This window comes from Scyliorhinus canicula, chromosome 27 (assembly GCF_902713615.1).
Source record: "Scyliorhinus canicula chromosome 27, sScyCan1.1, whole genome shotgun sequence".
Classification (NCBI taxonomy): Eukaryota; Metazoa; Chordata; class Chondrichthyes; order Carcharhiniformes; family Scyliorhinidae; genus Scyliorhinus; species Scyliorhinus canicula.
In genome coordinates this window covers 15,550,153-15,799,216 of record NC_052172.1, presented here as the reverse complement: position 1 = coordinate 15,799,216, position 249,064 = coordinate 15,550,153, and the positions used below count along the sequence as shown (strand labels likewise).

Here is a 249,064-nt window from a genome sequence, read left to right as displayed (position 1 = left end):
CTCCCTCACCCTCCCTCCCTCCCTCTGACCTCCCCCTCCCTCCTCTCTCTGCCCTCCTCCCTCCCTCCCTCTCTCTGCCCTCCTCCCCTCCCTCCCTCTGCCCCCCTCCCTCCCTCCCTCTGCCCCCCTCCCTCCCTCCCTCTGCCCCCCTCCCTCCCTCCCTCTGCCCCCCTCCCTCCCTCCGCCCATCCCCCTCCTCCCTCCCAAATTTGTCATCCATCTCCATCACCTCACTCAGGCCAACATTTTTTTACTTGCTCGTCCATCAGGACTGTGCAGGGAAAGTTCGCCAGATTTATATGTCTTGGATTTCCTACTTGTGGTTTTTTGATTTTTTTTTCCAGAACTGATTTAAATGCACATTTCTGCAATTGTATAATCTCATTACAGCAAACTGCAACCTAACATATATGTGTGTCTGTATGTATATTAAAATGCATTGCAGTGTTTGTTGTTTCGGAGCACGAAGAAGGATTTTTGAAAACTCTATTTATTGGGGATTAATATAATTGTCTGAATAATGCACTATTGATTATCTTGGATGTGAAGTTCTTGGGCAATTTACTGCACCGTTCATAGAATCTCTGAAGGTCTGGCGAGGTCTAGAGAGATTGAACACTGAAACGGGGAAACATTGTTTGTGCTTGAAAAGGGTGGGCTTTTTCTTCCTCTGCTGAGTGTTCTGACATTAAACATAGTGCAGTCACGGATGCAGTGCTTTCTGTTTTTTAATGAGCATGGTGCGCACTGTGTTTAAGCAGTGACTTCAAGTCTACAAACTCTATCTGAACCCTTCTCCTCCCCCTTTTGAGTATAAATGGAATATGTCTCGACTTGTTTGGTATCCATTGCGTTCAGCACATGTGCGTGGTGTGCATCCAGAGGGCTAATTTCTGGCTGGTTTATCCTGTCAAAAGTATAGTCTTGTGTGGGATGAGGGTAACCATCTCTGTTTACATGATTTGGCAAAGTATTGCAGAGAGAAGGTATATTCTGTAAGTTTGCTGACAAGAGGTCAAGGGATTGAGATGAAATGAACCAAATTTTTCTTCAATCTGCCTACCCATCTCAGTTTAAGGCTGTGCTGCCTGTAAGATTAAATAAAAGTGTCAAATTTTGCGTGCAAAATTTACCCACCACCAACCTTAGAACTAGTTTTTCCAGGTGGTGATCAATATAACCCAATAGGCCCAGGTTTGATTAGCAGTTCGTGCTGAGTGAGTACCCCTCAGTCACCACAGCAAGTGTCTCTTTCGGTGATGCAGAGAGTAATTTCCACTGCTGCTGCTATCGATGGGTGTGCGCAGACAGCGGGTGAGGAGGGCTCCACTGTGTGATGACTGATGCGAATTAATAGGCTGCAGAAGTTCCCTGGCGGGCCTTGTGCATCTGGAATGACCTTGTTAGCAGCCAGAGAACCATGCTCTGTACGAATTGAAGCTTTCAATATCAGATGGGGAGGTGATTCGATTTATTAAAAAAAAATTAGCAGATATTTTTATGTTGTCTCTGGGCCCCATTTTTTTCATCATCTTTCAAACTTCTCGTCCTTCTCCTTCCTCCACCCCTTCCCAGCTCCAGAAAAAATACATTTAATGAATGTTTATGCAGCAGGGGTTGAAGACAGGAACCATCCTCCAATCGCAGGCTCTGATCCATTCTGATTATAGAACATTTGTAATCTTCAGAGATCAATCTTGGCATTTTCTACTGCTGATTGACGTAAAGATTTATTCTTGATCTTTATTCTTTTTACGTTAAGAGTTTGGAGATCACAGTTTTTTAATATTAAAAATTGATTAGGCCCACATTAACCTCATTGCAATGTGTTTGTCATATTTTAAAGAATATGATAAATTAATGTTTGAAGTCCTATCAATTGCTAATACTAAAAATTAAAATCTTTGGTAAATTCAATCAGTGGGTGATTTTTAAAATAAGGAATTAGTGATGCTGCCGGTCGCTGGCCACTGTTGCATTGTGAAATGCGTCATTTTCTCCAGAGCGATTTCTTGATCTTGGCCTTGTAATCAGGAGGGATTTGCTAACTGAAAAATGTGATATTACCCATGGGTTTGGAGGAGGGCTTGGGTGCAGGGATCAGGCGTTTTGTCACACTCTGGTGTTCTTGCGCTCTACCATCTGCTCAGAATGGACCCCAGTAAGGACGGAGGAGGTTGCTTCCTTATCTTCCAAGGTTTGTGACCGAATGTGTCGAAACTTTGGCATGGTGACCCCCGTGCTCAGCTTCTGTCCTATCATCTGATCAATTAGGAAAATGACTTTCACTTCCAGAAATGATCTGTATCTGTCTCTGCATCCTTCCTGCGCCATTCCCATCCACCTTTCAAATCCCCTGATCTATACCTGCATCACCTCAAGCTTCGTCTGTCCCCAACAGTATCCAAAATCCTTCAATTGTCACCTTAACCAGGTCTCTTTTTTTTTTGTCCAATTAAGGGGCAATTTTAGAGTGGCCAATCCATCTACTCTGCACATCTTTATATTGTGGGGCTGAGACCCAGGCAGAATGTGTAAACGCCACACGAACAGTGATCTAGAGCCGGGATCACGCCGTGTGGCAGTAGTGCTAACCACTGCACCATCGTGCCACCCATACCATAAGCCGGTTTCAATACTTTCCACAAAGAGTAATTGATTTGGAATGCTGCAGTCCCAAGTCCTCATTGGTGATATAGCACCTCCAATAGAGAGTGCGTGTATTCAGGTTCAAAGTTTGGAGAGAGTTTCCATTTATGATGGAAAGGTTGGTCATGAACATGTGCAGAATTACAGGTTGAAGTTTCAAGTAGTAAATTAATAAATGGACTATTGCTTTCAATCTTGATCTTGTGTAAATTCCTGGTAAGTGCAGTATTTTAGATACTCGTTAAATTTGCTGTGCCATCGTGTAGACCAGGGGTGGGCAAACTACGGCCTGCGGGCCGCATGCGGCCCGCCAAAGATCTTTATGCGGCCCACCAAGTCATTAAAAAAAAACATTTAAAAAAAAAAAAAATTTGTTTTTTAATTTTAAATTTTTTTTTTAAGGTTAATGGGGGGGGGCTGTTGGGTTACTTACTGGTATAGGGTGGATATGTTGACTTGAGTAGGGTGATCATTGCTCGGCACAACGTCGAGGGCCGAAGGGCCTGTTCTGTGCTGTACTGTTCTATGTTCTATATGAGGCGCCCAGAATCATAACCGGGTGAAGTAATTATTTTACTTAATATACTATGCGGCCCTTTAAAATTGTGAATTTCTGAATGTGGCCCCTGCACGGAAAAGTTTGCCCACCCCTGGTGTAGACAGTCTTGAAGGAGGTCTGATCTGATTGTTCTGCTTGGAACTAATTTTTGATCTTTTTTTAATTTTTTTTTTCCAATTAAGGGGCAATTTAGCGTGGCCAATCCACCTACCCTGCACTTCTTTGGGTCATGGGGGTGAGACCCACGCAGACACGGGGAGAATGTTCAAACTCTACCTGGATAGTGACCTGGGGCGGAGATCACACCCCCAGTCCTTGGCGCCTGAGGCAGCATTGCTGGCCACCGTGCTGCCCTCCTAACTTTTAATGTATTCTGGACTCTAAATTGACTAATGGGTATATAAGTAGAGACAAGAGGAAGAACAGTCACTGTGGGGAAAACACCTGAGGCGGAAACTGTCAACAATTGTTTTTTTACATATTTCTTCTTGGGATGTGGGTGTTGCTGGCTGGGTTAGTATTTGTTGTCCATCACCTTGAGAAGTTGGCGATGAGCCGCCTAATCCATCGCAGTCCTCACGGTGTAGGTTTTAGGGAGGGTGTTCCGGCACCGTGAGGGAACTCAACTTTGTTGGAGGCAAGGGGAGGAAATAGCATTTTCTTGAAGGCATGGGAAATTCTGCCTTTCCTATTCTCGATCTTGAACAGTGAAAAGCAGTAAATAGTTATTCAGAACACAGCCTAACCTCCACCCCACAATCAACTCACCCAGAGGTGAGAATGTTACCAAATATGCCATAGACTTGTGTGTTTCCACATGTAAATTGATTTGAAGTCAGATAGGGAGAAGATAAAGGGAATGAAAGCAAAGTATTTAATTAGGATGCACAAATCCTGCGTTTACTGGAGCAGTGTGTCCAATTCTGGTCACCACATTACTGTAAGGATGTGATCTCACAAGAGAGAGTACGCATTGGAGATTTACAAAAGATTGTCAGAGCTGGAAAGCTTTAGCTATGAGTCAAAATTGGGTAGGCAGGGGATAGTTGTTTTGGAACTGAGGAGAATGAGGGAAATTTTAATTGAGGTGTATAAAATTGAGGGGCTTGGCGTGCATGGGGACAATCTATTTCTGAGAGGTCGGAGACTGGAGAAAGAAATTTAAAGTAATTGATAGGATTTGAAGAAGAGAAATTTTCATTCAGTGAGGATCGAGGCTTACTGCTTGTATGGGTGGTCAAGGCAGAAGCCCTGATCCAGTCTTTTTTAAAAACCTGGGGACAATGTTGAAATGCTTTGACTACAAAGTAAGGGCTAGAAAGTGTGATTAGGTTGGATGGCTCTTTTAGGGCAGCACAGTGGCGTAGTGGTTAGCGCTGCTGCATCACGGTGCCGAAATCCCAGTTGATTCTGGGTCACTGTCCATTTGAAGTTTGCATATTCTCCCCGTGTTTGCATGGGTTTCGCCCCCACAACCCAAAAAGATGTGTAGGGTAGGTGGATTGGCCATGCTAAATTGCCTCTTAATTGGAAAAAAATGAATTGGGTACACTCAAATTTACGGAGGAAAGAAGTTGAATGGCTCTTTTCAATTTATTCATTCATGGATGCGGGCATCACTGGCTAGGCCAGCATTGCTCATCACTAATTGCCTTTGGAGATAGTGGTGAGCCACCTTCCTGAACTGCTGCAGGCCATGTATTGCAGGAACACCAACAGTGCAGTTAGGGAGGGATTTCCAGGATTTTGACCTAACGACAGTGGAGGAAGGATGGTGTGTGACACCTGGGAACTTGTAGGTGGTGGTGATCCCATGTATCTGCAGCCCTTGTTCTTCGATGTTATAGTGGTCGCGGGTTTGGAATGTGTTGTGAAAGGAGCCTTGGTGATTAGCTGCAGTGCATCTTGTGGATAGTACATACTGCTGCCACTTTGTTGGTGGTGGAGGGAGTGAACATTGAAGCTGGTGGCAGTCGAGCAGGCTGCTTTTATCCTGGGTGGTGTCGAGCCACTTGACTTGTTGGAGCTGCACTCATCCAGGCAACTGGGGAATATCCCGTCACACTCCTGACTTGTGCCTTTTAGATTATAGATATGCTTTGGATAGTCAGGAGGTGAGTTACACCCTGCAGAATTCTCAGCCTCTGACCTGCTTTTGATGCCACCGTGTTTGTACAGAGTCTTTGAGTTTTTGCAGCATGGAAAGAGGCTCTTCGGCAATTGTGTTCACACTGGCCATCGACCACCCATCTGCTCTAATCCTGCTTTCCAGCACTTGGACCATAGCCTTGTATGCGGTGACATTTCAAGTGCTCATCTAAATGTTGAAGGCTCCTGTGTGTACCACGCTTTCAGGCAGTGAGTTCCAGATTCCAACCGCCCTTCTGCCCCTTGCTGTAAAGCTATGCCCCTGGTTATTGACCTCTCCACTAAGGGGAAAAGTTCCTTCCCATCCACCCTATCTATGCCCCTTTAGGCCTCAATCAGGTTCCCCTTCAGCCTTCTCTGTTCCAAGGAAAACACCCCAGCCTATCCAGTCTCTCTTGATGGCTGAAACCTTCCAGCCCAGGAAACATCCTGGTGAATCTCCTCTGCATGGTTGGTTAATTTCAGTTTCTGGTCAGTGGTAACCCCTAGGATGTTGACAGTGGGGCTTCAGCGATGGTAATGTTATGGAACAGTGGTTAGATTCCCTGTTGCCTAGCATTTATGTGGCATAAATGTTTTTTGAACTTATTCAGGCACGGGCTGATATTGTTGTCGACTTAATGCACGTGGATGCAGACTTCATTATCTAGCTGAGGGGGACATGATGAGCTGAAAGGAGAATCAGTTTTTTTGGGAACAGTTTGCCTCACAGTCATTGAGTTAATCGGAAATAAAATTGGGAATTGAATACATCAGTAGATGTGTTTTTGAATCACCATGTTTAAATTATTTACTAACTGCACTAGCTTGTGTTAGTGCTGACAGCTCTTGACGCCACTTGAGCTAGCAATTCTAGTGCACCCTTAAAGTACCCAATTCTTTTTTTTTCAATTAAGGGGCAATTTAACATGACCAATCTACCGACCCTGCACATTGTGGGGTTGTGGGGGGTGAGACCAACGTAGACACGGGGAGAATGTGCAAACGCCGCACGGGCAGTGACCAGAGCTGGGATCGAACCCGAGTCCTCAGCGCCATGAGGCAGCAGTGCTAACCACTGCACCACCGTGGTACCCCTCAGTTAGCTTATGTTCAGGTTGATTTTCGTTGGAACTGTTTCTTTCCAAAGTTCTTTAAAGTGTATGGATGTTAATGACTTCAAGAGATTTGTCCAGATCTTCTCCTGGTGTCATAGATCAGTTCAGACAAAGTAATTGCAAGGACGTTGACATGCTCATGTGTTGGCTTAGGTTGTTCAAATCATCACTTATTAATTTCCCGTTCCTGCCCCCAAAACTTTGAGTTTGCTAGACCTAGCAATTCATTGATTTATATGTCTTGGCTGCTACATTCTTCAGCTTAGGAATTGCTCTGCGGGGAGAGGAGAAAATTCTGGGAATACTCAGCAGGTCAGGCGGCATTTGCGGAGAGCGAAACGGAGCTAACATTTTTGGCAGATGACCTATCGTCGCAGCCTGTCAGCGTTTTTGCATTATTTTGTGTCAGTCGGGTTCCTCTGTCAAAAGCATAATGGGTGATCTTTCTCTTCGGAATATTAGTAAGCAAAAGTCGTCATCGTCCTAGATGACCATAGGGGAGAGCTGACTGGTGATGATTTAATCTGAGGATCACCGCCACCTCAAGGGAGGAGCAAGGTTGTGAAGCTGAGGTCGTCAAGAATAACCTCAGCCACGATGGGGTTTGAACCCGCGCTGCTGGTCTCCTGCAGCTGTCCAGCCAACTGAGCTAAACCGGCCCCCTCTTCCGAATATTGGAGCATAAGTAAGTACTTCAGCCCCTCCAACTTGTTCTGCTGTTCAGTACTATCATGGCTGATCTGCATCCCTCTGCATGTACCTTTGGTTGATTCATATCCCTCGTTTTTGATCAACAAATCACAGTCCTGAAAATTTCATTTGACCCTGCATCCACAGTCTTCAGGGTAGAATTTGCAGCTTCCAGTACCCATTACTTATTAAATTTACTCTTAAATGGCCAATCTCTAATCTTAATTTATTCCCTTTAGTCCTGGGTTCCCTCATTAGGCGAGACAGCTTCTCCACAGCCACCCGATTGAATGCCTTTATAATTCTTAAACACTTTAATTAGATCATCCCTTAACTGTCTTATAAATTTAGGTTGTATTCCCTTTTAATGACCTATCCTCAAATTTTAATCCTTCGAACTCTCGCATTATTTTGGTCTGCTGATCTGCTCCCTTCCTGAGATGGGGTGCCAGATAACTGAATACAGTTCTGCAGCTAAGGTCTGAGGAAAGCTTTGTACAACTGAAGCCTAACTTCCTCCCCTTTGTAATGTGTCCCCATTGCAATGAAGTCCAACATTCCAAGAGCCTAATTGATGACTTTTTATACCTGTACACTCGATCTTACATCATTTTCTTCCTCCGCAGTGCTTCATTCTCCCATTGCACAAATGTTCAGTTTTGTTTTGTCTTGATCCTAAAAGTGGGTGACCTTGCACTTATTGAACTCTTATCTGCCACTGTTTTGACCACTTGCATTATGCTGGTGTCCCTTTGTAACTTCCAACTCTCAGCTACACTGCTTACTGTGCCCCATAACTTAGCGCATATCCAAGTTTCCAAATGATACTCTTATTCCTCTTCCAAGTTGTTGATCTGTATGGTGAAGAGTGAGGCATCTCTTGGAGGATGTTACCTATCACATACCAAGTAAGAGTACATTCCCTATCACTTATTTCTCATAGATCCTGTTTCATCCACTCTGTCAGTGAGTTTCCCAAACATTCAGCTTGATTAGTCAGATACAAATGTTTCAGCTTTGATAAAACTTGGCAAAGTACTCACCCGTTAATTGTAGATTCCATGAACTTGTTTGTAAATGATGTTAGAAATCATGTATCCTTTATTTCCTCACCAATTTGTTTTAATGCTTTGGGATGGAAACCATTAGATCCTGGAGATTTATCTACCTTGAGTTTCATTTTTTTCTTATTACCTTTTCTTTGCTCCCTTTAAATGCAATATGTTCCTCCCTTTGGCTGTGTGTATGTTCTCTTGTACTGATTATATTTTGTTGCCTTTCTTCACTGAGGGTAAATACAAATTATTCACTCAACAAGCCTGTAATTTCCTTGTTTTCTAATTATCATCTCATCCTGCTTTTGCTTTTAACTTTGTTCCTCCTTTCCAGTCTTCCATATATTTATGAAAACTTTTACTTGCTCTGTCCCCTCGCTCTGCCGTTTCATTGTTTTCTCTAATTTCTTAAGCCTTTTCTTTTGATGACCGCTGTTTGCAAGGGGCTAGATACCGACTGTACCCAACCTGCCCATGCTTCCAAAGCTCAAAACACGTCCAACATTAGATGTGATTCTGCGGTTGGCAATATTTGCTAAATAATCGTCAGTGGGCTAAGAATTATTCTGGCAACCAATTTGAGATTGTCAGTTGGTCCAGCAGTGCGGTAAATCTGGAAGCTCCATATAGTAGTACACAAGGCCCTGTTCTTTCTTTGCAAACAGAAAACACACACTGCACCTGTTTAAGCTGAACATGATAAGTGACAGCCATTCTCGGTTCTTTCTTCGGGGCAATGCCATGAGCAATCCGGGTCAAGTTGCCTGGTTTAAATTTCAGACAATGCTTGGAGCTGTTAATTGTGGTTCACCATCAACTGGTATAGTCTCCATGGCAACACCTCTACCAATTAATCAGCACTCTTTTGATGTAAATTTGTTGCTTCCCCAACATGGGTATTCTTGCAAAATTGTTCTGATAAGTGCAAGACAAAAAGCTTTGTCAGAAAATGTCTTTCTTCAGCAATATTCAAAGTGAGTTACATACAGCAGTTTTTCCCCAAGCACTGTAGTGTTGTAATGTTGGAATCACAATAGTATTTTCATGCATTACACTGTGGTAATCGGAACCTAAGACTTGAGAGTAGGCCACTTGGTCCTTTGTGCCTCCACTGTCATTCCTTAATCCAATTGTCATCTCAACTCTACTTTCCTGGTTGTCCCTCATAACGCTTGACTCCCTTGTCTATCAAAAATCTTTCTAACTCAACCTAGAATAAATTCAATGACTTAGCCTCCACTATTTTCTGGGGATCAGGATTCCACAGAGCAAGGACCCTCTGAGGAAAAAAACCCTCCTCTGTCAAAAATGGGAGACCTCTTATTTTTAAACTGTGTCCCAAGTTGTAGCCTCTGCGCGAGAGGAAACATTCAGCCAGTATGCACCCTATCGATTCCCCTCACGATCTTAAATGTTTCAATAAAATTGCCCCTCATTCTTCTAAACTCCAATGGATATAGGCCAAACTTGCTCAACCTTTTTTCTTTCCTTCATCCCAGGCATGAGTGGAGTGAATCTTCTCTGATCTACTTCCAGCACAATTACATCCAAACGCGGACTCCGTATGCAGCCTCACCAATGCATCTGTACAGTAGCAAAACTTCCCTTTTATACTGCACTCCCTTGCAATAAGCATCGACATTCTGTTTGCCTTCCTAATCACTTGCTGTACCTACATGCTAACATTTTATGATTCATGTACCCGGACACCCAGATCCCTCTGTACCACCAAGTTCTGTAATTGCTGTGTTACCATCCTGAATCATCACCATCAGTGGCAGCATGGTGGTTGGCAATGCTGCCTCACAGTGCTGAGGACCCAGGTTTGATCCCGGCCCTAGGTCACTGTCCGTGTGGAGTTTGCACATTCTCCCCGTGTGCATGGCTCCACCCTCACAACCCAAAAAGACGTGCAGGCTAGGTGCATTGGCCATGCTAAATTGCCCGTTAAATGGGGGTGGGGAAATTGGGTACTCTAAATTTATTTAATAAAATAAATCTTCTTTAACTATCTTGGGTCACCATGGTCAGAAACATAACTGGACCAGCCATGCAGATACTGCCATACAAATACTGTGGCTACAAGAACAGATAGGATGTTTGGAATTCTGCCTCCTGGCTTCCCAAAGCCTGTCCACCATCTAAAGGGAACAAGCCAGGAGTGTGATGGGATGCTCTCCACTTAAGTGAGGCTCCTGTTTACAGACAGAAAGGTGATATCCTGCTGCAAACCCATCAGCAATTCAATTACTACATCTCCTGTAACAGAGATCGCATTTATTCACAAATAAAAATAAATAAATTCAGAGTGCTGACATTCCAAACATATAAATAATCCGATACTTTCCAATTTGCCTGATGAATGCAGCTCCAAGAGCTCGCAAAGCAGCCTGTTTGATTGGCACCCATCCGCTACCTTAAACATTAATTTCCTCCACCAGAAACTCCTCATAGCAGTGTGAACCATCTACAAGATGCATTATAGCAACTTGCCAAGACTCCTTTGCCAGTCCCTTCCAAACAAGTGATCTCTGCTGCTTAGTAGAACAGTCTGCGGTTCCCCACCAAGTCGCACTCCATCCTACTTGGAGATATATTGCTTTTCCATCCCCGGTGCCTCACTGCCTCTGGTGGGAACTCACTCATTAATAGCACCGTGGGTGTTCCTATGCCACAGAATGCGGTGGCATAGTCGTGAACTGCTACTGGACTGGTAATCCTGAGACCCAGGGTAATGTTCTGGGGACCTGGGTTGAACTCCCACTTCAGCAGATGTGAAATTAAAAGTCTGATGATGACCATGAAACTCGATTGTTGGTTCACTTAATGACCTTCAGGGAAGGGAATCTGTCCTCCATACCCAGTTTGCAATGTGACTCCAGACCCACAGCAATGTAGCTGACTCTTAACTGCCTTCTGAAATGACCTAGCACTGTGCTTAAGGGAAATTAGGGATGGATAATAAATGCTGATACTTGCTGTCGATGCCTACATCCCATGAAAGAATTTTTAAAAATCCTTTGCGATATGTTTTCCTGATTTCTGGATTTATACATTCTCCAACACTTACTCTGGTGTCTAGGACCGACCAGTCCTGTCTCCCAGCAGCAGGTTATTAGTGGCATTAAAATGCATTCCTGGTTTGACAATGGCATGAAACATCAGGGGAGGAACAGGTCCAAAATTCAGCTTGCTGGTGTACATAATAAATGAGCATTTTGTGCAATTTATCCTCTGCCTTATTGCAGCACCGTTGTTGCTGAAAAACAGCATTTGTTTTTTTTTTAAGAAAACCATAAATATTTGGAGTTCTGAAAATAAGACTTGATTTTTAAAAAAAAATCTAATTACGGGGCAATTTAGCATGGCCAATCCACCTACCGTGCACATATTTGAATTGTGGGGCTGAGACTCTCTCAGATACGGGGAGAATGTGCAAACTTCACATGGACAGTGACTCCGAGCCGGGATCGAACCTAGGTCTCCGGTGCCGTGAGGCAGCATTGCTGACCACTGCTCCACCGTGCCGTCCCTAATTGCTTTGATTTAAAATTTTTAAAAAAATATGCCAAGTAAATTTGACTCTGCCCCAGTTTAATTTCCTTTTAGATACTGATGGTCGTCAACATTTGAATTATTGGAATCCATGTACTCTCAGCCGCTCAATAAATTATATGTATGAGACATCAACAAGAGCTCTGAATTTCCTTACCATTTGTGAATAAACATGGTCCCTGTAACAGGAGCTATAGCGATTGAATTGTTTATGATTTTCAACAGTGTGCCATCTCCTCTGTGAACAAGGGAATCAACAATTTAATATCTTCCCAAAAGGAATTTGGACCAGATTCCAGAAAATCTGTGACTGCTAGTTTTAAAAAAAAAATCCTCTTGTCCTTCCGTTGACATTTGTTGAGGCATGGTTCCATTAGCAGTGAAGACTTTAAGGATCTTACCCAGTTAGCTATTTTTCATGCAGGAGACTTTTAGATAGCAGTTTCACAGCAGATGTTGGTCCACGTCTGCCATTATGTTCCCAGTTTTGTAATCTGGGAATTAGTTGACTGGTACTAATAGCTGTTCCGTACAGTCACCACTAATTTCTAATTCTACAGAAATTATATCCCACTGAAATTAAAATTATGCCCTTTTTAAGGCTAAATAGTGTTTAAAATGTTGATATCCAAATTGTGTATTCAGCACTTGATTTGTCTCTTCAGGATTAGAGAATAGGCTGGTGGAAGTGAGCCTTGATTTTAGAAAAGGAATGGGCCACATGCTACCACCATTTTAATGTCAAACCTTTCCTGCAATTTCCATTTATTTTCTATTGTTCTGTATTCCTTGTTCTCCATACCGTAAACTGTTAATCTTAGTCTTGAGTTATAATACAGGCTTTTAAGGGACAAAGCATTTCAAATTTCCACAACTCGTTTGGGGAAGAAAATGCTTCCAGTTTTCACAGTTGAATAACCTAGCTCTTGTTCCACAACCTGAGTAACTAAATTTTCTGTATCTATCCTACAAAATTCCTTTAAAGACCACAATTGGGTGATCCCTCATTTTCTAAACTCTGAAATGCATGCCACGTGATCTGTGCTTGTAATTTAACCCTGCGCAATGTAATTCTGGTAAAGCTGCTTCTCTTCAAAGGTCATTGTAAGTTTTATTAAGGTGTGGCGCCCAAAACTAAGTGTGGAACTGTGATGGGATCTGACCAAGGCCTGTGCAGCTGTAATACAATCAGACGTGAACACAGTTACTAACCTTTTCCTATTTGAAAACGTTCAAATTTGACTCCTTTGGACCCAAAGACCTCTCACTTTTGCACATTGAAGTCCATCTGTCACAGTGTCTTGCAATTCATTTGTTTGGCACTTACAATTTACTGTGCCTCCAAACTTGGTTTCAACTGCAAACTTGGGAACAAAGCACTCTCCCTTCATCCAAAATTCTAAGCCATTGCTATGTGTGGTGAAAAGCTGAGTCACCAGTGCAGTTTCATGGGGAACACAACATGCTGCCAATTGGAATAAATTCTCTTTATCCCTCGTCTCTTCTACCTCCCAGCCTGTCACAAGATTACCTCCAGCCCTTTTTGCTTTTATTTTTGCCAATGTGTGGATCTTCTGGAAGGCCAAATAAGTAACAAAAAGGGAGGCCAGTACTCACACTGGATAGACTTTGTCTCCCTGCTTTTGGACAGAAAAATGAGAGAAGGAAAAGGACTGTAGTTGGTGCAGTGCCTCGGGCGGGGCGGGGGGTGGGTGAGTGAACCCATTGGGAGCTGGGAGCAACTGTGGATTGTTTGCTACAAGCAATGTCCATTCAGAGGAATGTGCAGCTAATGTGTAACCCTTGCATGAGATTTTCGGTTGTGTTCGAAGTAAAGTTATTTTCTGTGGTTTACAAATTGCCTACTGAAATGGTGTTCGGTTGTGATGCTTTTAATTTATGGAAAAGTCTTCAATTCCATTCAATTATCGGTCTCTATGGTGATAGTCCCTTTTTTCTGAACAGAAAGTTCTTTGCTTGTTAATATATGAATGATTCTAGTTGAGTTGGTGGTTTGTGGTCTTTCGCAAGTATATGCACATTGCTTCTATACGAAGTGGCCACTTGCTCCACAAGTGGAACAGCTCAAATTGTGGCCGTGGGTCCATTCCTGGTGGCATCAAAATTAAAATAAATTGCCTCTATATTCAGTTTGACTCAACATATTGGTTTCAGTGCTGACCAGGCTGCGACCGCTTGTTTCACCAAAACTTCTTTGTGGGGCACCATCAAAGCCATTTTGTGGCATCACGTTTATCATGTTCAAAATCATTTCTACTTCCCTTTGGCTTTTTGGGTCATGCTCAAAGCGAATGCTTGTATTTGGTACACGTTTTATTTTAACCTGGAGAATTATATGTCCTAATCAACACTGCAAACTACAGGATAGGGAGGGGGAGGTATATGGGAAGAGGAAGGAATATGAGATAATATGCCTAAGAGCCAAAGTGATGAATCCCAATGGCTAGGTTTTTACAACCTGTTTCAGTCACAAAAACAGAGCACTTACTGAAACAATGTATACACTCCTGCTCCAGGATCAGGAACTATTTTGAAATGATTAATATGTTCCCCTCGGACTAGTTCTCCTCTTGATCATCCCTTTAAACTCTCAAGACTGAGCATTCAAGACCAGATTGCTGCAGACACTATACATTGCGTTAGTAAGGGCAGCTTCTGAATATAAAGTAAAGGGGAATTTGAGTGCAATTTAATCATTAATGGTTGCAGCATAGAAGGAGGCCATTTGACCTATCGTGTCAATGACTGATCTCTCTCTGTTGCAGTCAAGGTTGAAGGCAATGGATACTGCAAAGCTATGAGCCCTGACAACATCCCACTAGGGCGGCACGGTGATGCAGTGGTTAGCACTGCTGCGCCCCCCCCCCCCCCCCCCCCCCCCCCCACCCCCACTGTCAACATTCAGGGGGGTGGTTTCCATTAACCAGAACTGAACTGGATTAACCACATAAATACTGTGGCTACAGGGGTAGGTCAGTGGCTGGGAATATTACAATAGTAACTCTTCCCCTGACTCCCCAAAGCCTATCCACCGTCTACAAGGCACAAGTCAGGAGTGTGAGGACTACTTTCCACTTGCCTTGATGCGTGCAGCTCCAGCAACACACAAGAAGCTCAACCATGTCGAGAACAACTCAGCCCGCTTGATTGGCACCCCATCCACCACCAATGCACAGTGTGCACCATCTACAAGATGTATTGCAGCAACTTGTCGAGGCTCCTTTGACAGCACATCCTAAACTTGTGTACTTTGTCACCTAGAAGAACAAGGGCAGCAGATGCATGGGAGCACCACTGTCTGCAGTTTCCCCTCCTAGTCCCACACAGTCTTGACTTGGAATTATATCTCCATTCCTTCACTTGCTGGGTCAAAATCCTGGACATCCTTTTCTAACAGATATGGAAGGCAGCGCACCACTAACCTAGCCTGAGACGCCCCAATCCCGTTAACGAAATGTTTTTAAAAAGCAGCTCACCTAAACCCCCTCCCCTGCCTTTTCTGCAAAGCTCTGCAAATTGTTTTGCTTCAGGTAATTATCCAGTTGAGACCTTAACTGCCTCACATTAGGGATCCTAGCCGCGCCTTGCGTGAAAAGGTCTTTCCTTTTGTTACAGTTGTTTTTGCCAATCACCTTTTTAATTTGATGCCCTCTGGTTCTCAATCTTTTCTGCTCTGTCCAGGCCCCTGCATGATTTTGATCGCCTTTTGGCCTTCTCTGAGCAGCCTCAGCGTCTCCAATCTATCCCACATATCTGAAGTTTCTCATTCCTGGAACTATTCTCCTGAATCTTTTCTGCGCCTTCTCTACTGCCAGCACACCCTTGGTGTGGTGCTGAGTATTGGGCAACACTCCAATTGAGGCTGCAGCAGTGTTTTATACATGCTAATCATAACCTCGTTGCTTCAATGCCATCATAAAGCCTAGGATCTCCATATGGTTCATTAACCCCTCTCTCAATCTGCCCTACCACTTTCAATGATTTCTGCACATATGTCCCCAGATATCTTTTCCTTAATCTGTTTAGAATTATACCCTTGATCTTGTATTGCCTCCCCCCACTCTTCCTACCAAAATGACTCATTAAACTTTTGTACATCAAATTTCATCTCTGACATGTCCGCTCTTTACACCAACCTGTCTTGAACCTTCTTGAAGTTTATCACTAGCTGCCTCGCAGTTCACAATACTTACAAATTTTGTCATCCACAAATTTCTAAATTATGCCCTGTATACCAAAGTTTCTAGGTTGTGAATCTAGATCAAGGAAAGGGATGGTCCGATCACTGAGCAACCCAGCTATATTTATTCTTCCAGTCTGAAAGACAACCATTCACCGTTAATCAGTGTGTCTAATCATCAGTATATCCATATATATAAAATCAGAAACTGTTAACGTTTTGCAATGGTCTGGAGTTTAACTGTTGATAGAGTAACCATTCCCTGCTGCCCTGTCAACACTGACATGAGACTCTATTTGAGGAGGAGCAAGGAGCTTTTTGGTGTGCCCTCCAGAATGCTCCTCCACTCATCACTGCCACCACGACAATCAATGCAGTGGCAGTTATCTCAAAGGTGCTTGAGGGGGTTTTATTTAAGGCTTGCATAGCGAGTCACTTTACTTTTAAATAATTAATTGCCCAAGAAAAACTGAGATGTAATAGATTTCAATGGCGATGAGAGGTGTATTTAAAACATCTAAACCCTGCTCTTTCCCTTCCCCATCCCTGGTTAAAATCAGCACCTTGAATGATTGTAGTTTATTAAGAGCAGACAGATTGGGTGTTTTATGAGAGAGGCAACATTTTCATTGATCTGTAATGTATATGGCTTGGAGGTTATTGGTAAACGAATGCAGGATTTATACTTGGTAAATTTCTCCATGAGTAAGTACTAGTTGCTTCACTGCAGCAGTGTTTTATTGTTTGTATAGGCAAGAAGTAAATTTGAGCCCCCCTCCATTATGTGGAAAGTAGGTTCTGTTATCTAGGTTCTGTTATCTAAAAGTTATCTTCTACCAATTCACCTGTTTGAATCTGGAACACCAATTTATGCGGCGTCAGAAAGTGGCTGTATAGCATAGGGCTAAATCGCTGGCTTTGAAAGCAGACCAAGGCAGGCCAGCAGCACGGTTCAATTCCCGTACCGGCCTCCCCGAACAGGCGCCGGAATGTGGCGACGAGGGGCTTTTCACGGTAACTTTATTTGAAGCCTACTTGTGACAATAAGCGATTTTCATATTCATTTAATTTCAAGTGTCACATCTTCAGCTATTGATTTTAGGATCTGATGTCTCAGTGGATGGGCAGTATAGCACACAGACCAAGATGAGCAACTACCAGGCTCGAATCTTGCTCTGTGCTGGACAATGAAGGTGTGCTGCAGAGTGCATCAACAGCCATAGGCTCGGGAAATATGTGTTCTTGCTGCTGCTCATGATTCTGAAAGTCCTTCTGAAAGGTGAGCAGATGTGAACATAAAGTAAATGAGGTTTTGGTTTATTTATAAAGAGTCCCTCCACCTTAGCCTTGGCAGGTGCTTAATTTTTAGACTCTCGATGTCATACAGCTGAGCTATCGCAATCCCAGCACTAAAAGAATATAATGAGATAGTGAAATCATGATGAGTCAACTTGGGTGACTCAGAATTCTGGTTATATCGAAGGCGTGACCCATTCCCACGGGCAAAATAGCAAATCACGGTGGCTCAGTGGCTAGCACCGCTGCCTCACGGTGCTGAGGACCTGGGTTTGATCCCAGCCCTGGGTCACTGTCCACGAGTTTGCACATTCTCCCCATGTCTGCATGGGGATCACCCCCACAACCCAAAGATGTGCAGGGTAGGTGGATTGGCCACGCTAATTGCCAGTGAGACAGCCGTGCTAACCACTGCGCCACCTTGCCGCCCCAATGTGCAGGTTAAATGGATTGGCCATGGTAAAATTGTCCCTTTGTGCTCAAAGGTTATTGGGGATTGGGGTTACAGATTTATGGGGGAGTGAGTGCTCAAAGGTTATTGGGGTTACAGGTTTACTGGGGAGTGGGCCCCAGGTAGAGTGCCCTTTCAGAGGATCGGTGCAGACTCGATGGGCTGAATGCCTTCCTTCTGCACTAGCGATTCTAAAGGTGTGAACAAATTGAATAAACACTTCCACACATTGACTTCTTTATTGTGTTTCCATTTGCCATTTGAACCTGTTGTTTTTGACACAGACGGTGTTTGTAGGCTGATCAGGTTACATAGAGATGCATTCATGTGGGAATGGGGCCATCTCGACTATCGCAAAGCTCTGCATAACACATTTGTGGGCGGATCCCCTGGTATTGGACGCATTGGGATTTTACTGTAATTAAAGAAAACATTATTGGATCTGATTTGACTGAATTGTATTAAAATAACTATCAAATATTCAAAAGCAGCTGCTACCAATTTGAGAAAATGCACAGTAGTTGGAGGGCTCCATAGCTTTAATCCGCTTTCAATAAGCACGCCTACTCCTACCTCTGCAAAATTAATTTTATTTCCGAAGAAGAGGTCTATTTTAATATGTCTAGTGATTTAAAACCTTTGCTTGCCCTTCCTCCCAACATTGACTGAAATGGGCAACACAGTTACTTCATGATTGTTGGGGCTTCTTGTGAACTTGCCATTTTATATTTCACCTATTTAGAATTGAATCATAGAATCGTTGAGCGCAGAAGATGAACATTTGGCCAATGCTATCCATGCTGGCTCTCCTGAGCCATTCATGTACTGACACCCTGCGCTCTCCCCATATTCCACCTTCTCTGATGTTTAGAAAACGTAAGAAAAGTTCCCCATTTGTGGGCAGCACAATTGATTCATAGCTCCAGGGTCCCAGGTTTGATTCCCGGCTTGGTCACTGTCTGTGCAGAGTCTGCATGTTCTCCCCGTGTGTGTGGGTTTCCTCCGGGTGTTCCGGTTTCCTCCCACAGTTCAAAGATGTGCAGGTTAGGTGGATTGGTCATACTAAATTGCCCTTTGTGTCCCAAATTGCCCTTAGTGTTGGGTGGGGTTACTGGGTTATGGGGATAGGGTGGAGGTGTGGGTTTGGGTGGGGGCTCTTTCCAAGAGCCGGTGTAGACTCGATGGGCCGAATGGCCTCCTTCTGCACTGTAAATTCTATGATGATCTCTCCTGAAATAATGCTTCAGTGAGGGCCAACAGTGCTCTCCAGGCCAGGTGTAAGTGATAACAGTCCAACCTGATCCTGCTCCTAAGCCATGTCTGACTACTTACACCCCTGCCACCTGACTCCCTTGCGTTTGGCAGTAGATTAACTATTGCATTTCATATGCCAAGCAGACTGAGAATAAGCTGACTGCATGTAGACTTGGGTTCCTGGCTCAGTATCGCAACAGATGATGTGTTCACTTCCGATTTTGATCGGGAAGTTATTTCATAGCAATCCCTATTTTCACAACACAGTCGATTGAAAGTAATTTTAATCAGCTGGACTGACGCCAATATATTTAGCATCAGATTGACAAAAGTTGAAAGTATAACTGTTGAAAAGGGTCACCTGCTGCATCTGCATGCTTGCTTTCAGTGACTAATATACAAGGACACCAATCTCATTGCACATTCCCCTCAATCTATAGCCATTCAGATAATCTGACTTTCTGTTTTTGCTACCAAGTGGATAACCTTTCATTTATCCACATTCGATATTACATTTAGTTCCCTCACCTAAATTATTAATATCTATAGTGAATGGTTGGGGTCCCAGCACTGATCCCTCTGGTACCCCACTAGACGCTGTCTGCCACTTGGGCGGAAAGTCCCATTTATTCACTCTTGTTTCCTGTCTGCCAATGTATTGGTATGATGTGGAGATGCCGGTGTTGGACTGGGGTGAGCACAGTAAGAAGTCTTGCAACACCAGGTTAAAGTCCAGGACTCGCCTAATGAAGGAGCTGTGCTCCGAAAGCTAATGATGCAAAACAAACCTGTTGGAATTTAACCTAGTGTTGTAAGACTTCTTAATGTATTGGCATATTGCTGATCCTTCTCTGATTGTATGTGAAGCTTCTTGCGCAGTTCTTTATTAATTGCTGTCAGTAAGTACTATATGAGCAGATGTGTGGCATGTATCGAAATGAGTTTAAATGCATGATGGCAAGTTGTTTGCTTTTGTTGTTTTGCAACCTTAGTTTTGATACGTGTTTAGGGTCTGCACCTGAGACATCAGAACTGGGATTTCCTCTTTTTTTCACGTTGATTGACCGGTGTTTTATTTTGGCGTTTTGTTTTAATTTCTGCTTTGCATCTACTGTTCTATTAGTTGTGGGACCTTTTTTTGTAGAGGAAGATATAGTTTCATCGAATTTACCGTGCAGAAGGAGGCCATTCAGCCCATCGAGTCTGCACCGGCTCTTGGAAAGAGCACCCTACCCAAGCCCATACCTCCACTCTATCCCCATAACCCAGTAACCCCACCTAACACTAAGGGCAATTTAGCATGGCCAATCCACCTAACCTGCACATCTTTGGACTGTGGGAGGAAACCAGAGCACCCGGAGGAAACCCACGCACACATGGGGAGAACGTGCAGACTCCACACAGACAGTGACCCAAGCCGGGAATCGAACCTGGGACCCTGGAGCTGTGAAACATTTGTGCTAACCACTATGCTACCGTACCGTGAGTTTAGGCTGGTGCATCTGTAAAAATTGAGGTCTACAAAGTCCCATTATTTTGATTTGCTCAGGTCACATTGTAGAGCAGCCATGACAAATTATGCTTGTTAGTCATTTAAAAAAAAAAAAAATATTGAGTACCCAATGCATTTTTTCCAATTTAGCGTGGCCAATCCACCTAGCCTGCACATCTTTGGGTTGTGGGGGCGAGACCCACGCAAACACTGGGAGAATGTGCAAACTCCACACGAGCCAGAATCGAACCTGGGACCTTGGCGCCGTGAGGCTGAAATGCTAGTCACAATTATTGTTGACTTTGCACAAATCTTAATATCGTATATAACCAATGCAATAAAAGTCTTGATGGGGCAAGATTAGATTAGGAGGGGAACGGTGATACCCAATCAATCTGGTAATTGACTTAACCTTTGAAAATATGATGTGCAAGTCTTATTTGCTGATGTCACTTGATCATTGAAGCAAGTGACATCTACGTGGGACATGTTGAAGGCAAATATCCTCAACTCCCCATCATTCATAGAACTACTGTCCTCTGACTTCCAGATAGACATAGAATTAGACATAGAATTTACAGTGCAGAAGGAGGCCATTCGGCCCATCGAGTCTGCACTGGCTCTTGGAAAGAGCACCCTACCCAAGCCTCCACCCTATCCCCGTAACCCCACCTAACACTAAGGGCAATTTATCATGGCCAATCCACCTAACCTGCACATCTTTGGACTGTGGGAGGAAACCGGAGCACCCGGAGGAAACCCACGCACACACGGGGAGAACGTGCAGACTCCGCACAGTGACCAAAGCCAGGATGTTCTAGATTCAAGGTATTTTTTTTTTATAAAGGAGGAGATTATAATCAAAAATGTCTTGTAGCTTTTTATTCTTTCATGGGGTGTGGGAATTATTCAGCATATTTGTCTCTTTCTTGTAAGAAAGCTATTTTGCCTTGTTTGCCAGCAGCGAGAAAGTGAAAGAAGCTCTCCTCTGATTTGGCGCCAAAAGCACGTGCACATAGATGGTTGGCGTCAAGTGTACGTGCTGTAACCTGGCCAAAAGACTGCACACAGCCTACTTTCCTTCTCATTTAAAAGGGAGCGGTGGCCGCCATTCTCAATACACATGCCAGTAGCCGAGGTTGGGCGCGTCACCAACGATCGGGACATTGCGGGAACGCTGCAAATGATTGCTGAGTGACCCTCCCGATACCCACTCGTCACGACCCGTGGCTTTGAAAAACCCTGGCTTAGATTACCTTTCCGGGCATTCACTCCTTTAGGCTCATGTATTGAGAATAACCACAGGTGAAGTATTGGATGTTCAATTTATGCTCCAGTCAAACCTTGAGATGGCATGTTACAAGACTGAAGCAATTAAAGTAAATAATCTGCTTAATATTTGCAAAACCTAACAGCGTTTTGCTTCCTACTTTTTTCTGTATTTTTTTTGATATTTTGTTATTTACAGCACAGAAGTAGGCCATTCGGCCCATGTCTTCACCGACTCCCAAAAGAGCCACCTAGCTAGTCCCATTCCCAAGCCCTATATCCGTAGCCCTCTAAATTGATCACTCAAATATATAACGCGTGTTTCTCTGGGTGCTCCGGTTTCCTCCCCACAAGTCCCAAAAGACGTGCTTGTTGGGTGAATTGGACATTCTGAATTCTCCATCAGTGTGACCAAACAGGCGCCATAGGGTGCCATGTGGCGACTAGGGGCTTTTTACAGTAACTTCATTGCAATGTTAATGTAAGCCTACCTGTGACACTAATAATCATTATCATTATTATATATCCAGCTCTCTTTTGAAGCCTCTTGCGGAATCCACCTCCACCACTCTCCCAGGCAGCCCATTCCAAACCCCAACAACTGTGTAAAGAAGTTTCTCCTCATCTCAATGCTCTCTCTCTTACCGACTATCTTAAAATTGTGACCCCTAGTCACTGACATACCAACTAGCGGAGATAGAGTTTACCCTGTCAAAATTGTTCATAATTTTGAACACCTCAATAAGATCACCTCTTAATCTTCCCTGCTCCAAGGAGAGCAAGCCCAATTTCTCCAATTTTTCCTTGTATCTAAAATTTCTCATTCCTGGTATCTTTCTAGTAAATCTCTTCACTCTCTCTAGGACTTTAACATCCTTCCTTAAATAAGGGGTTCAGAACTGAACACACTGCTCCAAATGTGGCCTGACCAATGATTTGTAGCGGTGTAGCATCTCTTCTTGCTTTTATACCCCATGCCTCTATTTATAAACCCAATGATCCTATAAGCCTTCTTAATAACTTTAAACTGCCTGGAAACGTTCAGAGAATTATGTATTTGAGCCCCAAAGTCCCTCTGCTCTGGTACTTCCCTCAAAAGTTGTACCATTGAGCCATATTGTCTCCCCATTTGTCTTCTACCAAAATGCATCACCTCACATTTCGCTGCATTGAAGTTCATCTGCCAGGTGTCTGCCCATTTGGCCAACTTGTCAATGTCCATCTGAAGTTGCCCAACGTCATCCTCACAATTCACTATTCTCCCTGGCTTAGTATCATCTGCAAATTTAGAGATTTTGCCCGCAGCACCCACTTCTAAATCATTTATATAAATTAGAAAAAGCAAGGGTCCCAACACTGAGCCCTGGGGAACACCACTTTCAATTTGTCTCCAGTCTGAAAATGTCCATCTATATCTATCCTTTGGTGTCTATCTCTTGGCCAACTTCTAATCCATGCTGCCAAGGACCCATCAATCCCAAACATTTTCAATTTGCTAACCAACCTGCCATGTGGTACCACATTATAGTATATGTTTAACACCATAAGAAACTTCCTTGTTGGAGACTCAATCAAGGCAGGTTTGGGAAGGAAGTAGAGGGGAGAATCTTAGAGTTTTTTTGAAGGAGGAGCGATGCAACAAAGCAGAAAGACTTGGAATTAGAGTGTGAGAGAAAATCTCAAAGCACTGCCATTGGTTGTGGAGTGTAGGAAAAAAGCAGAAACATGTTGTAAATGGGAGTTGGTTGAGCAAATGATGTGGACAGGATATTAGACTGGAGGAGGAGGTTGCAGAGTTAGGTTGCAGCAAGATGGATTTATAAATATGCATAGAGGAATGGAAAGTCCCTTGAGGTTGCCAAGGACAGTTGTAATAGGTGAGCGTGACTTTTCATAGGATGTGATGTAGATTATGGAATTCTGGTTTTGTTGAAGTTCAAGGCCATCAAGGAAGTTACTGCAGTTTTGTTATTTTTTTCCCTCTTTCATGGGATGAGTGTCACTGGCAAGAATTGGATTAGTTTATTGTCACGTGTACCGAGGTACAGTGAAAAGTATTTTTCAGCGAGCAGATCATTAAGTACATGAAAATAAAATAAAAGAAAATACGTAATAGGGTAACACAAGGTGCACCATGTAGCTGCATAAACACTGGCATCGGGTGAAGCGTACAGGGGTGTAGTGTTAATCAGGTCAGTCCATAAGAGGGTCTTTTCCCGTACCAGCCCCCCCCGAACAGGCGCTGGAATGTGGCGACTAGGGGCTTTTCACAGTAACTTCATTTGAAGCCTACTTGTGACAATAAGCGACTTTCATTTCATTTAGGAGTCTGGTAGCAGCGGGGAAGAAGCTGGTTTTGAGTCTGTTCGTGCGTGTTCTCAGACTTTTGCATCTCTTGCCCGATGGAAGAAGTTGGAAGAGTGAGTAAGCCGGGTGGGAAGGATCTTTGATTATGCTGTCCGCTTTCCTCAAGGCAGCGGAGGTGTAGATGGAGTCAATGGATGGGAGGCAGGTTTGTGTGATCGACTGGGCTGTGTTCATGACTCTGAAGGGCAGTACTTGTCGCCCGTCCCTTATTGCTGGGCCGTTTCAGAGGGGCGGGTTCGAGTCAAACTCATTGCTGAGAGTTTGGAGTCGCAAAAGGTAAGGACGGCAGATTTTCTTTCCTAAAGGACATTAGTGAACTAGATGGACTTATTTTTTTTCAAATTTAGAGCACCCAATTAATATTTTTCCCAATTAAGGAGCAATTTAGCGTGGCCAATCCACCTAGCCTGCACATCTTTGGGTTGTGGGGGCGAAACCCACGCAGACACGGGGAGAATGTGCAAACTCCACACTGACAGTGACCCAGAGCCGGGATCGAACCTGGGACCTCGGCGCCGTGAGGCAGCAGGGCTAACCCACTGCGCTGTCAAACGAATGGATGCTGTGGTATGAAGAGACAAAAGTCCAGCTCCTTTTCACAAACACCTTTATTTCACTTTAACAGACTCTGCACTAAACTCAATCATCACATCACAAGATCCAGAGTCCACCTGAAGCCCCTTTACATATCAGTGTCAATCATTGAACACTTAACATAAATGAGACAACTAATTGCAATGTCTCTTAACCCATTACTTAACATGCGCCACCGTGCTACCCATAGATGGGCTTTTATGACAATCAACAGAAGTTTACATCATCACCATTAATAATAGTCTTTATTGTCACAGGCGGCTTAGATTAACACTGCAGTGAAGTTACTGTGAAAAGCCCCTAGTCGCCACATTCCGGCACCTGTTCAGGTACACAGGAAGAATTCAGAATGTCTAAATTACCTAACAGCACGTCTTCCGGGACTTGTGGGGGGGAAACTGGAGCACCCGGAGAAAACCCACGCCGACACAGGGAGAACGTGCAGACGTGCATAACCGAAGCCGGGAATCAAACCTGGGACCTTGCAGCTGTGAAGCAACAGTGCTACCACTGCTACCGTGCCGCCATTATTGAGACTAGCTTTTAATTCCACCAGCTACCATGGTGCGATTTGAACCAGTGTCTCCAGAGAATTAACCTGGCTCTCTGGATTACTCGTCCATTTACATTACTGCTATGTCACTGCCTATACATAAACTGTGCAGCATACGTAGGCGTTGCGATCGTTTGCACTGTTACTAGTGAGAGCATTTTGAGCTGTAATTCCAACGTTATTGACTGGTGATGAGAGCAGTTTAAAGTATTATACCAGAAACACATTCCAACAAACCTCGACAACAGAATAACCATTAGCATGTTTCTTTTTTGTCTAGCGTCTGTTTTTATCAGCTGAAGTATATTATGGGGTTTCTGATGATGGAACCTATGAGAATACAGCCTGGATACTTGTCAAGTCTTGGGAACCGCTGATTTGTTTTTGAAGCAACAAAACGAGGCAGATATTTTTAGTTGAAATTCTGTCTTGCAGGTTTCTTTGATGATACTGTTGTATTTTCTTTTAATCTATTGTTCCTATAGTCCAATCTTCCACTGTATCAATTTTTAATCCACTTTCTCTCCCTTTCTGAAGTTTCTCACTTGTGTTGGGGTATATTTAAATTGGTGACAACTATTTTTTTGCATGATGTGTCTGTAGGCTAATCCAGCATGAAAATTGTCAATGGAGACTTGTCCTTGTCAGATGTCCACTCGTATTTTTCAGATGAGAGTGCTCAGTAGTTTGTAGGACTGTTCCTCCTGTCATGATAGAGATGAGCTGACTTGAAGTACAGGCCAAGGAATCTGGCAATTGTGGTCTGCATAACTCAGTACCACATCCAACATTGTACATACCCACAAAGTCACTGAGGGAGTTCATCCTGGCCCATTTAATAGTTAGTCTGCCGCCTCTGAAATGTATGGTTGTTTGGTGGACAGTTAATAGAAGCAGCCACATAACTAGAGTTTGCACAGAATTGGAGCTCTGAGTTTTATAGAGCAGAAGTATTTTATTTTATATCGTGCCAATGTGATTAAGTTTGTGCCCCAGATCTTGCACAGTGAACAATAATTTGAGACTGATACACGTGTGTTTAATATAACATCCAATTCAGAGAAGTTTCACGATAACATTTAAAGCTCCATTGGACAGAGCGGAGAAACGGATCAAATGACTCATTGGGCGTTGCTATATCTCCTCTCCAGCTTGTAATCAAATTAAATGTTAAAAATCTTAATAGAATTACGGAAATCCTGAACTTGAAGAGGTTAGCAGCTAGGTTGAGTTGATTGGAGCCTCGGCATTTTACTTCCAAGAAATGCTGTGATTTTGAACAGTTCATATTAGGGTTAGAGGAGGTGCCACCTGGCATATCTTGGAACAGCTTTTCAATTTGTCCCACTGCTCTTCTGTTTCTCATCACCCTGAAAATCCCATATGTTTACAATTCCTTGTTAGAAATTGCTGTTGAATCTGCATTTGGCACCGTTTCCAAATAATCACAATGGTGTGTTTTTTTAAAAAAAAATTAATCTCCTGTTATTTTTCAGCCAATTATCTTAAATTTGTGTTCTCTGGTTGCCAACACTCTGGTGGTGGAATCAGCATTTCCTTATTTACTGTATGGGTCTGGTAAATCTCTTCTTAAAAGGCCTTGACATCCTCCCTGAAATGTGGTGTCCAGAGTTGGACACTGTACTGTACTCTAGCTGAGGCCTCATCAGAAATTTATAAAGGTTTAGCATAACATCCTTGCTTTTGTATTCTGTGCCTGTCTTTATAAAGCTAGTTCTCTTTTCCTGATCCTGAGTAAATGTGTCACGATGGACGGCAGTTATGGTTTAAGTGTGAAATGAGGAAATATGAAAAGAATGTTTCGATAAATCAAGTTTTTGGCTGGAAGGGGCTACTGACTTTATATTTGAATGTTATAGAAGTCAGCATATGATCAAAAATTCCCTATTTGGCCAACTATAAGTGTGTAATTTCATAAAAGCACTGTATCCTTTGTAATGAAGTACCACACAGGGTCACTTTTATTTCATTGGCTGGGTACAGTGCTTATTAAATAAATTCAGAACCCTGCTCGATACATATCGTTAAATGTTTTAAAGCTCAATAGCTCGTAACAAACTTGCCAACTCGAAAGGGATACATTTTAATTATTTACAGGTGAACCTTGTGCAAAAACGCTTAATCTGTATTATTACAAGTCTTCAGTTGTTATGAATTTGCCGGTGAGATGTGGTGCTGTACAATCTGTCTCGTTTGATTCTCAAATCGATGTTTACTGTCATGGTGCACTGACCATCACCCGGCAACAGTTTAGCTTTAAATCTGTATATTTACCAACTTGCCATGAGCCATGATAGAAGTGGTGTATAAACTGTGAAATGGTGTCCCTTGTGACATCCTAGCAAAAATAAACACACAAACGCCTTGGGTTTGATTCCTAGACTGAGCTGAGTTAGTTGGTTCAACGGAGGCTGGCTGCAAGGTGGTACAATTGCTATCTGCAACCCTTCAGGCTATGAAAAAACTAAATATAGTTTGTGATCTTACATATTCCAGTGGAAGTCAGGATAAGTATGTGTCGATGTTGGATAAAGGCAAGATTGGGCTTGCTGCAGTGTTCTGTGGTCGCGCAGCCTTTGGCCACTCTATGCACATTATGGTCATTAAAGTGATTGCCATAAGAGGCACAATACTGACTTTAATGGATGCGCCTTAAGTTAGGGGGAACTCTGGTAGAGTGGCATTCTCCAGGGTCCCAATTTCGATTCCTGGCTTGGGTCTGTGTGTGGAGTCTGCACGTTCTCCCTGTGTGGGTTTCCTCCCGAGGCTCCGGTTTCCTCCCACAAGTCCAAAAGACATACTTGTTGGGTAATTTGGACATTCTGAATTCTCCCTCAGTGTACGCGAACAGGTGCCGGAATGTGGCGATGAGGGGCTTTTTACAGTAACTTCATTGCAGTGTTAATGTAAGCCTACTTGTGACAATAAAGATTATTATATTTATTTTAAACAGGTGTCAATACCAGCCATCAAACAGTTATTTGATCTCACTAAAGGATTCCAAATTGACAACCATAGTTTAATCATCTATAGAGACACAATGGCAGGTTGGGCAATGGTGGATAATGCAGCATATCAAATGAGGCATCGACAGGAGTGAAGAGAAAAACTGATGAGCTGGGTTACTGTGCGATCGAGCAGAACATTTTCCTGATCCATTGATTAGAATGGGTTTTTCTGTTTGTGTTGACGAGAGATAGTCACTCGAGCTACATTTAAAAAAAGTTAAAAAGTAACATGATTGATATCCTTACTCTCCATCTATTTGAACTTTAAAGTTGCTTAAGTATAAATTGCAGACCCGGGTAAGATGTGCAGGGTAGGTGGATTGGCCGCATTAAATTGCCCCTTAAAAGGAGTGGCGGGGGGAAGAATTGGGTACTCTAAATTTATTTATAAGTATAAATTGCAGATGCATATCTTGTTGCTGATTGAGCACTTACCGAGGGAGTTACCTAGTGAAAATTTAGCAGCCAGATGCATGTGTTGATGCATGGCCTTTCAAAGTCACTTTTGCTGTCGCAACAAATATTTAACGAATAGGGAAAAAATAGACTTTTGTACGGAATACGTTTTTAAATAGGTACCTAGCACGGTAGCACAGTGGGTAGCAGTTACTTCACAGCTCCAGGGTCCCAGGTTCGATTCCCGGCTTGGGTCACTATCTGTGTGGAGTCTGCACGTTGCCTCGTGTCTATGTGGGTTTCCTCCAGGTGTTCCAGTTTCCTCCCAAAAGTCCTGAAAGCGGGCTGTTAGGTAATTTGGACATTCTGAATTCTCCCTCTGTGCACCCGAACAGACACCAGAATGTGGTGACGAGGGGCTTTTCACAGTAACTTGATTGCATTGATAATGTAAGCCTACTTGTGACAATAAAGATTACTTTACTAGTATTGAGACTTCCCCCAAAGTGTGGTAAAATTACAATAAAGCTCATTGAACAGCTGCAGTTGACATTATTTCCAGTTCTAGCCAACTTTTTTGATCGTGTTACTCGGGATTACATGTGTGCAGCACAATTATTTAAACAATTATTGTACCACTCTGGATTCAATATTGGTGTGGGCATTTGTATTTACTGAAGTACGTTGAATGATCATCAATGTAGAATTAATTCTACAAAGAGATTTAAGCACTAATTGACTGACTTTATTTGTACCGTTGGCTTTTTCAACCACTCACTGTGCGCTTTGGGATATATAGTGGAATATACCCCCACACGCGCACGCACACACATTGGGTAAATGATCTGCTAATAACCATTATACAGAATCACAAGTAAAAATGTGCTCGAAGTACCTTGGCCACTAGTGCCATTGAAACTTCAGATAGGGGCAAAGAACTGGAGAGGGGGAAAATCAGCCTTTGCTGAGAACTTCACTTGCAACTTATAAATAGAGGAAGACTGGCCATAATCTAGATACAGTGTGTGAGAGGAAACCCCAGTTTCTTGCACACGCTTGGAAACTGCGGCAGCATGGCCCTGTTTAATACTTTCTCTACTGTTTCCTGTCGTATGTTTAACTAATGATTTGGAAGTACAGCTATAAATATTTTACGGACTAATTTCCTTGATTACAGAAAGTTAAATTGAACAGCATGATGGTGTTTTGGTCGGAATTGTTGTGCAATGCTGATAAATAGTATCGAAAAATTATGAGATTGTGTAATTTAAGCAATTAAAATTCAGTAACTAAGTATACATCCCAGTTTTTGGGCTTTTGTTCGGAACTGCTTTTAAAAGCTGCAAAGTTCATCTGCCTAAAAATACTTTATCAGAAATTGTAGCTGCTTCAGGCAAGCTTGGCACTTGGAGCACCGCTTTTCTATTGCGGTTCTTCACAAGGTCTTTCGAGCTTGGGTATGTCACTTTGAAGATGCACCGAGTACAGACAAAGTTTCTTCTCCTACCAAACGCAGGGAGGTGCCAAAATCAGCGTGAGGGACCCACCTTTTTTGAATTCAGCTGGGTTGAGAACCACAATATTGTTTCTTGTGGTCAGGATTTGTGAAGGACATACACCCTTCTTCTGTTGTCCTATATGGGCGATGGAGCATTTGGTTGCCATGATCGTACGCTCTAGAACTGCCTCACAATATTGTGCCCTTTTTGTTTTTTCTTCACTTCAACTTAAGAAACCTTTTTGAAACCATTATTTTTCAGTGAGTTTTTGATAATTTCTCATAACTTCTTTTGTGATTTGGAGACTTCTGGTGGCGGCCATGGTATGAGTGGTCGCACATTTGGTGGCTCCCGCTCGTGGTGGAATTTTTGGACCTTTTCCCCGGCTAACAGGTGGATTTTGTGACGGAAAAAGGTGCAGGAGGGTGGTAGGAGAGAGTGTCCCATCGGTGGATGGATTCATGGACCAGAAGTGGCCGAAAAAGAAGGCTGAAAGTTGTAGTGTGCCTGCGAAACAGGTGAAGATGGCGGAGGGTTAGGAATCCGCTTAGTGGTCGATGGAGCAGCTGGTGGGCTTCCTGAACGAGAAGTTCACCCAGCGGAGGAAGGAGAATTTGGAAGACCTGGCCAGGGTGGTGGACCCGATAAAGGTGGGGATTCCCCACCCCCCTTCCCAGCTTCTGTAACTCTGCACCTTAAAATTATTTCTATTTTATTGGTGCTATATAAAACCACAAAACCTAGGGTCAGAGTAGGCCACTTGGCACATGGAGTCTGCTCCACCATTCAATGAGATCATGGCTGATCCTCAACTCTTCTTTCATGCCGTATACCCGTAACACTTTATTCCCATACTGATAAAAAATTTGTCTATCTCAGTCTTGAACATATTTAGTAACCCAGCCTCTACCGCTCTCTGTGGTAAGGAATTTCACAGATTCACTACCCTCAAGAGAAGAAATGGACCTAATGGGTTGCATTCCAGGATATTAAAGGAAGTAGCTACAGAGATAATGGATGCACTGGTAATTTTTTAAGAAAAAAACCTTAAATTCTGGAAAAGTCCCAGAGGATTGGAAAACTGCCTTTATTCAAAACAAAAGACAGATAAATGTTACTCACCACCCTGACTTAGAAATATATCGCCGTTCCTTCACTGTTGCTGGGGCTACATCCTGAAACTCTCCCTAACAGCATAGTGGGTGTACCTACATCTTAAGGACTGCAGCGGTTCAAGAAGGCAACTCATCACCTGAAGGGCAGTAGGGATTGGCAATAAATGCTGGCCTAACCAGTGACGCACACATCCTGTAAATGAACAGAAAGTTTGAAACAAAGTTCGACTTAAAGGAATGGCAAAAAATGGACCATAAGGAAAGTTTAATTTAGTTAACTAGAGTTAATTAACCTGAAGTTACTAATGAGGAATAATGGTAATACGATCTTTACAAGCAGAATTCTAGGCGGTGATGAGAAAAATGGAATATCTGCATTTTGTATGTCATTAAGTATAAAAGGAAGAATGAATCTATAAAAAGTATTTGTTAGGGTATGGTGTGTGCACAGATTTGGGAAACCGTTAAAAGCAGAAAACCTGCAGTTCAGATACACTGGGTTGATACCAGCACGGTAGCGCAATGGTTAGCACTATTGCTTCACAGCGGCAGGGTCCCAAGTTTGATTCCGGATTGGGTCTGTGCGGAGTCTGCACGTTCTTCCCACTTTGAACTGTTTTTAATGTGGGTTTCCTCCGGATGCTCCGGTTTCTTCCCACAAGTCCCGAAAGACGTGCTGTTAGGTGAATTGGACATTCTGAATTCTCCTTCTGTGTACCCGAACAGGCCCCGGAATGTGGCAACTAGGGGCATTTCACAGTAACTTCATTGCAGTGTTAACGTATGCCCGCTTGTGACAATAAAGATTATTATTATGATGATACCAGGGAAGAAGGAGTAGAATTGTGATGAGATATCTGGGTAAAGCTAGAGCTGTAGAGAATTGATGGGCTCTTATTAGAAGTTTCCAAATTATGTAAGTTTGAGAAGGCGAACGGTTGAACTTTTTAATTTCAACTGGCTAGTGGATTAGGAGCAAAAGTTAATAACTTCTGGCTTAATATTGAAAAACAAAAATCTATATCGGGAGGTTTTGAATTTTTCTATGCAAACATGCTTCGAATGTGAAATTCCCAAAAGCTGTCAGCGGGAATTCAGTGCTTGAAGAAAATATTAATAGGTACAGGGAAACAGCAGAAATAGGAGCAGATACCTCCTCTGATGATATCAATGAAACTTGCAGGATAGTTTGAACTGTTTTTAATGTGAGCGTTAGTTACGTGACCAGCATTTAATACTCATCCCTAATTGCCTTTGAAAAGTTGGTGTTGATCTGCTATCTTGAATCCATGTGGCTGGGACTAAAAAGTCCAGAGAATCTTGGATGTCGAGGGAAATACCGGATTGGAACAGAAAAAAAAAAAGGAGAAAAGGGTTAAATTGGGAGCATATGGCCACCGTATTCCATTGTTCCATGAGGTGTGTGTACTGCCATAGTGATATTGTCACTGGACTAGTGACCGACTGGGTGTTAATTCCACCACAGCAGATGGTGAAAAATCTAAAATTAAAAGTCTAGTGATGACTGTGAAACCATTGGCAATTGTTGTAGAAGCCCATCTGGTTCCCTAAAGTCCTTTTGGGAAGGAAATCTGCGGTCCTTGCCCTGTCTGACTTCTGTCTAACTTCAAACCCACAACAATGGGGGCAAGCTCTTCAGTTCAGGGGCAATTAAGGTATGGGCAATAAATGCTGGCCCACTCAGCGACGCACACATCCCATGAATAGAGAGGGTGGGGTGGGGTGGGTGAGTCCCTTTCCAGGACTAGTTAGTTAAGGATATCATGACCGCTATCAATGACTTTTGAACTTTCTGTTCCTTCTCATCGATCCCCCTCTGTTTGTAAATTGTGTATGAAGGAATAGATTGGACTTATTAAGGTCTTGCCTCGTTGCCAATTTCTCAAGCTGCATTCCATGAATTGAATCACCGTGACCTGTTCCAACTGTTCATTTAAGTACTTTGCATACAGCAAGACCCCAGTATAAGTCTGCTTTTCCTGAAACAGTGCTTTGTTAATTTTTTCAAGGAACTGCATTCTTGTATTTTAAGTGAGCATTTGTGTATGCAGTCTACTCTTAATTCAAAGTTCCAATTTTTCTAATTGCCTCCCTTAGAGCAAAAAGCTAGAAATTGGGAACTATCTGTATATTTTACACAGGATTATGCCTGTCTTTAACATCCATCTGAATCCGAAGAGCTGTGAACAGGTGCATTGATGCCTCATCTGAACGAAGCGTAGAGTGAGGCGTAAATCTATAATCTCTCGTAGCAAGAGTGCTTTCAACTGAACCAGGATAATGCAGTCTGCTAAAGGTGGGGATTAGGCCATTACACTATTATCGAGAAGGGTGTATGCTAGATTGATTAATGTATTCTCAAGTAGAGTCCTAGTTCTGTACCTTATGTTGGAATGTACAACGTATCTCTACTTTTAAGTTTTAAAAAAAAAAGTATGTGCCAATTCTTTGGCTTTGCTGATAAAACCTATTTGAGTCTGTATTTTGTAGCATCACTGTACAAAACAAAGACTGCCAAATGACTCTTTATTTTGAACATGAGCATAGCTGATGTGTGCTCCTGCTGCAGTGGGGCAGTTGCAGTGGCCTCTGGCAGTGTTTGGCACCCTCGATGAAGAAATCAGGGAGGTCAGTCCAGGGGGCAGCCAAAGCTGTTGGATTTCAGCTGAGAAGCATCAGGCCAGCACTTTAATGTCATGGATAGTGCCTCGATGATTTTTTTTTTAACCACCTGAGTGCCTTGTGATTGATCAGCTGAAAGACCTCTGCATACAAGTCAGCAGTGTGCATTTACAATGTGAATGCAGCTGTCTGATCGTTTCTGCTCAACAAGGTACTAAAGATCTGTCGGTACCTTCAGTCATATTCCATATTCTGCATTATGACTTTATTTGTCACTGATTCAAGGATTGCATCCCATTCCTTATACCACCCTCTGGCCCTTCACCAAGAGGTCAAGTTCTCAACCTGTTTCCAGCACCATTTTATGTGCTGTTATTGAATTAGTTAGTGGCAGTGATGTTAGCCATTTTTTGGTTGCTCCATCTTTTTGTTATCCTTAACTTCCATGTGGGGAATTGTGGGCATGAATGTGTGCCCCAGTGCCAGTTTGTTAAAGTACTGCGACTGTTTGCTGTACTTTTATGCTGTTTTACTTAAGCCATGAGTTTGGAATGTGCATGACTCATCTGGCGAGCCCTTTCTCCACCCCTGCCAATTTGCCAAAAGGCAATTTTTCATCTGGGAATTTTGACAGTGTCAGCAGGTTATTTTACTGTGGGGAGCTTGACCTTGGTCCTGGCTCATATCCATTTTTGTTTTAACTTGTTCCTGGAATGTGGGTTAATTCTGGTAAGGTCTCACTTACTGCTCATCTTCGGTTTTCCTTCTGTAGCAATTGTTTTACAACTGAATACCTGCCAAACCGCTTCAGAGGGCATTAAGAGTTAGGTTTTTAATGGCAATCCAGCAATATTTTTGGTGCTAGCTGCAAATCCGGGTTTATTGAACTCCGACTTGCAACTTGCCATGGTGGCATTTTGACTTGCCTCTGGGTTGTGGGTTGAGTATCTCTGATTGTACCCTTTACAGAAGGATACACAGGATTTTAGAAAACAAGAGTGTCAGGCTGGCGTTTGCCTCTTTATATTAGCCCTCTCTTGGTCCGACTAAATTGCCTGACATTGCAGGCCAGAGTGAAACCAAAGAACACTTTTGGCCAGTTTGGCTCAGTACCACCCGTCTTCTCATTCGCAACCGATTTCAGTATTCATCTGTTTTGTGTTGCCTGTTGCTAGTAACCGTTCGTTAATTCTGCTTCAAAGAAAGGCTAGAAAATAGGATCAGACAGTAAAAATACAGATCAGTGAAAGGTAAATTTACATGGGATATAGGAACATGGGAGCAGGAGGAGGCCATTTGGCACTTCTCGCCTGCTCCATCATTCAGGAGCTGGTCTGTTTCCCCCACCCCTCTCTGAAGTAACCAACCTTTTCAACTATGTTCCCTGGTTTTAGTCTCCTGCACAAGAGGGAATATCTTCTGGAGCCATCCTCTGGACCTTATCAATTTCCCTCAAGTTCTTTTGTGTTTTCTGATTAACTTCAGTGGGTATGAGCTCGACTTGCTCGGACCAGTAAGGAGACCAAAACTGTACACAGCAATCCAGATGTGCTCCCACCAATAAATACCCTGTGAAATGAAATGAAATGAAAATCACTTATTGTCACGAGTCGGCTTCAATGAAGTTACTGCGAAAAGCCCCTAGTCGCCACATTCCGGCGCCTGTCCGGGGAGGCTGGTACGGGAATCGAACCGTGCTGCTGGCCTGCTTGGTCTGCTTTAAAAGCCAGCGATTTAGCCAAGTGAGCTAAACAGCTGCAGTAGAGTTTCCCTCCTTGTATATTCCATTCTTCTTGCAGTAACTACCAGCATTGCATTTGTCTTCCTAATCACTTGCTGTATCTGCACGCCAAACGTGCCAGGGCACCCAGATCCTTCTGTACCACTGAGTTCTGCAATCTTCCTCCATTTAAATAGTATATTATCTTTCTATTCTTCCTGCAAGAAGATATACAACACAGAAATAGGCCATTTGGCCCAACCAGTCCACGGTTGGCCTTTCCTGTTTTGTTTTTACTTGTGTACTTATCTTTTCCAATTGCTTTTGCCGTCTGCAACTGACCTCAATTCTAAGGCGTTGTGTGATATGTCATTCACTCCCACTCTTTTTAGACTGAAGGGAAATGTTGCTTCCTTGATTGTGAATGTGTTAGAGCTGTAAAAATATAACACTATATCCTTCTAGTTTCCCTCCAAAAATAGGGATCCTATAGCTATCAGACGGTTATAAACATCTCCAGATGGATGTTATCTAGTAATAGTTATTGCTGAATATTTAAATGGAACTAAAGTTGTTTAAGTGCATGATCTGCTTGAGCATGTAGGAGGATTACCATAGGATCAATTAGTTGAGCTGAACTTTTAACTGTATTAAATCCTTCTTTAAAAAATTGTTCCTTTTAGAGCACTGCATTAGGGGTCTGGCATTGAGACTCTTGGTTAACTGAGTTTAGCAGTTGCTGTGGAATTCCATTTTAAGGAGTGAAATCCAAAAAGACTATGTGCAGTTTGCCCTACCATGAGTTAACCCCTTCAGAGCAGAAAATATTTCCATTGCCTGATTTTAGTAAAGCATAGCAATTGGGAGCATTAATATTTTGCGCTTGGTCCTGTTGGGAAATAAAAGCATGATATTGAAATGCACAAAAGTTGATTAGTATCTGTAAAGAGCAAAGATGGGTTGAAACTTTGCTGAAGACTCCCCGAAATGGCGTACTGTTTCCCAGTTTTGTGTCCCAATGGGGAAAAGCGTGCATTTTTGGTGTTTGTTAAAATCTCTCCAGCAATGCAACGATACATATAACAAGACAGTACAAGGATCAGAGAGGAATTTGTGAGCTACATAATGAAGTACTAGTCGTTATAGTTGTGTCATTGCTGGTGGTTGTGGCAGGAGCATTGTTTGCCGGGGGGGGGATGTGACAGGAGAAGGAAATTGGTTTCAAATGCAATTTTTCATAGGCTAAGGAAGCCCAGCGCGAACGCTACCTAGACACCTGCGCAGCCTGGTTCAGAAAGATGGTCAATTTTCACTGAATCGTGGTTCTATTTCTTTGCTATGGGGCATACTCGCCAGTATTGTGCTGTTTTACAGAACTATGGGAGTCCTCTGAAGTAACAACTCTTTTATGCGGGACAGAGCTGTAGTTCTGTCACATTTTATTTCCTTGTCTCCATGCCCCAAAGTTTAAACATCTTAAATATACATTTTGGACACTCCTGCTCTGTCTAACTGTGTAGAGATGTGCAAAAGCAGTTTTTCATTTTATCCTGCCTTTCCCATTATATATTTTTTAAAAAAGTATTTGACTCCTTTTCCACTTGGATTAAGCTGGAACTCTGTAATTCTGAGTGCATTTATCTTATCTACTTTTTTTTTAGCTCTTAAAATTATATCTGTAAATTGTTTTGTTGACGAGCTGTCGTTTGCAATATCAAGTTGTTTCATCCCTGGAATTAAAGTAAGTGCAATTCCCCTGTCAGCTACGAGACCGTGTAGCCAGTAGTAATTTATAATGTATACCGCCTGTTTGAACACTTGCACGGCATAATGAAGTTCTTTATATTGATCCCTGAAAGAATTAATGCTACTCTGACGTAATTTTTCTGCTGTGATGGTTGATGATGTCCTTGATGGTGCATTAGGTTTTTTCCAGTAGCCTCCCAATGCTGAGAGTAGTGTTTGGCCTAACGAAGGCAGTAAGACCCACAGGATTAATCTGACCATAATTAGTCTTTTACGTATTACTGAAATGTTTAATAATTACATTACATGAACTCTCTAGATTCTGCTCGATTGATAGCCTTTAGAAATAATTTTCTGAAAATGTTGAAATTAAACTCTGTTCCCCTGTCCTCGGATTGGATGACAACAAAAGGCATTGTCCCAGGTAATAATACAGGCAAGGAAATCCTTGGTTGAAGTAGTGAGTGCTGAGAAATAGATCTTTGAAATGCACTGTGATGGTGATGCTTCAATTAACATCAGGTCTATGTTACTAATGCAAGGAGACGGTGGCTATTATCTCAGGACTAGTAAACCAGAGGGTCCAGTTAATATTCATGGGTTCAAATCCCAGGAGAGGGGGGTAAATTAAATTCAGTTAAAGAAGATCTGGAATTGAAATTTAGATTCCGTAAAGGCGACTGTGAAGCAGGAGCAATCATCGATTGTTGTAAAAACCCATCTGGTTCACAATTGCCCTTTCAGGAAGGAAATCTGCCATCCATACCTGGTTTGGTCTACATGAATCTCCAGATTCACAGCAACGTGATCATCTTGGGTGCTCAAGGGCAGGTAGGGATGGGTAACAAATGCTGGTCTTGCCAGATGTGCCCACATCCATGAGTGCATTGTTTTTTAAAAAAAAAGCTATTTTAAGCAACCAGCTCCCCAAGGTTACTTTTCCTGCCTCATTCGCAAGTACTGTGACAGAATGAATGGTATTGATCCCAGTAAGGGAAGAGAGAATCTTGAAACCCAAATAGAAATTGCCAATTCTACCATTGCAGGCGTTTCTCCTTATAAACTTGATGTTGAGCAGAATTCCCGTCCCAGATGTAATTGTTACGTCTGATCAAAGCCGTGTGGAACAGTAGAGTTTTAAATATTGCCTTCTCTGGTCACAGACTTCTTAGTTTATTGTGTTCTGGGATAGTTTATTGTGTTCTGGGATATTTCAGAGAGATTTCTGTAAAAGCAAATTCATTTGCAAGAGCAATAGGGACCAATTAAATCTTGCACTGAATGATCACAGGTCATGGAGCTTTATGATGGAGAAGTCCTTCAGTGCAGAGAATTAAAAAAAAAAAATGTCATCGCATGTGAGCTTCACTGGCAAGGCCAGCATTTGTTACTCGCCCCTGATTAACGCTTGAAAAGGTGTTTCTGAGCCGCCACCGTGAACTACTATGGTCCATCTGGTGTAGGTACACTCATAATGCTGCTGGAAGGTATTTCCAAGATTTCGATGCAGTAACTGAGACAATTCCAAGTAGATGGCTTGGGAGTGGTCCCATGATGTGCCTATTGCCTTGGACTTCCAGGAAATAGATATCATGGGTTAGGAAGATGCTGTTGAAAGAGGTTTGGCGAGAATTGTAGATAGTGAACACAACTATCACTATGTCGGGGTTGAGGGAGAGTGGAAGTGTTTAAAGTGGTGGATAGGGTGCTGACCAAACAGGCTGCTTTGTCATAAATGGTGTCAAGCCTCTTGAGTATTGTTGAGGCTGTGTTCATCCAGGGAAGTGGAGAGTTATTCACCATGGTGCTCCCAGCCTCTGACCTGCTCGTGGAGCTACAGTATTTATATGACTAGTCCAGTTAAATTTCTAGTTCGTGGTAACTCACAGAATTTTGATGGTTGCGATTCAGTTGTGGTAATATTGAATGTCATGGCGAGATGGTTAGATTCTCTCTTCTTGGAAATGGTCATTGCGCAAGCACTTGTCTGGTGCAAATGTTACTTGCCACTTGCCAATTTTCAAGGATGAACTGTGAGGTTTTCAAAAACAAAGAAAATTACAGCACAGGAAGAGGCCCTTCGGCCCTCCCAGCCTGCGCCGATCCAGATCCTTTATCTAAACCTGTCGCCTATTTTCCAAGGATCTACTTCCCTCTGTTCCCCGCCTGTTCTAGATGCATCTTAAATGATATTGTGCCCACCTCTACCACCTCTGCTGGCAAAGCATTCCAGGTACCCACCAACCTCTGCGTAAAAAAAACTTTCCACGCACATCCCCCTTAAACGTTCCTCCTCACCTTGAAATCGTGACCCCTTGTAATTGACATCCCCACTCTTGGAAAAAGCTTGTTGCTATCCACCCTGTCCATACCTCTCATAATTTTGTAGACCTCAATCAGGTCCCCCCTCAACTTCCGTCTTTCCAACAAAAACAATCCTAATCTACTCAACCTTTCTTCATAGCTAGCATCCTCCATACCAGGCACCATCCTGGTTAACCTCTTCTGCACCCTCTAAAGCATCCACATCATTCTGGTAATGTGGCAACCAGAACTGCACGCAGTATTCCAAATGTGGCCTAACCAAAGTCCTATACATGACCTGCCAACTCCTGTACTCAATACCCCGTCCAATGAAGGCAAGCATGCTGTTTGACCACTCTATCAACCTGAGTTGCTACCTTCAGGGTACAATGGACCTGAACTCCCAGATCTCTGTACATCAATTTTCCCCAGGACTCTTCCATTGACCGTATAGTTCACTCTTGAATTAGATCTTCCAAAATGCATCACCTCGCATTTGCCTGGATTGAACTCCATCTGCCATTTCTCTGCCCAACTCTCCTATCTATATTTTGCTGTATTCTCTGACAGTTCCCCTCGCTATCTGCAACTCCACTAATCTTTAGTATCATCTGCAAATTTGCTAATCAGATTACCTACACCATCGTTCAGATCATTTATGTATATCACAAACAACAGTGGTCCATGCACGGATCCCTGTGGAACACCACTAGTCGCCTTTCTCCGTTTTGAGACACTCCCTTCCACCACTAGCTAGTACACCCTGAACCCCATGCGACTTCACTTTTTCCATCAACCTGCCATGGGAAACTTTGTCAAACATCTTACTGAAGTCCATGTATATGATATCTACAGCCCTTCCCTCATCAATTAACTTTGTCACTTCCTCAAAGAATTCTATTAGGTTTGTAAGACATGACCTTCCCTGCACAAAACCACGCTGCCTATCACTGATGAGTCTATTTTTTTCCAAATGTGAATAGATCCTATCCCTCAGTATCTTCTCCAACAGTTTGCCTACCACTGACGTCAAGCTCACAGGTCTATAATTCCCTGGATTATCCCTGCTACCCTTCTTAAACAAAGGGACAACAATTCTCCAGTCCTCCGGAACCTCACCCGTGCTCAAGGATGCTGCAAAGATATCTGTTAAGGCCCCAGCTATTTAGTCCCTCGCTTCCCTCAGTAACATGGGATAGATCCCATCCGGACTTAGGGACTTGTCCACCTTAATGTCTTTTAGAATACCCAAAACTTTCCCCTTCCTTATGCCGACTTGACCTATATTTAAACATCCATCCCTAACCTCAACATCCGTCATGTCACTCTCCTTGGTGAATACCGATGCAAAGTACTCATTAAGAATCTCACACATTTCCCCTGGCTCCACGCGTAAATTCCCTCTTTTGTCTTTGAGTGGGCCAATCCTATCTCTAGTTACCCTCTTGCTCCTTATATACGAATAAAAGGCTTTGGGATTTTCCTTAACCTTGTTAGCCAAAGATATTTCATGATCACTTTTAGCCGCCTTTATTTCATGTTTGAGATTTGTCCTACTTTCCCGATATTCCATCAAAGCTTCATCAGTTTTAAGTCACCTAGATCTTATGTATGCTTCCTTTTTCATTTTAGTTAGTCTCTCAATTCCACCCGCCATCCATGGTTCCCTAATCTTGCCATTTCTGTCCCTCATTTTCACAGGGACATGTCTGTCCTGCACTCTAATCAACCTTTCCTTAAAAGACTCCCACATTTCAAATGTGGCTTTACCCTTAAACAGCTGCTCCCAATCCACATTCCCGAGCTCCTGCCGAATTTTGTTATACTTGGCCTTTCCCCAATTTAGCACTCTTCCTTTCGGACCCCTCTTTTCTTTGTCCATGAGTATTCTAAAACTTGCGGAATTGTGATCGCTGTTCCCAAAGTGATCACTGACTGAAACTTCAACCTCCTGGCCGGGATCATTACCCAATATCAGGTCCAGTATGGCCCCTTCCCGAGTTGGACTATTTACATACTGCTCTAAAAAACTCTCCTGGATGCTCCTTACAAATTTTGCTCCATCTACACCTCCAACACTACAAGAGTCCCATTCAATGTTGGGGAAGTTAAAATCTCCCATCACGACCACCCTATTGCTCCTACATTTTTCTATAATCTGTCTACATATACTTCACGCTCGCTTTTGGGAGGCCTGTTGTAAAGTCCCAACAATGTTACTGCACCCTTCCTATTTTTTAGCTCTTCCCATATTGCCTCAGTGCTCGAATCCTCCATCGTGCCCTCCTTAATCACAGCTGTGATATCATCTCTGACCAGTAATGCAACTCCTCCACCCCTTTTACCTTCCTCTCTAACCTTCCTGAAGCATCTATACCCTGGGATATTTAGTTGCCAATCTTGCCATTCCCTCAACCAAGTCTCAGTAATAACAATAACATCATATTCCCAGGTACTAATCCAAGCCCTAAGTTCATCTGCCTTACCTGCTACACTTCTCACATTAAAACCTCAGACCATCTGTCCATTTGCGTTCATCATCTCTTCCCGGTCTACTCTTCCCCCTAGTCACAATGAGTTTATTATCTAGTACCTTACTGGCTTTAGTTGCTGCCTCTTTACTGACCTCTAACTTCCTCATTTGGTTTCCATCCCCCTGTCACATTTAGTTTAAAACCTCCTCAACAGTGTTAGCAAAAGCACCCCCTAGGACATTGGCTCCAGTCCTGCCCAGGTGTAGACCATCCGATTTGTAGTGGTCCTGCCGCCCCCAGAACCAGTTCCAATGTCCCAAACATCTGAACCCCTCCCTCCTGCTCCATCTCTCAAGCTTCGTATTCATTCTGACTGTTCTTGAATTCCTACTCTCTGTCTCGTGGCACTGGTAGCAATCCTAAGATTACTACCTTTGAGGTCCTACTTTTTAACTTATTTCCTAACTCCCTAAATTCTGATTTTAGGACCTCATCCCGTTTTTACCTAATATCGTTGGGACCTATATGCACCACGACAACTGGCTGTTCACCCTCCCCCTTCAGTATGTCCGTGCACCCGGGAGACAACATACCATTCGGGAGTCTCGTTTTCGACCATAGAAACGCCTATCTACTCCCCTTATGATTGAATCCCCTACGACAATAGCCCTGCCAGTCTTTTACCCACCCACCTGTGCAGCAGAGCCAGCCATGGTGCCATGAACCTGGCTACTACTTCCTTCCCCTGGTGAGTCATCTCCCCCAACAGTATTCAAAACGGTATACCTGTTTTGGAGGGAGATGACCGCAGGGGACACCTGCACCGCCTCCCTGCTCTTTCTCTGTCTTTTGGTCACCCATTCCCTGTCTCCCTCACCAATGCTAATCTGCACTGTGACCAACTCACTGAACTTGCTATCCACAACCTCCTCAGCATCGCTCATGGTCCAAAGTGAGTCCATCCGCAGCTCCAGAGCCGTCATGCGGTCTAACAGGAACTGCAGCTGGACACCCTTCCTGCACATGAAGGAGTCGGGCATCGGCCGCGTCCCTGAACTCCCACATTCAGCACAAGTAGCTTAACACGGGTCTGGGATCTCCTGCCATTTTTACACTTTACCGTGACTGATTACAAATATATAATATCAAATAATGAATAAGTGAAGGGAATAATTATTTTCCTTTCCAATCACAATACTTACCAACACACGAAGAGTTAAATTTCTCCCAGCTACTGCTAATTGGAGCACTTTCCTTACCAGCCAATCAGGCTTTGCTGTGATGTCAAATTTATCCCCAAAGTCCCTGTGGCCACTGTTTAAGCAGCTAGTTTAAATACTCACCGCTCGACTGTAGCTCCACCCACTCCCAACAGCTGAATTCTCGACGATTGGTGCATAGGCACATGGGACGCTTTAGTATTTGAGGATTGGTGCATGGTATTGAACACTGGAATCATCAGTGAGTATCCCAACTTTCGCCATTATGATGGAGAGAAGATCATTGATGGAGGAGCTGATGATGGCCGGATATAGAGCATTCCGGGACCTGAGATGATTGGCCTCCAACAACTGCAGTCATGATCCTTTTCTGCTTGGAATGACTCTGACCAGTGAATAATTTTCCCTCTGCTTCCCATTGACTTTAATTCTAGGGCTTCTTGGCCAGTTTCTGCCTTGATGTCAAAGGCAGTCACACCCTCCTCACCTCTCTAGTTCAGCTGTTTGGCTTTGATTGGTCCAAAGCTGTGAATAGGTCAAGGGGCCAACTGGCCCTGGCAGAACCCAAACAGAGCATTGTTAAACAGGTTGTTGCTTTGTGAGTGCCGCTTTATAGCACTGTCAATGTTGCCTTCCATTACTGATGATCGAAGATAGACTGATGGGGCAGTAATTAGCTGGGTAGGATTTGCCCAGCATTGTGTGGACCTGGGCAGTTTCCCACATTGTCAGGTAAATGCCAGTGTTATGGCTAAACTGCAACAACTTGAAGGGTATGATTAGTTCTTGCACATGTCAGGATCCTTTAAGCATAAATAGCGTTTGATGTATTTGGTGCCTTCAACTGTTTCAGTTCACTCCGCGTGATATCAAGATTTGGCTCAAGACTGGCACCTGTGATACTGAGGACATTGGGGGTGATCAAGTCGGATCATCCACCTAGCCCAGGGGTGGGCAAACTACGGCCCGCGGGCCGCATGCGGCCTGCCAAAGGTATAATGGGGGGGGGGGGGCTGTTGGGTTACTTACTGGTATAGGGTGGATACGTTGACTTGAGTAGGGTGATCATTGCTCGGCACAACGTCGAGGGCCGAAGGGCCTGTTCTGTGCTGTACTGTTCTATGTTCTATATGAGGCGCCCAGAATCATAATCGGGTGAAGTAATTCTTTTACTTAATATACTATGCGGCCCTTTGTGAATTGTGAATTTCTGAATGTGGCCCTTGCACGGAAAAGTTTGCCCACCCCTGACCTAGCCTGAAGCACCGTCTTTCATATCCATGCTGCCGTACCCGCCCATAAAAATTATGAAATCAACCGTTCCATACCCATAAAAATTGCCATTGCCATAAAAGACCGGTAAGCACTGGAATAAAAATAAAAACCGGGGCAAGATATTCATCTTTACTGCCTGCACCGAGCCTGCCAATGATAGGGGGAGGTTGTCCCACCGCAACAAATCTGCCTCGACCCTACCCATCGGCCCTGTAAAACTTAGCTTATGGAGCCAGGGCCAGTCCTGAGCCACCTGAAGTGAGTAGTCACTTGGCACTTATGGCTGAAGATGGTGACATGCTTCAGCTATGTCTTTTACACTGTTGTGCTGGACTCCTTCATTGAATATGGTGATATTTGTGGAGCTGCCACCTCTAGAGAGTTAGAATTGTCCAGAACCATTCACAACTGGGCATGGCAGGACTGTAGAGCTTTGTTCTGATCCGTTGATTGTGGATTGCTTGACAAGTGGAAGCTCATTGATTGATTTGCGGTAGCAATCAATATTTACATTTGTACTAGTTTTTGATACAGTTAAAGCAGCAGATCTAAACTCTGAAACCCGAGTTGCCTTTCTCCATCTCGTTGCGGCAAAGGCTAGTGGCATCTTTACTGCAGGAGATGTATAATAGGATAAATGGGGTGGACGTGCAAGGGGATTAAATGGTATTAATGCTCAAATCAAATGCAAGTTAGCAAAGCACTAGGTTCATTTCTGGAGAAATACATTTCAAAAACCGAAGTTATGTTGAACTTGTGTAGAACCTTGGTTAGACTGTAACTAATTGTTCTCCACTCTTTTATGCAAATGATTTGGAGGCAATGAAGTTGAAAAAATGATTGACAAGGATGATATCAGAACTGTCAGGAAAGACTGCGGGCTGGGGTTCTTCCTAGAGGAGAGGGCTAAGCTGACCCAATTCTTAAAATTATGAATAGGTTTGTTAGAGTAGACATGGAGAAGATATTTCCACTTTGGAGAAGAACAAATCTCGGCATAATGAATATAAGCTAACCACCAAAAAGTCCAATTATAAATTCTGGCGAAACTTTAGCCAGGGAGTAGTAAGAGTGTGAGATCGCCTACAAGGAGTGATCACGAAGAATAGGGGAAGTTAGTGGAGTAGAGTGAGAAAAAAGAATAAAAAATGATATTTTGATGGTGAGATGAAGAAAGAAGTTAGCATTGAGCATAAAACACTGACATGAACCCCAGTTGGGCCAAATCGCCCGTTTCTGTGCTATATAATTGCAGTAATTCTAGGAACCAATCATGAAAAATACCCAAGCAGTACAATTGGGTTATAGATTTTTATTCTTTCAAGTTTACTTGAAGTGCTTTGATCAATGTAACACTAGGAAGAAGTGCTGGTGGAGTAGTGATGGAACAATATGAGATGGATGAAGAATCAGAAGTCTAGATATTCCAGTAAAGAGCCAGACTATTCAGTCTGCTGAGTCTACACTGAATATATTGCACCTTGTGTTTGTCGATATATTTTCCTTTTGCAATTCTTCCATCTAATTTCAGTCCTGCTTTAATTATGAAACAATGAAGAAAGGTGGCACAGTGGTCAACACAGCTGCCTCTCAGTGACAGGGACCAGGGTTCATTTCCAGCCTCAAGTGACTGTGCAGAGTCTGCACGTTCTCCCCGTGTCGAGTCTGCACGTTCTCCTCGTGTCTGTGTGGGTTTCCTCCGGGTGCTCCGGTTTCTCCCAAATTCCAAAGAAATGTAGGTTTAGGTGGATTTGGCCATGGTAAATTGCCCCTTAGAGTCCAAAGATGTCCTGCAGTAAAGATGCCACTAGCCTCTGCCGCAACAAGATGGAGAAAGGCAACTCCGGTTTCAGATGTCTTTCGGAGGGCTTGTGCAGACCTGGCGGGCCGAATGGCTTCCTTCTGCACTGTCGGAATTCTATGGGAGAATAAATTGAAGGCAGAGATTGAATAAAAATATAGTTTTAAACCTTGGTATTCAGATCATATCCAGAAACTTGAATGTAGTTAAACTGTTTCTGATGCCTTTTGAATCTATATATCAAATTAGCATTACTAAAAAAAAAATTAATTGTGTATTAAAATTCATTTCTTTTAATGCTGAGGGAAGAAACGTTGCATTTTATCTCTACTTTAATTATCTTTCCCTTTCTTTTTCCAGCATGAAATTTATTGGAATGAATAGAAAATAATTGGTGCATGGAAGTGATATTGAGACAAAATCTCACCCGCAAATTGAAAGTGGAGGTAAATATCCTAAGAATGTGTGCAGTCTGTGGAATAATTGTAAATGTTGACAGGTGTTGAATGACCTTGAACAGTGTTCAATTCTTCAGTGATGTAATCACCGGAAGGTTCACATGTGATACTGCAATATTCTCAGAATTTATTTTACTCTAGTAATGTCCATAGTGATCATTTCAAATGTATCGAAACTGTTTTAATTTATCTAATCTTTTGTACCCCTTTTAGTCTTCGAGTTGGCCTGCAGTATGGACTTGTCCCTTCACCTATATTGACTTATCAAAAATAGTAAAGCAAGGTCGGCTGCAGATTAAATACAACGATTGGTTTCAACACAAACTCCAAGTTAGTCAGCAGTCAGAAGTGATTGTTTGCAGCTTGGAATCCCACCACAGAGGCTGTGGAATTTAAATTCAATAACATTTCTGGGATTAGAAGTCTAATGGTGACCATGAAACCATTGTTGATTGTCTTCAAACCTCATCTGGTTCACTTAATGTTCTTTTAGGGAAGGAAATCTGCCCTCTTTACGTGGTCTGGCCCACACGTGACTCCAGACCCACTGCAATGTGGCTAACTCTTAATTGTCCTCTGGAATTACCTAGCTAGCCACTCCGTTGAATCCAACCACTTTAAAAAGTCAGTAAAAAGAAATAAACCGGACAGACCACCCGGCATCGGCTAAGACACTGGAAACGACAAATGCACTCCCAGCCCTGTCCTCCTTTGTGGCATTTGTGTGACTTGTAGCAAAATTGGTAGAGCTGTCACACAGACGAGTCAAGCAACAGCCTGACATGGCCATGCTCAGAATCATAATCCACAGATCATGTATCAGATAATGTACCACTATCATACCTGGTTATGCCCTATGCCATAGGATGTTCAGACCCAGTAGAGGTGGCGGAACAGTGCGTGAGTTGCCCAGGGAGTCCTCTACATAGACTTTGGACCGATGAAATCTCATGGGTCATGGCCAGGGAAGCTTCCTGCTGATTGCCATGTACGGCCGCCACCCTCAGTTGATAAAGTAGTATTCCTCCACGTTGAAAACCATTTGGAAGAAGCACTGAGGGTGGGGGACTTCAATGTAGACCACCAGATGTGACTCAGTAGAACCAGCAGAGGCCGAGCTGGCTGAGTCCTGACAGACATCGTGACAAGGCTAGGTCTGTGGCAGGTGGACAATACCAGATCTGACAAATGGCAAATTCCATTTCCACGACACAAGTGCCAGGCAATGACCCCAGCAAGGAAGGATCTTAACCATCGCCCCATGACATTCAATGGCATTATCATCACTGACTCCTCCATTATCTTTTTAAAAAATAAAAAAAATTCGAGTACCCAATTAATTTCTTCCAATTAAAGGGCAATTTAGTTTGGCCAATCCACCTAGCGTGCACACATTTTTTTGGGTTGTGGGGGCGAAATCCACGCAAACACGGGGAGAATGTGCAAACTCCACACGGACAGTGACCCAGAGCCGGGATCGAACCCGGGACCTCGGCGCCGTGAGGCAGCACTGCTAACCACTGTGCCACTATGCTGCCCTGACTCCTCCCATTATCAACATCCTGGGGCTGCCATTGACCAGAAACTGAACTGGGCGAGCCATATAAATACTGTGGCGACAAGACTGGTCAGAGGTTGGGAATCCTGCAATGTGTAACTACCTTCCTGATTTTCCACAAAACCTGTCAAGGCACAAATCAGGTGTGTGATGGAATACTCTCCACTTGCCTGGATGAGTGCAGCTCCGACAACACTCAAGAAGCTGGATGCCATCCAGGATAACGTTGCTTGGTTGGTACCCCTCACCACCAGTGCACAGTAGCAGCAGTGTGTACCATCCACAAGATGCACTGCAGCGCACCTTCAGCAGCACTTTCCAAACCCATGACCATTACCATCTAGAAGGACAAGGGCAGCAGACACATGGGAACACCACCACCTGTAGGTTCACCTCCAAGTCGCTCACCATCCTGACTTGGAAATATATTGACCGTTCCTTTGCTATCGCTGGGACAAAATCCTGGAACCTCCTCCCTAAAACCTCCTGTTGGGGAGGTTTTATACTAATGTGGCAGGGGGATGGGAACCAGATGAGGAAGTTAGAGGTCAGTAAAGAGGCAGCAACTAAAGCCAGTAAGGTACTAGATAATAAACTCATTGTGACTAAGGGGAAGAGTAGACCAGGAAGAGATGATGAACATAAATGGACAGATGGTCTGAGGTGCATTTGTTTTAATGTGAGAAGTGTAGCAGGTAAGGCAGATGAATTTAGGGCTTGGATTAGTACCTGGGAATATGATGTTATTGGTATTACTGAGACTTAGTTGAGGGAAGGGCAAGACTGGCAACTAAATATCCCAGGGTATAGATGCTTCAGGAAGGTTAGAGAGGGAGGTAAAAGGGGTGGAGGGAGTTGCATTACTGGTTAGAGATAATACCACAGCCGTGATTAAGGAGGGCACGATGGTGGATTTGAGCACTGAGGCAATATGGGTAGAGCTAAGAAATAGGAAGGGTGCAGTAACATTGTTGGGACTTTACAACAGGCCTCCCAAAAGCGAGTGTGAAGTAGAGGTACAAATATGTAGACAGATTATAGAAAAATGTAGGAGCAATAGAGTGGTTGCGATGGGAGATTTTAACTTCCCCAACATTGAATGGGACTCTTGTAGTGTTGGAGGTGTAGATGGAGCAGAGTTTGTAAGGAGCATCCAGGAGAGTTTTTTAGAGCAGTATGTAAATAGTCCAACTCTGGAGGGGCCATACTGGACCTGGTATTGGGGATTGATCCCAGCCAGGAGTTTGAAGTTTCAGTCGGTGATTACTTTGGGAATAGCGATCACAATTCCGTAGGTTTTAGAATACTCATGGACAAAGATGAGTGGTCCTAAAGGAAGAGTGCTAAATTGGGGAAAGGCCAAGTGTAACAAAATTCGGCAGGAGCTAGGGAATGTGGATTGGAAGCAGCTGTTTAAGGGTAAATCCACATTTGAAATGTGGGAGTCTTTTAAGGAAAGGTTGATTAGAGTGCAGGACAGACATGTCCCTGTGAAAATGAGGGATAGAAATGGCAAGATTAGGGAACCATGGATGACGGGGTGGAATTGTGAGACTAGCTAAGATGAAAAAGAAAGCATATGTAACATCTAGGCGACTTAAAACTGATGAAGCTTTGGAGGAATATCGGGAAAGTAGGACAAATCTCAAACACGCAATAAAGAGGGCTAAAAGGGGTCATGAAATATCTTTGGCTAACAGGGTTAAGGAAAATCCCAAAGCCTTTTATTCGCATATAAGGAGCAAGAGGGTAACTAGAGAAAGGATTGGCCCACTCAAAGACAAAAGAGGGAATTTACGCGTCAGAGGAAATGGGTGAGATTCTTAATGAGTACTTTGCACCGGTATTCACCAAGGAGAGCGACATGACGGATGCTGAGGTTAGGGATGGATGTTTAAATACTCTAGGTCAAGTTGTCATACGGAAGGGGGAAATTGTGGGTATTCTAAAAGACATTAAGGTGGGCAAATCCCCAGGTCCGGATGGGATCTATCCCAGGTTACTGAGGGAAGCGAGGGACTAAATAGCTGGGGCCTTAACAGATATCTTTGCAGCATCCTTGAGGACGGGGAGGTCCCGGAGGACTGGAGAATTGCTAATGTTGTCCCTTTGTTTAAGAAGGGTAGCAGGGATAATCCAGGGAATTATAGACCTGTGAGCTTGACGTCAGTGGTAGGCAAACTGTTGGAGAAGATACTGAGGGATAGGATCTATTCACATTTGGAAAAAAATAGACTTATCAGTGATCGGCAGCGTGTTTTGTGCAGGGAAGGTCATGTCTTACAAACCAAAGAGAATTCTTTGAGGAAGTGACAAAGTCAATTGAGGGAAGGGCTGTTGATGTCATATACATGGACTTCAGTAAAGCGTTTGATTAAGTTTCCCATGGCAGGTTGATGGAATAAGTGAAGTCGCATGGGATTCAGGGTGTACTAGCTAGTGGTGGAAGGGAGTGTCTCAAAATGGAGAAAGGTGACTAGTGGTGTTCCACAGGGATCCGTGCTCGACCACTGTTGTTTGTGATATACATAAATGATCTATAGGAAGGTATAGGTGGTCTGATTAGCAAGTTTTCAGAAGATACTAAGATTGGTGGAGTTGCAGATAGCGAGGAGGGCTGTCCGAGAATACAGCAAAATATAGATAGGAGAGTTGGGCAGAGAAATGGCAGATGGAGTTCAATCCAGGCAAATGCAAGGTGATGAATTTTGGAAGATCTAACTCAAGAGCGGACTATACGGTCAATGGAAGAGTCCTGGGGAAAATTGATGTACAGAGAGATCTGGGAGCTCAGGTCCATTGTACCCTGAAGGTGGCAACGCAGGTCGATAGAGTGGTCAAGAAGGCATACAGCATGCTTGCCTTCATTGGACGGGGTATTGAGTACAAGAGTCGGCAGGTCATGTTACAGTTGTATTTGACTTTGGTTAGGCCACATTTGGAATACTGCGTGCAGTTCTGGCACTACATTACCAGAAGGATGTGGATGCTTTAGAGAGGGTGCAGAGGAGGTTCACCAGGATGTTGCCTGGTATGGAGGGTGCTAGCTATGAAGAAAGGTTGAGTAGATTAGGATTGTTTTCGTTGGAAAGACGGAGGTTGAGGGGGACCTGATTGAGGTCTACAAAATTGAGAGGTATGGACAGGGTGGATAGCAACAAGCTTTTTCCAAGAGTGGGGGTGTCAATTACCAGGGGTCACGATTTCAAGGTGAGGGGGGGGGAAGGTTTAAGGGAGATGTGCGTGGGAAGTTTTTTACGCAGAGGGTGGTGGGTGCCTGGAATGCTTTGCCAGCGGAGGTGGTAGAGGCGGGCACAATAGCATAATTTAAGATGCATCTAGACCAGGGGTGGGCAAACTTTTCCGTGCAAGGGCCACATTCAGAAATTCACAATTTTAAAGGGCCGCATAGTATATTAATTAATAGTCCCGGTTGTAACCAATTAGCTTGCGGCATATACCTCAGCGCTTCCCCCGGCGGCATCCTGCCTTTAGCCCTCTTTTTCTCTACTTTTCAAAAATGGCGCTTCACCCGGTTATGATTCTGGGCGCCTCATATAGAACATAGAGCATAGAACAGTACAGCACAGAACAGGCCCTTCGGCCCTCTATGTTGTGCCGAGCAATGATCACCCTACTCAAGTCAACGTATCCACCCAATACCAGTAACCCAACAGCCCCCCCATTAACCTTCTTTTAAAAAAAAAAAAAATTTTTATTAAAAAAAATTTTTTTTTAATGACTTGATCTTGGTGGGCCGCATAAAGACCTTTGGCGGGCCGCATGCGGCCCGCGGGCCGTAGTTTGCCCACCCCTGATCTAGACAGATATATGAACGGGCGGGGAACAGAGGGAAGTAGATCCTTGGAAAATAGGCGACAGGTTTATATAAAGGATCTGGATCGGAGCAGGCTGGGAGGGCCGAAGGGCCTGTTCCTGTGCTGTAATTTACTTTGTTCTTCTTTTGTTCTAACAGCACGCTGGGTGTACCTACACCACATGGGCGTCAGCGGTTCAAGACTGCCTTTTCTAGGGCAATTAGAGATGGGGAATAAATGGTGGCCTAATCCGCAATGCCCACATTTAGGAAAAAAAATTGATGGAGACTTCAATGAAGAGTATTGTCATTGTCTCTGATTTAATCAGCGATTCTGCAAACCATTCAGACCAGGAGGATTCCAATTCACTGTTATTTACTGCATGGGTGCACTATTGCTCCTGAAGTTGATGTCTGTGTCTCTGGATTAGGGAAAGGAAAATTGTCCAGGATTTCCTGTTCTTAATTGCTATCTTGTGACTGCTGTGGTGAAATATCCTACTGACTATCCTTAAAGTTAAAATTGAGACATTTCAAGCCTATGTCTCCATTATTTGCATGGCAACTTTACCCAGAAGGTAAAGTCGCTGCTTTTTCACTGGAGCCTAATTATCTTGTGTCACCTTAATTTTGGGTGCTGTTCAGTTGATTTGAGATTCGGTTGCATAGTTGTGGCTTTTTATGGCTTGTTTAAAGCATTGATGAAATATCCTGTTGGAAATGCTGCATGTTAACTGTAAAAATTGCACTTCAATCTCGGGTATTAGTTCATTAACTTCCATTGCTGCCATCATTGGCAGCAGCTTATAACCATCAATATTTCACCTTTTTAATGTTGAGAGCACCACAAGTTTGAGAAGACTATGTGCAGCTGCAGATTTTAAAACGTTGAAATGGGCATAGGATATGTTTTGTCACCGTTGCAGTTTAGTTTTCCAATCCTAATTAATTTTCTTTGTTTGTCTTTTACAGTGAGTTACTGGGACCATCCACTTTTAACTGCCCTGAGGCCAAGCATAGTAATACTGAGGACCAGAGAAACATGGGACACGAAGCTTGTGTCACTGAAGGCGTCAGTCGATAACTAGCCCTTTCAGATCGCTCTGAGTTCTGTGGTGGTACTGGTGTTGACCCTGTCATGATGATCGGATAATTATGATGGCAAAGAAACAGGATGTGCGGATCCCAAACTACAGCATCAGTGTCGTGGGACTATCTGGGACGGAAAAAGAGAAGGGCCAGTGTGGAGTTGGGAAGTCGTGTTTCTGCAATCGATTTGTGCGCCCTAAAGCTGATGAATTCCATCTTGACCACACGTCTGTCCTCAGCACCAGTGACTTTGGGGGCCGCGTCGTTAACAATGACCATTTTCTGTATTGGGGTGAGGTTGGTAGAACGGTGGAGGAAGGAGTTGAATGTCGTATTCATGTCGTGGAACAAACAGAGTTCATTGATGATCAGACTTTTCAGCCGCATCGGAGCACCGCCCTGCAGCCCTATATTAAACGTGCTGCAGCAACCAAATTGGCATCTGCTGAAAAGCTGATGTATATTTGCACTGACCAGTTGGGTCTAGAACAAGACTTTGAACAGAAGCAGATGCCAGAAGGGAAGCTGCTAATCGATGGTTTCCTTCTCTGCGTAGATGTTAGCAGGGGTATGAACAGGAATTTTGAAGAGCAGCTTAAGTTTATCACAAATCTGTACAACCAAATAATAAAAACAAAAAAACCCATTGTGGTAGTGCTGACAAAATGTGATGAAGGTGTGGAACGGTACATACGTGAGGCACACTCCTTTGCCATGACAAGAAAGAACCTCCAAGTGGTGGAGACATCAGCTCGATCAAATGTCAATGTGGATCTGGCCTTCAGTACTTTAGCGCAGCTCATAGATAAAAGCAGGGCAAGGCCCAAAATAACTCCATACTATGAAGCTTTGAAACAGCAAAGTCAACTAATAGCTCATGGAAAAGATAGGTATGAATGTATCATTAGCCACTGTGTCACCCATCATAATGAAAGTTGGATGAATGCCACTAGGAAAATGCAGACGAAACCTGAATTCCAAGAATACGTGTTTCTAGAAGGAACTCCGAAGGCCAAAAAACTGTTCTCGCAGCATGTCCTGATGCTCAAGGACAAGCACGTTGACCACTTAAAGAACAAGTACCTCAATAGACTTGTGTTCGCCCTTGATTCCCTTTTTGCCGACCTGAACGAGATTGAAAACTTGAACTGGCCCACAGCACAGCAGAGATTGAAGACCAAGCAGGACTTCTCAGCCTGGTTTGTTGTCCTTAGTGAGACACCATGGGATAAAACGGATCATATTGACAAAATGGATGACGACCGAATTCCCTTTGATTTGCTGATTGGGAAATGCGCAGAGGATCAATACAGGAAGCATTTGGAGAAACTGAAGAATGAAAGAAAGAGAGTCGAGATGAGGAGAGCTTTTAAGGAAAACTTAGGATCGTCACCTTTTATAACGCCTGGAAAACCATGGGAAGAGGCTAGAAGTTTTGTTATGAATGAGGAATTCTATCAGTGGCTCCAAGAGCACGAATACCAAGATATTTACAGTAGACACCAGCGTGAGATCATAGATAAGGCCAAGGATCAATTTCAGGAATTGCTTTTGGAGTATTCTGAGTTGTTCTACGAATTGGAGCTGGATGCGAAGCCCAGCAAGGAGAAAATGGGTCTCATCCAGGATGTTTTGGGAGAGGAGCAGCGATTTAAGGCACTTCAAAAGCTTCAAGCTGAGCGAGATGCCCTAGTCTTGAAGCACATTCATTTTGTGTACCATCCGACGAAAGAGACTTGTCCCAACAGTCATAAATGCATGGACAGTAAAGTTGAACAGTTGTTGGTCGCTAGATTTTATCGATCTTCTGACCGGAGCCATGTGAACTCACATTTGGACTCCAGTGCTGACAAACTCAACCTTGTACTTCTTGGCAAGGATGGACTTGCACATGAACTGGCTAATGAAATTCGAGTGCTGTGTACTGATGACAAGTATGTGCTTGAGGGCAAAATGTATGAACTATCATTGCGACCGATAGAAGGTAACGTGAAACACCGAGTTAATTCTTTTCAGACACCGACCTTTCAACCTCACGGTTGTCTTTGCCTCTACAACTCCAAAGAATCGTTGTACTACATAAAGGAGAGCTTAGAGAAACTGAAAGAGTCAACTTTAGACCGGAGGGACAATCATTTAACTCAGCTGCCTCTAACTCTTGTTCTAGCAAACAAACGGGAGAGTGGTGGAGAAACACTACAGACTTTGAGGAACCATGGCCAACAACTTGCCAACAAATTGCAGTGTCTTTTTGTTGATGTAACTTCTCACAGTGTAGGTTCCGGCCGAAACTTTAGTGAATTACAAATCAATCAAGCTTTAAAAGGCTTGTTGGATACCATGAAACGCAATTTGAATCTAGTAAGTGCATCCCCCAGCATTAAAGACTTAACTGATGCAGATCTTCGAATAGTAATGTGCTTGATGTGTGGTGATTTATTTAGTGTGGATGAAGTCCTCTTCTCCATCATTCAGCCTCATTTTTGTAGCTCATTGCAGCCTGGGAATAGCAATTCTGTAATGCTTGAATTAGCTATTGGAACAGCGCGCAAGAGTGTTGAACTATCAATTCTTTCCTACCATTCCTCTTTCAACATAAGGAAAAACCAGTTAGTCCATGGATACATTGTTTTTTATTTGGCTAGGCGCAAGGCTTCTTTAGCAATGCTCCGTGCCTTTCTGTCAGATGTGCAAGACATCATAGCTATTCAGCTAGTAGCTATCACTGAAGGACCTGACGTGTCAGAGAGCGATGTCTCACGGGACCAACTTGAAGAAGGCCAGGAAATTGCTCACGAGATCTGCAGCAGGTTTACTGTGATATCTAGCGGACAGCCGTTTCAGCACAATGTGGAGATTTTTGCTCCGTTTTTCAGAGATGCAGCAGAAAAGAAGATCATCGTTGAAGCATTACACATGTATGACAATGCAGCAGAAGCATGCAGCAATCCAGAAGAAGTGTTTAACTTTTCTCCCAGACCAGGGTCGCCTCTCAACAATTCAAACTGCTTTGATTATGATGAGGACATTGAAGCTCCACCACCCTATGTTGCACTTCGAGATGAAACCTCCGGGACTCCAGTGACGAAAGAGCAATCAAAACTCTTGATGGATCTTGAAGGGAATGACAACTACTCACTGTACAACCCATTCAGCCCTTTTGAGAGGCTAAATAACAAAGTACCTCCTCCTGTAAAACCAAAGCCAATGGTACATTTTGACAAACTGATGAAGAAAATGGATTCCTCTGAAGGGAAAGAGCCAGCCAGCAAAGAAATGCCAAGAAAGCATTCAACTGTAAGTTGGGCACCTTCTGACGATGGATCATACACCTCTGATTATGCAGAACCGGTGGACACCTTGGTGAGACCGAGAGCGGATGAAGAGAATATCTATTCAGTGCCCCATGACAGCACCCAGGGCAAAATTATCACAATTCGGAATTCTATTTCTGCAAAATCCCAATCGAATGGAAGTGGTAATGGGTCAGACAGCGAAATGGACATCAGTTCTTTGGAGCGCCAGAGGAAGCTTTCCTCTGTCAGTAAACCATTATTGTACAGGGACCGATCCAAAAGGTTAGGCAAGTTTGCAAGTTATCGAACAAATTTCAGTGTTGGCAGTGATGATGAACTTGGGTCTCTATCGTCACAGAAGAAAGTGGAGGCTGATTCTTCAGTGCCAAAGGGAGATAATACTACCAATACGTATGAACCAGATGGTGATGAGTCAAAGCGAGGGAAGCTTCTACGTAGCTTGAGAAGGCCAACATCCAGGGTAAGAGTCCAGATTCCATTTCGGAATTCTTTCTAACGATGAATGTAGGCCAAAGTACACCACTCCCCTCTTATCTCTCAAAGAATCAGAAATTGATTAGATGGCAATAACATTTGAACTCTTCCAATAAACAGCATGTTTTATTTTCTAAAATACACCAGACCTAGCATTATCCCTAGCAGGGGTATCGTAGTTATGTTGTGGGACTAGGATTCTAGAAGCCTGGTTAACACGGTGCCTGAGGGTGGCACGGTGGTTAGCACTGCTACCTCACAGCTCCACAGACTAGGGTTCAATTCTGGTCTCTGAGGACTGTCTATGTAGAATTTGCACATCCTCCCCGTGTCTGTGTTGGTTTTCTCCAGATGATCCGGTTTTCTCCCACAGTCCTCCCACAGTCCAAAGATGCAGAATTATGCAGGTTAGGTGAATTGGCCATGCTAAATTGCCCCTTAGTTTCTAATGGTTAGGTGGGTTTCTGGGCATAAGTAGGGTGTTCTTTCAGCGGCTGGTGTAGACTCTGGGCCGAATGGCCTCCTTCTGCATTGTAAATTCTGTGATAAACTAGTTCAAATCTCAGTGATCTATAGGAATTTAACTTCAATAAATCTGGAATTCAAGGAAATTAGTACTGTTCCAGTAATGGTGACCATACAACTAACAGTTTGTCAGAAAAGATGAGTGAGCCAGATGGAATTATTAGTAAAGGAAATCTGCTGTCGTTGCCCTAGCTGGCCTAAATGTGATTTGCGATCCACCAATGTAGTTGACTCTTAACTTCCCTCCGAAATGGCCTGCAAGCAATTTAGTTGTCAAGAAGACAGCTATGCACCACCTTCTGTAGGGTAATTAGGGACGGGTGATACATTCTGGCTTTCCAGCATCTCCCACTTCCAATAAATAAACAGTAAGCATGATGTTGGTTTAGTGTTTTCAGAGTTCCAGTAAAGTGGAATTTTGCCCATTAATCTTTCTGTTAACTGTATATTTGACCTGTAGAGACCCTGTCTGTAATTCACAGACATTGTCATATGTACCTGGAGAATATTTTGTGTTGCAATGGTAGCTCAAATACTGGTAGTGGAAAAATCATGCTGTTGGCAGTAGTTTAAGGCGATTAATTGAGTATCGCCCAAGAGGAGATCTGTAGCAACAATAGAGCTTATTAGCGTAAGTGCTATATCTCCTGTTGAAAATGGATACAGTAGGACAACTTGCATTTATCAGCACCACTAATGTCTGAAAAAGCCCCAAGGTATTTCACAATCAGACAAACGTTGGCACCAAGCCAGAGGAGTAGGTAATAGCATTTGCGATAGATGACTAAAAGCTTGGAAGAGAGGTTTTAGACAGTCTTAAAAGAGTAGAGGGATGGAGCAGTTTAGGGAAAGGTGGCTGAAGGAACTGCCACAAATTGGTATAGCGAAAGAGAATGAGGGAAGCATTTTTGTTTTGATGCTCTGTTACTTTGAGGAAAGCTCATATTAAACAGCACATTGGAAGACCGTCCTGCTCTTTTGTGAGTACTTATCTTGGAATTTTACTGTCCAGCAACACGGGCAGATGGATCTTCAGTTTAGCATTTCGTCCCTCAGTATAAGTCAAAATTGTGTTCAAGTTCCGATGTGAAATTGAAACATTCAACCATGTAATTTGGAGGCAGAAGTGTCGTCTGTTGAGCCAAGCTAATATTCAGCTATATTTGTACACCATCTGAGATCTGTTGTGCTCAACACCATCTCAAGTGTTTAGTACCAGCTGCTTTTGTTGAAAGAAAATTTGGAAGTTCTTCTGTGTTTGCCAACTGCTTAATGGTAAGTTTCAACTTTGAAAAGATACTGCATAAATAGACTAAATTGGTTAGATTAGATTAGATTTAGATTTATTGTCACATGTACCAAGACATAGTGAAAAGTATTGTTCTGTGTACGGTCCAGGCAGGTCGTTCCATATGTGAAAAACACAGGATAAGAGATGTAGGAAGAGGATCTGTGGGGGAGAGTCGCCATGCTCCGGCGCCGTCTAAACCTGTTGACCAGGGTAATGATGTTGTCTGGCATATCGACTTCTGCCTTGCAGAGGCTGAATGCCAACTTCTTCACTAGTAGCCCGACTTGATTATCCAAAAGACTTCTTCAAAAGATTTTGAATTGCACGTTCATGGTGCATGAGTGATTTTACAAAATAACTGAGTGACTTAGTTTTGATACCTCAATCAATTAAATAAAATTTCAAATTATTTACTGCGGTTTTTTTTGACCTTCTGTGGCTGACCTTCATTAGTTTTCTGTTTCTGGCTCTGTAATCACACAGACAGTCCCATGCTTGCATGTACTCTTTTATCACTTTCCCTCCCTCTTGCCCCCTCTTTTTTTTTTCTTTCCTCTTTCTCTTGTATTTGTCACTCTTGCCCCACGATAGAAAGTAGCCTTTGTCATGAAAGCAACAGACTATCTCTAGGATGTGAGAAATAAGTGTAACATTTCCGAGTTGGTTCAATATAATGTTAAACCGTACTGAAAAATGCACTGATGTGAAATAGGTGTTGGCTGCAGAGCACCCGGTGGTAGAATCCCTTCTTAACACTTTGCTCTCACTTGGAGAATGCTGCTCAGGTGAGATTTGACAGCTGCAAATGCTTTTCGACTTGTCCTTTAGAAGAGTAGTTCTTCCCTCTGTTCAAAAGCAAATTACCGCGGATGCTGGAATCTGAAATGAAAGAAGTACTGCTCTTCTTTCCAACAGGGTTTCCGTAGGTCCCTCCCCAACTATGCTTTCCATTTCTCTCTTAGTGTTGGACAAGGTATTTACCAAGACTCGCTTCGAAGTTACTATTAGGCTATTTTGCTGGTAGGGACAGCTGATTTTCAAACAGTCGTTATTTCCTTCCTCAGACTGTCTTCGTCTCCGATTTACCTCTTAAATTCCACCCTGCATGTAACCTCCAGGATTACAGGTACCTCCAGGATATACAACATTCTTCCAACTGCTGCTCTCGCCGCATCCTGAAAGTCGCACTCGGTGCCATGTGCCGCCACATGAAGACACTCCACATCTCTCTCCAGCAGCACCGTCTTACTCTCTCAAAGCTGTCCCTGTCCCCAGTTTCATTTCATCCTTCGCATCATTCGACGCCTTATCAAGAATCTTTTCCTGTTACTTACAGATGTTAAGGAACACAAGCTTCAACAACTCAACACCACAGCCCATCCTAGGCCCTCCACCAGTCTCAAACCCTCGTACCCCATTTCTCCCAATATCAACACCACTGCCCATCCCAGGCCCTCCACTAGTCCCAATCTCTCGTACCCCATTTCTCCCAGCCCTTGCCACGTGTTCACCATATCCTCTGACCTTCCCCTCTCTTAGGCTGAGCGTGCTGTTCTCAGCAAAGGACTTGGCTTTGTACCCTTGCCTTCCCACCTCAATGAATTCTGGGCTCACCATGATGTTAAACTCTTCTTTCGTCGCCTTAGTCTCCGTGCCCACTTCTTTGGGCAAGAATCCTCCCCCCGTTCCACTGATCCTTTCATGTGCCTCCAACATTCTGCCTCCAAGTGCCCCCCCCCCTCTTTCATTGAGAACTGTCGACGGGACATTGGCCGTCTTAATTGGCCCTCAACAGTGTGCGGTTCATCTCCCGCGCCACCACCCGTACACCTTCCACTCCCTCCCAGAACAAGGATAGAGTCTCCCCCGTTCTCACATTTCATCCCACCAGCCTCTGTATGCAAAGTAAAATCCTCCGCCATTTTCGCCAACTCCAACGTGATGCCACCACCAAACGCATCTTCCCTTCACTCCCTCTGTCAGCATTCCGCAGAGACCGTTCCCTCCGAGACAATCTAGTCCACTCCTCCACCATACCCAGTACCTCTCCCATCACCCATGATACCTTCCCATGCAATCGCAGAAGGTGTAACACCTGCCCCTTTACCTCTTCCATGCTTAACATCCTAGGCCCAAACACTCATTCCAGGTTAAGCAGCGTTTCACTTGGATCTCTTCCAATTTGGTGTACTGCATTTGCTGCTCCCAATGTGGTGGTCTCTATATCGGCGAGACCCTGCTGTTTGACCTTTCACATCACTGGAGACTGCCATTAGCACTCTTTCCCCTGGGTTGCTGTGGCTATGACTCATCTTTCATTCTCACTCCACAGTATAAATATTTCCCACTTTCTCTGTCTTTAACTTTGACACAGCGTCATCTGGACTTGAAACATTAGCTCATTTCTCTCCCTACAGGTGCTGCCAGACCTGCTGAAATTTTCAAGCATTTTCCCTTTCATTCCCTCTGTTCCGTTCTCTGTTGCGTTCCCGTCTTCAGTCATAGGCTGTCTCTCTTCCTGCTCTGGGCAGTGAGTTTCTGTCATTGGTCTTCATGTGACAGAACAGGTTGGTTCTCGGCCCACAGACCACTGGGCACAAGGGCATGACATCCCATAAGGTAGTGGGTTCCAGACTGCAGTATTTGCTTCCTTTCTTACCTTCTCTATCGCCCCTCTCCATCATCATCATGAAGATGTTGTGACTCAAGTGTGATGCAGCTTGGCGGGCAAGCTGTTGCCATTTTGAATGATTGGGAGCAATCTTCTCCCAGCCATTAATGTTGTTGCTGCCATATATTACGATTCCAGACCAGACCCCAACAGTAGCAGGGATACTAGACCGAAACCCCAATATTTTAGTTTATTTTGTAAGACTGCGGAAAGAATATTTCGCTTCAGGAGTCACTGCACAAAGAAGTAGGGATTTGGTATTTTAATTCAATGTGGTTGACTCTTAACTTCTCCCCCCCCCCCCGGGCAAGTAGGGATGGGCAAAAAATGCTGGCACAGTCTGTGACGCCTATGAACGAATAAAAAAACAAACCTTTATTATTAACACAATATTAAACTCTTTAATATCGCAACCAACAATAGCTTCCAATTACTCCTTAAGCAAATGGGCGGCATGGTAGCAGCGGTTAGCACTGCTGCTTCACAGCACCAGGGACCCAGATTTGATTCCAGCTTGGATCACTGTCTGAGGGGACGGTCTGCACGTTCTCCCCGTGTCTACGGGGGTTTCCTCCGGGTGCTCCGGTTTCGTCCCACAAGTCCCAAAAGATGTGCTGGTTAGGTGAATTACACTTTCTGAATTCTCCCTCCGTGTACCCGAACAGGAGCCAGAATGTGGCGACGAGGGGATTTTCACAGTAACTTCATTGCAGTGTTAATTTAACACTAATAACTTGTGACACTAATAAAGATTATTATTACTGCTCAATGCAGTAAATATAGCTAACTACTATCTCTATATTCCCAATTTAACAAGAAAAGAAAAATCTTACAGCTTCCATTCCATCCTACATCCCAATGGCACGGAGTAACACCAGAAGAGATTTGTCTCCTGTTGGAACCCCTGCAAACTATGGCAGAATGTCATCAAAAAGCTGTTTCAACTGGTTTGTTTCAGCTACCCCCTTCTCCTCAGACAATCGTTAAATACTATTAATCTTTTTTTTAAACTATCCTACTGTGACAGAAAACTGCCTGACCTGTGGATTCTGTTATTCAGATCAGAACTGAACTCAAAAGTTCAGTTCAACAACAGTGAATTAGCCCAGGCTTTTACAATAGTCAATTTCACCTCTGGCTCCTAAAAGCTTTCTGGTCTTGCAAAACAATATTATTTTTTAAAACATGGCTACCACAGTCAAACAAAACCCAGGCTTTTAACCCTTAAATTGCCAAATCTTTGTAATCCAATATATTGAAAATCCTGCATTTGTCACACATGCTTCAAGGAGCGCTTTAGAGTGCCTTTAAACTATTCTCTCTCTCCTCCACTGGGACACTAGCCACTTTCGAATTGCTAATCGGGACCTGATGGGGAAACACTTTTTTTTTCTGGGTGTTGTTCTGTCCAGCAAAATTGATTTTGCAGGACTTTTGCCTAAATGTTTGTGGAACTAGCTTAAGACAAACTGACTTAAGACGTGTTTGCTGATGGTCCTCCCAGTGAATCTGGAGGATGCAGTGGAGGCATTGCTGGTGGAATTTCTCCAGCATTGCTGGTGGAATTTCTCCAGCATTGCTTTGTGTCGCTGCTGAGTCCAGATCTCACTATAGTATAGGAGTGTGGTGATGACATGTGTTCTACACACTAGGACTGCTGACTTGCAGAGGCCCTTGTTGTCATATTTTGTGGGAGCCTGAGTAAGTGTAGCTGATCCATTGCTGGATCTCCAGAGTAAGCAATGCTTCTTATCAAAGGAAAAGTAACTTCAATCTAATTTTCCAAAAGGCACTCTAAATGGAGTTCTTTCAATTATTTTCATCCTCTAATTACAGATTTCAGATCAGTACTAATGGAATATGGTAACTAATTGTCATCTTGGTGGCCTATTGAGGGAAATGGCTGCCAAGCTATTGGAAGTGCTTAATTCTGGAGTGTCTCTTTCGTATCTGGGAGTTGGAATATTTGGCTCACCAGGCGTGGGTTTGGTGCAAGTTTTGTTTTGAGCATATTCGAGGACAAGCTGAGTTTCTTGTATGCAAACTTGGCGATAGTGGTTCGCAAATCTGATGCCGAATGAGCAACTGCACTACAATTATTTGCAAACTGCAGATCGTATGTGTCTCTGGTCAGTTTAGTTTGGCACCGAGGTTAGAGGTCTAATCTAGGCAGTATTTAATACTAACAGCGGAGGGCAAGTTGATTTTTGAGGTGAATAGCCACTGTTGGGTAGGTTGTGAATAATGTGAGGGCTGTCATCCAACCTTGAACCTGGTGTCGATTTGAAGCCATCTATTTCAGATTTCCCACTCAAGGCAGTTGAAGTATGGTGAAGAAGTTTCTTGGACATCCAAATCTTTGGAAAACATTCCACAAGAGCCTTGCGATATAATGAGCCCCATCTCTAACCAAGGTTGCCAGATTCCATTCCAGCTGAGTTGCCACCTGTAATTGGAGGGTGCAGCAATAATATTACAAACTGAAAAATCATTGAAAGGGACTCCATTTTGAACATGAGTGAGGTTGGGTTTCTTTTGATAAGTATCATTGCTTAAATTGGAACATATTGGTTATGGTGATGTGACTTCTATACAGGTTCTGCATTCTCACTGCTTAAGCTCCCCAAAATAATTACTTTACTTTTCAACAGTAGTAGCACGTGCTGGTTGCTGTATTGGGTCCACATGGTTTGCTATAGAACATACAGTGCAGAAGGAGGCCATTCAGCCCATCTTAAGCCCTTACTTCCACCCTATCCCCCTAACCCAATAACCCCATCTAACCTTTTTGGGCACGAAGGGCAATTTAGCATGGCCAGTCCACCTAACCTTCACGTCTTTAGACTGTGTGGGGGAAACCGGAGCACCCGGAGGAAACCCACGCAGACACTGGGAGAACGTGCAGACTTCACACAGTGGGGAATGGAACCTGGGACCCTGGTGCTTTGAAACCATAGTGCTACCCACTTGTGCTACCATGCTGCCCGATATTACTTTCTCAGTAATATCACTCTCTGGGCATGGCATTGGGTCTTGGTGCACTTGCATTGAAGGGAACAACTATTAAACTGGAATGTGGGATAGCTTTTCCTCATCAGTACTATTGGCAGATAATGGGATTTCAAGTGAAGTTCTGGATTATTTTGTTGATTAGGGTAGGGAATGAGGTATAGAGACTCCCAAAAAGAAATAAATTATAAATAAGAGAACATTGCTTCTGCCAGCAAATTCTCCCATCTCTCCTCTTAAAGGTTTGTTGAGTGTGAGCAGTACTCGACACAACTGCCATTCTTCATTTATGAATGAAGATAGTGAGTATTTGGAGGTTATTCCTGTGTGGTTTGCTGACAAAGCTGGTGAGCTTTTGGGTTCGTAGCCATCGTGGCTCTGGGTGAGGATTTGGATTTGGGTTTATTGTCATATGTACTGAGGTACAGTGAAAAATATTGTTCTGCATTCAATCCAGACGGATTGTTCCATACATGAAAAACATAGGACATACAGATGCACAATGTAAATACATAGACATTGGGTGAAGCATACGGAGTGTAGTACTACTCAGTGGAGAAGATGCATAAAGAGATCAGTTCAGTCCATAAGAGGGTCATTCAGGAGTCTGGTAACAGCGGGGAAGAAGCTGCTTTTTAATCTGTTAGTGTGTGTTCTCAGACTTTCTCCTGCCCGATGGAAGAGAGAATAACCTTGGTGGGAGGGGTATTTGAAAATGAAATGAAATGAAAAATTGCTTATTGTCACGAGTAGGCTTCAAAGAAGTTACTGTGAAAAGCCCCTAGTCGCCACATTCCGGCGCCTGTCCGGGGAGGCTGATGCGGGAATTTGATTATGCTGCCCGCTTTCCCAAGGCATTGGGGAGTTCTAGACAGTCGTTGGGTGGGAGGTGGGTTTGCGTCATGGACTGGGCTGTGTTCACGACCCTCTGTAGTTTCTTACAGCCTTGGGCCGAGCAGTTGCCATACCAGGCTGTGATGCAGCCAGATAGGGTTGGAGTTGGGAGTGAGGTAAGAAACCAAAGCAAAAATCAAGCTGTACCCTGTCACGGGAGTGGATTTTGTTTTGTTGATCTCTTGTGTAGAAATGAAAAATGGGGGAAATAAGAGTGAATTAATGCTGACAGAGTAGAGAAACATTCCAACCATCTGTTTGGCATTTAGATCTTTCTTTTTCAACTTATTTGAAACTTGTACTCGTGACAGATCAGGATACAAGCAATAGGTTTTTCAAAATGTACATTTAAGCTTTCGAAAAAGCTGGTGCGACAGTGTGGTGTAAGTTCTTTGTTTTAATGCAAGCTTGTTTTAATGTTTGTCCTCTGTGAAAAGTAGTCAAGAAGAATGGAATATTTTCCACCCTTTGTGTGAATTGAGCACGTTTAGTTCAATGTAGTAGAGGTTAGATTCTGAGTAAGTTTTGGTACTGTACTAATTTCCCCCATTAATGTTCCAACCTTGAATTTCAGGGAAGCACTGATACTAGGTGTCAATGGACATAACTTTGTATCTGAGCATAATTGCCAACTCTGTGCTGTTTTGTAGTGTGAACATGCACCCTTTGCCCACAAGATTGAAGTAGCTCAAACCCATTTTCGTTAGGGCCTTGCAGCTGTATGAAGAGGGGATTCTGATTCAATTAGTCTGGGCTTGTTTTAAACCTGGGTCCCAGAGGTCGAAGGCCAATGTTGTCAACAACTGTGTCCCAGTTCTCTAGTGGGTAATGATTAAATCTGTGCATGATGCAATGGCTCTCAAGTTACAGGGCTCCACATTCCTAGGAATAATAAATTGTTCCATTTAGGATTCTATTTTATATTGCTTTCTAATGTATATGTCTGGTGCAGTTTTGCTGCAACTGGTCAGGAATCTCGGTCAGTCAGATCCAGATGGCCGAGTACAATTGCTTTTTGCTTTTTTGCTCCTCTGTCAAGTGCAATGTGTCGTGCACCCTTAACTGGACATGGTGCAAGCTAATGATTGGCAGTCAAATTTGTGGCATTACATTACTTTCTAAATGTTAAGAGGTTAGGTACAGAGGATGTCCAAAGTGATTTGAGGGGGGGTAGGGGGGTTCACGTGCATAGGTCCTTAAAATGCCAGGAGCAAGTGGCTTTGGAGGGAGTGCAATGCAGCTTCACAAAAATGATACCTGGACTACAGGGGTTTAGTTTAAAGGAACGATTACTCAAATTGACCTGTTTTTGCCAAAATTCAGAAGGTTAAAGGTAATCTAATCAAAGTATTCAAGATATTAACAGGGAAAGGTAGGGTAGATAAAGATAAACTATTTGCACTGGTTGGATAGTCTAAAACTAGGGGGCACAATCTTAAAAATTAGGGCTAAACCATTCCGAGAGATGTTAGGAAGAACTTCTTCACTCAAAGGGTAGCATAGTGGTTAGCACAGTTGCATCACAGCTCCAGGGTCCCAAATTCAATTTCTGGCTTGGGTCACTATGTGTGGAGTCTGCACGTTATCCCCGTGTCCTCCGGGTGCTCTGGTTTCCTGCCACAGTCCAAAGATGTGCAGGTTAGGTGGATTGACCAAGCTAAATTGGCTTTAGTGTCCAAAAAGATTATGTGGGGTTACGGAGATAGGGTGGAGGTGTGGGGATAGGGTGGATGCTCTTTCCGAGAGCCGTTGCAGACTCGATGGGACAAATGGCCTCCTTCTGCACTGTAAATTGTATGATCTATGAAAGGGTGGTAGAGGTTTGGAACTCTCTCCCACAAACAGCAGTTGAAGCAAGATCAGTTGTTAATTTTAAATCTGAGATAGATGGACTTTTGATAAGCAAAGATATTAAGGGATTTCGGGCAAAGGCAGGTGTATGGAGTTAGGTCACTGATCAGCCATGATCTCATTGAATGGTGGGACAGAAGTGAGGGGCTGAATGGCCTACTCCTGTTCCTGTGGCCCTAACAGAGCACTTCTAAAATTCTGAATGATAGAATATTAATACTCTTTAAATTGTCAGACATTGGCCTAAATCATCTAAAATGGAGAATGCAAATTACTGAAGTTACTGTTGTGCTTCAGGACCCTGAGGAAGTCCCTATCCATGCAGCTGGATTGTGCTTATGTGGGATGGGGAGAGAGGGAGATCTCCAAGGTGCTTGGCGGCCTGTAAATTTACTTTCAAGCACAAATACCAGTGCTACTATTTGATCCTGTGCGTTTCAAAGAAAATCTGTGTCATCACTCATAGAACATAGAACAGTACAGCACAGAACAGGCCCTTCGGCCTCAATGTTGTGCCGAGCCATGATCACCCTACTCAAACCCACGTATCCACCCTATACCCATAAACCAACAACCCCCCCCCCCCCCCCCTTTATTACTGCCTTAGTCTGTGTCTCCTGATTTGTCCAAATGATTTTATGTCTGAAGTTATTTTAAAATTGTGAGTACGGAAATTCCATGGGGGATTGTTGTGGCTACCAGAGTACTGTTCAGGGATAAGTACTGGTCGAGAGGAATTCTGAGTGCTCCTGAGCTGAATCAATCGTCATTATCGATCTATACTCTAACTAAATTAATGCCCCTTCCTGCTCCCTAATGATATCACTCACTGTTTCATAAAAGTGTTATTTAATTTGACAGAAAATAAAATTAGGCTAGCTATAAAAGTAATTTCTTTAATCTGTTTATTTCACAAGCTCTGGTGAAATATTGTCTCTACAACGTTATTTAACTTTGTATATGCCACATTGAATGCTCTGCTTGTTATATATGCCACATTGAATGCCCCACTCTGTTTCTACTCTGCTTGTTACGGTAATGTATACTACGGGCCCCAAAATGAATGCACAGTGCATTTTTGAAATAAGGGGCTATCTACAAAGTAGGAGTCTGCATATTTTAGCGCTGAGCCATAATTACTTTGTCCCAGGTTTAATTGTTAGCCTGTGCTGAGTTTGACCACGTTAATAATCCCCACATAAGACCATTTGTGCCCGGTAGTGAAGGATGACCAACGCCTGTCGAACTTAACCTCATAATTTGTGCTTTCAGAGCAAAGATAGAAAAATTAGAGACCATTTTATTAAAAGATTAGATCATAGGAGTGCAGTACATTGCTGATGGTGGCTACTTTTGAGACCACTTCGTATAGATAATCTAATTTTACATCCATTAGGGTCCTGAGTCCTTTCAGTTGCTTCTAACGATATTGTTGCTCATTGCACCAACCGATGTTTGACTTTGATCTTTGGCCTGCATGCAGTTTGGTCCGCTGCAGGACTGTGTGTGCATACTTGGGAGGCGAGGTGAGAATCAAAATGATCCTTAAACTAAGCAAAAGGGAAACTTTGTGTAAGTTTGCATCCCTATTAACTGTTCGGACAGAGAGGCTTGAATTGCTTTACTTTAACAAGTTTTCACAGTAACCATTGAAGCCTACTTGTGACAATAAGCGATTATGGGCAGCGTGGTAGCATTGTGGATAGCACAATTGTTTCACAGCTCCAGGGTCCCAGGTTCAATTCCGGCTTGGGTCACTGTCTGTGCGGAGTCTGCACATCCTCCCTGTGTGTCCGTGGGTTTCCTCCGGGTGCTCCAGTTTCCTCCCACAGTCCAAAGATGTGCAGGTTAGGTGGTTTGGCCATGATAAATTGCCCTTAGTGTCCAACACTAACCTTAGTGTTGGGTGGGGTTACGGGGATAGGGTGGAGGTGTTGACCTTGGGTAGGGTGCTCTTTCCAAGAGCCGGTGCAGACTCGATGGGCTGAATGGCCTCCTCCTGCACTGTAAATTTAATGATAACTATGATAATTCTATGATGGTGCGGGGTCCAGACCACTGCAGATTAGACAGCTAGGGTAGAATTTGATAAACCAGCTTTGCGGAATTAATTGTTTTTTCGGAAATGGGAGCATGCTGATCGATTCGAGCAGGTGACTACAGAATTTCTTTTTAGCCCAAAGAGGGGAAGAAATTGGATACTGTTATCCACAACCCATTTATATTTTGTTAAAGGCAATATATGACAAAAATAGAGGACTTTTAAGCCTGCAATACTCTGTGCATTGCATGAGCCTTTCCTCACCGTTGTCTATTTTTATTAATTTTACCAATGTGTGGAAATAAGGACACATTAGTCAAATCTGTTGCAATCAGTGTTGCATAGCTCAGACTTTAACTGTACCTGATTATCTAGTAATACCTAGATTTATGGATGAACTAAAGTACATAAGTTACAATTCTTCCACTAAATTCAAAATAATTGCTTTAGTTCAGAATAAATTGGTGCATTTGAGCTGGAGCAACAATAGAGTTGTGGCAATTGTCCATAATAATCCTGGGTAGTATTGGGAATATTGAGTGAAATTTACTAAAAGGTAGATGTGAATTTTCTAAACGGTAGATGTGTATGAATGTTAGGATAAAGCTTGGTCATCTGTCCCTTCCACGGTTAGATGTTTGTCTGGGATTGCATGTGAAAAGTGACTACCTTCGGCGTACGCATCATATCAGGAGGACCGTCTCTCTTCCCCCCCCCCCCCCCCCCCCCCCCCCCCCCCCCCCCCCCCCCAAAAATGATGGTCTGCAGCAAGGGAATAACTTACAAAACCCTAGCTGTCAGGAAATTGAGAAAAGGCTCCTTTCATCTAGTGGCATGTCCTCAATAGCTACACTGCACTCAGCATATTGCTCTTTGATTACATGTTTGTGGGGGTTATCTTCATTTTAGAAATCCTGTTTTTTAAATGCAATGACCATAACAAAAGGAATAGGCGGAGGAGTGGCCATCTGGCCCCTTAGGCTTACTGTGCCATTTAGTAAAATCATGGCTGATCCTCGACCTCGACTCCACTTTCCCACCCGATCCCCATATCCCTTAAGTGTCCAAAAATCTATTGATCTCGGCCTTGAACATATATGACAACTGAGCATTCATAGCCCTCTGGGGTAGAGAATTCCAAAGACCAGACGGAACTTTCGATTCATGGCCATTTTCGTTGTCACCAATCATTCAACTGTCCAGAATCTCGTCTTCCTGCTGGAGAATGGTTTATGTTAAGATAAAGCACTGAATAACCTTAAGGTTAATTCCATGCTACACGAGGAGCTGTCACCTTTGGACGAGTCGTGTATGTAATGAGGAAGATGGCGTGGGGAAATTGAAGAAGTTTGATGGGTGAACCTGTTTATTGCATTTCTTTCGGACACAGTCCTCTCTATGTCAAAAAACGGCCCATCGTTTTCCTTCTTTTTCCTTTAAGAAGTGACCCAGCTCATTGATACATCACATGCTCACCCCACCGTTTGTCTTTCCTGTGTGCATTCCTGTTCTTGTGCTCTTTTCTGCTTGTCCGTAAAAAGATTTGAGATTTTTAAGTTTCACATTTAAAGTGGTCTACATTGTTTTTAAACAAAGTATTTGCCCAGTGGCATTAATTAAAAGCATCAGGAGGTGTGATGTAGTTAGGGCTTTAAGATCTTATCGAACCAATGTAATACTTTTGTGGTCTGCTTTGGGCACTCATTCCACTATGCTGTTATTGGTTTTGTTGGTAATCTGCCTGGTATACTGAGGAATCTGGCCACCTCTTACATACTGTCTGCAGAATGATTGAATGCCATTAAGTGAGTTTGTGTATTCTTTTGCAGGATGCGTTTAGTATATTTTGTTTTAAAAAAAACGTTTTAAAAAAATGTTTTTTAAAAGAAATTGGAGTACCCAATTCTTTTTTCCCCCAAATAAGGGGCAAATTAGCATGGCCAATCCACCTATCTGCACATCTTTAGGTTGTGGGGGTGAGACCCACGCAGACACGTGGAGACCGTGCAAACTCCATGCGGACAGTGACCCGGGGCCGAGACCATGTCTGCCTGCGTTTAGTATCTTAATGAATTAGTGACTAAAATCATTACAGCATCAGTAATGTGATGGCAAAGTACTTAATTCGCAACAACTAAATTGATGAAACTGCTTTCTGAAAATTTTAGACGCAGCATTCCACTGAATTTATTGGCTCGGAAGACTCAAAATCGTGTATATATAGAATATCGTCATGATTGGGCCTTAACAATAAAAGGCAATTTGCATGATCCTTCTACATCAGTGGCAGAAATTCTGCGGTTAGCTGGAAGGAGGCAGAATACATCTGCGCTTTATTAGAAACCGTATTTATTGGGTACATGTTGGATTTGGATTGGTTGTTGAAAGACTGGCAACACACTGTCTAGACTCACACCTGCGCCACTTGAATGAGGTAGTGGTGGGTTCCTGGCCCATGGGGACGTATACCCAGCATTATGAATCGGCAGAATCCGGTGAGAGTGGAAGAGATTCATGGGAATAAGATAAAACAAAGATAGAAAATGGGTACTGGAAAAATCATGATGACGTTTTGTCTGTTTCTCCAATGCTGCCCTGGCCAGCCTCCGGCACCCTCTCAAACTTAAGCTCATTTAAAAATCTGCCCCTATCACCCCTGTGCTTGTTGACCTACATTGGCTCCTGGTTCTGCAAACCCGTGATTTTAAAATTTCATTCCCATTGACAAATCCCTGCGCCACCTCGCATGTCCCAAACTCTGGCCTTGTTTTTATGTTGTATATTCTATGTAACCTCTTTCAACCATACAACCCTCCAGTCACTCCATTTTTCCAACTTTTGAGCCTCCTGCACATCACCAGTTTTCATTGGTGTGCCTTCAACTGCCTTGACCCTGAACTCTGTAATCCCACCCCTGCTTTCTCCCCCCCCATCTCCTTTAAAATTTGTTTCTTTGCTAAAACCTTTTGTTATCTGCGTAATATCTCCCTCGGGCATCGCATTAGAGTTGTTTTGAATATGCTCCTTTGAAGAAACCTTAGGACATATTACTATGTCAACGATGCTACATAAATATAGTTGTGCTATGATAGGGCAGCACTGCTGCCTGACAGCTCCAGGGACCCGGGTTCAATTCCGACCTCTGGTGAATGTACTCCTACTATACTCCTTATACACCTATGACTGTGTGGCCAAATTCCCCATCAACTCGATTTTCAAATTTGCTGATGACACCACCATAGTGGGTCGGATCTCAAAGAATGACGAGACAGAGTATAGGAACGAGATAGAGAATCTGGTGAACTGGTGCGACGACAATAATCTCTTCCTCAATGTCAACAAAACGAAGGAGATTATCATTGACTTCAGGAAGCGTAGTGGAGAACATGCCCCTGCCTACATCAATGTGAACGAAGTAGAAAGGGTCGAGAGCTTCATGTTTTTAGGTGTACCAACAGCCTGTCTTGGTCCCCCCCCCATTCCGACACTAGTTAAGAAAGCCCACCAACGACTACTTTCTCAGAAGACTGAGGAAATTTCGCATGTCAGCTACGACCCTCACCAACTTCTACAGATGCACCACAGAAAGCATTCTTTCTGGTTGTATCACAGCTTGGTATGGAGCCTGCTGTACCCAAGACTGCAGGAAACTACAAAAGGTCGTGAATGTAGCCCAGTCCATCACGCAAACCAGCCTCCCATCCATTGACTCTATCTATAATTCCTGCTGCCTCAGAAAGGCAGCCAGCATAATTAAGGACCCCACGCACCCTGGACATACTCTCTTCCACCTCCTTCCGTCAGGAAAAAGATACCAAAGTTTGAGGTCACGCACCAACCGACTCAAGAACAGCCTCTTCCCTGCTGCCATCAGACTTTTGGATGGACCTACCTCGTATTACATAGAACATAGAACAGTACAGCACAGAACAGGCCCTTCGGCCCTCAATGTTGTGCCGAGCCATGATCACCCTACTCAAACCCACGTATCCACCCTCTACCCGTAACCCAACAACCCCCCCTTAACCTTACTTTTATTAGGACACTACGGGCAATTTAGCATGGCCAATCCACCTAGCCCGCACATCTTTGGACTGTGGGAGGAATCCGGAGCACCCGGAGGAAACCCACGCACACAGGGGGAGGACGTGCAGACTCCACACAGACAGTGACCCAGCCGGGAATCAAACCTGGGACCCTGGAGCTGTGAAGCATTTATGCTAACCACCATGCTACCCTGCTGCCCCTTACGTTAGTCTTTTCTCTACACCTTGCTATAACTGTAAATTATATTCTGCAGTCTTTCCTTCCTTCCTTATGTATGGTATGCATTGTTTGTACAGCATGCAAGAAACAATACTTTTCACTGTATACTAATACATGTGACAATAAATCAAACCAAATCAAAGTCTGTTCTCCCCGTGTCTGTATGGGTTTCCTCTGGGTGCTCTGGTTTCCTCTCTCAGTTCAAAGATGTGCAGGTTAGGTGGATTGGCCATGCTAAATTGCCCCTGGGTGTCTAAGACATTAGGTAGGGTTACTAGGATAGGGTGGAGTTGTGGGCTGAAGTATGGTGCTCTTTTCAAGGGCAGGTGCAGACTTGATAGGTCGAACGGCCTCCTGCACTGTAAGGATTCTATGATACTATTCTGTGATCCTATGTGAGAGAGATGAACTATCAGAATTGTTAATTGGAGATGATATGTGCTGAATGTTCAACAATATCTCGAAGAATGTTATGCTAGATTTATTTTGAAATTCTATTCTATGCTGTAATTCCAAACTTATTTTTTCCCAAAAATAAGCTTCATCAAATTTATAAAGTACATTGCGTAATAGTTCTGACTGTTGATCAAAATGCAGGCCAGATTAGTTTCTTTAGTGCAGTATGTGGCACCCTGAGGTACCTTACACTTACAGTTGCAGCTTACATCTACAATATTTGTTTCACATCGAACTTGCAACCGAAGGGGTTTTACAGTTTCCAGCACCTTGGTGTAGTATGCCAGGAAGGCTTTAAATGGTGGTCTTTACCCATTGAGCTGTAAGCGCATCTTTCACCAAGCTTTTTGTTTACACTTTTCCAATTATGGGGCAATTTAGCATGGCCATTCCAACTACACAGACACGGGGAAAATGTGCAAACTCCACATGGACGGTGATCCAGGGCTGGGATCGAACCCGGGTTGACGGTGCAGTGAGGCAGCAGTGCTCACCACTGCGTCACAGTGCTGCCCATCTTTCGCCAAGTTGATGCTTCTCCAGCAGTAGTTGATGTTCATCTCAGTCTATCCTCCTGAGATCAGCATGCAGAGCAAAGTCCTGGTTGAACCTTGACAAAAACACTGGATCTTTTTGTAGACCTCCTTTTGTAGAGGAATGCTGCGGCAGGAGGTGGGTGACTGGCTCTTCCCCACCTTGAGGGCAGAGTACAGAGGTAGTGAGACTCCAGGCGTGCAGGAAGGATCTGAAGGGTGAGTGCCCTTCTCACCACCAGTCAGGCTACCCATTGTGCTTGTATCAAGTTTCTGTCAATGAGGTACTCTTCCTGTACATTGGGCAAGGTGATGGCATAGTTGTAATGTCACTGGCCTAAAAATCCAGAATCCCAGGCTAATGCTCTGGGAATACTGGTTCAAATCCCACCTCAGCAGCTGCTGAAAGTTAAATTTGGTTAATTAATCTGGAATTAAAAAGCATTGCATCTCCTATCCATGCAAGATGGCCATCGATATCCATCTGCGTGTGCATACGTGTCCGCACATGAGTATAAAGACCAGTGACCACACTGCAGGAGGCATGATGCTGGTTGGATCTTATTCGTATCTTGAAGCTGTTCACCCAGTCTGAGGCCCACAGTGGGCGTGAAGTTGAAGTATGGACTCCCCACGGTTGAGTCTTCCACTCCGGCAGCTGCTTCACCAGGAAGAGGCCCTGGAGCTGCAAATGCAGGATACAGAGATTGTGATCCAGAACTGCATCCACACCCGGGTGATCAGCAGCCTCCCTTGCCCTCCCCATCCAGATCCGCAGCTCCATTTCCCCCGCTGCTCCACTGACTTAGGAAACAGTGAGGCTTTTTAAATCACTGCCTTTAATAATCAATCAACATCTCGGCTTCTGGCCGCTGCCTACTCCGTCACTCACAATGATGTCACAGAGTAAAGCCGTACAGCTTAGTATGCAGGCTGTTGGTAGCAAACGTGGCCATTAAAAAGCTAGTCTCAGTAATAATGACCATGAAACCATTGTTGATTGTTGTAAAAACCCATCTGGTTCACTAATGTACTTTGGGGGAAGGAAATCTGCCTTCCTTACCCGTATCCTTCCTTAGATATGGGGCCCAAAACGGCACACAATACTTCAAATGAGGTCGGACCAGAGCCTCAACAATACATCCCTGCTCTTGTATTCTAGCCCTCTCGACATGAATACCAACATTGACCTTACCTTCCTAACTGCCAACTGAACCGGTATATCAACCATAAGAGAATCCTGAACTAGGACTCCTCAGTCCCTTTGTGTGTCAGATTTCAGAAGCCTTTTCCCATTTAAAAAATAGTCTATGTCTCTGTTCTTCCTACCAAAGTAGATAACCTCACACTTTTCCAAATTGTATTCAATCTGCCACTTCTTTGCCCACTCTCTTCGCCCGGTCCAGGTCCTTCTGCAGCCTCCCTGCTCCCTCAACGTAACCTGTCCCTCTGCATATCTTTGTATCGCCTGCAAAAGTAGCAACGATGCCCTCAGTTCCTTCTTCCAGATCGTTAATGTATATCGTGAATAACTGTGGTCCCAACACTGATCCCGGCGGAACACAACTAGTCACTGGCTGCCATCTTGGAAAGGACCCCTTTATACCCACTTTCTGCCTTCTGCAGTCAGCCAATCCTCTATCCATGCCAGCCCCTAACACCATGGGCTCTTATCTTATTTAGTGTCTTTCTTGAAATCCAAATAGATCTCGTCCACCGGTACTCCTTTGTCTAACTTCCTACTATCAACATCCTGGGGGTTACCATTGACCAGAAACCTAACTGGACCCGCAGTATAAATACTGTGGCTACAAGAGCTGGTCAGAGGCTGGGAATTTAGCGGGTAGCGCGATAACATAGTGGTTAGCACAAATGCTTCACAGCTCCAGGGTCACAGGTTTGATTCCCGGCTTGGGTCACTGTCTGTGCGGAGTCTGCACTTTCTCCCTGTGTGTGCGTGGGTTTCTTCCGGGTGCTCCGGTTTCCTCCCACAGTCCAAAGATGTGCAGGTTAGGTGGATTGGCCATCCTAAATTGCCCTTGGGGTCCAAATTGCCCTTAGTGTTAGGTTGGGTTATGGGGATTGGGTGGAGGTATGGGCTTGGGTAGGGTGCTCTTTCCAAGAGCTGGCGCAGACTCGATGGGAAGAATGGCCTCCTGCACTGTGAATTCTATAAAATCTATGAAGTAAGTCTCCTCCTGTCTCTGCAAAGCCTGTGTACCATCTACAGGACACAAGTCAGGAGGGTGATTGAATACTCTCCGCTTGCCTGGGTGAATGCAGCTTCAACAACACTCCAAGCTCGACGCCATGGAGGACAAAGCAGTCTGCTTGATTGGCGCCCCTTCCACCATTTTCAACATTCATTCCATCCACCACGAACATCAGTGGCAGAAGAGAGTACCATCTACAAGATGCACTGCAGCAACTCACTAAGGCTCCATCCAAACCCGCAATCTCTTCTACCTAGACAAGGGCAGCAGATGGGATGATCACCACCTACAATTTTACCTCCAAGTCACTCACCATCCTGACTTGGAAATATATCACTGTTCCTTCTCTGTCACTGGGTCTAAATCCTGAAACACACTCCCTAACAATGCTTCGGATGTACCTACACCACATGGACTACAGTGGTTCCAGAAGGCAGATCACCATCACCTTCTCAAGGGCAATTAGGGATGGGCAATTTAAAAAAAAAAAAAAATAATAACTGCTGGCCTAGCTAGTGATGCTCACATCCTGTGAACAAATTAAAAACAAACATCCGTGACATTGTCTGTTTGGATCTGCTGTCAGCCTGCAGGAGGATGAGCACTGTTAACCAATTCAAACTGGCCTTGTAACCCAAAGTAAATTATCAGGGGTGAGGCCCTATTCTTTGACAGCCAGGCCAACTGATCCTTTGTCCCCTTCACCTTCAAACTACCTGAAGTGCTGAGAACCTGGTTCAGAGGGGCCACGGTAACTGAAAGAAGCATGTGGCCATAGTGAAACAACCTGGGCATGTGGAAGTGTTGCTCTTGCTTCATTGTGGGTAAGAACCTGAGGTGTGAGGTGTTCTGTGTTTTTCTACAAGGCGCAGGTCTGGTCCAGACCGTGCCAGGGTCGTCGCTGAGCCATCTTCTCTGGAGGTTAAAATGGACCGTGTCTGCAAGAATGTGATGTTCAAAGCTCTAGACACGAAGGGAGAAAATGTGTCCAATGTCACCCGTGTCTCCTGATGGCCACCTTTGTGTGCAGCTGTATCAAGCCGTGTCGATCCTTGGCATGTAAACACCAAGTGCCACTGCATGATGAGGTTCTATCTGTCCTTGATGTTGTGTTTGATGGTTCTGACCATGATGTTGTGGAATTCAGTTGGACAGTGCTGCACCACCTGTTGTTTCTGGAAAAGTTTGTACAGAGCAACATCGTTCATTAGCCTGTGGTCCGCAAGTAATCCCCTCGAGGCCTTGCGGGGAAAAGGGGGAGATGGCCCCTGTCAGATGGTTCCCTGAGCAGACTGAAAATCATTTGGCAGAATGCTTCATTACAAAACTTGGTCCTGTGCTTGACTACCGCAGGGAGTGCTCAGCAAATTGCAGTTTTTCTCCTTCTGCTTCATGAACTCTCTTCACTGTCCCTGCATACCTTGCTGGCCAATTATGCTCAAGAATTTCCAGATTTCAACTTTGTGGTGGATTAGCATAGTTTTGCATTGGCAAGTCGCAATTTCTGTAGTAATAAATTATCATGGCAGTAATGTTAACCAGGCCTCGTAGATTTTCGTAATACTGAAACCATGATAAACGGAAAAAGTTGACTTTGGGCTTTTGAAAGGTGAGTCAAGGCAGGATATTTTGCTGTTGGAAATGGATGTTTGCAGAAATGATCTCCAAAATTATCTGAGAAATACTTGTTTAATCGAGTAATATTTTAGAGAGGATCATAAGTAAAAGATGGAGCTACATTTCATGATGTAGATTGTAGTTGTGGTTTTATAGGAATGCGTGGATTTGATAAATGTCATATTTCTCCTTTGCTGAAGGTCTACTTTCTCGTGAATAGTGAGGAATTCTGAAAATTAAAAGATAGTGTGAAATATCAGTGTATTTTAAAGCTCCTTGGTAATGGTATTTTGGGACGGGTGAGACACAAGTTCAGTTCTATCTGACATCACATTGAGACAGGATTCACTGAGCTACTTTGTGTATATTTCTGAAACATCCTTCAGCAATATGAATTTATCACAACTAGAGTGTTGACGAGAGTATTGCCTCGCACACTTCAGATGTTAAGTGGTAATGTCCAATTATAGTAGTGATGTTTATGTTCAGATTTAGCATCCATTCATGTTCTGTTTCTTCTGTCTGAAAGGGTTATTGAGCATTCCTCGAGTAAATAGTGACCGCATTGTGCATTGACTGGAAGAGTTCTAATGATTGTAGTGTGAAGAAGATGAATTTACATCTGGGCATATCGTCATTGCTTGTTTCAATGGTGTGTATTAATGTCCTAGCTCCTCTGAGCTAGTTTCCGAGCACTAATGTGATTTCACTTTGTGCAAAGATAGTTAACTTTGGTTAAAATGTACATGTACTTTTAGCTCTTCCAGGAAGTATTGAATATGAGATTAACTGTTGCTCAAATCCATACACGTGGCACAGTGGTTAGCCCTGCTGCTTCGCAGCTCCAGGGCCTAGGTTCAATTTCAGCCTCTGGTGACTGTGTAGAGTTTGCACTTTCTCCCCGTGTCTGCGTGGGTTTTCCCCGGGTGTTCCGTTTCCTCCCACTGTCCAAAGAAGTGCAGGGTGGGTGGATTGGCCATGCTAATTTGCCCTTATTGTTAGGTGGGGTTGCGGGGATAAGGTGGAGGCGTGGGCTTAAGTAGGGTGCTCTTTCCAAGGACTGATGCAGACTTGATGGGCCAAATGGCCGCCTCATGCACTGTAAATTTTATGATTCATGTAACCCTTAAAAAATATTAAGCGTGGAATGAGGAAAAGCCTTACAGCCTGTAAGCTCCACTCCTTCCAAAGGTCATGTACAATCTGTTGTGGAATTTACCCTATGTTGGAATTTACCCTATGTTACTTCATCATCTCAGGCAAAGTTCTGTATAAATATCTCCTCAGCTCGAAATGTAATTAAGCTAAATCTAGTTGCTATTCAACTGTAGTTCACCTCAGTTGCTCAGAGATAACTGGCAAGGACAAGGGATGCTACTTCGGTCTGCCATTTGTAGTGAAACTATAAGCACCTCTTGCATGAAATTAATTGGTTTAAATTTTCTATACCACTTGCACAGAAGAAATAATTGCTGGTTGTTGAAGTAATCTAGCAAAATCCTTTCATGCAAAACGAGTAGCTTCATCCCTCTTTGCGTTAACTATTCCAATGTACTCTTAGCCGGCCTTCCATTTCTCTGGAAACTTGAAATCATCCTGGACTGCTGTCTATGTCTCAATTCACACCCAGACCCCATTAGCATGTTACCCCTGTGCTTACTGACTTAAGTTGGCTTCCAGTTAAGCAATGCCTGAATTTCAAACTTCTCATCCTTGATTTCAGCTCTCTCTGCTATTAGCCCACCCTATCTCTCCAAACTCAACTGGCCCTACAAACCTAGGGGATAGCTGCGCTCCTACAATTCCAGCTTCTGGAACACTATTTTCTTTATTTTACCATTGGTGGCGGTGACCCTGTCAACCAAGGCCCTGAGGTCCAGAATTTGTTCTCTAAACCCCTCCCCCCTTCAGGACATTCCTTAAAACCTACCTCTTTCACCAAGCTTTGGATCATCTGTCCTCATGGCTCCTTATGCGACTGTGTCATAGTTGGTTTGATATTTCTCGTAAGCATTTTTATTAAGTTAAAGGTGCTATATAAATACAAGCTGTTGTTAAATTACACATCTTTAAAAGTGAAGGTATAAAAACTCCGACTAGGTCTCTTTACCAACATTTCTATTTTCCTCTTGTGTACTGTGCAAGTCTAATATCCCAAACCACTAAGCCTACTTCACTTAAACTGTGCTTGGTCTCGATTACTCGTGCGTTACGAGGCACAGGGCGGCACAATGGCACAATGGTTAGCACTGCTGCATCACAGCGCCAGGGACCCAGTTTCAATTCCAGCCTCGGGTGACTGTGTGGAGTTTGTACGTTCTCCCCGTGTCTGCATGGGTTTCCTCCCACAGTGTAAAGATGTGCAGGTTAGTTGCATTGGCCATGCTAAATTGTCACTTAGTGTACAAAACGTTAGGTGGGGATTATGGGGATAGGATGGGGGCCATGGGGATAGGATGGGGGCATGGGCCTCGGTAGGGTACTCTTTTAGTGGGTTGGTGCAGACTTCATGGGCCGAATGGCCTCCTTCTGCACTTTACGGATTCTATTCTATGCGTCAGAGGGGATTGGCTTGAATGTCTAATGGTATCCTGTAAGAATTGACTTAAGAATATCGTTATGCATTATTTAGACACTGAGGAAGATGAATGTTGGACTTTCTTTTTAATTAAAGAGTAACGTTTTAAATTTTTGGTTGAACATTTCAGCTGCTGAAATGGAAAGAGGCAGCTTTTTGCGAACATAGCTACTATTTTAACCAGTGTAATGCCATACTTCTAATGTTCGATAAGGTGGATCTGAACTATCTTTGGCTAATGCTCCTTCAGCAAATAACCATAGTAATGCACAAAACCAATTTCACAATTCCAGCATCAGTCTCCAGGTCACTTTGTAAATGCTTAACTATTGCACTCAATCTTCTCTGCGATTAAATGTAATGTACAAGATTGGCCTAAAACCAAATTGTAGTTATAATTTTTAAAACTAATATCTGTGCTTCTCCGATATAAGCAGAGTGCTGTGCTGTTCAGCAGCCAATAACAAAAGTTATTGACATGATCAATCACAGCTTGTCAGTCGGCTGTTCAGATGGATCTCCTGTTAAATTGTTCTGATTCTAATGGATTAGTTTTTTGGAAATAATCTTGAGCTGACATTTGCAAAATTGCGCCTCTACAAATTTACATATTGCTCTTAGCACTTGAAACGAATGCAAGTTTGATGTTCCTTTGCCCTGTAAAATGGTGCAGTTTGTCAGGTCACGCTGTCTCTTTTGCTCTAGCCCAAAATTCAATCGAAACTTATGTGCTGCAGTCAACATTTAAATTTAGAGTACCTAATTCATTTTTCCAATTAAGGGGCAATTTAGCGTCGCCAGTCCACATACCCTGCACATTTTTTGGGTTGTGGGGACGAAACCCACGCAGACATGGGGAGAATGTGCAAACTTCACATGGACAGTGACCCAGAGCCGGGATCGAACCCAGGACCTCGGCGTCGTGAGGCTGCAGTGCTAACCACTGCGCCACCGTGCTGCCCTCAGTCAACATTTGTTAATCTAATGTTTATGGACACAAAAGCTGTCTGAATTGGAAAGACTGCTCAATGCCACGTTAGCTAATACTATGCTTGCGAGACATGTGAAAAAACATCACGGCTGCACAGTGGTTAGCACTGCTGCCTAGCTGTGCCTGGGACCCGGGTTCGATTCCAACTTTGGGTGGCTGTGAAGTTTGTACTTTCTCCGTGTCTGCGGTGCTCCAGCTTTCTCCCACAGTCCAAAGATGAGCAGGTGAGGTGGGTTGACCATGCTAAATTACCCATTCGTGTCCAACGGTTAGGTAGGGTTGCGGGGGAGTCGCTGTTCTTTCAGAGGGTCGGTGCAGACTTGATGGATCGAATGGCCTCCTTCTGCATTGTTGGGATTCCATGGTTACTGCAGCAACTTTCCCTCTGCTTTATCTCTACTAGATTCCATCTAGGTTTGCATAGAATTCGCAAGATACGTCCTCAAGCTAACTTTTGTGACCAGAATTATTTTTTTTCTAAAACGGGGTGGTGTCAGAATGGGGGGAAAAAAACCTACGGCTGACGTTTTAGAAATCTTGTGTCCTGTTAAAAGTTTCAACTGGTCCTGAACCATTCTTTGTGTTCATAAACTCATGTTAGTGTGAAGCATGTTACCGCTGTCTAAACATGGATTCTACAGAACCCTAGAGCCAATACAACACTGGCGGCTATTTGGCCCATCAAGTCCATGCCAGCTCCCTATAGGCAATCCAATCAGTCCTATTCTCCCACTCTATCCCTGCAGTTCTGCACGTTTATTCACCTCAAGTGCCCATCCATTTCCTTTTGAAGTCATTAGTTGTCCCTGCTTCCACCACCCTTGTCAGCAAGTTCTAGGTCATGACCACTTGCTGAGTTTTTTAAAAAAAAAGATTTTCTTCATACCACCCCCTCCACTATATCTCTTGCCCAAATCTATGCTCAATCTGTGTTCCCATGTCCTTGTACCATCAGCAAGTGGAAAAAGCTTTTCTTTGTCTACCTTATCTAAATCTGCCATAATCTTGTCTAAACCTGCCATAATCTGGAAAGTTCTTTGACTTTCCCCATCACCTCCTTTTGCTCCAGGAACAACTCCAGCTTGTTCAACCTAACCTTGTAACTAAAACTCCTCTCCTTGAAACCATTCTGGCAAATCTATCCACCCTCTCAATGACCCTTGCATTCTCCCTGGTGTGGTGAAGAGATCTGGAGCAATATTCCAATTGTGGCTTAACCAGAGCTTTATAAAACTTGACTATAACTCTGATTCACAATGTTATGTTCAGTTTGCCTTTGCATTCGACGATTGTTGCAGCCCACCTAATTATGAGTCATGTTTAATCTGCAATAGTGTGATGAGAAGGTCTCTTGAGTCAGTTTGTTGAAGTGTTGACGTTTTAACAAGGTGGTTGAGGTGGATCAGAAGAGAAAAAAAGATGCTGCATTGCAGTGAATATCTTATTTGCTAAACTGAAAGCAAGACTTGTGTTTACATTGTGTCTTTAACAACCTGGGGCCATCTCAAAGCACTTACAGCCAATGGAAACTATATGAACTATAGTCTGTGTTCTAATGCAGACTGCCGTTATTGACCAAAATCCTAAATATATTAGTTATTCATCTCACATGATAGAAAGCTATGATGGATCTCGAACATGAGCGAACGTGACTTTGTCCTGTTCCGCAGTCAAATTCCTGAATTTTAATCTGAGAATTTATCAGTCCTCAATACTGTCTTGGTAAGTGTGCTATGAATATAGATTTATACGTTATTAAATCTTCTGCATATTTTCTTCATTCACAGAAGCCCAAGCCCAAACCTCGACCTTCCATTTCAAAGAGTACTTGGGAAAGCAATTATTTTGGAGTGCCTCTGACTTCAGTAGTGACAGTGGAGAAGCCTATTCCTATCTTCATCGAGAAATGCATAGAATTTATTGATTATAATGGTAAGACCACATTTTTGTTGCTATCGTGCATCTGATTCCTTCAGCTAATATAACATGTGGGTGTCAACACATGTACCGATCTTGTGTCTGATCGACTTGGCTGGGGCAAGTTTTGCTCATGAACCAGGAACTGGTTTTACACAGCATAACTGAACACATTCTCTAGATTTTGTCATGTAAGAGTATCTTTAAGAAATGGGTGTTTATCAGTGATGTCAGAGTGTGGGTGGAGCTGGGCTGTCTGTCAGCTTTTTACTTTCGTTTTAGGCTGCTTGCTGCAGGGTGTGTTTTAGTTTTGTTTTCAGAGCTGGAGCTGAAGCCAGGCCAAGCAGGTGTACTGCTGTTCCCTCTGCCATGCAAAGACTATCTCTTGATCATTTGGTGAATTCAGAATTATAAATGTTTTCAGTCGTGAATGTAAACCTAATGTGCTTCTGTTAAAAGGTGTTTCTTTTTTCTTCTGGATGTTGTTTGGGAAGTTATGAAGGATTACTTAGTGTTGTATTCTTTGGGGGTTGTATTTGAATTGATGGTAGCTATGATGTTCACTCTATGTTTTAAAAAGGTTAACTTGAGTTCCTAGAATAAACATTATTTTGCTTTAAAAAATACTTTTCGGGGCGGCACGGTGGCACAGTGGTTAGCATTGCTGCCTACGGCGCTGAGGACCCGGGTTCGAATCCTGGCTCTGGGTCACTGTCCGTGTGGAGTTTGCACATTCTCCCCGTGCCTGCGTGGGTTTCACCCCCACAACGCAAAGATGTGCAGGTTAGGTGGATTGGCCACACTAAATTGCCCCTTAATTGGAAAAAATGAATTGGATATTCTAAATTTATTTAAAATAATAAAAAAAAACGTTTCAATTTCTGCTGTACCACCTGTAGACTGGGCCGTGTGCTCCCCATACCACAATCTATTAAAAGTTGTGTGTCAGGTGAACCCATGATACACTTTGGGGTCTCTAAACCCTGGCCCATAACAATTCTTGAACAAATTTTGCAAGTTAATTCTTAGAGGATATAAAATAAGCATTTGAAAGAAGCATAGAATGCAGAGTGTGTTTTTAAAGAACTACGAAAAGGCTGCATTTTTTCAGTAGTGGCATCTAAAATAAAATGGCACGTAGTTCCCATTTTTGCTTTGAGGTTAAATCTGATTAGTTACAAATGGAATGTACAGGTGGTTCACTCGATGCAATAAGAGTCCTCATTTCCTCACTAATTCTTTCAGAACGTTGTGAAGATTTCTTCATCTTGTTCACTGTATGCCTATGGACTCCACAGTCCAATAGGAGAGGCCCTATCAGCACATGACTGCTGTTGAAGCATTGGTGGTATAAATGTATTTGTGTAAACTCTCAATTTAATACTTGTTTTAACATAAGCCATCCTTTCCCTGTGGGATGCTGGTGCTATGCAACGGTAGTAGGATACAGGGGTTAGACCAATTATCTTGGCTGTGCTGTTGCGACAGAAAGCAAGTAAACACGAACTTCCCCCAAAGGGAAGGATTAGAAGATTAGAGAGTGAGCTTTGTGTACTTGCCTCATCCCCAGACACAAGCAGCTGGATCCTGAGTGACATTGGCAACGGTCTCAACTGTAAGGTGCCAGTTTTCATTCTCGGAGTAAGGTTAGGAGTGGGGCATTGGAAGAGAAGGGAACCCCAAGGAAATGTGGGGGGGCTATTTGGCGGGGAATGAAAGACTTTCTTGTTTTTAAAACGATCCCTGAATTTAGTCCATGAGTACTCTGTCCTACCTAAGCAGCACAGAACTCCGGGTTTTGGCAGTGAATAACGGAGCAGTGGTTATTTATTTAATGAGTCTACACAATGAGGTCTGTAATTAGAGGATGCACAATAGAGTGCCCTGGATTGAAAGCAGCCAAGTGCCCTACTGTGCAGTTTGTCATGGGATCTTAAATGGAACATGCAAAATTGGTCAGCAAAGGCAGGATTTAAGCAGGTATAGCTTTTCGTCAACTGGAAAGAACCCAGCAATTGAGATGGATAATAAAAATAAGGGATTTATTTTTGTAATTTTGAGTATCTCATTTCTTAATTGATGCTTGTTTGTCTGCTTAAGAGATAAATATTCCCAAAAATGCCAGGGTCATTGATATTAAGAGGGGTGGATCGATGAATGTGAGCCTCCCATTTCAGTTCTCCATTTAAATGCTCGTACCTCACCTGCATCAACCATGCCATAACCTGCATTAAATTGTCGGAGACTGGAGAAGGACTGAAATCGTAAAATGTCATTTTGTGGATTATTTTATCCTGCTGGAGTACTATATAATGTGAAAAACAGCTATTGTTATTTCACACATGCTGTCAGCTTTTGACAATTACAAATTAGGGCTGCTCTTCGATTAAATTCTGTTAAATTTCAAAATATTCTGCTCGTGTTTAAGGGGGGTTTCTTTAAATTTTGTGAATGTTGTTTCTGGATATGCTTCCCAAGATTGACCATCTGTCTTGAGTTAGAGCAGCAATCTGAAAGCAAAAGATTCTTTTTGGCACCTTAAAATCATTCAAACTAATTAGAGGGATCAAAGTCGTTTTAGTTTTTTGGGGGTAATTGCAGCCAAAGTGGGTGGGTGGTTGCATGGGCAGCCGCTCTCATTTGCCCGAGAAGCTGGTCACACTGGGCCTAGTTTTGACACACTCTCTGCACCGGAAATGACCAGCATCTCGTGTTGGGCATGCTGGTTTAGCTTCTTTTGGCGCAGCCTTTAACCAGCCTGCTTCACTTACTTTGCATACTGTTCCTTTTGAGAAATGGCACTTTTTAATTTACTGTACAATCAAGGTAGCGAATTGGCATTATTGTTGCATGTTTCTAACAGAGGATTTTTTAGGGTAATTGCAAGAGAAATCGCTGCATAGTCCAGATTACTTGCAATCTTTCTGCTCGTTGTCTGTACATGTCCTGACCAGCTGTGGAAGGTGTTGACGTATAAAAGCTGTGATTCCGATTGGCATGTTTCACTGGCCAATTCTGATCATTTAAATGCTCCGAGTCTGTTTAAGCCCTGATATTTGCATTCTCTGCCAATAGTTTGGATTTTTGCTTCTTATTTTCCCTCTTTCTGTTCTTCTCCCCAAATTATTCACTTCTGCTTACATTACAATCGTTCATGTTCCTCGTCCAAGTCACAACTTAAAGACGGCCTTTGAATCAGTTATAACATTCCAACTGTAACAGACCAAAACAGATCATGTATTGAACCTGGCATCTCGCAGCTCTTGTAGCTCCTTTACACACTGCCAACCAAGCCATCAGGGCCGTTGACAAGAGAATATTTTCCTTCAGCTAATATTCTTATTGGAAAGTATCCATTCATTTCTCAGAATGCTGCTTGAATATGGATTGTTTCACTCAAATTTAAAAGGACTAAAGTAGCAATGTAAACAGAAATGTGGCTTACTGCCAGTGAATTTATTTTCTTAAAATCTAATGGATTTCTGCTGGTGGAGAGGTTAACCCTTCAGGGAGTAGCTTGCACAGATATTTTTGCTGGTATTTGCTATAAAATATGGCAAATTTCAGATTTTTTGCCATTATTAATTTATATGTAGTAAATCAATGTTATAACTATACACGTTACAATAAATGAACTACTTTTTAATACTGTGCAATGTACTGCTTTTTGTGATCTTAATTCATCGCAAGTTGCGGCCAGGTTAGTGTTAGATCTAAAAACAGCTGCTCTCTGCTGTGTGTGGCTTAAATGGTATCACCACATGTGCCTCAAATTTGGCAAAAACATCGGCAGTTGTATTACAGTGAATTTTCCACAATTTTAAGTAGATGTAGCATAAATGTTTTGTGCATGGCTGCCATTATGTTGAACTGAAATACCAACACTGGAGTAGGTTACATTCTATGCTGTGCACGGGCATCAATGAATACCAGGGAGTGGTTAAAAACTGGTAATTCCATCAAGGTGTTTGAGTGCCCTCATGAATTGCAGAAGAGAATCTTGCTGTTTAGTCATCTGGTGGTGGATCTCCTGTGGTGCCAGTTGGTGATGGTGAGTCAGAGGCTGATGGTGCCACCTTCTATAATGTACTAATCCCAACAGCAGCAGCAATTCCTTCCCGCTTTTAGCAGGGCCATTCTTACCCAATATCCTAAACAGTGCTTTCCTGCTCTTTGTATTTCAACCCTACCAATTAACAGGGCATCACATTTTATAACTCTCGCTTGCTCTCTCGCTCTCCTTCCTGCACCCCACACCCCCATGGCGTGCTCCTACTCTCCTTCTCTCCCCCGCTCCCCACCTTTGCTGGCACACTCCTGCTCTCCACTTTCCCCATCACCTCTCGCTTCCATCTCTTTCCGTCCCTTCCCTCACTGAGCAAAATACCTTAATTGGGCATTTATGATACTCTTTGAACTGCACTAGTGAGTGGCCTGACTTGTAAGACATTAGTTGTGCAACAAAAGGCTGTATGAACAAGCTAACATCAACAAATTTCACTATTTAATAAAAGTAACTTCCAGCTTCATATAAATCTATTATTGGTGCAGATTTTTGTTTCAAATGTTGTGAGGAACAATACTCTTAATCCTCACTTGAAAGTAAAATTGCTTTTGATTTTAAATGGATCAAATTTGGCTAAAAATAAAGAGCCTATTTTTTTTAGGAAGAGGTGGGAAAATAAATGATTTCAGAAGTCTTTGTTATGTGCAATATTTTGTGTACAGAATGGATGACTCTGGGCATGATCGCTAATTGGGAATTTAGGGGTTTTCATTAGTTGTAAAGGCAAAGCTGGACTATCTTGGTTTGAGGTACAATTTTCTGCATTATTTTCAGCTTGCAGTGTGTTGGCTTCCTTTTAAAAGCTGGGATTTTATGTCAGGAATGGATGGTTGTACAGGTTGGTGTTGATGCACGATGATACTCGACTCGCTTGAAATCCTTAATGTTGTAGAAATAAGAAAAATTGGCAGTTATGTTATTATAAGCTAGGTTAGCATTCCAGCCAAATGTACAATGATAATTATCTATTTCAAACTAACTTTAACATAAGCAATTTGTCTGATATTCTCCACACGCTACAGCCAAGACCCATCAGCCAGAGGTGAAATGCTTGGGAGTATGATCCTCTCTGGCATTTTCTGTTCAGCCGAGTGGGGTGGGGTGTGGGTGCCTCATTAACCAATTCTATCTGTTGGGCTGTTTTGACTTCATTCACTGCAAAGTTTCCTACTTGTTATGGCTCAAAATTAGTTTGTATTAAACTCCATTGAGAAACATGAATGAAATCTGATCCAGGCCTTGCTTGATGCAGGAAGTGATGGATTAGAAAGGAAATCTCTATTTACAGTTTGCTTAACCTGGGTAACCTGAAACCTTCACTTCAGGAGGGCCTTTGACTCCAGCTACAATTCTGTTAATTTTCCTCCCTTTCAATTAAACTAAGGCACTGAGGAACGATTGTCACTATAATAAAAAAAAAAGAGTTGAAACGACAGGCGTCCATTTCTCCTACTTAGGCATTTTAACTTTTGAAAGAAATCCTTAATTTCTAAAGGACAACTCCCTAAGAAAATAATAATTTAGACCGTATTATTAGTTTTCAAGTTCTAAGCAATATTTGATGTTTCACCTTGATTGAAAAAAGTTTAACTATAAAACCATCATTTATCCCATCTGCAAGGATCCACATTTGCTATTATCTGTGAACTGGACTAATGGGAGTGATGGTGTTGGATAACATTAGGTTTTTCAGCTGCTGAGCTGTCTGTTTAGGTGGTATCATTAACCGTCATTTCATTCAAAGCGCTGTGTACGCTCCACTAAAAATTGCAATTGGGCAAAAGTTTGATTGGAATATTTTCTTGGCTCTGAGTTCCAGCTAAAGCATTTGGCCAGCCGGGTGGACTAAAAATGGGTTGCTCCATGTCAAGCCTTAACTGACTGGGCAAATTCGTGGCTAGTACATTAATGTTGCAAAGATGTCTTCATAGTAAAAGTGTTGTGCATCTGCATTTGTTTTGGTGTTAACAAATCTGCCTCATACTATACATATTCCGGAATTGTTGCAACATGAACTGGGTCAAGCCTCCTTCAGAAGTGATTGTTTGATATAATTGGACTATTATACCAATCAGCATCCAGTTTCTGAATTAAATGAGATATTGTGCATAATCCACTTCATTCTGCTTTCTATTCAGTTTCATTAATATTTATACTGCAGTGGTCATCTTTTTAAAAAAAAAGAATTCTGTTTCATAATACCTGGATGCTTTTAGCAACCAGAAGGTGAAATTAACAAAGGCATGTGTTTTTCAATCTGGACTAATAGACTGTGGTTTGACTGGGGAAAGTCCCTTGGGGAGTTGATGTACTTTGCAGCCTGCAGATTTGTTTTTCAGCTTGGAGGGACGTGGTAATGGAAAATCTCAGCAGGTCTGGCAGCATCTGTAGGGAGAGAAAAGTGCTAACGTTTCGAGTCCGATGACTCTTTGCCACAGCCTTGATAAAGAGTCAATGGACTCGAAACGTTAGCTCCTTGGGCTTACACTGCAATTAAGTTACTGTGAAAAGCCCCTAGTCGCCACATTCCGGCACCTGTTCAGGTACAATAAGGGAGAATTCAGAATGTCCAAATTACCTAACAGCAAGTCTTTCGGGACTTGTGGGAGGAAACCCACGCAGACATGGGGAGAACGTGAAGATTCCACACAATGCTCCAAGCCGGAAATTGAACCTGGGACCCTGGCGCTGTGAAGCAACAGTGCTAACCACTGTATAAGTGTGAAGGTATCTATTTTGGACCAAAAAAGCATAGAGCAGGGTACTTTCTAAATGAGAAGAGGTTAAGTACAGTGGATGTCCAAAGAGACTCGGGAGTTCAGGTGTATAGATCTTAAAAATGTCACTATCAAGTGCAGGAAATAATCAAAAAGGCTAATGGAATACTACCCTTTATATCGAGAGGATTGGAGTATGAAGACCCAGAAGTTATGCTGCAGCTATATAAAACCCTGCTTAGACCCCATTTGGAGTCACTGTGAGCAGTTCTGGGCACCATACCTTAGGAAGGGTATAGTGGCCTTGGAGGGAGCGCAATGTAGGTTTACAAAAATGATACCTGGACTTGGGTTAAGATGCGAGGAGAGGTTTACACAAATTAGGCCTGTTTTCGTTAGAATTCAGAACTCAAGATATTAATAGGAAAAGAAAGGGTGGATAAAGATAAACTTTACCACTGGTTGCAGATTCTAAGACTAGGGAGCATAGTCTCTAAATTAGGGAGAGATGTTAATTTTAAATCCGAGATAGATAGACTTTCAAGATAGTAAGGAAAAATATTACGGGTGTGGTTCAAAGGCAGGTATATGGAGTTGGGTCACAGATCAGCCGTGATCGCACTGAATGGCGGGACAGGCTTCATAAGTTGGAGAGTAAGGATGATTTCCCTCCTGCGGGAATCGAGAACTAGAGAGCACAGTTTCAAAATCAGGATTTCCCAGTTTAAGACCGAGATTAGGGGCAACACAGTAGCACAAGTGGATAGCACTGCGGCTTCACAGCGCCAGGGTCCCAGGTTTGATTACCTGCTGGGTCACTGTCTGTGCGGAGACTGCACATTCTCCCCGTGGGTTTCCTCCGGGTGCTCCGGTTTCCTCCCACAGTCCAAAGGCGTGCAGGTTAGGTAGATTGGCCATGATAAATTGCCCTTGGTGACCAAAAAGGTTAGATGGGGTTATTGGGTTACGGGGACAAGTTGGAAATGAGGGTTTAAGTGGTTCGGTGCAGACACAATGGGCTGAATGGCCTCCTTCTGCACTCTATGTTCTATTAGGGGGAATTTGTTCTGAGTCATTAACCGTTGGAATTCACTTCCCCAGAGAGCAGTGAAGTTGGGTCGTTGAATATATTCAAGACTGATAGATTTTTGATCTATGGATTTGAGGTTATTGGAGGAGGGGGGTCTGCCAGCAAAGCGGGATACGGGAGCAATCAGATCAACCTTGACCTTAATAAATGACGGCGAAGGCTTGAGGGCCAAATTACCATCCCCTATTTCTTGTATTATTTCACATTTAACAGCCATTGATTAAATACAGTAGTCTCAAATGTATTATATACCTACCTGTGTTAGGAGCAGCGCAGTGGTTAGCACTGCGCCGAGGGCCTGAGTTTGATCCCGGCCCCGGGTCACTGTCCGTGTGGAGTTTGCACACTCTCCCCATGTCTGTGTGGGTCTCACCCCCACAATCCAAAAAGATGTGCAGGGTAGGTGTATTGGCCTCGCTAAATTGCCCCTTAATTGGGTGGGGGGGGGATTGGATACTCTTTTTAATTTTAAAAAAAAATATAGCTACCCTTGTTCCCTTTATGTAGCTCCTGCAACCCCACCCGCCGATTACTATCTAGAAATTGCTTAACAGCAGTGATAAAAATTGATATCTAACTTCAGGCATTTATCACTTGATGATTGTAACTGCATGGCATTCCAGAGTATGTTTCGAATAATCCCTGAGTAATATTGACAGATTGTCAGTGTAATTTCGTGAAAACTTATATTCATAAAGGTTCTCTCAATTGGCCAACAGAGCGATGAAAGTTGCTTATGCCTGTGGCACCGTGATTTACAGGACTCTTCCACTCTCTCTTTTCCAATGTGTAATGTTTAAAACCGGATCTTGCATTTGTATACTCGGATTGTGAATTGAGTTTGAATGCTGATCAATAAACCCACTATTTCAAACCAAGTACTTGAAGGGGAGGTCCAGATGGAGCATTATTTTTTCCAAGTCTCACCGAAACCACCTCTTCCTGCTTTGATTTTTGATGCTCCCTTGATGGCTCGACAGGTTAATGCAGCGAGTAGTGAATCGCTATCAGCAGGAAGTTTCAACTGTGCTGAGGCACACTGGTGTGGCATGAGAACTGTGCCATGGCTGTGGGGCAGACTCTCTATCTCTACAGAAACGGCAGAATGGGGGAAGGGGAGAGGCTGCAAGGAGGAGACATTTGTTGCATTGTGGAGCCAGTGACGTGCGCGCGCACACGCTCACACACTCACTCACACTCTCCAAACAATCCACATCCCAACTTGTCAGAGGTGGAGTCTGCAAACAGAGTCTTCAGCGAGAAGAACGGGCAATGTAAAAAATGTGACTTTCGCGAGTGGACCCATGCTGTAAAGGCCGAGGCTTCAGAGAGGAGTGGTGTTTGTCGAAAGCAGTGCACCGCAAGTATATTTCACATTCTAGTAAATCAGACTGCAAACACCAACATAAGGAAGTTTCCAGCATTTAAAAAGCGCCACTGACATCTGCACATTGTTGCCTTTGTGACCAAATATTTCCACAGTGAGAAGCGGTATAATGAAGGCAATGTCAGGAATCGAAAGACTAATATTAATCCCCACATGCGTGAAATTGAATCAGGCATTAAAACAACAAAAAAAATCTGGCACATCTCTATTTACATTTAACCAAATTACATAATAGCTTTCTTCCCAACCTGTGCTCACCAATTTGACTGAAATGACAAGTTTAAAATATAAAAATCTACAAAAAGATGCTCCAGGTTAGGAAAAAGTCAAAGAAAATCTTAGTTACATCCAAAATGGGTTCTGTTTACCAAACAATAATGTGCCAGGCATGTGGAATTAACTCGAGAGCAGGATGGCTGCTGTACAGTGTGACTTCTTTTTCATTTCTCCCATCACCGCGGGGAGTAGTAATATTTAACCGGCGGCCTGGGGGTAATAGCCTTTTCCATGTTACTGGATGCAGCAGGACAGAATTTGGAGCAAATCTGTTTTGGAAAGAGCGGAGAATCAGGCCATTCAGAAGCTGGTCTGACAGCCGATTAACTGAGCTTTTTTTAGCAATCCTAAAGTGGCTGCAATATTCGCTCCACAAAACCTGTAGGGATGAAAACCATTCCTTGCATTTCTCCCGGGTTCAGAAGAAGATAATTATCATTTCTCTATGCCATGCCTTGAAAAATCACTGGGAATCCAATTATTACTTGTGCTGACTGCTCGTTCCAGCACTAATGATTTATCCAAACACACTGCTCCAAGATTTTGCATAGACTCCAGTGAGGAAAGCGGAGATATAAAGAGTGAAAGTTTAACAAAGAATGAGCGATTCATGGGAGCGGGATACTGGACGAGCTGGGTATGAAGAATGAGTAGTCAGTGAGGAGAGAGTGGCAGTAAAGAGAGAGACTAAAGGAATGAGAGTGGGATTGTAAATGAAGTGCAAGGCTCTCCAGATTTCAGGAGTGGAGTGGGTCTGCGCAGCACATTTCAGCGAGGAGGCTGAGGTGTCGATGTGAGACTTTGGCATGAAGAACCAGCTGTAAATTATGAGATTTTAGCAAAGGGAGCGGGGCTTTAAATAGAGCATGTTCACTAGTGTCTAAGTGGGTGCATCGTGGAATTGTTTTTCACGTTGATGTATGGCGTGTCACTGAAAAGGTTGGGAACCACTGGTTTAGGATGCCACACTTGGCCTCACTGGCTAGGTAAAGGAAACAATCGACCTGTGTGTTAATTTTGGTCATGGTCCAATGACCGTTTCTGGCACATACCTGCCTATATATGGCAGTCCGTCTGGTAAAGATTACTGAGATGCTGTCCAATAGCTTGTCAAGAATTATCATCTTCAGATGATGTTTAAAGAATGTTCACTTAAGTGGCGGATTTTGGGGTGACCTCCTGGAACAATCTTATCACAAAAGCTAGGACCGTGGGAAAGGCATGGGATATCAATGAAAATAGCCAAGACATTTGACACTATTTTGTTTTTGTTGACTATATCCATAAGGGTTCATGGTTCTAGGATGGAGACTCCAAATCTACTCCTCAGCACATCTGGGGACCCAGCCATATTGATACTGTGGCTGTCGCAGCAGGTCAGAGGCTGCTAAGCCTGTCCACCATCTACAAGGCACAAGTCAGGAGTGTGATGGAATACTCTCCACTTCCCTGGGTGAGCGCAGTTCCAACAACACTCAAGAAGCTCTACACCATCCAGGACAAAGCAGCACTGGTTGGTCGACACCCCTTCCGCAAACATTCAAACCTTCGACCACTGACATACAGTTGCAGCCCTATGTACTGTCTACAAGATGTGCAGCAGGAGCTCGTGAAGTTCCTCCTTAGGCTGCACCTTCCAAACCCATGACCATTACCTTCTAAAGGACAAGAGCAGCAGATACCTGGGAACCCCACCACCTGGCGGTTCTCCTCTATATCAGTCACCACCCTGATTTGGAAATATATTGCCATTCATTCACTGTCGCAGGGTCAAAATCCTGGAACTGCCTCCCTAACAGCACCGTGGTAATACCTACACCTCCGGTACTGCAGCGGTTCAAGAAGGAAACTCACCAACACCTTCTGAAGGGCAACTAGGGATGGGCAATAAATGCTGGCCTAACCAATGACACCCATACCCGTAAATTAATTTTTAAAAAATATACCTTTAAATGGATGTTGGATCCTTTGAAGTAAAGGATGTTCCTCAGAGATCTTATCCCACAGACTGAATTTGCGCTAGCTGCCTGTTGTTTTAAATATTGTATCAATTAGGGATAAAGCAAAATGCTGTTCTTCCAGTGTGTTTTTCCCAAAGGTTTTGCAACAGTGCAGAAGGAGGCTATTTGGCACATCGAGTCTGCACTGACCCTTCAAATAAACACTCAACCTAAACCCCCCTCCCCAATCCCCGTAACCCCACAACCTAACCTGTACATCCCTGGACACTAAGGGGCAATTTTCAAAGCCAATCCACCTAATCTGCACATCTTTGTGGGAGGAAACCAGAGCACCCGGGGGAAACCCACGCACACACGGGGAGAACGTGCAAACTCCACACAGTCACCTAAGGTCGGAAATGAACTTGGGTCCCTGGCACTGTGAGGCAACAGTGCTAACCACTGTGCCGCCACCCGCCCCGATCTACTAGTCTCCCAGTTCACACTCTTTTTATTGGCTGGATGTTGGTTTCGGGATTTGATGGTGTGGACTATTGATCTCTACGTGAGTTGCCTGCTGGTGCAATGCCAATAGTGTTTTTTGCAACAGGCATTTCTGTACGGATATCTCCTGATTTGGGCTCAACTGGAAATGCATGTGCATCCGGGTGAAAGCATTGGACGAGGATGTGATGGACAAGCCTACTTTGTCAAATGGAGAGTGCAAGGGGTCCCACCCTTAATTCAGTGCAGGTGGAATCTTGGTTTTGTAGTTGTTTAAAGTGCTGTATTAATGATTATGCAACAATTAAAACCAATGATTTAGTGCACTTTGAAAGCATACATTACTAGCCATCTGGGTGAATGTGGTCTTGAATTGCAGTATATTATTTTGCAATTTTGAGATTGTGGTTGTGACAAACAAACAGTTTTATTCTGTGTAAACTATATAATTTATCTGTGTTCACCATGATGATTTGATTTGAAAAGCACCTTTTAATCTTTTAATTCCCACCCGCCAGTACATGGCTTTGCATGGATTTCTCAGAATATCTTTCATTGGAAGTGGGGGAGCGAGAGGCTTTGTGCAGGAGATAGGAGTCGAACAGCGTTACCTATAATTAATGGCACTCATTTGCTTTCTGAGCACAAAAAACTGTGATTACAGGAATTTTAAAGAGGCTCAAGTACAAAATGTAGAGCAGAATGACTGGAGTGTCTTCACTGCAGGGATTTATTTCCATTCAAGTCCTTAATTCCCCCAGTTTTTAAAGCATATGAATAAGGAAAGCATTTATTAAACTAAAACTCTGTTTGTTCTGTTGTGTTAATCCGTGGTTCTTCAGCTTACTCGTTCTGTTGAGAGACTGACTGACAGGGCCAGTGCCTGGGTGTTTGTGCACTGCGGTTTTTTTTTTCCTTTTTCTGCACTGAGCCGTCTAATAACTGTGGTCACCACCAATGGAATATACACCAATACATTTGATCTGAGTAAAAGTGTCATTCTGCAAGTAAAACATGGTAAAAGAGGTTCCTGTTCACTTGACTACTTTTCTGCATTGCATCAGTTCCCAATAAATGTTTTTAAAATAATCTTGTTGCCAAATCTTGCTCGCATAGTACTTTGACAATATAAGAAAAATTTATGCCCTTCATAATCTGTCCGTCTAACTCGCACCCTGCCGTCCAAACCGCACAAGCTGGCCCTGTGGGGAAATTGCTTACTCGCCCTGTGTCTGTTACACCAGGTCTGTGTCAGAATCAACCATATGGTTGAGCAGCAGTACTTAATGATGAGCTGCAAGTTCTGTTTGTACACTTATTGTGTCTGTAATGAACGCAAATTAATATTGCTGGCAGCAATTTTCTTGGGAAAAATTCCAATATCATAAAGAACCATGCGTGAAATAATGGTTGGCCGCAGAGTCCAACCATTTGTTTTGTTTAGCCCTCTACCTCTGACTGAAAAAGGCAGTCGAGCAAGCTGCTCCTCAGTTTCCTAACCAGTCATTGAAATGGACAAAACCAGCATATTATTTTGTCCTTATAGAGCTGCAAATACCTTTCCACATCCGGTGAATTCACCAAAATTTCTGAATGTGGAATGGTATTACGTGGCTGCTTCCACTCCAATACCTGCACCTGCAGTAGGTGCTGATTGTTCGTTTTAATTACCCCCATTAGCCCAGAGTTCAGGAAAATTGATTTGTCTTTGCACCCAGTGGCAAATTTCCAAACTAGTCTGAGGTATTAGTTGTTCCCGTCACGAGTTTACCAGTGCTTATTCTAACATGCCTGTGAACAAGGCCTGGGGCATGGCACCTTCCCTGTTCAGTGTTGGGAATGATCCAGGAGATGCTGAAAAGAAGAGGTACTCGCGGTGGCGGAGTGGTTAGCACTGCTGCCTCACGGCACCAAGCACCCGGGTTTAATCCCGGCTCTAGGTCACTGTCCATGTGGAGTTTGCACATTCTCCGCTTGTCTGCGTGGGTTTCACCCCCACAACCCAAAGATGTGCAGGTTAGGTCGATTGGCCACGCTAAATTGCCCCTTAATTGGAAAAAGAATTGGGTACTCTAAATTTACTTTTTAAAAAGAGGTACTCACAGGTCTGAAATATTAGTATTCCAAACGCATGTATATATAACTAGGTGACGGAGCATTGGAATGAATATCCTTTGTGTTTGACCTTCAATTAGGTTTATGCTACACTCTTTGGGACCTCGTATTGAGATGAGGCAGGCCCCTGTAAGGCATCTCGATCTCAGAGCGATAGTGTGCTTTACAATCTTGTTGTACTGCCAGACTTTCCTTAATTCTTACCCAAAACCACTTTGCACTGAGGCAGATCTGAGTAAAAGTGCAGCCTTCATGTAGTGCACTAAGCTCTTGTAGAATGCACAAACAATGGCATGATGTTTACGTCTGTTGCTGAGTAAAAGCATTGAATTGTTTTCAGCTTTCTATAAGTATCCATTCTTGCTGGGTTACAGTGCTACATACACAATTTACTCCACAATCTCTTGCGCCGAGGCCCTTCTTCATATGCAGTGAATACGGGTAGCTTATTTGGCCATAGAGGGCATCACACTGTAGTCCTGCAGTGAGCTCTTGCTGTACTGACCAGAAATCATTGACGAGCAAGCAGGAGCCCTACTTGATTTTTGCCCTCTTGCTAACTTAATGGTGCTAAGGCCAATAGTACCAGAATATCTGTCCCTACAGATCAGCAAGTTTACTGATCACACCTCATTGATAAGTTGACACTTCCGATAGTGCAGCACTAGAGGTGTCAGCCTAGATCTGTATTAAGGCCTTTGGAGTGTTTCTTGAACTCGATTGATAGTCTGGAAATTAAAGAAGCAGCACAGTGTTCCTTGCCTATTAGCTTACAAGCTAAAGCTTGCAACTCAGGCAGTGGAGGTAAAAACGATTGGTTTGGGACTGGACTCAAAGTATCATGGGGCTTTCTATCGCTCGGGCAGATTGAGGATGCCAGGATTGAAACAGTGAATTCTTTCTATTGGTTTGATTTATGAGATCCCAGTTCTGCCTTTGAAGTCCCCTCCCCTACTCTATTTTGTACAGTGGCAATTTTTAACTATGACATTACCATATGTCGTCAGTGAAGGAGCTCACCGTGAATGTACAAGTTAGGGGCTGGTTTAGCACAGGGCTAAAAAGCTGGCTTTTGAAGCAGACCAAGGCAGGCCAGCAGCCTCCCCGAACAGATGCTGGAATGTGGCGACTAGGGGCTTTTCACAGCATTTGAAGCCTGCTTGTGACAATAAGTAATTTTCATTTCATTTCAAAGGAAACTAAAGAACAATAATTAAGCAACATGTTGTTTTTTAAAAAAATAAAACCACGTACGACTTTTGCAGTGTTTGGATTCAAGGATTTTGTTTTTTATAAGCCTCTGCTGGTTCACGGTGAAGATATGTTCCATTCGTGAGTTGGAATGGAATTTGGTGAAATCTAGTAACTGAAGCTTAGAGTCTGTTATTCCTCCTGCCTGTTGCCTTTATTCCCCTAGCAGGCATGTTGCTGCTTACCATGTTGCCCTACCAATTATCTACTCATCTCTCCAAATAGCAGAGTGTACTTTGGCAGTATGTCACCGCGATTTTAGTGAAGCACAGTGAGTGAGCATGTGAGACTTCTGTGCAATGTCCAGTTGAACTGTGGGGGAAAAAATACCCAGAACTATAATTGCTGATTCCATTTTTCCAAACTTGGATTCTGCCTGGTGAGGCAATTGAACTGCCTCATCTTTTTTTTTTAAATTTAGCGTACCCAATTATTTTTTCCAATTATGGGGCAATTTAGTGTGGCCAATCCACCTAGCCTGCACATCTTTTGGGTTGTGGGGGCGAAACCCACGCAGACACGGGGAGAATGTGCAAACTCCACACAGACAGTGACCCAGGGCCGGGATTCGAACCCGGGTCCTCAGCGCCGTAGGCAACAATGCTAACCACTGTGCCACCGTGCTGCCCCACTGTCTCATCTTTAAGATGAAGTACTGTTTGTTACAAGTCATTAGTTCATTAGTTGATGGTGAAAACGGTTGGAGATTTATTGAGGGCATCACATGCAAATTTGAACAACATTAAAACATTAACTAAAGATCATTTCCTATGTTGTCCCTCGATTCGAGGGTTGTGGGGTTTCTGCGATGGGTCCATGTGACTGAACAGACTAATTCTCAACCTAAAGATCTTTGGGCGCATGGAGCAGGAGGTAGAGGAATCCGCAAAGCAAGATTTGCTTCCTTTTCTTTCCTGCAACTCTGTGCCATCATGAAGATGTGACTCAAAGCGTGATCCATCTTGCTGGACACGTTGCCATTTTGAATGATTTGTGTCATGTAATTAATGTCAATGCTGCTGCGCTTCTAGTATTTTGAAACATATTTTCAATGCTGCCATTTCAGAGTTGAGAAAGCGAGACCTGGCTGGGAGATCCTTTTTGCCCACCTTAGACAGTGTGCCCAGTCCATCGAAGTTGCTTTTGCAGAAGCTTTGCTTGAATGTTGTGGAGCTGGCTTTGAGAAGGACAGTAGCATTTGTTCAACGGTCTTCCCATTGAACTTGGACAATGCAACGGAGGTGGTGCTGGTAGAATTTCTCTCGCACTCGTGTGCAGCACGGTAGCAGGGGCAGCACGGTAGCATGGTGGTTAGCATAAATGCTTCACAGCTCCAGGATCCCAGGTTCGATTCCCGGCTGGGTCACTGTCTGTGTGGAGTCTGCACGTCCTCCCCGTGTGTGCGTGGGTTTCCTCCGGGTGCTCCGGTTTCCTCCCACAGTCCAAAGATGTGTGGGTTAGGTGGATTGGCTATGCTAAATTGCCCGTAGTGTCCTAATAGTAAGGTTAAGCGGGGGAGTTGTTGGGTTACGGGTATAGGGTGGATACGTGGGTTTGAGTAGGGTGATCATTGCTCGGCACAACATCGAGGGCCGAAGGGCCTGTTCTGTGCTGTACTGTTCTATGTTCTAATGCACAGTCCATGCCTCAATTGTGTACAGGAGTGTGGTGATAACAACTATTCTGTACATTAGTACTTGTTGGCTTCTTTTCAAACGCACTCATAGTTTAGGAGAAGGTGTTGTGTTGGATCTCTTTGTCATTGATGGCCTTTTGAAAAAGTTGGCTGTTAAGGCGTGGGAAGCGCTCGACATACTCCACCTATGTCACCTTCAACATAGATGGTGGCTGGGATATTTTGGTTTGACCAGTTAAGCTGAATCATAGAATTTACAGTGGAGAAGAAGGCCATTCAGCCCATCGAGTCTGCACCAGCCCTCACAAAGAGCACCCTACTGAAGCCCACGTATCTACCCTATCCCAGTAACCCACACTTAACATTTTCTGGACCCTTATGGGATTTTTAGCATGGCCAATCTACCTAACCCGCATATCTTTGGACTGTGGGAGGAAAACTGAGCACCCGGAGGAAACCCACGCAGACACGGAGAATGTGCAAACTCTGCACAGACAGTGACCCAGCCGGGAATCGAACCTGGGACCCTTGCGCTGTGAAGCAACTGTGCTAACCACTATGCTACCGTGCTGCCCACACTGTAGATCGTGTTTATCTTTGGCCAGTTCTATTTTGGCATGGAGGTTGGAGTTTTCCATCTTCACGGTATTTAATTACTTAGTATGGAGATATGTGGTTTTCGTAATATTGCTACCAGCTAAAATGACCACTTGTTAGCAAGAGTTCTTCAGTTTGTTGTAGATTTCAGGTGCATGACGACAGTGAGTTGGGTATATCTGCTGTGCCTGCATTGCCTCGTGCTATCATGGAGGTTGATGTGGGTACTCCAAATGCCTGGTGGAGTACTCAGTTTATCCTAGAGCGTAGATGTTCATGCATAAAAGAAACAGCTGATCTTTGTGGTTCTGGGTTTGAGTAGACATAATATACAACAAAACATACATCATCAGTTTTAAGAGCTGGAGCTCCCCAATGGTTCAGCTAAACAGCTGGGACTGAGATTTGGTGTTTTCAGGGGAGTAAACTGAATGATGGATAGAGTTGAACATTTCTAATGATTAACCATCCTAAGCAACAAAAATGAAACATTTATCATGTGTACTCAAATTGCAGTTTGACTGGCGAAATGAAATGAAAATAGCTTATTGTCACGAGTAGGCTTCAAATGAAGTTACTGTGAAAAGCCCCTAGTTGCCACATTCCGGCGCCTGTTCGGGGAGGCTGGTACAGGAATTGAACCGTGCTGCTGGCCTGCCTTGGTCTGCTTTCAAAGCCAGCGATTTAGCCGTGTGCTAAACCAGTTTTGACTATATTGCTCAGCATTGGATTTGCAGAGATGGCATCAACAAAACAACCTACAGCACAGGGACTCCAGTGGTTGAAGAGGCAGCTCTCCACCCACCACCTTCTCGAGGGCAATTGGGAATGGGCAGCAAAAATAATCCTTAGCAGCGATGCCCACATCCCGTAAACAAATTAAATTGGACAGGTCAGGCATACACATCAGCTTTAAGGTAAAAAGGTTGGATTCAGTCCAAGTACTAAAAATTATTTGAGTTAGATATATAGCAGAGGACTTCGGAGCATGAGTACAAGTTGCATAAACATAAAACTCGTTAAATGTCAAGAGGTTCTTTTCACAGTGTCACTGACCAATGGCGCAAGTTTCTGGCTTGTGCAGTGAATGTAGATTTGCTGCCACCGTTCAAAAAGTAGCTGAGGAAAGTTTCAACTATGGCCAACACTATATAGAACATAGAACAGTACAGCACAGAACAGGCCCTTCGGCCCTCAATGTTGTGCCCAGCCATGATCACCCTACTCAAACCCACGTATCCACCCTATACCCGTAACCCAACAACCCCCCCTTAACCTTACTTTTATTAGGACACTACGGGCAATTTAGCATGGCCAATCCACCTAACCCGCACATCTTTGGACTGTGGGAGGAAACCGGAGCACCCGGAGGAAACCCACGCACACAGGGGGAGGACGTGCAGACTCCACACAGACAGTGACCCAGCCGGGAATCGAACCTGGGACCCTGGAGCTGTGAAGCATTTATGCTAACCACCATGCTACCCTGCTGGAACATGTGTGATTGTCCCAGAGATCTTGCCTCCTGGAAGCTTTCTTTGCCTGTTTCGACAGACTGATGGGGAGGGGAGAGTTGCAGTATGGGACAGGCTTGATGTATCAACCTGTCTTTTCCAATACATCCTGACTTATATTTGTGTACAATAGACCCTAGATGTCTTTTTAATTTCATTCGTTGCTATTTCAGTGCCATTTATGGGGTGCACGTATTTCCCACCTCTATCCCGTATGTACCTTCCATATATTCCTATTTCAGTTCATGTGCTCATTGTTCTCATATATATTGTCTGACTATTTGGTCCAAAGTGTTTGCTGAGCTGCCTCCAAATCAAATGCCCTTATAGTTTGATGCCATCTGTTATCCCTGTGTGTCTTTCCCATGGTCTAGTGCCACCAACTGTAGGCCAAATTTAATTCAAACTTACAATAACACCAGCCCATAAAAAGTTTCTTCTTTGCAATCTAATGCTATTGTTTCATGTTCCTGCATGAACATTCAAAATATTCACTTGCTTTGTTATTGTGCATTCTCCGACTCTAAAGTTACACTTCTCTAGGTGATTTCAGAGTAGAACAATAAGGAGCCTGTATGAAGCAGCACGTGGGTTTGCTCCAAACCTTTCCCTTTTCCTGGCAATTGTAATGACTATAGAGTTTTTTTTCCTGTGGAATAAGGCTCCTCATGCACCTTAATCAATTTTGAGTTTAAAAGCCTGTTTATTATATAAAATTGGGCTGTAATGTCTTCTGCTGCCTGTGCCTTTAGCTCTGGAATTACCTTCCCTTCCTCGACCCAAATGCACCCCTCCTACTTTATTTATCTGTCTCATAGTACCTTTATGACACATAGTGCTTGTATAGAACAGTCATGCTCAAACTCAGGCTCGTGGCCCATGGTGGGTCGTAGAGCAATCGGTCACAGTGTTCCTGATGGCGGGAAAAAAGAGCCCAATGACGGTGACCGGTTTTCAAGAATGCCAGCCGTCCCGCGCATGCGTACCCCACAGCCGAATGTAGCTGTGCGCAGGCCCAGAGCCCAGTAGAGCAGACCGCCTCCTCTAGATGTCAGCATGCTGTCTCAGGAGCAGATTTTTTTATCCCTCAATCGATGGAGTTTTCCAGAAGCGGCGGCTGAGATCGGGTCACATGCCCCATAAACTGATGTCACGTGCTCTGGGTGTGAAATCTCCGAAGAGAGATTCCTCCATTTTGGAGCCGCCAGCAAGCAAGCAAGAGGACTGAAGAATTTAAAAGGGATGGTTTTGTAATAAGAAAGAGAGGGCCAGGATCTCTCAACTAAATCTGCTGGAGATACCTGTTCAGGAGAGTCCACTGCAAGACAAAGCAGTGGTGGTATGAGCTCCAGAGCCTCTGGTCAACATCCCAGTAAGAAGAAGCTGAAATCGGGAACAAAGCAGTGTAAAGAGGATTTCTTGAGGTACGGCTTTATTGATTGTGGCAATGCAAATCAGGATGCAAAGCCAATGTGTGTTCCATGCAGAGAAGTACTGGCAAATGAAAGTTTAGAACACTCAATTTCAAAGGCATTTGAAAACTAAGCATGGCTAGTTTGAGGACAAACCCCTTGATTTTTTTTCAAAGGCTGCAGCGAGAACTTAAATTGTCAGCTCAAGTCTTTAGTAGAAGTGTAACATTGAATGACAAAGCAAGAGATATTGTGACAGGGCTGCATGGTGGCACAGTGGGTTAGCCCTGCTGCCTCACGGCGCCGAGGTCTCAGGTTCGATCCTGGCTCTGGGTCACTGTCCGTGTGGAGTTTGCACATTAACCCCGTATTTGCGTGGGTTTCGCCCCCACAACCCAAAGATGTGCAGGCTAGGTGGATTGGCTACGCTAAATTGCCCCTTCATTGGAAAAAATTAATTGGGTACTCTAAATTTTTTTTAAAAGAGATATTGTGAACTTGCAGGCTCGCCTGTCACATTAAAGGTAAGCAACAATGACATGGTGGCTCAGTGTTTAGCACTGCTACGTCATGGCGCCGAGGTCCCGGGTTTGATCCCAGCCCCGGGTCACTGTCTGTGTGAGTTTGCATATTCTCCCCGTGTCTGAGTGGGTCTCACCCCCACAACCCAAAAAATGTGCAGGGTAGGTGGATTGGCCACGTTAAGTTGCCTCTTAATTGGGGAAAAAGGAATTGGGTACTCTAAATTTATATTTTAAAAAAGGTGGTCACAAAGGTTGGCCGGCGAAGATCGCAAGGGTTTGCTGGTGTGGGTCGCAAAGGTTGGCCGGCTGGTAAAAGCTCCCGAGGAAAAAGAAGTTTGAAAAACGCTGGCTTAGAAGTTGCTTTCTAACTGATGAATGAGCATGTAATATACACAATTAGTTCTTTCCTCTGCTCCAAAATGCTCCGTGACTCCAAATAAGATGCCATTGCCATCATTGATGGCTGACGGGAAGTGAACTGTTGATATGTGCAACAACCTGTAGTTGCGTATTCATGTTGAGTTGGGTCATCATCCTCACTCTGAAACCTGTACTTGCTTTAGGCTTGAACAGTTACCAATATATGTCATTTCTACACCACCTGCCCCCCTCCAAAAACAAAGTGCTGGATAAATTAAGGTGGTGTGGCAGCGTCTATGGAAAGAGAAATGGCGTTCACATTTCGAGTCTGACTCTTCCTCAGAGTATGTTCAATGTAGAGTATGTTAAATCTTCCTGCTATTTGTGATTTCCACCTTGGACAAGCAGATGCCTGTAAAACAGATTCACATGTCTGCTTGAGTCCATCCCTCATCATTTGGCTATGTCTGTTTAGCAGTTAAAGCTGCAACATTCTGACTGTTACAGGATTAATTTGGGAGTTGATGCTTTCTTCTTCTTCTTCTCCCCCCCCCCCCCCCCCCCCCCCCCCCCCCGAGTGTGTGATTTCACCTCAGATTTGAAATAGGGCCTTGCTGACCATTTCTCTATTACCCCCTTTTATTTTCTAGTTTCCATTTCCCCTTCTTCCACCCCAACCAAAATGAAGACTCCTCGAGCTCCCAGGCATAATTCTCTGACAATATTGCTTTGTTGTCACGAGTGTTTCAGTAGTGTTGGTGTATAATTTCATATTATGTCCACTTGAATTTTCGGGAAACACCCAATTGTATATGGGGTTTGAACAGTTCCCCGAACTTCAATTATATCGCGGGCAAAGGTGACATTGAACTATGTCAGGCTAGCTCCACATTTATTGGCTATAGCTGCATTTAAAATGTTTTGCGAAAGAGTTTGTGAGCAGGAGTCCAAGGAACATTGGACTTTGTTCTGCTGGTATATGATACTGTTTTGAAAATGAGGAATGTGGACCAGATTTACTTTCCAGTTGTACAGAAATGCTGATGTAACGCTTGATTGAAAGTTGTTGAACATTGCCTCCTTTGTAAGTAACAGTGCTGCAAGAAATCATCTCATTTCCTTCGGTTGATGGGATTTCTTATTCCTAAAATTTTATGAAGTATAAAATGACGCAGTTCTAATCCAGCCCGTCCTACTTCGTGTTGTGCAAACTATTATTTCCACCTCTGATATTAAAGCCAAGTCTGAACTGACACTTCCATGACTGGCAGTCTTCCAGCTGTGTCTGTCCATGCATTGTCATGGTGGGGGTGGGTTACTAACAAGGAAAAGCTTGCTTACTTTAGAGTCACAGAGAGTTAGAGAGACCAGGATCTTCAATGTAATCCTGACACTGGAGTCCAAATGCTGTTATTTGCATAATGCTTTGCAGCTGATGCCTTCTGTAGAGTCCGCGCATGAAGGTGTCACATGAACCACTGTTGCAAATGTCTTCATCTTGTTGCCACAACAATGGCCTGTTCTCCATTTGAAATCCAAAAACTGGTTGCAATTAAAGACCACCCGTGACTGGTTACATGGGCGGCACGATAGCACTGTGGTTTAACGCCCCAGGTTCGATTCCCGGCTTGGGTCACTGTCTGTGCGGAGTCTGCATGTTCTCCCTGAGTGCATGGGCTTCTTCCGGGTGCTCCGGTTTCCTCCCACAAGTCCCAAAAGACGTGCTAGTTAGGTGAATTGGACATTCTGCTTCCGTGTACCCGAACAGGCGCCGGAATGTGGCGACTAGGGGCTTTTCACAGTAACTTCACTGCAGTGTTAATGTAAGTCTACTTGTGACAATAATTTTTTTTAAATTTAAAGTACCCAATTCACTTGCGACAATAATAAAAGATTATATTATAAAAGCTGTGTGCCCTCTGAATTCCCTCTTACAATCTAGCCCTGGGAGAATGCCCCTTCATACCTTCACAGAGTAGTGAGTAGAGTACTGTCTGCAGGAATTACTTGACTGTGGTTTGCTCTGGGGAGTGGAGTAGACTGGACCTGGTTTGGTTAAGGAGTGATGTCTTCATTGCCAATATTTAACAGTTTTGGGTAAAGAGATGTGTGTGTTTTTGATTGCTGCAATGCTTGTCACTGCCAAAGTTACCAGTATGTTAGCTCCAATTCGTTCCACAGTCTTAATATGATGTTGCAGCTTGGATCCTTGTTAAAACCAGAATGAGGTATCATAATTAAAACCACAATGCTCCAATTACACAGCATTCCTTCATAGCCACACAGAATCGCCACTTTCGATTTTACACTCGAATCTCGGATATAGGGCTCAATCTGAGATAGTGTGCAAATGGCTTGGCCGAGCTGACATGAGAACGGATAACATATTTGGGAGGGCGGAGAAGAGGGGTTGATCAGAGGATATTATCCTGTAGTAACGATACCTGATGCGAAATGTGCTCAGCTTTGACGACGGCTGAGAGGAAAAGAAAAGAAAATGGGAGGGGGGGGAAGAGAGAGAGAGAGAGAGAAGATACTCATTCCAAAAAGTTATCCAGGGGATGTTTGTAAAGTAGGTCAACCCTGCATGAAATGAATGCCAGTTTGTCATGCTAAATATTGTCTGGTTGGAGGCACCGGATTAGTGTGAGCTTGATTATAGATCTTTACTGCTTCAAATTGGCTAGCTACTGTGTTAAATGAAATAATCATTATTATCGCAAGTAGACTTGCATTGTAATGAAGTTACAATGTGAAAATCCCCTAGTCGTCACACTCTGGCGCCTGTTCGGGTACACTGAGGAAGAATTCAGAATGTCCAATTCACCTAACAGCATGTCTTTCAGGACTAGTGGGAGGAAACCGGAGCACCCGGACGAAACCCACGGAGAACTTGCAAACTCCGCTCAGACAGTGACCCGGCCAGGAATCGAACCTGGGACCTCTGGCGGTGTGAAGTCACTCTGCTACCGCGCTGCCCAATCCTATGTCTTTCCAGCTCCCTTGCTAAAATAACATATACCCATTCTCCTGAAATTCAGGCTGGCAACTTGTCTTTTCACTCGCACTTGGAGCCGGCAACTGCATGACACCCAACTTCTCCCTCTTGTCTCTGGTGAATTGACTGTTCCTCACAACAAACTTGTATCTCTTCATCATTATAATTGCAGAATGAATTGCATAACGGTAGTGCTTGTGTAATGGACGGTGTAGAATAATCCGTTGGTGCCCAAGTTACATGAGATTCAAAGCTATTTGAAAATGTTTTGGTTTGAGTCTGTTGCACAAAATATGGTCAGCAGTGTGCAGGCAGTTAGGGACTTGTGAGCGGAAAGGCTGTTCTAGAATCCAATTCCATCAGTATAGGTTTTGTGCTTAGATTTTTTTCTCATCTTGTTTGTAGTGTTAAATAAACTGGGTTTTCCTGCTGCTCCCAACAGTTGACAACAACCTGAACAACATCAAATTCTGAATTATTCTGGAAATTAGCCCATTCAACACTGCATGAGGGATTGTACACACCTCTTTCAAAAGTGATTCTACCATCCCCTGGTGACTTAGCAGAAAATCAACACCCCTCTCCTCCCCCCAAACTGTACCCCATTAGTACCTGTCTGAGGCAGCAGGTGGGGTTGATTCAAATCATTGCTCTCTAGACTAGTTAAGGCAGGAAGTAATGTTTGTACTTCTAATCGCTATCCAGTATCCTCTACAAGAAAGTGCCGTATGGGCAGCACGGTGGCCTAGTGGTTAGCACAACCGCCTCACGCCGCTGAGGTCCCAGGTTCGATCCCGGCTCTGGGTCACTGTCCGTGTGGAGTTTGCACATTCTCCCCGTGTCTGCGTGGGTTTCGCCCCCACAACCCAAAAATGTGCAGAGTAGGTGGATTGGCCACGCTGAATTGCCCCTTAATTGGAAAAAATAATTGGGTAATCTAAATTTAAAAAAAAAGAAAGTGCCTTATAACGGTATTGCAGAGGGCAGCACGGTAGCACAGTGGGTTAGCCCTGCTGCCTCACGGCGCCGAGGACCCAGGTTCGATCCCGGCTCTGGGTCACTATCCGTGTGGAGTTTGCACATTCTCCCCGTGTTTACGTGGGTTTCGCCCCCACAACCCAAAGATGTGTAGGGTAGGTGGATTGGCCACACTACATTGCCCCTGAATTGGGTACTCTAAATTTAAAAAAATAAAATAACGGCATTGCATGAATGGACTCACCTTGGTATTGGAGCTACCTTAGTCAAATAGCATAATAATTGTGACTGTCACTTTAAGGGCAATGCAGCAGAGTAAGGGTCACATGGCCTTTTTTGCCCTTAAGGGAACAATCTACACCCAATACACAGCACACAAAAAATTGTCATTGGGTGAGAAGCCCGAGAGCTGCTGGTACTTGAGAAACTGCACAGAAAAGCAGAGTTGGTAGGGTAGCACGGTGCTGCAGTGGTTAGCACTGCTGCCTACGGCGCTGAGGACCCTTGTTTGAACTCTGCCCGTGGTCACTGTCTGTGTGGAGTTTGCACATTCTCCCCGTGTCTGCATGGGTCTTGCATCCACAACCCAAAGATGTGCAGTGCAGGTGGATTGTCCGTGCTAAATTGCCCCTTAATTTGAAAAACAAAATTGGGTACTCTAAATAAAAACGAGCAGAGTTGGCGATGTCAGACAAGGAAGGAATAAAACATGCTAATTGGGAAAATATGGAATTATTTCATAAGTATTTTCAGTTTCCCTTCAGTTTGTGGGACAGGTATAATTGCCTTTTAAGCCGGCCACTTCTCTATTTTCCTGCTTACATAATGGCTTTTTACATAATGCACAAAATATCTTGAAGACCAAAACAGCAACCTGGGCAAACAGCCACAAATCCCAAACACCCCACCATGCCCTCTTATCGTCCCCGCTGAATCTATGCCCCCCCCCCCAACTTGTGAATCAAGGGACGGTTTCCACATCCGGGTGAACCCCTCTACCGACCCCCGCAAAGCGAACTTGCCTTTCTCTAACCGCAGGAATTCTGCCAGGTCGTTCACCCATACTCCCACCTTCGAGTCCCTCCAACAATTCAGAATCTGGCTCCCGGAGGCAAAGGACATTGGCCTCGCTCCCCACTTGGACTCCCGGATCTTCCAACACGAAATATCGCCATCTCCAGCCACCCGCACACCCAGAAACTCAGACACAACATCCGAGAACTGCTGCCAGAATCTCCACCGTCTTGGACAGTCCCAGGACATGTGGACGTGATTCGTGGGCCCCACTGCCCACACCTGTCTTCCCACCCTTGCAAAGAACCTGCTCATCCTTGCCATCATCACATGGGCCAATGCACCTCTTTAAATTGGATGAGGCTTGACCTCTCAAATGGCAACGACACGTTCATCCTCCGCAGGTCATCTATCCATGACCCGGCCCGCACGTCCCTTCCCAACACCTCCTCCCACTTGCGCTTAATCTCCTCCACCGGAGCGCCCACCCTCTCCATCAATTCCTTGTAAATACTGATGCATTTTTAACCATTTTCCTGAAATGAACTACATACAAGTTGGAAATATCTGACATCTAAACACCTAAAACCTTCCTAATGCTTTTGTACTGTGCTCTGTATTGGATTGTTCTTCCCTCTGTTTGCATCCTGCAGGGTATACAAGTTCAAATTTTAAACCACCATGTTATGATAAGTTACTTTTCGAACATGAAATTGAACACTTTGAAGAGAACATCCCCAGCTGGTTTCCAGTGGACCTTGTGCTCCTTTTGACCAATTCATTCTGAAGTAATTTCACACGCTATTCTGGACTTCACATGGAGAACCAAAAAAAATGGAATTCTGAACTGAAAGAATGCACAGGTGATTCGAGAGAATGTGAGAAATGTTCATTCATTTTTCACCTTGACACCATGGTGATTCTGATGACACTTGAAATGCTAACAGCATCTGATAGAAAGCAAGTATTTCAGTAGTGGTCTGACCACTGGCATGTGCAAAATAATTTTAAGATGGTTTGATTAGCATATTATAAACGGATTTCTGTCAATCAGAGAAGAATTGCAGCCCTCCTTTGCCTTGATCGGTTTTCTGTAGGTCCATGGTTATATGCGACCATATGCCACTGCCCAGAAGTATCTCGTGTGTCCTCTTGAGAAAGACAGAATCTTACCGATTCTCGTATATGCATGAAATGTGCCTTCCTGCACTGTCATCACCCTGCCTAACACTTAATGAAAATCAGAGTATGAAGTTTTTAAAACCATGTCCACTGAAACCTTTCCTTTTTTTTCCCCAATTGAGGGACAATTTAGCGTGGCCAATCCACTAACCTGCACATCTTTGGGTTGTGGGGATGAAACCCACGCAGTCACTGGAAGAATGTGCAAACTCCATACAGACGGTGACCTGGGTCCGGGATTGAACCCGGATTCTCAGTGCTGTTAGGCAGCAGTGCTAACCACTGAGCCACCGTGCCACCCTCACTTAAACCTTTCTAACTTAAGCATCCAGCACAACAGTCATGGATGGAATAAGGGTACACCTGAAATGTTAATTTGTCACTTTACAGATATTGAAAGATTGTATATTTCGAGCATTGGCAGTTTTGTTTTGTTCTTTTTAATATCATGCTCTTCTAAATTTGGATTGTTCAAAGAAAAGGCTGTATAAGACCAGTAAAGTTCTGATGCCAACACATTTCCCATTGATATTGGCAGTGGGATTCATTTGAAATGGCAAATCAACAAGATCAAACCAGAAGTGTGTTAAGTGTTGAAGCACAATGTTTTAACTGCTTTTTTCGAATAGCTACTTTTAGTGATAACACGGGATCCTGAAAAAATGCAATAGTCGGTCCGTTCAAGTTGCATTAATTAAATATTTTACTCATCTTAAAACTTACTAATTGAACATTTTAAAAATTGACTGAAAACCCTTCACCAATAGAATTCATAAAAAAAACTATTGTTGCAGTCCAAAATTAGTTTGGCCCAATTTTAGTGCATTATAAATGAGTAGCTTGTCGCGCATAGAGAGCTTCTGCATTCCTTGCCTGAAGTGGCACATTGCTTAGCTGCTCTCTTTGCAACTTCCATTTCGAGACTTTTGCTCTTCAGGTCTCGCCAGACTTTTCTATGGCCAGCCAAACAAGAATTGGTCTCCCGAAATTGAGCGAGAACAAGGAAAGAGGTTTTTTTTCCCCCAATTTTGTTTTGTGCTAAAGCTGATCTCCCAATGCATCCCACCAGTGAGACACTGGGTTTTGAAGAACAACATGTGCCGTTCAGTTTCCCAGTGTATTGTAGATGATGGTAAGCTGAAATCTGATTTAAAAATTGAGTTTTCTTGATCGGTTTGGCCCTGTGAATGTGCAGTTTACGCGATCAGAAGCCTGCTTTAGTAATTCAGACATCCATCACTCAATCCCAGCAAAATGTATTCTTTGCACATTGGAAATGTTTTGTGTGCAACCATATTTAATTGATATGCCAACATTTTCCACAAAAGGTTGACTTTGCATAGAGTATAAAATATAACACAACGTCCCAAAGCCCTCCACTGTACTGTGGCAGTGGGAGGATTCGGGTGTTGGAATTGAGATGCTCAACTGTTGAGCATATTAAAAACAGTGAAGCCGATGGTACCCAAGCTAGGATGGGAATTTGGACAAAATGGGGTGGTGCTGGAAGGTGCAGTCGAGACAAAAGATCAACCTAGATCTTGTTGAAGGTGGCGTAAGCTCATAACAGCCAAATGGCTGACTCAGTCGTAGTGTGGAAAAGGCCCTTTGGCCACTCGAGTCTGCACTGACGATAGCTACCCCATATCTTGCATGTGTTGCCCTCTGAAGATCCATAAGCAATTATTTGTATTTTTAGAGGGGTGTACAACATGGTACAAAATCCCATTTACCAGCACTTATCCCATATTCCTGAATGTGATGGTGTTTCAAATGCTTATCCAAGTGCTTTTTAAAGATTGTGAGGTTTCCAGCCTCCATCCACTACCTTCCCAAAAGATGCATTCCGGATTCTTGCTGCCCTCTTAGTGTAAACTTTTTTTTCCTCCAATCCCCCTCCGAATCTCTTGCCCACCTTAAAACTATGCCCCGTGTGATTGGTCCCTGAACAAAGGGGAACAGCTGCTTCTCGTGCTTATGTTCAAATCGATCATAAGGTAGGCTATGAAAATGATGAAAGAGAAATTACAGGACAAAGAAACGTAGAAAAGTATTCCTGGTAGGTGGGACCGGAAACCAGAAGATATGCCAGAAAATGAGGAATGTTAATGGGGATGATACACAGCAGTACAGTCAAAGAATTGCAATGTTTGGGATTGGGATTGTTTGGTTAAAGTACGCCCTCAATATCGCACTCAATTGAGGAGCTAATTTTCATTAACCAATCATCTTGTGATTTGAGGTAAGTGTGCTACCAGCTGACAGTATTGAAATTACAGCTGCTGCTCAATAATTCCTTTCTTGTTACCATTGAGTGTCCTGCCAGGTTGTTTCTAGGTTGGGAGCTCCAGAATTATAGGGAGTTCACATCATTAGGAAGTGCTTTAGACTACCCAAAGCTTGTTTCACTTGGAATTTGTACAGCATGCAAGCACTTAGTCAAAGGCAAGCCATCCAGTGTGTAATGCCATCGGCGGCACGGTTGCACAGTGGTTAGCACTGTTGCTTCACAGCTCCAGGGCCCCAGGTTCGTATCCCACTTGGCTCACTGTCTGCGGAGTCTGCATGCTCTCTCCCCTGTCTGCGTGGGTTTCCTCCAGGTATCCAGTTTACTACCACAGCCCAAAGATGTGCAGGTTAGGTGGATTGGCCACGCTAAATTGCCCCTTCGTGTCCAGCGGTTAGATGAGGTTGTGGGGGAGTGAGCCCAGGTAGGGTGCTGTTGAAGGGTCGGTGCAGACTCGATGGGCTGAATGATCACCTCCTGCTCTATTGCTGTTAACTTCTTCCCAGCTGTTTTTTTTTAGACAGTCCTGCAGAAAGACCACGCATTTGGCAGAGTTTAATAATTCACCCCATCTATAAACTTGCTGTTTACACAGCTCTTAGCTTCAGAGATGGACTGCAGTATGTAAATAAATAAGCAGTTTGACCATGAAAAGATTTCTGCTTTTTTTTTGAGAAACATTAGTGCAGAAATGATTAGGTCGGCAGATATAGACCACTTTCATTTCCTGCGTGCTCTGTCCAGGCCCCAGTGCAGATGTCAGTTCTCGAATAGCTTTCCAGGCCCGACGACCACTATTGTGAAATAGGAATCTTGCAGTGTTTTGTCTGAACGATTTGTTCTTTTAGTGGAGGAGAAGTTATGAGAAACGATTGCAACTCTTGTAAGGCAGCCAAGTAGCTACATTGGTCAAGGGATGAACTCTCAGCCACAATTTGCAAGTTCAAATGCTGACCTTGAATGCGATTTCAACTTCTGTTACTCCATTAGATTAGGTCTTGTCATTCCTTGGGAGTGTTTTCATCCTTGTGGATTTATGGGTGAAGAATCTGAGAAGTTAGTGCAACTTCCGATAAGACACACTTTTATTGCACAAGTTGCCTTGAGGAGGGACTGGGAGGGAGCGACAGTCACGTTGAGACAGTCCGTCCAATTGTATTTACTGAAGATTGGCTTCATTTTCTTCTTTCTTTGTCTATTTGTTTGAATAGTATGGGAAGAAAGAACTGGATCAGAAAAGTAATTAATCATGACGGTGCAAGTAAGATCATTTGCATTGCACAACTAAAAGTAACCAAAATACTGCTGATTATTAATCCAGGCTCATTATGCTGTCAAACTCCTAACACCTCCCAGTCCGCACTCTTGTTCTCGATCTTTCTACTGATATTAGTCCAAGTCTATCACATGGTTGGGCTGACACATTTCTTCAAAGCAATTCCCTCCAGATCCATTTAGGCTTCCTTCCTTGAAAGGGGAGTTGTAACACAGAGGGAAGCTTTGTTCTTGACAGAACATGGAAAATATGCACAATTGGGAAAACTGGGATTATCTTGGAACCTGATGAAGAGGTATAGAAATCTATTTTTAAAATTCTCGGGATTTTGAAAGGAACCTGGGAAGTGAAATGGCATTGCATGCTGTTCAGTTGTGCCAACCAAGGGGATCCAGGTCCACTCTTCTATCTGTACTACATTAGCTGATGCCCGTTGGGGTGATTGAGTTGGGGTATGTGAATGGAGGAGGGATGTGATTCAGAATAATCTTCCACTCCTGTCCAGTGACACCCCTGCTGCAAAGTGCATCTGTGAGAACATCCATAGGGGTTTGATGAAGAATGATCACTTGGTTGAGGTCACAGTGTTGCTGGTGCTTCTATTAGTCTATTGAATTATCTCAGCATGATTCTGCAAACTCGGATAGGAAAACACAAGGTTTGATTTTTAAACACCGGGGTTGTAAGAATTTACATATTGCAGTCCAGTTGCTCGGGAGGTTAATTTTAATGACCCTCTGACATTTGTTTAGCGCATGACATTTAAAAAATACTCTTAATATCACTTACCTTGAATTAATTAAGGAGATAGCTCCGGTAAATGTATTCAAAGTTGTGGTTTCTGACACAGCAGGTGAGCAATTAAGGTTAGGTGAATATTGCTTTCCCCCCGTAACTTCCCTCGATGCCTTTTGTAAATAGCTAAATTCAGAAAAATTGAAGCTGGCATTGTCCCACAAAGAAACGAAAATGCAATTAAAATATATGTAATGTTGCTGGATCATCAGCTGCACTATAAGCACAGGGCTAAATCGCTGGCTTTGAAAGCAGACCAAGCAGGCCAGCAGCATGGTTCGATTCCTGTAACAGCCTCCCCGAACAGGCGCTAGAATGTGGCGACTAGGGGCTTTTCACAGTAACTTCATTTTTTTTGAAGCCTACTCGTGACAAGTGATTTTAATTTCACTATGCTGCGCATTTTCAAGATTATACAAGGTGGAGATTCTAGATTACATTGATGCATTTCCATTCTGTAGAAGAAAATAGGAGTAGGAGGATACTATCCCTCACCTTGAGCCTGCTCTGCCATTCATTATGATCATGGCTGATCATCCAACTCAGTAAACTGTCCCCCCCCCCCCCCTCCTCCCTTCTCTCCATATCCTTTGATTCCTTTAGCCCCAAGACCTATATCTAACTTCTCCTTGAAGGCATACAATTTTTTTGGCCTTAACTGCCTTGTGGTAACGAATTCCACAGGCTCACCACTCTGGGTGAAGAAATTTAATCTCAATCCTAAATGGTTTACCCCATATCCTTAAACTGTGACCCCCCCCCCTGTCTGGACTCTCCTGCCATCGGGAGCATCCTACCTCAATCTAGCCTGTCTAGTCCTGTTAGAATTTTATAGATTTCTATGGGATCCCCTTCATTATTTTTAAATTTAAAGTACCAAATTCTCTTATTTTTCCATTTAAAGGACAATTTAACATGGCCAATCCACCTACCCTGCACATCTTTGGGTTGTGGGGGTGAGGACCACGCAGACATGGGGAGAATGTGCAAACTCCACATGGACAGCGACCAGGGCTAGGATAGAACCCGAGTGCTCGGCTCCATCAGGCAGCAGTGCTAACCACTGCACCACATTGCCACCCCTACATCCCTCCTAACACCAGTGAATATAATCCTAACCAACTCGATCTCTCCTCGTACGTCAGTCCAATTCAATCTCTCCTCATACATCATTCCTGCCATTGAATCAGTTTGGTAAACTTCCACTACCCTACCTCCATAGCATGAACATCCTTCCTCGCAAGGAGACCAATGCTTTGCACAGTGTTCCAGGTATCGTCTCACCAAGGCCCTGTATAATTGCAGCAAGACATCCCTGCTCCTGTACTTGAATCCTCATGCACCGAAAGGCCAACATACCATTTGCCTCCTTAACTGCCTACTGTACCTGAATGCTTACTTTCAGAGACTGGTACACAAGGACACCCAGGATACATTGTACTTGTGCTCTGAGTCCTAAGGGTGCCAGTTCCTGATGTTGGTCCCTCAGCCAACTCAACATGAAGTAAGTTTATCAGATTTACCAGCCACAGAAAAAAAGTTTATTTTTAAATAGATCACCTCAGTGTATCTAATAATAAGAATGTTTATTGTCACAAGTAGGCTTACATTAACACTGCAATGACGTTACTGTGAAAAGTCCCGGGTCACCGCATTCCACCACCTGTTCGGATACACTGAGGGAGAATTCGGAATGTCCAATTCACCTAATAGCACATCTTTCAGGACTTGTGGGTGAAAACCGGAGCACCTGGAAGAAACCCAAGCAGACACAGGGAAAGCATGCAGACTCCGCACAGAGAGTGACCCAAACTGGGAATCGAACCTGGGACCCTGGCGCTGTGAAGCCACAGTACTAACCACTGTGCTCTAGCATGTTTACTTGAGCTGGAACGAAGTACTTTACATCCATAAGCCAGAAACTGCTATGTCTGGCACCTTAAGTACAACAGGAGAGCAGCTTTATTCAAAGACCTGGGTTAACAGTGTCGGCAGCACTCCTTCAAATCAAAAATGTTGCCTTGCACCAGTGCGCCTCGACTCTTGCTTCTCAGATTTAGAGACTTGCTTGTCTGCATTTCCCTTTTTTCCAGATCGTTAATGAAATCTTGTGAAAGGTAGACGACATCGTCCAGTCTGTTAGTTCTGCCCACCATTCAACTAAAATGATCTGGGTTATTGCAAACAAAGTTAGATGATTAATAAAACTGCTTTATCTTGTCTTTATCTGTCCCAGATATACATACCTGTGGTATGTCAGTTTAAAGATCTGTTCTCTTTCTCCCCCCCTCCTCCCATTCCCATATGACCCATAATCCTAGTACTAACATAATAAAAAATATAATAATCTTTATAATAATTATTAGAATCTTTTGTCACAAGTAGGCTTACATTGCAATGATGTTACTATGAAAAGCCCCTAATCGCCACATTCCGGCGCCTGTTCGGGTACACGGAGGGAGAATTCAGATTGCCCAAATTACCTAACCACACGTCTTTCGGGACTTGTGGGAGGAAACCGGAGCGCCTGGTGGAAACCCACGCAGACACGGAGAGAACGTGCAGACTTTGCACAGACAGTGACCCAGCGGGGAATTGAACCTGGGACCCCTGCTCTGTGAAGTCACAGTGCTAACCACTGTGCTACTATGCTGCCAGTGTTAATGTAAGCCTACTTGTGACAATAAAGTTCGATGTTCCGATTGAGATATTATCCACCAGAGGCAACAGTGCTAAGAACTGTCCTTTCGCCGTATCAGGTTTCTGAAAATCAAAAAGAAGACATCAGCAAATCAGAATGGTCAGAACAAATAGACATCTTTGAATGCCCGGTTGCTGGGACTTGGGTACATGTGGCCCATTGCCTTTGATTGGATGACCTTTTGACGGTGCAGCCTAAACAGATTTTTATTTTTAAGTGTCTCACATTGTTAAATATGCCCTAACCTTTTAAGTAACAAGTATGTTTATCTGCATTTTTGTAGTGATCACCAATGCAAAGAGAACTTTTGTTTTTATAAAAGATCGCCTTTTGATCACCTTGACTTTTCAACAATTACCCTTTGAACTACAAATGTCAGCCAATATGTTGGTGTCCTGAATTTTGAGGTGAAATGTGCTTGGCGATTCAGCTTACATTTGTAGCTGGAATCAATCCCAGCTAGATCAGGTATAGCGGTGTTAGATACAGAATTAAGCTGCATCTTTCCCCAAACAACCTCTTGCGCAAATGTCCACTTTTCTATTTCCCATCTTTGTGGACTCCAGTAAGAATGTCAGTTTTGTATTGTTGTTCCAGGGCATTGCATTGAAGCCAATTCCTTTCAGGCGGGGCACTTTAGTCAGCACTGACATTATTATTGCAATTATTGCACCATTCAGTCTCCTGAGTGGGTTAAAAATCCATACAGCAATATGACTTGTTGAATCCAGCCATACACATTTAATATCTTGTATGGCATTACAGTCACCCACCAATGTCCATTATTTTCAGTCCCTTTGTATGTGATTTCAGCATGCTGCTTGGAAGAGGAAGTGTCTTTGACTATCCAAAGACCCATTGAGGAAAGCAAGATGCCAGTGACCTCTCTGAATGTGACAGTATCCTCTCTGATCTTCATAACACCACTCCTTTTTCCAGTGACTTCAATAGCTTCTTCCTTATGTGATTTACTTCTGGAGTCTCCCAAATATGTACCAACAGAAGTATTCTGTGCAACTCAATGTTTTGTTTGACTCGGAGCTGAGCTTCAAATCCAATTTTTATCCATCACAAAAGTCACTTGTTTTCACCTTAGTAACGTTACCTGCCTCCAACTCTACGTGTGGCTAGAATCATTATTGATGGCATCACCTCAGACTTGACTTTCCGCATCCTCCTTGCCAGACTTTATGTGCACCAAATTATCACTCGTTGTGCCTCCTGCATGTAAACTCGCATGAAACCCACCGAACTGCATTGATTTTATTTTCCAACAGACTTACAAGACTTGTCCCTGTCAAGAAATCCCTCAGCTGCTGCAATGTGCAACCTTTCCAGCCTTGATTCTCATGGATAGCAGTGGTTAGCAAGTCCCGAAAAACGTGCATGTTAGATGAATTGGACATTCTGAATTCTCCCTCTGTGTACCCGAACAGGCGTCGGAGTGTGGCGACTAGAAGCTTTTCACAGTAATTTCATTGCAGTGTTAATGTAAGCCTACTTGTGACACTAAAAAATATTCTTTCCTGTTGCTTGAACTTGCTTTCATGCCTTCCCTCCACCACTCGCCATTCCAGTATTAGTAGCAGTGTCTACAGCTGCTGGGTGTTCAGTGTAGAATGTCAAAACTGACCCATATCCTCAAATTTTGTCAACCGTGTAGATGAGGAAAGGGAGGGGACTTTGCAGATCCTTAGTTAAATAAATTGAAGATGTGGGGATGGGAGCAGAAACATTGCTGACGGTGCTCTAACTGAATGAGTGAACGAATTCAGCAAGGGCAGTCGATGGAACTGGCCATTTGAGGAGGATCATATTGTTGACCATAAAAAAGATTATATAGGATTTGGGGGTGGGGAATGATGCATTCCAGTCACAACAGAAGTCCATCTACGACTTTGGTTTTAATGGCAGGGATATAAACCTGAATGCTATTGGGGGAAAGATGCATGGCTTTGGAAGCAACAACATGTTAAAAGAAAAAATCCAAACGCTCCTCTTTTCCAGTGTGTCTGAAAGCTGATTAGTGTTCGACACTGATGCAAGAAATCCCTGCATTATCTCGGGGAACAAGGGACATAGAGAAAATTCCGCTCTGCTTAATTTTGTTCAGAATCGCCGATCTCTTAGCTGGGTGTTTTTATGCTGCATAAATATTTGCAATGCGTCTTGAGGTTTGTATTGTACAGGCTTCGACTTTGTTATGTAAAATCTAACCGGCCAACTTGTGGTTGGGTTTTTTTTTTCCATCTCTTCCTGTTGTGGCCTGAAGCCAAGTAAAAAGTATGTTTTCACTTATGCAAAGTGGGAGATGTGGGTCAGAGAAACATTTCTAGTTCTGTTGCAATCTAAACTGAAAAGCATACAGTCAAATTCCTGTTTTCAATCCTGCCACAAGCTGATCCTGATGCAGAAAAATATCCCGGAGAACATAACTCCGGGGACTGGGGAGGAGGGTTGGGGAAATGTCCCTTTCGCCTCATGCCATGTGATGTCCCACTTGCGAGTGTTTGAAGTTGCAGCCCCTGCAGAACAACTGCACTGTTTGGCAGCTGTGCTGAAGGAAATGAGCCTAAGAAGTTTGTTCATTTCCATCATTGAGGGGGAAAAAGAAATAGCTAGTTTGGATCGTGTTTGGAGGCTGTAACATGATCTTCAGTGTTTGAGTGTTTTTCTGTTTATGACCTCCTTGATATAAAGCCTTCCATTGTGTCACAGCTATGAAATGCACTGGTCTATTTATCTTGAATTAGTCTTTGCCTCCATCTAGTTTGGGTAATATATATGCAGGGATTTAATTTTTTTTGTTGTGTAATGGTCAGGGGGAAATTGCCCTCCTGGTTTTCTGCCTTAACGGTGGTGATTTATCAGGATAAAGCCTAACAATATCCATTTCAGCCGAGGTCATCAGGAATTCAGTAATGAAGGGCAGCACGGTGGCGCAGTGCATTAGCACTGCTGCCTCACGACGCCGAGGTCCCAGGTTCGATCCCGGCTCTGGGTCACTGTCCGTGTGGTGTTTGCACATTCTCCCCGTGTTTGTGTGGGTTTCGCCCCCACAACCCAAAAATGTGCAGGCTAGGTAGATTGGCCACGCTAAATTGCTCCTTAATTGGAAAAAATGTATTGGGTGCTCTAAATTTAAAAAAAATATATGAATTCAGTAATGATCAAATGATCACGAATGGTGGAGCAGGCTTGAAGGATGGAAAGGCCGACCCCTCCTGTTTTCTATGTCGATCACATCCTAATGGTCAACAATACAATGCCAGCAGGTTACATGACCATGGAGGAAGTTAATCCAATTCTTCCGAGCCAATTAATATGCTTTTTCATTGCACTGGTAAATGATCAGGAACAGGAGTTGGAGCTGGCCTTCCTCTGCGATTCTCTGGGTCAGAGAGTTGAATTGTCGTGCCCCTTCTGAGATTAGATCAAAATGGAGAAGGCTCATCCAGGAAAGCACCAAACTCATCGAGAGCATTTTCCAGGAAGGTGCGGAGGTGAAGCCGAGGCATCGGAGGGAGCATGTAAACCTGCAAGCAAGCCATCTACCCAACCCTTCAAGCATCATCTGCCCTGCAAGCAGTCGAGTCTACAGATCGGACATTAGATTTATCAGCTATCTCACAACTCGTCATAAGAGTGGAAGCAAATCATCCTGGATCTCGAGTGTCTGCCTGAGAAGAAGAGGTCACAGCACAGATCAGAGATGAAATTTGGGACCGTTGATTTTTATGATTCACTAACTTTACTAGACGTAGCTGTGTCATTGGAGAAGGCTTCTTTCTAATAAAGAAGCTAGTTCTCATGTCTGAAATTTGTTTACCTTGCTTTCCATTTTATTATCTGTTCAGTATCTTTTACCCCAAGTTTCCCATGATTTACACGGCGCATTTCTGTTATTTATACTTTTCCATGCCAGAGCTGTAAATTGCCAGCTCTGTTCTGTATTGCTAAGTACTCAGTTTCAAGATTAAGATTTAAAATGCAAAAAAAAAACTAAATGCTGTATTTGCTTAATTTACTGAAATTTTGTGCCTCGGCCATTACATGAATGATCTTAAACTCCCAAGTTTAACCCTCCTGAATCCTAATTTACATCCTCAAAAGTGCAGTCGATGTGAACTAGTTTGTTCTGAAGAAATACAAATTGTTTCTGCTTTATGAACTGCACCCTCAGTAGTGCTATTTGGTAGTGCAGTCCTTCTGAAAGGAACCATCTATCATTCTTGAGCTTTGCACGTGACCCCCCCCCCTAAGCTGCATGAGCTTTCAGAAATGACCGATCAAGATGACCCAAGGTTCCAAAACAAGTGGAACTGGGAATTTGCTTCTGGAGCTAATAGCCTCAAGTGAATCAAAATCTGACCCGATTTCCAGGATAATAAAGCCTAACTGCATTCTTTATGTCCCAGTGTAACTGTGGGACCTTTTCATTAAACCCAGTCTGATGTTTTTTTGAAAGAATGTTTAGTGGCAATGAGCCTACATATGATTTTGAGGCACATTCAACCGTGGTATCTTATGGATGGGAGTCTAGTGCACAAAATTTACATATTGTTTGCTAAATTGGCATCCTCTTGCAGAGGCCGCCAAATGTCTGGTGAGGGAGATGGAACTGCCCTAATAGATCTTTTGAGGTAAGGGAGTTATTGCAGATTGCTGCTCAGTGTAGATCCAGTTGGTGTTAAACTGCTTTCATATTCTAGTTGGAATCATGGTAGCCTGGCTTCTGGAACCTAGCTAGTGTTAACTCCAATTATCATAGACCTAGGCCCCCCCACCCAGGCTGCAAGAAGACTGTTCCAAGTTTCAAGTTCAAAATAGCATAACAGTATTAAAGCAGTTTCTTGCTTTAATTGACTTTTTGGGAGTGCTTTATGGACCGTTATAGAGCAAAGTTAGTTTGTTTTGTTGAGGCCAAATCGTGTTTTTCTTGAGTCCCCAGTCATGAATCCTTTAATGGAGCAATCAGATATTTCAAAGAAGTAATGGACTACTGAATCATTTGGACAGTGGGCCCTGTAGTCTTAATAGTCACTTACATTTGTCTGTGTACAGCGATAACTTCAAATAATAAGAGTTCCCGGTTTTATTTAATAAAAGGGCGGGCAGTCACGGTCGTATTCTGATGCTGCCTCAAAGCTGGGCATGTTAGAAACAGAAACCTGGAGATTTGGAACAGCAGCTGAAGGGGAATCTTTATTTCCTATGGAGTCTTGAGTGCCACTGGTATAGAAAAAGCTGCTGTCTGTTTTAAAGCTGCCCCTCACCTGATGGACCACTGGTGGTGTCTGCGAGATGTGTGTTCATAACTGTGTGCTCACGGATTAAATGCAAATCTCCGATTTCATTAGTGGAAATACATTTTACTTCCCCAATGCTCCTCTTTTTAATGTCCACTAAAATAAGACCTAAATATATTTTCAAAATTATACATTTCTACTCCTTCTTCAGCAGACACGGTGTTGCAATTTCTCAAATGGCTAATAAAATGAATACATCTTTCTAGTATTGTATCAGGTTTATTAATCTTTCTACTAAGGATCCTTTGCTGCTGGGGATTTGTTTTTATTAATTCTTTTTCCTCCTGGACATTCAGTTCTTGCCCAATACTTCATCCCGTTCATTCCTCGCCGCCTGTGAGCACTGGCAAGCAGGAGGCCGACACCAGCACATCTGATTCTGTCGCCACTGTTACCTGTGTACATGTGCAATTTCCAGCAACATGAAATGCAAGGAATAGGAGAAGGGCTAAGCCATTTGGCCCCTCGAGTCTGCTCTGCATTTCACTTAAGATCGTGGCTGATCTGATTGCGGCCTTAATTCTACTTTCCAGCCTGCCTCACATAACCGTTGACTCTCTTGTTGATCAAAAATCTGTCTCAGTCAGTCTTGAATATATTTAATGACCCACCCTCCACTTCTATCTGCATTAGAGAATTCCAAAGATTCATGATCCTCGGGAGAGATTCATTTGCATCTTAAACGGGAGACCTCTTATTTTAAACCGTGCCTCGTAGTAGTAGATTTACCCAGGAGGAGAAATATTCTCAACATCCACCCTATCAAACCCCTTCATAATCATTTGTATTTCAATAAAATCACCTCTCATTCTTCTAAACTCCAATGGGTACATGCCCAACCTTCTATGCCTGTTCTCCTAACATTGTTCCTTTCGTCCCAGGGATCAATCTCCTGTGAACTGCTTCCAGTGCACTATTCATAAGTAAGGAGACATAAACTCTGTGTTACTCGAGATGTGGTCTCACCAATGCCCTGTACATTTCTAGCATCCTAGAACAATTCCTACTTCTCCATCCTCCTTGCAACAAAGGCCAACCTTCCACTTGCCTACCTAATTACTAGCTGTACCTGTATGATAACGTGATTCATGTTCAAGGATACCCAGATCCCTCTTCACCGCAGTATTTTGCAGTCTCTCTATTTAAACCATCTACTTTTTGATCCTTTCTGTCAAACTGGACAACCACATATTTTCACTGATTATATTCTAGCATCTGCCAATTTTTTTGTCCCCAACGGCAAGATCTCAGAACAAAAGCAGAAATAGTTGCTTGAGCAGTTGTGACCGAGTACCTGTGATATTTCCGTCTTTCTATGTAAATCTTTGACCAGATTCAAGAGTTTAATTGGATATCAGTGTGTTGCTCCAGTGCAAAAACTGTGCGGTATGTTCAGTATCTGGAGCCGAAGCGGAAAGAATAAATTCTCTCTCTCTCTCTCTCTCTCTCTTCCAAGGTCTGGGCACAGAGGGAATTTACCGTGTTAGTGGGAACAAGTCTGAGATGGAAAGTCTCCAGAGGCACTTTGATCAAGGTAAGCAAAAGGGGGCTGGAACAAAGTGTTCAGTAAACTGTTGGTTAGTGTTAGTTAATACTGTAATTACCAGGCAGCACGATGGCACAGTAGGTTAGCCCTGCTGCCTCACGGCGCTGAGGTCCCAGGTTCGATCCCTGCCCTGGGTCACTGTCCGTGTGGAGTTTGCACATTGTCTCCGTGTCTGCGTGGGTCTCGCCCTCACAATCCAAAAACGTGCAGGGTAGATGAATTGGCCACGCTAAATTGCCCCTTCATTGGAAAAGAAGAATTGGGTACTCTAAATTTATTTTTTAAAATACTGTAATTGCCTTTCAGGCTGTCTTGGTGCAAGTGGGTGCCTGTCTATTGTTGGAGATGGGGTCCGTTTCTCGTGGTTGGTGAGTTGGGGGCGGTTAGGTCAAAATTATTTGTTGTAAATCTGCACTCATATTTTTCCTGCTGTCACACCCCATTTCACTCCCTCTTCTGGTCGGTCATGGACACTTAGATGCTACCAGCCCTCCAAAATCTGTTCCTTGTAGCTATTCATGCGTTATCCAAGACATTTGGGTCCTTGTTGGCAGGCTATCCGAGCTTGGTGATGATGGTGTTTAGGGTGATGGTGGGCTTACACAACCAAACTGCATACTGTCCATGTCTGAAGTTCAAATGGCAACTTTTCTTTGACGTTAATTGTGCCTTCCCTTTTCTACTGCCATGGATCACTCAGCAGTGGGCAAGGCTCAAACCCAAGGCGATTTGGCTTTTTGATTGAGGTGCACTGCCTAAGCTAATCTGAAAGACTGATTTGGGTTTGTTTGAGTAAAAATGGGTTGCCACCATCTGTCCACATGATTCAGATTGCTGGGGACTTTTGTTTGAAAGTTGTGTATACCAGGGCCATATTGTAATGTATATTGTCCCCTTTTACTGAATGAAATATCTTGTTCCTGTTTACAGACCACAGCATTGTTCTACAGGAGAAGGATTGTGCAGTGAATACTGTAGCTGGAGCAATGAAAAGCTTCTTCTCGGAACTTCCTGACCCACTGGTTCCATATAGTGCCCAGATCGAACTCGTGGATGTCAGCAGTAAGTACCAAAGCAAAATCTATGGGAGAAGAAAAATACGACAACCAACTTTCACATGCAGCATCCCATTAATAGCACAGTAGATGTTCTGCGGCCATTGGCAACCCTCTGTAGTCATCCCCTGTCCCTTTATTTGAGTATGATGCCCTTCTCAGGGTTATGGGTTTCTGGCATTGACCAATTCTCAACCCGCAGATCTTCAGGCACATGAAGCAGGATGTTCCACAAAATAGTGGGATCTAGAGTGCAGGATTCATTTCCTATTATTTCCTTCACTGCTGCTGTTCTGACTCATCATTCAGACGATATGGCTTGAAGCACGATGGACAAAATGTCACCATTTTGAATTAGTAGCCAGCTCCTCCAGTCATTAATGCAATTTAAAGTGTCTTTGAAGCATGTTCTTTGCCCTCAACGGAACACTGGGGTTTGAGAAAACAAGATCTGATTCGAGGGAAGGGATGGGAGAGAGTTGTTGATGCAATTTCTCTAGCACTCTTGTGTGTCGCTGATGCACAGTTCACATCACACTGCAGTACAAGAGTGTGGTGATGACAGCTGTTGTGTGGACTAGGACTTTTGACGTGAAGAGGTCTTTGCTGTCAAACGCACGCTGCCGTGCTTTGCCGAATGCTGAGCTGCCACAGCTGATGTGTTAGCAGCCCTCCTGTATCTCGCTGAAATATGCATTTATGCCGCAAAATCGTACCCAAAGCCAGCAACCAAATTTGATCCAATCCTACTCTCAACTGATATCTGCACCCATCTATTTTCCAGCAGAGTACCTGGATGGTATCTGGGAGTGGGAAGCTTTACTGATTTTTTTTTAAATAATAATAATCTTTATTGTCACAAGTAGGCTTACATTAACACTGCAATGAAGTTACTGTGAAAATCCCCTAGTCGCCTCACTCCGGCGCCTGTTCGGGTACACGGAGGGAGAATTCAGAATGTCCAATTCACCAAACAGCACGTCTTTCGGGACTTGTGGGAGGAAACCGGGGAAACCGTGCAGACTCCGCACAGACAGTGACCCAAGCGGGAATTGAACCCAGGACCCTGGTGCTGTGAAGCAACAGTGCTAACCACAGTGCTTCTTCTCACTTTGCCTCTGCTCCACGCCATCCCTGCCACATGCACATGCTGCAGGACAGCTTTTCCAGCACAAACCTTCATTCTGCTAAAATCCACCAATCCGACCCAGACCAGGAATCTAACCAATGACCATCTCTTCCCTGCGACTGTCGACTGTACCAAGAGGTCGTCTTTAACCCATGAAAAATTGGGTGAGATAGGATGCTCCTCAAAACTTCCTCCTCCGCCTTTCATCCGAACACCTAAATATGGTAAATGAATTGTTCTCCGTGTGCCACCACTCCACCGTAGCGACTGGCGCCTCCGTTGCGGTGTCCCCATTGCGGTGCAGTGGCCATGACTTCAGCTGCTGCCACTCTAATCTAGCACATTACTGAATCAGTGTGACGAGCCGCAATGTTTCACATTGCTGTCTGCGTTAAATTACTCCTTTTTCTTCCCTCAGAACAGCCTGATAAGGAGCTGAAGCTGAATGCACTTAAGGATGTGTTGAAGAAGTTTCCTAAAGAGAATTATGAGGTCTTCAAATATGTCATCACCCACTTACACAAGTAAGTAATTACTCGGTGCATGCAGCCAGTCCATCGTACATTAGGATCATGATTATTAATTGTCCTTTGTAATTAATGGCGCAGAAGATATCCTAAACCAATATCTCAAATGGCTGTGAGGCAAGGTTTGTCTCTAATGAAATAAATCATTTTAAGGCAAAGAAAATAATAGATCTCTGTAGGAATTTAAAGCCCTCACGCGTGTATGTGTGATTGTCCTTGATGCATAGTTCTGCCTGTGCTGTCACTCCTATCTAACACTGCTAAAGCACAAAAGAGATGAAATTACAGATGCTATTCCTGTATTCTGTATGTGGTTAACACGGTTAGAATAAATTCCTGTGTACCCTTCAATGCCGGTATTAACCTGTTTCTAAAAATAACTATTGATGCATTGACAGCATGCACGTTGGAATTTATTAATTGGGCATCAGGACAGAAACAACCTTTTGTCCAGAAGTCCCCCCTGCGTGTGTTGTAACATGAGCTGTCCAAAGGGATAGAACTTCTGGTAATGCTTTGAGTTACACCTTGCATAAGTTTAAACTCAGTGGGACCTCCATTATCTGTACTCCAATACGTGTACTCTTGATTATCGACCAGAATTTACAGAAGATAAAACTGTGTACAATGCCACCTGAAACAGAAGCGCAATCTCACGACGATTGTAAATCAGTCGCACGGTCCAAGAAAAATTTAATTTGACGTCATCTTTTCTATTTTCTTTGTACAGTAAAACATAGAAATTAAGACAATGTGAGTGGACCAATAATCTGAGGACCTTTGGTTTTCTGACATGGCAGGGGTCATTTTGTTCTTAGGATACGGGTGATGCCAGAAAGGCAGTGTTATTCTGCTCTAGTTAAGGCAGTTGAATACTTTTATAATATAATAATCTTTATTGTCACAAGTAGGCTTACATTAACACTGCAATGAAGTTACTGTGAAAAGCCCCCTCGTCGCCACATTCCGGCGCCTGCTCGGGTACACTGGGAGAATTCAGAATGTCCAATTCGCCTAACAGCACATCTTTCGGGACTTGTGGGAGGAAACTGGAGGACGTGGAGGAAACCCACTCAGACACAGGGAGAACGTGCAGACCCTGCCACTGTGAAGCACCAGTGCTAACCACTGTGCTACCGTGTAGCCATTCCTTGGCTGTCATTTTTTTTTTTTTAATTTGAATACCCAATTACTTTTTTCCAATTAAGGGGCAATTCAGTGTGACCAATCCACTTAACCTGCACATCTTTGGGTTGTAGGGTGAAACCCACACAGACACGGGGAGAATGTGCAAACTCCACACAGATAGTGACCCCGCGGCCGAGATCGAAGTGCATCCTCGGCGCTGTAGGGAGTAATGCTAACCACTGCGCCACCTTGCCGCCTGGCTATGCCATTTTGACGAACCATGTGTAGGCCGGACTGGGTGGAGCTGACAAGTTCTCTGTTCTGCAGGATGTTAATGAACCAGTTAGGTTTTTACAACAATCCAACTTTAGAGGCCAGTTCTTATGGTGCTAGATTTGTTAAATAATTGCCATCACATGGCTTCGACTCAGTCAATTAGGACCAAAAACACTACACAACCATACCCTCCATATTCGAGATTTCCACTATATGGAACAATTGGGAAAAGTGTGATTTATAATTTGAAACAACAAACCAGGTTAGGTCAAGTCATTCTCGCTTCCTTTATTTGGTGTTTGTTGCTTTATCAATGCCCACTTAGCTGAATGCACAGCTGGGAAATTAGGTTATTTTTCTGACAAGATCTGCAGTGTCACTCCCATGTAATTTTCGAGCAACAACTTCACCTCCGAGGAACCTCCCATCAGAATCCTGCTGTTAAAACACTCATTGCTTTTGCTGACCTGTGTCCAGGTGCGTGTGCTTTCCAGCAGGATTGCTACTTGGTAATCGAGAGTCGGATCCAGGCTGGGCTTTGTCCTGTCATCCAATCTTTTCCCTATTTCTCTCTCTCTCTCTCTCTCTCTTCCCCCCACCCCCCCGGCTTACGGGGACTATTGTTTCACATTGGAACAGCCGTTGGCTGCGTTGTAAAAACAAATCTGTTTGTCTGAACCTTGGCATGATAACGGTTGGGCTGTGATTTCCACCTCAATCACAACACAACCATATTTATTTTAATTGGCAGTTTTCAGTGGGGAGGATAAAATGGACCTTTTTGTTACAGATGTGATTTTGTTTTTTTATAAAGAAAAGGAAATGTCAGAAGTGCTCAGTAATGTTGACTGGTCTGTGAAAAGGGGTGTACAGATTTTCATTTCATTCTCTGGTGAAGGTTTGCCCTCAAATGTTAACCCATATGTTTTAGGTGGTGATTAACATGCTGCATATTTTTAATATTTTTGTGTGAAATATCTCGTAGTGTGGATGAGTTTTGTTCCAAATGGCCTTGGGAGATGGGAGAGAGATTTGTTTCTCGTGGCAAGAGAAGTGATGTTGGAGAGGAAGAGTATTTCTTCACCATTAAGTGGAGGCATTGGCGTAGTGGTAATCGACAGAGGCCCAGACCTAAAACGCTGGGGACGAGAGTTCAAATCCCACCACAACAACTGGTGGAATTTGAATTCAATTAACAAATTCACATGATTAATTTAAAGAAAAGGCTGGGATTGCAAGCTAGTCTCCGTAATGGTGACCATGAAACTATCACTGTTGTAAAAACTCATCTGGTTCGCCTCGTCCTTGCTAGGAAATCTGCAGTTCTCACCTGGTCTGGCCTTCATGTGACTCCAGACCCACAGCAATGTCGTTGATTCTTCTTCTTTTATAAATTTAGTGTACCCAATTAATTTTTTGCAATTAAGGGGCATTTTAGCGTGGCCAATCCACCTAGCTTGCACATCTTTGGGTTGTGGGGCCGAAACCCACGCAAACACTGGGAGAATGTGCAAACTCCACATGGACAGTGACCCAGAGCCGGGATAGAACCTGGGACCTCGGCGCCGTGAGGCTGCAGGGCTAACCTACTGCACCACCATGCTGCCCGTCGTTAATTCTGAACTACCCTCAGTTCAAGGGCATTTAAGGGCAACAGATGCTGGTCTTGCAATGTCCACATCTAATGAAAGAAATAAAAGCAGGGAATGGGAAGGCTGCTCTTGGAAAGCAGTTAAACGTCTGAAAATTTATTTTTCTGCTGTCTGTGTTCAAAGTATTGAATAAGCAACTGGCTGCTGTTTCATTTCAGGGTCAGTCAGAATTGCAAGTTGAATCTGATGAACAGTGAGAACCTCTCCATCTGTTTCTGGCCCACGCTCATGAGGCCCGACTTTCAGACCATGGATGCGCTGACAGCTACCAGGACGTACCAGACTATCATCGAGCTCTTCATCCAGCAGTGCCCTTTCTTCTTTTATGACAAGCCAATCGTGGAACTGATCAGTGCCGTTCCCAGCTCCCCCACGTCGAACACTGCCTTCCAGTGCCCATCGCCGGTAACAATGATCCCCTCGCCGCCACAGTCGCCTCCCCCGACACCTTAAAGAGGCCACTTCAGCAACCTCTGTGAACACAGCTGCAGACGGAACAGCCAAGTAAACTGTGAATTGGGTTATAAACATGCCAGATATCGTAACTAGATTCTTTTCAAAACTGCCTTGGGTTATGGAACCCCTTTCTGTTGTACAGAGCAGTGCAATCATAGTTATAACAGATGACATGGCACTAAGGAAATTGGTTAAGTACCAAACACTGCAGTTTAAATGAAAAGTACTGACTGCAACAAAAAAAAAGCAGCCCATGACTTCATAGTGGGCTCTGTGAAACACAAATAGCACAGGTCCCACAACAAAGTGGTTTCTTAAAAAAATGCGCAATGTTTAAATAGTTAATTATACAGACAAACTCTACCGCTTATTTAATTTAAACCCATTCCCTCCTCGGCCAATGTAGAAAGTTGCTTTTTTTATTTTTTGGGTAGTGCCAACTCTTGCTTAGAGAATTTTTTGAGGTCACGTGCTGCTATTTTTAACCTTTATTAAAAAATAAACACAAATTTCACGTGGACTGTGTGAATTCACAGCAGAGTGGACGCAGCCTCGCACCAGTGTTTGTGAATGCGGGATGTGAACACTAAGCAGTTATCCTAGGTGGAATGACCAAGCCCAGCATGTAGATGTGCATCTGTCAAGATGGTTCATTGGGAAGCCATTCTAACCTTGGGGCATTTGTTTTAAGGAAAACACTAAATGAATATGTTATGATAAAATCTGTGTGTCCTAAGGTTGTGTAGAGCTTGTAGTAAAGAGGTATGTCTGTATAACAATGATGTAAGCAGCTGCATGAAAGTGCTTTGTGCAAAAGGAGATTTGACGCTGGTTTTCCCAATATCAATACAGCTTCTGTGGCTGACGTCTGTGGAACTTTTGATCCTCTTTTGTTTCGTTCTCACTAGCTTGATCTGTTCTGGTTCGCAAATACCTAATTCGGTCCCCTTCGAAATCTGATTGAAGCTGTTCTGGATCATTTTGCCCTTTTTTTTTGAGGGGCGGGGTGTGGCAAGTGATGAGAGGGAAGGAATATTCCTTCTCCTTCCATGTCTTCAGGATCACATTTGTTACCCTCTTCCCCTTACTCTTTGTGACTTAACAACCAGACTTGCTCTTTTAGGTACAGTGCCAAGTTGGAGCCTCTTGACGCACAAGGAAAACCTATTGCCAACAAAAAATGTCAGACAACTTCATGTCAAACTTTCCCGTCACTTTAAATGGCTGCGGTGTCGTTGTTCTCTTCCCCCGCCCCCGTGAAGCAGCACAGCAAATCATATCTTGGCTGGTGCCTTACATCCGTCCTGGTTGTAGTTAAGGTGGTTTAGGATGTGGCTTCCTCTGAAATGGCTTTTTTAAAATTCTGAATGTTTGTGTGGCATGTTAGCACATGCATGGTTTATTACTTCATGTTTTATAACCATGCTGGGGTGTGGCACTTTTGACATGTCACAAAGCCACTCCTACCCACTGACCTCTGCTAGAAAAGGAAGTATACATGAACTCCATTGGGTATGTCTGTGAAAACCCGTGTTTCAATAGCCTCACTGGGCTGAAAATTGAAGAATGGCCAATTTGGCGAGATGTTAGAGGGTGGCCACTGCCCATTAAATCATACCTCAGCGCCAGTCAGTGCCTGAAGGTGGTGGAGCAGGAGCTGCAAGAGAATCAGAAACATGAACATGTGCAACTAGAAGCTTGAGCAATGCCATTCCTGAACAAGGCTCAGTGTGAAAGGTGCATGAGGGGTCAAAAATGAGGTTTTCTAAAATTCTAATTCCACAGCCCTGTGTGAGAGAACCGATACCACACATGACACTGCAAATTCATCACCTAATGAAGTGAGCAGAAATAGCTATGAAGTATGCCATTGATTGTTAACACTACCATAATTTTTAGTAATTCGTTCTTTGAACTGTTAAGCACCTGTCTAGAATTAGTAGCAAATCATCTGCTTCAAGGTCAGGAGGCAAATTCATCATTACCTGGCCAGTGTGTCCTCGGCATCTCTGTTTTCCCCCCCCCGTCCTCCTTTAGGGCTGTGCCAGTGAATCTATTTTAAAACACTTAGTTGATCTAAGCATCGAGCTCTACTAGTTTGGGTATGGTACGTACAACTACGATCTCTCCAATAATTGAGCAAACACTAAAATGTTACCTGTTTGTGTGTGTGTGAGATTCTTTTTGTGATGGAGTCAGTGTTGTGCAGATTGACTGGGCAAAATGTGAAGTGGACAACCCAGTAATCCATTGTTTCCGTATGAGATGCTGATCTATCATTCAACTTTAGATTCTTTTTGCAAATGTATATCTCTGAATGTTTGAGAATAGATTGTTCTGATTCTATGTCAAAAACTTTTACAAAGTGTTCACACAGTCCTTGTCTCCCAGCGCTGACCGTTATGGCTGATGGATATTGGGGAGGGTTGAGCCGTATAGCCATTGAGAGTTGCTGATCGATTAATGATCCCAGATTTTCCCAAGTTAATGAAATACAGTAAGGCCTGCCTTAGCTTTTAACATTGTGCTTTTTTAAAAAGGTGGCAATTGTTTGCATGTGGGTCTCTATCCCTAGCTCATCCATTTCTGAATTAGCTTGTGTTGCAGACGAGTGACAGAGGCTGCTGCCCAATTTTTGTTAACTATGGTCTACTAATAAAATCAATTGGTATGATCGTATCTGAAATCACAGCACTTCACACAAAACAGTCAAATCTTTTTGGAGCAGAAACACGGCCAGCTGAATTACACCAATTAGATGGAAAAGTGCCGACTGAAAAATATTTTTTTTGTCCAGCTTCATGTCATGTTGGAAAGCTGGTCAGTTTGAATCTTTTATGCAGCATTTGACATGAATTCCTCTTCTAGTTCGGCGGTGGAAAGGAAAGTACTATCTTTTCAGGGTGATCAAGCCACCTACGTTTATCTTCTGAATTTGGACCAGAAATTGGGTGAAATAATAATAGCTTATTGTCGCAAGTAGGCTTCAATGAAGTTACTGTGAAAAGTCCCTAGTCGCCACATTCCGGCACTTGTTCGGGGAGGCCGGTACGGGAATTGAACCCGCGCTGCTGGCATTGTTCTGCATTACAAGCCAGCTGTTTAGCCCAATCTGCTCCAAGCAAAATTGTGATTTGGTGGGTCGAATGTTAAACCAAATTTATAATCTGAAGACTTTGCCAGTCAAACAAAATCAGTTTGGAAGTCGAAATGAAGTCTTCCAGTGAACTGACTTCAGAATTCACATCCTACCGAAAGGAGCTGACATGCATCAATAGTTGAATCTTGGGTTCCTTGCCTCTTTTCCCCCATTGCACGCACACAGCAATTCATTCACCAGTATATCAGTGAAGGAAAAAGCCTGACTATTTGCTGTATCATAGCTTTTTTTTTTCTCCCCTTTTCTATATGGAGAAATGATGCTGTGTCTGTGTGTGAACCACAAGTCAATGTGAGTGTCAAACCAGAACTGCAGGCACATTGGTATTACTGGGTTTTATCAGTTCTCTGCCAAAATAAATATTAGGCGTACTCTCATTTTGACCCCAAAATTAAAAGGCTTATAGTGGTACACTGTATTTTACAAGTCTCCCTTCAGGTGGGATGGGAAATTGCTCTTTTGACTGAATCCTAAATATGCCCCTGTCACCTCCTGCCTTCTGGCAACTTCAGAAATGGACCGTTATGGGGAATGAGCCTGTTGGGAGTTGGAAATCTCTCTTCCTCAGCAGGTCCTTGCATGGAGAAGAGCTGCTAACTTTATCTGGTGTGTCTCTCACTTCCTGCCTGTAAACATCCATTTATATGGAGCATTACTTGGCCCAGTAACCTGCATCTTACTAACTTGTGCTATAAAGATGTGATGAAAACACTTTGTGACGGTGCCAGTATTCTGACACCACGCTAAGAGCTGTGATGATCATAGTGTCTTGTTTTTCCTCCTCCTAAATAAATCGCACAACAGAAATTTCTCTCTCTCTCTGCTGTTCCGAGATAGATCATGTTCTTGTGTCCTAAATTGTGGAATAAATTTGGGATTTGCAACATAGCAAGTTTCCTGATTTTACCTAAATTATGCCATTTGGATAGATGAGAAGATAAATGTTTGTGTAGCTTTGAGGTGTTTCCCAGTGGGAAGGTCAAGCTAAACTAAGTCAAGTCAGTCTTGGCATCCCTGACCCCTGACAGATATGTCCAGGGTGCTGTAAAACAACTGGATTTGGTGGAAAGGCGAAAATGAAATGCAAAAGTAGCCTAGATTTGTCTGGTAGTGGCAATTTTGCATTAAAACTACCTTCCTTAGTTTGCGATTGGGGGAAAAAGATATTCTCTGTACCTTGTTAATCAATGCATTCCGTTTTCTGCAGTAATTGTTATTAAAATAAATTAATTCTGAGTTTTAAACCTCTGTATCTGGGTGAGTGGTTGCACAAGTTGCTGTCCCGTCAATTTGCACTTTAACCTCAGTTTTTGGTGGTATTGGCCCTCTTGAAGGCTGTTGTTCAAAATGATGACACGTTGTCAATTACAAAAGTAATCAACACTTTTAATTCCCTCCCCTCTTTTGAAGAGTCAGCATTTAATGATCTTTAATTAAAATTAGTGTACAAATTCTCGGTGCATTTATCCAAGGTTCCTTTGCTCCTTGCATTATTGAGGCTTTGTACCATTTGATTTTAATCGGGTTGATGTTAGGAAATAAGTGCAGGCAGAGAAATGTAACTTCAAGGCAAATGATTCCAAGACATGAGCCTAAAGGGCTGTGAATGGGAAGTGAAACTTAGGCAAAATAGCAACATGGGGAAAGTACGCTCCACCTCGTAGTGCAGACTTTCAATCTTAGAAAGTACCTAATTTCATTGTATTGCTCTGGAATGCTTATGTGGCTGGCCAACTATGTTTTGTTTAAATATGACGATAATTTGGAGCCCAATGCATGCAATTATAAAATGCATATCATATTCACTTTATTACCTGAGAAACCTAACAGATGTCTTGCTTCCTTTTTAATGGAAGTTTAATGGGCATGTGGACTCTGGACACTATCTCTGCCTCCTCTACATCCGTTCTCCAAATTTTCTGTATCCATTTCCTCTGTCTAAATGTCACACTAATTATTAAACCTCTCCATCCCCAAATCCCACCACAAACCGAAAAGTTAAAGCAAGTTCCATGAAGATTTTTTCCAGCTTTCTTGTGTTTGGCTTCTTGTGCCTGGTACGTTCTGTTTTATGCCACTATAGAAGTTACTGTAAATATGCATGGAGTGCTAGGTGGCGTGATGGGTTTTGCACACTGGCCCTCTCAACGCCAGACTGATGGGGAGTGTCTATTCAGGCCTGAAGAATCCCAGTTCAGGTTGGGTTAAACCCAGCATCTCGTTTCACGAGCCTACAATGCAAAACTTCTTCCAATTCAGTACTAAATTGGTAACTTCACTGTTTTGACAAGTCAGAAGGGTTGGGGGAAGTAGACAAGCATCTTCCCGTTCTGTGACTGAATTGGAACTCTCTCTTGCAGCCAACAGTCTTTCAACCTTAGACGGGGCACATGCAGTTTGTGCCAAACCTCTGGACCAAACAGAGCCACAGTTGGAAGGAAGCAATGTTAGGACGGCCAACTGAAACCCCCATCTCCTTTCCGGTCCCTCTGGGTCTTCATTAGCACTTGGGGAATACAGTTTAATTTTAATTTTTTTCATCTTGCTTCTCATGCACAAAAAGTATCAATTCCTCATCTTGACCTGGGTGTCCAGAAAATTTATTTAAACCAGTTTGTGATCCATTTTTAAAATTTCTTTCTGGAAATTTGTCCACACTGGCACAGTTCGTCCTTTACTCAGCACAACTTTAGAATCCAGCTATTCTCCAAAATCTTTCTTTCTGTGGATGTTGATTTGGATTGAGTACTTTAATGATTTAATGGGAGGGACGTTGGCACAGTGCTTAACACTGCTGCCACACAGCGCCAGGAAACAGGGTTCAATTCTGCCCTTGGGTGACTCTGTGTGAAGTTTGCACGTGCTCCTTGTGTCTGTGTGGGTTTCCTCTGGGTGCTTCTGTTTCCTCCCACAGTCCAAAGATGTGCAGGTTAGATGGATTGGCTGTGCTAAATTTCCCCTTAGTGTTGAAAGATGTACAGGGTGTGAGGCTAGGGTAGGGGAGTGGGCCTAAGTACGGTGCTCTTTAGGAGGGCTGGTGCAGTCTTGATGGGCCGAATGGCCGCCACCTACGCAGTAGGGATTCTACGATTAGGAAGTGAGTGTGCAGAACATTGCGCAGCAATGATGTTGCAACAGGAATAGAGGGGAAAGGGACTTTAATACTTGCTGGCAGACAAGGAGTGTTGTCCCTTTTTGGCAAAGGAAATTAAACAAAATCTCAGTAAATGGCTCAGTTGATAAATTGGTTAGCTAGTGTGAACACCCTGAGCTATATAGGTCCAGACCTGAACTTCAATGGATATGATACTATGGATACTGAAATCGTGCATTCCAGAAGTTAGGGTAAAGAAATATCTCTACCGTTCCTGACTTTCTTTTGGTGAAAGCTGCAAGTGTAGCTGTTGAGAGAGGGGGCAGAAACAAGATCAGCTGTGATGCCACCCATGACATGTAGCCCATCAACATTAATTTACCTGTGCTCACTCAAGAAGAGTGCACCATTTGCGGTAGCGCCAAGGGACTGCTGATGCCTTTGAACCAGACTGCCGCAAGATTCGGGAGAGGGAGGAAAAAAACTGAATTGCTTTATTGATCAAAGGAATATGTATATTCAAATAGAAAGTTAATTAATTCCTAAAATAAATTTGCAGAGTTTGCAATGCTTCCGGGAAGTGTGAAAGATGTTTCTGCCTAAAGTTTTGTTTTGTTGGAACCTTTCCCGAGTGAGATATGTGCATTACCCAATCGGATGAAATCTCATGCCCACCATCATGTATTAAATGACCAAAGCAGATGTGGTTGGTGGGGAAATTAGTTTCTTCCTATGTTTAGTTGTGACCTGAAACAAACTGTGCCTTTGCGGTACTAGGTGTTTGAGGGAGAAAATGGAGCAGGGCTGGGGTGTCTGATTTTTCATCAGAGCCTTGTAAAAAAATAATAAATAGAAAGTGGGCGCTCATTGTTCCTGCACCCCAAGCTAATCAGTTGTTTTAAATTCTGTCAAGTGCTGTCCATTCTATTCCTCTACTGCTAGTTCATGTTCCTTCTTTCCACTTCCTGACTCTCTCTCTCTCTCTCTCTCTCTCTCTCGTCTGTCTGTGTGTGTGTGTGTATCCCTCTCTCTCTCTCTCTCTCTCTCTCTGTCACACTCTAATTCTACCCATTGGTTGAACTGATCCATTCATTGAAACCAGCACCATCAACTGCACCTCACAATCTAGCACATGGTCTGTAAACTGCTCCATATTTCATGCTTTCTATGTAGCACCGATGACTGTAAAGAAACAGTAAATAAACCCTGCATGCGTTTTAGGGTTATGCATGCGCTAATATGCACAATTACCCACATTTTTTTTTAAAAGCGTAGTTCCAACTCAAACGGTCGAATTTGGACCTTTGAGCAGAATAATGTTTCAATCCTTCCCTTGTTTAAGTATATTTTTAAAAACTCTCTCCCCTGCCCAGTGTAAAGCTATTTTCCTTTGATCTGTGTTTTATGCTGGTAATCTCCCCTCCTCTCCCATCTCCAATTATAATTTGAACCGGAACAATGGACTATTGAATGTTTATCTCTGTGGTTGGTCCATGTGTTAAAGACCATCATTGACGATTGAATATCTGACTGTCATGCCAGGAATTATTTGATTTTTCTGCAGGTAGAGCACACGAGTAATGAGCGTGTTGAAATATGCCAATGACCCATCAGTTTGCTCTGGATTCATACCCTCCTGCATCCTTTTTTTAAAAGAAAATTCCTATCACCTGCCACAATCTGCTTTAGAAACCTGTAACAAACTCAAATCATCATTCTGTCTGTCCCAAAGTACCAATTAGCTTGTTGAATACATCAGTTCTTCCTAATGTCAGTTACTGTAGGGGTGCGGAGTGAAGTGATTTTCCCCGATGACACTTCCTCGGCATATATTCAAGAAGCCATGTCCAGAGATCCTGTGAACTTTCACTAGATTGGCCAAAGCTGCTTCCAACCTGTGAGCAGCAGCGGGTGTATAAGCGATCAGGGCAAGGATGGGAAGGCAGTAAGGGGCTGCTGTCTCAAAAGCACCGCAGAGATTTATTTTTAAACTTCAAAATCATGTACACATTGACTCAATTCGCAGTATTTTAATCTTTTTTTTCCCCATCCTTCTGCTCCCAACTCTCAAATGTATTTTACATCAGTTTATAAATTATATGCTGAAAAGGTCAATTTTATTAATTTATAAAAGATGTGGGCTTATTTGCGTTAAAATGCAGTGATGATGTGTATCTGGTGATGTCACCAAACAGGCTGCTTCGTAACTAGATGTTTTACCGCAGTGTTCTCGTCATATGTTTATCCTGGTTTCATTTGTATCGCTGCTCTGTGTATTTCCCTTTAACCTGTTTAAATGTGTAACCTAGAACTCCTAATTCAGAGAGCTTGTTGCTGAGGTTTAATTTTGAAGAGTACTTGTACAATCGACGCTGTACAAGGCCTTATTTTATCCCCAATCTCTCTCTCTCTTGAGCTCCCGTGAGCTACTCCTCGGTGTTTGTACTGAGTAAGCTGGAAGAAAAATGGGAAGATTGCTGCAACCTGACATCTTATTTGGTACGCTACACTTGTAAAATGTTTTCAATATGATAATTAACAATTATTTGAATTAAAAATAAACCGAGTATTGAATATATAATGTGATATTGGTCTGACAATTTGGGTAGGTGTTACTTTTTACAAAAATAGTAACTGTGTATGTAAAGAATGGTTGGTTGTATTCTTAAGAGGCTAATGGTTCGCATCCTTTATTACTGGTGTCTAGAACCTTTTTTTTGTTGCATTTATTAAAATAGTTCCCATTTGGATCGATTTGTACCACAAGTTCTCATTTTATTAAAAGTAAAATGGTTGTTTTAACTGTGTTGAGTCCTGCGCCAGAAAACGTTTTGTCCTCTTTTTTTTTTTGGGAAACCTGCATTGTCCAGCCTCTTCCTCCTCCGCCTCACGGTACTTCCTCGGTTTTCAGTTGCCTGGGAGATTTCTATCGGCTTCAAGCCCCGCAGCACTACACGACTGAGATAAGGAAGTAGAGCCGTGTTGATGGATGAAGTAATGGGGCCGTATGAACACTCTGCTGCTTGTTAGCCTTGTCGTCTAGCATAGATACACCCAGGTTTCAAACATTCCCAGCGTTTTTACGGCTTGGTCAGTGTTGACTGGGGAGGCTGGCACCTTCATTCCAAACCTCTCGCAGCCTAACACAGAAAGAAGTGCAACCCTGAAATTAAAAATCAGCAATTCTGAAACCACTGACCTGTGATCCCCCCCGTCCCCTCGCTCTCCCTCTCTTCAGACTGTCACAGATTTGGAAACTTTGGGAGCGCTGCAGTTATGCACGCGTGTGGATGTGAATCTCAATCTGGAAAGGGCTGAAGTCGGTTTAATCAATTTTAATGTGTTGTGTGGTGGTCACTCTGGCATTTAGATTACGCACCGTCTCAAGGGGCATGCTGGTGGACTTGGTTGAAGACTTGGGAGGGGGGGGTGAGAACTTTGATTCAAACGCCTCTCGTTTCCCCTGCCTCGTAGCCACTGAACCTTTATTTCCAGACCGAGCAGTGAGGAGCCTTGAAGCAAAGGTCACTTTGAAAAAAACCTTTCTTCCTCTTTTCCCCCCAACAAGCTCTTGATTGCGAGAAATGCCTTCTCCTTTCCAGTAGAGACCTAGGATTTACAATGGGCTAAAAGTTATTTTAGAGAAAATGGAACAAATATTTTTAAAACTGAAGTTTTTGTTTTCTTTTGCAAAACGCAGTTTGTGAAAGGTGGTCAGGACCAATCCAACCCAGAGTGCATGTGATTAAGCTATGAGGGTGAGCTAGAGTCTCCTCTCCTGCGTAAAATCATGTATTTGCTGAAGTAATTTGTCTTAATGGGAATGTTGTAAAAACTTTACAGCCATACATGCTATGTATCATAGTTAATAAATCATTCTTTTAAAGAAAAATGGTTTTATTGAAATTATTTCTTCCCTCCTTTCGTAAAGCCTTGGCTTGGTTTCTTAAACTGCTCTTTTTTTTCTTTTTTTAATATAAATTTAGAGTGCCCAATTCATTTTTTCCAATTAAGGGGCAATTTAGCGTGGCCAATCCACCTACCCTGCACATCTTTGGGTTGTGGGGGGGGCGAAACCCACACAAACCTGTGGAGAATGTGCAAACTCCACACAGACAGTGACCCAGAGCCGGGATCGAACCTGGGACCTTGGCGCTGAGGCAGCGGTGCTAACCACTGCACCGCCGTGCTGACCATCCTGTTCTTGAGAAATGTGGAAGGGTCGAGGTTCTGTAGAGCATGATGTGGCAGAGGTTAAGAGCAAGGTTTTTAATTCTTGCTTGGGGTATGAGCACTGCTGGCAAGGTCAGAATTTATTGCCCATCGCTAATTGCCTGTGACATGTGGAAGTTGGTCAAATTGTAGCTTCAGTGTCACGAGGTTTGAGTTTTGATAGTTTGCAGATTATAGAAGACCTGAGGGCGGTGCTTAGTGCCACAGTTTTGAGGTCCTGAGGAGCAAATGAGTTGAGAGTAAGGAACTGTGCACTTGAATGTAGACACCAGGAGGAGGAAGTTTGTATCGAACAGTGAAATGAACAATGCAGTTTTGTTAGCCGGATAGAGTGGTACTTGTCATACTCGGAAGAACTAGTGTAAAGTGACTAAACAAGATAAAAATGGTTCAAGTGGTGTCGCATTCAGGAGATTGAGACCTTAAGTGAAGCAAAGTATTGCTCCGTTTTGCCCCGGGTTGGTGTTAGTACCAAATCTCACAACCTAATATGTCATAAAGCATTGCCCTATGTTAAATTAATAATGCGCTCACTAGCACTTTATTCCACTGTACCCTGATGTTAATATAATAAGACATGTACTGTATCGGCAATGGTGCAGTTCGCAACACTCTAGCCTCTTTGAGTCAGGGTTGAGGGTTCAAGTCCTGATTCAAGGACTTGAGCATAAAAATCTAGTACACTACTGAAAGACTGCTGCACCGTCCGAGGCGCTGTCTTTTTGGATGAGACCGTAGATCCTTCTTTGTTTTCAGAAGAACCGAAAAGATCCATGGTGACGTGGTGGTCAGCACTGCTGCCTCACAGCGCCAGGGACCCGAGTTCAATTCCCATCTTGGGTGATTGTGTAGAGTTTGCCCTTTCTCCTCGTTTTCCTCCAAAGGTGTTGGACATGCTAAATTGCCCCTTAGGGTGAGGTTACAGGGCGGGGGATTGGGCCCAGGTGAGGTGCTCTTTCAAAGGGTCGGTGCAGACTCGATGGGCCGAGTTGCCTCTTTCTGCACTGTGTAGGGATCCTATAATCTCGTGGAACAATTTTGAAGGAGCGCAAGAGAGTTAACCATGTCTCAACCAATGTTTACCACTAAGAACAGATCATTTAGTCGTTATTACTTAGGGGCAACACGGTAGCATGGTGGTTAGCATAAATGCTTCACAGCTCCAGGGTCCCAGGTTCGATTCCCGGCTGGGTCACTGTCTGTGCGGAGTCTGCACGTCCTCCCCGTGTGTGCGTGGGTTTCCTCCGGGTGCTCCGGTTTCCTCCCAGTCCAAAGATGTGCGGGTTAGGTGGATTGGCCATGCTAAATTGCCCGTAGTGTCCTAAAAAGGTAAGGTTAAGGGGGGAGTTGTCGGGTTACGGGTGGATACGTGGGTTTGAGTAGGGTGATCATGGCTCGGCACAACATCGAGGGCCGAAGGGCCTGTTCTGTGCTGTACTGTTCTATGTTCTACTTTGCTGTTTGTGGGAGCAGGGCATCCTGAGGTTGTGACAGCCCTGTCTAAATGCAAGGGTCTTTTACCCACCAATATTCTACAATAGCAGAGCTGTACCCACCAGTATTGTACCCCAGTCTTGTACAGCTCAAACCTTTAGCGACTATTCAAGATTGGCAGGATAGAATCAAATTGTAACGCTGGAAGTTTTGGGGGAATTCAAGTGGGCACAGATATCAAAATAATTGGCACAAATATGCATGAGGCCATTCGGGCCAATTTAATTCACCTGGTCAGCAAATCACCTTCCATGCGGCATCCAGTCATTTCTTAAATGATTCCAAGGATTTAGCCTGCAATACTACATTGGGAATTCTATTCCATCTGTTGGTCACATTTGGTATGAAGGGACTTTCTGAAATCAATCCTGAAATTGGTGTCATCCGTACGCAATTGATTTTAGCTGAACATTCTGCATTTATCATTATCTTTACATTACCTTTACATACGTTGCTCGTACGATCCGCTTCTGAGACACTTGGAGCAGGCTGCTTTCCACTCTCTTCCCGAGGCCTTCCCGAAATTCCAGTCACAACGCTGTGCCTGAAGCATAGAAAATTCCATCCACATCTCTTAACACCCTCGCCCCGTCCCTCCCAGAATATTGTTTGTTTCTCTGTCGGAGCTGCATTTCCATTCTAGTATGGTAAACAAGCAAGTGGTGGTGTAACTTGTGAGGAGCGTACAACTCCCAATGTCTCTGGAGCTTTGTGTTAATATCTCTACAGACCAACCCTTCAGATTAAAGCAACTAGTTATTGTCATGACATTTTTCCCACCTGTTACTGGTTCATTTTACTGGGCAGCTCAGTTTGAACAAAGAACAATACAGCTCAGGAACAGGCCCTTCGGCCCTCCAAGCCTGCGCCAATCAAGTGTCCTGTCTAGACCAACCGCCTGTATCCTGCTATACTCTGTTCATGTGCCTATCCAGCTAAGTCTTAAAAGTCGCTAACTTATCTGCCTCAACCACCTCACTTGGCAGTGCATTCCAGGCCACCACCACCACTGTGTATTAAAAAAAAACTTCCCCAACACATCTCCACTGAACCTTTTCCCCCCTCACGTTGAGCTTTTGCCCCCTTGTAATTGTCATTTCCGTACTGGGGAAAAAAAACTCAACTGTTCACCTTATCTATACCCTTAATAATTTTATAAACTTCTATCAGGTCGCCCCTCAACCTCTGTCTCTCTAGGGAGAACAATCCCAGTTTATTCAATCTATCCTCATAGCTAATACCCTCCATGCCTGGCAACATCCTGGTAAACCTTTTCTGTACTCTCCAAAGCCTCCACATCCTTCTGGTAGTGTGATGACCAGAATTGGACACCGTATTCCAAATGTGACCTAATCAACCTATATAATTGTAACATGGGTATCGAGCTTGTATACTCAATACCCCGTCCTATGAAGGCAAGCATGCCATATACTTTCTTTACCACCATTTCCACCTGTGCTGCCGCTTTTAAGGATCTGTGGACCTGCATGCCCAGATCTCGTGTCTCTGCTCCTGATGGTTCTGCCATTTATTTTATAGCTCCCACCAGAATTGCATCTACCAAAATGCATTTGTCTGGGTTAAATTCCATCTGCCATTTGTCTGCCCAATTTTGCAGCCTATCTATATCCTGTTGTATTCTCTGAAAATCTTCATCACTATCCACAACTCCTGCAATCTTAGTATCAGCCGTTGACATCATAACTAATTAAAGCACTCGCATGTATGTATTTTATCAGTCAATTTATTCAAAGTGTTGGATGCACTTTCTGTCCCCCCCCCCCCCCCCCCCCCCCCCCCCCCCCTTTCCCATGCAAGCTTATCTCGGCACTCCAGGATGGAAGTCACTAATTGAAGGGGGCTTGTCAGTAGTCTGGAGAGGATGATGCTGCAGATTGCTCTGAGAAATACACTCCCCTGCCACTAGCTCCCTGGCTTCAGCGCAAAAGCATAAATTAAACGCCCCAAAGCAGTTAATCTCCAAAGAAGTGCCTTTTTGTGCAGTCATTGTACTGCTACCTTCTCGCTGGCTCCTCCGGCTCCGTTGGGAGTACTGCGTCAAATTTGGGATACCTCCTCTCGGGAATGGTGTTAAGACCTTGGAAGGAGTTGAGGGGCAGATTTGCCAGATCGCTGGCTCGAGCTCCGAGGTTTCGGCTACGAAGCGGTTTTTCTTTTATTCCGCCGCAGCATGTGGGAGTTAGTAAGGCCTGTGGCTATTGCTCTTGAGAAGGTGGTGGTACAATGGAGTGGCTCGCTTAGGCCTATTCAGAGTCAACCACATTGACACCGGTGTAGAGTCAGATAACACACACACAGCGGAAGAATGGCAGGTTTTCATGGTCAATGATGCCAACTTTCTTTCCATATTCATTTAAGTAATAGAATTGAAATTCCCTGGCTGCTGGGGTGTGATTTGTTTTTGTGACTTTGACTCATAAGTCCAGGCCTTTGGATTACCCGCCCAGTTACGTAACTACCATCTAGTTTTATAATTGCTGCATAAATCTGGCTCCAAACTATAGAGTACCTAGAGTGCAGAAGGAGGTCATTTGGCCCATCAAGTCTGCACTGACCCTCCGAAAGAGCACCCTAACTCAATCCCCTCTTCTCCACCCCCCTTTCCAGAACCCCATAACTCCACCTAACCTGCACATCTTTGGACACGAAGGGGCAATTTAGCATAGCCAATCCACCTAACCACATCTTTGGACATGAAGGGGCAATTTAGCATAGCCCATCCACCTAACCTGCACATCTTTGGACATGAAGGGGCAATTTAGCAGAGCCAATCCACCTAACCTGCACATCTTTGGACTTGATTCCCTTAAGTGGAGGAAATTAAGATTAACAAAAACTTCAAGGCCTTCTACCAAGAGCTGTACACCTCAGACCCCCCAAGGGGGGAGTCTGGGATGAAACGGTTCCTTGATGGACTGGACATTCCAGTTGTGGGAGAGGGCAGAAAACGGGGCTTGGAAGCACCATTAGCACTGGGAGAGATCATGGACAGCATTAGCTCCATGCAGGTGGGGAAGGCGCCGGGACCGGACGGATTCCCGGCAGACTTCTACAAATAATTTGCGACAGCGCTGGCCCCGCACCTGCGGGAGATGTTCACAGACTCGCTAGCTAGGGGCACACTGCCACCCACGCTAGCACAGGCCTCAATCTCGCTGATACCTAAGAAAGACAAAGACCCAACGGAATGTGGGTCATACAGACCCATCTCACTGCTGAACGCAGACGCCAAAATCCTAGCCAAAAGGCTAGAAGACTGTGTACCTGAGGTGGTCACAGAGGACCAGACAGGCTTCGTCAAAGGTAGACAGCTTACCTCGAACATCAGGCGCCTGCTGAACGTGATAATGATCCCCTCCGGGGAGAGAACACAAGAGGTGATCGTCTCCCTAGACGCAGAAAAGGCCTTCGACAGAGTCGAATGGAAATACCTCATAGAGGTACTGGAGCGGTTCGGGCTTGGAACAGGGTTCACCTCCTGGGTAAAGCTCCGATACAACGCTCCCATGGCGAGCATACGGACCAACAATACCAACTCCCAATACTTCCAACTGCACAGGGGCACCAGACAAGAATGCCCACTGTCCCCGCTGCTGTTCGCACTAGCAATCAAACCGCTAGCAATCACGCTCAGAGCAGCAAAAAGCTGGAGGGGGATCTGAAGGGGTGGCAGAGAGCACAGAGTCTCACTCTATGCAGATGACCTGCTCCTCTACATTTCGGACCCACAGAGCAGCATGGACGGAATTATTGCGCTCCTGAAAGAGTTTGGAGCCTTCTCAGGCTACAAACTCAACATGAGCAAAAGCGAGATCTTCCCAGTACACCCGCAAGTGGGGGGGGCTGCCGTTTAAACAAGCCCGACACAAATTCCGCTACCTGGGGATCCAAATAGCCCATGACTGGAAAGGGATCCACAAATGGAACCTCACCAGTCTGACGGAGGAAGTAAAAAAGGACCTGCAAAGATGGAATGCACTCCCACTCTCCCTCACGGGGAGAGTCCAGACGATCAAAATGAACGTACTGCCCAGGTTCCTCTTCCTGTTTAGATCCATTCCGATCTACATCCCCAAGGCCTTTTTCAAAGCGCTGGACAAACTAATCATGGCGTTCGTATAGAGGGGGAAAAAGTGCTAGGATCCCAAAGAAGGTCCTACAAAAAATCCAGGGGGGGGTGCTAGCCCTCCCAAACCTACAATTCTACCACTACCACTGGGCGGCGACGGCCGAGCGAATAAGGGGATAGATCAAGGAGCCAGAAGCCAAGTGGGTGCGTGCGGAGGAGGCCTCCTGCGTGGGGACCTCCCTCCGGGCCCTTGCCACGGCAGCATTCCCATCCCCACCCAAAAAACACTCCAGCAGCTCGGTGGTGATAGCCACCCTCCAATCCTGGAACCAACTGCGGCAGCAATTTGGCCTGACCAAAATGTCGGACAAAGCTTCCATCTGCAACAACCACAGGTTCACACCAGCACTGACTGACGCCACCTTCAAAAGGTGGGGGCAGGATGGAGGGACACTGACAGTCAGGGACCTATACATGGACGGCAGGATTGCAACACTGGACAAACTGACAGAGAAATTTCAGCTAGCCAGGGGAAACAAGCTAAGGTATCTGCAGCTTAAATCTTCCTACGAAAGGAGACAAGGACGTACACACAACCGTCACGACAGACACTACTGGAAGAACTACTGGACGCAAGCATATTAGACAAAGGAAACTGTAGTGACATGTATGACCGACTGATAGAAAGGGCCGACGCAACAAGAAAGAAATGGGAGGAAGACCTGGGGATTGAGATAGAGTGGGGACTCTGGAGCGAAGCACTGCATAGGGTCAACTCCACCTCCACGTGCGCAAGGCTCAGCCTGACGCAGCTAAAAGTGGTACATAGAGCCCACTTAACAAGAAACCGTATGAGTAAGTTCTTCCCGGAGGTGGAGGATAGATGTGAACGGTGCCAAGGAGGCCCGGCCAACCAAGCCCACATGTTCTAGTCTTTCCCCAGACTGGTGGAGTACTGGACAGCCTTCTTTGAGGCTATGTCCAAAGTGGTGGGGATGAGGGTGGAGCCATGCCCGAAAGTGGCGGTCTTCGGGGTCTCGGACCAGCCAGATCTATTCCTGGGGAGGAGGGCGGACGCCCTTGCCTTTGCCTCCCTGATCGCCCGCCGTAGAATCCTGTTTGGCTGGCGGTTAGCAGCACCGCCCAGAGCTGCGGACTGGCTGTCCGACCTCTCGGAATCTCTCCAAATGGAGAAAATCAAATTCGCCATCCGAGGGTCAGACGACGGCTTCCACAGAACGTGGGAGCCATTCATGCAACTGTTCCGGGACCTGTTTGTGGCCAACGTACAAGAGGAAGAATAGTCGGGTGGCCAAGAATCAGGGGAAAGTAGTCAAGATACAGGGGAAAGTAGCCAAGGCATGAAAGGGAGAGATAGACCTGGGGGTAGGGGGGGGGGGGGGAGACAGCTAAACCTGAAGAAAGAAAGGTGAACCGTGGAGGGGGGGGGGGGGAAACAAGTGAGGAAAACCAGCGAGGGGGAGGGGGGGCAGGGAAATGGGAGCCGGACGGAAGGCACGGGATACCAAAACGTGCATGACATCTCCAGGAGCGGGGAACGAGGAAAATAAAGACGGAGGACGGGAGGAGCAGCAGAAGCGGAGGCGAGCGCGAGACGGCAGCGAGATCCGTCCGGGAGAAGCAGGCGACAACAACACGAAACACAGCCAAGTATCGCACACTGTAATTATCTCCCCGGCACACAAATGTGTATTTGCCTCCCCAATCCCCCCCCCCCCCTCGCAAACAGTCGCCTACTTATGTGTTGTAAATAATTTTGCCAGGTGTACAGAGTTGCTGCTGTTGAGCTGGTGCACAATACCCCACCAGTTATTCTATTTCATTTTTTATTGTATTTTTTTTTACTATGTACTATTTTCGTCTCTTTGGTATGTTTGGGTGTGCCCTTCTCTTCTATATATGTGTATATATATATATATATGTTTCTTATTCTGTGTACATAATGGTAATTATACCTTGTTCAAAAAAAACATTTATAAATACGTGGAGGAAATTGAGGGGTGATCTAACTGAGGTGTTTAAAGTATGAAAAGGATTTAAAGTATAAAAAGTCCGTTGGAACACAAGTCTTTTTGTTTGGTAAGTGCATCAAGGGATGTGGCGCAAAGGTGAGTAAACGGAATTGAGATACGGTTCAGTCACTGAGCAGGTTGGAGAGGCTGAATGGCTGCCCCACCTGTTCATGTTCCAGCAGTCTGAGCAGCATGGCGGCGCAGTGGTTAGCACTGCTGCCTCACGGCGCCGAGGACCTGGATTCGATCCCGGGTCACCGTTAATGCGGAGTCCCCGTGTCTGCGTGGGTCTCACCCCCACGACCCAAAAAGATGTGCAGGGGAAGTGGATTGGCCACGCTAAATGGCCCCTTAATTGGGGGGGGGGGGGGGGGGAATGAATTGGGTACGCTAAATTTGTTTTTAAAAATGTTCCAGCAGTCTGCTTCCCAGGATCTGGTTTTCCCCCTCTTCCCCCATCATTGGACTGCTTATTCCACCTCTGCTCGACATGTGGCAGATGGCCGATGCACATTAACATTTCCTATGGCCGAGGGAGCTGTGTGAAAGTGTTTCATTTAAACTTGTCCTGACCAGAAAAACGTGTGACAACCAACTGCTAGTGTACACGTGCGTGCAGTATCCATTCCATAATTGCAAACATGGATAAAACATTTTGACTTTTGTTTTGTTTAAATGGATAATTAGCTTCTCCCTTTCTATTTAGTGTTCCCCCTCGTCCCGCACATGCCTCCCCCCTCAAATGCCATTAATCATCCACAAAACTGGAAGGGGAGGATGGGTGAGCCTCCAGCCCACACCAACTTGGACCCTTCAGCCGGAGACTTCACGAAATCAGTCTGGGATGGCCTGTTTCCCAGGCTCCTGTTTCCCCTTCCTTCCAAATGGAGCTTGTCCCGACCTCCCCGCGCTGCACTGCTGCGTAACCACTGGTACAGGGTGTGTCCTGGTTGGGGGAAACTGATCTGTTTCTGGCCTGCCCTCTGGGCGGCGGCTGACCTTTGCTCCGCGTCTCCAATTGCAGCCGCAACCAAGGTCACAAACTCGTTGCACGGGAAATGATTAACCGGTGCAGCAGCCCTCCGAGGGCTCCAGGTTGCTCTGTTCATCCACCTTTTTGACATTCATTCCCGTGCCTGCAAAACAGCAAGCGCTGCCATTAAATACCGCGTTGTGCCTTATCACCATAGAACATAGAACAGTACAGCACAGAACAGGCCCTTCGGCCCTCGCTGTTGTGCCGAGCAAATGATCACCCTACTCAAACCCACGTATCCACCCTATACCTGTAACCCAACAACCCCCCCCCTTACTTTTTAGGACACTACGGGCAATTTAGCATGGCCAATCCACCTAACCCGCACATCTTTGGACTATGGGAGGAAACCGGAGCACCCGGAGGAAACCCACGCACACACGGGGAGGACGTGCAGACTCCGCACAGGCAGTGACCCAGCCGGGAACCGAACCTGGGACCCTGGAGCTGTGAAGCATTTATGCTAACCACCATGCTACCGTGCTGCCCACCACCATGCTACCGTGCTGCTCACCACCATGCTACCGTGCTGCCCAACCACCATGCTACCGTGCTGCCCAGTAATGATTTATTTATTTTTATAAATTTAGAGGACCCAATTATTTATTTTTTCAATTAAGGGGCAATTTTGGGTGGCCAATCCACCTAACATGCACATCTTTGGGTTGTGGGGGTGAGACCCATGCAGACACGGGAAGAATGTGCAAACTTCACACGGACAGTGACCCAGGGCCGGGATTCGAACTCGGGTCCTCAGTGCCGCAGTCCCAGTGCTAACCACTGCGCCACATGCCGTCCTACCAGTAATGATTTAGAAACACTGCCTGCTCTCACTATCCTGATTGCTTTTTTTTTGGTGGGAGGGAGGGCTGGTGGGGAAAGAGGGTTGGTTCTGTACCCACCTCACTTCTCTCCCATCACTGACCTGTCGGTACGGGCTGATCACTATTTAGACAGCAGTACGGATGCTCCAGTTCACTGTAATGCCCTGGTCTTAAGTGGGCCAGGAAGGTGCGATGGAAAGTCAGTGTAGGTGGCCAGCGACAGAATTGCAGAATTGTTATGGTGCAGAAGGACGCCGTTTGGCCCATCGCATCTGTACTGGCTGTCAGAATGCGTAACGTGACTCGTACCATTTCCCCGCCTCCTCCCAGAAACCCTGCCCATTTTCCTTTTTTGGCTAAGTTCAATTCCCCTTTAAATGCCTGGGGGGGGTAACGGGCAGTGCATTCCGAAACCTGACCACTTGCTGCAATTCTCCTCAAAAAGCCCCTAGTTGCCACATTCCAGCGCCTGTTCGGGTACACTGAGGGAGAATTCAGAATGTCCAATTCACCTAACAAGCACGTCTTTCGGGACTTGTGGGAGGAAACCGGAGCACCCGGAGGAAACCCACGCAGACACGGGGAGAACGTGCAGACTCCGCACAGACAGAGACCCAAGCCGGGAATTGAACCTGGGACCCTGGCGCTGTGAAGCAACAGTGCTAACCACTGTGCTACTGTGCCGCCCAAGAGTACCCAGGTCGTTTTTTTTTCCAATTAAGGGGAAATTCAGTGTGGCTAATCCACCTACCCTGCACATCTTTGGGTTGTGGGGGTGAGACCCACGCAGACACGGGGAGAATGTGCAAACTCCACATGGACAGTGACCCAGAGCCGGGATCGAACCTGGGTCCTTGGCAGCATGAGGCTGCAGGGCTAACCCACTGTGCCACCGTGCTGCCTGCCCGCATGGGTTTTTACCCCCACAACCCAAAGATGTGCAAGCTAGGTGGATTGGCCACGCTAAATTGTCCCTGAACTGGAAAAAACGAATTGGGTGCTCTAAATTTATCTTATTTTAAATAAAGTAAAAGGAAAAGGTTTTCTCATGAGCTTTTGCTCCTTTGCCATTCACCTTCAGCCTCGGTCCTCCAGTTCATTCAAAAGGCAGCACCTCCAACAGTGCAACTTTCCCTCGGCAGTGCGCTGCCTCAACGTTCTATTCCCAGTCTCCCGAGTGAGAAATCAACCCACATTCTCCCCGTGTCTGCGTGGGTTTCACCCCCACAACCCAAAGATGCGCAGGCTAGGTGGATTGGCCACGCTGAATTTCCCCTTAATTGGGGAAAAAAAACGAACTGGGTATTCTTGGGCGGCGCGGTAGCACGATGGTTAGCACCGTTGCTTACAGTGCCAGGGTCCCAGGTTCGATTTCCCGCTGGGTGTCTGCGCGGAGTCTGCACGTTCTCCCCGTGTCTGCGTGGGTTTCCTCCGGGCGCTCCGATTTCCTCCCACAAGTCCCGAAAGACGTGCTCGTTCGGTGACTCAGATTGTGCACTCAAGTCGTCATTGTACATATTATTGACAAAGTGCTTTTTTTTCCTTAAAAAAAGAAAAGGAAACAATTCTGAGTCATGTTCTTTAAAAGGGAGACAAAATTGTTGTGGTCTCAGTTTTAGAATTGGGAATGGAGACGCCAATCATTTTTTCAAATTAGATTTAGAGTACCCAGTTTCTTTTTAAGAGGCAATTTAGCGTGGTCAATTTACCTACCCAGCACATCGTCTGGGTTGAGGCCTGCATAGACACGGGGAGAATGTGCAAACTCCACACGGACAGTGACCCGGGGCCGGGATGGAACCGAGACAGGGCAGCACGGTAGCACAAGTGGATCGCACTGTGGCTTCACAGCGCCAGGGTCCCAGGTTCGATTCCCCGCTGGGTCACTGTCTGTGCGGAGTCTGCATGTTCTCCCCGTGTCTGCGTGGGTTTCCTCCGGGTGCTCCGGTTTCCTCCCACAGTCCCAAAGATGTGCAGGTTAGGTGGATTAGTCATGATAAATTGCCCTTAGTGACCTAAAAGGTCAGGAAGAGTTATTGGGTGACGGGGGTAGGGTGGAAGTGAGGGCTTAAGTGGGTCGGTGCAGACTCAATGGGCCGAATGGCTTCCTTCTGCACTGTATGTTCGATGAGACGCTAGTCACGATGGCATTCTCAATCCTTGGGCCAGGCGTTGGATCAGAATCCACGCTTTGCTGCTGATGAAATCTCAACAATTTTGCCATGTCATGAGACAAAGGAAATAGGCTTGTATTGATCCAGCTTTGTGTCTCAAAAATGGTGACAAGGGTGAGCAGCTTAGCAAATTTCCAGACAGTCTACTACTCTTAATGGCAACCCTCCCGGGAATACTGTTCCACTTGGGTGGAAGATTTTGTTCATTGTGGAACCGCAACCAAGTCCCATGCCACATATTCTGCATGAGCACCAGAAATCTACTATTCTTTCTTGCAGGCAATCAGACAGACGACAGATGGGTCTTTGAACTGGACCAGCTCCAGTGTGGCATTGATCAGGTCTGTACCATAAACTGCTGGGCTGTGCTTCAGGTGACATCTTTTGGCCGTTTGGAATACTGCAGTTGGCTTTGATCAACGGGGAGAGAACCACTTGTGTCGATGTAGTGCCTTTTGATGCAATAAGACACCCACGGAGCTTCGTTGGAACGTTACACAACAAAGCTTGTCACCCAGCCACTTGATGTGGCATTGGGGCAATTGGCCAAACGCTCCGTCAAGGGGGTAGAATTTGAGGAGTGCCTCAAAGGAGGAAAGCGAGGGTTAGCGAGGGATTTCCAGCGCTTGTGGCTCTGTCAGCTGCAGGCTGTTAGTTGTGGTACAGTGGAAATCTGGGATGTCACGAGGGGGCCAGAATGGGAGGAATATCAACACTTCTGGGGCTGGGGGATGTTACAGAGGCGAGGCTACTGAGCGATTGCAAAAAAAAGAGTGAGAAGTTTGAATCTCGGGCATTTCCAAACCAGATGCTAATCTAGGTCAGCAGGGGGCAGCACGGTGGCGCAGTGGGTTAGCACCGCTGCCTCACGGCTCCGAGGTTCAATGCCGGCTCTGGGTCACTGTCCGTGTGGAGTTTGCACATTCTCACCGTGTCTGCGTGGGTTTCGCCCCCACAACCCGAAAAGATGTGCAGGGTAGGTGGATTGGCAGCACGGTGGCGCAATGGGTTAGCCCTGCAGCCTCACGGCGCCGAGGTCCCAGGTTCGATCCCAGCTCTGGGTCACTGTCCCTTAATTGGAAAAACTAATTGGTCACTCTAAAATTTAAAAAAAAACATCTAGGTCAGCACATGCAGGTAAAATCGGTGTTGTCTGTGTCACTTGTGTATCCAATTGAAAAGTGAAAATGAAAATCGCTTATTGTCACAAGTAGGCTTCAAATGAAGATACTGTGAAAAGCCCCTAGTCGCCACATTCCGGCGCCTGCTCAGGGAGGCTGATACGGGAATTGAACCGTGCTGCTGGCCTACCTTGGTCTGCTTTCAAAGCCAGCGATTTAGCCCTGTGTGCTAAACCAGCCCCTTGGGTGCAATGGTGCAATTTGGGTGTAATGATGTTCAATGGTGTGACCATAATTGAATCCCAGTTATCAATATCCTTAGGGGGGGTTTTGCCATTCACCAGTAACTGGATTAGCCATGTAGACTATATAAATGTTAGGGGCCTCACGGTAGCATGGTGGTTAGCATCAATGCTTCACAGCTCCAGGGTCCCAGGTTCGATTCCCGGCTGGGTCACTGTCTGTGTGGAGTCTGCACGTCCTCCCCGTGTGTGCGTGGGTTTCCTCCGGGTGCTCCGGTTTCCTCCCACAGTCCAAAGATGTGCGGGTTAGGTGGATTGGCCATGCTAAATTGCCCGTAGTGTAAGGTTAATGGGGGGATTGTTGGGTTACGGGTATACGGGTTACGTGGGTTTAAGTAGGGTGATCATTGCTCGGCACAACATCGAGGGCCGAAGGGCCTGTTCTGTTCTGTGCTGTGCTGTACTGTTCTATGTTCTAAATGCTGTAGCTGCAAGAACAGGCGAGGGGCTGGGAATGCTGCAGCGAGTAACTCTCCTGACTTAAAGCCTGTCCACAAGGCAGGAGTGTGATGGAATGCTCTACTTTCCTGGAGGATTGAAGCTCAAACAGCATTCCATCATCCAGGATAAAGCAGCCCACTTAATTGACACCCCATTTGCCACCTTGAACATTCACTCTCTCCACCGCCGAAGGCAGCCGGTGGTAACACCTCCAGGGTGCGCTGCAGCAACTCACCACGGCTCCTTAGACAGCACCTTCCAAACCTATGACTACCTCCACCTCAAAGGACAAGGGCAGCAGGCACATTGGAACCTCCTCACCTGGCCATTCCTTCACCGCCACTGGATCCAAATCCTGGAACTCCCTCCCTAACAGCACTGCGGGTGGACCTACACCACCTTCCCGAGGACAATTGACGATGGGTAATGAATGCTGAACTAGACAGCAACACCCATAAAATAAAATTTGCTCCTATTTCTGCTCCCCCTACTGTCACTTCCAGAGTTCCCCCAGGAGGGCAGCAGGGTGGCGCAGTGGTTAGCACTGCAGCCTCACGGCGCCGAGGTCCCAGGTTCGATCCCGGCTCTGGGTCACTGTCCGTGTGGAGTTTGCACATTCTCCCCGTGTCTGCGTGGGTTTCACCCCCACAACCCAAAGATGTGCAGGGTAGGTGGATTGGCCACGCTAAATTGCCCCTTAATTGGAAAATAAAATGAATTGGGTACTCTAAATTTATTTTTAAAAAAGAGTTCCCCAACCTATGCAGGTTGCCTACCTTTTCCTCATCCACCTGCACACTGGTGACAATATCATCTGAGGATATTGGTTCAGTTCTTCATACCTCCCGCCCTCCCTTTCCACCATCACTCTATTCCTCCAGTGTCTCGTTGTGGCCACATTTCCCGTCTGAATTCCAGTCTTGTCAGAAGATGCCTCCAACTGAAGATTGCGAATGAAGCCATTGACTTCAGAACTTGGCGCTCTAGCTCCCCTCCCCCTTCCGAGCGACTACCTCAGGCTGAACCAGATGCTTTGCAGTCTCTGTCCTCTTCAGCTGACCCCATGTCCCTTCCAACTTGGCTCTGTTTATCGTCTATCCTCCAAACTCACCACAACATCTGACATTCCTAAACCTTTTAAACTCTCCTGTGCATATTCGCAGCCGCCCCATCCAGCTTACTATCTTCCAAGGCCTCTCCACCACCCCCCCCCCCCCTGTTTTAATCACAGACAAGGTCACATCTCCCAGTACTTCTCAGCACCCCCACTCACCTCTGTCTGTTCCTGGGGCAACTCTCTCACTCTGAACTGTCTCGCAGCTACATTGCTAAGCGCCCAGCTGTCTCGTCTTGCATTACTGGTCGCCCATGTCACTTCTGCAGCTGTCAATCTGTTCAGCCACGCCCTCATAGAATGATCCAGCACACAGAGGCCATTCGGCCCATCGTGTTTTTGAATGCTCCAGCCCTGGGTCACCGTGGAGTTTGCACATTCTCCCCGTGTCTGCGTGGGTTTCACCCCCACAACCCAAAGATGTGCAGGGTAGGTGGACTGGCTATGCTAAATTGCCCCTTAATTGGATTTTTTTTTTCCAAATAAATAATAAATGTATTTTTAAAAATGCTTGTACATGTTCTTTGGTTGAGGTATCCAATTTATTCGTTTCCCAAAACTCTGACTATTTTTCTTCCCTTCAAGAATCTATCTACCCAAGTCCCTTTTGAAAGCTACGATTTGAATCGGCTTCCATCACCCATTCAAGCAGTGGATTGCCAAACATCGGAACTCGCTGTGTAGAAAAAGGTTTTCCTGCATTGCCTCTGCCTCTTTTTTTCAATTTTATTTTTGTTTTTAAATTTAGAGGACCCAATTCATTTTTCCCAATTAAGGGTCTGGTTTAGCACAGTGGGTTAAACAGCTGGCTTGTAAAGTTGAACAAGGCCAGCAGCGCGGGTTCAATTCCCGTAACGGCCTCCCCGAACAGGCGCCGGAATGTGGCGACTAGGGGCATTCTAAAAAAAATTGAGTATCCAATTAATTTTTTTCCAATTCAGGGGCAATTTAGCGTGGCCAATCCACCTACCCTGCACATCTTTAGGTTGTGGGGGGCGAAACCCACACAAACGGGGAGAATGTGCAAACTCCACACGGACAGTGACCCAGAGCTGGGATCGAACCTGGGACCTTGGCGCCGTGAGGCAGCAGTGCTAACCACTGCGCCACCGTGCTGCCCCGACTAGGGGGCTTTTCACAGTAACTTCATTTGAAGCCTACTCGTGACAATAAGCGATTTTCATTTCATTTTTTTTCATTTAGCATGGCCAATCCACCTACCCTGCACATCTTTGGGTTGTGGGGGTGAGACCCATGCAAACAGGGGGAGAATGTGCAAACTCCACATGGACAGTAACTCAGAGCCGGCATCGAACCTGGGACCTCATAGAACATAAAATATTACAGCGCAGTACAGGCCCTTCAGCCCTCGATGTTGCACCGACCTGTGAAACCCCTCGAAAGCCCATCTACACTATTCCCTTATCGTCCATATGTCTATCCAATGACCATTTAAATGCCCTTATGGCCCCGAAACTCAATCCCTCTACCAATAAAAGCTAACACACTGTACGCCTTCTTAACAACCCTCTCAACCTGGGTGGCAACTTTCAGGGATCTATGTACATGGAGATCTCTCTGCTCATCCACACTCCCAAGAATCTTACCATTAGCCCAGGACTCTGTATTCCTGTTACTCTTTCCAAAATGAATCACCTCACATTTTTCTGCATTAAACTACATTTGCCACTTCTCAGCCCAGCTCTGCAGCTTATCTATGTCCCTCTGTTACCTGCAACATCCGTGAGGCAGCAGGGCTAACCCAGTGTGCCACCCCGCTGCCCCTTTGATTTGTTTTTTATTTGTTCATGTGACATGGGCATCGCAGGCTGTGCCAGCAATTATTGCCCATCCCTAATTCTCCTTGACCGGGTTGTTAAGAGTCAATGACATCGCTGTGGGGTCTGGAGTCACGTGCAGGCCGGACCGGGTAAGGACGGCAGATTTCCTTCCCTAAAGGACATTAGTGAACCAGACGGGTTTTTACGACAATCGACAATTGTGGCCATTACATTGACTGTTTAATTCCGGATTTTTCTTGGATTCAAATTTCATCATCTGCAGTGGCGGGATTTGAACCTGTGTCCCCAGAGCATTACTCAGGGTCACCACCCCCTCTCACTCCCCCCCCCCCCCCCCCCAAAAAATGAGGGGCTGGTTTAGCACACTGGGCTAAATCGCTGGCTTTGAAAGCAGACCAAGGCAGGCCAGCAGCACGGTTCAATTCCCGTACCAGCCTCCCCGAACAGGCGCCGAAATGTGGCGACTAGGGGCTTTTCACAGTAACTTCATTGAAGACGATTCGTGACAATAAGCGATTTTCATTTCATTTCATCTCTTAAAAATGTTCAAGACATGCCTGGCATTGCTAGGAGGCTGTCAGATACGGCATTGCAAGTTGCCCAAAGCAATGATGTCCTTGCAATGCTAGAACGTCTCTAATGAACTCCCATTGTGAAAACCATGTTCAGCGTTCGTGATTTTCTGGATTCGCGGGAACGTGGCTTCCTGTGAACGGACTGCAAAGTCCATGTGCTCTGGTTACTGATTCTTCTGTCTCTGGAACTGGGTTTCCGTTACTTACTTGACGAAACCATTCATGATTTAGTGAAAAAAACGAATGACTGCGGATGCTGGAGTCTGAAACGAAAACAGGAAATGCTGGACAATCTCAGCAGGCCTGTCGGCCATCTGTGGAGAGAGAACGGAGCTAATATTTAGAGTCTGGATGACTCTTTGTCACGAGGGCTATTTCTATCAAATTACCCCTTAGCATTCTCACATGGACCCCAGCTTCTTCAAGTCTCCACATGGGTGAAGCTCCTCAACCCTCATCCGCACTCTTTATTGCTCCTTGCCACATCCCGGTTCCTTCTTCCCCCTTATCTCCCTCAAATCTCGGGGTACAGACTCGATTGTATCTAGTTTAGTGAACGATTGAGCCGCCCGGTGGTCAGCCGGGTCAGACCCAGGCTCAATTCCAGCCTTGGGTGATGTGTCAAGTTTGCACGTTCTGCGCAGTGGGTTAGCACTGCTGCCTCACGGCGCCGAGGTCCCAGGTTCGATCCCGGCTCTGGGTCACTGTCCGTGTGGAGTTTGCACATTCTCCCCGTGTCTGGGTGGGTCTCACCCCCACAACCCAAAGATGTGCTGGGTAGGTGGATTAGATACATGGGAACATACAGTGCAGAAGGAGGCCATTCGGCCCATCGAGGATGCACCGACCCACTTAAGCCCTCATTTCCTCCCTATCCCCATAACCCAACAACCCCTCCTAACCTTTTTCGACACTAAGGGCAATTTATTATGGTTATGGGAGAGATGTATGGGAGAAATGTATCATGGAGTTCAACCAAACTCTCCCTTTAATGTATTGTTGCTTTTGAAGCACACAGCTTGGTCTCCAGGTGTGGTATTACAATTATGGACACGTGGGTTTTTAAACACAAAACAATGTTTATTCCATGAATTCAACTTAACCTTTTTAAATAAACATTGGATAATTTACCACCCCTTACTTCAAAGATAACCCCGAAAATAATACAACACTAAATAATCCCTCAAAATGTTCCTTCAAACCGCCAAAAGACTTAACACCTTTAAACAGAAACATATCAGGTTGAAGACATTACTATTGTGAGTTCAAATCACCCAAATGATTCAGAGATAGTCTTTCCTGGCAGAGATCACAGCAGATCCAGCTCACTGCAAACAGACACACCCAAGCTCTTTTCCTCAAAACTGGCTTTTCCTTTCAAACAGCTCACAGCAAACCAGCCAGGCACTTTTCAGCTGCTCTCTCAAAACTGAAACTAAACACAGCAAAATGGCTGAGCTAAAAACCCAGCTCCACCCACACTCTGACATCACTTCAGTAATATGAGCTGCTCCATTTCTTAAAGGTACATTACTTAAACATCCATTTCTTAAAGGTACTCTCACATGACATTATGGCAAATCCACCTAATCTGCACATCTTTGGACTGTGGGAGGAAACTAAAGCACCCGGAGGAAACCCACGCACACACAGTGCTAGCCATGTGTGCTACCATGCTGCCCCTAAATTAGCCACGCTAAATTGCCCCTTAATTGGAAAAAATGAATTGGGTAATCTAAATTTATAAAGAAAAACAAGAAAAAAAGATTGCACTTTCTCGCCGTGCCTGCGTGGGTTTCCTCTGGGTGCTCCGGCTTCCTCCCACTGTCCAAAGATGTGCAGGTGTTAGGTGGGGTTATGGGACTAGGGTGGGGAATGGGCCTCGATAGGGAGCTCTTTTGGAGGGTCGGTGCAGACCCAATGGGCCAAATGGCCTCCTTCTGCTCTGTAGGGATTCTATGGCTTCCCAATCAGCACAATGTTACTATCAGATTTCAGTGACTTCAAATCCACTCTACAGACATCCTGGAGAGCCGAAATAACCCAGCTTTTTCCCATGAGTAGCCGCAAGCCCCTCTCCCCTGCACTTCCCATCCTTGTTTCCAACAAAGAGCATGAGGACTCACTGTGACAATACTTGTAATCTGGATTGGGACCGTCTGTTCAGCTGCCTCCGCCTTTCCCTGGCCCAGCATGCCATACCTACCCCAAATATTTCCCTTATACCTCACCCTGACCCATGACCTTCTGTAGTTTCCAATCTCCCGCCATGTCCTCTCCGAACCCATCTGGTTCCACAAGACCCACCTCCAGTCTTCCCTCATACGTTGTGGCCAGAATATGGCGATTGGTGACTCTCTGTAGAGAGACGGCATGGATTTGATGGACCGAATGGTCTCCTGGGCCGTAATGTCCCTGTGACTCTTCCTGATCCTCCATCACACTCGCACTCGGTGACAAAATCTCAAGACATGAGACCAGCCTCCACGTTCGCCAGCTCTCCTCTTAAACTACCTTTCGGGACCCCTCCCCTACTCTTATATTGTCAGGTGCAGCATAAAGTCCTGGATGGTGGGCGGCATGATGGGGCAGTGGTTAGCACTGCTGCCTCACGGCGCTGAGGACCCGGGTTCGATCCTGGCCCCGGGCCACTGTCCGTGTGAAGTTTGCACGTTCTCCCCGTGTTTGGTGGGTTTCACCCCCACAACCCAAAGATGTGCAGGTTGGGTGGATTGGCCGCGCTAAATTGCCCCTTAATTGGAAAAGAAAAACAATTGGCTGCTCTAAATTTCTAAAAAAAAAGACATTACGAAAGAACAAAGCTGCTGTTTCAGCCCCTGTCGCAGAGCCTACACCTCCGCTGTTGATGCCTGTCTCCTTTCTGGACTGTCCATTTGTAACCCAGAAGTCCTAACTGACCCAGTGATGAACTTTCAACCCCATATCTTCTCCATCACAAAGCTGCCTTATTCCTGTCTCCATTCCGACCATCAGTGTTCACTAGCCGCCCTGCAAACCACCCAGCCTTCAATTACATAGAACATAGAATGATACAGCGCAGTACAGGCCCTTCGGCCCTCGATGTTGCACCGACATGGAAAAAATCTAAAAATTGCCCGCATCCCATCCAGTACTAAACTCTGTTCACTCCTCAGCCCAAAACCTGCTGGCCTACATTGCCTCCTGACCTGGTAATGCCTCCAATTTGAAATTCACTCCCTTCATAGCTTCACCTTTCCTCTTCCTTGAACTTTTCTCCAGCTGAATACTGTGACTTGTCTCTTGTGTATTCTTCGCTCCCTTTTCACCTCCGTTGGTCTGCCAGTTGCCTTGTTGATGTAATGATAATAATCTTTATTAGTGTCACAAGTGGGTTTGTGGGCAGCACGGTAGCATTGTAGTTAGCACAATTGCTTCACAGCTCCAGGGTCCCAGCTTCGATTCCCGGCTTGGGTCACTGTCTGTGCGGAGTCTGCACGTTCTCCCCATGTCTGCGTGGGTTTCCTCCGGGTGCTCCGGTTTCCTCCCACAGTCCAAAGATGTGCAGGTTAGGTGGATTGGCCATGCTAAATTGCCCTTAGTGACCAAAATTGCCCTTAGTGTTGGGTGGGGTTACTGGGTTATGGGGATGGGGTGGAGGTGTTGACCTTGGGTAGGGTGCTCTTTCCAAGAGCCGGTGCAGACTTGATGGGCCAAATGGCCTCCTTCTGCACTGTAAATTCTATGAATAAATCTAAATCTAAACACTCCCAGATCTCCAATTCTGGCCTCTTTCCACATCCTTAATTTTCATCGATCCACCATTGGCAGCCATGCCTTCAGCTGCCTGGACTCCGAGTTCTAGAATTTGCTCCCTAAACCTCTCCACCCTTCTCTCCTCCCTAAAACCGATGTCGCTGATCTAGCTTTTGGTAACCTGACCTAATGGCTCCCTACGAGGCTCCGTGTCGAATTGTTGTCCGCTAACAATCCGGTGAAGTGCTTTGGGATGTTCAAAAGATGCTATGTAAATGCAAGTTCCTGTCCCATCGCTTCAGCAGCTGGTGGACGTGGTGCACTTCCTTTTGCAAACACCAGGGGGAAGCCTTGCACTGTGGTGAGGACGGAGTAAAGCATTGTCACTTTCTCTTCCACATGTTGACCACACCAGCTGGGCTGTGGACCTGGCAGACCACCGACCAGTCCTACCCCACCCGCTCTCCCTTATCCCTGCAAAAAAAGCGTCAGAATTAATGGGAACTTACGGAAACTATCAATATTTTGTTTTTTCACTGTTAAATGTAACAAATGTATGTGCATTAATTTTATTTTTTATTAAATATTTAAGCAAATTATTAATTTGAACCAGAAACAAAGTGTAGACATTTTCCTATTCTAACTATTAATACTACAAGGGAACGCGTTTATTTGACACATTCTAATATGACATCAAATCATCAATGAGAAGTTAATACTTTCCTTAATGTTCTTTTTGCTGATTAACATAGATGCAACATAAATCTTGCTTTTTTTAAAATTTAGAGTACCCAATTCATTTTGTCCCAATTAAGGGGCAATTTAGCGAGGCCAATCCACCTACCCTGCACATCTTTGGGTTGTGGGGGTGAAACCCACGCAGACACGGGGAGAATGTGCAAACTCCACACGGACAGTGACCCAGTGCCGGGATCGAACCTGCGACCTCAGCGCCGGAGGCAGCAGGGCTAACCACTGTGCCACCGTGGCGCCCATAAATCTTGTTTTTAAGCCACCATGTTGTTCGCCTGCCACGCACTCACAGGCACAAAATTGGCTTCAGGGACCACGCTTTTTTCCTGAGGCTAGGGTCAGGCAGATGGAATACAATGTTGGCAAATGTGAGGTTATCCATTTTGGTAGGAATAACAGCAAACGGGATTATTATTTACATGATAAAATATTAAAGCATGCTGCTGTGCAGAGAGACCTGGGTGTGCCAGTGCACGAGTCACAGAAAGTTGGTTTACAGGTGCAACAGGTGATTAAGAAGGCGAATGGAATTTTGTCCTTCATTGCTAGAGGGATGGAGTTTAAGACATGGGAGGTTATGCTGCAATTGTATAAGGTGTTAGTGAGGCCACACCTGGAGTATTGTGTTCAGTTTTGGTCTCCTTACTTGAGAAAGGACGTACTGGCGCTGGAGGGTGTGCAGAGGAGATTCACTCGGTTAATCCCAGAGCTGAAGGGGTTGGATTACGAGGAGAGGTTGAGTAGACTTGGACTGTACTCGTTGGAATTTAGAAGGATGAGGGGGGATCTTATAGAAACATATAAAATTATGAAGCGAATAGATAGGATAGATGCAGGCAGGTTGTTTCCACTGGCGGGTGAAAGCAGAACTAGGGGACATAGCCTCAAAATAAGGGGAAGTAGATTTAGGACTGAGTTTAGGAGGAACTTCTTCACCCAAAGGGTTGTGAATCTATGGAATTCCTTGCCCAGTGAAGCAGTTGAGGCTCCTTCATTAAATGTTTTTAAGGTAAAGATAGATAGTTTTTTGAAGAATAAAGGGATTAAGGGTTATGGTGTTCGGGCTGGAAAGTGGAGCTGAGTCCACAAAAGATCAGCCATGATCTCATTGAATGGCGGAGCAGGCTTGAGGGGCCAGATGGCCTACTCCTGCTCCTAGTTCTTATGTTCTTATTTGTCAACCTGGAAATGGTTGGGAATGACTGATGCTGATGTTAGCCATTGAGGCTGTTGAGGGCACTTTGAAGGTGGCTTCAGTTGGATACAGGATGGGTCAGATGGGACCTTTCTTCGTGGGTATGGTCAGGGGACCTGGAAATTAACCTGCGGGGAACGAGCCGGCACTTAACCCGATAAGGCGACCTTTGAAGCCACCCTGGTTGGCTGACCTTGCCATCGTCCGTCACGCGTCAGTGGCGATCGCCCGCGAAACGGACAGGCCGCCCCACCCTTAGCTGGGCCCCAGGGATTGTGACCTCACGAGGTAGCGGCTACAGCTGCCCGCCTTTGAAATGCCGGCTTGAAGGTCATCGATGTCAGAACGGGGGCCCCCCCCATGCAGTGAAATCTGGACTACCTGACACGAAAACCTGTAGCAAACGGCGAAGTATCTCCGTGTCAACCAAGGGCACTTTGTGACTATTGAGATGCAATGGGGTCTAATGACCTGTGGAAACACCCTGTGCACGTGGACCCACAGTCTCAAAAGTTATGCTCAATTCCTTTTTATTTTTGTGAAAATGTACTTTATTCCTAAAATATCTATTACAAATATTTCAAAATGGCCATCACAAAGTACAATAATATTCAGGTTCTCTACATAGATCATGTTGCACTCTGAGAGGCTTCCATACAGTCGCGACACATTACAGACATTTCAAAATGGTCATCACAAATGGTACAAAGGCATTTAAGTTGTCTACATCTGTAATACGTCCCCAGAGGCCCCCTTCATCAGAATCCTTTTTATTAACAAAACCAACAGCAGTATAACCATGTGCATTCAGCTCCCTGTCTACACCGGGAGCGCATTCAGCTCCCTGTCTACACCGGGAGTGCATTCAGCTCCCTGTCTACACCGGGAGTGCACTCAGCTCCCTGTCTACACCGGGAGTGCATTCAGCTCGCTGTCTACACCGGGAGTGCATTCAGCTCGCTGTCTACACCGGGAGCGCATTCAGCTCGCTGTCTACACCGGGAGTGCATTCAGCTCCCTGTCTACACCGGGAGCGCATTCAGCTCGCTGTCTACACCGGGAGTGCATTCAGCTCGCTGTCTACACCGGGAGTGCATTCAGCTCCCTGTCTACACCGGGAGTGCACTCAGCTCCCTGTCTACACCGGGAGTGCATTCAGCTCGCTGTCTACACCGGGAGTGCATTCAGCTCGCTGTCTACACCGGGAGTGCATTCAGCTCGCTGTCTACACCGGGAGTGCATTCAGCTCACTGTCTACACCGGGAGTACATTCAGCTCCCTGTCTACACCGGGAGTGCATTCAGCTCGCTGTCTACACCGGGAGTGCATTCAGCTCGCTGTCTACACCGGGAGTGCATTCAGCTCACTGTCTACATCGGGAGTGCATTCAGCTCCCTGTCTACACCGGGAGCGCATTCAGCTCCCTGTCTACACCGGGAGCGCATTCAGCTCCCTGTCTACACCGGGAGCGCATTCAGCTCGCTGTCTACACCGGGAGTGCATTCAGCTCCCTGTCTACACCGGGAGTGCATTCAGCTCGCTGTCTACACCGGGAGCGCACTCAGCTCGCTGTCTACACCGGGAGCGCACTCAGCTCCCTGTCTACACCGGGAACGCACTCAGCTCGCTGTCTACACCGGGAGTGCACTCAGCTCGCTGTCTACACCGGGAGTGCATTCAGCTCACTGTCTACACCGGGAGTGCATTCAGCTCGCTGTCTACACCGGGAGTGCATTCAGCTCACTGTGTACACCGGGAGTGCATTCAGCTTGCTGTCTAAACCGGGAGCGCATTCAGCTCCCTGTCTACACCGGGAGTGCATTCAGCTCACTGTCTACACCGGGAGTGCATTCAGCTCCCTGTCTACACCGGGACTGCATTCAGCTCGCTGTCTACACCGGGAGTGCATTCAGCTCTCGGTCTACACCGGGAGTGCATTCAGCTCACTGTCTACATCGGGAGTGCATTCAGCTCCCTGTCTACACCGGGAGTGCATTCAGCTCCCTGTCTACACCGGGAGCGCATTCAGCTCCCTGTCTACACCGGGAGCGCACTCAGCTCACTGTCTACACCGGGAGCGCACTCAGCTCCCTGTCTACACCGGGAGCGCACTCAGCTCCCTGTCTACACCGGGAGCGCATTCAGCTCCCTGTCTACACCGGGAGCGCATTCAGCTCCCTGTCTACACCGGGAGTGCATTCAGCTCGCTGTCTACACCGGGAGCGCACTCAGCTCCCTGTCTACACCGGGAACGCACTCAGCTCGCTGTCTACACCGGGAGTGCACTCAGTTCGCTGTCTACACCAGGAGTGCACTCAGTTCGCTGTCTACACCAGGAGTGCAGAGGATCTGACACTCCCTGTTATATACAAAGAAGAGGTTCCCTGATTGGCCCACTAATCAGGGAACTCGTATTCTAATTGGCCAATCTCAAAGGCCTGGTCTAAGTCATTACAACACCAATCAAGTTGTGGTCTTGAGGTGCTTCAGAGCAATTGGGCTAAATGTAACGTTCACTGTATCCATTATCCATCCAATGTGAGTCATGCAACCCGAGGGGGTTCTGTACAATCCTCAGCCCTCAGATCACTTATGGCTGAAGGGTCTTAGGCAGCTCAACCAGCCCTCGTCACCAGTCAGGCAAGTCCGCATAAAATACTGGTTTGTCCTCAACGGCAGTATCGCGTCTTTCAGAATGGGTCTGAGGACAATGCAGGGGACACAGGAAAGATTTGTGAGAATGGACGGGGATGAAGAACCTTCAGCACGGTAGCATTGTGGATAACACAATTGCTTCACAGCTCCAGGATCCCAGGTTCGATTCCGGCTTGGGTCACTGTCTGTGCGGAGTCTGCACATCCTCCCCGTGTCTGCGTGGGTTTCCTCCGGGTGCTCCGGTTTCCTCCCACAGTCCAAAGATGTGGATTGGCCATGATAAATTGCCCTTAGTGTCCAAAATTGCCCTTAGTGTTGGGTGGGGTTACTGGGTTATGGGGATAGGGTGGAGGTGTTGACCTTGGGTAGGGTGCTCTTTCCAAGAGCCGGTGCAGACTCGATGGGCCGAATGGCCTCCTTCTGCACTGTACATTCGATGATGATCTATGATAATTCCACAGACTGGAGAAGCTGGGGGCCTTTTCCTCGGGGAAGGGGAGGCCGGGAGGAGATCCGATCGAGGTGTTCAAAATGGCGAGGGGGCTGAGCAGAGGCGATAGAGAAAAAAACTGTTCCATGGGTGGAAGGGTGGAGGGCAAGAGGGTCGAGCATCAACGCGATTGGCGAACGAAGCGACGATGACGTGAGGAAAATCTTCTTCGCACAACGAGTGGTTAGGGTCAGGGCTGCACTGCCCGAGAGTGGCGGCAAATTCAATCATGGCTGTCAGGGGGGAATTCGGTAACTATGTTAAGAGGACACAACCGCAGGCTACAGGATCGCATTGCTCTTGTAGAGAGCTAGCACAGACACGATGGGCCGAGTGACCTCCTTTATCGCTGTATCATTTTGTGTTTGGCCCTGTAAGCATCACCTCGCCTCACAAAGTAACCTTTAAAATGTTTTATTATTTTACGGGATGTGGACGTCGCTGGGCCGAGCCCAGCGTTTGTTGCCCGTCCCTAATTGCCCCTCGAACTGAGCGTCTCGCTCGGGAATTCCAGGGGGGGGCAGTTAAGAGTCAACCGCAGCGGTGTGTGGGGTCTGGAGCCTGGTGTAGGCCAGACCGGGTAAGGGCGGCAGATTTCCTTCCCTAAAGGGGGCATCGGTGAACCAGATGGGTTTTTACCACAATCGATAATAGTTGTCACGGTCGCCGTTACTGAGACCCTGGGGGTCGGAGCATTGCCCGGGGCTGACATCAATCCCACCCTCGCTGTGTGCCGAATTCTCCACCCCCCGAGATTCGGCGGGGGGGCGGGAATTGCCCCCCGCGGCGATTCTCCGGCCCGCGATGGGCCGAAGTCCCGCCGCTGACAGGCCTTTCCCGCCGGCGTGGTTTAAACCACCTCTGGTACCGGCGGGATTGGCGGTGCGGGGCGGGCTTCGGGGGTCCTGGGGGGGGGGGGGGCGCGGGGTGATCTGACCCCGGGGGGTGCCCCCACGGTGGCCTGGCCCGCGATCGGGGCCCACCGATCGGCGGGCGGGCCTGTGCCGTGGGGGCACTCTTTTTCTTCCGCCTTTGCCAGGGTCTTCACCATGGCGGAGGCGGAAGAGACCCCCTCCCCCGCGCATGCGCGGGAATGACGTCAGCAGCCGTTGACGCTCCGGGGCATGCGTGGACTTACGCCGGCTGGCGAAGTCCTTTCGACCCCGGCTGGCGTGACGCCAAAGGCCGCTCCCGCCGGCCGGTGAGAGGTAACCACTCTGGCGCGGGCCTAGCCCCTCAATGTGAGGGCTTGGCCCCTAAAGGTGCGGAGAATTCCGCACCTTTGGGGCGGCCCGACGCCGGAGTGGTTCTCGCCACTCCGTCACGCTGGGACCCCCCGCCCCGCCGGGTAGGGGAGAATCCCGGCCCAGCTTTCAATCCCAGATTTTATTCACTGAATATAAATTCCGCCCGCTGCCCTGATGGGATTTGAACCTGTGGATGATTAGCCTGGGGCCTCTGGATTACTAATCCAGTGATGTTGCATCTGAGGGTGAGTGAAGTGTATTGAGCTGTTCCGAAGAGGCGGTATTTAAATGCAAAACATCGCTTGCAAGTTGCCTTATTCACCATCAGAGAAGTGAAGGTGAGGGAGCGTTCCCGTGGGTAAGCAACCTACGTCAGCCAGGTGTATGGGCTTGCGAATGGCTGTTATCTTTATGCTTCTCGCCGCAGGTTTAGAGGGAAAGAGGTCACTGCAGGCAACCACCTGCTAGACAATCATCTGCTCGCTGCACTCTCAATCTCTGTAGCAGCTGGTAAATAAAACACAATAGCAGCCTCTGTTCACACATCATCCCTGGCTCTGGAGAAGGGTTAGGGAAGGGTCTCATTAAACAGGCATTAAAAATTAATCTGCCTTTCAAAACGAAAGTCACATTAACTATTTAACCAGCACACGGCGGCCCCCGCAGACGCCTCTCTTCCCGGGGAAAATCTCAAAGCTTCATTCCTTTGCCTCATTTCACCTGTTTTTTGCCCCCTTATCTGCGCACGCAGCTCACCAGGATCCCTGTTGGGTTTCTTTTCCTCCCGATTATTGTTTCCAAAGCCTTGCCTGCCACTGATGTTAAATTAATTGGCCTTTCGTTGACAATCCGAGGCGTTACCATCGCTGAATTCCCCTTAATCAACATCCTGGGGGTTACCATTGATCAGAAGCTGAACTGGACCCAGCCATATAAATACTGTGGCTACCAGGACAGGTCAAAGGCTGGGAATCCTGCGGAGAGTAACTCACCTCCTGACCCCCCCCCCCAAAGCCTGTCCACCATCTACAAGGCACAAGTCAGGAGTGTGAGGGACTCTCCACTTGCCTGGATGAGCGCAGCTCCCGCAACACTCAAGAAGCTCAACACCATCCAGGGCAAAGCAGCCCCGCTTGATTGCTCCCCCTTCCACAAACATTCAAACCCTCCACCTGACTTCTACACGTGTGTACCGTCTACAAGATGCACTGAAGGAACTCACCAAGGCTCCTCAGGCAGCACCTTCCAAACCCACGGCCACTACCATCTAGAAGGACAAGAGCAGCAGATACCTGGGACCCCCACCACCTGGAGGTTCCCCTCCAAGTCACTCACCATCCTGACTTGGAAATATATCGGCCGCTCCTTCACTGTCGCTGGGGCAACATCCTGGAACTCCCTCCCTAACAGCACAGTGGGTGTACCTACACCTGAAAGACTGCAGCGGTTCAAGAAGGCAGCTCACCACCACCTTCTGAAGGGTAACTAGGGATGGGCAATGAGTGCTGGCCTAACCAGCGACACCCACACCCCGTAAATGATTTTTTTTTTAAGTCCCAGGTGACCATGAGCTGCTTTCCCCTTGAGGGGGGGGGGAGCTGACTGGTGGTGGTTTAACCTGAGGGTCACCACACCTCAGGCAAGGGTCAAGGTGGGGCCTTTATGGATAACCTCAGCCGGTGCGGGAATCGAACCTGCGCTGCTGGTCTTGCTCTGCGTCACGAACCAGCCGTGCAGCCCACTGAGCTATACCGGTCCCACGTTGGTATCGCACACTGAGGTGGGTGCAGAGCGAGGGAAGACGTGGATCAGTCAGCACAATGGGGGTGAGGGCGATATCACTGGAAGATAACAAGATTGTGTGGGGAGGGGCTGGCGGGGAGCAGCAAAGAGTTGCTTCAGAAAATTCCAAAATTTCGGATTCGTCTGCGGGATCTTTAAGGTCAGGTGGAAAGTTGCTCAGAGCATTTTAAAACGCTATATGAAATATTCAGGAGTCTCGAGAAGGTTGCACAAACAAAGGTTCATGAGGAAAACAAAAACAAAGGTCGCCACACAGCCGGGACTACCGACCACGCTGGTCCCAATCCGGGCCGGCTTTCAAACACTAGATTCAGGAGCCCCAGCTCCGAGGCCTCCGCCACTTTACGGGGGGAGCTCTTTTCCATGGGCCCCACGAGGAGCTCAACTGGGTCACCACTGTTTGCCCAGTGGTTCACCTGGTCCTGTCCACCCCCACTTCCAGTTATGCAACAACAGGACTAGGGAAGAACAGCCAAGTCCATCGTACCAGTCCACTGACCAACAGCTTCACAGTTGTTGAATGTGACAATGCAGGTGTGCATTTGGCAGCGTCACGCTACTCAGAGCAGTTCTGAAAGCTTTCACCCCGGAATGAAGATTTCCAGCAGCCGTACGGTGATATTACAGAAGTCATTTCAGGGCAGTGGTCTGATTCAGTTTGAAGCAGCTTATGCATAAACCACCCCAAACCCCTCGATTAGATTCCAGTCTGTAACTCACTCCCGGGTATCTGTTATTCTATATATAAACCACCCTGAACCCCTCGATTAGATTCCAGTCTGTAACTCACTCCCGGGTATCTGTTATTCTATATATAAACCTCCCCGAACCCCTCGATTAGATTCCAGTCTGTAACTCACTCCCGGGTATCTGTTATTCTATATGTAAACCACCCTGAACCCCTCGATTAGATTCCAGTCTGTAACTCACTCCCGGGTGTCTGTTATTCTATATATAAACCATCCCAAACCCCTCGATTAGATTCCAGTCTGTAACTCACTCCCAGGTATCTGTTATTCTATATATAAACCAACCCGAACCCCTCGATTAGATTCCAGTCTGTAACTCACTCCCGGGTATCTGTTATTCTATATATAAACCACCCCAAACCCCTCGATTAGATTCCAGTCTGTAACTCACTCCCAGGTATCTGTTATTCTATAGATAAACCACCCCAAACCCCTCGATTAGATTCCAGTCTGTAACTCACTCCCAGGTATCTGTTATTCTATATATAAACCACCCCAAACCCCTCGATTAGATTCCACTCTGTAACTCACTCCCAGGTATCTGTTATTCTATATATAAACCACCCCAAACCCCTCGATTAGATTCCAGTCTGTAACTCACTCCCGGGTATCTGTTATTCTATATATAAACCACCCCAAACCTCTCGATTAGATTCCAGTCGGTAACTCACTCCCGGGTATCTGTTATTCTATATATAAACCACCCCGAACCCCTCGATTAGATTTCAGTCTGTAACTCACTCCCGGGTAGCTGTTATTCTATATGTAAACCACCCTGAACCCCTCGATTAGATTCCAGTCTGTAACTCACTCCCGGGTAGCTGTTATTTTTTATATAAACCACCCTGAACCTCTCAATTAGATTCCAGTCTGCAACTCACTCCCGGGTATCTGTTATTCTATATATAAACCACCCCGAACCCCTCGATTAGATTCCAGCCTGTAACTCACTCCCGGGTATCTGTTATTCTATATATAAACCACCCTGAACCCCGCGATTAGATTCCAGTCTGTAACTCACTCCCGGGTATCTGTTATTCTATATATAAACCATCCCGAACCCCTCGATTAGATTCCAGTCTGTAACTCACTCCCGAGTATCTCTTACTCTATATATAAACCACCCGAACCCCTCGATTAGATTCCAGTCTGTAACTCACTCCCGTGTATCTGTTGTTCTATATATAAACCACCCCGAACCCCTCGATTAGATTCCAGTCTGTAACTCACTCCCGGGTATCTGTTATTCTATATATAAACCATCCCGAACCCCTCGATTAGATTCCAGTCTGTAACTCACTCCCGGGTATCTGTTATTCTATATATAAACCACCCCGAACCCCTCGATTAGATTCCAGTCTGTAACTCACTCCCGTGTATCTGTTATTCTATATATAAACCACCCCGAACCCCTCGATTAGATTCCAGTCTGTAACTCACTCCCGGGTATCTGTTATTCTATATATAAACCACCCTGAACCCCTCGATTATATTCCAGTCTGTAACTCACTCCCGGGTATCTGTTATTTTTTATATAAACCACCCTGAACCTCTCAATTAGATTCCAGTCTGTAACTCACTCCCGGGTATCTGTTATTCTATATATAAACCACCCCAAACCCATCGATTAGATTCCAGTCTGTAACTCACTCCCGGGTATCTGTTATTCTATATATAAACCACCCTGAACCTCTCAATTAGATTCCAGTCTGCAACTCACTCCAGGATGTCTGTTACGCGATACATAAAATTCCTGAACCCCTCAATTAGTCCCTATCTCACTCCCAGTTATTTGTTATTTTATTTACAAACCACGTAAACGCCTTGCTTAGTTCCCAGTCTGTACCTTACTGCTGCGTACTGTTATTCTGTACAGTAACTACCTGAAGCTCCCGAGAAATCCCAGTCTGTGACTCCCTCCCAGGATATCTGTTATCCTGTACATAAAATTCCTGAACCCCCTTGGTTCGGTTATCTGTAGCCTGTTCCTGGATGTCTATTCATCCAGCTGTGCATTTTCTGAAGCTCTTGCCAGATCTCCAGTCTGTAACTTGCTCCTGGCTGTCCCTTGTTCTTTGTACCGCGTAAGGGAATGATGTGAAGTCAAAACATCAAGCAGTGAAACCTGGCATGCTGTCCAGAGGGGCAGATGAACTGAATAGAGCTCTCTGGACTGTGCACCATAGCCTACAGGCCTGAGCAGATGATGAGGACAATTTTATGAAGGCGAGGTCAAACAGGAGCCAAGGCTGCTCGACAGATGCACATTCACAAACACATGTGCACACAAGAGACATGCAGGGACTCTCGCACACCTACAAACACGCACGCTCATTCCAGGCACACATGTGGACTCACACGCACTCTAACATTCTTTTTGCTCTCTGTCCCATCGCACAGTGCAGACAATGACGAGCCATCTTATTCCAATTACCACGGTGAAAGAGATAAAGTACGTGCATGTTGCATCGACCTTACTTTTTTAACTTTTACTCTTCCTGTAATGGGAGGGGTAACAGACCTGTGACGTGGAAAGACTTACCTTTCTATAGCACCTTTCATGACCTCAGTGCGGTGAATGTATTACTGCTACCATTCACCATTGTATTACATTACATTGTATTATGCTGGTGCCTTTGTGGGCTCCGCCCCCCCGGGGGAGGTATATAGATCTGCAGCCCTGTAGGCGGCACTCAGTACAGTGCAGTCGCAGGCAGGCACAGATCTAGCTGATTAAAACCACTGCTCACTTCAACTCTCCGTCTCGTGCGAATGGATGGTCGCATCACACAGGTCGCCCCAAAGCGGTTTACATCCAATGAAGTACTTTTGAAGTGTCGTCACTGATGTAACGTTAGAAACATGGTCGCCAACTTGCTCACAGCAAGGCCCCTCATTGGGAGGGTGACCAGATAATCCCGTTGAGCAATGTTGGTTGAATGAAATATATTGGTCAGGGGGTGACGGAGAATTTCTCCTGCTTTGGAACTTGATCCAGTTAGCCTCTCATTCATTGGGATCACGCGAATCTACAGCCTGACTGAATAAACCATTTGCCTTCTATCCCTTAATAACTTTAAGAATAAAGAAACATACAGCACAGGAACAGGCCCTTCGGCCCCTCCAAGCCTGTGCCGACCATGCTGCCCTAAATTTTAAAAAAACCCCTTCTGCCCTTCCTTGGTCCATATCCTCTATTTCCTCCCTTTTCATGAACCCACCCAGATGCCTTTTAAATGTTGCTAATGTGCCGGCTTCCACCACATCCTCTGGCAGCACATCCAGGGCACCCACCCCTCTCTGGGTAAACACTTACCCCCCCACATCTCCCTTAAACTTTCCCCCCCTCACCTTGAACCTGTGCCCCTGTGTAATTGACACTTCCTGCCTTGGAAAAAGCCTCTGACTATCCATCCTGTCTGCGCCTCTCACAATTTTGTCGACCTCTATCAGGTCTCCCCTCAGCCTCCGTCTTTCCAGTGAAAACAATCCTAGTTAATGCACACGTGCAGCATGTAACATGGCAACTGAGAGAACCCTTCCTTTTTTTTTTTCAATTAAGGGGCAATTTAGCACGGCCAATCCCCCTACCCTGCACATCTTTGGGTTGTGGGGGGCGAAACCCACGCAGACACGGGGAGAATGTGCAAACTCCACACGGACAGTGACCCAGAGCCGGGATCGCACCCGGGTCCTCGGCGCCGTGAGGCAGCAGTGCTAACCCACTGCGCCACTGGGCCGCCCCAGAAAACCCTTTCAACAGACCAGGAGTCTTGCTCGCACTCCACCTTGTCAGGAAGCCCAGTTTCTTTTTTTTTTATAAATTTAGAGTACCCAATTATTTTTTCCAATTAAGGGGCAATTTAGTGTGGCCAATCCACCTAGCCTGCACATCTTTTGGGTTGTGGGGGTGAAACCCACGCAGACACGGGGAGAATGTGCAAACTCCACACGGACAGTAACCCAGAGCCGGGATCCGAACCCGGGTCCTCAGCGCCGTAGGCAGCAATGCTAACCACTGTGCCACCGTGCTGCCCAAGGAAGCCCAGTTTCACTCAGTCACACTATTCATTTATCCTCCTCCCAATCCCCCCACAATGCTCCTCCAAGATACAGTCAATTGACTGCAGCTTTAAACTGCAACGAGCAGCCACTGATGTGGGCCGAGCAATCAGCTTCAGGGGATGTTTGGGGGCAAAAAATTGTTTTCAATTTGGCTGCGTGAGGAGAGGGAGCAGGGGAAATAAAGGAAAGAGAAAATAAAGATAGCGGCCTGGGGGCGGACGATTAACAGGTTGCACAGGAATCTGGCCAGCCCAGGAATGTCAAGTGGTAACCGTTGTCGAGGGAGGCAGCGGGATTAGTTTGTTGACACTACGCGATGGAGAAATCCACATTTATTTTTTAAAATAAATTTAGAGGGCCCACAGAGCCAAGGCAGACCGGGGCAGAGATGGATAGATTGGTCAGGGAAATGGGCCGGATAGATGAAGAGCACGCGGAGTCCCCGGGGGAGGTTTTACTCAGGGAGAGGCAGAGACTACAGGCGGAACTGGGGGCTCTATCCACGAGCAGGGCCGTGGAACAGCTTAGGAAGGCGAGGGGAGTGGTGTACGAGCATGGGGAAAAGGCTAGCAGACTGTTAGCGCAGCAACTCAGGAGGAGGGAGGCGGCCAGGGAAATAGGTAGAGTGAGGGACGAGGGGGGGGCGCAAAGTGGAGGACCCGGCAGAATTGATTAGGGTATTCCGGGACTTCTATCGTAAGCTGTATACTTCGGAGCCGCCGGAAGAACCGGAGGGGATGAAAAGGTTTCTGGACGGGTTAACATTCCCAACAGTAGGTGGGGGGCGAGTGGAAGAGCTGGGGGCCCCGATTAGAGTAGAGGAGGTATTGGGGGGCCTAAAGGCCATGCAGTCGGGGAAGTCCCCGGGGCCGGATGGATACCCAGTAGAGTTTTATAGGAAGTTCTCTGAGCTGGTGGGCCCGGTCTTGGCGAGGGTTTTCAATGAGGCAAGGGACAGAGGGACCCTGCCGCCGACAATGTCACAAGCCACCATATCTCTGATATTGAAGCGGGGTAAAGACCCGGAGGTGTGCGGGTCCTACAGGCCAATCTCCCTGATTAATGTAGATGCCAAGCTCCTGGCAAAGGTACTGGCGGGTAGAATGGAGGACTGTGTACCGGAGGTGATTGGGGAGGATCAAACGGGGTTCGTGAAAGATAGGTAGCTGGCGGCCAATCTGAGGAAATTACTCAATGTGATAATGATGCCCCCGGCAGGTAGGGAGGTGGAGGTAGTGGTGACAATGGACGCCGAGAAGGCCTTTGACCGGGTGGAGTGGGACTATCTATGGGAGGTGCTCGGACGGTTTGGGTTCGGGGAGGGATTGGTGGATTGGATCAAATTATTATATCAGGCCCCGAGGGCCAGCGTCAGGACCAACAGAGAAGTGTCGGAGTACTTTAGGTTGTACCGAGGGACCAGACAGGGCTGCCCGCTCTCCCCGCTGCTGTTTGCGCTGGCCATAGAGCCGCTGGCGATTGCGCTGAGAGCCGCAGAGGGTTGGAAGGGGATGGTGAGGGGCGGGGTAGAACATAGGGTCTCTCTTTATGCAGACGACCTGCTCCTGTACGTGTCGGACCCAGTGGCCGGGATGGGAACTATACTGGGAATGCTGAGGGAGTTCGGCCAGTTCTCAGGATACAAATTAAATACGGTCAAGAGTGAAATGTTTGTGGTCCAGGCAAGGGGCCAGGAGAACAGATTGAGAGGGCTACCGTTTAGGCTGGTTGAGGAAAATTTCCGGTATTTGGGAATCCAGGTGGCGCGAGACTGGGGAAGGCTGCATAAGTTAAATTTGGCCAGGGTGGTGGAGCAAATGAAGGGAGAGTTTCGGAGATGGGATGCACTCCCGCTGTCGCTGGCAGGGAGGGTGCAGACTGTAAAGATGACAATCCTCCCTCGATTTTTGTTTATTTTTCAGTGCCTCCCGATCTTTATCCCACAGTCCTTCTTCAAAAGAGTTAACGGGCTGATCATGAGCTTTGTCTGGGCGGGAAAATCCCCGCGGGTGAAGAAGGCGATGTTGGAGAGGAACCGCAGGGCTGGCTTTGCCGAGTCTGATCAATTATTACTGGGCGGCCAACATCGCTATGATAAGGAAGTGGATGGTGGGTACGGGGTCTATCTGGGAGCGGGTGGAGGCGGCTTCGTGCAGGGGCTCCAGCTTGGCAGCCCTGGTCACGGCTCCTCTACCGCTGCCGCCGGCCAAGTACACCACCAGCCCGGTAGTGGTGGCGACCCTGTGGATATGGGGCCAGTGGAGGAGGCATGTGGGGGAGATGGGGGCGTCTGTCTGGGCACCAATCTGCGACAACCATCGGTTTGCCCCCGGCAGTATGGATGGGGGGTTCCGAGTATGGCGGCGAGCAGGGGCGGGAAGGGTGGGTGATATGTTCCTGGAAGGGAACTTCGCGAGTTTGAGGAGCTTGGAGGAGAAATTTGGGTTGGTAAGGGGAAATGATTTTAGATACCTACAGTTGCGGGACTTTGTTCGTAGACAGGTCCCATCTTTCCCGCGCCTCCCGCCAATGGGGATCCTCGACAGAATAGTCTCTGGGAGGGACGAAGGGGAGGGTAGAGTCTCGGGTATTTATAAGGTGCTCATGAGGGAGGAAGGGTCCCAGACAGAGGAACTGAAACTTAAATGGGAGGAGGAGCTAGGCGGGGAAATGGAGGATGGGCTGTGGGCAGAGGCCCTGAGTAGGGTAAATTCGACCGTGACATGTGCTAGGCTCGGGCTGATCCAATTTAAGGTCGTTCACCGGGCCCATATGACGGTGGCTCGGATGAGCAAATTTTTCGGGATAGAGGACAAATGCGCTAGGTGCGCGGGAGGACCAGCGAACTATGTTCACATGTTTTGGGCATGCCCTAAGCTGAGGGGGTACTGGGAGGGATTTGCGGGGGTCATGTCCCAGGTGCTAAAAACAAGGGTGGTGATGAGTCCAGGGGTGGCAATTTTTGGGGTTTCGGAAGACCTGGGCATCCAGGGGGAGAAAGAGGCCGATGTTTTGGCCTTTGCTTCCCTGATAGCCCGGCGACGAATATTATTGGCGTGGAGGGACTCAAAGCCCCCCAAAGACTGAGTGGTGGCTTGCGGACATGTCGAGTTTCCTGGGGATGGAAAAAATTAAGTTCGCCTTGAGGGGATCTGTGCAGGGGTTCACCCGGAGGTGGCAACCATTTATTGACTTCTTTGCGGGAGAGTGAGCGTTAGCAGGGGGGTGGGGGGAGGGGGGGGGGGTAGAATAGAGTAGGAGGGAAAATATGGCGGGTAGTACCGGTGGGAGGGGAGCGGGCTTGTGCAATATGTTACGATGGAAGTATTGAAAGTACGTGGATGTTTGCACATTTTTGCCTTTTTTGCTTTCTTTCTGATGATGTCTGTAACTGTTTATAAAGCCAAAAGCTACCTCAATAAAATTGTTCATTAAAAAAATATAAAAAATTTAGAGTACCCAATCATTTTTTTCCAATTAAGGGGCAATTTAGCACGGCCAATCCACCTACCCTGCACATCTTTAGGGGCCTCACGGTAGCATGGTGGTTAGCATCAATGCTTCACAGCTCCAGGGTCCCAGGTTCGATTCCCGGCTGGGTCACTGTCTGTGTGGAGTCTGCACGTCCTCCCTGTGTGTGCGTGGGTTTCCTCCGGGTGCTCCGGTTTCCTCCCACAGTCCAAAGATGTGCGGGTTAGGTGGATTGGCCATGCTAAATTGCCCGTAGTGTAAGGTTAATGGGGGGATTGTTGGGTTACGGGTATACGGGTTACGTGGTTTAAGTAGGGTGATCATTGCTCGGCACAACATCGAGGGCCGAAGGGCCTGTTCTGTGCTGTACTGTTCTATGTTCTATGTTCTATGTTCTATCTTTGGGTTGTAGGGGCGAAACCCACGCAGACACGGGGAGAATGTGCAAACTCCACACAGACAGTGACCCAGAGCCGGGATCGAACCTGGGACCTCAGTGCCGTGAGGCAGCAATGCTAACCACTGCGCCACCGTACTGCCCTTAAACCCACTTATTTTAGTCGTTTCTGTGTTTCTCACAGAAGAGGGGCTGAGTGGACATATCCAAACTGTTTGGACTCCATGTTCCGCAGCCTGAGAGGAATGGATCCGCCCCCATCACCTCCTCCCTCTCTCCCCTCCACCCCACTCTCTGTTTCTCTCTGCCCTGTGGTTGAGTCTGTTGCAGTATTAAGGGTACTCTCCACAGTTCTGTCCGTGGCATTACGAACACAACAACAACCGCTTGCATTTATTTATTTATTTTTTTTAAAATTTAGAGTACCCAATTAATTTTTCCCAATTAAGGGGCAGTTTAGCATGGCCAATCCACCTACCCTGCACATCTTTGGGCTGTGGGAGCGAAACCCAGGCAGACACGGGGAGACTGTGCAAACTCCTCACGGACAGCGCTTGCATTTATGTATTTTTTAAAATAAACATTTTATTGAGGTATTTTTGGTATTATAACAACAACACAATAAACAATGTACATGAATCTATAAACAGTGCAATAGCCATCTCCCTCCCTTACAGGTCCCACCTTTATTAACCCCCTACTCCAAGCTAAACTAACCGCCCCCACCCCACGCCCCCCGTTCTGCTGACGATTAATTTTCCACAAACAAGTCGACAACTGGTTGCCACCTCCGGGCGAACCCTAACATTGACCCTCTCAGGGCGAACTTGATTTTCTCCAAACAGAGAAAGCTAGCCATGTCCGATAGCCAGGTCTCCGACTTCGGGGGCTTTGAGTCCCTCCAAGCTAATAGTATCTGTCTCCGGGCTACCAGGGAAGCAAAGGCCAGAATGTCTGCCTCTTTCTCCTCCTGGATTCTCGGGTCTTCCGATACCCCGAGAATCGCCACCTCTGGACTCAGCACCACCCTTGTTTTTAACACCGTGGACATGACATCTGCAAACCCCTCGCCAAAATCCCCTAAGCTTCGGACATGCCCAGAACATGTGGACATGGTTCGCTGGCCCTCCCGCACATTTCGCACACCTGTCTTCCACCCCAATGAATCTGCTCATCCGGGCCCCTGTCATATGAACGACCTTAAATTGTATCAGGCTGAGCCTGGCACATGTTGTGGATGCATTGACCCTACTCAACGCATCCGCCCAGAGACCATCCTCTACTCCCAGCTCCTCCTCCCATAGACCATCCTCTATCTCTCCTCCCAGCTCCTCCGCCCATACACCATCCTCTATCTCTCTTCCCAGCTCCTCCGCCCATACACCATCCTCTATCTCTCCTCCCAGCTCCTCCGCCCATACACCATCCTCTATCTCTCCTCCCAGCTCCTCCTCCCATACACCATCCTCTATCTCTCCTCCCAGCTCCTCCTCCCATACACCATCCTCTATCTCTCCTCCCAGCTCCTCCTCCCGTACACCATCCTCTATCTCTCCTCCCAGCTCCTCCTCCCATAGACCATCCTCTATCTCTCCTCCCAGCTCCTCCGCCCATACACCATCCTCTATCTCTCCTCCCAGCTCCTCCTCCCATACACCATCCTCTATCTCTCCTCCCAGCTCCTCCTCCCATACACCATCCTCTATCTCTCCTCCCAGCTCCTCCTCCCATAGACCATCCTCTATCTCTCCTCCCAGCTCCTCCGCCCATACACCATCCTCTATCTCTCCTCCCAGCTCCTCCTCCCATACACCATCCTCTATCTCTCCTCCCAGCTCCTCCTCCCATACACCATCCTCTATCTCTCCTCCCAGCTCCTCCTCCCATACACCATCCTCTATCTCTCCTCCCAGCTCCTCCTCCCATACACCATCCTCTATCTCTCCTCCCAGCTCCTCCTCCCATAGACCATCATCTATCTCTCCTCCCAGCTCCTCCTCCCATACACCATCCTCTATCTCTCCTCCCAGCTCCTCCTCCCATACACCATCCTCTATCTCTCCTCCCAGCTCCTCCTCCCATAGACCATCCTCTACCTCTCCTCCCAGCTCCTCCTCCCATACACCATCCTCTATCTCTCCTCCCAGCTCCTCCTCCCACTTGTGCTTCAGCTCCTCGGTCTGCGTCTCCTCTGACCCCATAAGTTCCTTGTAAATGTCTCACGGTAGCATGGTGGTTAGCATCAATGCTTCACAGCTCCAGGGTCCCAGGTTCGATTCCCGGCTGGGTCACTGTCTGTGTGGAGTCTGCACGTCCTCCCCGTGTGTGCGTGGGTTTCCTCCGGGTGCTCCGGTTTCCTCCCACAGTCCAAAGATGTGCGGGTTAGGTGGATTGGCCATGCTAAATTTCCCGTAGTGTAAGGTTAATGGGGGGATTGTTGGGTTATGGGTATACGGGTTACGTGGGTTTAAGTAGGGTGATCATTGTTCGGCACAACATTGAGGGCCGAAGGGCCTGTTCTGTGCTGTACTGTTCTATGTTCTATGTTCTATGTTCTATGTCCGAGACGCTCCCTTCTCCTACCCACCCTCTGGAAACTACCCTGTCCTGAATCCCCCTTAGCGGTAGGAGCGGGAAGGTTGACACCTGTTTACGTAGGAAGTCCCGCACCTGCAGATACCTGAATTTGTTTCCCCTCGCCAACCCACACTTCTCCTCCAGCGCCCTCATACTCAGAAAGCTCCCCTCAATAAACATATCCCCCATCCTCTCAATCCCTGCTCTCCGCCATATCCGGAATCCCCCATCCACACTTCCCGGGGCAAACCGGTGATTATTACAGATTGGGGACCAGACCGATGCTCCCTCTGCTCCCACATGTCTCCTCCATTGCCCCCAGACTCCCAGGGCCACCACCACGGGGCTGGGAGTACCGTGCCGGCGGGAACGGCAGAGGCACAGTTACCAACACCCCCAGACTGGTGCCCTGGCATGAAGCCGCCTCCATACGCTCCCATGCCGACCCCTCCCCCACCACCCACTTCCTGATCATGGCTATATTCGCCGCCCAGTAATAGTTACTGAAATTTGGCAGCGCCAGCCCGCCCTCTCCCCGACTCCGCTCAAGCAGCTTCATTACCCGCTGGGTCTTGCCCGCCCATACAAAGCCAGAGGTCACTTTGTTGACCCATTTAAAAAAGGAGCGCGGAATAAAGATGGGGAGACATTGAAACACTAACAGGAATCTCGGGAGGACCGTCATCTTCAGTCTGCACCCTTCCAGCTAATGACAACGGAAGCGCATCCCACCTCCGAAAATCGTCCTTCATTTGGTCTACTAGTCGGGCCAGATTTAATTTATGTAGCCGGTCCCATTCCCGCGCCACTTGAATGCCTCGGTACCTAAAGCTTCCCTCGACTAATCTAAACGGCAGCTCCCCCAATCGCCTCTCCTGTCCCCTCGCCTGGACCACAAACATCTAACTTTTCCCCATATTTAGCGCTTGTATTTATATAACACCTCTGACCCCAGTGAAACAGGAGCGTCATCAGGTAAAACAGGACACCTGGTCACGAAAGAGACTACTGGGGCTGATGATATAAAGCATGATCAAAGAGGTGTTAAGGAGTGCCTTGAGGAAAAGGTAGGAGGGGTATCTTTAGTTGTTGAATTGTCCACCGCTATTAGCAACTAGATGTGGAAGGACTGAAGTAAGACTTTTGATTGCATGTAGCTTAGTCCTTTCTTTAGCCCGCTGGTTAGAGTTGTGACGATTGGAGGATTTTAGGAATATTGGCTTCTAAATATTGGGACAAGTTGAGAGTTAAAAGCTTGGGGGTATAATGTGTTTGGCTGCAGTGGTCCTGGTTTTAAAAAAGGATTTTGTTTCTCTCCTCGGAAATAGTGGGTGTAATTGACCAGAGGAATGTGGCTTGCCTGGGGAAGTCCCTGGGGAGTTAATGTTCTTTCACAGCCTGCAGGGATAATTTGTTTTTCAGCTGGTTGTCGCTGGGTGGAGCCCAGAGGCACAGTGAGTTTGGAGAAGTTTTGAGAGAGGGACGAGTAGCTGAATTCTGATCTGCCTGACTCTGAGTCCACAATTCCTTCCCAGTAGGATAATTTTTTAAAAAACGAGTAATAATATTTTAAAGCAGAGCAGTCTTTTCTGGGGACAAAGTAGCTATTTGAAGATATTCAGCCAGAGTCTGAAGGGGTTCCAACCAGAGCCACATCTGTTTTATAAAACAAGTATTACTCTATGCCTTGCTAATTTTAAGATGGATTAAAAGCTCTATGCTTCTTTTCTTGTTGTTTAATGGGAAATTATACAGCTGTGTTAGTGGGTAACTGTAAGCTGTTCTCTCATGTGTGGAGTTAGAAGTTTAATATTGTATTCACAGTAAAGTTTTGTTTCAGACATACCAAAGCTCTATTTTTTCATGCAATCACTCCTGGAGTAAATCATTCTTTCTGCACAGTCTTAAAATAAACCCAAATATTGGGGTTTCGATTCAATATCCTCGCCACTGTTGGGATCTGGTCTGGGATTGTAACAGCGTGCATGTAGCACGCATGGGGCAGCACGGTAGCATGGTGGTTAGCATAAATGCTTCACAGCTCCAAGGTCCCAGGTTCGGTTCCTGGCTGGGCCACTGTCTGTGCGGAGTCTGCACGTCCTCCCCGTGTGTGCGTGGGTTTCCTCCGGGTGCTCCGGTTTCCTCCCACAGTCCAAAGATGTGAGGGTTAGGTGGATTGGCCATGCTAAATTGCCCGTAGTGTCCTAAAAAAGTAAAGTTAAGGGGGGGTTGTTGGGTTACGGGTATAGGGTGGATACGTGGGTTTGAGTAGGGTGATCATTGCTCGGCACAACATCAAGGGCCGAAGGGCCTGTTCTGTGCTGTACTGTTCTATGTTCTATGTTCAACCTTCCCCTGGTTGGCATTCCATTTCCAGCTATACCTGACATTGCTCCCAGCATGCTCTTCTGCACTCCTCATGACCCCCAGGGTTGATCGCCAGTCGTGATGGTCATGGAGGTGTGAGGGACATCCTGGCCCATGAGGTTCCAGTTTGTTGTTGAATACAGTTCTGCTCCTGCCCCTGATGGGCCACAGCATCACGGGTTCCCAGTTCTGAGCTGCTAACCTGTATCCAATTCCTATTTAGCACGGCGACAGTGCCAGGTAACCTGATGGAGGGCTTCCCGTGAAGGTGGGACTTCCTCTCCATAAGGACTGTGCGATGATCTCTTCACCAAAGGTGGATCTGTGACAGGTACAGTGATGAGGGTCTGGTATGTTATTGCTTTTGTGTCGGTTCTTTGACCACACGCTCAGGCTCCGCCTGGCAGCTATCTCCCTCAGCCCACAGCCAGCTCCACCAGTAATAGTGCTGCTGAGTCACTCTTGGTGATGGACGTTGAAGTTCCCCCCACATTCTCTGTCCTTGCCACCCTCAGTGCTTCCTCCAAGTGGTGTCCAACGTGGAGAAGTATTGGTTCATCAGCCTTTGGGAGGGCAGTAGGTATGAGGTTATTAGCCAGAGATTTCCTTGCCTTCATTACCTCTTCTTCAATTCTCTTCCCACACCTAATGGAGCACTGAAGCAGACTTCCGTCTCTTTCCATAGCTAGTGATTCCTGGAACCGGGTCGCTATCCTGTCTCCAGGGGCTGTTTGCTTGATGGGCGGCGCTCCACATCAAGCACAGCTGACCAGGAGTCTTTCTCGCTCTTACCGCCAGCCATTGCCGTGTTTGGAAAGGATTTTACAGCTGACACACTCAACCCGCTTGGCCCCGTCACAAACTCACCTTCCTTGGCCGTCAAGTCCTGGGCGGGGACTCGAACCCGGAGCTTCCGGGTAATAATATTTTAAAGCAGAGCAGTCTTTTCTGGGGACAACGTAGCTATTTGAAGATATTCAGCCAGAGTCTGAAGGGGTTCCAACCAGAGCCACATCTGTTTTATAAAACAAGTATTACTCTATGCCTTGCTAATTTTAAGATGGATTAAAAGCTCTATGCTTCTTTTCTTGTTGTTTAATGGGAAATTATACAGCTGTGTTAGTGAGTAACTGTAAGCTGTTCTCTCAGGTGTGGAGTTAGAAGGGGGCGGGGATGCTAACCCATTGCACCACAAGACCTCCTCTTATTACCTCCAGACTCAGCTATTACCACGCATCCCCTGGCTGATTCCCTACATCCTACCCTCCACAAACGTGAGGTGCTCCAAAACTCTTCCACCTGTATTTTCCCCCTACTACCCCTCTGCGAGTCCCATCCCTCTATCACCCCCCCCCCCCCCCCCTGTCCTCGCTGACCTACACTGCCTCCCAGTCACACAACATCCTCACTTTAAAATCCTCATCTTTTTTTCAAATCCCTCCTTGGCACCACCCCTCCCTGTCAATGTAATCCCCTCCAGTCTTCCCCAATTCTCCGCGATCTCTGGCGCTCCTCTAATTCTGGACTCTTGTCCATCCCCGATTGGCGGCCACACCTTCAGATGCCTGGCCTTCAAGCTCCGGGATTCCCTCCCTAAACCTTTCCGCCTCTCTACCTCCCATTCCTCCTTCAAAGACGCTCTACCCCTTGGACCTGAGACCTCCTTAGACTGGGTTACGGGGACGGGATGGAGGTGTGGGCTTGGGTGGGGTGCTCTTTCCAACGGCCAGTGCGGACTCGATGGGCCGAAAGGCCTCCTTCTGCACTGTGGCTTAGTGTCAAACTTTAATTTACAATGCTCCTGTGAAGCTCCTGGGGACCTTGCTGTTGCCCATGTTGTGTTCAATTGCTCCACATTTGATTGTGTGCGTCTGTTGACTGCTCACCGTGCTGTGTGCCACTAGTCAGGCCTGTGGGTATGGTTGCAAAGGAACAGAAACCCAGACGTTAGCCTGTGACTGCAATGACGCTCCTGTTCACCTGCACAACCTGATGAGGGTTATTTATCTTTGCACTTCTCTGAGGTACAAAACACAGTCGGTCTGAAGCCATGATGAGTCTTTATCGGTTCCAGAGTCACGATGTACCCCTTCCCTGAGACCATGATAGAAAGTCTTTCCTCCATCTCTTTGATCAGGCAACTCAGCACAGATTGGGGACTGATATTGGGATCTGCACAGTTCCTCGTCAGTATAGTGGTTAATCATGCCTGTCAGGCGGGAGGCCGGGGTTCAGTTCCCCGGTAGGGGAGCTTTGTAGTTCTCCAGAAACTTCACTGGCAGGTTTTTGTGGGCGACACGGTAGCACAGTGGTTAGCACTGCTGCTTCACAGCACCAGGTACCTGGGTTCGATTCCCGGCCTGGGTCACTGTCTGTGCGGACTCTGAACATTCTCCCCTTGTCTGCGTGGGTTTCCTCCGGGTGCTCCGGTTTCATCCCACAAGTCCCGAAAGACGTGCTTGTTAGGTGAATTGGACATTCTGAATTCTCCCTCTGTGTACCCAAACAGGCGCTGGAATGTGACGACTAGGGGATTTTCACAGTAACTTCATTGCAGTGTTAATGTAAGCCTACTTGTGACAATAATAAAGATTATTATTATTGTTGGCCTTGTGTTGACTCAGTACCAAGCCACGTTTGGGCGGCACAGTGGTTAGCACTGTTGCTTCACAGCTCCAGGGTCTCAGGTTCGACTCCCGGCTTGGGTCACTGTCTGTGCGGAGTCTGCACGTTCTCCCCCGTGTGTGCGCGGGTTTCCTCCGGGTGCTCCGGTTTCCTCCCCCAGTCCAAAGACGTGCAGGTTAGGTGGATTGGCCAGGCTAAATTACCCTTCGTGTCCAAAGGGTGGGGTTGCAGGGTTACTGGAATGGGGCGGAGGTGTGGGCTCAAGTGGTGTGCTCTTTCCAAGGGCCGGTGTAGCCACGATGGGCCAAATGGCCTCCATCTGCACTGTAAATTGTATATCGACGTCTAAGTGGCTCAGTTCTCCACTGAGCCACTGGGGGGAGCTCCAGACCCATAGGTAGCCAGGAAGGAACACGGCGCAAACATGCAAGATAATTTCTTCACGCTCTCTGCATCGTTCCGAGATCATCTAATAAAATCCAGCAAATATAATTTCTGTGATTTCCTCTCCAAAGAAGCTGGTTCTTATTTATATTTAATCTCGGGCAGAGATCGAGACAAGGCTGCATCTGAAGCGAGCTGCATGAATCACAGCAATTTCCTGCTTTGATAAAATAGAATTTATATGAAAAAAAGGAATGCCGCACGCACACACTATTCATTTCAGTTAAGAGTATTAGAATAAAAAGCCCTAACTGGCCTGATTACTGTGCCCTGTTTATTTTCCCCTCTCCTACACTGTTTTCTTTCTGCGATAAAATTGGGCTAATATTTGGATTAATACCAAGGCGAGTGATGGAGTTCGGATAGCAGCGATCGATTGAGTCCCTGAGTGATAATTTTTTCAGAAATTCCTCCTGTCAAAACTGCTTGAATTAATTAGCGTGAGATGGCATGGGTGCTTTGCATTTGAAAAGAATTTTTTTTTTCTGAAATCTCTGTTTTAACTTATGAAGTGGTTCAAAGGCACGGAAGGTTAAATTGAGTTTTGTGCGGAATATGAGTGGAAGATGTCACAAGCTGTGAAGGCTCAATTAGGAGTGTGGCGGAGGCTCGTAGAAGCAATTTGTTTTCTGTGAGGGGAGAGTTTCAACTATTTTTCTTTATCACACATCTGTAAATTGTTTTGATGCGAAAAGACTTTCATTTCTCCAGCGTCTGTCGCAACGTCGAGACTTTGCTGCCTACTTTACAGACCGATCAAACGCTGCACCTTTGGAAGCATAGTCACTGTTGTAGTGTTAGGAAAAGCCAATTTGTGCTCAGCAAGCTCCCACAAACACCAATAGGATCATGTCTCACGCCTCCTTTTTTAAAAATAAATTTAGTGTACCCAATTCTTTTTTTCCAATTCAGGGGCAATTTAGCGTGGCCAATCCACCTACCCTGCACATCTTTGGGTTGTGGGGGCGAGACCCACGCAGACACGGGGAGAATGTGCAAACTCCACACAGACAGTGACCCAGAGCCGGGATCGAACCTGGGACCTCGGCGCCGTGAGGCAGCAGGGCTAACCCACTGCGCTACCGTGCTGCCCCATGCCTCCTGTTTTAATTGCTGGTTGAGGGATACATATTGGCCAGGCGTGGGCTGGACGGCTGGTTCGTGATGCGCAGCAACGCCAACAGCGTGGGTTCAATTCCCGTACCGGGCTCAGATTATTCATGAAGCCATCTCAACCTTGCCCCTCGTCTAAGGTGTGGTGACCCTCAGGTTAAACCACCACCAGTCAGCTCGCCCCTTCAAAGGGGAAAGCAGCTTATGGTCACCTGGGACTATGGGGAAATAGTGGTGTAGTGGTGTTGTCCCTGGACTAGTAATCCAGAGACCCAGAGTACTGCTCCTGGGTCCCCGGTTCAAATCCTGCTGCAGATGGTAAAATTTGAATTCAATAAAAATCTGGAATAAAAGTCTAATGGTGACCATGAAACCATTGTCAATTGTCGTAAAAACCCATCTGGTTCACTACTGTCCCCTTTAGGGAAGGAAATCTGCCGTCCTTACCCGGTCTGGCCTACACGTGACTCCAGACCCACAGCAATGTTCAAAGAACAAAGAACTTGACTCTTAACTGCCCCTCAAGGGCAATTAGGTCATCTGGGATGGGTAATAAATGCTGGTACGGCCTGCGATGTCCTTGCCCCCTCGAATGAATTAAAAATAAATCGCGACTCTACCTTTACCGATTGGCCAGGAGACGGAGAGTCCGGAATTTCTCTTTCTCTTCAAATTAGTCCCGTGGGGTTATATACATTCACCCGCAGGCATTTAGCTTCACAGGCAAAAAACGGCAGCATTGTTCGTGCAGCCCTCCCTCCTTACGGTACAGCCTGGATTTCGCTCGCAAGTCTCTGGAGTGGGACTTGAAACTTAATCTTCTGACGAGTGCTGCTCAAAGAGTGGGCAGCACGGTAGCATTGTGGATAGCACAATTGCTTCACAGCTCCAGGGTCCCAGGTTCGATTCCCGGCTTGGGTCACTGTCTGTGCGGAGTCTGCACGTTCTCCCCGTGTGTGCGTGGGTTTCCTCCGGGTGCTCCGGTTTCCTCCCACAGTCCAAAGATGTGCAGGTTAGGTGGATTGGCCGTGATAAATTGCCCTTAGTGTCCATAATTGCCCTTAGTGTTGGGTGGGGTTGCTGGGTTATGGGGATAGGGTGGAGGTGTTGACCTTGGGTAGGGTGCTCTTTCCAGGATCTGGTGCAGACTCGATGGGCCGAATGGCCTACTCCTGTACTGTAAAATCTAATTCTAAGAGCCACGGCTGACGCCTAAATCAAGGTTCTGGTTTCCAAGTGATATGTCCTGCTCAACAATTGCTTGATTTTCTCTCTCCCCCCCCCCCCCTCCCCTTACACCCCGCTCTTGACAGTCACCTGTGCGAGGGTAAGATTTTGTGGGTAGGTCCCAGTGTTTTAGCTGAGTGGTGTGGTTCTCCATCGCAGTGGTACTACGCTATCTGAGTGTGGAGACCATCACACTGGGCCTCACTGGTATCCATGCCTGTACAACTGCAGTGGGAATCAAGTGAGCTGGCATGGACACATTGGGCTGAATGGCCTCCTTCATTGTTCTTCATTGTCCTTCATGACCCCCACGATGGCAGAGTGGTTAGCTCTGCTGCCTCCGCACCAGGGACCCGGGTTCAATTCCGGCCTCGGGTCACTGTCTGTGCGGAGTTTGCATGTTCTACCCGTGTTTGTGTGGGTTTCCTCCGGGTGCTCTGGCTTCCTCCCACAGTCCAAAGCAGGTTAGGTGGATTGGCCATGGTAAATTGCCTCTTAGTGTCGAAAGAGGTGCAGGTTAGGTGGGATTGTAGGGATAGGGCGGGGGACTGGGCCTAGGCAAGATGCTCTTTCAGAACAGACTTGATGGGCTGAATGGCCTCCTTCTGCACTAGGGATTCTATGCGATAATGGCTCTATGAGGGAAACCTCTTGCTAGAGTGTTCTTCTGCCCCCACACCCTCCATATAAAAGGTCCTGAGGTCAACCATGGTACCTCCGTTCAAATCAGGCAATTTGGGACACTCCAGACGGTGGAACCTGGGTTGAAATGATTCACCACTGAATAAACTGTCCCACTCAAAATGACTTCTCCATCTCCATCCCCACCCACACAACCGTCCTCAATCAGGAGATGGACAGTTCTGAGTACACCTCTGTGCGCTTTGACTGTCCGTCAATTAACACCCCCTGTTCCCCATTCCTTTTGCTCCTCTTCCCCAGTCTCCTTTCTCAATACACCCACTTCCAGTGATTACCAACTGTGGTTGGATAGATCGCCCTGAGGTTCCAGTACCCCTCTAGACTCACTGTCCAATCAAACAGCCCCTTTGTCACCCTCCCACGTCTAATATCTTGAGAACAAAATGACAGAAAAAGTTCAAAGGGAATAAAGAAGACCTGTTAATATCCAAATAATTTTCCTTTCTCCTGAGACTTTGTGTACAAGCACAAGGTCAGTCCTTAATTCCTGGAGACCTCAGGAAAATCCTGGAGAGTTGGCAACCCGGCCCACCCCTGGACTTTGTGTCTAGCTGCCCCGAGGTAGGTCAGGGTTTACCAGGCTCCAAAGGTTTAACAAACACTAAAAATATGTAAAAACAGAGAATATATATTTTTTTAAATAAATTTATTGGATTGGACTTGTTTATTGTCACGTGTACCGAGGTACAGTGAAAAGTATTTTTCTGCGAGCAGCTCAGCAGATCATTCAGTACATGGAAGAAAAGGGAATTAAACAAAATTCAAGAAAATACATAATAGGGCAACACAAGGTATACAATGTAACTACATAAGCACTGGCATCGGATGAAGCAGACAGGGTGTAATGTTAATGAGGTCAGTCAATAAGAGGGTCATTTAGGAGTCTGGTGACTGTGGGGAAGAAGCTGTTTTTGAGTCTGTTTGTGCGTGTTCTCAGACTTCTGAATCTCCTGCCTGATGGAAGAAGTTGGAAGAGTGTGTAAGCCGGGTGGGAGGGGTTTTTGATTATGCTGCCCGCTTTCCCCCGGCAGCGGGAGGTGTAGATGGAATCAATGGATGGGAGGCAGGTTCGTGTGATGGACTGGCCGGTATTCACGACTCTCTGAAGTTCCTTGCGGTCCTGGACCGAGCAGTTGCCATACCAGGCTGTGATGCAGCCCGATAGGATGCTTTCTATGGTGCATCTGTAAAAGTTGGTAAGGGTTAATGTGAACATGCCGAATTTCCTTAGTTTCCTGAGCGATTTAGCGTATCGAATAATTTTTTTCTAATTAAGGGGCAATTTAGCATGGCCAATCCACCTACCCTGCATATCTTTGGGTTCTGGTTGCGAAATTCACACAGACACGAGGAGAATGTGCCGTAGGCAGCAGTGCTAACCACTGTGCCATCGTGCTGCCCTAAACAGAGAATATAGAACATAGAACAGTACAGCACAGAACAGGCCCTTCAGCCCTCAATGTTGTGCCGAGCCATGATCACCCTACTCAAACCCACGTATCCACCCTATACCCGTAACGAAACAAGCCCCCCCTACTTTTATTGGGACACTACGGGCAATTTAGCATGGCCAATCCACCTAACCCGCACATCTTTGGACTGTGGGAGGAAACCGGAGCACCCGGAGGAAACCCATGCACACAAGGGGAGGACGTGCAGACTCCACACAGACAGTGACCCAGCCGGGAATCGAACCTGGGACCCTGGAGCTGTGAAGCCTTTATGCTAACCACCATGCTACCCTGCTGCCCAAGTATGTTTTTTTATTTGTTCATGGGATGTGGCCATCGCAGGCCGTGCCAACGTTTATTGCCCATCCCTAATTGCCCTTGAGGGGCAGTTAAATGTCAACCACATTGCTGTGGGTCCGGAGTCAGACCAGGTAAGGATTAGCAGATTTCCTTCCCTAAAGGACATTAGTGAACCATTGAAATAATAATCTGCCTTCCCATTTTTGCTACCAAAGCAGATTTTTTTTTCTTTTTAAAATTTAAAGTGCCCAATTCTTTTTTCCCCCCCCCCAATTAAGGGGCAGTTTAGCCTGGCCAATCCACCTACCCTTGGGTTGTGGGGGTGAGACCCACATAGACACAGGAAGAATGTGCAAAATGCCTGACACTAAACGAGAAGCATTTAATGTTTCTGCCCGGTTCCAGTACCGAAGGGGAGGACCTCACATTTATCCACGTTATACTGCATCTGCCATTCATGTGCCCGCTCACTCAGCCTGTCCAAATCCCGCTGAAGCGTCTCTGCATCCTCCTCACAGCTCACCCTCCCACCCAACTTTGTATCATCTGCAAATTTGGAGATAATACATTTAGTTCCCTCGTCCAAATCATTAATCTATAATGTGAACAGTTGGGGTCCTGGCACAGATCCCTGCGGTACCCCACTAGTCAGTGTCTGCCACCCTGGCTTCTGTCACCTGACCTCTCTATCCTCGGCCTGTAGTGAAGCTCAATGAGGTCTTCTCAAACACTGAGTTTAAGATTTTCAGATCATAACCTTTGCAGCCTTTAATTTGGACAGCAGCTCTTGGTGCTGCTATTTCTATTTACACCTTCCCTCGGCCCACCTTTTGATTCTTTACTCATTTCAGAACCATCTCCTTTTACCTTGCACCATCACCGCTTTTGCTATTTAATCTCAACAGCCTTGCAGCCCATCATATACTTTCCCTTTTGTTTTCCGCTGCCCCCCCCCGGCCCACTTTCCCTGCTTCTGTCGGATCTTGAAACCTAGTACATCTCTAACCGTTGCCCATTCTGACAATAGGCCGTCGATTTAACTCTGTTCCTCTGTCTGCAGATGCTGTCTGACCTGTTGAGTATTTCCAATATTTTCTGTCTCTTTTGCCCAGACGTTCCATTTCCACAATATTTTGTTTTTGCCACCTTTGATAGTCCTACTGATAGTTTTCGGGGGATTGTCACAAGAACATACGCCATAGACGAAGGCCATTCGGCCCTTGTGGGTCTGCTGTGCCGTTCAATATGACCATGTCTTTCTGCATCATTCGCACACTGACACTAAGGACATTCGGCATGTCCACACTGACTCTTATCAACGTTTACAGATGCACCATAGAAAGCATCCTACCGGGCTGCACCACAGCCTGGTATGGCAACTGCTCGGCCCAAGACCGCCAGGAACTTCAGAGAGTCGTGAACGCAGCCCAGTCCGTCATGCAAATCCGCCTCCCATCCATTGACTCCATCTACACCTCCCGCTACCTGGGGAAAGCGGGCAGCATAATCAAAGACCCCTCCCACCCGGCTTACTCAATCTTCCAGGAGATACAAAAGTCTGAGAACACGCACAAACAGACTCAAAAACAGCTTCTTCCCCGCTGTTACCAGACTCCGAAAGGACCCTCTTATGGACTGACCTGATTAATACTACACCCCTGTATGCTTCACCCGATGCTGGTGTCTAATGTGTACCTTGTGTTGCCCTATTATGTATTTTCTTTGCTTTCATTTTAATTTCATGTACTTAATGATCTGTTGAGCTGCTCGCAGAAGAATACTTTTCACTGTACCTCGGTACACGTGACAATAAACAAATCCAATCCAATATGCTGAGAGTTTATTCTGAAAATCAGGTGTTAATGTAGGCACTGGGAACCGATTTGCAAAATGTAAGCAGTACAAATTAATCACATTATTCATACTCGCTCTTTTTTCATTCATTCTCAGGCTATCAGTCTCTTTGGTAAAGTCAACGTTACACAGAACATTCAGCGCAGAAGGAGGCCATTCGGCCAGTCGAGTTTGCATCGACCCACTTAAGCCCTCACATCCGCCCTATCCCCGTATCCCAGTAATCCCTCCTATCCTTTTTGGTCACAAAGGGCAATTTATCACGGCCAATCCACCTAACCTGCACGTCTTTGGACTGTGGGAGGAAACCGGAGCACCCGGAGGAAACCCACGCAGACACATAAGAACGTAAGAACTAGGAGCAGGAGTAGGCCATCTGGCCCCTCGAGCCTGCTCCGCCATTCAATGAGATCATGGGATCGTGTGGGGCTGTTTAGCTGTGGGGCTGTTTAGCACAGGGCTAAATCGCTGGCTTTGAAAGCAGACCAAGGCAGGCCAGCAGCACGGTTCGATTCCCGTAACAGCCTCCCCGAACAGGCGCTGGAATGTGGCGACTAGGGGCTTTTCACAGTAACTTCATTTGAAGCCTACTTATGACAATAAGCGATTTTCATTTCATGACTGATCTTTTGTGGACTCAGCTCCACTTTCCGGCCCGAACACCATAACCCTTAATCCCTTTATTCTTCAAAAAACTATCTATCTTTACCTTAAAAACATTTAATGAAGGAGCCTCAACTGCTTCACTGGGCAAGGAATTCCATAGATTCACAACTCTTTGGGTGAAGAAGTTCCTCCTAAACTCAGTCCTAAATCTACTTCCCCTTATTTTGAGGCTATGCCCCCTAGTTCTGCTGTCACCCGCCAGTGGAAACAACCTATCCTATCTATTCCTTTCATAATTTTAAATGTTTCTATAAGATCCCCCCTCATCCTTCTAAATTCCAATGAGTACAGTCCCAGTCTACTCAACCTCTCCTCGTAATCCAACCCCTTCAGCTCTGGCATTACCCTAGTGAACCTCCTCTGCACACCCTCCAGCGCCAGTACGTCCTTTCTCAGGTAAGGAGACCAAAACTGAACACAATACTCAATGGTGTGGCCTCACTAACACCTTAGACAATTGCAGCATAACCTCCCTAGTCCCTAGGGGAGAACGTGCAGACTCCGCACAGACAGTGACCCAAGCCGGGAATCGAACCTGGGACCCTGGAGCTGTGAAGCCACAGTGCTAACCACTGTGCTACTGTGCTGCCCGAACCCACGTCCATTGTTCATTCCTCCTGGAATGAACTTTCCACTGGGAAAGTGGTGATCGGCAGGCTTGATATAACTCAATGTCTCACTCCACCATTTCAGAGAACATGTGAGAGTCAGCCACTTTGGTTTGGGAGCTAGAATCATGTCCAGGCGTGGATTTGAACCAGGTTCGAACAGCAGGTTTTAATTAAGACACTGCCACGTTCACTTTTACTGTTTTCTTTCATTTCCAGACTTTTAAAATTGTTACAATCGTGAGGTTTGAAAGATTATTATATTTTGGGACTGTATCTTTAAATGTAAGGTGAATAAGGGAGGTCATGTCACCTGTCCTGAAGTGTACTTGACAGTGAGCCTGGTTGATTTGAAGGCTCATTTTACCGAGAAGAAGGTGCATGGTATTTATGCTCGGAGACAATGGCAACAGTCTCTGAATTTACCATCGGACAACTCTGAGTCTCCCAAAGTCCCAGAAAGGTGTTGTTGGTATCAGGTTGTGAACAGTTGTGCTGTAAACTGTCCATTTAGTTCTAGGGCGAAGAGTATTTGGGATCAAGGAGACCTAATTGGCTGAATTGTTAATGTGTCTCATGTTGCTACCAGGAAGTAAGCTGAGGAAACCATTTTTGAAATCAGGTTATAGGCTTCCTTACAAGTCAATGAATATCACAGGCAGACAGTTTTCTGTGTGGCCTGCAGAGGGAAAGGGCTGCTTGGCATTACGAGCTACCACAGCCCGATGGGGGAGGGAGACAACCTCTAGTCAAAGAGATGCATCCTGCAGCCATTTAAGAATTCTGGAAGATCTGTTCTGGCATGACCAGGAGGAAGAAGAAGAATTGGAATAGGATTTACTGCTAGCAGTGGATTTAAGGAGCTCTCTGAAAACTGAGGAAAGTGCCTAGGTCACTAGAAGTTTCTTTTTTAAAGTTAGAGTACCCAATTATTTATTTTCCAATTAAGGGGCAATTGCTGTACCAGCCTCCCCAAACAGGCACAGGAATGTGGCGACTAGGGGCTTTTCACAGTAACTTCATTGAAGCCTACTCGTGACAATAAGTGATTATTATTATTTAGCATGGCCAATCCACCTACCCTGCACATATTTAGGTTGTGGGGGTGAAACGGAAGCAGACACGGGGAGAATGTGCAAACTCCACACGGGCAGTGACCCAGAGCCGGGATCGAACCCGGGTCCTCAGCATCGTAGGCAGCAGTGCTAACCACTGCGCCACTGCCGCCCCCAGGGTTCACTCGAAGTTAATACTTGGCAAAACAAGGAAAAAGGATTGGAAGCAGGGAGCGGCTGTAGACTGCTTGCAATACGGACTGGAATTCCGTGATGTGTGGTAAGCATAAAAGTGTAGCTTAACGTATAAGTTGACTGCAAAACAGTGTTTAGTCACTAATGCTTTTAGTCACTTGTTGCAGCAAAAGTTTTAAAACGTGAAATCTTGCCATATCATTCTTTTGGCTGGCAACTGGAAGTTTGAAACTCTTTTTCAAAGTTATTGGTCTCTATGGAGATCGTGACATAAACGGCATTAAAATTCTTTAACTTCACTGTAAGATTTAAGTCCACATTCTCTGGATTTTTAGTCCAGCAGCAGAACTACTTCTGCCCTCAAGGGACAAACTTCTGTGTATTACAATGGTCATATTGAGGTATTTCGTGATGTTACAGTCACTGTTTTACCAAGACCACTGGCTGGCAATCTTCTTTTCTATTCATTCTTGGGATGTGGGCATCGCTGGGCTGGGCCATCATGTGCTGCCCATCCCTAATTGCCCCTTGACCCGAGTGTCCTGCTCCGCCTTTTCAGAGGGTCAGTTAAGAGTCAACCACGTCGCTGTGGGGTCTGGAGTCACATGTAGGACAGACCGGGTAAGGACGGCAGATTTCCCTCCCTAAAGGGAACCAGATGGGTTTTCATGCCAGTCCACAATGGGTTCATGCTCACCATTTCACCTTTAGTTCCGGATTTGTATTCCATTCAAACTCCACGGTCTGCCCTGGGTGGCAGGGTGGCAGACCACGCCAGGGACTCCGCCTCAATTCCGACCTTGGGTGACTGTCTGTGCGGAGTCTGCACGTTCTCCCCGTGCCTGCGTGGGTTTCCTCCGGGTGCTCCGGTTTCCTCCCACAGTCCAAAGATGTGCAGGTTGGGTGGATTGGGCAGACTAAATTGCCCTTTAGTGTCCAAAAGTAGGGGATATGGGGATAGGGCGGGGGGAGTGGGCCTGGGTTCGGTGCTCTTTTGGAGGGGCGGTGCAGACTCAATGGGCCGAATGGCCTCCCTTTGCATTGTAGGAATTCTATGATTCTCTGCATTACTAGTCCATTGACAATCCCACCATTTTTTTTTTATTTTTTTATTATAAATTTAGATTACCCAATTATTTTTTCCAATTAAGGGGCAATTTAGCGTGGCCAATCTACCTACTCTGCACATTTTTGGGTTGTGGGGGTGAAACCCACACAAACACGGGGAGAATGTGCAAACTCCACACGGACAGTGACCCAGAGCCGGGATCGAACCTGGGGCCTCAGCGCCGTGAGGCGGTTGTGCTAACCACTAGGCCACCGTGCTGCCTGACAATCCCACCATTGAAATTGCAAGATCATTAAAGCACTTTCCCAGGTTTAGGAGAATTTCCATCAATGCTGGACAAGCTTGGACTTTCTCGGTGTTGTAGAATATCATCACGAAACATATTAGGTTAGCTCGAAAGTAAGAATATATCTGAACCTTAGACTATTGGAGTCAGTTGTCCTTTGAACTCCAACTTGCCCATAAACCCCCACCCCCCTCAGAACCTCAGTCTCCCAACACAGAATCACAAAATCCCCACAGTGCAGAAGAAGGCCGCTCAGCCCATCGAGGCGGTACCAGCCCCCCCCCCCCCCCCCCCGAAAGAGCAGCCCGCCCAGGCCCAAACCCCGCCCTATCCCCTAACCTTTGGACACTAAGGGGCAAATTTATTGCAGCCAATCCACCTAACCTGCACACTTTTGGACTGTGGGAGGAAACCGGAGCACCCGGAGGAAACCCACGCAGACACGGGGAAGATGCGCGGACTCCGCACAGTCAGTCGCCCGGGACCGGAATTGAACCCGGGTCCCTGGCGCTGTGAGGCAGCAGTGCTAACCACTGTGCCGCCCCGTCGAAGCCCAATCCCCCTTTTTAGGAACAAAAGACTTGGAGGCAGGAGAAGTTCCTTCGGATCTGCTCCACCGTTCCATAAGGTCATGGCTAATATGGTTGTGATCTTCAACTCCACTGTGCCATCTGTCCCCGATAACACTGATGCAATATTCCCGTTCACTGGTTGGGTAAGTAACGACTATAACGTTTATTTATATATAACTAATGCAGAGGCTCGCTACCTCAAGCTGCGTGTCAGCTTCCAGGACCAAACTGATACAGAAACCCCAGTGACTGCCCCAAGCTGGTCCCTGATTGGTTACCCGAACCACGAGACCCTCCCGGCAGATCGCCCCTTAAAGGGGGCAAACACCACATCCCTCCCTCTCTTCTGTTCTTTTAAATGTCGATAATAATTAAGTTGCTTAGCCCCCAATAATTAGAACATTAATCACATGTAATTAACTCATCGTAAATGGGGTCCTCAAGGAGTTTTCCAGAGTAGAGCGGGATAGCTACTCTGTCTGGGGGGGGGGTTGCTTCCACGGGGAGCTTTCTGCAGAAGCCACTATTCCCGGCATCTCCGCAGGTACTGGTAACTCAGCTTCATCCATCTCCATGTGGGCGGCAGACTGGCCTGTCACGGGCTGGCTCCGGCCTTCACTGCTTTAATAGCCAACAACATTTGCTGCTGGCAACATGGTTTCAGGTGGCAGCCCTTGGCTGCTGGGACAACCCTGGCCCTTGTGTGTCGGCGGCACATTGGGTTAGCACTGTTACTTCACAGCTCCCGGGTTCCAGGTTCGATTCCTGGCTTGGGTCACTGCCTGTGTGGACTCTGCACGTTCCCCTCGTGTCTCCGAAACTCCAGTTTCCTCCCGCAAGTCCCGAAAGACGTACTGATGGGTGAATTGGACATTCTGAATTCTCCCTCTGCGTACCCGAACAGGCACCGGAATGTGGCGACGAGGGGCTTTTCACAGTAACTTCATTGCAGTGTTAATGTAAGCCTACTTGTGACAATAAAGACGATTATTATAAGTGGTCTACATCAGTGCATCTCAAACTATCTGATGTGGCGGACCGGCAGTTTTTTTTTTCAATGTGCCAGGGACCGGTGAGCGAAACAAGCCAATCCAGGATTACTGTCTCTTTCTTTTCTGGAAACACTCCAAGTACCGGCAGACGATGGCTCGCGTACCGGCACCGGTACGCGTACCACACTTTGAGAAGCACTGATCTACATGCTCCCGGATTATTCTTCCTTGTGCACCCACTTCATAAGGCAAAGGTCCTGTTCCTGTGCAGCAACTCCTGGGACCCAACCCGGGGTGCTTCCAAAATGTCTGACTGACAGACACAGCTTCCTCCACTGGAAAAGCACCTCGTTGACTTGCCTCAATCATGATTCTTCTTCTGAGCGCACGGAAGTGGTCTCGACCCTCCCCGGCAAAATTCGGAAGCACCAGGTTCAGGTCTGGTCCCAAGACCGAGGCCCACCAAGCACCCTGCTGGCGGCACTGCTGTTGCAGAGCGCGGAGTGGCTGAACAGCCCAGAAGGAATGGTGTGAGTCTGGTCTCCGGGGCCGCCCCTGACTGCTCCTTGATGCCAGCCTTGAAGGTTTGGACTGCTTGTCCGGCCAGTCCGCTGGATGCTGGGCGGCAAGGCGCAGTCCTGATGGGCTTGACGCCATTTACGGAGGTAGAATTTTGACATTCAACACTCGTGGAGGCAGTTCCATTCTGTGACACGGCAACTTCAGGAAACCCGTGGATCAGAAATCACTGGCGCAATTTCTCAGTTGTGGCGTGCCCCCTCGTGGATCTCGTTTCAAGCACCCCCCCCCCCCCTCTCCCCATCCACTTTGAATGGGCATCAACAAGGGGCAAAAACATTGTGCCCAAGAATGGCTCCACATAATCAACATGAAGTCGTACCCATGCCAAGTGTGCAATGGTCTCTACCCTCCCCAGGTAGGGGGCTGTGGCAGGCAACCTCCGTTGCTTTTGATACTGTTTGCAGCGCTTCACCAGACTCTCAAAGTTGGCACCGGTGCCAGGCTACCATACATTTTTTTTTTTTCTTTTTATAAATTTTAGATTACCCAATTATTTTTTCCAATTAAGGGGCAATTTAGCGCGGCCAATCCACCTACTCTGCACCTGTTTGGGTTGTGGGGGCGAAACCCACGCAGACACGGGGAGAATGTGCAAACTCCACACAGACAGTGACCCAGAGCCGGGATCGAACCTGGGACCTCAGCGCCGTGAGGCGGTTGTGCTAACCACTAGGCCACCGTGCTGCCCTCGGCCACCATACATAACACCCGGTGAGCGTCTTCTTCTTAGATGTACCCGGACGGGCACCGTGCAATTTGGCTGGGAGCAACCATCTTCCTGGTACAGGAACGACTACCCTGGCACCCCAAAATATGATGCCACCTTTGCAACTTAATTCATCCCTTCGTACAAAGTGTGGTTTCATCTCTGGCTCAGCCTCTTAGTACGCTGCGTCTCACTTTGCACAATAGCCAATCCCTGCTGGTTCAGTGCTTGATTTGCTGTACCGAAATTGGCAACGTGTCAGAGAACTTCAGCACTATAACAATTTCACTGCGGCACTGGAGGAGGTGCGACACTCTCTGGTAAAGGCAGGCGACTAAGTGCAGCCGCATTCGCCATCCGTGTTCCAGGTCTGTGTTTGAATGCATATTGGTAGGCGGACAGAATTAATGCACAATGTTGAATTCTTGCCGATGCCATTGGCCGAATAGCCATATCTTCTTTAAAAATACCCCAAGAGTGTTTGTGGTCAGGGCAGCATGGTGGCCTAGTGGTTAGCACAACCGCCTCACGGCGCTGAGGTCCCAGGTTCGATCCCGGCTCTGGGTCACTGTCCGTGTGGAGTTTGTACATTCTCCCCGTGTCTGCGTGGGTTTCGCCCCCGCAACCCAAAAATGTGCAGAGTAGGTGGATTGGCCATGCTAAATTGCCCCTTAATTGGAAAAAATAATTGGGTAATCTAAATTTATAAAAAAAAAAAGAGTGTTTGTGGTCAGTAACAATGGCAAAGTGTCTCCCATATACAGTCTGTGGACCTTCTTTACCCGATATACTATTAACAAGCCACCTTTTTCAATCTGAGAGTAACCTTTTTCGGCCCCATGGGGGGGGAGGGGGAGCGGATTCTTGAGACAACCCTTTCAGATCTGTGTTCCATCCTACGGAACAAAACTGCCCCGGCACCTGATGGAGAGGCGTCACAGGTTAACAGCAATTCCTCAGACAGGTCGAAACCCACCAATAAACTCGATGAATATAACAATTGCTTTACTCTGTGAAAAGATTCTCACTGGGGCGTCTTCCAAACCCAACATTGGTTTGAGAACTAGACTAGCCACATTAATACTGTACCGACCAGGGTAGGTCAAAGGCTGGGAATCCTGCGGCGAGTAACTCACCTCCTGACCCCCCCCCCCCCCCGCCCAAATCCTGTCCACCATCTACAAGGCACAATTCAGAAGTGTAATGGAACACTCTCTCTTATATTACTTGAAGTAATATGTGTTACTCATTTGTTTATGCAGAGAAGTTCTTAACGTTGATGATGGTGAATACTCAAAGTCGTCCAGTGATAACAAATAATTTATTGAGTAACTAATCAATTAACTTGTGAGTTCGATTCTTTAATACTTTTGCTAGCAATTAAATTAAACAAGATTGAATTAGATTAAACTATGAATATTATACTTGCACTCTGAGCTAACTCTACACTTCTGTTCTCTAGTCACCACACACCCAAAGAGAGCGGGAAAACAGATTGAGCTTGTATTTGTACCCCCCTGTTAGTGTTGCCCTCTAGTGATCATCTGACTGTATTGACTGCACATTAACCCTTTATGTATATCGAGATCACTACAGGTCTCACCCCACAACCCAAAGGGTAGGAGGATTATCTGGTGGACGAACGCATTGCTATCTGCAGGAAGCTGCTGCGTGCAAATTGGCTGCTGAGCTACAGCCTTCACAGAAGTCACGACGCTTAGCAGAGGAACTGAAGAGTTACTTTGCATCAGTCTTCATGGTGGAAGACACCAGTGGGATGCCAGAGTTCCAGGAGAACCAGGGGGCAGAGGTGAGTGCAGTGGCCATCACTAAGGAGAAGGTTCTGGGGAAATTGGAAGGTCTGAAGATGGATAAATCATCTGGACCGGACGGACTACACCCCAGGGATCTAAAAGAGATAGCTGAGGAAATTGTAGAGACATTGGTGATGATCTTTCAGGAATCACTGGAGGCAGGAAGGGTCCCAGAGGACTGGAAAGTGGTTAATGTAACACCACGTTTAAGAAGGGAAGGAGGCAGAAGACGGGAAATTATAGGCCGGTTAGCCTGACTTTGGTCATTGGTAAGATTTTAGAGTCTGTTATTAAAGATGAGATTGAGGAGTACTTGGAAGTGCATGGTAAAATAGGACTGAGTCAGCACGGCTTTGTCAAAGGGAGGTCGTGTCTGACAAATGTGTTAGAGTTCTTTGAGGAGGTAACAAGGAAGTTAGATGAAGGAGAACCAGTGGACGTGATTTATTTAGATTTCCAGAAGGCCTTTGACAAGGTGCCGCATAGGAGACAGTTAAATAAGTTAAAAGCCCATGGTGTTCAGGGTAAGATCCTGGCATGGATAGAGGATTGGCTGACTGGCAGAAGGCAGAGAGTGGGGATAAAGGGGTCTTTTTCAGGATGGCAGCCGGTGACTAGTGGTGTGCCTCAGGGGTCTGTAGTGGGATCACAACTTTTCACAATATACATTAATGATCTGGAAGAAGGTACTGAAGGCACTGTTGCTAAGTTTGCAGATGACAGGGCAGCACGGTGGCCTAGTGGTTAGCCCTGTTGCCTCACGTCGCTGAGGTCCCAGGTTCAATCCCGGCTCTGGGTCGCTGTCTGTGTGGAGTTTGCACATTCTCCCCGTATTTGTGTGGGTTTCACCCCCACAACCCAAAGATGTGCAGGGTAGGTGGATTGAACACGCTAAAATGTCCCCTTAATTGGAAAAAAATGAATTGGGTGCACTAAATTTTTTTTTAAATTTGCAGATGATACAAAGATCTGAAGCGGGACAGGCAGTATTGAGGAAGCAAGGGGGCTGCAGAAGGACTTGGACAAGTTAGGAGAGTGGGCAATGAAGTGGCAAATGAAATACAATGTGGAAAAGTGTGAGATTATGGACTTTGGAAGGAGGAATTTAGGTATAGGCTATTTTCTAAATGGGAAAATGCTTCCAAAATCAGAAGCACAAAGGGACTTGGGAGTCCTTGTTCACGATTCTCTTAAGGTTAACGTGCAGGTTCAGTCGGCAGTTAGGAAGGCAAATGCAATGTTAGCATTCATGTCGAGAGGGCTAGAATACAAGAAAAAGGGATGGACTTCTGAGGCTGTATAAGGCTCTGGTCAGACCCCATTTGGAGTATTGTGAGCAGTTTTGGGCCACGTATCTGAGGAGGATGTGCTGGCCTTGGAAAGGGTCCAGAGGAGGTTCACAAGAATGATCCCTGGAATGAAGAACTTGTCGTATGAGGAATGTTTGAGAGCTCTGGGTCTGTACCTGTTGGAGTTTAGAAGGATGAGGGGGGATCTTATTGAAACTTACAGGATACTGCGAGGCCTGGATAGAGTGGACGTGGAGAGGATGTTTCCACTTATAGGAAAAACTAGAACCAGAGGACACCATCTCAGACTAAAGAGATGATCCTTTAAAATAGAGATGAGGAGGAATTTCTTCAGCCAGAGGGTGATGAATATGTGGAACTCTTTGCCGCAGAAGGCTGCGGAGGCCAATTCACTGTCTTTAAGACAGAGATAGATAGGTTCTTGATTAATAAGGGGATCAGGGGTTATGGGGAGAAGGCAGGAGAATGGGGATGAGAAAATATCAGCCATGATTGAATGGCGGAGCAGACTCGATGGGCCGAGTGGCCTAATTCTGCTCCTATGTCTTATGGTCTCGCCTTCAAACGTAATTCACCAGTCGTAAAGCAACATGGGCAGGTTGTGAAGGGCGTTACGCGAATGCAGGGTTTTTCTTTTGATGTCAAGACACTATGCTGACCCCCAGGACATCGCAACTGAGCGGAGATCATGGGCATTTCAAGATGGTAAGGAGATGCCTGAGAGGCTGCGACACACTTATGGTATCCCAGCATCTGACGCAGTGCAACTAAATTCTATTTGCCTTCAGCTCAGCAGCTGTCTCTCACTGATAACGTCGGCGTCTCAATGAAATACTCTCTGTAAAGACATTGTTAATTACTTTATAATGAACCCAGCTGCCAAAATGCAGCCACACCGGGCAAGTGAGTGCAACACCATCCTTTGAAATCCGCCCTTTTCCCATCGACGCTCCCCCTGATCTAGCGTCCTGCATGAATAAATCTAATGTCCTTTTGGATCACCTAATTGTTGTTCCTTAAATACAATTTCTAAGCAGAATGATTCGCATTTCATTATGTTATTCAGACTGACGAATCATTATGTTTGACTTTCTCGTGCCGGAGGTGGGTGCTTGACAGAGGGAGTTTACTCCAGGAATCAGGATCTGCATGCTTGTCACTTATATGTTATCCTGTCTGTTTCTGAGTTCCTCTGTCATTTTTGTTCCTTCATTTACTGTTTATGTGTTTGCATGCATCTCTCTGTGTATTTGTGAGTGTGTGTGTGTGTGTTTATGTATCTCTTTCTGTTCTCTCACTATCTCTGACTCTCTCTCTCTTATCATATCTGTATCTCTCTCTCTGTATATTTCATGCTCCATCTCTGTATCTGGCTGTATATCTGTGTTTATCAGCCCCATCTAAGTCACTATCTGGGTGTATCCATGACGTTATCCACTTTGGTAGCAAAAACAAAAGGCAGACTATAATCCAAATGGCCATAAATTAGGAGAGGGGATTGTGCAACGAGACCTGGGTGTCCTCGTACACCAGTCGCTGAAGGTAAGCGTGCAGGCGGTAAAGAAGGCAAATGGTATGTTGGCCTTCATAGCGAGAGGATTGGAGTACAGGAGCTGGGGTGTCTTGCTGCAATTGTACAGGGCCTTGGTGAGACCACACCTGGAGTATTGTGGGCAGTTTATCTGAGGAAGGATTTATAGAACAGTACAGCACAGAACAGGCCCTTCGGCCCTCAATGTTGTGCCGAGCCATGATCACCCTACTCAAACCCACGTATCCACCCTATACCCTTAACCTTACTTTTATTAGGACACTACGGGCAATTTAGCATGGCCAATCCACCTAACCCGCACATCTTTGGACTGTGGGAGGAAACCGGAGCACCCGGAGAAAACCCACGCACACAGGGGGAGGACGTGCAGACTCCACACAGACAGTGACCCAGCCGGGAATCGAACCTGGGATCCTGGAGCTGTGAAGCATTTATGCTAACCACCATGCTACCCTGCTGCCCCATGTTCTTGGATGTTCTTGCTATGGAGGGAGTGCAGCGAAGGTTTACCAGCGAGATTCCTGGGATTGCAGGAATGCCATATGAGGAGAGATTGAGTTGCTAGGGATTATATTCGCTGGAGTTCAGAGGAATGAGGGGGGGAATCTCATAGAAACCTATAAACCTCTAACAGGACTGGACAGGGTAGATGCAGGAAGGATGTTCCCGATGGTGGGGGTGTCCAGAACCAGGGTCACAGTCTGAGGATATGGGGGGGGTGGACCATTTAGGACAGAGATGAGGAGAAATTTCTTCACCCAGAGAGAGGTCGGCCTGTGGAATTCGTTACCACAGGAAGTAGTTGAGGCCAAAACATTGCATGTTTTCAAGAAGCAGTTAGATACAGCACTTGGGGAGAGTGGGATCAAAGGATATGGGGGGGAAGTGGGATTAGGCTATTGAGTTGGATGATCAGCCATGATCACAATGAATGGCGGAGCGGGCTCGAAGGGCCGAATGGCCTCCTCCTGCTCCTATTTTCTATGTTTCTGTCTCTGGATCAGAGTTTGGATTCTGAGATTTGGTTTGCCACCGTCTAGAATTTGTTGAAATGGTCAATAACTGAAGCCTGCAGAACCTTTTTGATTCATTCAGAGGGGGGGGGGGGGACACTGTTGCCCACCCTTAATTGCCCTTGAGTGCCCCGCTCGGCCATTTCAGAGGGGGGCAGTTAAGAACCCACCCCATTGTTGTGGGGTCTGGAGTCTCGTGTAGGCCGGACCGGGTAAGGATGCCAGATTTCCTTCCCTCAAGGGGACATTAGTGAACCAGATGAGTGTTTAACAACAGCCTCACCAGTTCCACGTTCATCGTTATTGATACTAGCTTAATATCCCAGATTTAACTGTAATTGAAGGTAAATTCCCTGAGCTGCTGTGGTGGGATTTGAACTCATGTCTCTGGATCATTAGTCCTTGCCTCTGGAATCGGCTCCCCCACCCCCTGCAATATGGCGTGATTTATCTTAAGATAAGATGTGACCACAACACCAACTTCTAAACAGGATGGCCTATCCTGCCCCATTCAATTAGATCATGGTTGTCTTAATCTCAACCCCACTCCCCTACCTTTGACCCCATAGGGCAGCACGGTAGTACAAGTGGATAGCACTGTAGCTTCACAGCGCCAGGGTCCCAGGTTCGATTCCCGGGTTGGGTGACTGTGCGGAGTCTGCACGTTCTCCCCGTGTCTGCGTGGGTTTCCTCCGGGTGCTCCGGTTTCCTCCCACAGTCCAAAGACGTGCAGGTTAGGTGGATTGGCCATGCTAAATTGCCCTTAGTGACCAAAAAAGTTCGGAGGGGTTATTGGGTTACGGGGATAGGGTGGAAGTGAGGGCTTAAGTGGGTCGGTGCAGACTCGATGGGCCGAATGGCCTCCTTCTGCACTGTATATTCTATGTTCATATTGCCTGATAGCGTTGCCCCAACAAAACCTGGTCACTCTTAGAACATAGAACAGTACAGCACAGAACAGGCCCTTCGGCCCTCGATGTTGTGCCGAGTAATGATCACCCTATTCAAACCCACGTATCCACCCTATACCCGTAACCCAACAACCCCCCCCCCCCTTAACCTTACTTTTTAGGAAACTACGGGCAATTTAGCATGGCCAATCCACCTAACCCGCACATCTTTGGACTGTGGGAGGAAACCGGAGCACCCGGAGGAAACCCACGCACACACGGGGAGGACGTGCAGACTCCGCACAGACAGTGACCCAGCCGGGAATCGAACCTGGGACCCTGGAGCTGTGAAGCATTTATGCTAACCACCATGCTACCGTGCTGCCACTTCGTGGTTAAAATTTTATAATTTCCCACTCTGAGGAAATGCTGCCTCATTTCAATCCTGAATGGCCTACCTTTCATCTTTAGATGGTGTGGAGTGGGCCAGGGTTGGGGCAGGATTGGTGGAGGCTCGGGCCTTTTTTTTTCCTTCTTTCCTGAGATGTTGGCATCGCTGGCAAGACCAGAATTCTTTGCCCATCCCTAATTGCTCCTTGAACTGAGTGGCAGTTAGTAGCCAACCACATCGCTGTGGGGTCTGGAGTCACGTGTAGGCCGGGTAAGGGCGGCAGATTTCCTTCCCTAAAGGGGACATTAGTGACCCAGATGGGCTTGTACAACCCTCGACAATGGTTTTATGGGAAGACGTCTTACAACACCAGGTTAAAGTCCAACATGTTTGTTTCAAACACGAGCTTTCGGAGCGCAGCTCCTTCCTCAGGTGAATTAAGAGGTATGTTCCAGAAATATATATATAGACCTTGCCTCTGGGTCTATATATGTTTCTGGAATATACCTCTTCCTTCACCTGAGGAAGGAGCAGTGCTCCGAAACCTAGTGTTTGAAACAAACCTATTGGACTTTAACCTGGGGTTGTAAGACTTCTTACTGTGCCCACCCCAGTCCAACGCCGGCATCTCCACATCATGGTTTTATGGTCATCACTGGGGCAGCACGGTGGTTAGCACTGCTGCCTCACAGAACCAGGGACCCGTGTTTGATTCCAACCTCGGGTCACTGTCTGTGCGAAGTTTTCACATTCTCCCCGTGTGTGCGTGGGTTTCCTCCGGCAGCTCCGGTTTCCTCCCACAGTCCAAAGATGTGCAAGTGAGTGGGTTGCCCCTTGATGTCCAAACAGGCTAGGTGGGGTTACTGGGTTACGTGGATAGGGTGGAGGCTTCGGCCTAGGTAGGGTGCACTTTCAGGGGATTGGTGCAGACCCAATGGGCAGAATTTGTACTGAAGTGATCCTATTGGACTTTTAACGCCAGATTTTCTTTTTAAATTTAGATTACCCAATTATTTTTTCCAATTAAGGGGCAATTTAGCGTGGCCAATCCACCTACTCTGCACATTTTTGGGTTGTGGGGGCGAAACCCACGCAGACACGGGGAGAATGTGAAAACTCCACACGGACAGTGACCCAGAGCCGGGATCGAACCTGGGACCTCAGCGCCGTGAGGCAGTTGTGCTAACCACTGTGCCACCGTGCTGCCCTTACGCCAGATTTTTATTGAATTCAAATTGCACCATCTGCTGTGGTGGGACCAACCATTTGGGCTGAATGGCCTCTTCCTGTGCTTTATGACTTTGATTCTCCGTCCCTTCACACCGGCGATGGGATTTCCCATTCCCGCTGCAGTGGATGGAGATTTGGCTCAGCCAAATTCTCCGTCCTTGTTGACGCTGGCAACCAGGTGGACTCGCGACGGAGAATCCCACCCTCTGTAATTCTTTTGCCCTGAAACCTAATCCACATTTGGCTGGAGTGGGAAGAGGGTCTCCGAGAAGGGCCAAGCAGCGAATAGCCCGGAGTACCCCCCCCCCCCCCCCCCCCCCCAACATTCACTTTGAAATCCATGGATGAGGACAGAATCACTCCAACCGCAATGCCCCCTCCCACGGTAAGGCTGCCCGGACCCCACACCCCCCCCCCCTCTCTCCCTCTCAGCTCCCACATCGGCCTGTACAGAACTCCATGACTGGCACTCCTGTCTTCAGCTGGCCGGTTCGCAAGCTCTGGAGCTCCCTTGAAGGTTCTTTGATAAGCGTGGGGGAGTGAATGGTTACCGAGGGCAGATCTCAGAACGGCCATGATCTCATTGAATGGCAGAGCAAGCTGGAGTGGCCGGGTCCTGCTCCTAATTCGCATGCGGGTTCATATGTACGTCTGCCTGTTTCAACCGGCCCTCCCTTAAACCTCCCCACCTCTCGATATCCCTCTGCACCCTGAACACGTTCCTTCAAACCTGCCCCCCCCCACCCCCCACCCCACCCCACCCCACCTCCCTGACCAGGTTCCTGGCCCAGCGGGCTGTGATATTTTCTCACGTCGGTCGGTGCCTAATGCACAAAACGCCTGCGAAGCGCCTACCATAGAACATAGAACAGTACAGCACAGAACAGGCCCTTCGGCCCTCGATGTTGTGCCGAGCAATGATCACCCTACTCAAACCCACGTATCCACCCTATACCCGTAACCCAAACAACCCCCCCCTTAACCTTACTTTTTTAGGACACTACGGGCAATTTAGCATGGCCAATCCACCTAACCTGCACATCTTTGGACTGTGGGAGGAAACCGGAGCACCCGGAGGAAACTCACGCACACACGGGGAGGACGTGCAGACTCCGCACAGACAGTGACCCACCCGGGAACCGAACCTGGGACCTTACTTAACCTTACTTTTTAGGAGACTAAGGGCAATTTATCATGGCCAATCCACGTAACCAAACCAGGGTGGTTTCATTATGTTGAAGAGGTGCTACATGAATGTAAGTTGTCGCTGTGAGTTCCAGCAAGGGGGGGGGGGGGGGGGAGGAGAAGGGGCCGGGCAGGCGGAGGTTTTTATTTTGGAATTTTGAGAGTTAACACGCTTTGTTATGTGTCAGACGCGGTGCACAAATCCTGCTGTTAGCTGCCAAGGGAAAAGGGGACGGTGGGGTTGGGGGGGGGGGGGGGATAAAATAAATCAGTTGATTTAGATGTGTCTGCACATTATGGATGCAGCACGCCGAGGGGCTCTGGGAGCCGGCTTGCAGCCGGTGATTGACAGCTACAACTTGGTGATGTCGAAGGGGCAGCCCCCTCAGCCTGGGGGTCAAGACGAGGCCGAGTCCCCACGCGCCGATCCCGGGCAGGCTGGCGACTTCTCGCCTGGCCCCACTGTCACTCTGCGGCTGACTCTCCGCGGCCCAGTCAGGCTGCTCTGCTCCTTCCAACCCCTCATTTGCATCGCCTTGTATTCAGCTGAGAGGGAAATGATCGTAATTATCAGCGCGTCTCCTCTAGATTAGGAACTAAAGGTCAAGTGACAGGGTTTGGAGTTTTTGCATAATTGTGAATTATGATGGCAATAATTGTGCCTTTTTGAAATGATTAATCTAATGTCATGAGCTGGGTCTCGGTGCAGTGTGTAACGGAGATAATGTTCAAAAATTCTCCAATTAAATCATTGAGGAACAATTTGTTCCCTGAGTAAACCCCTCGCTCTCAACCACCAATAATTCTTTTTTTTTTTTGTTTCTCCATCACTGTCACCCTTCCAATTCCTCAGACCTGGTCCCACAAATATCAGTCAGGTTAGAGTGACCGGTTCATCAGATTGTTGGGCTCCCCCTCCCCCCCCCCCCCCCCCCCCCCCCCCCCCCCCATCGTGATGCTGGGTTGAGGGACGAATATTGGTTCCTGCTCCGGTTTCAACTGGCGCCCTTGGGCCTATTATGTCCACCCGAGAGGGCCTGGGTTTATTAAGTCAGGTGAAATTCTTGACCTGGTCTGAGAGGGGGGGGGAGATACATTACAGGACTATTGGGAAAGAACAGGTGAGCGGACGTAATTACGATGGGCTGAATGGCAACACCGCCTGGCACGAACCATTCGACGATTCGAAGAGATATGGTGCCACCGGGCAACACAGATCTCTCTCAGTGGTGCACTGAGGGGGAGGGGAGGGAGGTGGGGGGAGGGGAGGGGAGGGGTGGGGGGGGGGGGGCGGTTTTGGTCCAGGTTTAGGCTTCGGCCCCTGGGTTGGGCTACGGGATCCACAGCCGGAACGGGTGTCAATCTGGCGGCGACCCTTGACCTTGAGTGTTGGCTGGGGAGGGCGATAGGGCAGAACGCCCCCCCTCCCTCCCCTCCACCAACCTGTGGTGAATGTAATTTAGTAATTCACACTGTATTTACCAATACCATTGTAAGCGCAGTAGCGTTATCCGACCACTAGGGGGAGTAGCTCTGGGAATGCTCAGGAGTTTGTACAGGGCTCCACCCTAGGCTCCGCCCACGACTCCTCCCCCTAGACTGCTGTATAAATAACCGTGTCCAGAGCCAGTCTGCAGTTCATTGAGAGTTCAACGGGTAACAGGCTGGCTCTGTAATAAGTAGATTAAAACCACTGTTCATATCTAAAAACACGTGTCTCGTGAATTGATAGTTCCATCACAACCCAAGGCCGACTCACCCTTCAACTTGACCTCCAGGTGCCTACCCCATCCGACGGGGGTCTCTGACAGGGATTAGCACAGGACGGTGATCAGGGGTGGCTGTGTTATCATAGATCATAGAATGTACAGTGCAGAAGGAGGCCATTCGGCCCATCGAGCCTGCACCGACCCTCCAAAAGAGCACCCTACCTGGGCCCACTCCCCCACCCTACCCCAGTAACCCCACCTAACATTTTGGACACTAAGGGACAATTTAGCATGGACAATCCACCTAACCTGCACATCTTTGGACTGTGGGAGGAAACCGGAGCACCCGGAGTAAACCCGCGCAGACACGGGGAGGATGTGCAGACTCCGCACAGACAGTGACCCGAGGTCGGAATTGAACCTGGGACCCTGGAGCAGTGCTAACCACTGTGCCACCATGCCTTATGAAATACTCCAGGCCACACAAAGGGCAAGACCCAGCCTGCTCTGGATCACGTCGTTATCCTTCGCTGCATGGATCATGAGCTGAGGACACCAACCCCCCCCCCCCCCTCCCCCCCGATGCCCTCTGCAGTCGAATAGCTGGCAGCCCCTTACTGGCCTCGAGACCTGCAACGGCCAATTGGGTTTGCTACCGGGACCCTGCTGGAACCATAATCGTGGGGCAAGGAAGACGGGAGGGTCAGGGTGAGAGAAAGGGAGAGCAGGAGAGAGAGAGAGAGAGATGGAATGAGGGAAGGGGGCGGGAGGAAGGAGAAACAAGAGAGGAGGAGGGGGAGGGATGGAGAGGGGAAGGGAAAGGGAGAGAGAGGGAGGGAGCGAAGAGAAAAGGAGAACAAGGGAAGGAAGGGAGGAATTGTGAGTGAGGGGGTTCAGTCCTTTCTAATGGTCGAAGGGCCTGGATACTGTAAACGCCTCATCCCAACAGCTCCATATCCCTCATTAGGCCTTCCCTATATGTTATCAATCTCGCCCAGGCAGGCGCATGTTGGAAATCTAATCATTTTCCAAATTAACACCTTGTAAAAGATAATTTCAGTTTAATTAATTATAGTAGTCAATCTTTTTTGTGTGTGTTTTTAATTTCAATTCAGTTCGGCAAATGAATGATTAAATATGTTGAGACTAATCCTGTGAACCATTTCGCTCTGTCCCTGTGAAAACTCTTCAGAAATTATTTTTCAAGCAAGCCATAATCGCGAGCGAGATTCATCTTCCTTAAAGCCCACAGCTCCCCCCCAAATGGCTTATGTGGACCTGTTTGCCCCTGTCAAATTCCTCGATCCGTTTCCGCCCCCCCTCAACACCACCACACCTGTTATTCTGTGTCGGCAGTAAGCAAGGCCCCACACCCTCCCTGCTTCTGCTACTCTTGTTCAGTTAGAAAGATTTAGGAATCGCCCTCTCGCTCATGAGTTGCACAACTGAAAACATCTCTCCTTCCTTCTCTCTTCCCTCCCATCTTTCCATCCCTCCTTGTCACCCTCTTTTCCCCCATCCTTCCCTCTCGCTTTCTTTCTCTTCCTTCCTGACTCCTGCCCCCGACCTCTCTCTCTCCTGTCAATTTATCCCCTTCGTGTCTCCCTCTCTCCCTCTACCGTTCCCTCTTCCTTTGTACTCTCTTCACCTTCTCCCTACAACTCTCTCTCTTTCCCGCACTCCCACTCTCCCAACCTCGCTCTGCCCCTCCTTCTCCGTCTCCTCTCCCTTGCTCTCTCCTTTCCTCTCTCCCCTTCCCTTTCACTCTCCCAACCATTCTGCACCTCCCTCCCTCCTTCCCTGCCTCCCTCCCCCTTTCCCTCCTTCTCCCTCCTTCTCTCCCTCCCTTCCTCCCTCTCTCCCGCCTTCTCTCCTTCCCTCTTTCTCTGTCTCTCCCTCTCTCTCTCCTTCTCCCTCTCTGTCTCTTTCCTTGGCTCTTCTATCCTCTCTCCCTCCTTCTCTTTCTCATTCGCTCCCTCCCTCTCGCCCTCCATCACTCCCTCCCTTGCTCCCTCACTCACTTAATCCCTCCTTCTCTCCCTCCCTCACTCTCTCCCTCCCTCACTCTCTCCCTCCCTCACTCTCTTACTCCCTTGCTCGTTCCCTCACTCGCTCCCCGTCTCTCCTCACGCACTTACCCTTCCCTCTCTCTCTCTCCTTCCTCTCACCCCCTCCCTCTTCTTTTCTCTGTCCATCTTCCACCCTTCTTTTCTTTCCCTCACTCTTCCACACTCGCTCCCTCCCTCTTTCCCTCACTCTCTTCCTCACTTGCTCGCTCCCTCTCCTCTCCTCATCCTTCCCTCTCTCTTTCTCTCTCCTTCCTCTCTCACCCTTCCCTCTCCTTCCCTCCGTCCACCTCCCGCCCTTCTTCTCTCTCTCTTTACCTCACTCTCTTCCTCACTCCCTCCCTTTCTCCCTTCATCAGGTTTGGGGCAGAATTAGAGGTTCGGAAAAATTTCCAACACAACTGGATCCGCCGAGCAGTAAACAGGTCGGCCATTTTAGATCAGAGGCAGCCATGCCCAGAACAACCACGATGGGCCAAGTGAACTTGTGCTTCATGGAAATTTGCGTGGTCTGTGTCCTGTTTCTCTGTGACACAGCAGAGAATCCAGTGTCAAGCCAAATAAGGAGTTTTGCGCCCAGTGCAAATCCATCTCTGATGCTCCGATTCCCCACTGGAGGCGGTATCGAGGTTCACGCCCCGCGCCGGTGGCGCCGTGCAAATCCGAAACTTGCATTGATTTGCCTATGATTAATGGACTGTACATCGGATGCTCCACACCTCCGCGATGCTCTACAACTCTCAGGCAGGAGCCGTACGGGTGTTGTTACGCCACACTGGGCTGGCACACGTTCAATTCCATCCCCGTCTACTTGTACTTCCTGTAAACTGTTTCCATTATAAATTTAAATAAGGGAAATTGTTCATGTAAACAGATCACGCTGTAATTCCACCCTCCCGCCAGTGAAGATGCTCCACCGCCCTAAAAAGCTATGTAAACAGATCACGCTGTAATTCCACCCTCCCGCCAGTGAAGGTGCTCCAGCGCCATAAAAAGCTATGTAAACAGATCACGCTGTAATTCCACCCTCCCGCCAGTGAAGGTGCTCCACCGCCCTAAAAAGCTATGTAAACAGATCACGCTGTAATTCCACCCTCCCGCCAGTGAAGGTGCTCCACCGCCCTAAAAAGCTATGTAAACAGATCACGCTGTAATTCCACCCTCCCGCCAGTGAAGGTGCTCCACCGCCCTAAAAAGCTATGTAAACAGATCACGCTGTAATTCCACCCTCCCGCCAGTGAAGGTGCTCCACCGCCCTAAAAAGCTATGTAAACAGATCACGCTGTAATTCCACCCTCCCGCCAGTGAAGGTGCTCCACCGCCCTAAAAAGCTATGTAAACAGATCACGCTGTAATTCCACCCTCCCGCCAGTGAAGGTGCTCCACCACCACAAAAAGCTATGTAAACAGATCACGCTGTAATTCCACCCTCCCGCCAGTGAAGGTGCTCCACCGCCCTAAAAAGCTATGTAAACAGATCACGCTGTAATTCCACCCTCCCGCCAGTGAAGGTGCTCCAGCACCATAAAAAGCTATGTAAACAGATCACGCTGTAATTCCACCCTCCCACCAGTGAAGGTGCTCCACCGCCCTAAAAAGCTATGTAAACAGATCACGCTGTAATTCCACCCTCCCGCCAGTGAAGGTGCTCCACCACCATAAAAAGCTATGTAAACAGATCACGCTGTAATTCCACCCTCCCGCCAGTGAAGGTGCTCCACCGCCATAAAAAGCTATGTAAACAGATCACGCTGTAATTCCACCCTCCCGCCAGTGAAGGTGCTCCAGCACCATAAAAAGCTATGTAAACAGATCATGCTGTAATTCCACCCTCCCACCAGTGAAGGTGCTCCACCGCCCTAAAAAGCTATGTAAACAGATCACGCTGTAATTCCACCCTCCCGCCAGTGACGGTGCTCCAGCACCATAAAAAGCTATGTAAACAGATCACGCTGTAATTCCACCCTCCCGCCAGTGAAGGTGCTCCAGCACCATAAAAAGCTATGTAAACAGATCACGCTGTAATTCCACCCTCCCGCCAGTGAAGGTGCTCCAACGCCCTAAAAAGCTATGTAAACAGATCACACTGTAATTCCACCCTCCCGCCAGTGAAGGTGCTCCAACGCCCTAAAAAGCTATGTAAACAGATCACGCTGTAATTCCACCCTCCCGCCAGTGAAGGTGCTCCACCGCCCTAAAAAGCTATGTAAACAGATCACGCTGTAATTCCACCCTCCCGCCAGTGAAGGTGCTCCAGCACCATAAAAAGCTATGTAAACAGATCACGCTGTAATTCCACCCTCCCGCCAGTGAAGGTGCTCCACCGCCCTAAAAAGCTATGTAAACAGATCACGCTGTAATTCCATCCTCCTGCGGTGCTAACAAAACCCATGTAAACAAATTACACTGCAATTACCGTTCACTGCCATCAAAACCTATGTAAACATGTCACGTTAAGGGTGTAAATGCAGGTTTTTTTATTGTTGATTTCACTACATCAAACTGAAAAAGACTTTAAGCGGGGTAAATAAAAGGCAGAACGACGCTATAATGCGCTGAACGTCGCCACAATCAGGAGCCAGAGGACCAAGAACGAAGCTTAAGGTGCAGCTAGTTCAGATTTTACTGCTTCACAGGGGTATCATTGGTTTTGATAGTCTTTATGCAGCTTCTTTATCATCGCACGGTCCTGTAGGAAGGAAAAGTATTTAAGCAACGAACCATGGTAGAGCTTTTACCCCAAGTCAGAGGTCGCTGCACATAATCCTGGCTGATACTTCAGTGCAATGTCGAGGGAGGACTGTACACCTTTCAAATGTCGAACCCAAGGTCCCTTCACAGGGGGTGCATTACAGATCCTGATCCTGTTGTGCCTGGGCAGTGTTAGTCCTGCAGCCAGAGTTACAAGAGCAAGTGGTGATCTAATCATCGTTTGTTGGAATCTTGCTGAGTGCAATTTCATTGGCTGCGGGTTGCTTTTGGGGGACGTCCTGAGGTTGGGAGAGGTGCTACATCAAGGCAGGCTCGTTCATTTTGAAATGCCTTAAAGTTTCATTGCCGCTCACCCTCAGCGCAACTGGGAGAAAGTGAGAGTGTGAAGAAATAAAGAATCTCGTAACAGGTTGCCTCAATCTTTTTAAAAATAAATTTTAGTTTACCCAATTCATTTTTTCCAATTAAGGGGCAATTTAGCGTGGCCAATCCACCTACCCCGCACATCTTTGGGTTGTGGGGGCGAAACCCACGCAGACACGGGGGAGAATGTGCAAACTCCACACGGACAGTGACGCAGAGCCGGGATCGAACCTGGGACCTCGGTGCCGTGAGGCAGCAGTGCTAACCCACTGCGCCACCGTGCTGCCCCTGCCTCTTAATCTTTGCGTCACACAGACAATAGACTTGTCAACCCTACAGGGTTGACCCGGAGCCTCGAGGAGTAAGACCGTAAGACGCAGGAGCAGAAGCAGGCCATTCGGCCCATCGAGTCTGCTCCGCCACTCAATGAGACTATGACCGATCTGATGTGATAATCCGCAACTCCACTTTCCTGCCTTAACCCCTGATTCCCTCGTTGACTAAAAATCTGTCTGAATTGAAGATCAATCTCCGAGGACAGTATGCGACCTTGGAGAAAAATCATCGAGACATTTTTTAATATAGAATTTTCAGTGCAGAAGGAGGCTATTCGGCCCATCGAGTCTGCACCGGCTCTTGGAAAGAGCACCCTACCCAAAGTTAACACCTCCACCCTATCCCCATAACCCCACCCAACACTAAGGGCAATTTTGGACACTAAGGGCAATTTATCATGGCCAATCCACCTAACCTGCACATCTTTGGACTGTGGGAGGAAACCGGAGCTCCCGGAGGAAACCCACGCACACACGGGGAGGATGTGCAGACTCCGCACAGACAGTGACCCAAGCCGGAATCGAACCTGCGACCCTGGAGCTGTGAAGCAATTGTGCTATCCACAATGCTACCGTGCAGCCCTAAAAAGAAAAATATTTTTGTCATTTAGTTTGAACATTTGCCTGTATCAGATATAGAAATATTGGAAATGGAGGTGGGGAGGGTGGGGGGGCTGTTTGGGTGACAGTGAAACATCATCCAATTGGGTAATGGGTCTTTTTGTTTTCCGATTGGCGTAGGAAGGCCGGACGTCACACGGACGGACGTGTTGGCCGAATAATGGCTGGATTTTGAGGGTGGGGCAAATCATATAAGCCAACCTCCAGGAATACATTTTGTCACAGTTGGCAACCCTACTTGAGAAGGTGACCCTGTCAAAATGAGCACCCATCCATTAAAGATGGGTGAAGGTTTAAAGGTTGGTTAGGGGAGTGGGGCAGGATGGGGGTGCATGTACAAATCAGCAAGTTTCCCACCACTTAGTGACTGCTGCTGGTAAAGGCCAGGTTGAATCTGTGATGACCCCATAGTCTTTTTTTAATATAAAATTAGAGTACCCAATTCATTTTTTATTCCAATTAAGGGGCAATTTTTTTACCATGGTCAATCAACCTACCCTGCACATCTTTGGGTTGTGGGGGCGAAACCCACGCAGACACGGGGGAGAATGTGCAAACTCCACACGGACAGTGGCCCAGAGCCGGGATCGAACCTGGAACCTCGGCGCCGTGAGGCAGCAGGGCTAACCCACTGCGCCACCGTGCTGCCCCCATAGTCGAATAGCGGGCGCCACTCATTGTTGAGACTGTCACGGGAAGTGCAGGCATGTGAGTGAAATGTCGATCTCTGCCTCCCAATGTAAGTGAGGGGGAGGGGGCGTGCGGTGGGGGGGGGGGGGGGGGGGGGGGCTGCGTGTTTTTTTTCTCTCCCCCCCCCCTCTATTTTTGTTTTAACGAGGAGGGTGCTTGCTGGCTTCTGAAACTGCGGGGAGCAGTCTGATTGCCTGGTCGGGAGCTGGCGCAGTGATGGAGACAACGAGCTCTCTGATATCAGCTGCATCTTTCACTGATGGGAGCTGACATGGGACCTGACATGTCACCACACAGCGTGATTGACAGCAGGAGCGGCGGCAGCTCTGCTCGGCATAGCGGCCCCCTGGGAGCTGCAGAACCGACCGCTCGAGTGAGGCAGGAGGCTGCTGATGCCAGGTGACAAACTCCTGAACCACGCTGGCAATTTTAAAGAGGCGCGTGAGGCGGCTGCTACAGGCACAGTCGCTCGCACAGGGGCCACGCAGGAGCTGGTGGCGTAATTACACAGCCTCCTTGACTCGTGTCCCCAGCCAGTCAACACTGCAAGACTAGAATTTAAAGGACGGTCTCTTCATAAGGACGAGACAAGTCAAGGACGATTAATAATGGCCTCTCAACTCATTGAAGCTGATCCTTCCAGAATCCTCTCTTCCAACCTGCATTTCGAATGCCCTGCCTTGCCCCCCCCCCCCCCCGCCTCCCAATCCTAACATCCTCATGACCCTGATTGGCAAATTAGTGCAGCGATTTTCCACATGCAGCTTGAGGGAGGATCGCTGATGAATACACTCCCCGTCAGGTTACAGTCCCTGGCCCTGTTATCGCTTTTAAAATGTTTCAAAGTAGGATTTGCTTTCATATTTAGAAGGTGACTGGCAAATAAGGGTGAGGACAGGGGCAGCGTGGTGGCACAGTGGTTAGCACTGCTGTCTCACGGCACCAGGTTCGATCCCGGCCCTGGGTCACTGTCTGTGTGGAGTTTGCACGTTCTCCTCGTGTCTGCGTGGGTTTCGCCCCCACAACCCAAAAGATGTGCAGGGTAGGGGGATTGGCCACGTTAAATTGCCTCTTAATTGGGAAAAAAATGCATTGGATACTCTAAATTTATTTTAAGAAAGGGTGAGGGAAATCTTTTTTAAAAACACAGTGAGTGGCTAGGATCCGGAATGCCCTCTGCCCTGAGGGTGAGGTGGGGGTAGATTTAATCGTGGCTTTCACTAGGGAATTGGAAAATCACCAGAGGAGAGGGAGAATTGCAGGTGTTTGGGGATAGCGTGGGACTGGCTTGAGTTTCCCTTACCGAGAACCAGCATGGATTCGAGGGTCTGAATGGCCTCCTCCTGCTCTGCAACCGTTCTGTAGTTCTGTTCCAAGATTAGCTTTTCAATATTGGGTGGCACAGTGGTTAGCACTGTTGCTTCACAGCGCCAGGGTCCCGGGTTCGATTCCCAGCTTGGGTCACTGTCTGTGCGGAGTCTGCACGTTCTCCCCGTGTCTGCGTGGGTTTCCTCCGGGTGCTCCGGTTTCCTCCCACAAGTCCCGAAAGACGTGCTTGTTAGGTGAATTGGACATTCTGAATTCTCTCTCCGTGTACCCGAACAGGCGTCGGAATGTGGCGACGAGGATATTTTCACAGTAACTTCATTGCAGTGTTAATGTAAGCCTACTTGTGACATTAAAGATTATTTTGAAAATTTAATTTTATATAGATTTTGTTATATTTTAAATAGTGACTTATATTTTGATTGCTTACTGTCCTGCAAGGGATAGAAATAACGCAATCCTTCTAGCTTCTGGTGCTGCACTTAAATCACTAGCTTCTAGGTAAAGTTGAAATTGTTGCTTGAACAACTTCCAATTTAAATTACCAGTTGTCTTCAGATGTCTTGGTGTTTGAACTTGGTCCATTGACAGGTTGTTTGCGTCAAAGTTTTCAAAGTTGTGATTGCCGTAGTCGAACAGTTGAATCCGTTTGTTAATTTTTCTTTCTTTTCTATGCTAAATCTTTGTTAGTCTTTCTTAAAAGATTTATAACTCGCTGGTACCATGTTATATTTTAAATAATGACTTATCTAACATATATATATATTACTCTTGAATCCACCAAGATGATAAAATGGCCAATAGTCTTCTTGTTGAAAGATGAACTATTTAATGTGTATTAAAATCATAAACTGAGTATTTTTATTCAATACTCAACTAAGAATAAAGAACTAAAGTACAATACAGATAACTATATAACTATACACTATTATGACAAACTAGTTCTAACTTCCCTCACTCTATGTCTTGCTTGTTCACTGTTCTGAATCACATCATCATCTGACTTAGAAAAGGCGGGAAACCCGTTCTTGTAGTATCTGACTGTGAGCCATCTAGTGTTGAAATGATTGTACTACATTTACATACATTGGTCATGTCTATTGATATCTGAATATCACTACAGATTTCAATAACCTATTCCGGAGGTGGAGGACAGATGCGAGCGGTGTTAAAGGGGGCCAGCGAACCACATATACACACACACACATACACACACGCACACATACACACACACACACACATACACGCGTGCATATATTCCGGTCCAGTCCAAAATTGGTGGGATTTTGGGAGTCGCTTCCGGGGACAATGTGGGAAATTTTAAGGTTGAAAGTGTCTCCGAGCCCAGAGGTGGTGCTATTTGGGGTATCGGAAGGTCCGGGAGTGCAGGAGGGAAGGGAGGGTTTTTTTCTGTAAATTTAGAGTACCCAATTCATTTTTTCCAATTAAGGGACAATTTAGCGTGGCCAATCCACCTACCCTGCACATCTTTGGGTTGTGGGGGGTGAAACCCACGCAGACACGGAGAGAATGTGCAAACTCCACACGGAACAGTGACCCAGAGCCGGGATTGAACCCGGGTCTTCGGCGCCGTGAGACTGCAGGGCTAACCCACTGCGCCACCCAGGAGGGAACGGAGGTTGACGTGTCGACCTCTGCCTCCCCGATAGCCTGGCAGAGGAGGGCCCTGTGAGGGTGGCGGCCTCCGGAGCCGCCACGGGCAGCGGGGTGGGTGAATGACCCGCCGGAACGTCTACATGTGGGGAAGATAAAGTTTGCAATCAGGGGTTCGGAGGAGGGGTTCGACTCGAGGTGGAGGCCGTCCATCTTCTTCTTTCAGAGGATTGAGTGTCCTGAATAAAAATATGTTTTCAGAAAGGCCGCTATTAACCAGTTCCTCTGGCTGCCCCGTGCAAAGTTTATGTGCGATAAACTCAAAGATCTTTCCTCTCGCACCTTGAAACAGTTGCAGATGTGTTCTCACCAAAGCTCGGGCAAACCCCTTGCACAGAGGGTTCTGCTGGAACTGTAAGCAGCACTCCCAAGTGAGACCCAGCCTTCAGTAACCTTGTTAAACCGCAACGGTTATGTCAGTCCCAGTATTTCATCAACTTTTTTCAATTGACTTCAATTTAATCACATCCTAGTGCTCAAATCCCTCCATGGGCACGCCGCTCCCTGCCTCTGACTGTTCCAGCCCTTCCAAGACCTTTGCGCTCCCCCCCATTCCACCCTCTTGAGCACCCTGACTTTCACATCAGTCTGTTGGCAGCAGTGCATCCGCCTGCCCAGGCCCTGAGCCCTGCACTTCCTGCCCTAAACCGCTCTGCCCCTCCTTTGAGACCACTACAGGAAAATCTGACCTATCTTAAATTATAAACGACCTGGAGGAGGGCGTAGAAGGATGGGTGAGTAAATTTGCAGATGGCACCAAAGTCGGTGGAGTTGTGGACAGTGCAGAAGGATGTTACATGTTACGGAGGGACATAGATAAGCTGCAGAGCTGGGCTGAGAGGTGGCAAATGGAGTTTAATGCAGAAAAGTGTGAGGTGATTCATTTTGGAAGGAATAACAGGAAGACAGAGTACTGGGCTAATGGTAAGATTCTTGGTAGTGTGGATGAGCAGAGAGATCTCGGTGTCCATGTACATAGATCCCTGAAAGTTGCCACCCAGGTTGAGAGGGTTGTTAAGAAGGCGTACGGCGTATTGGTAGAGGGATTGAGTTTCGGAGCCATGAGGTCATGTTGCAGCTGTACAAAACTCTGGTGCTTCTGCATTTGGAGTACTGCGTGCAATTCTGGTTGCCGCGTTATATGAAGGATGTGGAAGCATTGGAAAGGGTGCAGAGGAGATTTACCAGAATGTTGCTGGTATGGAGGGAAGGTCTTATGAGGGAAGGCTGAGGGACGTGAGGCTGTTTTCGTTAGAGAGAAGACGGTTAAGAGGTGACTTAATCGAGGCATACAAGATGATCAGAGGATTAGATAGGGTGGACAGAGAGAGCCTTTTTCCTTGGATGGTGATGTCCAGCACGAGGGGACATAGCTTCAAATTGAGGGGAGATAGATATAGGACAGATGTCAGAGGTAGGTTCTTTACTCAGAGAGTAGTAACGGCGTGGAATGCCCTGCTTGCAACAGTAGTGGACTCGCCAACACTAAGGGCATTTAATTGGTCATTGGATAGACATATGGATGATAATGGAATAGTGTAGATGGGCTTTAGAGTGGTTTCACAGGTCAGCGCAACATCAAGGGCCGAAGGGCCTGTACTGCGCTGTAATGTTCTATGTTCTAAATGTTTTAATATCTCCTTATGTGGCTGGACGTCAATTTTCTGTTTGATCATCATGCTCCCTGAAGCGTTGTGAGACTTTTTTTTTAATAAGCCTCCATATCAATGCAATTTGTTGTTGGCGCATTGTAATTGTCCTGATTTTACCAGGGGGGCAGACAGCAGCCAGCGGTGCCAGTTGTCAGAAGTCTGTCTCCCGAATACTTCCCGGCAGCTCCCAGGTACATGATGTGTGATGGCAGAAGGAAGGCGTGTAAAGAAAAGTATTTTCACCTGATTGTGGTGATATGCATCACTGTAAATACACAAGGGGTTAATGTAAATACACTACGACTAAGTAACCACTAGAGGGAGCATCAGAGACTTCATGACATGCAGACGTACAGCTAATGAACACATAAAATAGGACACGACCAATGGGCAGTCAAGACACCCAGAGGTGACACTACCACAAGGGGGCAGTACACAACCCATATAAAAGGACAGGGCACACATGCTCTGTCTCTTTCCAAAGGCGACACTTGGGATACCACAGGCTGCAACTCAATGCAGCTTTGATGCAAAAGATACTCCAGACTTTGAAGTAAGTTCAATGTGATTTATTGAACCATTAGCACAGTTCTCTATGAGTTCGACTCTCCTGCTAATCTAAACAGTAGCTCAGTCTAACTAACCAGTCTGCTCTAAGCCACGTGGTGGGTGTGATGCTTCTGATCTGCCCCTGTCCTTCTCTCTAAGTGTCGCCTGTGGAAAGAGACAGAGCATGTGTGCCCCGTCCTTATATATGGGTTGTGTACTGCCCCCTTGTGGTAGTGTCACCTCTGGGTGTCTTGACTGCCCATTGGTCGTGTCCTATTCTATGTGTTCATTAGCTGTATGTCTGCATGTCATGAAGTCTCTGGTGCTCCCTCTAGTGTTCACTTAGTCATAGTGTATTTACATTAACCACTTGTGTATTTACAGTGATGCATATCACCACACTGATTTCTAAAATAGAAAACAAGGGATTTACAGTGGTGAGCTGGGGAGAGGGAAACCAGTAGTAAGGAGTATTGGAGGTGATGAGGCAGTGAAATGAGAATATTGTGCAGGGCAGGGGCAGAAAATCTCAGTTAATGTCTACTTGTTTTTTTTAATCCTGTGATTTCCACCTACGAACCTCACTTCGAGCTGCTATGGTTCTCTGTCACTCACTGAAGTCACTATTCACCATTGGGGCGCGGGGGCACAGTGGTTAGCGCTGCTGCCTCACCGCGTCGGAGACCCAGGTTCGATACCGGCCCCAGGTGACTGTGCGGAGTCTGCACCTTCTCCCCGTGTCTGCGTGGGTTTCCTCCGGGTGCTCCGGTTTCCTCCCACGGTCCAACGATGTGCAGGTCCGGTGGATTGTGAGGTGGTCCCCTTCAGCTGTCGAGGACCTAAGCTATGGGAATCCCTCCTTAAAACCTCTCTGCCCCTCTATCTCGCTTTCCCTTTCAAAAGATGCTTCTTAAAACCTGCCTCTGTGGCCAGGCTTTCCACCACCTGTCCTAATGCCTCCTCTTGTCTTTCGCTGTCTAATTGTGCCCTTTAATGCTTCCAGGAAGAACCGTGGAATGTTTCATTAATTTAAAGGGGCTATGTGAATGCAAGTTGTTGTTTAATCCACGTCAACAATGTAAATCAGAAACAGCAGTGATTCCCCTCTCGCCACCTCAGACTAAGGGACAACCTGACTTTTACTGTACCGAAGTCAGGGTAATACATTTGTAACTGAGCTCCGACATCTATACTTTTAATTAAAAATACATAAACATGGCCAATTTCTAAAATTTTAAAACTGGACAATGACCTTTTATAATGTGACGTCTGGCTGAGACCCTCAAGCAGTAAGTGCTATTTCGCAGTAACGCAGGAACCCGTGCCCCGTTACCTCAGAAGTGACACTAATGAATCCCCCCGGTAGGCTGCAGAGGCCAAATTCAAAGGGAGCTATACCACGGTCATCACATTTCAGAACCCAAGCTGCCCAACCGGAAACTACGAGCCAGCTAGGACAAAGGATGAAGTTCTTCATCGCCAGCACGTGAACAACCTCAGGAACCCAGACAAAGGGCTATGGCCTCTTTGTCCAAGCCAAAGTGGAGAGGTGAGAGTCATGTGACGTGATCCTGCCACCCGATAGAACCTGCGGAGCCTCAAAGCTCTTTCCACCCACCAAGCAGCAGCACAGAGAAGGGGGTCTATCCGGCTTGAATACCTGGTACCCATTGTGGTGATATGCATCACTGTAACTATACAAGGGGTTAATGTAAATACACTAAGTAAACACTAGAGGGAGCACCAGAGACATCATGACATGCAGACCTTCAACCAATAGGTCAGTAAGATAGGACACGACCCAAGATAGGACACGACCCAGAGGTGACACTACCACAAGGGGGCATTTACACAACCTATATCAAAGGACAGGGCACACATGCTCTGTCTCTTTCCACAGGCGACACTCAGAGAGACAGGGGCAGATCAGGAGCATCACACCCACCACGTGGCTTAGAGCAGACTGGTTAGTTAGATTGAGTTACTGCAGCAAGATTAGCAGGAGAGTTGAACTCAAGTAGGAGAATTGTTAACTGTTCAATAAATGTGTTAAACCTATCTCCAAGTCTGAACCTTCCTTTGTCAGAGCGTACATCAAGGAAGCAGCTTATGCTACATGAAGAAGTATAAGACAACACCCATCTACACTGTTTCTGCTGGAACTTCTGAACTTCTATCCCATCAGACTGATTCATCACAACGTGCCTATTCCATCGTGGATGTCGACGTTGCCGGAAAAGGGAACTATCCATCATCAGTTCAGTCTGCCAAGCTCTGTGAATGAATACTAATCAGACTTTGATTCTGGACTCTGGACACACATGAAACCATCATTCTTTTCTCTCTGCGGTCTTTGGCCTATGAATCCTCCTTTCTCCAATCCCCTCTTAGTGAAAAGGGGGCGAGGTTGGGGACCCTCCTTCCGCACTTGTTTGTATGCAAGTAAACTAACCCTCTGAGTTTACCCTATCTCGAGTTTGCTGTGGGGTTATTAATAGAAAACTGGATCGCACCAATACTGGGGGGGGGGGGGTAATCGCACCATTGCTTATAAAGGGGGAAGCAAATCAGAAGACTTCTCTTTATAGCTGGGAGAAATCAGGGCTGTTTCAGTTACATCCCCTCCTGTCCGTACAATATTGCAGTTTCCACTAATCTCCATGCATCTGGGGTCAGAGTATCTCTGTGTTTTATGCACTTTAGCTACCAATTTAATTCTCCATGCACCCTGAAGACACTGACTCTCACTGGGATACGGGACCCACACACACTGACTCTCACTGGGGTAGGGGTCCCACACACACTGACTCTCACTGGGGTACGGGCCCACACACACTGACTCTCACTGGGGTACGGGTTCCACACATACTGACTCTCACTGGGGTAATGGTCCCACACACACTGACTCTCACTGGGGTACGGGTCCCACACACACTGACTCTCACTGGGGTACGGGTCCCACACACACTGACTCTCACTGAGGTACAGGTTCCACACACACTGACTCTCACTGGGGTAGGGGTCCCACACACACTGACTCTCACTGGGGTACGGGTCCCACACACACTGACTCTCACTGGGGGACGGGTCTCACACACACTGACTCTCACTGGGGTACGGGTCCCACACACACTGACTCTCACTGGGATACGGGACCCACACACACTGACTCTCACTGGGGTAGGGGTCCCACACACACTGACTCTCACTGGGGTACGGGCCCACACGCACTGACTCTCACTGGGGTACGGGTTCCACACATACTGACTCTCACTGGGGTAATGGTCCCACACACACTGACTCTCACTGGGGTACGGGTCGCACACACACTGACTCTCACTGGGGTACGGGGTCCCACACACACTGACTCTCACTGGGGTACGGGTCCCACACACACTGACTCTCACTGGGATACGGGTCCCACACACACTGACTCTCACTGGGGTACGGGTTCCACACATACTGACTCTCACTGGGGTACGGGTCCCACACACACTGACTCTCACTGGGGTACGGGTCCCACACACACTGACTCTCACTGGGGTATGGGTCCCACGCACACTGACTCTCACTGGGATAATGGTCCCACACACACTGACTCTCACTGGGGTACGGGTCCCACACACACTGACTCTCACTGGGGTACGGGTCCCACACACACTGACTCTCACTGGGGTACGGGTCCCACACACACTGACTCTCACTGGGGTAATGGTCCCACACACACTGACTCTCACTGGGGTACGGGTCCCACACACACTGACTCTCACTGAGGTACAGGTTCCACACACACTGACTCTCACTGGGGTACGGGTCCCACACACACTGACTCTCACTGGGGTACGGGTCCCACACACACTGACTCTCACTGGGGTACGGGTCCCACACACACTGACTCTCACTGAGGTACAGGTTCCACACACACTGACTCTCACTGGGGTACGGGTTCCACACACACTGATTCTCACTGGGGAGTGTTCCCACACACACTGACTCTCACTGGGGTACGGGTCCCACACACACTGACTCTCACTGGGGTACAGGTTCCACACACACTGACTCTCACTGGGGTACGGGTCTCACACACACTGACTCTCACTGGGGTACGGGTCCCACACACACTGACTCTCACTGGGGTAATGGTCCCACACACACTGACTCTCACTGGGGTACAGGTTCCACACACTGACTCTCACTGGGGTACGGGTCCCACACACACTGACTCTCACTGGGGAGCGTTCCCACACACACTGACTCTCACTGGGGTAATGGTCCCACACACACTGACTCTCACTGGGGTACAGGTCCCACACACACTGACTCTCACTGGGGTACAGGTTCCACACACACTGACTCTCACTGGGGTACGGGTCCCACACTCATTGACTCTCACTGGGGTACTGGTCCCACACACACTGACTCTGACTGGGATACGGGTCCCACATACACTGACTCTCACTGGGGTACGGGTTCCACACACACTGACTCTCACTGGGGTACAGGTTCCACACACACTGACTCTCACTGGGGTACGGGTCCCACACTCACTGACTCTCACTGGGGTACGGGTCCCACACACACTGACTCTCACTGGGGTACGGGTTCCACACACACTGATTCTCACTGGGGAGCGTTCCCACACACACTGACTCTCACTGGGGTACAGGTTCCACACACATTGACTCTCACTGGGGTACGGTTCCCACACACACTGACTCTCACTGGGGTACGGGTCCCACACACACTGACTCTCACTGGGGTACGGGTCCCACACACACTGACTCTCACTGGGGTACGGGTCCCACACACACTGACTCTCACTGGGGTATGGGTCCCACACACACTGACTCTCACTGGGGTACAGGTTCCACACACTGACTCTCACTGGGGTAGGGGTCCCACACACACTGACTCTCACTGGGGAGCGTTCCCACACACACTGACTCTCACTGGGGTACGGGTCCCACACACACTGACTCTCACTGGAGTACGGGTCCCACACACACTGACTCTCACTGGGGTACAGGTTCCACACACACTGACTCTCACTGGGGTAATGGTCCCACACACACTGACTCTCACTGGGGTACGGGTCCCACACACACTGACTCTCACTGGGGTACGGGTCCCACACACACTGACTCTTACTGGGGTACGGGTCCCACACACACTGACTCTCACTGGGGTAGGGGTCCCACACGCACTGACTCTCACTGGGGTACGGGTCCCACACACACTGACTCTCACTGGGGTACGGGTCCCACACACACTGACTCTCACTGGGGTACGGGTCCCACACACACTGACTCTCACTGGGGTACAGTTTCATGATCTCTGGCTGCTCTCATGCATGTACCCCTTCTTCAGTTATTTGACTGGGGAGGGAATCACCGTTGAGGCAGAGTCATCACCAACATGGGCAGAGGGCCGTGGGGCGAATTGGATAGCTTTCCCCAAGAGTGGGCTCAGGCCCTATGGAACAAAAGGCCTGATTTCACGCTGGGTAAACATGCGTTTTCAGGAGTTGGCTCCCAGATGGAGATTCAGTGTACCCTCTCGACTCATGTTACATGAAGGGCGCTATCAGGAGCTGAGGAACGGGTACGCTCTTCATTGACGGGATAACCCAGGGAAGGCCCAACATGCCCAGCATCCGATGACCTCTGGCAGTTGAACCCACAGTCATTTGTTCAGGTGTTAATAAGGAGCGAGAGCAAGGGGCATCATTTAACGTCCCCACTCTCCACAATTCCATGGAAAGATCGGGATTGGAAGCTCCCAGCATGAAATGAGGCCTCTTGTTCCATTGCATCTGAGCCTGCTCTTGGAGACAGCTATCCAAATCTTTTTTGGGTTGTGGGGTTGAAACCCACGCAAATACAGGGGCGGATGTGCGAACTCCACACGGGATCAGGCCCAGCCCCTCAACGCTGTGAGGCAGCAGTGCTAACTACTGCGCACCCAGTGAGTGTAGGATAGGTGACTTCTCATAGATACCAGAGAACCTCTACTGTGCAGAAGGGAGGCCATTCGGCCCACCGGGTCTGCGCCGACCCTCGGAAAGAGCACCCTGACCAGGTTCCCGTCCGACCCCTGTGACCCCCACCTAACCTGCACGTCCCTGGACATGAAGGGGGGAAATTAGCGTGGCCAATCCACCCAACCCGTGCAGGTTTGGACTGTGGTAGGAAACCGGAGCACCCGGAGGAAACCCCACGCAGGCGAGGGGAGGACGTTCAAACTCCACACACAGTGAGCCGAGGCCCGAATCGACCCCAGGTCCCTGGCACCGTGAGGCAGCGGTGCTAACCACTGTGCGTCCCGTGCCGCCCATTTGAACCAGACCTTTCACGGGTGAAATGAGAAAACACCTCTTAACATATCTCCCTCTTGAATTCGCTTCCGCAAATGGTGATTGGTGCAGGAGCAATCATTAATTGTTAAAACGGAGGTCAATAGATTTTCGTTGGCCAATGGGTATTGAGGGATGTGGGGGAAAGGGAGACGGAATACAGGCCAACCATGACCTGCCTGAATGGCCAAACAAGCTCGATGGGCTGAATGGCCTCTTCCTGTGATTTATGTTCAAAGCCTTTCTGATCTGTTTTGTTGTCTGGTGTGAGGCACTTATTCTAATGAAGGAATTACAAGTGGATCATTCCATTTCAGGTCTGCTGGCAAGTGTAATTTGTTAAGAAAAAAGTGGAGGGCCTTTCAGAGGTTGAAATCTCGGCGGACATTAGCCTTTCCCCAAATGGTTGAAGGCCAACCTGCTTGAAAAATTGTTTAATTCCGCACCTCAGGGACTGAGTAACGGGGGAGGAGAGGAAAACTACTTGGGAGCAGTTTATGCTAAATAGTCTTGATAGTCTTAGAGCGTTCAATCCCTGCTGAGATTTGCATCACGGCTCAGTTATGAATAGTGCTGTTGTGTCTGTAAACAGCAGACAATCTCTATTCTAATGAAGTGGGTGTCAGGGTCAATGTAGATTGTCTTGATCAAGGCTCGACCACCAGGCCTAGGCAATCACTCTGAGGGCACTTTGTAAACAGAGTTGAAGCTACCCAGGGGTCATGCCAGCGAAAGTAATATGAGGTGTCATCCCAGTATTACAGCGACAATCAGATAATACTCTATTGGGATTCTGGTGTCTACATTTTAATCTGCGCCGTGTGCTCCAAACCTGGGTCTGAGAGCTGCTAGTTGTCGCTTTTAAAGGGACCTTCCCGTCACTCTGGACTTGCAAACACTTTTGGAGCAACGTCGTCTTCACCACCCGGGGAATGACAGTTTAAAAGTACATCTTCGGTCAGATTTAAGCATTCGCTCCTCACACCAGATGTGTGCCATCGCCACGGCGCACTGCGGCCACTCCCCAAGGCTTCTTTCACAGAACCCCCCCCCCCCAACCCGTGAACTCTACCCCCTAGAAGATCAAGGGTAGTTGGCACATGCCACACCGCCACCTCCAGGTTCCCCGCCAGGTCAGACACAACCTGACTTGGAACTATATCGGCCCTTCCATTCGGTGTGGTTAGTTGAAAACTCTTTCCTCACAGCGCTCCAGGTGGACATACATGGCATGGACTGCAGTTCATACTCATAGAGTTCCGACAGTGCAGAAGGAGGCCATTCAGCCCATCGAGACTGCACCGACCCTCTCAAGAGCACACTCCCTCTCTTTTTTTTCCTTTTTCCCCCCTTTCTTTTATAAAGTTAGAGGACCCAATTCATTTTACCAATTAAGGGGCAATTTAGCATGGCCAATCCACCTACCCTGCACATCTCTGGGTTGTGGGGGCGAAACCCACGCAGACACGGGGAGAATGTGCAAACTCCACACGGACAGTGACCCAGAGCCGGGATCGAACCCGGGACCTCGGCGCCGTGAGGCAGCAGGGCTAACCCACTGCGCCACCGTACCGCCCCAGAGCACCCTATCTCGGCCCACTCCCCCGCTCTATCCCCGTAACCCCACCTGACCTGCACATCTTTGGACACGAAGGGACAATTTAGCACGGCCAGTCCACCTAACCAGCACATCTGTGTGGGAGGAAGCCGGAGCACCCGGAGGAAATCCACGCAGGTATGGGGAGAACGTGCGAGCTCCACACAGGCAGTGCCCCAAGGGCGGAATCGACCCTGGGTCCCTGGCGATGCGAGGCAGCAGTGCTAACCACTGTGCTACCGCACCGTCCCAGTTGTTCAAGAAGCTGGCTCACCTCAACCTTCCCAAGGGGCAATTAGGGATGGCAATAAAAGTTGGCCTCAATACTATCTCAAGGACAAATAAATTGAACGATTTTTTTAGGTAAACCCCGGTTGCAGAAGATTATTTGCCCTACCTCTCTTGGGAATCAGTTAAGGTCATGGGTTTATCTTGAAGGGAGGTTGAATGCAGGAGATTGGGCGAGATTGAGAGGATATCATTACACTGGATTTGGGAAATTGGAAAATCATAGAATTTACAGTGTAGAAGGAAGCCATTCGGCCCATCGAGTCTGCACTGGTATTTGGAAAGAGCACCCCACTTAAGCCCACGCCTCCACCCTATCCCCGTAACCCAGTAAACCCACCTAACTTTTTTTTTTGAAGACACTAAGGGCAATTTTATCATGTCCACTCCACCTAACCTGCACATCTTTGAACTGTGGGAGGAAACCGGAGCACCCGGAGGAAACCCACGCACACGCGGGGGGGAGAACGTGCAGACTCCGCGCGGACAGTGACCCAAGCCGGGGATCGAACCTGGGACCCTGGAGCTGTGAAGCAACTGTGCTAACCCCTGTGCTACCGTGCTGCCCCAAAATGGGTACTGAGGGGAGGGAAACACAGGAAAAAGTGAAGCCTAAATCAAAGTTGTGGGTTCAAGTCCCACTCCTTTGTCAAAGGCACAAACATTCTAGTTGCGATTTGTGGTGTCCTATTGAAGAAGCGTTGCATTGTCGGGGGTACCATTTTCATGTAAGACATAGAACATAGAAAAATACAGCACAGAACAGGCCCTTCGGCCCACGATGTTGTGCCGAACCTTTGTCCTGGATTAATCATAGATTATCATTGAATTTACAGTGCAGAAGGAGGCCATTCGGTCCATCGAGTCTGCACCGGCTATTGGAAAGAGCACCCAACTCGAGGTTAACACCTCCACCCCATCCCCATAACCCAGTAACCCCACCCAACACGAAGGGCTATTTTGGACACTAAGAGCAATTTATCATGACCAATCCATCTAACCTGCACATCTTTGGACTGTGGGAGGAAACCGGAGCACCCGGAGGAAACCCACGCAGACACGGGGAGGATGTGCAGACTCCGCACAGACAGTGACCCAAGCCGGAATCGAACCTGGGACCCTGGAGCTGTGAAGCAATTGTGCTATCCACAATGCTACCGTGCTGCCCTTAAGAACAAATTAATCTACACTCCATTACTCTACCGTAATCCATGTACCTATCCAATAGCCGCTTGAAGGTCCCTAATGTTTCCGCTTAGGTCGAGGACTCTGCTCGAATGTCAGTGAAGGAACAGAGATACGGTTCCAAGCCGGGATGGTGAATGACTTGGGGCGGAACCTCCAAGCGGTGGGGTTCCCATGCATCTGTTGTTGCCCTTGTCCTTCCAGGTGGCTGTGGTGTGGGTTTGGTACTGCCGAAGTTGGCGAGTTGCAGCAGTGCATCTTGTGGACGGTACACGGGGCTGCCGTTGTGCATTGGCGGCGGAGGGAGTGAAGAATGAATATTGAAGGCGATTGAAGGCTGTGCATAAGTTCAAGTGAGAGGGTCGGTGCAGTCTCGATGGGCTGAATGGCCTCCTTCTGCACTGTCGGAACTCTATGAGTATGAACTGCAGTCCATGCCATGTATGTCCACCTGCAGCGCTGTGAGGAAAGTGTTTTCAACTAACCACACCGAAGGAAGGGCCGATATAGTTCCAAGTCAGGTTGTGTCTGACCTGGAGGGGAACCTGGAGGTGGTGGTGTGGCATGTGCCAACTGCAAGGCACAAGTCAGGAGTGTGATGGACTCTCCACTTGCCTGGATGAGTGCGGCAATCAAGCGGGGCTACTTTGTCCTGGATGGTGTTGAGCTTCTTAAGTGTTGTGGGAGCTGCACTCATCCAGGCAAGTGGAGAGTCCATCACACTCCTGACTTGTGGTTGGGCTTTGGGGAGTCAGGAGGTGGGTCAGTCACCGCAGAAATCCCAGGTTGCGGTAACAATATTTACCACTTTACTCAAATCAAGATACTTGCGGATAACGATGGTCGGTGGTGGCTCGGACTGCTTTACTTTGAAATGTAGAAAATGCGGCAACCAACTTATGCACAGCAAGATCCCACACACACAAAAACATAACAATATGATAATCAGCTGTACCATCTGTATTAGTGATACAGAGTGAGGGAAAAACAGTCGCCCTGGAAACTAGAGAGAACGTGATTGATCCTTGAAATAGCGGCCATGGGTCCTGTTTACAACAAGCTCGGAGGGTAGGTGAGAATTTGGTTTAATGCCTCCTCTGAAAGACATCACCTCTGACAATGCAACACTCACTCGGTACTGCACTGGAGTGAAGGGTGGGGTGGGTGGTATAAACATTTTGTTTAGAGTATCCAATTCTTCTTTTCCCATTAAGGGGCAATTTAGCCTGGCCAATCCCACCTACCCTGCACATCTTTGGCTTGTGGAGGGTGAGACCCACACAGACACGGGGAGAATGTGCAAACTCCACACGGACAGTGACCCGGGGCCGGGATCGAACCCGGGTCCTCAGCACCGTGAGGCAGCAGTGCTAACCACTGCGCCACCGTGCTGCCCTAGGGTGGTATGCAAAATAAGGAGTGGACAAACATCTGTTGTCGGAATCTATGGTTTGCGAGGGTGGCGGTTGGCCCGGGGGGGGGAGCAATATAAGATCCTGTCTGAGCAAAGACTAGATGGACTATGAAGGTGATTCGAAGGGCAAAGCTGTGTGCAATCAGGGACCCTCGGTGCTAAAGATATCCGTGTGCGAGTCTCGCTATGTCGGAGGAAGCTGCCGTTGAGGAACAGTGGTTAATAAACTGCAATCTTCTCAAATTGTTTGCCCAGCTTACCGGCGATTTCACTCAAACTTTACACGTCCTTCAGAAAGGGTGGGGGGGGGGGAATAATTCTTTTTTTTTTCCTTGACAAAAGAAGCCAGGAACCCCGAAATGCAGCTCGAACAGAACGCTGGCGAATAAGACATCAGGGTCCCGCGTGGACCTTCTAATGACATGCAATTTCAATTCAATTATTAGACAGAAAGATATTTAAAAGAGATTGCTTCGTGCAATCGATGTCCAATTAACAATGCATGGACTGCATAATGGAATTCTCAATGGCTGGAAATGGTTCAATCAGGGGAAGAAAGCCAACGTGATTAATCCTCTGACATTTTGTGATTTCAAACGACACGGCTGTCCCACACATCTTCCAGGAATCAAGGATTCATTGACACCTGGATTAAGCACTCACCTTCCTGCCTCTGCTGCGTGGGTTTCTCTCTGAGAGGCTGTGGAGCTGGAGGGAGTGGGGGGGGGGGGGGGAGGGTTGGTCTCAGGCATGTAAAGTGGCTTTTGCGTTTGCTACATTTCTCGTTTCAAGTTGTTTCCACAGCCCAGGAATTCCCGAAACCAGGGGTTAGTAAAATAGCACAGCGGCCGATAAACCCGATACATAATTCAGGGGCAACGACTCCACTTTTCCAGTAGCCTCAAATCAGTGATGGGCAACCTGGGGTAGTGAGTGAGCCCCACGTGTGACCCTCCGTCATCTCAATGGGCAGCAAGATTGAAATCTTGTTCATAATAATCTTTATTAGTGTCACAAGTAGGCTTACATTAACACTGCAATGACGTTACTGTGAAAAGCCCCTAGTCGCCACACTCCGGCGCCTGTTCGGGTACACAGAGGGAGAATTCAGAATGTCCAATTCACCTAACAAGCACGTCTTTCGGGATTTGTGGGAGGAAACTGGAGCACCCGGAGGAAACCCACGCAGACACGGGGAGAACGTGCAGACTCCGCACAGACGGTGATCCAAGCCGGAATCGAACCTGGGACCCTGACGCTGTGAAGCAACAGTGCTAACCACTGTGCCACCGTGCCACCCTGTTGTAACCCTGACCCTATGAATTAGATTTAATACGAGCCAAATATTACATGACGAGCTATAGAAAATGCTTAATTATTCATATATTCATGGCAGTGTCAACTTCAAATGGTAGAAACAAAGGAAATATTTACACTTTGGGCACAGAGGGAGCGCCCGGCTCTCACAGTCAATGATGTGAGTTATCAGCTCGTCCCTCACTTCACTCACCCCTCACGTCACTCGCCCCTCACTTCACTCGCCCCTCACTTCATTCGCCTCTCACTTCACTCGGCCCTCACTTCACTCGTCCCTCACTTCACCTGCCCCTCACTTCATTCGCCCTCACTTGACTCGCCCCTCACTTCACTCGCCCTCACTTCACTCGCCCCTCACTTCACTCGCTCCTCACTTCACTCGCTCCTCACTTCACTCGGCCCTCACTTCACTTGCTCCTCACTTCACTCGCCCTCACTTCACTCGCCCCTCACTTCACTCGCCCCTCACTTCACTCGTCCCTCACTTCACTCGCCCTCACTTCACTCGCCCCTCACTTCACTCGGCCCTCACTTGAATCGTCCCTCACTTCACCCGCCCCTCACTTCACTCGCCCTGACTTGACTCGCCCCTCACTTCACTCGCCCCTCACTTCACTCGCCCCTCACTTCACTCGCCCCTCACTTCACTCGCCCCTCACTTCACTCGCCCTCAATTCACTCGCTTCAGCCACACCGGCAGGAAAAAAAAACCTACACGGACGGGAATCAGCGGAATGAGGCGACCCCGCGCGTGGGCAACGGTCAGCGAAACGTCTCGTGGGGGGGGGCCGCACTCAGAACCCAGATGGGCTGCCTGTGGACCCCGGGTAAATTGCCCACCGATGCCGCAGATTATCACCCCTTCCATTTTGAAAGCCACGACCGAATCTGCCTCCACCAGCAGCTCATTCCAGATCCTAACCACTCACTGTGTGTAAAAGAATATTTCCCTCGCGTCGCCTCTGCCGCTTCCGCCAACGGGAAACAGCTTCTCCCGACCGTCTCTGACCCCCCCCTCACGATTTTGAACGACTCGGTTAAATCTCCCATCGACCTTCTCTTCTCCAAGGGCAACAGCCCCAGATTCTCCAATCCGTCCACGTATTGGAACTTCCAGGATGCGACTGCTTGAACCCTATCGGCACTCTCTCTGATGCCTCCACGTCCTTCCTCGAGCGTGCTACCCCCGCAACCCTGGGTAGGTGGATAGGCCACGCTAAATTGCCCCCGTAAATGGAAAAAAAAATAATTGGCTACTCTAAAATTGTTTTTAAAGAAAGACGTCCCGAAAGTGGTTCGCAGCCAATGAAGTACTTTGTCGATGTGCAGTCACTGTTGTAACGCAGGAAAAGTAGCAGGCAACATAGGCACAGCAAGATCCCACAAACAGAATCATAGGATTTACAGTGCCGACGGAGGCCATTCGCCCCTTAAAGTTTGCACCGGCCCTTGGAAAGAGAAGCCCACTCCTCCACCCCATCCCCAAGTAACCCTACCTGACAGTGACCCAAGCCAGGAATTGAACCTGGGACCCTGAAGCTGTGAAGCAACTGTGCTAACCACTATGCTACCGTGCTTCCCCCCCCCCCTCCTCCCCCACTTTATGTGATAATAAAGGAGGGCATCTGGAGTGGCGGTGTTGATTGAGGGATCAATGTTGGGCCAGGACAACAGGGCAACGGAGGAAACCCCCTCCTCCCTGCTCTTATTCCAAAAGGGTACACGGGATCTTATCATCCTTCTGAGACTGCTCCTGGGAATTTCCATCGAATTCCCACCAAAGTAACCCAGCTCCGTGAACCAGGTGGAGGAGGAATCAATGTTCGTTGTCTCGGACTATCGGTAGAGAATTCTCTGCTGACACGAATACTGTTCGGGGCTGGTTTAGCCCAGTGGGCTAAACAGCTGGCTCGTAATACAGAACAAAGCCAGCAGCGCGGGTTCAATTCCCGTACCGGCCTCCCCGAGCAGGCGCCGGAATGTGGCGACTAGGGGCTTTTCACAGTAACTTCATTGAAGCCTACTTGTGACAATAATTGATTATTCTTATTATCGTTACAGATCATCCTGTTCCAAAGCCACTAACATTCCGAAACGCAAAGGGGATTCGACAGTGGGATGTCCGTCCCTCCTCCTCTCCGAAATCATGCTTCGGGATGTTCCATGTCCACTCGAGAGGGCAGACCTTGGCTTTAAAAAAAACAACATAGAAACTAGGCCCTTCGAGCCTGCTCCTTCCCCAGATCCCTTGGCACCAATGGAGTCTAGAAATCTATTGCCTTCTTAAATATATTCAGCGATTTGGCCTCCACAACCTTCCGTGGTGGAAATTCCTACCGCTTCACCATCCTCAGAGGTTTCTCTACATCACGGTCCTAAATGGCCCCCCCTATATCCTGAGACGACATCTCATATACCCCATCCAAAAGATGCCATCCCTGACAGCGCATCACACCCTCAGAACTGCGCTGTGAGGGTCGACCGGGATTTTGTGTTCTGTTTCAAGGGAGGAAGGAACAGCAGGATTTGTTATTTTAACAAATATGTGGTATTCGGGCTGGAAAGTGGAGCTGAGTCCACAAAAGATCAGCCATGATCTCATTGCATGGCGGAGCAGGCTCGAGGGGCCAGATCATAGAATCATAGAATTTACAGTGCAGGAGGCCATTCAGCCCATCGAGTCTGCACCGGCTCCTGGAAAGAGCACCCTACCCAAGGTCAACACCTCTACCCTATCCCCATAACCCAGTAACCCCACCCAACACTAAGTGCAATTTTGGACTCTAAGGGCAATTTATCATGGCCAATTCACCTAACCTGCACATCTTTGGACTGTGGGAGGAAACCGGAGCACCCGGAGGAAACCCCCGCACACACGGGGAGGATGTGCAGACTCCCCACAGACAGTGACCCAAGCCGGAATCGAACCTGGGACCCTGGAGCTGTGAAGCAATTGTGCTATCCACAATGCTACCGTGCTGCCCACAGATGGCAGACTCCTGCTCCTAGTTCTTAGGTTCTTATGTTATTGGGGTTAAATTATATAGGGCATGGGGCAGCACGGTAGCGCAGTGGCTTATCACTGCTGCCTCACGGCGCCGAGGTCCCAGGTTCGATCCCGGCTCTGGGTCACTGTCCGTGCGGAGTTTGCACATTCTCCCCGTGTTTGTGTGAGTTTCGCCCGCCACAACCCAAAGATGTGCAGGCTAGGTGGATTGGCCACGCTAAATTGCCCCTTAATTGGAAAAAATGAATTGGGTGCTCTAAATTTATTTTTTTTTAATGATGTAGGGCAGGGGGGGCGGGGGGGGGGGGGGGGGGGGAGGCTGGTACGGAAGATAAACACTAGCCTGGCTGGATGGCCAGAGCTGTGGTTTCTGTGACAGTGCCATAGCTGAAGGGGAGTCAATACTGATATTCGATGTCCCAGTCTCAAGCGTGCATCCCTCTTGGCATTGCCAAGCTCATTCTTCCCGCAGAGCAGGCAGAGAGGGGAGTGATTTTTTGGTAAGGAGAGCGGAGGGTAAGTTGAATTTTTGTTTTTTAACTCACTTTTTTTTCGGAGTTGTTTTTTTGTTTCCGAGCAGCAGGAAACCGGAAGTCGGCCGTGGGGATTTCTGGGAAGGTGTGTAGTACCTGTATATAAGTTGGGCAGTTGCTAAACCCGAGACACTACACTTGTAGTGTCCCCCACCCTTCCACCTCCTCTAACCTAAGGGCTTGAGGGAATATCAGGTAAGCTCTTCCTTCCTTTTTCTTGTTTTATCTAGAGGGGATGGCAGGGAAGGCAGTACAGTGTTCCTCCTGCAAAATGTTTGAGGTGAGGGACGCCGTCAGTGTCCCTGCTGATTTCACCTGTGGGAAGTGCACCCATCTCCAGCTCCTCAGAAACCGTGTTAGGGAACTGGAGCTGGAGTTGGATGAACTTCAGGTCATTCGGGAGGCAGAGGTGGTCATAGATAGAAGCTCCAGGGATGTAGTTACTCCAAAGAATGAAGATAGATGGGTGACGGTGAGAGGGGCTGGGGGGAAGCAGTCAGTACAGGGATCCCCTGTGGTCGTTCCCCTTAGTAACAGGTATACCGCTTTGGATACTGGTGGGGGGGGGGGACTTACCAGGGGTCAGCCATGGGGTACAGGTCTCTGGCACAGAGTCTGTCCCTGTTGCTCAGAAGGGAAGGGGGGAGAGGAGTAGAGCATTAGTTATTGGAGACTCCATAGTTAGGGGGATAGATAGGAGATTCTGTGGGAACAAAAGAGACTCGCGGTTGGTGTGTTGCCTTCCAGGTGCCAGGGTCCGTGATGTCTCGGATCGTGTTTTCGGGATCCTTAAGGGGAAGGACTCCCCAAGTCGTGATCCACCAACGACATAGGTAGGAAAAGGGATAGGGATGTAAGGCAGGAATTCAGGGAGCTAGGGTGGAAACCTAGAGCTAGAACATACAGAGTTATTATCTCTGGGTTGTTACCCGTGCCACGTGCTAGCGAGACGAGGAATAGGGAGAGAGAGCAGTTGAACACATAGCTACAGGGATGGTGCAGGAGGGAGGGTTTCAGACACCTGGATAATTGGGGCTCATTCTGGGGTAGGTGGGACCTCTACAAATGGGATGGTCTACACCTGGACCAGAGGGGTACCAATACCCTGGGGGGGGGAATTTGCTAATGCTCTTCGGGAGGGTTTAAACTAATTCAGCAGGGGGTTGGGAACCTGAATTGTAGCTCCAGTATACAGGAGGTTGAAAGTAGTGAGGTCAAGAGAAAGGTTTCAAGGTTGCAGGAGAGTACCGGGAGGCAGGAAGGTGGTTTAAAGTGTGTCTACTTCAACGCCAGGAGCATCCGGAATAAGGTGAGTGAACTTGCAGCATGGGTTAGTACCTGAGACTTCAATGTTGTGGCCATTTCGAAGACATGGATGGAGTGGGGACAGGAATGGTTGTTGCACGTTCCGGGGTTTAGATATATCAGTCAGCTCAGGGAAGGTGGTAAAAGAGGGGGAGGGGTGACATTGTTAGTCAAGGACAGTATTACGGTGACAGAAAGGACGTTTGATGAGGACTCGTCTACTGAGGTAGTATGGGCTGAGGTTAGAAACATGAAAGGAGAGGTCACCCTGTTGGGAGTTTTCTATAGGCCTCCGAAAAGTTCCAGAGATGTAGAGGAAAGGATTGCAAAGATGATTCTGGATAGGAGCGAAAGTAACAGGGTAGTTGTTATTGGGGACTTCAACTTTCCAAATATTGACTGGAAACGCTATAGTTCGAGTACTTTAGATGGGTCCATTTTTGTCCAATGTGTGCAGGAGGGTTTCCTGATGCAGTATGTAGATAGGCCAAGGAGAAGCGAGGCCACATTGGATTTTGTACTGGGTAATGAACCAGGACAGGTGTTAGATTTGGAGGTAGGTGAGCACTTTGGTGATAGTGACCACAATTCGATTACGTTTACTTTAGCGATGGAAAGGGATAGGTATATACCGCAGGGCAAGAGTTATAGCCGGGGGAAAGGCAATTATGATGCGATGAGGCAAGACTTAGGATGCATAGGATGGGGACGGAAACTGCAGGTGATGGGCACAATTGAAATGTAGAGCTCGTTCAAGGTACAGCTACTGTGTGTCCTTGATAAGTATGTACCATGGGCGGCTACCATAGCCATGATAAGGAAATGGGTGGTGGGTACGGGGTCGGTTTGGGAGCAGGTGGAGGCTGCTTCGTGCAGGGGCACCAGCTTGGCAGCCCTGGTCACGGCTCCCCTGCCGCTCCCGCCGGCCAGGTACTCCACCAGCCCTGTAGTGGTGGCGGCTTTGCGGATTTGGGGCCAATGGAGGAAGCATGCAGGGGAAGTGGGAGCATCGGTCTGGTCCCCAATATGTGGCAACCACCGATTTGTCCCGGGGAAGATGGATGGCGGGTTTCGAGCGTGGCGGAGGGCGGAGGTGGGAAGGATGGGCAACTTGTTCCTGGAAGGGACCTTCGCGAACATGAGGGCGCTGGAGGAGAAGTTCGGGCTGGCGAGGGGGAATGACTTTCGGTACTCCCAGGTGCGGGATTTCGTACGTAGACAGGTCCCGTCCTTTCCACGCCTTCCACCAAGGGGGATCCAGGACAGAGTAATTTCCAGGGGTGAGGTAGGAGAGGGGAGTGTCTCAGATATTTATAAGAAGCTTATGGGAGCGGAGGACACAGGGACCGAGGAACTGAAACTTAAGTGGGCGGAGGAGCTTCGTGGGGAGTTGGAGGGAGGTGTATGGGCAGACGCTCCGAGGAGGGTAAATGCAACCACAACATGTGCCAGGCTCGGTCTGATTCAGTTTGAGGTGGTTCACCGGGTCCACATGACGGTGGCCCGGATGAGCACATTCTTTGGGCTGGAGGACAAGTGTGCTAGATGTGGGGGAGGACCAGCGAACCATGTCCACATGTTCTGGACGTGTCCAAACCTCAAGGGATACTGGCAGGGATTTGCGGACGTCATATCCCAGGTACTGAAAACAAGGGTGGCGACGAGTTCAGAGGTGGCGATTTTTGGGGTGTCGGAAGACCCGGGAGTCCAGGAAGGGATAGAGGCCGACGTTGAGGCCTTTGCTTCCCTGATAGCCCAGCGACAAATACTGTTGGCCTGGAGAGACTCAAAGCCCCCAAAGACCGATGTATGGCTGTTGGACATGGCAAGCTTTCTCGGCTTGGAAAAAATCAAGTTCGCCTTACTAATCGTCAGCGGGGGTGGGGGGGGGGGTAGAATAGTGTAGAGTAGGGGAGAAGAATAGGTGGGTCTATCTGCGAGAGTGGTACTGTTATTTGCCCAATGGTTTTTTTATAATTGGTATCTGCACACTAATGTATATTGTTACTGTTTTCAATGCCAAAAATACCTCAATAAAATTGTCTGTTAAAAAAAAAAGTATGTACCTGTCAGGCAGGGAGAAAGTGGTCGAGCGAGGGAACCGTGGTTTACTAAAGTAGTTGAATCACTTGTCAAGAGGAAGAAGGAGGCTTATGTAAAGATGAGACGAAGGTTCAGTTAGGGCGCTCGAGAGTTACAAGTTAGCTAGGAAGGACCTAAAGAGAGAGCTAAGAAGAGCCAAGCGAGGACATGAGAAGTTATTGGCAGGTAGGATCAAGGATAACCCTAAAGCTTTCTATAGGCATGTCAGGAATAAAAGAATGACTAGGTTAAGAGTAGGGCCACTCAAGGACAGTAGTGGGAAGATGTGCGTGGAGTCCGAGGAAATAGGAGAGCAGCTAAATGAATATTTTTCGTCAGTATTCACACAGGAAAAAGACAATGTTGTCGAGGAGAATACTGAGATACAGGCTACTAGACTGGAAGGGCTTGAGGTTCATAAGGAGGAGGTGTTAGCAATTCTGGAAAGTGTAAAAATAGATAAGTCCCCTGGGCCAGATGGGATTTATCCTAGGATTCTCTGGGAAGCCAGGGAGGAGATTGCTGAGCCTTTGGCTTTGATCTTTATGTCGTCATTGTCTACAGGAAAAGTGCCAGAAGACTGGAGGATAGCAAATGTTGTCCCCTTGTTCAAGAAGGGGAGTAGAGACAACCCCGGTAACTATAGACCAGTGAGCCTTACTTCTGTTGTGGGCAAAATCTTGGAAAAGTTTATAAGAGATAGGATTTATAATCATCTAGAAAGGAATAATTTGATTAGGGATAGTCAACATGGTTTGTGAAGGGTAGGTCGTGCCTCACAAACCTTATTGAGTTCTTTGAGAAGGTGACCAAACAGGTGGACAAGGGTAAAGCAGTTGATGTGGTGTAGATGGATTTCAGTAAAGCATGTGGTAAGGTTCCCTACGGTAGGCTATTGCAGAGAATACGGAGGCATGGGATTCGGGGTGATTTAGCAGTTTGGATCAGAAATTGGCTAGCTGTAAGAAGTCAGAGGGTGGTGGTTGATGGGAAATGTTCAGCCCGGAGTTCAGTTACTAGTGGTATACCACAAGGATCTGTTTTGGGGCCACTACTGTTTGTCATTTTTATAAATGACCTGGAGGAGGGCGTAGAAGGATGGGTGAGTAAATTTGTAGATGACACTAATGTCGGTCGAGTTGTGGACAGTGCAGAAGGATGTTACAAGTTACAGAGGGACATAGATAAGCTGCAGAGCTGGGCTGAGAGGTGGCAAATGGAGTTTAATGCAGAAAAGTGTGAGGTGATTCATTTTGGAAGAAATAACAGAAAGACAGAGTACTGGGCTAATGGTAAGATTCTTGGTAGTGTGGACGAGCAGAGAGATCTCGGTGTCCATGTCCATAGATCCCTGAAAGTTGCCACCCAGGTTGAGAGGGTTGTTAAGAAGGCGTACAGTGTGTCAGCTTTTATTGGTCGAGGGATTGAGTTTCGGAGCCATGAGGTCATGTTGCAGCTGTAGAAAATTCTGGTGCGGCCGAATTTGGAGTATTGCGTGCAGTTCTGGTTGGCGCATTATAGGAAGGACGTGGAAGCATTGGAAAGGGTGCAGAGAAGATTTACCAGGATGCTGCCTGGTATGGAGGGAAGATCTAATGAGGAAAGGCTGAGGTACTTAAGGCTGTTTTCGTTAGAGAGAAGAAGGTTAAGAGTTGACTTAATTGAGGCACACAAGATGATCAGAGGATTAGATAGGGCGGACAGTGAGAGCCTTTTTCCTTGGATGGTGATGTCTAGCACGAGGGGACATAGCTTTAAATTGAGGGGAGATAGATATAGGACAGATGTCAGAGGTAGGTTCTTTACTCAGAGAGTAGTAAGGGCGTGGAATGCCTGCCTGCAACAGTAGTGGACTCGCCAACACTAAGGGCATTTAAATGGTCATTGGATAAACATATGGATGATAAGGGAATAGTGTAGATGGGCTTTAGAGTGGTTTCACAGGTCGGCGCAACATCGAGGGCCGAAGGGCTTGTACTGCGCTGTAATGTTCTATGAGCAGAGAAATGAGCTAAAATTTCTGTTTTCTCAAGTTAAAGGATTATTCCCAGGACACCCTCAGTATCTGAGGAATTGATTTGTGCTGGAAGGCCACTTTCGCCTGCTGCCTCGCTTAATGCGTCCTATCATTGTGACTGAGCCAGTATGTTGGGCCAAGATATAGGCAGTAATGGTGTCAAAGTCTGGAGTGGGACAACTGTCATGAATCTGCCTGGAGACAGCGGTAGACGGTATTCAAAGGTCCTCCATTGGTCTACGCCCTCTCCCGGTAACGAGTTTAGAGCAGCAGTTTAGATAATAATCAAGTGGGAATAATTTATGGACGAGAAACAAATTTTAGATGATTGGGAAGGTCACTGAGATATACAGATGTTAATGTTTAGTCAAGGAAGTTGATAGAGGCAGACAGCCGAATATACAGAAGGCATAATCAAAGAACAACAAAGGTATAATTGACCAGAACATGAGAAGGAAGAGAGGCAGTTACCATCCAGAAGTCTCAGAAAGCGGGCATGCCAGTTTCCAGCCACCAAGCCTGAAGGCCAAGTTTACCGCAAGCAACATTCTAAGTCTTAACGCCAAGGCAGTGCAGAAAACCTTCGTAACAGCTTTTTCAAAATCTCTTCGCTGGACCAGGAAAAGACGGTTCCCAGATTTGAGTATCATCCCTGTACTGTGTGGTAACTGTAGCTGGCTATTCAATTTGGATGTTGTGTGTGGACAGGGGAAGTCTTACAGGATTCAGGTATCGTAGATACATTTTGTAACAAGGGCAACGTTCTTTCGAAACTGTGTGTGTTTAATAATTCACACATCTTAAATTGTGTGAGCGTAGGGTAGTCCGGTTTGTATGTATTTGTCTTTTTTTTATTCTTCACCCGATGACTAGGCTTTTTATTCTCAACGGGATTTCACTTGTGTCCACACACCAAAACAAAATAAAACTATGTACCCCGCAAACATGCAAATCATGCTTGACAAATCTACTGGAATTCTTTGAAGATGTAACGAGTGGGGTTGACCAGGGAGAACCGGTGGATGTGGTTTAACATAGAACATAGAAAAATACAGCACAGAACAGGCCCTTCGGCCCACGATGTTGTGCCGAAAGAAATATTTAATTTCATATATAGAACATTTCAAAAGATTTAAATCATTCCAATCTTTCAATACCAAGAAATTCTAAAGCCCAGAAATGATGCTGTGTCATTACTGACCAGCGAGCACCATGACAAAGTGACTATTTTTTCAGAAGCATTATTTAAAATAAGTGATTTTGTAGCAATCTTTTTATCTGCTTGTATCACCCAAAGTAATTCTCATAATTAAACTCTAAGTATATTCTGAAGACGACGTCATTACAAGTTGCATTTTTTCACCTTATTTAAGTGAAGCAATCCATTAACATTTAGTGGCTGTAGGGTTCCACAATATTCCAAAATCGGGCCACAGGTTTGCTTTTAAAAAGTGATGGAAAGTCCCAGATCTCCAGTGAACAGATCCTGAAGGATTTCAGTGCACCTCAAGCATTCCCATTTCCTGTTGAAATGAAATGAAAATCGCTTATTGTCACGAGTAGGCTTCAATGAAGTTACTGTGAAAAGCCCCGAGTCGCCACATTCCGGCGCCTGTCCGAGGAGGCTGGTACGGGAATCGAACCGTGCTGCTGGCCTGCTTGGTCTGCTTTAAAAGCCAGCGATTTAGCCGAGTGAGCTAAAGGACATCCAGAATATCTTGGAGCTTGCAGTCCGAGATGTACGCCTTTGCCAGATGTTGGAAGGAGACTGGCAAGTGACCGATTATCGAATAAAAATGCAGCTTCTAACAACAGAATTTTTTAGGAAGTAAACAATTCACACACGATTCGAAGAATCAGCACAGCACGCCAAACGGGCCCAGTTATTCTTCTTCTCTTTTGGCTGGTGTGTATGGTGGGGGTTGATCCATGGGCATGTAGATTTAGACTTTCAGAAGGCTTTTAACAAGGTCTCACAAAGCGGATTACTGTGCAAAGTTAAAGCGCGTGGGATTGTGGGTAGTGTCTTGAGATGGATAGAAAGCTGGTTGGCAGACAGGAAGCAGAAAGTTGGAATAAATGGGTCTTTTTCTGATTGGCAGGCTAGTGGGGTACCGCAGGGATCTGTGCCAGGACCCCAACTGTTCACATTATAGATTAATGATTTGGAAGAGGCAACTAAATGTATTATCTCTAATTTGCAGATGATACAAAGTTGGGTGGGAGGGTGAGCTGTGAGGAGGATGCAGAGATGCTGCAGCGGGATTTGGACAGGCTGGGTGAGTGGGCACGTGTATGGCAGATGCAGTATAATGTGGATAAATCTGAGGTTATCCACTTCAGGAGCAAAAATAGGAAGGCAGATTATTATTCGAATGGGTGTAAATTGAGAGAGGCGGATACTCAGCGAGACCTTGGTGTCCTTGTGCATCAGTCGCTGAAAGTAAGCGCCCAGGTACAGCAGGCGGTAAAGAAGGCAAATGGTATGTTGGCCTTCAGAGCGAGAGGATTTGAGAATAGGAATAGAGATGTTTTACTGCAATTGTACAGGGCACTGGGGAGGCCACACCTGGGGTATTGTGTGCAGTTTTGGTGTCCGTATCTGAGGAAGGATGTTCTTGCCATGGAGGGAGTGCAGCGAAGGTTTACCAGGCTGATTCCTGGGATGGAGCATAGGAACATAGGAATTAGGAGACTGGAGAGGCAATTAAAAACCTGGCAGATTGAAAAATCACCATCCTGACCTGATGAAAAGCAACAGAAGCGGAAGGTCCAGAAGGGGCCTCACGGTAGCATGGTGGTTAGCATCAATGCTTCACAGCTCCAGGGTCCCAGGTTCGATTCCCGGCTGGGTCACTGTCTGTGTGGAGTCTGCACGTCCTCCCTGTGTGTGCGTGGGTTTCCTCTGGGTGCTCCGGTTTCCTCCCACAGTCCAAAGATGTGCGGGTTAGGTGGATTGGCCATGCTAAATTGCCCGTAGTGTATGGTTAATGGGGGGATTGTTGGGTTACGGGTATACGGGTTACGTGGGTTTAAGTAGGGTGATCATTGCTCGGCACAACATCGAGGGCCGAAGGGCCTGTTCTGTGCTGTACTGTTCTATCTATCTATCTATAAGGAGCTCGCCAGAGAAAAGTTCCGTAGCCGGATTGGAAAGAGATGGCAGAAAAAGAATTCCGCACTGTGGCAGAAGACTCCACTGAATCCGGTGGAAATCTATACCCAGAGAGTGAAGAGTCGGAGCAAAGACGAGCTAAACAAAAAAAAATGAAGATCTTGGCCAGGACAAGTCCTTAAAAAGCTTTACGGTCAGCAGTTGCCAGCCCCTGTTGTTTTAAGAAGTGCCGTAGACAGCCCGATCCTTGAGTCGGCGACTGATCACGTGGCAGCCGGGCCCGAGAAAGAAAAAGGTCAACAAATGCTCAAATAATCAGCATTTGAAGCCCCAGCCAGGCCTGAGGTGGTGTGGGAAAGATCCAAGAAGGTCAGGAGAGGCGCTGCTGAAAATGTAAAAACTCAGGAATCACGACCAACCATTGCTGCAGAAATCTACCGAAACTGGGGAGAGGTTGACCAGTTTTGACAAAGGGTCATCTGGACTCGAAACGTCAGCTCTTTTCTCTCCCTACTGATGCTGCCAGACCTGCTGAGATTTTACAGCATTTTGTCTTTGGCCTTAGATACATTGCTTCAGATCTGAACAATAAGGTGGAACCTGAATAGGT

General features: G+C 46.3%; 1 protein-coding gene across 1 annotated transcript; it reads left to right on the top strand.

Annotated features, from left to right (window-relative positions):
* Positions 1-6,886: 6,886 nt before the first annotated feature.
* arhgap35a (Rho GTPase activating protein 35a) lies at positions 6,887-135,764 on the top strand. Its single transcript, XM_038786159.1, has 8 exons — positions 6,887-7,138; positions 46,813-46,898; positions 53,258-57,151; positions 83,889-84,033; positions 125,404-125,481; positions 126,424-126,555; positions 128,096-128,201; positions 131,419-135,764. Exons 3-8 carry the CDS (start codon positions 53,441-53,443, stop codon positions 131,711-131,713), a joined length of 4,467 nt encoding a protein of 1,488 aa, XP_038642087.1. The 5' UTR covers positions 6,887-7,138; positions 46,813-46,898; positions 53,258-53,440; the 3' UTR covers positions 131,714-135,764.
* Positions 135,765-249,064: the final 113,300 nt, after the last annotated feature.

Coding starts and splice junctions, on each gene's coding strand:
- arhgap35a (XM_038786159.1), top strand. CDS start 53,441: ATGATGGCAAAGAAACAGGATGTGCGGATCCCAAACTACAGCATCAGT. Junction 84,034..125,403: donor AGAATTTATTGATTATAATG/GTAAGACCACAT, acceptor CTCTCTTCCAAG/GTCTGGGCACAGAGGGAATT. Junction 126,556..128,095: donor CGAACTCGTGGATGTCAGCA/GTAAGTACCAAA, acceptor TTCTTCCCTCAG/AACAGCCTGATAAGGAGCTG.